General features: G+C 43.9%; 7 protein-coding genes and 2 non-coding genes across 26 annotated transcripts; 5 read left to right on the top strand and 4 right to left on the bottom strand.

Moving 5' to 3' along the window:
* Positions 1 to 1,549: 1,549 nt before the first annotated feature.
* On the bottom strand, positions 1,550 to 4,992 carry FOS (Fos proto-oncogene, AP-1 transcription factor subunit). Its single transcript, XM_010382670.2, is given in 5 exon segments — positions 1,550 to 2,996; positions 3,114 to 3,178; positions 3,181 to 3,220; positions 3,656 to 3,907; positions 4,648 to 4,992. Coding segments are annotated over 5 exon segments (1,140 nt in total). The 5' UTR covers positions 4,789 to 4,992; the 3' UTR covers positions 1,550 to 2,354.
* A 7,970-nt stretch (positions 4,993 to 12,962) lies between these two features.
* LOC115898060 lies at positions 12,963 to 13,158 on the top strand. Its single transcript, XR_004057817.1, has one exon. It is a non-coding gene; the product is annotated as a U2 spliceosomal RNA (small nuclear RNA).
* Positions 13,159 to 111,140: 97,982 nt separating this feature from the next.
* TMED10 (transmembrane p24 trafficking protein 10) lies at positions 111,141 to 155,300 on the top strand. Its single transcript, XM_010382669.2, has 5 exons — positions 111,141 to 111,432; positions 134,457 to 134,568; positions 138,666 to 138,739; positions 150,954 to 151,080; positions 151,821 to 155,300. The coding sequence occupies exons 1-5, from the start codon at positions 111,208 to 111,210 to the stop codon at positions 151,940 to 151,942; spliced, it is 660 nt and encodes a 219-aa protein (XP_010380971.1). The 5' UTR covers positions 111,141 to 111,207; the 3' UTR covers positions 151,943 to 155,300.
* A 4,733-nt stretch (positions 155,301 to 160,033) lies between these two features.
* Positions 160,034 to 205,305, top strand: NEK9 (NIMA related kinase 9). Of its 3 annotated transcripts, none has more exons than XM_010382667.2 (22): positions 160,034 to 160,411; positions 162,789 to 162,966; positions 165,829 to 165,884; positions 166,425 to 166,495; positions 168,378 to 168,483; positions 170,007 to 170,138; positions 173,110 to 173,220; positions 174,019 to 174,083; positions 177,044 to 177,094; positions 177,540 to 177,732; positions 180,069 to 180,213; positions 180,850 to 181,050; positions 181,549 to 181,595; positions 183,815 to 183,970; positions 185,692 to 185,800; positions 186,301 to 186,462; positions 190,176 to 190,346; positions 192,017 to 192,076; positions 195,680 to 195,888; positions 198,803 to 198,964; positions 200,206 to 200,418; positions 202,734 to 205,305. In XM_010382667.2, exons 1-22 carry the CDS (start codon positions 160,193 to 160,195, stop codon positions 202,854 to 202,856), a joined length of 2,940 nt encoding a protein of 979 aa, XP_010380969.1. In that variant the 5' UTR covers positions 160,034 to 160,192; the 3' UTR covers positions 202,857 to 205,305. The 3 variants fall into 3 exon arrangements, with proteins under 3 accessions (XP_010380969.1, XP_010380968.1, XP_010380967.1); XM_010382666.2 differs by having other exon boundaries at positions 180,850 to 181,086; positions 198,803 to 198,952; XM_010382665.2 differs by having other exon boundaries at positions 180,850 to 181,086.
* Positions 205,306 to 209,240: 3,935 nt separating this feature from the next.
* ZC2HC1C (zinc finger C2HC-type containing 1C) lies at positions 209,241 to 218,306 on the bottom strand. Of its 5 annotated transcripts, none has more exons than XM_010382663.2 (3): positions 218,134 to 218,306; positions 215,968 to 217,324; positions 209,241 to 209,805 (listed from the first exon to the last, which is right to left on the bottom strand). In XM_010382663.2, exons 2-3 carry the CDS (start codon positions 217,303 to 217,305, stop codon positions 209,542 to 209,544), a joined length of 1,602 nt encoding a protein of 533 aa, XP_010380965.1. In that variant the 5' UTR covers positions 217,306 to 217,324; positions 218,134 to 218,306; the 3' UTR covers positions 209,241 to 209,541. The 5 variants fall into 5 exon arrangements, with proteins under 5 accessions (XP_010380965.1, XP_030787179.1, XP_030787181.1 ...); XM_030931319.1 differs by having other exon boundaries at positions 217,933 to 218,258; XM_030931321.1 differs by having other exon boundaries at positions 218,198 to 218,251.
* A 93-nt stretch (positions 218,307 to 218,399) lies between these two features.
* On the top strand, positions 218,400 to 234,382 carry ACYP1 (acylphosphatase 1). Of its 4 annotated transcripts, none has more exons than XM_010382661.2 (3): positions 218,400 to 218,674; positions 224,387 to 224,478; positions 233,951 to 234,382. In XM_010382661.2, the coding sequence occupies exons 1-3, from the start codon at positions 218,512 to 218,514 to the stop codon at positions 234,164 to 234,166; spliced, it is 471 nt and encodes a 156-aa protein (XP_010380963.1). In that variant the 5' UTR covers positions 218,400 to 218,511; the 3' UTR covers positions 234,167 to 234,382. The 4 variants fall into 4 exon arrangements, with proteins under 4 accessions (XP_010380963.1, XP_010380964.1, XP_030787183.1 ...); XM_010382662.2 differs by lacking the exon at positions 218,400 to 218,674 and adding an exon at positions 223,910 to 224,016; XM_030931323.1 differs by lacking the exon at positions 218,400 to 218,674 and adding an exon at positions 223,931 to 223,955.
* Positions 234,383 to 236,077: 1,695 nt separating this feature from the next.
* MLH3 (mutL homolog 3) lies at positions 236,078 to 274,795 on the top strand. 9 transcript variants are annotated; one of them, XM_030930359.1, is made up of 12 exons: positions 236,078 to 236,236; positions 237,913 to 241,264; positions 245,980 to 246,065; positions 247,956 to 248,060; positions 249,506 to 249,578; positions 255,103 to 255,174; positions 256,741 to 256,852; positions 258,229 to 258,388; positions 265,887 to 265,910; positions 266,022 to 266,091; positions 269,414 to 269,565; positions 271,359 to 274,795. In XM_030930359.1, exons 2-12 carry the CDS (start codon positions 237,976 to 237,978, stop codon positions 271,476 to 271,478), a joined length of 4,263 nt encoding a protein of 1,420 aa, XP_030786219.1. In that variant the 5' UTR covers positions 236,078 to 236,236; positions 237,913 to 237,975; the 3' UTR covers positions 271,479 to 274,795. The 9 variants fall into 9 exon arrangements, 7 of the variants coding, with proteins under 7 accessions (XP_030786219.1, XP_030786217.1, XP_030786220.1 ...); XM_030930357.1 differs by having other exon boundaries at positions 266,013 to 266,091; XM_030930358.1 differs by having other exon boundaries at positions 236,113 to 236,177; positions 266,013 to 266,091.
* Positions 267,538 to 267,640, bottom strand: LOC115897798. Its single transcript, XR_004057592.1, has one exon. It is a non-coding gene; the product is annotated as a U6 spliceosomal RNA (small nuclear RNA).
* A 1,514-nt stretch (positions 274,796 to 276,309) lies between the features above and the next one.
* EIF2B2 (eukaryotic translation initiation factor 2B subunit beta) lies at positions 276,310 to 286,282 on the bottom strand. The gene is made up of 8 exons (XM_010382656.2): positions 286,009 to 286,282; positions 285,767 to 285,887; positions 285,460 to 285,608; positions 283,648 to 283,811; positions 282,601 to 282,696; positions 281,855 to 281,992; positions 280,786 to 280,852; positions 276,310 to 279,530 (listed from the first exon to the last, which is right to left on the bottom strand). Exons 1-8 carry the CDS (start codon positions 286,169 to 286,171, stop codon positions 279,373 to 279,375), a joined length of 1,056 nt encoding a protein of 351 aa, XP_010380958.1. The 5' UTR covers positions 286,172 to 286,282; the 3' UTR covers positions 276,310 to 279,372.
* Between the last annotated feature and the right edge of the window lie 436 nt (positions 286,283 to 286,718).

The raw sequence follows: 286,718 nt of genomic DNA, 5'->3' as shown, positions 1-286,718 counted from the left end.
ATAAATGCATTGTGATTTCTGGTTTCTCTAATACCATATGCCCTTCATTCGGTTTATACTAGGGGAAAGAGGGAGAGAAAAAGTTGCTCAGAAATTGAAAGAGATCTCAAACAGCACAAAAAATGGTTGATTGTAAAACTGTCATTTTGAATTAAAACTTTTAACTCGACTGAATGTGACACCCCATAAGCCCCCAGTGATTTTCATTATCACCAAAGCATTAGAAGACTGGCGCTGAAGCTCTTCTTCCACCCAGCATGTGTGAAAATCTAGCGCATGGTGCCTGCATGATACTCGAGAGCAGGGGCAGAAGGGCAGTTTCCTTTCCTTGTGGTTTGTACGTGTGCATATGCATGTAAGTGCCCCATTACCAGAGATGTCCCGGACAAAGGTCACGTTCTTCCTTAAGACGATAAAATTTCTAAGTTAAAGCTTGTTCAGAGTCATGTTGACTTCTTCTTGAGCTATTATGTAACTTTTTGTTTACAGAACAATCAACCATTATTTGTGCTGTTTGAGATCTCTTTCAATTTCTGAGCAACTTTTTCTCTCCCTCTTTCCCCTAGTATAAACTGAATGAGGGGCATATGGTATTAGAAAAACCAGAAACCACAATGCATTTATTAATAAGGGTTAGAGCAATAGCCCTCCTTTCCTTTCGAGAATAAAAGAGTACAACAACATGTATACATGTTAGAGTTAAGGACTGAAAACTTTTTTTTTTTCTTTAGACAGAGTTTCAATCTTGTTGCCCAGGCTGGAGTGCAATGGTGCAATCTCGGTTCACTGCAACCTCTGCCTCCTGGTTCAAGTGATTCTCCTGCCTCAGCCTCTTGAGTAGCTAGGATTACAGGCATGTGCCACCACATCTGGCTAATTTTGTATTTTTAGTTTCTCCATGTTGGTCAGGCTTGGTCTCAAACTCCCGACCTCAGGTGATCCTCCTGCCTCGGCCTCCCAAAGTGCTGGGATTACAGGCATGAGCCACCGTGCCCTGCCTGAAAAATTTTTTTTAACCAAGTATCAAGAGGCATTTCAGCCTGCTGGATATAACGAGCAGGAAGATTCTAATGCCAATAACGGAATATCAAGAAAGTTGTTTATTCTAACCATTCTTCAATTTGCTCATCTTTGACGTGGAATAACCCTCCACATGATTTTGTGGAATAAAAAGTTAAAATAGTTTGTACAAAGCTAGGTTCTGTTTGCTTAAAGGGTTCCCTTAAGATCAAAACATCTAAATGTATTATTAGCACAACCAAAGTAAGTATTTCCCCCTGTGAGTACCGAAACAGAAAAGATGTGTTCCCACAAAAGTTGCTACACAGCAGTTTCCCCTCCCCAGAAGCAGTAAAATCTTAGCATTCCAATGGAAGGAATGTATTTGTAAAATATTCTAAAATCAGCTCTGTAGTTTCCTTGTCCTCTGATAAGGGATCAGACAGAGGGCGTGTCCCCCTCCAGCAGCCACCCTTCTTGACAAACTGGTCTCCACTAATACCTTTCAGAAACTTACAACACTTCCAGAATGAAAAGAGCACAGGGTTGGTCGCATTCAACTTAAATGCTTTTATTGACAATGTCTTGGAACAATAAGCAAACAATGCTTAAATTTTTCATTCAAATTCACTTTCCACATGTCAAAAGACCTCAAGGTAGAAAAAAATAAAATAAAAATATAAATATCTGAGAATCCATCTTAATAAATAAATTAAAAACACAATAAAACGTTTTCATGGAAAACTGTTAATGTCAGAACATTCAGACCACCTCAACAATGCATGATCAGTAACATTACAATGAACATTGATGTTGAAGAAAAACTACAGTACATGGATATAGCTATTTATTTCTATCTACCAGAAAATAAAGTCATATCTTTTCTTAGTTTAATATTGGTCATTTCTAATCAGAACACACTATTGCCAGGAACACAGTAGTTATTGTTAAAATCAGCTGCACTAGATACAATTTGAAAATATCCAGCACCAGGTTAATTCCAATAATGAACCCAATAGATTAGTTAATGCTATGAGAAGACTAAGGAGAAAGAGAAAAGAGACACAGACCCAGGCCTGGCTCAACATGCTACTAACTACCAGCTCTCTGAAGTGTCACTGGGAACAATACACACTCCATGCGTTTTGCTACATCTCCGGAAGAGGTAAGGACTTGAGTCCACACATGGATGCTTTCAAGTCCTTGAGGCCCACAGCCTGGTGTGTTTCACGCACAGATAAGGTCCTCCCTAGGTCTACAGGAACCCTCTAGGGAAGACGTGTTTCTCCTCTCTGTAATGCACCAGCTCAGGCAGTGGCACTTGTGGGTGCCGGCTGCCTCCCTTCCCTGCCCGCTCACAGGGCCAGCAGCGTGGGTGAGCTGAGCGAGTCAGAGGAGGGCTCATTGCTGCTGCTGCCCTTGCGGTGGGCAGCTGCGCAGCTGGGGAAGGAGTCAGCCTCAGGATAGGTGAAGACGAAGGAAGACGTGTAAGCAGTGCAGCTGGGAGTACAGGTGACCACCGGAGTGCACAGGGGCTCCAGCTCTGTGGCCATGGGCCCCATCCCCAGGGAGCCACTGTGCAGGGGCTCCCAGTCTGCTGCATAGAAGGACCCAGATAGGTCCATGTCTGGCACGGAGCGGGCTGTCTCAGAGCCGCTGGGCCTGGATGATGCTGGGAACAGGAAGTCATCAAAGGGCTCGGCCTTCAGCTCCATGCTGCTGATGCTCTTGACAGGCTCCACTGAGGGCTTGGGCTCCGGGTCATTGAGGAGAGGCAGGGTGAAGGCCTCCTCAGACTCCGGGGTGGCAGCCTCTGGCAGGCCCCCAGTCAGATCAAGGGAAGCCACAGACATCTCTTCTGGGAAGCCCAGGTCATCAGGGATCTTGCAGGCAGGTCGGTGAGCTGCCAGGATGAATTCTAGTTTTTCCTTCTCCTTCAGCAGGTTGGCAATCTCGGTCTGCAAAGCAGACTTCTCATCTTCTAGTTGGTCTGTCTCCTGTATACAGAGGGATAAAGGAAAGCATAAGAAACAGTTTTACTCAAGGGCCCTTATGCTCAATCTCCAACTTTCCCCTTAAGTTTTAAAAAGGAGCAACCCACAGAGTCGACCTACCGCTTGGAGTGTATCAGTCAGCTCCCTCCTCCGGTTGCGGCATTTGGCTGCAGCCATCTTATTCTTTCCCTTCGGATTCTCCTTTTCTCTTCTTCTTCTGGAGATAACTAGAATAATCACACACAAAAAAAGACCGACATTCAGTAAAAGTGTCTGCCATCACCTCCATTCACCCACCCCAGTAGAACTGGCTCCTGCAGCTTCCCTACTTCCTGGCACCCCACTGTGAAACCATTTCTAACCTGCAGTTGCAGACTAGGTGTGACTTGCATTTAAAATAAGATCCTCAGCAAAAGAACAAAGAAGAGCCCAGTCTAAAAGCATGCGGTAGGAAACTTAGGGAAGAAACTATGAGAGTACTTCTTAGGGTGAGACTCAGAGTCTGAGTTGGGATGGAATGGGCTTGGAGCCAGGGTTCCCAGTTAGGGATGTGCAGCCAGCCCCGTCAGGGGCTTAATCCTCTCTACTGTGCTCCTCCATCTCCAGGGCCCCTTCCCACCCAGCCCCCACCTTCCCAGGAAGGGTACGCTAGAGTTCCTCACCTGTTCCACCTTGCCCCTCCTTCCAGTGCTCTGTGCTCGGCTTCCTGTCATGGTCTTCACAATGCCAGCCCTGGAGTAAGCCCCAGCGGAGGGAGTGGGGACTCCGAAGGGGTGAGGGGCTCTGGTCTGCGATGGGGCCACAGAGGAGACGAGGGCGGGCTGCACAAGCCACTGCAGGTCCGGACTGGTCGAGATGGCAGTGACCGTGGGAATGAAGTTGGCACTGGAGACGGCCAGGTCCGTGCAGAAGTCCTAGAACAAAACAGAAGGGGAAAGCCGACGTGAGCGAGCAGATTCCGGACACAGGTGGGGCGAGTTCCCGGTGCCGCATGCAGCAGCGAAGAGAAATGATCCTGCCACGGACGTTTCATCTTAAATGTCCCTCATCCTGAATGAAAGGTCTCCCCCTTTTCCTCCCAGGCATTCCGCAGCGCAGTGCCTGTCTCTTCCATCCTGCCGCTGCGTTCCCGTTATCCCTTCAGCATCACTCGCTTGAAAGGGGGTTTGTTATAAATATCCCTGACGTCTGCGCTGACGCAGGCGCCGCTCCGGAGTCTCCAGAATGAACTCGCTTTTTATCAATGAAACTGCCTTACACACCCGCCCGCTGCACCCTCCTCCCTGCTCCAGGCTGCCGGGGGAGGGGGGATTGCCGCTTTCTGCCACCTCCCCGGAGAAGCCAGGCTCTAGTTAGCGAGTCTGTGCTTGGGACACGTCTGCCCCAGCTAATGTCAGAGATCCGTCCTGGAGTGCAAACCAGACGTTGCTCAGAACGAACCTGCCTCCGGAAGGGGGAACAAATTCTTACTATGGCAAGCTTGCGTGCGCTCAGAGCCAAGTCCCGAGCCCCCAAGCCGGCACCGCTCCGGCCACTGCAGCCTCCCTCCAGGCACAAGGGAGCCCCCTACTCATCTCCTGGAGCGTCCCGCCCAGTGTCTCCTCCTCTGCGACCCCAAGCCCCCGGCCCTGCGGCGGTGGGAAGCCAGACTTACCTGCGCGTTGACAGGCGAGCCCATGCTGGAGAAGGAATCGGCGGGTGAGTGGTAGTAGGAGAGGCTATCCCCGGCCGGGGACGCGCTGCTGCAGCGCGAGGATGACGCCTCGTAGTCTGCGTTGAAGCCCGAGAACATCATCGTGGCGGTTAGGCAAAGCCGGGTGTGGGGCCGAGGGGCGGAGACAGGTGGGCGCTGTGGAGCAGAGCTGGGTGGGAGCGCGGTCACTGCTCGTTCGCTGCGCCGCGGCCGCCGGCTCAGTCTCGGCTTCTTGGCTGCTCGCTGCAGATGCGGTTGGAGTACGAGGCGCCGCAGCCACTGCTTTTATAACAAGCGTTTTCTGAATGAGTGTAAACGTCACGGGCTCAACCACGGTGGCGCCAGAGGGGTGGCGCGCGGGCCTGGGCGCCTCTGCTGCCGCGTGGCTGCCTCCCCAGCGCTCGCAGCTCCCTGCCTCCGCCTTGGCGCATATCCTAATCTCGTGAGCATTTCACAGTTCCTGTCTGAGGGGTCTCGTGGGACCCCCAAGATGAGGGGCTTCGGGGATGGCTCCCCCCAGGGCTACAGGGAAAGGCCGTGGAAACCTGCTGACGCAGATGTCCTAATATGGACATCCTGTGTAAGGGGGGAGGTATTGACGGGAACTGCTCGCGGGCTGCAGCCAACAACGAGGGTGCAGCGCGGGGGGAGGCGGGGGCCGCGGCCGGGGGAGGGGAGGCGGGAACGGCGCAGAATGCGAGAGAACATTCGCACCTGGTTCAATGCGGACCCTTGTTCCCGAGGTCGGGGGGGATGGGGCAGAGAGCGCCTCTTTACCCTTGTACGGAAACTGAAGACAGTTCTGAGGCTCAGGAATAGGAGAAACGGCCTCGGGTACACGGCCCCGAGGACTTAAGCCTCGGCTCCCGAAGGAATGCGCCCCTACCCTCATCCCCAATTCTAGCCCTAATTCAGTGCAAAACGAGGAAGCAGACCCTCACCCCTGTCCTCCAGCCCCCGGGCTCGAGCAATACTAGCACTGTTCCTGCGTTTGGAAGCAGAAAGTGGATCCAAAATAAGAGAATACGATAACCTACTTTACAATACTGGGTACTTTATTTATTTACTTATTTTTTTTTTTAAGGAAGACAGCGCATTTATTTATTTATTTATTTTTCTCGGCCATGTGTGGGAATATTAAGGAAACTGTCAAATCCCTGAGACACCAGCAGATAAACACTGCAACACCTACGTGCGAAGACATTTGAAGGGGGTGTCTGCCCGGTTCTGAGCTGGGCCCCAGGGGTAGGGAGTGCGGGGTGTGGTTATGTGGGCAGGGTGGTCAGTTCGGGATGACAAGGCGGGGTGTGCTTCCTGCGGGGAACTCAAATCTGAGCTGGGGGGCTGGTTCGGTCCCGCCAGGAAGCTGTGCTTACGGGAGCCCGCAGCGGGTGATTTTCCAGCGCGGACTTGGAGAGGGGAGGACGGGGGCTGGAAGGACGGTGTCCAGCAGCGCCCAGGCGGAATACCTCGACCGCTGGGACCCCAGGCGCGGCTCCACGTCCTGGAACACGGGGCTTTGGGGAGGCAAGGTGCTCCAGAGTGTGCCACGCCCCCCAGCCTCCTGCCCTGCTGCGTAGGACAGCCGGGGTCACGCTGCCCGGGCTCAGCCCCGGCGCGCCGGCCACCTCCGGGGTGCGAAGACGCATGTCCCCGCACAGCCCCGGTCTCCCCTTCCCCACTCTTCGGGCCCGGGGGTCGGGACCAGCGGTGGGCACCTGAGGGGCGAGGCAGGATGAGGCCGGCGGGCGGATAGTTCGGGGCGCGCGGTGAACCGGACCGCAGACCTGCCTCCAGCCGCCGCGCCCGGGAGCCAGGAGATCCTGCTATAGATAGTAACAGGGAAGCTGCTGTTTACAGCAACACAGCGCCGCCAGGGCCGTCTCCAGGCAACGCCGCGCGGCCGGGCGCGCCGTCGGCCTGGCGAGGCCGCCCTCCCTCCCAGCTCCCCTGGACCGCGGCCTCCTCGGCCCGGCTGCGGACGCTCCCGTCGCCTTACATCATCCGCCAGGTCCGGGGGCTGAGCGGCCCGCGCGGGGCTGTGCGCTAACCTCCATTCTTAGAGATCCAACCCGGCAGGAGCGGGGAGGGCAGGAGGCGGGGATTCGTGGAACTGGGCCACTTGCTATTTTTGCATTCCCTGTCACAGGCAGAGGTGAAAACAGAATTTCATCATTGTATGTCATTGGTTTATGTTGGTGGGAATTTAGGCGCTTTTTTTTCTCACTCATAAAAAGAGAGGGAAAAGGAAAAACACACATAATGCGTAAACACAGATTCCTTGGAGCTGCTCTGAATCCTAAAGCAATTCTGCGGCCTTCAGTACTTCTAATTCTATCCTTGATTACAGAAGGAAAGAGGGGGACGGGAGGGAAAGGGGTTATGAAGCCAAATACATCTCTCTTGTTATTAATATTAGCTTCAGACAAAATAGGTCAAGCTTTGAATTCCTGAGTCTAGCCATGCCTGCCATTTACAACTAGATCTCGGGCCACTTTAAGAGGAAACCTGACTGGGTGCAGTGGCTCACTCCTGTAATTCCTGCACTTTGGGAGCCCAAGGTGGGTGGATCACTTGAGGCCAGGAGTTCGAGACCAGCCTGGCCATCATGGTGAAACCCTGTCTCTACTAAAAATACAAAACTTAGCCTGGTGTGGTGACGCACGCCTGTAGTCCCAGCTACTCAGGAGGCTGAGGCAGGAGAATCACTTGAACCCGGGAGGCAGAGGTTCCAGTGAGCTGAGATTATGCCACCGCACTCCAGCCTGGACAACAGAGCAAGACTCTGTCTGAAAAAGAAAAGAAAAGAAAACCTAGAATGATTTGATTTACTTCCCTTTCAGGTCTAAAGTAGTTCAGTCAATACCTGAAAGATGTGTCAAGATTTTATATCCAGGATTTATCTCAAATACACTTATCCTGCCTTTACCAATTAAAAAAAAAAGAAGAAGGAGGGTCTTTGAGCCTGTTTCCTACAGATAGCTTAACTCTTTCCTTTCTGGCACCATTATGACCAGAGTTGGAGACTTAATAAATCCATCCTCTGGAACGGACAAACCATGTGTCCATTTATTGTTTTATTTATTTAACAAAAAACTATTGACTGGGCTGGAGGCTGGTGCTCACTGTCATGAAGAGGGTAGACCTGTCCCGACCCTCAGAGAGATTCCAGTCTTATAGGAAGACCAACAAGTCAACAGAGCTTACAGGGCAGCAGTAAGTGGTTTGATAGAGGTAAGAAAGGGGTGCCAGGCAACACAGAAGAAGGCTTGGAAACAGGTCCCAGAGGAGGTGACTGCAATACAGAGATGGGGCTCGGATCCTCTGTTCTCTGGATAATGGAATGATAAAGGTTGAGTAAGGCCAGAGCATCATCCAGGCAAAGCAAGAGCTCAACCAGAAGCCGCAGTATAGGCCAATACAATCTCAGACTCCGTCTCCTGCCCCACTAACATCCGAACCTGTGATCATTCTACATATTCTCACATCTCAGTCTGCTCCTGGTATCCATTTCAGAACTGCAAAATCACATTCTAAAAAGTGGAGCTCACACAAGGTAGCCTAAAAATAAAGACAAATCAGAACAAACATGTGAAATTATTTTTGCCGTTTGCCGAGGTCAGAGTGACTTTGAGACAGGTGCTTATGTGCCTCCATGAGCACAGTGCTGCCTTCCAACAGGGCAGGGATTTCATGTTCTGGACAAGTCTGAGCATATAAAACCAAAATGTATGTAGTTCGTGATTATCTATGTGCTGAGTTCCTCCTATCTGGGGATCCAAAAGTGAAAAGGAGGGCAGAATTCCACATCTGAATGTTAACCCAAATTGAAAAAAAAAATTCACTTTTCCTCCACAGTGTTTCCTTATCCGATAGACTTTTCCTATTTTACGCTCTCTCTGTGGCACTTGAAGGAGGAGACCTGACCCACACTTTTGAAGTCAGTGCATATTGTTTAGCCTGATGTTGTTGCAACATTAAGTGCAAGGCTGCTGTCTGTACCGCCTACGTAAATGCTGCCGCACACAACCCATCCCCAGCATGCAGAAGTAGTTGTTTATTTGGGGAAGTGTGGTCTAGTGGTGAAGGGTTGTGGTCAAAGCACGGGACCAGAAGTCAGGAAGATGCATATACCCAAATCGACTTAGACTTGTTTGGCAACTTTTCACCTTTGTCTTTTTCATGTGCTGATATTCACTTAGGATCTAGCACAGGGCCTGGCGCATAGTAGGTGTTCAATAAATATCCCTTTGTCTTTTTCTTTTTGTCTTTTTTTTTTTTTTTTTTTTGAGACAGGGTCTCACTTTGTTACCCAGGCTGGAGTGCACTGGTGTGATTATAGCTCACTGCAGCCTTGAACTCCTGGGCTCAATGCCCCTACCTCAGCCTTCCAAGTAGCTAGGACCACAGGCACACGCCAGCTAATTTTTTATTTTTTTTAGAGATGAGGTCTTGCTATGTTGCCCAGGCTAGTCTCAAGCTCCCGGCCTCAAGTGATCCTCCCACCTCTGCCTCCCAAAGTGCTGAGATGACAGGTGTGAGCCACCACATCTGGCAATAAATATCTATTGAATGGATGAATGAATGCATGTCCTCATCCAGGCAAGGTGAATGTAGATGGTTGTGCTTTTGGGGTACTTAGAAAGCAAATAGATAATGTTCTTTAAATCTTTGGAAAGGCTGAACAGGCTCTTTTATTCTGGGGTATGAATAGGCAAAAATTGGGAAAGACAAAATTACAAGATGTTTGGGCTATTTTCAGCTGATACAGCCTCTGTGTATAAAGAACACCCCAGTGGTTCATGATGAAAGATCAAACTTACCCTTGTTACTAAGCCCCATGAGAAAGACAGTTAGTGCCCATATATAAATACCACATTGTCTGCAATGACAATGACCATGTTACCACTACCCTTTAATTTATTCATTCTAAATGTCTGGACCCAACAAGAGAAAGAGGCATTCCACAATTCTTGTGGGACTCACACACACATGAGCCCAGTGAAGGGTCTTAGGAGGTCAAGGTTACTCACTCTGTGGCTCAGACTGTGAGCAAAAAGACTGCCCCTATTTAGAACACTGGAGGCACAAGAGTACCGCACCACCCCCCGACACATGCCACCACTGCAACTAATTGGTACTAGAGATTTAGCCTCTTTGAGAAAAACTGTTTTTTCATTCTGAACAACTCTTGGCTTTTTGACAGGAGAGGATGATTCAATGGGATCCCCGTCCTTCTGCTAATGTGAGCATTTAAACAAAGCTCTGTGTGGTCCCTGAGACACTCTCCATCTGGAGCTGAGGAAACTGGGGAACAGTGGCAGTGCCAAAGACAGGCACACTGTAGCCCAAGCCTGCAACATCTTTTGCAGCCACCAGCAGTATGGGACACTGGTTCTGTCAGTGTTGCCGAATCTTGCTTTAGAAACAAGAGCTCCCCGCCAGCACACAAGTACAGCTTCTCCAGGCTGTCAGCTCCTCCTGATGTCCTGAGCTGACCTTCTGCAGCTCCAGCGGACTTAGCTGCTGGAATTCCAAAGGAACCCCATCGACGTCACTAAACCTATAGGACAAAAACACACCCCAAGAAACCTCAACTGCAGGGCTCCCATCCAATAAGAAAAATCTCATAGTCACCATGGGCAGGGCCAGGAGTGGCTAGAAGAAGCTGCCATATGACGTGATTCGAGGTATTAAGACATATTCAGCAGAGGTCACACCATGTCATCCACGACCTTACTCTTACTCAACAAGATAAATCTTTTTTCTTTTTCTCTCCCTATACTGAAAAGTTGCAAGGGACAGATTTTTTTTTTTTTTTTTTTTTTTTTTTGAAACTGAGTCTCACTCTATCGCCCAGGCTGGATTGCAGCAGCATGATCTTGGCTCACTGCAACCTCCGCCTCCCCGGTTCAAGCAATTCTCATGCCTCAGCCTCCCAAGTAGCCGGGATTACAGGCACCCACCACCATGTCTGGCTAAAGTTTTGTATTTTTAATAGAGATGGGGTTTCACCATGTTGGCCAAACTGGTCTCAAACTCCTGACTTCAGGTGATCTGCCAGACTTGGCCTCCCAAAGTGTTGGGATTACAGGTGTGAGCCACCCCACCCGGCCACAAAGGACAGATCTTTGAGAGAGACTTTGGCCATTGTAATGCCAAAGAAATTCCCCTCTCCCAAATCAGGAGAATCTTAACTAGTATGTAGGAATTCAGTTAGGCTGCCCTCTGATCTAGAACTCATAATTTCATCCTCAGATGTGACAACTTTTTGTCTTAGTTTAGTACATGATCGTGTTCTACAAGAAAACTTGCCATTGTAACTCCCAGGTGAGGTCTGATTTCTCCACGGATGTTTTATTATTCTGGAGTACTGAGTTAGAGATCGATGGTGAAATTCCCAGAATGACTCTTCTGAAGAATTCCACCTTTAAATTCTGGCCCATCCCAGACTGTGAGGTAATCAGTTAGGACAAGGACAGATTATACACTGGCAGAGTCTACTGTCCCACCTAGGGGGGCTCTGAATTAAATCAGAACACCAAACAGAACTGTTATCCCCCCCAAACCTGTTTGGAGGTCAGTTTACAGAATGACACTTAGTACTAAAAATCTGTACTCCTTATGGAGATTCCCAGTCCATAGGCTTCAGCCTCTGCCTCGCCTTCCAACCTTACCTTGAACCGTTTTCCCACACTCCACTCCAGTTACATTGACCTTTCTCTCCCTCAAATATGCCAAGCTGCCTCTGCCTCTGGGCCTGTGTACCCACTCTTCCCTCTTCCTCACAGACCTTGACAAGTTGACTCTTCCTCCTGACCAACATCTGCTCAAATGTCACCTTATCCAGGAAGCCCCTCCTGTCCTCCCCATCCAATGTTGCAACCCCCTTTGCCCTTCAGTCACTTTCTGTCATGTTACCTGGTTTTCTTTTCTATCTAGCACTTATCACTACATTACTCTGTCTATTTATGTACTGTTTCATTGTTGTCTTCTACTAGTCCGTAAGCTCCACAAGAGCAAGGACCTTATCCATCTTATTTAGCAGTTACCTATCCTCAGTACCACGCTTCCTGACACCAAGGCACTCAATAAATCCTTGTAGAATAAACGTATATTTTTATTTTTGTTTATTTATTTTTTTGAGACAGGGTCTCACTCTGTCACCCAGGCTGGAATGCGGTGGCTCACTGCAGCCTTGACCTCCAGGCAATCAAACCAGACAATCCTCTTGCCTCAGCCTCCCGAGTAGTTGGGACCACAGGCATGGGCCACCACGCCTGGCTAATTGTTTTTATTATTTGTAGAGATGGGGGGGTCTCACTATATTGTCCAGGCTGGTCTCGAACTCTTGGACTCAAGCAATCCTCCCACCTTGGCCTCCCAAAGTATTGGGATTCTGGGTGTGAGCCACTGCACCTGGCCTATGAATAAATGTTAAACAGAGGTTCATCAGTTATTGTCCCTGTGACGGACAAGGCAGCATGGATTCCCTTTCTGGACAGAGGGCTTTGATGGATGGTTTATTACCTGTATCCTTCTCAGGTTAGGAAACCAAAATCCTAGTCAGCAATTTTTTTTTTTTTTTTTTTTTTTGAGACGGAGTCCCACTCTGTCACCCAGGCTGGAGTGCGGTCTGCAACCTCTGCCTCCCAAGTTCAAGTGATTCTCTTGCCTCAGCCTCCCAAGTAGCTGGGATTATAGGCATGTGCCACCATGCCCAGCTAAGTTTTTTTTTTTTTTTTTTGAGACAGTCTTGCTCTGTTGCCAAGGCTGGAGTGCAATGGCACGAGCGTGGCTCACTGCAACCTCCGACTCCTGGGCAAGCAATTATCCTGTCTTAGCCTCCCAAGTAGCTGGGATTACAGACATGCACCACCACGCCTGGCTAGTTTTTTGTATTTTTAGTAGAGACAGAGTTTCACCATGTTGGTCAAGCTGGTCTCAAACTCCTAACCTCAGGTGATCCACACACCTCAGCCTCCCAAAGTGCTGGGATTACAGGCGTGAGCCACCACGCCCGGCCTAATTTTGTATTTTTAGTAGAGACAGGGTTTCTCCATGTTGGTCAGGCTGGTCTCGAACTCCTGACCTCAGGTCATCCGCCTGCTTTGGCCTCCCAAAGTGCTGGGATTACAGGCGTGAGCCACCATGCATGGCCCCTAGTCAGCAATTTTCTTATCGGGCATAATTTAGATGCCTATAAACCCAAGTGGTTTACCCATCCTTAGAACTACAAAGCCCCATCATACCTGCTGTCTAAATGTTTCCACATAATCACTTCTTGGCCTTTTGGCTAAGATCAAGTGTAGTAAATGTTTCCACTACCTACTGAACAAGACGGTACAGGGATGCCCCCCACCCCAAAACAATGATTAGCACAATGAGAAACTTCACCTAAGGTTGGTTACACCCCAGATCCCTTCTTTTTTTTTTTTTTTTTTTTTTTTTTGAGGCAGAGTCTCACTCTGTCGCCCAGACTGGAGTGCAGTGGCCAGATCTCAGCTCACTGCAAGCTCCGCCTCCCGGGTTCCCGCCATTCTCCTGCCTCAGCCTCCGGAGTAGCTGGGACTACAGGCGCCCCCCACCTCGCCCAGCTAGTTTTTGTATTTTTAGTAGAGACGGGGTTTCACCGTGTTAGCCAGGATGGTCTCGATCTCCTGACCTCGTGATCCGCCCGTCTCGGCCTCCCAAAGTGCTGGGATTACAGGCTTGAGACACCGCGCCCGGCCAGATCCCTTCTTTTACACAAATTTAGCCTAATCCAAAAAGAATTTTTTTTTTTTAAGTCAGAGTCTCACTCTGTCACCCAGGCTGGAGTGCAATGGCGCGATCTCGGCTCACTTCCTACCTCTCTCTCCTGGGTTCAAGCAATTCTCCTGCCTCAGCCTCCCAAGTAGCTGGGATTACAGGAGCACACCACCACACCCTGCTAATTTTTTGTATTTTTGTAGAGATGGGGTTTCACCATGTTGGCCAGGTTGTTCTTGAACTCCTGACCTCAGGTGATCCACCCACCTCAGCCTCCCAAAATGCTGGGATTACAGGCATGAGCCACCACACCCGGCCAAGAAACTTTTTAGAAAATATTTATGCATAAAAGTAAAAATCTAACCAATTTTTAGTTGAAAAGTGCTGGCCACAGGGCCACAGTAAACATTTATGGCCCTAATACTGAGGTGGTTATGGCGTCCTTTCAAGTAATTAAAAACAAAAGCAACACTGCATTGTAAAATACATTTTTATTTAAAAAGTAAAACTCAGCCAGGTGCAGTGACTCACGCCTGTAATCCCAGCATTTTGGGAGGCTGAGAGAGGTGGATCACTGGAGGTCAGGAGTTCAAGACCAGCCTGGCCAACATGGTGAGACCCCTGTCTCTACTAAAAATATAAAAAATTAGCCCAGCGTGGTGGCAGTCACCTGTAATTCCAGCTACTTGGGAGGCTGAGGCAGGAGAATCGTTTGAACTCAGGAGGCAGAGGTTGCAGTGAGCTGAGATCGCACCACTGCACTCCAGCCTGGGCGACAGAGTGAAACTCTTGTCTCAATAAGTAAGTAAATAAATAAATAATAAATAAGGAAAACTCACAAGTATGCTAAAATAATGCCCAGATGTAAGTTCCATGAGGGAAGGAGACACTACTGTCTCCCCACTGCCAGATCAGTGCCTGACATAATACTAAGCTCTCAGTAAATAGAATAATGAATACAGCTTTCTGATTTCTTTCTTGAATGCCCCCCACCCCTGCCCCAGAATGTGCTTACTTGGTTTCTTGGGCAACCCGGCAGTGCCTGGGCACGTGGCTGGGGCCAGGTCAGTATTTGTCAATTGTTTGGATTGCACAGAACTATTCTCATATACCACAGGCTCAGCTGAGGCCAGCATATAGAACCTACAACAGGAGCTGATCTGGCAGCTATAAACAGAACACCACACTCCTGCCAGCCTCAGATTGGTTAGCATGGAGGGCTGGGCTGGGCTGGGCCCACAGGATTCTTCATTTAAATCATTTGGCAGAACCATTCTATTCGTTTCTCCAGATTCATCAGGTGGCTGGGAATAAATCATGGGTTAGCGGCCCGAGGGTTTCTGCGGGTGAAGAATCTTTGCTTTCACCTGGGGTTTGCTTTGCAGTGAATGGGCAACTTCACAGCAGGTGAAGAATTGGGAGTTCATTTGCTACTAGTACTTTGACATCCAAGGCAAGTTTGTTTGAACCTGGGGCTTCATCCAGCTGATATCTGTCTGAGCTTAGAATTTGGTAAAGAAGGAAGCAAGAGGTTGTGAAATAGGCTAGGGAATGAAAGAAGAAAAAAAGTTCTTCAACTAGCACTCTACTCATTGGTCTGCGAAATCAACAGTTTCACCAAACGACAGCTCCAAGCCCCAGGGCATAATTTCTACATTTCTTACCCATTTCTGGCCCATATGGTAAAATGACCAGAGAATAATGCAGAAAGTTGAGGAATTTCAGATTAAGATGTTTTAGATTGTACATTTAGATAAGAGCAGCCCTGAGGCATTTATATCATACATCTAGTTTGAGATTAATTCAGCTGTATTCTTATCAGATAGCTCTAGCCTGTTTTCTATTTTTCCATTGGTTTCAGAATTCTTTCCAGGAAAGAAACGACTTTCACATACCTCAAAATATTATTACCTTGTACAAGGGTCAGAAAAAAACCGATTACCTACAGTTACTTTGTATGGACCCTGCAAAGTTAATTCCTTCTTAACTCAAATTGTACAAAGTCAATTATCCTATCCCTTGCTACTCATTCATCACTTTTATTGAGCACCTACTATGTGCCAGTCACTAGACTCCACAGTAAACAGGCAAACTTCCTACTAACATGAAGTTTATAGTCCAGTATTGAATCAATAAGAAAACAAAAATGTCAGATAAAAGTGAGTGCTGGGCAGGTAATTTTTTTGTTTTTTGTTTTGGTTTTTTTTATTTTTTATTATTTATTTTTTTTTTTTTTTGAGACGGAGTCTCCCTCTGTCGCCCAGGCTGGAGTGCAGTGGCCGGATCTCAGCTCACTGCAAGCTCCGCCTCCCGGGTTTACGCCATTCTCCTGCCTCAGCCTCCCGAGTAGCTGGGACTACAGGCGCCACCACCTCGCCCGGCTAGTTTTTGTATTTTTTAGTAGAGACGAGGTTTCACCGTGTTTGCCAGGGTGGTCTCGAACTCCTGACCTCGTGATCCGCCCGTCTCGGCCTCCCAAAGTGCTGGGATTACAGGCTTGAGCCACCGCGCCCGGCCTTTTGTTTTGTTTTTTTTTTTTGAGACAGAGTCTTGCGCTGTCGCCCAGGCTGGAGTGCAGTGGCATGATACTGGCACATTGCAACCTCTGCTTCCCCAGTTCAAGCAATTCTCGTGCCTCCGCCTCCTGAGTAGCTGGGTCAATAGGTGTGCGCCACCAAACCCAGTTAATTCTGGTACTTTTAGTAGAGACAGGGTTTCACCATGTTGGTCAGGCTGGTCTGGAACTCCTGACCTCAAGTGATCTGCCCACATTGGCCTCCCAAAGTGCTGGGATTACAGGTGTGAGCCACCGTGCCCAGCCTTGAGCAGGTAATTAAAATGGAAGAATATGTTGTGAACAAGTGTGTTGCTACTTTGGACTGGGTAGAAGAAGGTGACAATTTCCATGAGAAGCAAATGATAGCAAGGAACTAGCCATGAAAGAACAAGGAGCAGGATATTCAGGGCAGAGGAAATGCTTCCCAAAGGTTATGTACTGAAAACCATAAGTGCCAATCCCCCCACACCTTTGAAATCAGCCATCCTTGCAAGGTGCACCTCAAACCCTACTGTCTGACTTACCAACAACAATCTCCCCCTCCCTCCAGATCTTTGGATCAGTGCTACTAAATGTAAAAAGTTCCCAGCTACTCCCAGCTCACTTTCCTTCCTAGCTGTCCCTACACTTCCAACAGGATATGGATAGTTGTATTTTATTCTCGCTCAATTACAGCCCATCTAGATCCTTCTTATACGTGGCTCCACACTAATGTTGATGATTGGTAAGACCTCTCTCAAAAGCTTAGAGTCTTAAGTGAAATAACTGAAAAATAGTGAAGTAAATCACCGACACCAGGCTTGGAGGTCTTCCAGGGCCCTTTTTTACAGGAATTTGAAAACAGGCACATTCCATTGTGTCCTTTATTAGAGAGCTGTTGACAATAAACAGAGTTCAGAATTTGTGCTGTAAAACAGCACACAGTGAACAAACCAAGGCTTTCTCACCCAGGGCCCCACTTCCCTGGATTCTGGTGATACTTATACAGGATTTAAGCTGGTACATTTGAGAAGTTTATGGAGAACTAGACTCTCAAAGCATTTGTTTTTCAAATTCTTTGTTATTTTGACTGCACTGGAGACTATTCCACAAGCCACTATCAGAATCCACCCATCTCTGGTTCCCGTAAATATTATGTCTACACAGAACTATGTGAACTATTTCTTTTTTTTTTTTTTTTTTTTTTTTTTGAGGCGGAGTCTGGCTCTGTCACCCGGACTGGAGTGCAGTGGCCAGATCTCAGCTCACTGCAAGCTCCGCCTCCCGGGTTTACACCATTCTCCTGCCTCAGCCTCCCTGAGTAGCTGGGACTACAGGCGCCCTGCCACCTCGCCCGGCTAGCTTTTTGTATTTTTAGTAGAGATGGTCTAGATCTCCTGACCTCGTGATCTGCCCGTCTCGGCCTCCCAAAGTGCTGGGATTACAGGCTTGAGCCACCGCGCCCGGCCTATGTGAACTATTTCTAAGCTGGAATATGAACCAGGTCTTGAAAGCTTGCTGGTGGAAATGACATAACAAGAGCATTAAAACTTAAATGAGAGAAAATTCAGTAGCAAAGGAAAAGTGGGCTAAAGGATATGTGCATGTTTTGGTAGCTCAGAAGGTAGTTCAACTCTCAAAGATTGATTATTCAGCCCACCCTAGATTATTTAAATCCAGCAACAAATGTATACTGGCTTATTTCTGGGGGCACTAAGGTAACACTTACTAAGGCAAGTAAAAGAAGCTGAAGTCAATTCCCAGAGAAATGATTCCATTTTTTTTCTTTTTTTTTTTTTTTTTTGAGACAGAGTCTCGCCCTGTCACCCAGGCTGGAGTGCAGTGGCGTGATCTCGGCTCACTGCAACCTCTGCCTCCTAAGTTCAAGCAATTATTTGTGCCTCAGCCTCCCAAGTAGCTGGGATTACAAACGCAGGCCACCACACCTAGCTACAGAGAGGTCATTCCTAGCGTAGTTGGGACTGATTGTTCCAGATAATGGGGACCAAGGGAAGCCGAGGTGGCAACTGCCAACTGTCAGTGATTCCTGAGAAGGCAAAAACTAGGCAGCTGCTGCCATGCATCCTGGAGCTGAGGATTAAATTCAATCTGATTGGGAATGTCTTTTAAAAAGAGGCGGGGTTGGGGGAGAGAGAGAGAGATAGGATCTCCCTATATTGCCCAGGCTGGTCTTGAACTCTGGGGCTCAAGCACTCCTTCCACCTCTGCCTCCCAAAGTGCTGGGATTACAGGCATGAGCCACTGCACCCGGCCTGATTGCAAACTTCAGATACAGGAATCTCCTCTCATCTTTGGCAGTCCTGTTCTCTAGAGCATTTGTGAAAAGGCATGGAACATGGAATTAAATATGAGCTACTAGCATTATACATATGTTCTCTGCCTCCACCTCCCACTCTTCATCTCAATTCAGCCTACTTTTTATCCAGAACTCAAACTTAAAATGTCACATCCACATAAAGGACTTTCCCCAGCAGCCAGACTGAATTAGGAACCTTTTAGAAGCCCTCATTCCACCCTAGGCTTTTCATGATTAGCACTTACCACCATTTCTAATAATACATTTATTTAGAAAGCATTTGGGCTAATTTCTAAAAATTAAGTTCCACAAGAGTAGGGATCTTTGTTTTATTCACTGATGTACCCCCAAGGAGTTAGAGAAGCCCGTTCCTAATAGCTGTTAATTGTTGAATGAATTCATTTAGTGTCTATCTCCCCCCTCCAGGAAGGCAGACACCTTGCCTATTTTACTCATCACTGACTCTCTAGCCCCAACACAATATCTGATATATAATAGCTGCTCAAAATATACTTCTTGAATAAAGGGAAATAATGATAGCTAATATTTATTGAGTGCTTGCTCAGGAATTATGCTAAGTGCTTTACAAATATTGTTATGATTTTTGTTGTTGTTTTGAGACGGAGTCTCACTCTGTCACCCAGGCTGGAGTGCAGTGGCGCGATCTCAGCTCACTGCAACCTCCACTTCCCAGGTTCAAGCAATTCTCCTGCCTCAGCCTCCTGAGTAGCTGGGATTACAGGTGCCCACCACAATGCCTGGCTACTTTTGTTGAGATGGAGTCTCACTCTGTCACCAAGGCTGGAGTGCAGTGGCATGATCTCAGCTCACTGCAACCTCTGCCTCCCGGGTTCGAGTGATTCTCCTGCCTCAGCCTCCAGAGTAGATGGGACTACAGGCACTCACCACCACACCCAGCTAATTCTGTACTTTTAATAGAGACAAGGTTTTTCCATGTTGGTCAGGCTGGTCTCGAACTCTCAACCTCAGGTGGTCCACACACCTCACCCTCCCAAAGTGCTAGGATTACAGGTGTGAGCCACCATGCCTGGCCTACTTTTTGTATTTTTTTCAGTAGAGACAGGGTTTACCATGTCGGCCAGGCTGGTCTCAAACTCCTGACCTCAAGGAATCCTCCTGCCTCGGTTTCCCAAAGTACTGGGATTACAGGTGTCAGCCACCGCACCCAGCCTTGTTATGTTATTTAATATTCACCACAATTTGATGATGTAGGTATATTGTTCCGCTAGTTTGGTTGAATAGGTTCAATAATTTTTTTTTTTTTAGTAGAGATGGGATCTCACTGTGTTGCCCAGGCTGATCTCAAACTCCTGGGCTCAAGCAAATTTTCCCACCTCAGCCTCCCAAAGTACTGGGATTACAAGCGTAAGCCACCACACCCAGCCAATTCAATATAATTTTAAAATAATGATCTTATAATTTTCTAATCCACACCATATAATTCGGCTAAATATTTCCCCAGTATAGTTGATAGTGCTCTGGTGACCTGCATAAGTAAATTTATTTCCCTAAGTACCTACCAGGGCATGACTAATAAGAGAGAAACTCAGGGCCAGGTGCAGTAGCTCACGCCTGTAATCCCAGCACTTTGGGAGGCCAAGGTGGGTGGATCTACTGAGGTCAAGAGTTTGAGACCAGGCTGACCAACATGGTGAAACCCCGTCTCTACTAAAAATACAAAAATTAAGGCCGGGCGCGGTGGCTCAAGCCTGTAATCCCAGCACTTTGGGAGGCCGAGACGGGCGGATCACGAGGTTGGGAGATCGAGACCATCCTGGCTAACACGGTGAAACCCCGTCTCTACTAAAAAGTACAAAAAACTAGCCGGGCGAGGTGGCGGGCGCCTGTAGTCCCAGCTACTCCGGAGGCTGAGGCAGGAGAATGGCGTGAACCCGGGAGGCGGAGCTTGCAGTGAGCTGAGATCCGGCCACTGCACTCCAGCCTGGGCGACAGAGCAAGACTCCGTCTCAAAAAAAAAAAAAAATACAAAAATTAGCTGGGTATGATGGTACGTGCTTGTAGTCTCAGCTACTTGGAAGGCTGAGGCAGGAGAATTGCTTGAACCTGGGAGGCCGAGGCCAGCAGTGAGCCAAGATCGCACCGTTGCACTCCAGCATGAGCAACAGAATGAGACTCTGTCTCAAAAAAAAGAGAGAAACTCAATTTCATGGGCCTTAATTGTGCTAATGTTGCTTGGAATTAAAATATAGATTCAGCTTCTAGAGACATTGGGCTTTGGAGAAAAATTTATCTATGTTGTGCTGGTTGCATTGGGTTCATATGCAACCACAGAACATATAGAACACTTCCAGTTTTGCTAGGGGACACTGGAAGCAGGAAAAAAGTATGGGCCAAATCTTGCCCAAGACGCTGGTTAAACCGGCTTTGCCAGTGTCTCCTGTACCTACCTGGGACATCAACTGGAAGGCAGGTTTGTTCCATCCTCTGGGAGGAACCATGCCAGTCCCTACCACTCTGCCCCATCTGATCTGGCTAGATCAGGCTTCGGGAAGTCAATAATCCCACCTCGCCAGGTAAAACCAGAAGTGTTCAGCTGGTACAGCATGGTTCCAGCAAGGAATAGACTCACTGAAAACAAACTGATCTGCCCAGAGTGGAAGTAATTCCAAGAGAATTACTCAAAGTATTATATTCCCCATATTGGAACCCATTCTGGTGAGATTATGTTATTCTCCTTTAACAAAGAAACTGGTGACCCAAAGAAGCATCGTGTGAGAAGTGGTCATCTTATCAGGAACATTAATTCTTGAGTTAAATTTTTACCTCTCCTTGATTTCTCTATCTGCTTTTGTCACTGTCAGCACCACCCCATAAATACTGAAAAAGAAACAGGAGTGTACAAGGAAGATAGGAAAAATAAAGACAAAGCAGGGAATTTGCATAAAGCTGCATGTCTTTGATTTAAAAGGGCTGTCCTTCAGTTTTAAATAATGTCCTTTTTTTTTTTTTTTTTTTTTTTTTTTTTTTTTTTTTTTTTTTTGAGACAGAGCCTTGCCCTGTCATGCAGGCTGGAGTGCAGTGGTGCGATCTTGACTGACTCACTACAACCTCTGCCTCCCACGTTCAAGCAATTCTCCTGCCTCAGCCTCCCAAGTAGCTGGGATTACAGGGGTACACGACCACGCCTGGCTACTTTTTGTGTTTTTAGTAGAGACATGGTTTCTCCATGTTGGCCAGGCTGGTCTTGAACTCCTGACCTCAGATGAGGTCTACTGGCCTAAGCCTCCCAAAGTGCTGGGGTTACAGGTGTGAACCACTGCACCTGGCCAGATAATGTCCTTTTGAATTTTTTAGTGTTAAAATGTCTTCTCATTTATGAAATGATAGTGATAATAGGTAGTACTTGTTGTTAGGTTAAATTCAAAGTTGGCAACTTGTGTCAATTCCCAAACATGTTAAAAAAAACTTTGCTTGCCCTGTAGTATATGGGAGCCTCTGGATGACTACAGTGGTGTCTTCGGAGGTTTTAGGTGAGGATAGGGAGAAGCGTTTCCCCCATCCTGTGTGAGTGGAACTATGGGTCTGCTGGGTGGGTTCCGAGAGTCCTGTGTCAGCAATTGGTACACGGTGAGGGTTGACTTTGACTAAAATGAATAATCTCTAGGATTCCAGCATCTCATTTCTCAGACCTACCCAAGAGCCCAGTGCACCTGTCTGGTGCCATCTCACTTGCTGGGGAGGAACATATCTGGTAATGTAATTTACAATACATTTCAGGAGACTACTGCTCACAAGAGAATTTGTCTTTTAAGAGTAAGACCCAAAGGGAATGGCAAATGCTTAATCCAAAGAAATATATTGCTGATGATGGAATTTTAGGGACAGTGAGGGAGCATTCCTTGGCATAGGACATATCAAATCACACAGATGGGCATTTATCCAGTCTCTCTATGAGTTACATCTCTTGACACTGCTCCATTTACAGGCCACCTCATCTTGCAAAATATATTTAAACTTTAAAATACCCTCAGATTTATGGGTTTTGAAGCCCTTCCACAGCATGACCTAGTATGACCCTCCTAACAGTCCTGAGAGGTAAGGAGGCCAGGTAGCAACATCTCCTTTTTTTTTTTTTTTTTTTTTTAAAGGAATTTCACTCTTCTTGCCCAAGCTGGAGTGCAATCGCGCAATCTTGGCTCACTGCAACCTCCACCTCCTGGATTCATGCGATTCTCCTGCCTCAGCCTCCCAAGTAGCTGGGATTACAGGAACACGCCACCACACCTGGCTAATTTTTTGTATTTTTAGTAGAAAGGGGGTTTCACCATGTTAGCCAGGCTGCTTTTGAACTCCTGACCTTAGGTGATCCACCTGCCTCGGCCTCCCAAAGTGCTGGGATCACAGACATGAGCCACTGCACCTGGCCACGTCTCCATTTTTATATCTGAGGAAAGCTAGACTAGAAGAGCATGAGTGGAAGAGTGAATTCCATCATGACTGAGATATAAAGGAGGATAGTGTGCACCTGGACCTTGAAAGGCCAGGTAGGTCACGCCTCCTACACATCTTGGCCTGGGCCAAGGCCTCTTCTTTGCCAGGGAAACCTGGCAAGTGGAGACTTCACTCAGCACTAAGATGGAGAGGTGTTGAGGGAAAATATACCCACAAATAATAATCAAGCATTTATACAGCATTTAGTATTTCCATACCACCAACTAATAATCACTGTATCATTGCAATCCTCCTGGGTTAAAGCAAACGTGTGGGGTCAGTGAGTTTGCCAGAACCCATTTTATAGATGAGGAAACAGGTTGAGGAGATTAATCATCTTGTGGTTTAAGGAAGTCAGCAACATAGAAGGATATCATGGTCCTTATGTTGAATCTGGTCATCTAAACAGAGAGGCTCAGCCAAATCACAGGGCAGCAAAAGAATATGCATGTGTGTGTGCATGCAAGCATATATGAAACAAACTGCTTCTCATGATACCATCAAAACGATATCTATCTGGTATTTCCTAGACTAAAAATTCCCTGGGTCCCACATCACGACCCATGGCCATGTTTGGGTCAAACATAAAGAAAGAACTGGCCTGGCCGGGTGTGGTGGCTCACATTTGTAATCCTAGCACTTTGGGAGGCTGAGGCAGGTGGATTGCCTGAGCTCAGGAGTTCAAGACCAGCCTGGGGAATACAGTGAAACCCCGTCTCTACAAAAAACACAAAAAATTAGCCAGGAGTGGCAGTGTGTGCCTGTAATCCCAGCTACTTGGGAGGCTGAAGCGGGAGAATTGCTTGAACCTGGGAGACGGAGGTTGCAGTGAGCTGAGATCGTGCCACTGCACTCCAGCCTGAGCGACAGAGCGAGATTCCATCGAAAGAGAGGAGAGAGAGAGAGAGAGGAAGAAGGAAGGAAGGAAGGAGGAAGGAAGGAAGGAAGGAAGGAAGGAAGGAAGGAAGGAAGGAAGGAAGGAAGGAAGGAAGGAAAGAAAGAAAGAAGGAAGGAAAGAAGGAAAAGAAGGAAGGAAATAAAAAAAGAAAGAACTGGCCAGGCACAGTGGCTCATGCCTGTAATCCCAGCAGCAATTTGGGAGGCCAAGGTGGGCGGATCATTTGAGGTCAGGAGTTCAAGACTAGCTTGGCCAATATGGCGAAACCTGTCTCTACTAAAAATACAAAAATTAGCCTGACATTGTGGCAGGCGCCTGTAATCCCAGCTACTTGGGAGGCTGAGGCAGGAGAATCACTTCAACCTGAGAGGTGGAGGTTGCAGTGAGCCAAGATCCTGCCACTGCACTCCAGCCTGGATGACAGAGAGAGACTGTCTCAAAAAAAAAAAAAAAAAAAGAACTAAGAATGGGAAATGGAGAAGGACATGGAAGTTTGGAGGTTATAACTGATGCTGCCCTTGGACAGAGTCATAAAATCAGTTCATACACTAGAATCAAATCTAGGCACTTAGATATTTTGTCATCTTTCACCTTCCTCCCCTCTTCTTCATCTACACTGAGAAAATGCCCTCATTCACCTCTTCCAGCTTTTCAGGTCATCTTCAATGTACAGCGTAAATATTATCTCATTATTCCTCTTTCAGTGTAACCCAGATATATTAGCTCTCAGAGACCAAGACATGCTATATTCCTGGAAACATAAAGAGAGGTGATAGAATTAGAAAGGGATGTTTGATGATCTAAAAAGGATCTTATATCAGACTTTCAAATATTCCCTGGCAGTGTCAGGACAGAAGGGAGACTAGCCTAGCAATTTAATATATTTACTGGGTAAATAGTAAGCACTTGCAGTCCCTGACTTAATCAGAATGAAGTTCATTACGATAAAGAGCTGTGCCCTTTGGTCCTGTTTGCATTAAACAGGCTCTCAATTTCATTTAATTTCACTCACATCTCCGAAGGAAATTATAGACTATGAGGCTAGCCAAAGAGTCGGCGGCGAGGACAGATAGCAAGGATATCCACCAGAGGAGATAGAGGAAAGGAGGTAGTGGACTAAGATGCGAGCGTAGAGGACAGATATTCTCCTTATCAACCCCAATCAATGAAACTAATTTTACTTTCTTGTTTTTAACTTGACGTTTGTATCAGTCTCTCTCTCTCTCTGGTTTTTAAAAACATCTTATCAGGTCATCTAAACCTTTTATGAAACATTTCAGACTTGTACGTGCTTGAGCTGGTGAAGATTTATTATATTTGACACCATAACTACAGATTTTAAGGCATTCTTGTAAGCACAACTTGACTGAAACCCCTGAGGCTAGATCGCTATCTTTTGCCAGATGTTAACTTGGTTTCACTGATGGAAACCCAGGGTAAGGTTAAAACTGTTTCTGGACACATTCATACCTTGGAATGTTTAACTCCATCAGTATATTAGTATTCGATATCAAGAAACCTGGGCTCTTGATCTGTAATACTCTGTTCATCTCTGTCCTCAATTTCTTTCTGTTTCTATTGGAGAAATCAAATGGTCCCCTCGATTTGAATTAAAACAGGCGGAGAGGAAATAATAAGATCCAATGAGCCCATAAATAGAAGTACCCACCCAGGTCCTTTGGGATTCCTTAGTATCTATTCAGGCTACAAGAAATCTGCCCATCTCTGGGTGGGAATACGGATAAATGATGTCATTCAACAGAATTAGGACCAGACGGGGAAATGTATCCAAATCCTGCAGGGGGTAGCACTGAATGCCGGCCTCCGAGTGCTCTCAAGCATAAACAAGAGTAACCGTGAAAGCAACACAGTTTCTGGGATGTGGCTGAGAGGGTAACGGCACTTCTTGAGATGTGCTGGGGGGTGGAAGTCGAGGTTATAACACCAAATATTGGGTTGTGACAGACGCCGGACATGAGGGCCATGATTCCACAATGGACTAGAGCACAGTGGATCTATGTCATCTGCTGGGCTGTAATCGGTAGGAGCAAGCTGCACGTTCAGCACGTTTTCTCCTGGATCACATCCTTGGCGACCGATCTAGACCTCAGCCTCCAGGATCTGTTAGAGAAATAAACAAGTGGGAGACAACAACCAAAACAGCAACACAGTCGAGCGGGCGCGGGAGACGAAGCTCCGCCTTTGGAAGCCTCGGGCCAATCAGAAGCCTGTTGCTGGGGCCCGGTGTTTGGCCGCCTGACGTTCCCATGGAGACGGAAGAACGTTACACACTAAACACAGGCGACGTTGACGTCTATGCATTATATCCATGGAGACGACAGAGTAAACGTCATCCCCCCACACCTCCCCGCCTCCCTTAGCGCCAGGGGCGGAGGGAGCGACGCAGGCGCCGCCGTCACGTGCTGGACTCCGGGAGCGAAGCCGGGTGGGAGGGGCCTGTTGCTATGACTGCAGCTGCGGCTGTTTGGAGCTGCAATTAGAAAGTGCTGAAGTAGCAGTAGAGCCAGAACCGATTCTGGAACAGCTTCTCCATCCCCCGGGCCAGAGAGGGTTCCCCAGCCCCTGGAAAGCCAGGACACCCCCTAGGCTGTCCCAGCACGCCTCAGCCTCAGGTCCTAAGGCAGCATCTCTCTGCGCTGCCTGTGACTCCAGACTGAGGGCCAAACCGAGACCACTCCCTCCACCCTCAGTTGGCCATAATTGTCAGGGTGACCTCCCCGACCGACCGTCTCCTCCAGACAGCAGCCCACAGAACAGCCACCGACCAAACTGCCTTGCTCATGAGACAGGAGCAAAACCAGCTTAGAAAATTTTCCCACTGTTAGAGTAAACCCCAGAATTCTCCCAGAGAGGAGAAGCATAAGGAACTTTGCGTTTATCTTTTATGGGTTAAAAGCAGCAGAACGTGAGACATTCATTCCTTGGAGCTTTGTTGAAGAATTGAGGAAGGGGTGCTTAATAATCCCACTCAAGAATAGTTCCTCTCGAAGGGAGAGAAAACTCAGAAATCCCTGAGTACTGTGATACTCAAAAATGGGAAGGCCTGGAAAAACCTAAGTCAATAAAAACTGAAGCTTAAATTTCTACATTGCTTAATTTCATCTCGACTGCACAAGCCAACAGAGTGTGAGAAATCTCTCTGCGTGCCAGCCTCCTTTTTCGTCACACAACTCTGGAAACAGTTATAGGAAGATTGCAGCAACAAATTGTAAACAAAACCAGGTCAAGAAACAGAGGAGAGGGCCGGTCATGGTGGCTCAGGCCTGTAATCCCAGCACTTTGGGAAGCTGAGGCAGGTGGATCTCCTGAAGTCTGGAGTTCGAGACCAGCCTGGGCAACATGGCGAAACCTCCTCTCTAATAAAAAAAAAAAACCAAAACAATTAGCCAGGCGTGGTGGCAGGTGCCTGTAATCCCAGCTACTCGGGAGGCTGAGGCAGGAGGATCACTTGAACTCAGGAGGCGGAGGTTGCAGTGAGCCAAGATGGAGCCACTGCAGACTCCAGCCTGGGCAACAGAGCAAGACTCTATCTCAAAAAAAAAAAAAAGTTAAGCTGACCGTGTGAAGCCAGTCAACCTGAACAAAATGTAACTTTTGAATGATAAGGCACAGCTGAGCAGCCCAGACTTTGAATTTTCTCCAAATACCATGATCTTCCATCCTGGCTGAATTTAAATGGTGTCTTTTGTATTTGGGGAAAAGCAGAGGGGATATTATTTGCTGGAATTAAAAGCAAGCCATTGGGGTGAGCACATAGTCTGTTGCAGATGGTGGAGGCATAAAGAGGGATTTCATGAAAATGAATGGCATGCGGAGTTGGCCTGGGCTTTCTCCATTCCTCCACCAACACATATCCAATCCCATTGTCTATCTCTGACAAATCAGCACCTCAGGGTCCCTTCCCTGTTACTCCATAGTAGCCCTCCCTGGGCCCCCATTCAGATATTTTACCACCTGCCCACAGAGCATATCCGTTGCCTTTCAACATTCCCTTGCTCCATCCTCTGACCTACCTATTACTCACTTCCCTGACATCCTTCTCTAAACACTTTTTCTTTGACTCCCTTCCCACTCAATTGCCACTCCCCAGGATTTTACCCAGTTGATCATTGCTCCCCAAACCCTTGCCCCATCCACTCATCCCCACCATAGTGTTTTTCATGTCTGGTCCTTACTTAAGAGAAGACAGTAGCTTATTGGAACTGCTGTCCAGTTCCAAACAGAGGAAGCAGGGCACAGTGAGCAGAACAAAGCCATCATCAGCACTTCAGGAAAAAAAAAACCCTGGCCAGGCGCAGTGGCTGGTGCCTGTAATCCCGTCACTTTGGGAGGCCGAGGCAGGCGGATCACTTGAAGCCAGGAGCTCGAGACCAGCCTGGCCAACATGGTGAAACCCCATCTCTACTAAAAATACAAAAGGTAGCCAGATGTGGTGGCGCAGGCCTTGTAGTCCCAGCTACTCGGGAGGCTGAGGTGGGAGAATTGCTTGAGCCTGGAAGGCAGAGATTGCAGTGAGCCAAGATCCCACCACTGCCCTCCAGGCTGGGCAACAGAGTGAAACTCTGACTCAAAAAAAAAAAACAAAAGAAAAAAGAAAAAAATAATAAAAAGAAGAAAAGAAAAAAAAAATCTTGACCGTGCTCAGTGGCTCACGCCTATAATCCCAGCACTTTGCAAGGCCGAAGTGGGTGGATCACCTGAGGTCAGGAGTTCGAGACCAGCCTGGCCAACATGATGAAAACCTGTCTCTACTAAAAATACAAAAAATTTAGCCAGGCATGGTGGCGCACACCTGTAATCCCAGCTACTTAAGAGGCTGAGGCAGGAGAATCACTTGAACCTGGGAGACCGAGGTTGCAGTGAGCCGAGCTTGCGCCACTGTACTCCAGCCTGGGCAATGGAGTGAGACGCGGTCTCAAAAATAAATAAATAAATAAAAATAAAAACCCAGATAGTAGTTGAGATTCATGCTATAATTCATTCAACCATAATGCAGATTCTGCTTATTACAGGATTATGGGCAAGGTAGCAATTTATTAATTCTGATATTTTCAGGGAAGAAATGACAATTTCTACTTTTTTCTGTCAACTAATGGTTAAGCTAGGCTTCTCTTTTCTAAACTCTACCTAGAACATAACAGCAGATGGAAAAGAGAGAAACTTCAAATTCAGGTTAATGGGAAAACCTGATTTATGAGTAGATTTGATTGAATCAGTTTTTGACATGGAAATGAAGTGGTTTGTGTTTTGTTTCAGATGGAAAAGCATTGATGCAGTTTACCCCTAGGCACAGAAATAACCCATTTTAGGCCGGGAACGGGCACGGTGGCTCATGCCTATAATCCCAGCACTTTGGGAGGTCAAGGCAGGCGGATAACCTGAGGACAGGAGTTCGAGACCAGCCTGACCAACATGGTGAAACCCCATCTCTACTAAAAATACAAAATTAGCCAAGTGTGGTGGCGCATGCCTGTAATCCCAGCTACTCGGGAGGCTGAGGCAGGAGAATCGCTTGAACCCGGGAGGCAGAGGTTGCAGTGAGCCGAGATCACGCCGTTGCACTCCAGCTTGGGCAACAAGAGCGAAACTCTGTCTCAAAAATAAAAAATAAAAATAACCCCTCTTGTCATCTAGAAAAGAAATGGAGCAGCAGTCCTTCTTATCTCCCTACTTGAAACTCAGAGTTAAGTTTGAATAAGATGGTTGTATTTACTTTGCCATTCTCTCTCTTGAGGTCTCTCTTTCAATTCTTCAGGCTAATCAAGGACCCAGCAAGCCACTGACACAGTGTATGAGAAGGAGAAAATAAAGGCAAGATTTATCTAATACTTTTGATATGCTAGGACTATGTAGAATACTTGAGAGTACTCTATATGTTATCTCGTTTTATCCTGTTAACATCCATGAGAACTAGGTCTTCATGTGCCCACTTTTACAATGGAAGAAACTGAGCTTCAAGTAGTTAAATAAGTTGCCCAATAATGCATTACAGAGCCAGGACATCCCCAACGATGCCGTGGAATGCATGGAAAACCTCCACTTGGATCATTCCACAAGCTTTCTTTTCCATGGGGAGACTCTAGCCCCCTTTTCCAAACTTTTTTTTTTTTTAAGGAGGGAAGATTGTGAGATCTGCTAGAGCTTCATGAAAAGGTGCTGACACCACAAAGAACGCGAATCCGTCCCTGCCTCCCGGGACTAGCCTATATTTCCTCATTGGCCCAAGATCCAAGGAGGCAAAGAGAGACATGCCCCAGAGCACACGCAGCAGAAAGGTTTGGGCGGTTCGGGGAGACTCTGACCTGCCCCAGGCTAGGGAGGGCACTACCTGAGTTCACCAGCTCCCTGGAGAGCTCTGCACAGATTTATCTGCAGATGTCACTTACAACCAGCTCCTCCTTCCTCTTCTCCCTCCTCCCCCATGCCTGACCCTGCAGGGTAGCACGTCCAGCACGAATTCCTTCAAACCTCAGCTCAGCTGCCTTTAGGATTTTTATGTGTCTGAAGAGTTCCCTCCTTGACAAGCAGCATTAGTCAAGTCCAGTGGGTGGGAAGGGCATTTCCCGGTGATCCTGGGCTTGGAGGAAGGGGAGACCCTTCTCCCTCCCGGCTTTGGCAAGCAACCCTGGAGAGGCCCATGTGGGTGGCAGTGAATACAGACAAGCCACAGGGGTTCTTGCTGGGCAGGAATGCCCACGGGCCACACCTTCCTCAGCCCTCAGAGCACTTCATCATGTCTGGACCCGCGAATGGGGTGGAAGTGCCAGGGAGTGGGTTCTCCCAGTGTCTGGCTCCAACAACCGGTTTACTGTGATGATTCTATTGGTGTTCCCTGTGTTCTGTTTGGCTTGGCAGCAGGGAAGGAAGAGGGCCACAGGTTCACTCCAGTTTGTACTGGGTTGTTCCTGCAGCCACACCCAGGCATTAAATCAGGCGGCTTGCACCCTGGATGCCTTTACCTGGGGGCCCTTGGTGTGCAAAAGCAAAGCGTGGGAAGTATTTCCTTTTTATGGGCCAGCCAGGTGTGGCTGGCATTTCACCTATTCCTGTATTACTAACGTCATCCAGATTCAGATCAAAGGGCAGGCTTCCTAGACTGCCATCATCCTGAGATCCAGGATCAGGGGACGGTTGATCAAGTCCATTTGGGCTGGTTTATCCTGAGTTCCTACTACCCATGGGCACTTAATTCCTGCTTCTGAAACAAAAATCTGTCCAGGCATGGTGGCTTATACCTGTAATTCCAGCACTTTGGGAGGCTGAGGCAGGAGGACCATTTGAGCCCAGGAGGTCTAGGCTGCAGTGAGTTATGATCATACTACTACACTCCAGACTGGGAGACAGAGCAAGACCCTGTTTGTTAAAAAAAAAAAAAAAAAAAAAAATTCTTCTGGGCCAAGCACGGTAGCTCATGCCTGTAATCCCAGCACTTTGGGAGGCCAAGGTAGGTGTATCACCTGAGGTCAGGAGTTTGAGATCAGCCTGACCAACATGGAGAAACCCCATCTCTACTAAAAACACAAAATTAGCCGGGTGTGGTGGAATACGCCTGTAATCCCAGCTACTCGGGAGGCTGAGGCAGAATAATCACTTGAACCCGGGAGTCGAAGTTTGCGGTGAGCCAAGATCATGCCATTGCACTGCAGCCTGGGCAACAAGAGCAAAACTCCGTCTCAAAAAAAAAAAAAAAAAAAAAATTCTGAGGTCGGACAACTGTGCTGTACCTTGGAGGACTGGTGACCCCAAAGTTATAATATGGTCTCTCCTAAAGCATGCAAAGTAGGGGTTCTTTTTATACAAGGTAATAGCTTTCAAGGAAAATAGACTTCAAGGTCAAATAGACTTAGTCTAGAACTCTGGAATTGCCACCTTACTTAGATGAGCCTCCGTCCAGAACTAAAATCTCTAGCATGTGAAAAATAGCAGTTAATATTTACGCTATGACATGCCAGGCATTGTTCTGAGCATTTTTGTAAAAACTCGTTTAAGCCTCAAAACAACATAAAGAGGTGAGTAGGTGAGTAGATTATTATCATCCCCTCTTATAGATGAGAAATGGAGGCAGAGAGATTAAGGAGATTGCCAAAGGTCACACAGCTGATAAATGACAGTGCTAGGATTCGACGAAAGGAAGTCTGGAACCCATATGGAAGCAAACCAGAACCTCTGGAACACATCTCAGAACCCGAATGGTAGCGATGTTCCTGGAAAGCCCTGCTGTGCCGGTGGCTAGATACCTTAGACAGCAGACACAGACACAGCCCCCGAGACCCGCCCTGTCATCTCTACGCTTCCCTTCTGAGGCTCCCAAGTCAACTTTGGAAAGGGCCTTTCTTTTTTCTGAGACAGGTCTCGCTGTCTTTCCCAGGCAGAAACACAGGGACTTGATCCTAGCTCACTGCAGCCTTGACCTCCCAGGCTCAAGTGATTCTCCCTCCTCATCTTCCTGAATAGCTGGGACTACAGGTGCCAGCCACCAAACCAGGCCAATTTTTGTATTTTTTGTAGAGATGGGGTTTCACCATGTTGCCCAGGCTGGTCTCAAACTCTTGGGCTCAAGTGATGGCCTGCCTTAGCCTCCCAAAATGTTGGGATTACAGGTGTGAGCCACCGCACCCAGCCAGAAAGGGCCTTTCTACTAGCCTAAACATTGCCCTTGCCCTGGACCCTGGGGTAGCCTTCCCTTGAGTGCAGGGATTTCCTGGCTGAAGGTCACAGTCATGGTCATCCAGCCAGTTCAACGAAAGGATCTTCAGAAGTGCACTAGCATCCATGGGCTCCTCATCTGCTCCAGGGGCAAGAACAAGCATTGTGACACTATGGACCTGTCATGAATAAGCGTTCTTCGCGGCAGGCAGGCGTATGCCTCTCTGTGCTCCTTCTCACGCTGGGGGCCGGCAGAGCCAGGCTGGCATGCTGGGCATAACCAAGCATGTCAAGCAGGCAAGGCCACAGAGAGCCCTGCCCTGAAGAAAGTGGCCATGACCTAGAAAGCTGAATGATGAAACCATTTCCTCTCCAAGAGAGGCCTGAGCACATGGCTGCAGGGCCTGGCAAAACCATAGGCTTTGTTCCTGGGGCCGCTCCCTACCTGTATGAGATAATGTGCATTGTGGGGCTTGAAACAGTTTGAATGACTTCTTAAACAGAGGCAAGGCGTAGTTCATTACTACATTTACTGAGTGCCAAGTGTGCTTTATGTGACTGATATGAATTTGTTTACTTTGTCCTTAAGACAACCCTGTGAGGTAGGTTCTTATAATATCCTCTTTGACAGATGAAGAGATGGAAGCACATTTTTTTTTTCTTTTTTTTTTTTTGAGACTGAGTCTCGCTGTCACCAGGCTGGAGTGCAGTGGCACAATCTCAGCTCACTGCAACCCCAACCTCCCGGTTCAAGCAATTCTCCTGCCTCAGCCTCCCAAGTAGCTGGGACTAAAGGTGCCCGCCGCCACATCCAGCTAATTTTTTTGTATTTTTAGTAGAGACAGGGTTTCAGCATGTTGGCCAGCATGGTCTCAATCTCTTGACCTTGTGATCCACCCGCCTCGGCCTCCCAAAGTGCTGGGATTACAGGTGTGAGCCACTGTGTCCAGCCTTCTATATTTTTAATTTTTTAAAAAAGCAATAGAGACATAGAGAAGTTAACTTTCCCAACTCAGCACAGGCAATAAATGAGATTCAAACCCAGAAATGGCTGACTTCCCAGACTGTGCTCAACTCTCTAAAGCAAAGTGGAGGCTCTTTCCCCAGGGTCAGGGAAGACACAGGACCAGAGAAGGGTCTTGAGATGCTTCCATATTAGGCTGGGGGTCCAAGTCCCTTGTCCAATTACTGGGGACCCTTGGGACCATAGCCCATGCCTCCAGTAGTGTCATCTGATCTGACTCCCAGGCTCTCACTGGCCACTCTGGAGCTCAATGAGCCAGAGATGGCTCCACTAATCCCTTAGGCTAGCTAGATCCCTACTACAAGTTTACAACTCAGCTGGAACCTGGCTGGCCCCACAAGAACAGCAAAGGATGCGGCCAGAGAGTGGGTACAAAACTGTGATTGTCTTACCTCTGGGTATTTGTCAGGATATGGCCTTGTCCATCTGGGCTTGGGTTCTGTTTGTGACTGATATAGCATCGTGCTATAGGCCAAAGCTGAAGCTCCCAAGACACGCTTCTATTTCTTTACAGTGCCTCCTCTCCCTCTGCCTCCTCCTGATAAAATACACATATCTTAGTAGCATTTGACAACGCCAGCCCTGTAGCTTGACTCCCTGGGTTCAAATCCCTGCTCTGCTACTCATTGCAAACTATCTTCCGAATTATTTAATCTTTCTGTGCCTCAGTTTCCTTCTCTGCAAAATGGGCACACCAATACTACCTTCCTTATACTGTTGTTGGGAGGACAAGATAAGGTGTGTGTATGGCAACGCTTGACAAATAGTAGGCATTAACGTGGTGGTAGTTTATTATATATTTGCCTCCTTCCTTCTCAGGATTCTGAGATAAGTTTATTGAACACTGGCTGTAATCTATAACCTACTGGGCTATTGTTTGTACTCCTCCTTCCATGCCCTCCTACCATCAATTCTTAGGTTAGTCCTTTTTTTTTTTTTTTTTTTTTGAAATGGAGTCTTGCTCTGTCACCCAGGCTGGAGTGCAGTGGCATGATCTCAGCTCACTGCAACCTCCACCTCCTGGGTTCAAGCCATTCTCCTGTGTCAGCCTCCCAAGTAGCTGGGATAACAGGTGTGTACCACCATGACTGGCTAATTTTTGTGTTTTTAGTAGAGATGGGGTTTCTCCATGTTGGCCAGGCTGGCCTCGAGCTAATGGCCTCAGGTGATTCACCCACCTCAACCTCCCAAAGTGCTGGGATTACAGGTGTGAGCCACTGCGCCGGCCCATAGGTTAGTCCTTTTTAAAGAGATCTAGTGGTGAGATTTGGGCTTAAAAGGAAAAAATAAAAATAAATAAAATAAATAATAAAGAAATCTAGGAATAGGCACTCCTAGAACGGGACAGAGGTCCCATTAGACTGGGTGAGGGGTCTTTAGGAAATTCGTTAATGCCAATTTTTTTCACAATTTTAATGGTTCAACATGGGAAGGGAGCCAAGGCTATTAATTTGTAACAGCTGCTAAGAAATCATGTCAACACCTCAGTATAGACTCTCTCTGTGAGCGCAGAGGTTAGGTTGAAAGTCATGAGACCTAAAATAATTATTGAGCAACAACATTGTAGGGGATTACTGATGGCAAAATAAACAACCTTCAACAGAACCCACCCCCCTTGGCTGTATCCTCCGGGAGACTCTCACCTCCTTTTTTTAGACTGTCGTCTCAGTCTGACTACAAACCACGTCTTAACAGATAAAGCTTTGATTCCACCTCTAACATAAGAGCAATACAAACCCACATGCCTACCAAATATAAGTGGGTGATGATATGGGCCTAGGATAGAAAGTGAGCAACTTAATGGTGAGTTCATGCTGCAAAGGAGAGTCAAGGTGAAGGTGTACTTTATCTCAAATCTGAACAAAGATGTATATTTCCTGTGAAGTCTGATGAGAAAAAGAAGAAAAAAAAATGTGGTTTGACTCCATCACACAAAGTCAGTCACAGTGGGTCCCGCTCTGCTGTAGAACTTTAAAGCCTGAGCAGCAGGCACATTTGTGGTTTGGTTGTGTTATCCGATTCTGCGGCTGACACACGCTGCTTTTAGTTCATGGCTGTCGAGTTTCCAGTCTCCCTTGGGCTCTTACGTTATGGTTTCAGGTTTCAGTGTGGCCACACACGTCTCTCCACTATTCAGGTGGAACAGCTGCAAGGGATCCCCCCTGCAAAGACATCATAATAGCAGTAGCTGCCACTGAGGCCTGGCCCTATGCCAGCTACTGTTTTGTTTGCATGTTTTCATTCATTATGCCCACTTTACAGATCAGGAAACAAACTTCAACCTTGTATTAAGGATGGTATCAATCCTTGTAGGCTTAATACAAGTAAAATAATTGATCTAGGGCCACTCAGGTAGAAAAGTGCTGAGGCTGGATTCACAACCAGGACCATGTAACTGCTGAAACTGAGACTTTATGCACGGGAGCATACTGCAACACCATATTCCTCCTCTTTCTACACTTTCATTTATGCTGTGCTTTATTCCTTTTCTTCTACACACCAACTGAACATGTCTTCTTTACTCTGCCTGTCCCTCGAAGACCTGCCTCCTCTGTTCCAGTGTCCCACCCGTGTCAGCCTAAAGTAGCCTCTCATCCCTCTGAACTTTTTCACCTGGACCATTTACTTTGGCACTTAATTATGCATTATTTTGTGTTATTATTTAAATGATTTATTGCATAGGCTCTGCCTCCCCAACTAAATTACAAGCCCCCAGAAGTCAGGATTAGCTTTTCATACAGCTTTTTTTTTTTTTTTTTTTTTTTTTTTGAGACGGAGTCTCGCTCTGTCGCCTGGGCTGGAGTGCAGTGGCCGGATCTCAGCTCACTGCAAGGTCCGCCTCCCGGGGTTACCGCCATTCTCCTGCCTCAGCCTCCCAGTAGCTGGGACTACAGGCGCCCGCCACCTCGCCCGGCTAGTTTTTTGTATTTTTTAGTAGAGACGGGGTTTCACAGTGTTAGCCAGGATGGTCTCGATCTCCTGACCTCGTGATCCGCCCGCCTCGGCCTCCCAAAGTGCTGGGATTACAGGCTTGAGCCACCGTTTTTTTTTTTTTTGAGACACAGTCTCACTCTTGTCGCCCAGGCTGGAGTGCAGAGGCGCGATCTCAGCTCACTGCAACCTCCACCTCCCGGGGGTTCAAGCCATTCTCCTGCCTCAACTTCCCAAGTAGCTGGGATTACAGGCACCCACCACCACATCCGGCTAATTTTTGTTGTTTGTTTTGTGTGTATTTTTAGTAGAGACAGGGTTTCACCATGTTGGCCAGTCTGGTCTCGAACTCCTGACCTCAGGTGATCCACCCACCTCGGCCTCCCAAAGTGCTGGGATTACAGGTGTGAGCCACCTCACCTGGCCTTCATGCAGCTTTGTATTCCTTCCAGCACTCAGCATAGAACTGTGCTCAGTAAGAGTCTACATCCTGCTGAGGAGCACCATGGAAAAGATAAAATGCAATACAAATTTTAAAGTCTGAAGAAATAAAAGAAAACCGAATGCCGTGGCTCATGCCTGTAATCCCAGCACTTTGGGAGGCGGAGGCGGAGGCAGGAGGATCACTCAAGCCCAGGAGTCTGAGGCTGCAGTGAGCTATGATTTTATCACTGCCATGCGACAGAGCAAGACCCTGTCTCTAAAAAGAAAGGAAGAAAACTCGAAATAAATATTCCAAATGTGGCTTCTCCACAGAAGTTATTTTCAGCAAGTGGGATTCATTCTGAGCTCAGCTGCCTTCAACCCTCAATCTTTCTGTAGTGTCTAGCCCAATAAATAGGAGACCTATAAATATTTAATGGATGAAAGAAAGAATGAAACCCCATCTCCGTCAGTTAAAGTAACTTGGACAAATTATCTTAACTCCTTCAAACCTCAGTTTCCTCGCCTGTAAAATGGGAATCATTCTTGGAGCGTTTACCCCAGAATTAGGGACATGTGAGGCATCTCTCACTGTCCCTGGCACACGAGAGCTACCATAGTTATTATCACTGTTATTATATTCTAAATCTTTCTTGGGAAATGGTTCTAGCAACTCGAAAATAAAGGACATAGCCACTAGTCTGATGACTTTAAGGTGGAAAATTGCTCCATAAGATGATCAAAACACCCCTAAGCAACCACATGGCCCACAGTTTTCTGCATATTGCTATTTACCAGGTTTCGGGGTTACGTTTTGTTTTTGCTTGTGGCCAAGTTGGAACCCCCATGGTGTCTTCCTATGGAACTCAGCTTACCGTTGCTGCGGGGGCCCACTTTTCCTTTCTTTATTAAGAAAAGGAAACAGGAAATCGAATGCAAAACCCTCCGACGGTTAGTATCACACCAAAGTTGTTAATTTAACCACACCCCCGCCAGGAAATGAAAGTACAGTTCTCACAGTGATGTTCCCTCACCTTTCATGGCCCACATGGTATTTTTCAGATTTTAGTTAGATAGGGTAGATTAAAGGGCTGAACTTTGGGCAGTGGGCTGTCATTGGGTAATTGTTGATTTGGGCATAGATTAGCATACAGATTTAATATTGCACTAATTGAGAAGGGTCTTCCATTTGCTCTGTGGCTTATGGCTGTATCACATGTCACAAACTTGGGGGTTGGGGAGGTCCGTGCAGTGGTAGGACCATGGCTTACTGCAGCCTCGAGCTCTGAGCCTCAAGTGATCCTCTCACCTCCGCCCCCTGAGTTGCTGGGACAACAGGCACGAGCCACCGAGCCTAACCACGTAGTGTATTTTAACATTTGTTTTAGTTGTCAACATTTAAAAACAGAGAAGCCAGGCATGTTCAGTCACACTGAAATCTCAACACTTCGGGAGACTGAGGCAGGAGGATCAAGACCAGCCCAGGACTTTGAGACCAGCCTGGGCAAAATAGGGAGACCTCCCCCATCTCTACAAAAAATAAAAACAAAAAAATTTGCCAGATGTGGTGGCACACGCCTGTGGTCCCAGCTTTTTGAGAGGTTAAAGTGGGAGGATTGCTTGAGCCCAGGGGGTCGAGGCTGCAGTGAGCTGTGATTGCACCATTGCACTCCAGCCTGGGCAACAGAGCAAGACCCTGTCCCCCCAAAATAAAATAGGAATAAAAACAGGGGAAATTGCACACATGTGCACATGCACACACATCCATTCTGGATTTACAGACTCTCCTGTGGAAAAATAGTGATAGTGGGTTATAGACGCCACTGTTAGGTGGGCACATGTCTTGGGTTTGGTGCAGCAGCCTGCTGAACTCATTTGCTTCACCTGCCTGCCCCCAGGGCAGTTGAGATTCCAAGCTTATGTCTTGTGTATATGAGAGGCATTCACAAATCTGCCACTCCTAGAAGACAGATATAGTTTCCTGACACCTCAAGCCTGGCCTTCTGTATATTCAATCTTTCGCTTTCACCTTCTCTTCCCTGTGTGAGTCTCCTGATTCCAAGTCACTAGTCCTGGCAACCCCAGATATGGACAGATGCCTAGCCTAGGCATAAGGAAAGTTTGCCATTTCTTTGCTCCACCCCAGGGTAGGTCTGTATGTGAGAGGTATCTACAAGGAAGCTTTGGAAAAGCAAATCAATTGAGGAGATATAACACCATCAGGTCACCCCTGAAACTGCACATTTTCCTTCTTTGATGTGTTGGAAATCTTGCTTTGCCACCCAACGCTCATTCAGGCTTCTTCTGGCAACTGGATTCCCATTTTCATCTAGGAAATTACCCTTCCCCACTCCTAATCTCTGTGTATTAAGTGCAGTTGACTCTACCTCTCCCTCCATAGATGGCCTGGCCAATCAGAGCACTGCTCAATTCCTCTGCTACAGTGATTGGTTCAGAGGTGGGCACATTACCCCAGTGAAACACAATGAGACCTTTGCTGGGATTGCCCAGAGAGAAGCATGTGTTGTTTTCCACTAGACTTGAACCTGACCACATACAGACCTAGAGTTGTTGTCAGCCACCTTACATGAGGAGCCTGAGAATTGCACCGACAGTGGAGGAGAGCCCTACTTAAAGATAAACAGAGATGGGGTCCTGGAGCCCTAGATGAAGCCTTGCCTGGTGCAGCCTACCTTGTACTTTATAATTCTACAAGCTGCTCCCTAGAGAAACTAGACCAGAATGTTTTTAAGTTTCCTACCTGAAGTCAATTTTCCCTAAAAAACAGGCACCAGGTGGGAGAGGGTGAAAAGGGGTACACTTTTTTTTTTTTTTTTTTTTTTTTTGAGATGGAGTCCTGCTATGTTGCCCAGGCTGGAGTGCAGTGGTGCGATCTCAGCTCACTGCAACCTCCACCTCCTGGGTTCAAGCGATTCTCCTGCCTCAGCCTCCCAAGTAACTGGGATTACAGGTACCTGTCACTATGCTCGGCTAATTTTTTGTATTTTTAGTAGAGATGGGGTTTCACCATGTTGGCCAGGCTGGTCTCAAACTCCTGAACTCAAGTGATCCACCTGCCTCGGCCTCCCAAAGTGCTGGGATTGCAGGTGTGAGCCCCTGCATCTGGTAGAGAGGTACTCTTTTTATGTACCTTTCAGGTGATTCATTATGTTTCAGTAGGAGCCTCCAGAGAGCCAAAATAAATGGTTGGTTTAGTTTAGTTTTTGTTTTTTTGTTTTTGTTTTTTTTTTTTTTTGAGACAGAGTTTTGCTCTTGTCACCCAGGCTGGAGTACAATGGCACGATCTTGGCTCACTGCAACCTCCACCTCCCAGGTTCAAGCGATTCTCCTGCCTTAGCCTGCCAGGTAGCTGGGATTACAAGCTCGAGTCACCATGCCCGGCCAGTTTAGTTTGTTTTTATTTTTCTGCACTGGATACTCCTAATCAAGGTTTGTTGTTTTTTAATTACAAAAGTAATACATGTTTCTAAAATTCCAATAATCAAGAAGTAAGTAACACTAATAAAAAAGTAAAGTTTTCTCTGCCTTCTACCCTGGAGCCACCTTTTAGAAGTAGCTTTGGGGAGTAATAATATTTATGAGAATAATCACTAATGTTTATAAAGAGCTTACTGTGTTCCAGGCATCACTGTAAGTACTTTACATCTGTTTTCACATTGAATGTGTGACATAGAAATGTTAAAGTTGCAAAGCTAATAAAATCCAAATAATCTGACTCTAGAACCCAGATTTGTAGCCACCAGACTACACTGCCTACAATTAGACGTTTAGTCATCAATATACACATATACATATTTAAACCACAATGAGTTCATGTTACACATTCTGTTCACAGTCATCTGTTTTAACTGACGGTCATCTTTGACATCACTCAGTGTCACTTTCCTGTTAAGAACATCGAGCTCTTGGCTAGGAAAACTTTCCTGGACACAGATGACTTTCAGGATGGCAGCCCATTCATTTGGGAGTTGAGCTTTCCCTAAGGCCTCCAGCAAATAGTAATAATCCTCATGTCTAGGCCAGGCATGGTGGCTCAAGCCTGTAATCCCAGCACTTTGGGAGGCCGAGACGGGCGGATCACGAGGTCAGGAGATCGAGACCATCCTGGCGAACACAGTGAAACCCCGTCTCTACTAAAAAATACAAAAAACTAGCTGGGCGAGGTGGCGGGCGCCTGTAGTCCCAGCTACTCAGGAGGCTGAGGCAGGAGAATGGCGTAAACCTGGGAGGTGGAGTTTGCAGTGAGCTGAGATCCAGCCACTGCACTCCAGCCTAGGGCAACAGAGCGAGACTCTGTCTCAAAAAAAAAAAATAATAATAACCCTCATGTCTGAAGCAGGTGACAAATGGAAAACAGGTGGGCATCAGCCTTAGGATATTGAGCTTTAAACCTATTGGTCATTGGTTGAGAGATGTCCATGTGTTACATGCCCTTTGAGGGCAGAGACTATGCCTTAGACCCAAGTATATTTCCAGAGCCTAGTACAGTGTGCTTGGCATGGCTGGCACAGAGTAAGTGCTCAAGAAACATTTATTGAGTGAATAGATAAAGAGACCACTTGTTGAAAATCACTTTGGTGCAGGGCATCAAGAAATAAGACTCATGCTGTGTCCTCTGTGGAGAGGCTCCTATGCCCTAAAGGTGAAGACAACTGACCTGGATTCATAAGCATTTGTTATTAATGATGTCATGCTGATGTTCAAATAGGATTTCTACATAGTTTTTCATTCTTATACACTGAAGCAAAACAAATAACTTACATACCATCAGTAGACAGTTTTAAAAGGGCATCTGGGCCAAGCACGGTGGCTCACGCTTATAATCCCAGCACTTTGGGAGGCCTAGGTGGGTGGGTTGCTTGAGGCCAGGAGTTTGAGACCAGCCTGGCCAACATGGTGAAACCCCATCTCTACTAAAAATACAAAAATTAGCCAGGCATGGTGCACGTACCTGTGGTCCCAGCTACTCGGGAGGCTGAGGAGGGTGAATTACTTGAACCCAGGAGGCGGAGGTTGCAGTGAGCAGAGATCATGCCACTGCTCCAGCCTGGGCAACAGAGCAAGACTCTGTCTTAAAAAAAAAAAAAAAGGGCCGGGCGCGGTGGCTCAAGCCTGTAATCTCAGCACTTTGGGAGGCTGAGACGGGCGGATCACGAGGTCAGGAGATCAAGACCATCCTGGCTAACACGGTGAAACCCCGTCTCTACTGAAAAAAAAAAACAAAAAACTAGCCGGGCGAGGTGGCGGGCGCCTGTAGTCCCAGCTACTCGGGAGGCTGAGGCAGGAGAATGGCATAAACCCGGGAGGCGGAGCTTGCAGTGAGCTGAGATCCAGCCACTGCACTCCAGCCCAGGCGACAGAGCGAGACTCCGTCTCAAAAAAAAAAAAAAAGAAAAAAAAGAAAAAAAGGCATCAGGTCCACCATAAAGGTGGTATAGAATGGTGGTTATAAGTTTGGGATCTAGCTAATCCCAGCACTTTGGGAGGCTGAGGTGGGTGGATCACGAGGTCAGGAGTTCAAGATCAGCCTGGCCAAGATGGTGAAACCCCATCTCTACTAAAAATACAAAAATTAGCTGGGCGTGGTGGTGGACATCTGTAATCCCAGCTTCTTGGGAGGCTGAGGCAGGAGAATCGCTTGAACCCGGGAGGTGGCGGTTGTGGTGAGACTGTGCCTGGGCAATGAGACTGAAACTCTGTCTCAAATAAATAAATAAATAATAAGTTTGGGATCTAGAGTCAACCAGCCTAGGTTCAAATCATCCTAGCTCTAACATGTAGTAGCTGTGTGGTCTTGGCATGTTACTTAATCTCTCTGTGGCTTTATTTTCCCGTCTGTGAAATGGGGATTATAAGACCTACCTCACAAAGTTGTGGGGGTTACCTGAGTTGATGGATATAAAACTTTTTTTTTTTTTTTTTTTTTTTTTGAGACCAAGTCTCACCGTTGCCCAGGCTGGAGTGCAGTGATGCGGTCTCAGCTTACGGCGACCTCCGCCTCCTGGGTTCAAGTGATTCTCATGCCTCAGCCTCCCAAATAGCTGGGACTACAGGCACATGCCACCATGCCTGGCTACTTTTTGTATTTTAAGTAGAGGAGGAGTTTCGCTGTATTAGCCAGGTTGGTCTCGAACTCCTGACCTGAAGTGATCCACTCATCTCAGCTTCCCAAAGTGCTGGGATTACAGGTATGAGCCACCACGCCCAGCCTGGATATAGAACCTTTAAATGAGCAATAAGCATGCAGTCAACATTCAATAAATATTAGCTAGTACCCTTACTATGGAGAGCCCTGTTACTTGACTTTTAAAAAGAGACCAAATTAAATGATGATATGAGACCTTCTGTAATTTCTCCCTCATCATGTCCCATAAAGCCAAATGTGCTACTGATTTTGGAATATTTTACATGTTGAGCACAGAATATATTGTTTTAACTTGTTCTCATCCCTGGAAGGCGTTCCAATTCATTAATAGTTTCTTGGCAGTTAAAGCACATGCCTTTCTGGTAATACTGCCTAATACACATAATCCCTTTAATACCCACCCACTGAGTATATCGAGTCCTCCCTCCTCCTTGTCATTAGCTGTAGAATCTTCTCTCCCTTTCCGCTAAGTGGCCCAGCGTCATCACATTCAGGGGGAGCTACTCTAACCACTGCAGCTGTTCTAAAATTGCAAGTGTGCCAACAGCCATCTTCCTTTCCTCTCTAGTCCCTCAGGCTCCTGTTCATGCAGGCTCTCTCCTTCTCCCTCTCTGTCACAGCGGGCTATCTGTCAGGATTCATAAGCCTAAGAAGGCACTGTCTAAAATTCTGAAAGCTGGCTGGGCACAGTGGCTCATGCCTGTAATTCCAGCACTTTGGGAGGCCAAGGTGGGCGGATCATTTGAGGCCAGGAGTTCGAGACCAGCCTGGTGAAACCCCGTCTCTACTAAACATGGTCAAACATAGTGAAACCCCGTCTCTACTAAAAATACCAAAGTTAGCCAAGCGTGGTGGCAGGCGCCTGTAGTCCCAGCTACTCGAGAGGCTGAGGCAGGAGAATGGCTTGAAGCCGGAAGGCAGAGGTTGCAGTGTGCCAAGACCGTGCCACTGCACTCCAGCCTGAGCGATAGAGTGAGACTCAAAAAAAATAAAATAAAATAAATAAAATAAAATTCTGAAAGTTTCACAAAAATGCCGGTTACGTACCCACCTTCCCCATTGCAAGTTTGTTGATTGATTGATTCATTCATTCATTGAGACAGAGTCTTGCTCTGTCACCCAGGCTGGAGTATAGTGGCGCAATCTCCACTCACTGCAACCTCTGCCTCCCAGGTTTAAGCAATTCCCATGCCTCAGCCTCCTAAGTAGCTCAGATTACAGGCATGTACCACAATGCCTGGCTAATTTTTGTTTTTGTACTGTTAGTAGAGACGGGGTTTCACCATGTTGGCCAGGCTGGTCTAGACCTCCCAGCCTCAAGTGATCCACCCACTTTGGCCTCCCAAAGTGCTGGGATCACAGGTGTGAGCCACCACTTCCAGCCTCCACATTGCAAGTTTATTCTGGAATAACATCATTATTATTCTGTTATCATGGGGCAGACTCTGAGAAGAGGAGACAAAGGACTTAGGACAACAGTCCATGTATACACACACACACACACAGATCTATCTTTGGAAGATAAGTAGGCAGTTTTTGACACAGTATTAAATGAAAATATTTTGAGCAGTGATGCCTTCAGAGTATAGAAAAGCTAGGTCCTACTTTAATGAAGCCTAATAAATGAAAATGTAAATATTAAAACGGATGAATTAAGTGGTGATTAACTGTTTTATAAAAAATTGCCTTGTATACATAGGCAGTATCAGGGATGTAATTAAATAGTCTCTCTCAGTGCATTTGAACCTGATTTATAGCATGAGGTCTCTTTTAATCCTATCTCCATTTCCTCAAAAATACTGATGTCAGCTACCACCAGAATTGCTGAGCTGAATTCCCTGACCCAAGGTGGCCCAGTTTAATTCGGTCGAGTATTAGGCATTCAGCCTCTTGAATCCTCTCCTGTGCCCAGGTCCCTAAGGCCAGTCTCACCAGGGTGTGTCCCGGGCAGAGGGGGCAACCCGCCCCATGGAATAGAGCTGCAAGGTTCTGATGGTCATTGGAGAATCACAGCTGGCTTGGCAGTTTCTTGGCGGGACCAAGGGGGAGACATAGATGGAGGCATGCGGTCCTCCAGGAAGGACACGGAGGTCCGTATACAAATTCTCTACTCTTACCCCACAGATGCTTGGTGGCATGGCAGTGCAGAAAAGGCAGGCCCTGCCATAGATAATGGGAAAAATGCTGGAAAGATGCTGATCCATGGTGGTTGATCACCATGGTGGGATGGGTACCTTGCTAATGGCTCCATCCACTCAATAGTGCTACCTGCATGATATAACGGTGGGCAGGACAGGCCGGGTCTGTTCTATGCCCCACTGTTTGAGGCTTTGGAGACAGACGATTGCAGGCCCACTGGTTTTACTCATGGTCAGACTTCCCAGGACCTGGCCTTTCCTCTTCAGTGTCACTGTCATTTCCCACAAGCCCTATCCCTCACAACATTTGAGAAAGCTTTAGTTAAAAAATGTGGCCTCTTCCCCAATTCATTCATTCGGCAAATACTTACTGGGCAGGCTAAGCAGTAGGCCCAGTAAGGAAATGCAGTCTTGGCTGGGTGCGGTGGCTCATGCCTGTAATCCCAGCACTTTGGGAGGCTGAGGCAAGGGATCACTAGAGTTCAGGAGTTTGAGACCAGCCTGGCCAACATGGCAAAACCCCATGTCTACTAAAAAAAAAAAAAAAAGAAAAAGGAAAAGAAAAAATTAGTCGGGCATGATGGCGTGCACCTGTAATCCCAGCTACTCAGGAGGCTAAGACATGAGAATAGCTTGAACCCAGGAGGTAGAGGTTGCAGTAAGCTGAGATCGCGCCACTGCACCTGAGCCTAGGTGAAGGAGTGAGACTCTGTCTCCAAAAAAAAAGAAAAAGAAATGCAGTCTTGTCTTGTAGAACCCCAGGAAAGATTGCAGAGCATTCAAGCACTGCAGCAAGGGTGAGCAAAGATGGAGTGGAAAGGCACCTGATCCAGGTGTGGAGGGGTTAACACGTCCTGCTTGAGTTGAGGCCTGAAAGAAGCTTTGGAGTTTTTCAGGGGAAAAAAAGTGACGGGGAAGAGCATTCCAGGCAGATGGAATGGTGCATGCTAACACACAGATGGGAGAGTTCAGCACATTTAGCTTTAAGGTGCCAAGGGCAGGATTCAGTGGCTCATGCCCATAATCCCAGCAATTTGGGAGGGTGAGACACGTGGATCACTTGAGCCCAGGACTTAAGACCGGCCTGGGCAATATGGCAAAACCCCGTCTCTACAAAAAAAAAAAAAAAAAAAAAAAAGTAGAAAAACTAGCCGGGCATGGTGGCACATGCCTGTGTTTCCAACTACTGGGGAAGCTGAAGTGGGAGGAGGGGAGGATCTCTTGAACCCGGGAGGTCAAGGCTGCAGCGAGTCGAGATCACGCACTGCATCCCAGCCTGGGTGACAGAGTGAGACACTGTATTAAAAAAAAAAAAAAAAAAAGATGCCAAGGAGTGGAAAGAGGAGAGGGTTGGTGTGAATGGTTGAGAGGATTGCAGTTTGAGCTGATCCAGAGAAATAAGCAGGTCCCAGGTTGCAGAGGGCCTTGTCTATCTGCTAAAGCATTTAGGTTTTCTCCAGAGAGAGAAATGAAGGGCCACAGCACAGGCTAACCCAGTGGGATGACAGGACTTGTGTTTTAGAAAGGACCCTGACAGCATGGTGGAGGGGCATTGGAAGGCAAAAAGCAGACCACCAAAGAGCCAGAATGGTGAGCTCCTGCCCCCAGCCATGGTGGGGGGAGGGCATGAGTAGCAAGATTCTGCCTAAATCAATTATTAATAAGCGACGCAGTGATTCATCTATACTTTCCCCATTCCTAGCTTCATTTCACCATCCAGCCCCTACGAGCCCTGACTTCAATTCTAGTCCATTTCTGTTTCCTTCTTCCCTTAGCTGCCCCCTTCACTGGAATTCTCTAAGGCGCTTGTTCAGCCCTATGGAAACGGCTGCCAGATTCTTCTGTTTTCTTCATGGATAGCTCCCAAGTTTTTCTCTCCAAAATCCCTTAGAAGTGCTTTGGCCGGTGGAAGAGAGGGGTCTTCAACGCCTTTCAAAGAGCAGCTAAGAAACAGTGGCTCAGTGAAGTTGCTAGTTATGGGAACGCCACCTGCTGTGGGAGCTGCCAGTGACGGGAAGCCCAAATCAGCAAGACGAGCCCCAGCCGCAGGCCTCACATTCTGGCAGGCTCCACGAGCCAGGAGATGTCCACGCCAAGTCCTCATTCCCCTGGTGATGCCTCAAGGGCTCCATCATGTTAGCCAGAATATACCCTGGGAGATTATATCTGGGAGACACGTAGCTCAACAAGTACGGGACATCTTTTCCCTGCTGGTATTGGGGGGACAGGATGAATATCTGTGTGCTAAGCTCACTGAGATCTGTTAGGCTTGTTCCCTCAGAATAATTTATATTTTGAGAAACCTAGTACTTTCAAAGTCACACAATAATGAGCTGTGTTATATTAGGATTCTATTATATGTTCACCTATCAAAATTTATACCTAAAATATTCACATTCAATATGGGGAGATACAAAGATAATTTAGATATCGCATATGATTAACTCTAGAAAACACATATCTTTTTTTTTTTTTTTTAAGAGACAGGGGTCTCACTATGTTGCCCAGGCTGGTGTCAAACTCCCGGGCTCACACAGTTCTCCTACGTCAGGTTCCCAACATGCTGGGATTACAGGTGTGGGCCACCATGCCTGTTCAGAAAACACATATCTTAACACAATACACAATAATCACAATAGCAGGAAACATAAGTTTCATTTTATTTTGTTTTTTAATCAGAAAGACAACATATCCAGGTGAAAAATTTCCCCAGTGATGTAGGAAACGCCATCGTCTGCCATCAGCCCGTCTCTAAATTCTCACTCATGTTTGTTCATGTAGCTGCTAGTCCTAATTCCAGATGAAAATTTCCTGTCGTTCAAAGGCAGAGCCTTTTGTGTGTGATTTATGCAACCCCTGGGTTCCATCAAAATGAAAAGAGTTACTGAAATAGAAGTTTTTCTTATTGTCATGCCAACAGCAGACCCACAACCTCAGCTTACAAACACATTCTGTGCTAAAGCCCAAAGCACATACCCTCACATGCCTCCATCAGAAAGATCTTTCCATTTCCTTCAAGAACAAACCTCCTTCACGTACAATATCCCTCCCAGTAGCATATGTAGGCCTCATTCCTCAGGGAACTTGCAGGAACACACACACACACACACACTCCTCCAGCACACACCTCCTTTCTCATTCTCCAGAGACCCAGGGGTGTGTGTGTGAATGTCTGAACTGATGACATATTGTGACAGAGGACGCAAGACAGTGAGGCACAGCCTCAAAGCAATGCAGGTCACAGCAATAGGCTTTATATAACCCAGAGCCACGGAGAGACCCAAAATAGCAGCCTCCCTGCTGCTCAGTTAGTCTCCTCCATCAACCAGGGATAAAATTAGAGCAGGCGCTGACGTGCACCTGCGTCTGCACAGGGACTCCAGGGAGACAGTGAGAACAGGCTCGACACTCTGCCATCGGCCACGCAGACTGCCAGATTTTTCAGACCCAATCTGTTACCAGACAGAACTGTGTGCGTGTGTGCGTGTGTGTGTGTGGTACGCGTGCGCATGGGTGTACATGCGGGCCATGTGGAGCCCTGCTCTGAGGAGAACATTTCAAGGGAATGGCGGGGAAGTTTGGCGGCATGGGGCTTTGAGAAGAATGTTCCAGGCTTTTTGGGGAGGAAGTCAGTCCCCACACCAGTCTCCATTTTACTTCATAGTTCCTTTTTGCTGCCCTCCCTGCCACTTCTCTCTGGCCTGTGTGGGGTCAAGTTTGGCTGGGACATCCTCCCTCTAAGACCTCCTTCTGCAGAACAAACAACAAACTAAAACAAAATCCTACTGTGTTTATTTCGATTCAACCAAACACACACAGTCTGGAGAGTAAAAGCTTGTGCCAAGAGGTCCAGAGGAGAGACAGGCTGGTGAATGTGGCCGAATGTTCTGCAGACCCTGGGACCCCACTTTGCCTGGAAGCCATGAACGCCACTCACATGTGGGATTGGCAGAAATCCTGTCCTCCTGAGGCAGCAGGTGATTTGTTCTTTTTCTGCTTGAGGGAAAACAAGGCAGAATAATTTTCCCCCCAAAAGATGCACAGTTAAAGGTTAGTCATTTTGGTCAGTAAGTACCAGATATGATACAAATTTCAAAGGAGGAAGCGTGGCTGACCCCAGGAACCAGAGACCAGATAAATAGGTACAAACTAGATGGAATGAGTCAAGACTGTGTTTTGTTTTGTTTTCAGGAAAAAGCCATCATCCCACACTATGGCCTCTGAAATTCTACTATTACACATTCATTTTGGGAAGTTTATGTTCTTGGACTTCCCTCTGAAGTAAATACTTTAGAAGCTGGCCATGGTGGCACATGCATATAGTACTAGCTATTTGGGAGACTGAGGTGGGAGGATTGCTTGAGCCCAGGAGTTCAAAGGTTACAGTGAGCTGCAATCCTACTACTGCACCCCAGCCCTCTGGGTGACAGAGCGAGACTGCCTCTCTAAAGAAGTTTTTTGGCCAGGCGCAATGGCTCACGCCTGTAATCCCCACACTTTGGGAGGCCGAGGCTGGTGGATCACCTGAGTTCAGGAGTTCGAGACCAGCCTGACCAACATGGAGAAACCCCATCTCTAATAAAAATACAACATTAGCCAGGCGTGGTGGTGGGCACCTGTAATCCCAGCTAGTCAGGAGGCTGAGGCAGCAGAATCGCATGAACCGAGGAGGCGGAGGTTGCAGTGAGCCCAGACCACACCACTGCACTCCAGCCTGGGCAACAGAGTGAGACCCTTTCTCCAAAATAATAATAATAATACTACATAAATAAATAAATAAATAAAATAAAAATTTGTATGGGCCGGGCACAGTGGCTGACGCCTGTAATCCCAGCACTTTGTGAGGCTGAGGCAGGTGGATGGCTTGGGCTCAGGAACTTGAGACAAGCCTGCGCAACATGGCAAAACCCTATCTCTACTAAAAATACAAAAATAGCCAGGCGTGGTGGTGCACACCTGTAGTTCCAGCTACTTGGGAGGCTGAGGCAGGAGGGTCGTTTGAGCCCAGGAAGTTGAGGCTGCAGTGAGCAGTGACTGTGCCACTGCACTCCTGGCTGGGTGACACAGTGAGACCTTGTCTCAAAAAAAAAAAAAAAAAAACCAAATTGGGGGAGCCGGGTGCGGTGGCTCACGCCAGTAATCCCAGCAGTTTGGGAGGCCAAGGCAGGCGGATCACGAGGTCATGAGATCAAGACCAGCCTGGCCAACATGGTAAAACTCCATCTCTACTAAAAATACAAAAATTAGCCGGGTGTAGTGGCACGCACCTGTAATCCCAGCTACTCAGGAGGCTGAGGCAGGAGAATCACTTGATGCAGAGAGTCGGAGATTGCAGTGAGCTGAGATGGCGCCACTGCACTCCAGCCTGGTGACAGAGCAAGATTCCATCTCAAAAAATAATAATAATAACAATAATAATAAAAATTAAAAATTTTAAGAAGAAAAAAATACCTTAGTGAGTGGTAACATATTCAACTATTTCACATGGAGGTATCCATAATTTATCCTTTTCCTTTTAAGGTAACCCACATAAATCCTGGATTCCCATATAGCCCAGGATCTGTGCAGTATCATTTTCAAAAAACAAAACAACATACACACATGTGCGAAAGCACACACACACACAATAATCTAATTTTTAATGGCCAGGTGTGGTAGCTCACACCTATAATCCCAGCATTTTGTGAGTTCGAGATGGGTGGATTACCTAAAGTCAGGAGTTTCAGACCAGCCTGGCCAACATAGCAAAACCCCGTCTTCACTAAAAATACAAAAAATGACCTGGGGATGGTAACACATGCCTGTAATGCCAGCTCCTCAGGAGGCTGAGGCAGGAGAATCGCTTGAACCCAAGAGGCAGAGGTTGCAGCTAGCTGAGATCGAGCCACTGCACTCCATCCTGGGCAACAAGAGCGAAACTCCATCTCAAAATAAAATAAAATAAAATAAAATAATTTTAAAAATAATTCCCATTTTTATGTAAATATTGAGAAAAGCAACAAAAAGGATCTGACAGCAAGCAAAACCACACTCTGAACTTCCCTTTTCCCTCCTCCAAGTCTTCTTTTTTTTTTTTTTTTTTGAGATGGTGTCTTGCTCTGTCACCCAGGCTGGAGTGCAGTGGTGTGATCTCAGCTCACTGCAACCTCCGCTTCCCAGGTTCAAGCAGTTCTCCTGCCTCAGCCTCCCGAGTAGCTGGGACTACAAGTGCTTGCCGCCACACCCAGCTAATTTTCTATTTTTATTTTATTTTATTTTATTTATTTATTTTGAGACAGAGTCTTGCTCTGTTGCCAGACTGGAGTGCAGTGGTGTGGTTTGTATTTTTAGTTTTGTATTTTTAGTAGAGACCGGGGTTTCACCATGTTGATCAGGCTGCTCTCAAACTCCTGACCTTGTGATCTGCCCGCCTTGGCCTCCCAAAGTGCTGGGATTACAGGTATGAACCACCATGCCCGGCCCCCTCCTCCAAGTCTTATAGCTGCTCTGAGCCCTCTAAAAATTCCAGACACCCTTAGATATTGCTCTCCCTCTCTCAACCTCTCCTTTAGCTCTTAATTTTGTGTCCATTGACCAGCATCTCTGGCTTCTTCTAGTCCTCTCCAATCTGCTCACTCTTTGGCTTCTTCACGCACAAAAAGGAAGCAGCTGAGAGGCTGACTCAGTAAGCAAGAATCTGTTCCCTCTTCAAAGTCTAGGCATAAGGGTTCAGAGACAGGGCGGCTACTCACCCTGCTAGACCAACAGGGCTGTGGTGCTGTGGTGGGTGGGGTCAGGGAGATCTCTGAGGAAAGGACTTTGCTAAAGGAGATGGGAAGGATGGGGGTGGAGAAATGGAGTGGAGGGAACTTCAAAGTGAAATTTCTGTCGTTTGACAGTTTTCGTCTTTGGCCTACCTCGTACAGTCACCAAGAGTTGAGACCAAGAGCTTATTGAAAGTACATGGTACTTTGTCTTAGTATTATGTCCACCTTTTCTGTGCTCCCTACCTGCTTTCAACCTCTGATCTCACTGTCCCCACTGAACATTGGCCCCACTGGACAGCTCCACTGCTACTGAACAGGTTTCTTCGTGCCCTTTGTTCATGAAGAAACTTTGTTCGTGACCTTCTCTCTCTCTTTCTTTCTTTCTTTCTTTCTTTCACTTTCTTTCTTCCCTCCCTCCCTCCCTCCCTCCCTCCCTCCCTCCTTTCTTTCTTTCTTTCTTTCTTTCTTTCTTTCTTTCTTTCTTTCTTTCTTTCTTTCTTTCTTTTTTTTTTGAGATGGAATGTCTCCCTGTCACCCAGGCTGGAGTGCAGTGGCACAATCTCGGCTCACTGCAACTTCTGCCTCCCGGGTTCAAGCAGTTCTTCTGCCTCAGCCTCCCTAGTAGCTGGGATTATAGGCACATACCACCATGCCCGGCTAATTTTTGTGTTTTTAGTAGAGACAGGGTTTCACCATATTAGCCATGAGGGGTCTCGAACCCCTGACCTCAGATGATCCACCCGCCTCAGCCTCCCAGTGCTGGGATTACAGGCATGAGCCACTGCACCAGGCCCCTTCTCTCTTTCCATAATGTTCTTTTCTCTCTTCCCTTTCCCCTACCCACTTGTCTCCCTTCTTGGCAGCCTAGAGAACTTAAATTCATTCTTCAGTACTCAACTCAAAGGTTACCCACCCCTGGCACTTTCCCCTTCCCTTTCCTCTCGCCCTCTCACAGATGGTATGCAGAATTCTAAGATGGCTTCCAAGATTTCAGTCTCCTGGTGTACACATCTTACACAATCCCCTCTCCTTGAGTGTGGGCAGGATTTGTGAATATGATGGGATGTCACTCCCTTGATTATGGTAAAAATAATTTTGCAGATGTAATTAAGGTCCCTAATCAGCTGATCTTGGGTTAATCAAAAGGGAGTTTATTCTGGGTAGGTCTGTCCTAATTAGAGGAGTCCTTCAAAAAGGGACTAGGGGCCAGGCATGATGACTTATGCCTATAATTCCAGCATTTTGGGAGGCAAGAGGACCTCTTGAGCCCAGGAGTTCTAGAACAGCTGGGGCAGCATAGCAAGACTCCCATCTCTACAAAGAAAAAATTGTTTTAATTAGCCAGGCATGGTGGCATATGCCTGTAGTCCCAGCAACTTGGGAGGCTGAGGCAAGAGGATGGCCTGAGCCCAGGAGTTCGAGGCTGCAGTGAGCTGTGATAGCATCACTGCATTCCAGTCTGGGTGACAGAGTGAAACCCTGTCTCAAAAATAAATAGCCAGGCATGCTGGCTCATGCCTGTAATCCCAGCACTTTGGGAGTCCGAGGCAGGTGGATCACCTCAGGTCAGGAGTTTGAGACCAGCCTGGCCAGCATGATAAAACCCTATATCTACTAAAAATACAAAATTAGCTGGGCATGGTGGTGGATGCCTGTAATCCCAGCTATTCAGGAGGCTGACATGGGAGAATCACTTGAACCCAGGAGGTGGAGGTTGCGGTGAGCCAAGATCGTGCCATTGCACTCCAGCCTGGGCAACAAGAGCAAAACTCTATCTCAAATTAAATAAGTAATAAAACGCCGAAAACAAAAAGGGACTAGGATCCTCCCTGAAGTCAAAGAGAATTTCCTGCTAGTCTTGAAGAAGAAAGCTGCCACCTTATAAGAGGATCTGTGAAGGGGGCCATGTGACAAAGACTTGAGGGAAGCCTCTAGTTGAGAGTGGCCCCTGGTGACATCTACCAAGAAAACAAAGGCCTCAATCATATAGATGCAAGAAACTAAATTCTGCCAACAATCACGTGAGCCTGGAAGAGGGCCTCAACCTCCAGGAAGAAATGCAACCCGGCAGACACCTTGATTGTCAGCTTGTGAGACCCTGAGTAGAGGACCCAGTTCAGCCATACCTGCACCCATGACACATGGAAACTGTGAGATAATGCATTGCTGTTGCTTTAAGCTACTAAATTGTAGTGATTTATTACGTAGTAGTAGAAAACTAATACCACCACCCCTCCCAAGAATTCATCTTCCGGACTCTGTAGCACATTGCACTGATCAGTATTATAACCCTCCCTACAACATATCATACTTATTATCCCCCACACATCTGCCACCTTACTGTCACTGCAATCCCAGGCCCAGTCTTCTTTGGGCTTGGTACCAAGTATCTGGAAGCTAAAAGGTAGGAAGTAATACATGCTTGTTGAAGTAATGTCATGCAAACCCAAAATTGCTTTCTATCTCCACTCCGTGAGTATTTTCAAAGGAGATAATCTTTTCTTTTCTTTTTCTTTTACTTTTTCTTTTCTTTTTTTTTTCTTTTCTTTTTTTTTTTTTTTCTGTTAGACCAAGTCTCACTCTGTTGCCCATGCTGGTGTGCAGTGGTGTGATCTCAGCTCGCTGCAACCTCTGCCTCCTGGGTTCAAGTGATTCTTGTGCCTCAGCCTCCTGAGTAGCTGGGACTGCAGGCGTGAGTCACCACGCCTGGCTAATTTTTGTATTTTTAGTAGAGACAAGGTTTCGCCATGTTGACCAGGCTGGTCTCGAACTCCTGACCTCAGGTGTTCCACCCAGCTTGGCCTCCCAAAGTGCTGGGATTACAGGCATGAGCCACTGTGCCTGGCCGGAGGTAATCTTTTTGACATCTTGTGTATGTGTAGGGCTGGCTCAGTTGTCCATGACATTTTGTATGTACATACATAGATTTAATTATTAATTTAATGAATTCTATAGTAGCCCCTAAAACAAGATATGGTTTCAGACTTCCCCTCTGGCTTTAGGCTATAACATTTCTCTTGAATGTTCTGAGAGTATTAGATCCTCTATGACAATGTCTTTAAAATTGTGTCGAGTAACACTAACCCTTAAATGGGCTGTGGGCAGCTGTCAAGTTTCAGGCCTCGACTCTTGGCAAGATGTTGTCTCTCTCAGAGGCCTTTAGAATGTCTCCAAAGCACACTACAGTGTATCTGCTGAACTGTTATGCAACAGCCTCTGTACCTCATGGTCAGGTATGTTTCATTGTTGTAATATCCCCTTAACAACAATTGCAATGGCCAGGACATGTGGCCTGGCCTGTGGTTCAGAAACATAGGCACTGTAGCCACATATGACCCCAGAAACAAGGAACAGGTCTATGAGGTTGATTTGCTTGATTCCTACTCCACCCCCATATATGTGTGTGCACACACACAGACACATACATGCATGTGTGCACAGACACCCACACACCTTCTTTGTTGGCACCACTGATAATATAAAATACCTGTAACAAGGGACAGAGCTTTTTATTTTTCTCTGTGTAAGAAGATTGATGGGGTAAAAGCTCCTGAATAGACTGGGCACAGTGGCTCACGTCTGTAATTCCAGCACTTTGGGAGTCTGAGGCAGGTGGATCACGAGGTCAAGAGATCAAGACCATCCCAGCCAAGATGGTGAAACCCCATCTCTACTAAAAACACAAAACTTCGCTGGGCATGGTGGCGGGTGCCTGTAGTCCCAGCTACTCAGAAGGCTGAGGCAGGAGAATCGCTTGAACCCGGGAGGCGGAGGTTGCAGTGAGCTGAGATCACGCCACTGCACTCCAGCCTGGGTGACAGAGCAAGACTCCATCAAAAAGAGAAAGAAAGAGAGAGAGAGAGAAAAAGAGAGAGAGAAAGAAAGAAGGAAGGAAAGAAAGAAAGAGAGAAAGAGAGAAAGAAAAGAAAGAAAAGAAAAGAAAAGAGGAAGAGGGATTTCTCAAGGATCGCCATATCTAAGCCAAAGGCCTTGAGGGGGAAGGGAGGGAAAGGAAGTGTGGGGCATGGCAGGCACCTCTCCCTGCCTTTGATTCAGACATTCCTGGTGCTTCCTGGGTGTAGACACTTTTCTCTCAGTCTGCTTCCTTGTAGGCAAAATGGGTGTAATAATCACACTCACCTTATGGGGTTGTTTTAAGAATTACATGAAACAATGCATGTTAGGCAGACAACTCAAGGGTCGGCACACAGAAAGCCTCCCTTTAGCTATCACCATTATTTGACCTGTAATCAGGCTCAAAGAGTGTCTTTTAGGGTCTCAAAAAGTGGGTGCAAATTGGCTCTCCCCCGTAGTTGGTGGTTGCTCATCAGGTGTTTAGGACGTCTGCAAAGTAAGGAGGTCTGACAGACTCCTTATTGTAAGCTGTTCCCTAGTCACTCCGCCCCCATACTGGGAGTGGCAAGGTAGGCACTTGGCAAGAAACCCAGCAGTGAGACAATAGGTGTGAAAGATGAACAGGAAGTGTGGTTTGGAAGCAAGTGCTAGCACCAAACCACTCATGGAGAACACCTAATCTGGCCGCTGATTGGGGGCTGAGCCATCACTCGGATCAAGCTTCAACGGGAAGGTGTGTTTTCATGCCCAAACTTACAGCAGGCAGACCTTCACCAGGGAGATTGATTGAACTGGTGACCAAGGGCTCCCTTGAGACAGCACGGCCTTTGGCCTTCCAGGTTCAAATCCTAGGTCACCCAGTTACTACCTGAGGCATATTATTTAACCTCTTGGAGCCCCAGCTGTCTTATCTTTGAAACAGGCATGGCTGTTGGGAGGGTTAGTGGAGATAACGTGGGAAGAGCCTAGCACAGGGCCTGGCCCACTCCATAAATGTGAGCTCCCTCCCATTTCCCCTCCCAGGCGTCTGAGACACCCCTCCACCCCTTCCTCGTCTCCTCACTGAAGACAGTTAAGCATGCTGTCTGGGGATGACGCCAGTTCTTGATTATTTGATATTGCCACACATCTGGCCTTATCACTGACTGTTGACTGTAAGACTGGCTGCCCTCTGCTCCACCTGGCTCCTTCCGGCCAGGTGGCTTCTCCTGACGTACTTGGACAACAGTGAAGGGTTGGGTCAGGTCACCTGGGGCACCAGGGTTGATGTGAAAGAGTTTTTCCTCAATATTCCAAACTTACAAGAAGGAATGACTTTAAAAATGCATATGTATCTGCGTGCCTGAAACACACACCTTTGACAAGTTTCCTTCCTTTGAGTACCCAGACTCCAGTTGTTCTGACAAGTGCCCTGCCTGGTCCTCCCTCTGAACACTTCCGTAGTTCCTAAGCTTCTCTTCCAGATAATCTAGGGTTCCTGTTTCTCAGTTCATCTCCTAAATGTTGGGGTTCTAGGAGATTCTGCCCTCAGTGCCCCCACCCACCATGCTCTCTGCATGACCTCAACCGCAGCCATACCCTGCTGAGTTCCGAATCCATCTGCCTGGCTCTTCTGCCCACACATCTGCATACACAGCTGCCTCCATTTCCACCTGGTGGTTCTTAGACTTAATGTGTACAAAACAGAATGATTGATCTTCTCAACACCCACCTAATCCTTCTATATTCTGTGCCCCAGGAAATGGCATGTTCTGCAAATCCAGAAACATAAGCAGATCTCCTCTTGGTCTCCGTCTTCTGTTAATTCAATTTCCTTAGTATCTCTTGACTTCCCCTCCTTCCCATCTACCTTCCGCCTCTGCATTCTGGCTGCCGCTGTGTCTCCCCTGTTACACGGGAACCATGGCCTCAGTGGGCTCCTTGCTTCTAGTCTCTGTTCTCCACCATTGCCCCCAGAGAGAACTTTCTAAAATGTAAATCTGACGGCACTCCTCCACTTACTTAAAAATCTCTTGGCCAGGCGCGATAGCACACGCCTGTAATCCCAGCACTTTGGGAGGCTGAGGCGGGCAGATCCTGAGGTCAGGAGGTTCGAGACCAGCCTGACCAACATGGAGAAATCCCATCTCTACTAAAAATACAAAAATTATCCGGGTGTGGTGGCGCATGCCTGTAGTCCCAGCTACTTCGGAGGCTGAGGCAGGAGAATCGCTTGAATCTGGGAGGCAGAGGTTGCGGTGAGCCAAGATCGTGCCATTGCACTCCAGCCTGGCAACAAGAGCAAAACTCCGTCTCAAAAAAAAAAAAAAAAAAAAAAAAAATCTCTCAAGGGCCCTTTCTCAGTCAGGGTCCAGATAGGGAACTGAAACCACACCAGCTATTGTAACGGGGTCAATTTAAGATAAAGAATTGTTTACTAGGTCAAAAACAAAAAAGAATTGTTAACTTCAACTTGGCAAGTGAAATGACAAAGAGAACACTGAGGTATCACTGAGGCAGCAACTGCAGGAAACAGCTACTCCTCCTCCCGGGACTGTGGGAACAAAGGGAAAAAGGTGGGGTTATTAATTTAGGGAGGAGGGACCCATGGCTTTAATGATAAGAAACAAACTAGAATGATATGCAAAGTCCTCGTGGTCTGTCCCCTGCTTTCTTTCTGGCTTTCTCTGTAGTCACAGCACTGGCTTCTTCATCCTCAGCCCAGGCTGAGCCACTCTGCTCTCACCACTCCATGCTTTTCACATGTGCTGCTGCCGCCTGGAATATCGTTCCTCACCCTTTTTCCTGGTAACTCACCCTTCATTCAGAAGACTTTGCTGACCGCTGCCCCACTTCAGGCTGAGTTCAGTAGCCCCCTTTCTCTTCTTTTCTTTTCTTTTTCTTTTCTTTTTTTTTTTTTTTTTTGAGATGGAGTTTCGCTCTTGTTGCCCAGGCTGGAGTGCAATGGCGCAATCTTGGCTCACTGCAACCTCTGCCTCCTGGGTTCAAGCGATTCTCCTGCCTCAGCCTCCTGAGTAGCTCGGATTACAGGCATGTGCCACCACGCCTGGCTAATTTTTTGTATATTTTAGTAGAGACAAGGTTTCACCACATCGGTCAGGCTGGTCTCAAACTCCTGACCTTAGGTGATCTGCTCACCTCAGCCTCCCAAGGTGCTAGGATTACAGGTGTGAGCCACTGTGCTCAGCCTCAGTGGTCCCCTTTCTTTTATTTTTTTGAGACAGGGTCTTGCTCTGTCACCCAGGCTAGGTGCAGTGGCATGATCTCAGCTCACTGCAGCCTCAACCTCCCGGGCTCAAGCAATGCTCCCACGACAGCCTCCCAAGTAGCTGAGACTACAGGCATGTGTCACCATGCCCAGCAAATATTTAGATGATTTGTAGAGACGGGGTTTCACCATGTTGCCCAGGGTGGTCTTGAACTCCTAGACTTAAGCCATCCACCCGCCTCAGCCTCTGAAAGTGCTGGGATTACAAGTGTAAGCCACTATGCCCAGCCTCAGTGGACCCCTTTCTTAAGGGCACCCATAACATGCTGGTCATATCACTACCACATCACACTGTATCATCATTGCCAGTTTAGTCATCTACGAGCTCTATGGGACAGGACAGGGACAGTTCCTTTTTTCTCTTTGCCCCTCCAGTTTTCAGTACTGGCAGGTAGCATGCACTCAATACATTGTTGAGTATTAAAATCAAACCCATGTTGCCTCTTATATAAATAAATAATATTCTCCTGCCTGATTTCCCCACCAAATCCAACCTTCCTAAGGGCCAACTCTGGTCCTATCTCTCTAATAATCAAAAAATCTTCAGTGGCTCCCCATTGTCTGTGGAATAAAGTCCAAACTCCGTAGCATGCCATGTCTGGTGTTGTCTCTGACCTTGCTATCTAGGCTTATTGCCCCCTACACCCCTGCATGCACCACCCCTGCCGGGCTCCTCCCATGCCAGGCCACTCGCTATTTCCTCAGCACCTTGGACTCTGTCCCTCTGGATCAGAGTTCACTCTGTTACCTTCACCAGGAATACCTTTTGGGGTTAACTTTCCCTGTTGCAATTTTCACCAAGCTTCAAGTCCTGGTGGCTAGACCATCTACCTCAAGAAAACTTCCTGCATCCTCCTGAAGTAGTGGAGGATCAAGTCTCAAATGTTGAACAGGACGTTTATATCCCTATGAGGTCGGTCTAGCTTCTGCTCACTAGTCTCACCTTCTCTCTTCCCACTCACCTATTTGCTCTGTCTGCCCTAGAATGCTGGCCTTCTCTGGGCTCCTAACATGTGCCAGGCTGTTCCATGCCGCTCAGCCATTGTGCATGCTGTTCCTTCTGTCTGGAAGGCTGTCCTGCTCACCCTTCACCCCCCTCACTTTCCTGACCCCAGACCATGTGAGTGCTCTCTGTTGGCATTCTGTGTGTGACCTTTTATTCAGTTGTCTCCCGGCTCTTCTGGACTCTATATTGCATGAAAGCAGAGCCTGTGTGTATCTTTTTACTTCTTCTTCTTCTTCTTCTTCTTATTATTATTATTATTATTATTATTATTATTATTATTATTTTGAGACAGGGTTTCACTCTTGTTGCTCAGGCCAGAGTGCAATGGCGTGATCTTGGCTCACCACAACCTCTGTCTAACAGGTTCAAGCGATTCTCCTGCCTCAGCCTCCCAAGTAGCTGGGGTTACAGGCATGCGCCAACACGCCCTGCTAATTTTGTATTTTTAGTAGAGACGGGGTTTCTCCATGTTGGTCAGGCTGGTCTCGAACTCCTGACCTCAGGTGATCCTCCCGCCTCAGCCTCCCAAAGTGTTGGGATTACAGAGATAAAATAAGATAAGATTACAGGCGTAAGCCACGGCACCTGGCTACTTTTTATTATTTTTATTTTTATTTTTTGAGATAGATTCTCGCTCTGTCACTCAGGCTGGAGTGCAGTGGCACAAATTCAGCTCACTGCAAACTTCTGCCTCCCAGGCTCAAGCAATCCTCACATCTCAGTCTCCTAAGTAGCTAGGATTACAGGTGTGCACCACCACTCCTGGCTAATTTTTTTGTGTTTTTAGTAGAGATAGGGTTTCACCATGTTGGCCAGGACGATCTCAAACTCCTAACCTCAGGTGATCCGCCCGCCTTGGCCTCCTGAAGTGCTGGGATTACAGGTGTGAGCCACCGTGCCCAGCCCTGTGTGTGTCTTGTTATCATTCCATCCCTAGTGCATAGCACAGTGCCTAGGCACACCAGATGCTCAAAAATGTTTATTCACTAACAAATTTCTCCATTTACACCACTCTCAGCAATCTTCAGCAAAATGGTTATTTCTATATACATACTTTTCCCCATCTTCATCATAAGCTGCATTTTTCTTCTTCTTCCTCTTCTTCTCCTTCTCTTCTCCTTCTCTTCTTCTCTTCTTCTCTTCTTCTCTTCTTCTCTTCTTCTCTTCTTCTCTTCTTCTTCTTCTTCTTCTTCTTCTTCTCCCTCTCTCCCTCTTCTCCCTCTTCTCCCTCTTCTCCCTCTTCTCCCTCTTCTCCCTCTTCTCCCTCTTCTCCCTCTTCTCCTCTTCTTCTTCTTCTTCTTCTTCTTCTTCTTCTTCTTCTCTTCTTCTTCTTCTTCTTCTTCTTCTTCTTCTTCTTCTTCTTCTTCTTCTTCTTCTTCTTCTTTTTTTTGAGACAGGGTCTCACTCTGTTGCCCAGGCTGGAGTGCAGTGGCACGTCCTGCTCCTGCAGCCTCGACCTCCTAGGCTCAAGCAATCCTCTTGCCTCAGCCTTCTGAGCAGCAGGGACTGCAGGAGCATGCCACTACACCTGGCTAATTTTTGGTATTTTTTGTAAAGAGAGGGCTTTGTCATGCTGCCTAGTCAGGTCTCAAACTCCTGAGCTCAAGCTATCCTCCTGCCTCAGCCTCCCAAAGTGTTGGGATTACAGAGATAAGCCACAACGCCTAGCAGTAAACTGCCTTTTAAATAAAAAATTTAAAATACCTTTTGTATTGTTTTGTTTTGTTTTGAGCAGGAGTCTTGCTCTGTTGCCCAGGCTGGAGCACAGTGGTCCCATCTCGACTCACTGCAACCTCCACCTCCCGGATTCAGCAATCCTTCTGCCTTAGCCTCCAGAGTAGCTGGGATTACAGGCGCCCGCCACCATGCCTGGCTAATTTTTGTATTTTTAGTAGAGATGGGGTTTCACCATGTTGACCAGGCTGGTCTCGGACTCCTGACCTCAAGTGATCCTCCTGCCTCAGCCTCCCAAAGTGCTGAGATTACAGGTGTGAGCCACCGCACCTGGCCAAAAATACCTTTTTATTATGAACATTTTGAAAGATCCACAAAAGTCAAAACATAATGTGAATAACTCCCCTTTCCCGTCATGCTACCTCGATAGTCATCAACATTTGGCCAGTTGTATTTCATCTGTCCCCCTTTTTTTTCTGAATTATTGAAAGTACATCTCAGACAACATGAATCAAACACTTCTTGGGAGTTGATTTGTCTTGTTTATGTTTCTCATGGCCTTTAGCTTAGTATCTGGCCCCTAACAGATGACAATTGTTAACTGAATTAATCAAGGAAAAACATGATTCATTCATTCAAAAATTCATTCAACAAATACTTATTGAGTAGCCACTATATACCAGACACTGTCCTAGGCATTGGGGATAGATTCTAATGGGAGGACACAGGAATGAACAAATGAATGAATGAATAAATGACAAAAATTTAATTTTTTTAATATTTTTGAGACGGAGTCTCACTCTGTCACCCAGGCTGGAGTACAGTGGTGCGATCTCAGCTTACTGCAACCTCTGCCTCTTAAGTTCAAGCAATTCTCCTGCCTCAGACTCCCGAGTAGCTGGGATTACAGGCATGCACCACCACACTGGCTAATTTTTGTATTTTTAATAGAGGTGGGGGTTTCACCATTTTGCCTAGGCTGGTCTCGAACTCCTGAGCTCAAGCAATCCACTTACCTCGGCCTCCCAAAGTGCTGGGATTATAGGTGTGAGCCACTGCACCTGGCCCAAATGACAAAATTTTAAAGAGCACATTACTGCAGATTATAGGGGCAAAAAAAGAAAAAAAAAGAAAGAAAGAAAAAAAAAAACCCATACTGATAAGTGGTATGCAAATAATTAAAAGAGATGAATGTGATAGCAAGTGATTAAGTGGCTACTTGGAACAGGTGGTTAGGGAGAGCCTCTCTGAGAAGATGACCTTTATACTGCGTCTTGAATGGCAAGAAGGAACCAGCCGTGGGAAACTGAATGAGAAAAGCAGTCCAGATGGAAAGAACAGCAACTGCAGTGTCCCTAAGGCAGAGCCAGCTTGACTGTTTGAGGAACAGAGAGAAAGGCAGTGTGGCTAGAGTGTGGGGGGCGGGGGGGAAGTAGCAGGAGTGAGGTCTGAGAAGCAAGCAGAGGCCACATCCTGTAGGGATTAAGGGTTTTGTTGAAGGTTTGTTTGGAATCCATTGGAGGCTTTGCAGGGGAGTGATACAATCTGTTTAAAAGATCATTTTGCAGGCCATGTGCGGTGGCACATGCCTGTAATCCCAGCACTCTGGGAGGCTGAGGCAGGTGGATCACTTGAGGTCAGGAGTTTGAGATCAGCCTGGCCAACACGGTGAAACCCCATCTCTACTAAAAATACAAAAATTAGCCAGGCGTGGCGGCACGTGCCTGTAATACCAGCTACTCAGGAGACTGAGGCAGGAGAATCACTTGAACCTGGAAGGTAGAAGTTGTAGTGAGTAGAGATAGTGCCACTGCACTCCAGCTTGGATGACAGCGTGAGACTCCATCTCAAAGGAAAAAAAGAAAAGATCATTTTGCAGCCTGTGCAATACATCAAGACCCTATCTCTACAAAAAAAAAAAAAAAAAAAAGAAAGTAGCTGGGGCCGGGCATAGTGTCTCATGCTTGTAATCCCAGCACTTTGGGAGGCTGAGTGGGTAGATCACAAGGTCAATCGATCTAGACCATCCTGGCCAATATGGTGAAACCCTGTTTCTACTAAAAATACAAAAATAAAAATTAGCTGGGTGTGGTGGCACGCACCTGTAGTCCTAGCTACTCAGGAGGCTGAGGCAAGATAATTGCTTAAACCTGGCAGGCAGAGGGTAGAGTGAGTCAAGATCACGCCATTGCACTCCAGCCTGGCAACAGAACAAGACTCTGTCTCAAAAAAAAAAAAAAAAATTACCTGGGCACATGCCTGTCATCCCACCTACTTGCAAGACTGAGGCAGGAGGATCACTGGAGCCCAAAAGGTCAAGGTTGTAGTGAGCTGTGATCGCACCACTGCACTCCGGCCTGAGCAACAGCAAGACTCAGTGTCAAAAAAATTTAATAAATAAAAATACTTTTTAAAAAACAAAAGATCATTTTGGCTGTGGTGTGGAAAATAAGGCATATGGTGGCAGGAAGACCAATGAAAGGGCAATTGCAAAAGTTTAGGAAAGAGTGATGGTGTTTTAGGCCAGGTAGGAGCAGCCAAGATAGAGAGAAATGGAAGACATAGGAGATGTGCTGGAGGCAGAGTGGATGGGTCTTGCTGATGGATTCAATGTGGAGGTGAGGGAAAGAGTCAAAGATGATTCCTGAGAGAAGGAAGGTCACTCTTACAGAGTGAGGGGCACCAGTGATGGGGAGGAGGCAGTCGGGGGTTCCAGCTAGCGAATGGCAGTGTGGGCATACATAACACCAGGTGGAGTCAGCCAAGCTCACACAGTTCTACTTTAGAAGCTTCAGCACCAGCCTCAGGTTCCTCATCTGTAAAATGGCCATGACAATAACATCCTGAGCATTTCGTTTCAAGGTTAAATGAGAAGGTGCATGAAGGGTCAGTGGTGAGCTAATGCACAGTGAATGTCCTTAACCCATTTCCTCTTCCTAGAATGCGCTCTCCCACCATGAGCTTCCATCTGTCTGCGGAGCCATCCAGGGGAGTGGGTTTACTTCCCTCGGTCAGGAGTGTCACACTCCCCAGGGAGAACCCGACTCACCCACTCACTGGTTGGGTAATTCTTGTACTTTTGGTACTCCCTGCAGGCAGGGCTGGGACAATAGGGAAATCGTTGCCCCAGGGCTAAGGTTCTTTTAGGGGATGAGTGAGACCCAGGATTCTTGGGGGCCTGGACTTCCCCAAAAAGGGGTAAAAATGAGAAGGGAGCGGAAAGAGTAGGAGGCTGTGGGTGCTGCTCCTCTGTTTATGAGATCCAGGGAGGCAGGACCCCCAGAGACCGGGGGCTCTCTGCTCATGGCTCCTCCCCTGACCCAGTGATTCAATGAATACAAAGGGCCCCAGGAACTTGTCTTGGCTTGTAATTGGGGAAATGCTTCCCGACCTCCTATAACTAGAATCAGAGAGCAGGGGCCAGGCCACCTAAAAGTGGCTCTCCCTACTGTCTCCCTCCTGGCTCCCCAGACAGCACAAGTGCTAACCTTTTTAAAAGTTATATATGTATGTGTATATGTATGTATATATACACACGTATATCATGTTTTATAAGTATGTATATGTATAGAAAGCTAAAAAATAGACATTAAAATGTTAGAGGTAGATTTTCTCTAGGTGGTGGAATTGTGAATTATTTTTATCTATGATTTTTCTGTATTTTCTGCAATGTGTTTTTTCCCAAAAGGGCAAACTATTACAACTAAAGAACTTCTAAAATATCTTTCTTTCAAAGTGCTCAAAATCTTCCATGATTCCGATCTCTCCCTGAAACCCTCTCCATGGGAGTATTTGTATAAGAGTGATAGTAAAGATCTTTTTTTTTTTTTTTTTTTTGAGACTGAGTCTCCCTCTATCACTCAGCATGGAATGCAGTGGCAGGATATTGGCTCACTGCAACCTCCATCTCCCAGGTTCAAGCGATTCTCCTGCCTCAGCCTCCTAAGTAGCTGGGATTACAGGTGCCCACCACTACGCCCAGTTACTCTTTGTATTTTATTTTATTTTATTTTTTGAGATGGAGTCTTGCTCTGTCACCCAGGCTGGAGTGCAGTGGCGGGATCTCGACTCACTGCAAGCTCCGCCTCCCAGGTTCACGCCATTCGCCTGCCTCAGGCTCCAGAGTAGCTGGGACTACAGGCACCCGCCATGACACCCAGCTAATTTTTTGTATTTTTAGTAGAGACGAGGTTTCACCGTCTTAGCTAGGATGGTCTCGATCTCCTGACCTCGTAATCCACCCACCTTGGCCTCCCAAAGTGCTGGGATTACAGGCGTGAGCCACCATGCCCAGCCTACACTTTGTATTTTTAGTAGAGACAGGGTTTCACCATGTAGGCCAGGCTGGTCTCAAACTCCTGACCTCAAGTGATCTACCCACCTCAGCCTCCCAAACTGCTGGGATTATAGGCATGAGACACCATGCCTGGCCCATTCATTATTTTATTTAACAAATAAATATTATGTGCTTAGTGTATATTATTTCTGGACTCTATAGGAATAAAAGATGTTTAGGATACAGTTCCTTTCTCTTTTTTTTGAGACTGAATCTCACTCTGTTGCCCAGGCTGGAGTGCAGTGGCATGATCTCGGCTCACTGCAACCTCTGCCTCCCAGATTCAAGCGATTCTCCTGCCTTAGCCTCCCGAGTAGCTGAGATTACAGGCATGCGCCACCATGCCTGGCTAATTTTGTATTTTTAGCAGAGACAGGGTTTCACCATATTGGCCAGGCTGGTCGCAAACTCCTAACCTCGTGATTCCCCGACCTTTGGCCTCCCAGAGTGCTGGAATTACAGGTGTGAGCCACTGCACCCAGCCCTGTCCTCTTTTTAATTTAGATTTAAAAAGCAAAAATAGGCTGGGCAATGGCTTATGCTTGTAATCCCAGCACTTTGGGAGGCCAAAGCAGGAGGACTGCATGAGGCCAAGGGTCCAAGACCAGCCTGGGCAACATAGCAAGACCCCACCTCTACAAAAAATAAAAATAAAAAATTCGCAAAAAGTAATTAAAGCAGAAAAAGGCAAGGAAATGAATGAATAATATGGAAAATCAAGGGTATTGAGGAGGATATTATAACTACCATCTGGAGACATTAAATGTTATTACATGCAAGAAATGGGATTTCTGGCTGGGCGAGGTGCCCACACCTATAATAGCAGCACTTCAGGAGGCTGAGGCGGGCAGATTACTTGAGGCTAGGAGTTCAAGACCTGCCTGGGCAACATAATGAGAACCCATCTCTACAAAAAAAAAAAGTAGCCAGATGTGATGGCATGCACCTGTAGTCCCAGCTACTCAGGAGGCCGAGGTGGGAGGATTGCTTGAGCCCTGGAGGTTGAGGCTGCAGTGAGCTACGGGGGAACCACTGTACTCCAGTCTGTGTGACAGAGCAAGACCCCATATCAAAAGTAAAAGAAAAAAAGAAATAGAATTTCTGAGCCTCAAGGAGTGGATAAGACTTGGATAAGTGAAGCAGGCGGAAGGGCATTCCAGGCAAGCTCAATGACATAAGCAAAGACACTGAGGCAGAGAGGTGCCAGGGTAGTCTGGAAAACAGCAAGTAAAGGACATTGACTGTCTCGACTGTCATGGCTAACAAGTAATGGTTTACCATATATGCATATATGTATATATATACACACTCCCGTGGGAGTTTGGCTCACAGTGATCCTATAAAGTAGATGGGGCAGTACCATGCTCCCATTTCATCCATGAGGAAACTAAAAGTCTGCTGAGACAATGGCTTCTATCCGAGGCCTCCAAGTCGAAGCGGAAGATATAGAAAGATAGAGTTTTCAGATCTCCTAACCCCATGGGGTGCTCACACCTGAGAAAGAACCTGTGGATACAGACAGAAGATTTCTCATCAAGAAGAAAACCAAGGCACTAAGGATATGGAGCAGCATTCCATTACCCACAAATCAGTGACCAAACCAACATGCCCTCTATGTGTATACAGGCTGTACATCATTGCTTGAGCATAGAGAAAGGTATAGAAAACTATATACCATGCTGTCAACATTGATTTGGGTGGCGGAGGGTACAGGAAAAGACAGACAGAAGGTCGGAAAAAAGAAATACAATGAATAAAAAGTTTTCAAGAACACAGTTAGAAAAAGCATAAAGATGTTTGTTGGAGGCATAGTTTATAATGACAAAAACATGTCAACAACTAAAATGTTTAGGTATAGATTTTAGTTAAAATACTTACAGCACATTTACGCCATCAGAAAGCTTTCTTGCCCTTAAAAATGATGAAGGGCCGGGCACGGTGGCTCATGCCTGTAATCTCAGCACTTTGGGAGGCCGAGGCGGGCAGATCACGAGGTCAGGAGATCGAGACTATCCTGGCTATCACGGTGAAACCCCGTCTCTACTAAAAAAATACAAAAAATTAGCCAGGCGTGGTGGTGGGCACTTATAGTCCCAGCTACTCGGGAGGCTGCGGCAGGAGAATGGCGTGAACCCGGGAGATCGCGCCACTGCACTCCAGCCTGAGCAACAGGGCGAGATTCCGTCTCAAAAAAAAAAAAAAGATGGAGAGACTCATCAATTTTCTAATTATGTTAAAAAAAATAAAATCACTAATTTCCAATCGTTCAAAAATGAATAAAATTGATAAAAAGCACATATAATTATCAACATTAAATGGTGTTTAGAGAAAAAAAAAATTTTTTTTTTTTGAGACAGAGTCTCACTCTGTTGCCAGGCTGGAGTGCAGTGGCGTGATCTCATCTTACTGTAACCTCCGCCTCCTGGGTTCAAGTGATTTTCCTGCCTGTCTCCTGAGTGGCTGGGACTACAGGTGTGTGCCACCACGCCCAGATAATTTTTGTGTTTTTAGTAGAGATGGGTTTCATTATGTTGGCCAGGATGGTCTCGATATATTGACCTTGTGATCTGTCTGCTTGGCCTCCCAAAGTGCTGGGGTTACAGGTGTGAGCCATAGCACCTGGCCACTTTGCAGTTTTTCTAAATTAAATTAATTTTTTAAACAAGCAGATTGCTTTTTAAGATAAGAAAGGTTAGCAGGAATTCTAATCTGCTTTTGAGTTACATTTTCTGGCCAGGCACAGTGGCTCACGCCTGTAATCCCAGCACTTTGGGAGGCCGAGGCTGGTGGATCACGAGGTCAGGAGTTCGAAACCGCCTGGCCAACATGGTGAAACCCTGTCTCTACAAAAAATACAAAAATTAGCCAGGCATGGTGGTGGGTGCCTGTAATCCCAGCTACTCAGGAGGCCAAGGCAGGAGAATCACTTGAACCTGGGAGGCGGAGGTTGCAGTGAATAGAGATCATGCCACTGCACTCCAGCCTGGGTGACAAAAGCAAGACTCCGCCTCAAAAAACAATAATAATAAAAAAAAATAAATTACATTTTCTTAGTCACTGGACTCAATCTCAGGCATTCTCCTTCCTTTGATTTTACTGGTTGCTCTACTGGTGCACCTGCCCACGTGGCACACCACTTCTGTCTCACAGGGCTGCTGCCAGCTCTATGCACTTCCTGAAATGTCCCACCCGAGAAGAAAGACATCCTGTGGTCCATCCTGGGGCTTATTCACAACAGATCCTACAGCCCCAAAATAAACAGCCAGGGTGTTTCCTCTTCCTAAAGGGGAAGCAGAAGCTCCTGGTGAGCAGAGGGAAGGGTGAGCCCTGTCTAGACCACCATCCCAGGGGAATTCTGTCCACACAGTTCCCCATGGAAATCCCCAAGGCCTAGAGCAGCTCTGCTGACTCAGACCATTCTAATTGTGTCTCGGAACCCTGCCAACCTTCCCTCTCCAGCACCCTCTATCCTATACCTCCTGAGGAAGGCAAAAGATCCCAGAGGCACCTACCTGGGTGCAGGGTGAGCTTCCAAAAGAGAGTTTGCTTAGGTAAGGTAATGGGTCCAATTAGAGTTTTCTTGATTCACTGGGCTTTCAGGTCTCACCTTGAGCACTGCCTGGAGATAATCCTCTGCTCCCATCTCTGGGAACTTCCCTGGCTGGGGTTTGGACCAAAGGGACTCCGAGAGCAGATGCATTTTACTGGTGCACGTAAAAGGCTCCACATTCATTTCTGAGTAAAAGAATCAAGTGCGGTGATTATAAACCATGGGCAGTTTACCCCTCAGGTTATATTTGGCAACGTCTAGTGACATCTTGGGTCATCACAACTGTGTGCTACTGGCATCCAGTAAACATCCTCCAATGCTCAGGATAGCACACAGCTCCTCCCGACCCTATCAAATAATTAAACCAGCCCTAAATGCCAATAATGCTGAGATTGGGAAACCCTGGTCTAAGGTGTGCCTGTACTTTATAGATGCAAAGAAAGGGGGCACTAGGGAATCCCAACAGTTGGGGATGTCTGGAAGATCCACTGGGAGAAGGATTTTCCTAAAGAATATGAGCAATGTTTCCAAACTGCTGGCTCCCACCAAAAACATGGTGTATTTCTATTTCTTTTTTTTCTTTTTTGAGATGGAGTCTTGCTCTCTCACCCAGGCTGGAGGGCAGTGGCACAATCTCAGCTCACTGCAACCTCCGACTCTCTGGTTCAAGAGATTCTCCTGCCTTGGCTTCCCAAGTAGCTGGGATTACAGGCATGTGCCACCACAGCCAGCTAATTTTTGTATTTTTAGTAGAGACAGGGTTTCACCATGTTGGCCAGGGTAGTCTCGATCTCCTGACCTCGTGATCTGCCCACGTTGGCCTCCCAAAGTGCTGGGATTACAGGCATGAGCCACTGTGCCCAGCCTATTTCAAAAATACTTTTTAAAGCTATTATGCTATAAGTAGTTTTTTTGTTTGTTTTTTGTTTGTTTGTTTGTTTGTTTGTTTAATTTAGAGGCAGGGTCTCTCTCACTCTGTCATCCAGGGTGGAGTGCAGTGAAATGATCATGGCTTACTGCAGCCTCAACCTTCCAGGCTCAAGCTATCCTCTGACCTCTACCTCCTGAGTAGCTGGGATTACAGGCACACACCACCACATCAGGCTAATTTTCTATTTTTTATAGAGATGGGGTCTCACTATGTTGCCTGGACTGGGCTCAAGCAATCCTCCTGCCCATCCTCCTGGAGTGCTGGGATTACAGGCATGAGCTGCCATGCCTGGCCATAAGTGCTTTTTTTTTTTTTTTTTTTTTTGAGATAAAGTCTCACTCTGTGGCCCTGGCTGGAGTGCACTGGCGTGATCGGGGCTCACTGCAGCCTCCACCTCCAGAGTTCAAGTGATTCTCCTGCCTCATCCTCCTGAATAGCTGGGACTGCAGGCGCTCACTGCTGCACCCACCTAATTTTTGTATTTTTAGTGGAGACGGGGTTTCGCCATGTTGGCCAGGCTGGTCTCAAACTCCTGATCTCAAGTGATCTGCCCACCTCCGCCTCCCAAAGTGCTGGGATTACAGGCGTGAGCCACTGTCCCAGCCACTTTTCCTATTTTTAAGGGAAAAAAAAGCATATGGGTAAAGGATAGGGGATGGAAGGAGAAAAATCTGGATTCTGGTCACTAGCTTTGCTCTGGTTCTGAGCACTTGGTAATTAGACATAGACTCTTCTGTCAGGAATCTGGCAAATAAAACAAAAGAATAGGATCCATATTTGTTACGTTAACTCTTGCAATTGTCTGGAAGCTTGGAAATACCTTTGACCATGCCTGAAAGTGTATCAACACAAGACAAAGTGAACTAAAAATTTCATAACATTCTGCTTCATTTAACTAACAGGTGGTCAAATGTCTATAGTTGAAGATGCATCCGTGAGCATTTGAATCAACTATGGCTACAGTGATAACACTTGCCAGATCTTTGCTTTACTTCTCCCTGCAAATCCTGGGTATTTACTTGGGTATCTTGGGCCTCTGGTAGAATACTATCGCATGTCCTCCTCCTTCGACTCTCTTCCCAAGAGCTGCTTTGATTCGACAAGCCTATGCTGAGCCCTTCAGATGTGCCCCACAGTGTAGTAGTTGCTGTGGATACACTCATAGTAACGTGGATGCTAATTTGGGATTCACATGGCATTTTGAGACAGAAAGCTTGAAAAAAATAGTACTGCCTCTAATGGAAGAGGACACTAAGCGAGTGAGTGGGAGCTGGGTTGGTCTGGAAGACAATGACTCAGGACATGAGGTGATCAGGGCATCCCAGTGGAAAATGTTTATGAAGTTGTTGGAGCTGAAGGGTTGGATCTTAGGTGAGAATATGAGCTCAAGAACTAAATGTGGAAGTCTTCCACGTAAAGGTGAGTCCACTGAGAAGGGCAGAAAATAGAACAGAAGCCCAACGACTAAACCTTGAGGTGCAATTCAGAGATGAGAGGCAGGAGGAGGCTAAGAAAGCAGCCAAGGAGATGAGTAAGAACAGCTGGAGAAATAGGAAGGAAGCCAGGAGAGCTCGGCACTATTGCAGTTTAGAGCGAAGTGTGTTTTGCTCTGCTTTTTTGTTGTTGCTGTTTTAATTTTTTTTTTTTTTTTTTTAATGAGACAGGGTCTCCTTATATTGACCAGGCTGGTCTTGAACCCATGAGCTCAAATGATCCTCCTGCCTCAGCCTCCCAAGTAGCTGGGATTCCAGACGTATGCCACCATACTAGCTTTGTTGGATTTTTGTTTTTGTTGTTGTTGTTTGGTTTTTGAGACCGGGTTTCACTCTGTCCCCCAGACTGGAGTGCAGTGGCACAATCATGGCTCACTGCAGCTTCTACTTCCCAGGCTCAAGTGGTCCTCCCACCTCAGCTTCTCAAGTGGCTGGGACTACAGGCAAGCACCACCACACCAAGCTAATTTTTAAATCTTTGTGGAGATGGGGTCTCATTATGTTGCCTAGGCTAGGGTTTTATTTTTATTTTTATTTTTATTTTTATTTTTATTTTTATTTTTGAGACAGAGTCTTGCTCTGTCAACGGGCTGGAGTGCAGTGGCGCGACCTTGGCTCACTGCAAACTCCGCCTCCCGGGCTCAAGCGATTCTCCTGCCTCAGTCTCCTGAGTAGCTGGGATTACAGGCACGCACCACCATACCAGCTAATTTTTGTATTTTTAGTAGAGATGGGGTTTCACCATGTTGGCCAGGATGGTCTCCATCTCCTGACCTTGTGATCCTCCTGCCTTGGCCTCCCAAAGTGCTGAAATTACAGGTGTGAGCCACTGCACCCGGCTGGGTTTTATTTTTTAAAGGGGCAATAAAAAGATTTCAAAGCTTCATAGCATGAACACTGAGAAAAGGCCTCTAGGGTGTAAGATGACTAGCCATCTTAGTTTGCCCAATATTGTCCCAGTTTTAGCACTGAAAGTCCCACATCCCAGGAAACATCTCAGTCCTGGGTAAACAGGACAGTTAGGATGTGCAGAGCCTTACACTAAGATACTAGTTGGGGCACTAAAAATGAATACTTTGGCAACCAGCAGTGTCAATACATACCCTCTAAAAGACCACATTAAAAAAAAAAAATTCAGCTCCTGCATTTGCCACATCCTCTGGGCATGACCCTGGCCCGGACATAGGCCAGGGTTAATAAACTCAACTCACTGGATCCAGTCTTTGAAAACCTTTGATTGCTTTTGAGGTTTTCAGCCTGGAAGCATTTCCTATCATAAAATTTAGTTAAGTCAAACTCTTATTTGGCTCAAGTGCTCTTTCTCTGAATTGCCTTCACCCAAGTGATTGCTTTTACTGGAAACTCAGGGGTCAAGATAGAGTTGATGGCTTTCAGAAAAGAGAGTAAACCTCAAAACTGATGCACCTGATAGAAAGATTAAAGAAAATTAGTTCACTCCATCAAAGCTGGAGAGCCAATTTTAAGGAAATTGCAACAGACCTGGGGAACTACAAGGTATATCTCTGGCAACTTCCAGGGCCCGTGGCTTTTCTGAAGACCCAAGGTATTGTGTTTTAGTTAGCAGTTCTCACAAGGCTCTTTTTCCAGTAGTATCTTGTGGTGCTTTGAAGTCAGAGGAAACTGGATGGCTTGCATGGTTTTGGTTTTTGTTTTTTACGTGCCTTTGGTTCTGCCCATTTCCTCTAAGCTGGAGGCCAAAAACTGGCAGTTTGGGTGGACCAATTCAGCCTGCAAGTGTGTTTTGTTTGGCCTACATGTTGTTTTTTTAAAATTTTGAATTAGTTGCCAGCATTTAAAAATCAGCAGATTTCACACACAAAAATCCAGATTTCCTGCTTTTCTTGAAAAATTGGAAGATCTGAAGACATGGGGGCTGCAGGTTCACATGGCAACACTAGACAGGACCTGAGCAGCAAGACCCCCTTTGAATGAGGCCTGGGTACCTCCCTGAGCTCCAGCCCCACCTAGCTCTCTACTTTCCTTTACTTTACCTACCAGGCCCATTTCCAAGACTCCACAGAGAATGATGCTTCCAAAATACCTCAGTCATTAGTTCTGAACCACTTGCCTTGACCTATTTCCTGCCCTGCATCCCAACATGTTCCCAAGCCTTGGAGGTTACGACGTCATGACTGCTTTCTTGTTTGTGGATTCAACTCATCCTCCTGGACTGACACCTGGTACCATTCCCTCCCACCACCACCATCAGGTTACCTGTGCTTCCTGCCTACCCTGCCCCTTCCCTGCCAAACCAGGAAGACACACCCATGCTCCGGGTGGCTGGCAGCTACAAAAACCAAACCACAGGCCCCTCCACTTGGTCTGCTCTCACTTTGTATCTGTCCCTGATCTTTTTTCCCACTCCCCACTTCTTTCATGTGCCACCTGGTTGCTGACCCTTCAACTTTCTCTTTTGTTTCCAACCTTGAAATCATCCCTTGGACTTGACCACAGAGTTCAGCTCTTCTTGCTGTGACGCTTGGCCTCTCCAAGATGGAGTTTAAGTTTTGCTTGTGTTTCTACTTACAAAATCTTCAACTCAACCCAGCTCCAGCCATTGGAAATGTATTAGCCAGAGTACTGCTGGTTGCTATAACAAACGCATCCCTAAAAAAATAATAATCGGCCAGGTGTGGTGGTTCATGCCTGTAATCCCAGCACTTTGGAAGGCCGAGGAGAGCGGATCACCTGAGCTCAAGAGTTTGCAAACAGCCTGGGCAACATGGTAAAACCCCATCTCTACAAGAAATACAAAAATTAGCTGGGTGCAGTGGCATGCACCTGTAGTCCCAGCTACTGGGAGGCTGAGGCAAGAGAATTGCTTGAACCCAGGAGATTGAGGTTGCAGTGGGCCTGGGAGTGAGACCCTGTCTCAAAAAATAAACAAATAAATAAATAATTTTTAAAACGATAATCACAATAATATCCAATTTGGCCTTAACTAGAGCACAGCAAAAACAACAAAAGGCAGTTAATGTGGTATGAACTAAGTTCTTGCGTCAATTTGCTGGCACATTATCTTTGTTCCTTTAATGAGGAGGACTTTGCTTGCAGATATGGCTCTTGACAAACTTAAGTGGTCTGATGTTTGGGCAATTGCCCTTACTTTGTGTGCTTCTTGGTCCAATAATGGAATCCATGAGCAGTAGGTAATTGTAGTAGCCTCAACTATCAAATAATACTAGAAGTCAACAGCTATACTCTGAAAAAAAATTCCCAACATTTCAGCAGCTTAACATAATGAAGGTTTGTTTCTTACTTACATAATAGTCAAATGTAAGTTGTCCTGGTCCTAGCCTTTTTCCACCTGTGGCTCACCCATCTTTGAGGGCCTCAGATCCTCTTTATCCAGCTGGTGGGGAGCAAAAAGGAGAGAGTGGCAAAGGAATCCCTACTTTTTAACTGCTTCTTGGAAGTGATACACATCATTTCTACTCATATTCCATTGGTGAGAGCTAATCATGGATCCCCACCTAAATGCAAGAGGAGATGGGGAATATAGTCTGTGGTGAGGTGTCACCCCTAGTGACAATGGCATGCAATGGTAGGAAGGGCTTGAATTTTGGGCGGACAGCTGGCTATCTCTGTCACAGCACCAAGTCCAAGCAGAGGCCCACATTACTGGTTCCCTGGATGAGCAATGCAAACGTTTTGCCACTGTGAAGTGACTGTGGATAAGTGCGTATCCTATTTCCCATTAGAGATGAGAATGAAACTGCGCATTTTCCTCCAGGATTATAGTAACAGTCAGAACTCTCTATGGCAACTGATAGAAACCCAAATCAGCCTAAGAAAAAGGGCACATAGGCCAGGCACAGTGGCTCATGCCTGTAATCCCAGAACTTTGGGAGGCCGAGGTGGGCGGATCACTTGAGGCCAGGAGTTCGAGACCAGCCTGGCCAACATTGAAAAACCCCATCTCCACTAAAAATACAATAAAAAATTAGCAGGGTGTGGTGGAGCACATCTGTAATCCCAGCTACTAGGGAGGCTGAGGCACGAGAATTCCTTGAACCCAGGAGGCAGAGGTTACAGTGAGCCGAGATCGTGCCACTGCACTCCAACCTGGGTGACAGAGCCAGACCCTGTCTCAAAACAACGACAACAACAACAAACAAAAAAAAAAATTTAAAAAAAGAAAAGAAAAAGGGCACATGTTGGCTGTCATAATTGGGAAGTCCAGGGGGTTGAGTTGGTCTAAAGTACAATTGCATCCAGGCACTCAAACATGAATATTAGTTATTTCTTCCTCTCTCCATTTCCATGTCCTGGCTGAGTCCCCTCTTTTCTCCTATAGATACTCTCCACATGGTAGTGAAGGTGGCTGACAGCTGCCCTTGACTCATATCCTCCCAATCCCAGGCTCTAAAAGGCAAAAGCCCCTTCTCCTCTAGTTTCAAGTTTTAAAACCACAGAGAAGGCTGTGATTGGCCTGGCAGGGGTCACTAATCTACCAGGGAGAAGAGTGAACTAAGAGTTCCTTTCCCATTACATTGAAGTGGGGTAAGAGCAGTTTCCTCAAGAAAGCAGGGACTGTAGGACAGACAAGGCAATAAACGCCTGCCACAAACACAACGCAGACTCTCCTTTGACCACACAGCCTCTGACCATACCTCTGTGGCCAGTCCAGACTCTGAGCCTCAGTGCAGGTCCTGGGGAGCTGCCTCCTGAGACCAGAGCACACCCACCGTGCACTGTTTTAGTTAAGGTTGTAGTTTCTATAAGAGTTAATAAGGTCTTCATGACTTTCTATGAATTCACCAGAAAGAATTGGAAAAGGTCTACTGATAAGTTTTTTTATAAGATTTGAAGAAAAAGTTCCATCAAAGGGGTATACTTGCATAATGAAATATCATTGGAAAATGCATGCTTTTCAGGCAGGAATTTACTCCAAATGTTAACTTACCTCATTTACTCATCCATCCAACAAATAATTATTAAGCACCTGTAATGAGCCTCACTTGGAGTCAGGTGCTGGACATGCAATGATGGGTAAGTTCAAGTCCATGGTCTCACCAGACTTAATGTCTCTAGTACATAAGAATACAGAGAAATACAGTTGAGGCAAAACGTGATGCCATGACCAAGCGTTTAAGATAATACTGTTACATTAACAAACAAACACACAAAGACATTTCTTCCAAGCATGGAAGAAGTTCCTGATATCCTCAAGAAAGAAAAATAGGAATCAGCAACCAATGGCAGCCAGGCTATCTTGGAATTCATGATATATGGCAAACCACTTCTGGAGTGTTGGTGCCACTGGTATGCCACATTGCCAGGTACGCTCTTGTGACCAGTCACCATCTGATCCTTTCCTTGATTGCTGCTTAGGTTTGGATAGAGAATCTTTTCCATGAATACACATTTCCAACCTATTGTTAAATCAATGGCAATTGTTTTATATTTATAAAAACTTGTTTTATATTTATGGAATACTGTTATCCAAGGTAAAAAAAATATATACAGCTATCAACCTCTTAATTTTTTTAGTAATTTTTTTTCTTTTTCTTTTCTTTTCTTTTTTTTTTTTGAGACAGATTCTTGCTCTGTCCCCCAGGCTGGAGTGCAACGGCATGATCTCAGCTCTCTGCAACCTCTGCCTCCTGGGTTCAAGTGATTTTCCTGCCTAAACCTCCTGAGTAGCTGGGACTACAGGTGCCTGCCACTACACCCAGCTAATTTTTGTATTTTTAGTAGAGAAGGGTTTTCTCCATGTTGGCCAGGCTGGTCTTGAACTCCTGACCTCAAGTGATCCACCCACCTCAGCCTCCCAAAGTGCTGGGATTACAGGCATGAGCCATTGGGCTCGGCCTAGTAGATTTTTTATTTTGAAATAATTTTAGATTTACAGAGAAGTTGCAAAGATAACACAGAGAGTTCCCATATACCCTTCATCCAGTTTATCCTGCATTCTTACATTACCATGGTACATTTGTCAAAACTCAGAAACCCACACCGGTACATTACTAGGAACTAACCTCCCTATTTTATTCTGATTTCACCAGCTTTTCTTCTAATGTTTTTTTTTCCCTGTTCCAGGGTCCAACCCCAGATACCACATTGCATTTAATAGCTCTTGAATTTTGAAGATCATTATTCTTCAGGCATGGGTAAATGCTGCTCCTTTTCCTCCTTGCTGCCAATGTTTTAGATATTTTACGGTTCATTAGCATCTCCACCAGAGTGTGAGCAAGGGAAGGAAACCGTTTTGAAATGCAAATTAGCCAAATGTTGTTATTTATTCATTTGTGGCAGTTCGCTTGGTTACTAATAAGGCCAAGGTTACTGGCTTCACCTCTGTAAATGAGTCAGCTGCCTTAGCAATGACGGGGGAAGATTTTGTCCAGTGGCCATTATTTGCACTCCAAACCCTGTTAAGCGGCTTTTAAATGCGAACTTTTCACCACTGTGAGGTAATGGTGGGAGTGTGTATCCAATTACCATGCTACTCCAAGTGTGACTCCTGAACCAGCAGCATCAACATCATCTGGACCTTTTTAGAAATGCAGACACTCAGGTGCTACCCAGATCCAAGAAGGAATCTGCACTTTAACAAGATACCCAAGTGATTAAGAAGCATGGCCATAGCCAGGGGCGGTGGTTCACACCTGTAATCCCAGCACTTTGGAGGCTGAGGCAGGTGGATCATCTGAGGTCAGAAGTTCAAGACCAGCCTGATCAGCATGGAGAAACCCTGTCTGTATTAAAAATACAAAATTAGCCGGGCATGGTGGCACATGCTGTAATCCCAGCTACTCAAGAGGCTGAGACAGGAGAATCACTTGAACCCGGGAGGCAGATGTTGCAGTGAGCCAAGATCATGCCACTGCACTCCAGGCTAGATGACAGAGCAAGACTCCGTCTCCAAAAAAAAAAAAAAAAAAAAAAAAAAAAAAAAAAAAAGCACAGTCATGTAACAAATATTTATTGAGAACCTACTCTGTGTCAGGTGCTGGGGTTTCACAAGTAAAAAAAAAAGAAGTATCTCTCTGTTATTCTAGAACATATAATCTAGTAGAGAATAACAGTTACAATTATAAAGACAATTGTGTTGATGGGGTACTGCCAAGGAACAAAAGAGGGCCTATTGTTGAACTGGGAGACCAGAGAAGGTTCTCAGAGAATGTCATATTTAGCTGAGACCTGAAGAATAAGATTTAGCCAGTTGAAAGAAGGAGGAAGATTCAGGGGGTGAGGATGGAGAAAAGCAAGTTAGGGATGGAGGAACTCAGAGGCAAGGCAGACCACGGTGGCTTCTGCAAATTGCACATAGTTCAACCTGGCGAGAGTATCGAATGCCAACACTGGGAATGTTTGAGGTGGATGATGTGGAGATTTTCTTCTCTCTCTAGTCATCAGCATCATCAACACGTATTATTGAGCATCTACTATATGCTGAGCACCATGATAGGTGTTGGGGATATGGGTAACACATGTCACAAACCCATTATACACAGGACATCAGTCTAGGTTTGCTCCATGCTACAACAACTAGAGGGAAGAGGTACACACACATCAGAGGTCCTGCGGGAATGCTCGGGAATCTCCTGGGTAGAAGAGTCCAAGGGAGGCCAAGCCTGGGGTCAGAGAGGGTAAGTGGAGTATGTCAAATATTGAGAGGCTAAACAAAGGGGTCCCAGTTAAAGCATGCCATAATAAAAGAATACATGGCTGTGACTCATGCCTGTAATCCCAGCACTTTGGAAGGCAGAGACGAGCGGATTACCTGAGGTCAGGAGTTTGGGACTAGCCTGGTCAACATGATGAAACCCCATCTCTAATAAAAATACAAAAATTAAGGCCAGGCACAGTGGCTCACGCCTATAATCCCAGCACTTTGGGAGGCTGAAGCAGGTGGATCACGAGGTCAGGAGTTCGAGACCAGCCTGACCAACGTGGTGAAACCCTGTCTTTACTAAAAATACAAAAAATTAGCCGGACGTGGTGGAGCATGCCTGTAATCCCAGTTACTCAGAAGGCTGAGGCAGGAGAATCACTTGAACCCGGGAGGCTGAGATCGCCTCACTGCACTCCAGCCTGAGTGGCAGAGCCAGACTCTGTCTCCAAAAAAAAAGAAAAAAACAAATCCCTTATGGCTGAAAGGTGCTGCTGAGGAGGTCAACACTGGGCAGGCATGACAAGTATATTAGTTTTCTATCGCTCTGTAACAAGTCACTACAAATTTAGTGACTTAAACACACTGATTTATTAGCTCATGGTTCTGTAGAACTCACGGTTCAGAGTCCGGCAGGCTCAGCTGAGCTCTCTGCCTAAGTTTTCACAAGGCTAAAGTCAATATATCAACTATGCTGGGCTCTTATCTAGAGGTGCTGGGGAAGAGCCCACTTCTAAACCCATTCAGGTTGTTGCCAAAATCCAATTCCTCATGACTGTAGGACTGAGATCCCTGTTCCCTTGCTCACTGCTATCTGGAGTCCACTCCCTGTAAGCAGATGCCCCCACATTCTTCTCAAATTCCCCCCTCCATCTTCAAAGTCAGTCACAGTGCATCATCCTTTGAATCTCTGACTTTCTCCTCTGGTGCTATCCAGAGACAGCTCTCTGCTCTCAAAGGCCCACATGATTAGGTCAGGTAGACCTGGATAATCTCCCTATCTTGAAACAGAACACAATCACGGGACTGAAATCCCATCACATTCAGAGGTTCCTGGGATTTGGACATCTTTCGGGAACCATTTTAGAAATGTTGTCGCCTACAAGAACAAGGAATCAAAACAGAGGCTTAGAATTTTAACTGACAGGCCTCTGCAGCAGCCAAAGTTCTGTGAGCATAGAAGTGGGGTCTGCATTCTGATGGCCCCCTGGGAGATGTGCCTTCGCACTGTATGAGTGCACGCATTTGCAAAAGGTCTCACGCCCACTCCGTTACTTCTGTGATCTCCAAGGACATTCTGATAGTCATAGTGATTCTGGAGGCCAGGCTCCTCCTTCCTCCAAATTAGGTCAGGCTGCAAATCTTCTTGCTGTCCCCATGAAGGGTCCCTGTTATGTCCCATGACAGCCCAGATCTGGAGCTCAGTCCTGTTCTCGTTTTGTTTGTTTTTTGAGACGGAGTCTCACTTTGTCGCCCAGGCTGGAGTGCAGTGGCGCTATCTTGGCTCACTGCAACCTCTGCCTCCTGGGTTCAAGCAGTTCTCTGTCTCAGCCTCCCAAGTAGCTGGGAGTATAGGCACGTACCACCACATCCGGCTAATTTTTGGCATTTTTAGTAGAGATGAGGTTTCACCATCTTGGCCAGGCTGGCCTTGAACTCCTGACCTGGTGATCCACCCACCACAGCCTCCCAAAGTGCTGGGATTATAGGCGTGAGCCACCGCGCCCAGCTTCTTGTTCTAGTCATGCCACAAAAACCCACTCTCTGTGGCGGTGGTGGGTGCAGCAGTGGACTTTAATGAGGGTTTGAGCCATGTCCTCCATCCTCTTTACAATAGCATCAAGCATCTCACTCCTCAGAGGGCCTTCATCCTTCTTGGCTCTCTTCCTTCTCTCTCCTCCAATGCCCCTTCTCTCAGTGCTTTACCTCGTCCCTGTTTCTCAAAAGCCAGCCCTGTGTCTCCTTTTTTCTTATGCACAGGGATTCCATTTTCCCCACCTCCACAGCAGAATGTTTGCACTTCCGATGATTTGGCTAAGGCTTTGCCTGTCACTGCCTATAAGGATCTACCAAATTAATTCCTTCAATCAAGACCACCCTCCTCCCACGCCTTCATCTTGCAATGGGAATGAAGGTGAAGGTGGTTTCCTTCTTCCACCTTCACCCGTTATGGATGGAATGAATGGAAGGAGTGGGAGGAGCACCTCCCCAAGCAGGTTACAGGGAAGCAAAGCCCTGAAAGGGTGACTAGGAGGGTGGAAACCAGATCCCAACTGAGAAAAAGAGGATTTTTTTTGGTTTTTTTCTTGTTTTTGAAACAGGGTCTTGCTCTGTCACCCAGGCTGGAGTGCAATGGCGCCATTTTGTTCCCTGTAGCTTCAACCCCCTGGGCTGAAGTGATCCTCCCACCTCAGCCTCCCAAGTAGATGGGGTCTTGCTGTGTTCCCCAGGCTGGTCTCAAACTCCACAAGCAATCCTCCCACCTTGGCCTCCCAAAGTGCTGGAATTACAGGTGTGAGCCACTGCACTCCGCCTTTACTGGGCTTTATTATTATTGTTATCAGTTTTGAGACAGAGTCTCTCTCTGTTGCCCAGGCTGGAGTGCAGTGGCCCGATCTCAGCTCACTGCAACCTCTGCCTCCCGGGTTTAAGAGATTCTCCTGCCTCAGCCTCCAGAGTAGCTGGGATCACAGGAACACGCCTCTGTTCCTGGCTAATTTTTTTATTTTTTGTAGAGACAAGGTCTCACTGTGTTGCCCAGGCTGGTCTCTAACTCCTGGGCTCAAGTGATTCTCTCACCTTGGCCTGTCAAAGTGCTGGGATTACAGACATGAGCCACTGTCCCCAGCCAGGAGTTCTTACTAATGCAGAGAGAAGAGAGTGGGAGAACAGGCCTGCTTTAGGAAGTGAGGAAAATGCACAGAATTGGCTTGACGGAAGTTAGTTAGTCAACAGGAAGAGGACAAGGCTTTCCGGGCACAACCAGGAAGGCAGGAAGCCTATTAACCAGGAAGGCAGGAAGCGGGGACTGTTTGGCTGTTTCTTATCCAATCACTAGAGCTCTTTACCTAGAATGGAGGGCTGTCATGGAATATGCCAGGTGTTAAGGGATGAGAGGTTAACTAAGGGCCAACTTGTAAAAGGTATAGTATACAAGGCTATTACCTCCCCCAGGCAATGAGGAGCCATTGAGGTTTTGGTGTGGCATGTCAATTTGTGCTAGCAAGGTCACTTTTATTGACTTGTATTGACCTGTATGTTTTTAAGTGCGTACCTTTGGATTACACAAAACCTGGTTTTACACACATACACACATGCATACTCCCCCAATTCACATAAGAGCGACTATTTGGTAACATAAGAACCTGAATTAATTGTGGGTTTCCATGGCCTTTTCTTCCTGCCTTTGGCTTACTGTTTTCTTAGTTCACTGAGAATCAGCAGCAGACCTGCCAGTAATAGGCAATTTGATGAATATGACTAATTGGCTCTCAGCATCCATTCTCACCTTTCTTTTCTTTCTTTTTTCTTTCTTTCTTTCTTTTTTTTTTTTTTTTTGAGACATGGTTGTCTCACTCTGTCGCCCAGGCTGGAGTACAGTGGCATGATCTTAGCTCATTGCAACCTCTGCCTCTTGGGTTCAAGCAATTCTCCTGCCTCAGCCTCCTGAGCAGCTGGGATTACAGGCGTGCACCACCATGCCCGGCTAAATTTTGTATTTTTAGTAGAGACGGGGTTTCACTGTGTTGGCCAAGCTGGTTTTGAACTCCTGACCTCAAGTGACCCACCCACCTTGGCCTCCCAAAGTGGGAGGATTACAGGGGTGAGCCACAGCGCCCAACATACTGGACTTTCTTATGTTAAAAAAAGCTCTCCAGCTGCAAACTCAGACTCCCTCAAGTTAGAGTCCTGGATCATGCAAGTAGGCCCCATCAAATTTGATGCACTCATGAGAGATTTGAAAGGTAGAAGAAAGTTGAGTCATGGGCCCCCTTCTTCCTGCTTTGGCCATGTTCTGCTGCAAGCAATGTCAAGGAGATGTGGGGATCCACAGCAGCAGTCCAGTGTGTAATTTCCAGATCCACAACTGGCTACTGGAACTTGTGGCAGAGGAGGTGGACATGATACCTAATCCCTGGATTACAGCTGTGGTGGTGGTGAAATCTTAAACCGAGCCGTCTCATTAGCAGCCTCCTGCTAATGAAGGAGTTACCGGTCCCCTGGGAGGTCAGTTCTGGGGTGCTCGGGTACTCGGTCCAAGAGGGGGCTCAGTTCCCAACCTTCGAATAATATAAAATTATTAATTTCCTGCTGGGTTCAGTGGTCCACGCCTGTAATCCCAACACTCTGGGAGGCCAAAGCAGGTGGATCACCTGAGGTCAGGAGTTCAAGACCAGCCTGGCCAACATGGTGAAACCCCGTCTCTACTGAAAATACAAAAATTAGCTGGGCATGGTGGCAGGCACCTATAATCCCAGTTACTCCAGAGGTTGAGGCAGGAGAATCACTTGAACCTGGGAAGCAGAGGTTGCAGTGAGCTGAGATCAAGCCATTGTACTCAAGCCTGGATGACAGAGCAAGACTCCATCTCAAAAAAAAAATTAATTAATTAATTAATTTCCTTCTTGCTTAAAATACCTTGGGTAGCTTCTGTTTCTGGATCTGAACCTTAACTTCTGCAATAAGAGGATATATACAAAAGGGTAACTTTTCAATAAATAGACTCAAAAAAATTATTTCATTTGGCACCAAAACTACAATGAGTTAAGGGGTCTGGAATCACTGGCTCATGGACATTCCTAAGCTAATGTTCCCAAACTGTGATACACATACCTCTAGTGGCACACGGGAGGATTTTAGCACATGAGTGAACATTTACACAATTTCAATAAATGTGTATTTATTTTACTGTGTACTAGAAAAAAATGTATAGGTAGCATACCAGACCCGATTTCATGAATCAGCAACTTCATGAATATGATTGTTTATAGCAACGCTAGCGTAGGTAGTAACTATGCCAGCAAAAATATGTTAATTAATGAAAAGTATAAAATAAAAAGCAGATGGATAACACGAAGATTTGGCAAACATCGTGAGGATGGTATTGAAACGACTGAAGTCTGGAAACCCCTTTCCTAGTTATCCATTCTTATAAGTCCCCTCACTCTAGGAATGGGGAGAAGCAAGTTGGGACCGTAAGTCCTATTCTCCCACCTGTTCCACACTCCCACTCCCAAAGATCACCATTCCTTTTAAACTCCAGCAATTACTGAAAAGTAAATACTGTTCTTCAGTGTCCTAGAGAAAACTCCCAGAACCTGAGGTTTATCACATGCCAAGGCTGAATGAGCCTATCAGCAGGACCAAAGGGTGGAGTTGGGAGGAGAAACTGCAAAATGAGCCTGGCTCCAGGAACAGCATGTATTCAGCACAGAGCCATAAGTTCAGAAATACCAGACTTGGGTGTGTTTGTTATGGAGACTTACTATAGCAAAAGGGAGGATAAAACTTGGGATTATTGTCCTCAAAGGAAAAGCTGACAAAGTCATCTCTAGAGTCCGTGACAAAAGCCACAAGCCCCAGACACACTAACAAAATAAGGTGATAGTTAGGAGCCAACATGCCTCTCTGTCCTTGTTTTCATTCCAAAGACCTCAGAAGAGATCTTGCAGATATATGACTCTAAATGTAATGAGTACAAATTGCAAGTACTCAAAAGCTAAGCTTTGATAATGCTTAACTGCAAGAGCAAAGAGATAAGATGAGAAACTGGACTGGAGGACATTTAGAAAAAAGGGTCTAATAGGTCAATGGTTTCCAAATGCCCATCTACACAGACCAGTGTCTTCTATGGAGGATGGCTGTGTGTTTTAAAATTGTAGATTCCCAGTCACTACCCAGAGAGGATTCTAGTATAGGCTGGAGATGAGCTCCTGGGGTCCCAACTGCCCCAGATGGCTCAATCGAGTTTGCAAACTACTTTTTGAGCCTTGTGCCTCATATCTGGTGACTTCACTCCATTCTCCACCAGCCCATCCTGGTTCATTCCTTCCACAGTGCTTGACAGCTAATAGCTTTCTAACACATCTCCTGCCTCTGTCTCTGTCTCTCTCTCTCTCTTTTTTTCTTTTAGACGGACTTTTGCTCTTGTCACCCTGACTAGAGTGCAATGAAGCGATCTCAGCTCACTGCAACTTCCATCTCCCAGGTTCAAGCTATTCTCCTGTCTCAGCTTCCCAAGTAGCTAGGACTACAGGCACGTGCTACCATGCCCAGCTAATTTTTGCCTTTTTAGTAGAGACGGGGTTTCACCATGTTGGCCCAGCTGGTTTTGAACTCTTGACCACAAGTGATATGAGCCACCACGCCTAGCCCTCTCTCTTTTTTTCTTTTTATTTTGGCCTAGTGCGGTGGCTCACGCCTGTAATCCCAGCACTCCGGGAGGCCAAGGCAGGCGGATCATGAGGTCAAGAGATCGAGACCATCCTGGCCAACATGGTGAAACTCCATCTCTTCTAAAAATACAAAAATTAGCTGGGCGTGGGGGCACGTGCCTGTAATCCCAGCTACTTGGGAGGCTGAGGCGGGAGAATCGCTTGAACCCGGGAGGCGGAGGTTGTGGTGAGCCGAGATGGCGCCACTGCACTCCGGCCTGGTGACAGAGCAAAATGAAAGAAAGAAAGAAAAAAAAAAAAACAAAGGAAAGAGAAAAAGAAAAATCAATGTCCAGTGGCTACTAGAGCAGATATGTCTCATCTGTCTGGCCAGCATCTGTTCCTTTGGAATTTGTCTCCTTCTCTCTGTTGTGCAGAATTCTGGAGGTCAACCAATCCCGGTCCCATGAAGGGGGTCCCACATGACCTAAGCTAAGCCATTCAAACTCACCCGGGAATTTGAATTTTGAACAGGGATTCAGGGATGGGAAGTTTCAAGTTGAATCATGAGTTAATCCCCAGGAGATCCCCTCTTGCCTGGTCAGTTTTTCCTTCGATTCTATAAACTCCCCAATATCCTTCCTTCAGATGGCTTTTTTTTTTCCCTGTTAACTCAGAATTGGTTCTTATCTCCTGAAACTTTAGAGCCCTGGTATAGTTCTCCATTGTCCATAGAATGAAGCTTACAAAGTTCTCACCCTATATTACAGATTCTCCCCATTCTGTTTATATCTTACATGATGGCTCTGTCCCAACTCAGTTTTAAGTCCCTATGTGATGATCCTCTGTGAGCTAGCAATTAAACAGTCTGCATTTTATAGGCAAGGAAGATATATATCTCATGTCTATAAGGCCTTGAGGTCCCGTGCTAGATGGCATGATATGTTTTGATCAGATTTAATTGAGAACTAGCTCTGACATTTTATTTATTTATTTATGTATTTATTTATCGTAGTGATGGATAGTCTTGCCATCTTGCCCAGGTTGGTCTTGAACTCCTGGGCTCAAGCAATCCTCCCACTTCAGCCTCCCAAAGTGCTGGGATTATAGGTGTGAGTCACCATGCCCCGCCCTACATATTCTAAAATAAGAAAAGGTGTTCTGCTATTTAGAAATGACTGCCAAATCACCATTCTTTTGTTGGGTTTGTGCTACTGTCCAATGAGCGCGTGGTGAGAGCAGTACTGCTAACACCTACCAAAAAAAAAAAAAAGCAAAAATAAACATGAAAAACAGAAGTGCTTTCCAGAGACTAGGATTACAGACAACCTGGATATAAACTAAGTTCTGGGGGTATTTTAAAAAGAGTATTCTAAAGAGTATATTCTAGGCCAGCCACAGTGGATCACACCTGTAATCCCAGCACTTTGGGAGGCCGAGGTGGATGGAACTCCTGAGGTCAGCAGTTTGAGACCAACCTGGCCAACATGGTGAAACCCTGTCTCTACTAAAAAATACATAAGCTAGCCAGGTGTGGTGGTGCATGCCTGTAATCCCAGTTACTTGGGAGGCTGAGGTGAGAGAATCGCTTAAAACCGGGAGGCAGAGGTTGCAGTGAGCCAAGATCACACCACTGCACTGTGATCTGTTGCCTGGGCAACACAGCAAGACTTCATCTCAAAAATAAATAAATAAATAATTTTAAAAGAGTATATTCTATTCCTTTGGTTGGCGATTAGATTTGGAAGTTTAAGATAGAAGGCCCAAACAAACTAGCCCACTGACTCTTAATGAAGCCAAATCCCTCTGGCTTGTTGTATCCTGGGAATTTAAATCAAGCAGAATATATGCATATATTCTGCAAAAGGAAAGGAGTGCAAATTTGTAACAACACAAATAAAATTAAGAAACGAGGTTGTTTTTCAGATAGATGGCAAGACTATTAGTGGATTTTCTTTCCCCTCCTTATCTGCCCTGCTCGCTCGGCCAATGTTATTAGCTCCAGTCACCAATTAGCCATTGCTATCTGCAGCCACATTCACCAGAGCTTTTTTATTCCCTGATAATGGAAAGAGGTAATGAGTAAGGTAATTTCTCCTTCAAGAATGATGCAATGATCAAGACTGTCTTGGAGTTCAATAAACTCGGGTTTATATCCTGCTTTGGCACTTGTTGGTAGATTAACTTTGGACAAGTTATTTCCCCACTCTAAGTCTCAAGTTTTTAAATCTGTAGAATGAGGACAATAATGCCAGCCCCATCCTCAAGATTCGGATTCCTTTGGTCCACGGCAGCTCGAATCCTTGAAATTCTGTTTACAGTGCCCAATGGGTTGTTGTGAAGATTAAACGTATAAAAAAACTCTAAAATAGTGCCTGGCACTGAGTCAAGGCTCAATCAATGTTCCTTACCCTTCTCCTTTGGTGCCCTCTTCTCTGGCACCATCTGTCCATTTCTACCCCAGACCTCTAATCACATTATATGGAGATATAGCTATATGTCTGTGTACATAAAAACACATAATTTAATACATAAGCATTCTATATCCATTTCCACTTATTTGTTCAACAACTGGTTATTAAGAATTCATCGGTGCCAGGCACTGTGACAAACCAGTTAGACAAGTTCCCTGTTCTCATGGAACTTGCTTCCTAGTGGGGAGTATTGTAGGTGATAATGATAGGGAGGGACAGGAAGGGAAAGGAGTGCCACGTGGACTAGGCAGGAGAGAGAAAGCTTCTCTGAAGAGGGGACCTCTGAAACCTGTAAGATGAGGAGAAGCCAGCCATGAACCAGACTGGGGAAGAGCACCAAGCACAGGGTACAGCAAGTGCAAAGGCCCTAGGGCAAGAGCAGCTCGGTGAGTGTGAGGAACAGGAAGGTGCTAGTGGTGGTCGGGTGCGGTGACTCACATCTGTAATCCCAGCACTTTGGGAGGCTGGGGCAGGTGGATCACCTGAGGTCAGGAGTTCAAGACCAGCCTGGCCAACATGGTGAAACCCCGTCTCTACTAAAAAATACAAAAATTTGTCGGGTGCGATGGCTCACACCTGTAATCCCAGCATTTTGGGAGGCAGAGGCGGGTGGATCACAAGGTCAGGAGTTAGAGACCAGCCTGGCCAATGTGGTGAAACCCTGTCTCTACTAAAAATACCAATATTAGCCAGGTGTGGTGACACATGCCTGTAGTCCCAGCTACTTGGGAGGCTGAGGCAGGAGAATGGCATGAACTGGGGAGGTGATGCTTGCAATGAGCAGAGATCGTGCCACTGCACTCTAGCCTAGGTGACAAAGTGAGACTCCATCTCAAAAAAAAAAAAAACAATTAGCTGGGTGTGGTGGCAGGCACCTGTAATCCCAGCTACTCGAGAGGCTGAGGCAGGAGGATTGCTTGAACCTGGGAGGTGGAGGTTGCAGTGAGCTGAGATCATGCCACTGCACTGCAGGCTGGATGACAGAGCAAAACTCCATCTCAACAACAACAACAACAACACAGGAAGATTCTAGTAGTGTCAGGGGTGAGAGGAAGTAGGGGAAGAGCCAGATCACGGAGCATCCTACTGCCCCTGGTGAGGAGTTGGGATTGAAATGGGACATACTGGAGATATTGAAGTGGGAAAGGGATGGGATCTGATTTATGTTTTGTTTTGTTTGAGATGGAGACTTGCTCTGTCACCCAGGCTGGAATGCAGTGGCATGATCTTGGCTCACTGCAACCTCTGCCTCCCAGGTTCAAGTGATTCTCCCATCTCAGCCTCCTGAGTAGCTGGGACCACAGGCCATTAGACATGTCTAATTTTTGTATTTTTAGTGGAGATGGGGTTTCATCATGTTGGCCGGGCTGGTCTCAAACTCCTGGGCTCAAGTGATCTGCCTGCCTCGGCCTCTCAAAGTGCTGAGATTACAGGCATGAGCCACCACCATGCCTGGCCGGTTATGTTTAAAGGCCTCATTCTGGTTGCTGTGTTTCAAAGGGTACATGGCAAGGGACCAGGATGGAAGCAAGTTCAAGTGATTACAACACATACATCATACCAGACATGCAGTCACTTGGAGATAGAAAGGAGCACAAAGGAGCTCTGGCCCAATAACATGGGAATGCCTGGGCATCATCAGCCTTGAGAACACTGGTCCTCATCCACCTCTGCACAATGCAGACACCTAGAGCACTGTTAACAAAATCCCAGCCACTGTGAACCAATGGAATCAGAATCTCATAGATGGGGACCAGGCTAACGGTATTTTTACAAAACTCTTGGTATATTTTATGGGCGTCCAAATGGAAAACCATAGTATCTGGGTAAATTCTTCAGGGCCCAAGCTCTGGCTGCTGCCTCAGGCACTTTTCCAGCATGGGACATTTGTTGCTACAACATCCTTTCCTAGAATGGGCTGAAACCGGCCTCTGGGGTACCTTCCCCGCACACACACTCCTGTAAGGCCAGTCTTTCCTTCCACCCCTACCATCACCCAAGGCAAACCTTGGCCAAGGGGACTGAGGGAACCCAGACTCAGGGAACATGAATGGGGAAGGGAGGAGCCAGGCTTCTGGACATGCCCTCTGCCCTGCTGCCTGGCCGTCTGCCAGGCTGGTACCCAGAAAGACTGTCATGTGCTGCTCAGAGAGTACAGCCTCGCAGCAGCCGCCATGTCTCTAGGAGGTGAACTACTGTCTTCTCCCACCCAGTCTACTCACATTGCCAGAGAATTTTAGAACTTCAGAGACTTTAGCATAAATAGTTTCATTCTAATTTAACCATGGGTTGTCGGGGGAGGGAGCCAGACACTAAATATAGTCAGTCTTGTATTTCTGGGGCACTCCTGGAAGCTTGAGAAGGGGGAAGGGAACTTGGTCGCCTACATTTTGGCAGACTCTGTGCTATACAATTTACAGTCCTCACAAAAGAGCTATGAAACAGATGCTGATATTCTCACTTGGAGATTAGGGAACTGAAGTTCAAAGAGGTAAAGTAACTTGACCAAGGTCACACAGCCAGTCAGTGGTGAGGGCCCCATGGAAACCAAGGTTGGCCTAACACCAAAGCACATACTGGGTCCGTGGAGGCATCCATAGCTGCCCTCGGCTTCCTCTTGCTGTCATTCCCCAGAATCTTCCTCCAACACCGGGAGTATCAGCATCCCTCTTTTCTGCGTTACCCCATTGGAGGCCAGGAGGGCCACTGGCCCAGATCCCCAAATCCTGTGACTCCTTGCCAGCCCATCACTCTGTGCTTCCTTCTCCTCAGACAACCCGCATGCCTTCTACCATGGCCAAGCCTCCTCCAGCCCTTTTCTCCTCTTCTCTCCCATGTTTCCTGCAAACCCAGGCCAGAGCACGAAGCAACCCTAAAATACTAAGAAATAAGCAAACATGTAGGTTTAAAGGTTGTCTATCAGCAGGGCACGGTGGCTCACGCCTATAATCCCAGCATTTTGGGAGGCCAAGGCGGGTGGATCACCTGAGGTCAGGAGTTTGAGACCAGCCTGGCCAACATGGTGAAACTCCGTCTCTACTAAAAATACAAAAATTAGCTGGGCGTGGTGGTGTGCGCCTGTAGTCCTGGCTACTCGTTGAGGCAGGATAATTGCTTAAGTCCGGGAGGCGGAGGTTGCAGTGAGCCGAGATCACGCCACAGAACTCCAGCCTGGGCAACAGGGCAAGACTCCATCACCACATTAAAAAAAAAAAAAGAAAGGTTGTCTATTTAGGTTGCCTGTTTTGACGGAGAAGGGAAGAAGGGAAGCCGTCATTCCCCTGTGCCTTGATATGACTGCTTTGCCTACGTTGCTCTCTTTTTGCATGCTGACTCCTCAACACTGAGAAATTTCCCAACTCCTGCAGGCCTGCACAGATCTCTCCTTCACAGGCTGTGGCCACAGGATAAGCATTTACCTAGGAAACAAACTTATCTCATAATAATCTCTTTCTGTTGCATATGGGTATATTAAAACTAACCCCCTCCTAGCACTTTGGGAGGCCAAGGCGGGAGGATTGCTTGAGTCCAGGAGTTTGAGACCAGCCTGGGCAACACAATAAGACCCCGTTCCTATAAAATTTTTTTTTTAATTAAAAAAACACTAACTCCCACCACCACCCACTCCAGCTAAACTAAAGGGTTATGTTTACACCCTTATGTTTATGTGTGTTACGTTCGTGTGTGTTCCCCACATTACCCAACACTTCCGTTTTGAATGCGTTCTTGTTGACTGGATGATTGGCTGACCCTGTGGTATACAGGGACCTCTCAATTCATATTGAAAGGTGGCACCACATGGACTGTGGAATGTCCTTATCTCAGGTGCTCTAGCAGGCCCTCTAGGGATCTTAGTCTTCACAACAAACCTAGACAGCATTACTCCCATTTCACAGCTAAGGAAATTCACTAAGGATGTCACTTGCTCCAAGGTAAGACAGGGAGTAGAGAGCAGAAATGGGATTCCAGTCCGCAGTGCTCTGGTCCACAAGGCCCACGGCATCTGAGATGCCTCGTGTGCCTCATCTCTGCCAGACTCAAGATGCCCCAAGGTGGAGACCAGGCTTGGGTTTCCTGCAGGCCTTAGCACAGAACCCTACATAGGGCAGTTGTAAGGTAAATGTTTGCTCAGTAAATTGTCAGAGGAAGTTTACACTGATTACCAATTGTGTGGGAACCAGCACTGGGGAAAAGGAAGTGTTTGCACAGTGATAAGGCCTGTGTGCCTGATGGTACACCCCATGCCCTGGGCCAGTGGCGAGAGTGGGAGGTGGGCAGTAGAGTGGGGCAGTGCGAGACGCCTGCCCTAACAAGGCTGAGGGAAGGACTGTGGTGCCCAAGAGACCAGGGATATAGCGGGGGATAGGAGGGACATCCTGAGGGTTGACTGATTACTAGCTCCCTGGCATCAAGACCTTCAGGTTCTTCCACCAGAAGGAGCTACAGAGACACATGGGAGTGAGAGGGAGGCAGCCTCTCAATGCACACAGGGTCACCTGGGGGCTGTGGGGAAAGCCAGCCAGAGAGACTGTGTGTGAGGAGAGGACTCCGAATGGAGATGCTGGAGTAGGAGGCATTTGGATTTGGGAGACCCTGGGAACAGAAGTAGGATTTGACAGAACTTCATGGGAAGGTGGAGGAGTAATGTGGCCTGATTCAACACCCCTGAGAAAAGGACATTTTCTTGGAAGGCCCAGACCAAGAATGAAACAGAAAGGCATAGTTTGAAGGGATCAGATGAAACTTTTTTTTTGTTTGAGATGGCATCTCACTCTGTCACCCAGGCTGGAGTGCAGTGGTGTGATCCCAGCTCACTGCAACCTCGACCTCCTGGGTTCAAGTGATTCTCTCACCTCAGCCTCCCGAGTAGCTGGGATCACAGGTGAGCACCACCACGTTCAGCTAATTTTTGTATTTATAGTACAGAAGGAGTTTCACCATGTTGGCCAGGCTGGTCTTGAACTCCTGACCTCAAGTGATCCACCTGCCTCGGCCTCCCAAAGTGCTGGCATTACAGGCATGAACCACTGCGTCCAGCCCATAAAAGATGGAACTTGATGTAAGGAAGCTATGTGATGGGAGGTTTAGGGAGCTGGTTCAAGAGGATGGTGGGCCTAATGACCACATGGGGAATGCCTTTGGGGTCATGTAGAAATGCAGAATAGCCATAAAGGCAGGGCCCAAGCTGATATTTCACATCCCTGCCTTGCCCTTCACTGGCTGTAGGACTTCGAGCAAGTTAGTTACTTAACCTGTCTGACCCTCAAGTTCCCTAGAAATGAAATGGGAGATAATAATATTACATGCTTTATACCTTGTTGTAAGGATGAAATGAGATAAAGCATGACCTGAGTTTGGCACAGTGCCTGGAAGAGATAAAGATCCAATCAACATTAATAATAATTAATGGTGGTGGAAAGATCAGGGTATGATCCTGGAGGAGAGGGATCTAGAAATAGAGTGAATAATAATAATAATAATAATAATAATAATGATAGCCGGGCGCGGTGGTTCATGCCTATAATCCCAGCACTTTGGGAGGCTGAAGTGGGCAGATCGTGAGGTCAAGAGTGTGAGAACAGCCTGGCCAACATAGTGAAACCCTGTCTATATGAAAAATACAAAAATTAGCCAGGTGTGGAGGCATGCACCTATAGTCCCAGCTACTTGGGAGGCTGGGGCAGGAGAATCGCTTGAACCTGGGAGGCGGAGGTTGCAGTGAGCCAAGATCACACCACTGCACTCCAGCGTGGGTGACAGAGTGAGACTCTGTCTCAATAATAGTAATAATAATAACAATAGTTTTTATTATTGAAACATTGCCAGCCTGTTCTGTTTCATGACAGGGTACATTTACTAAGTGTATACCATGTGATAGACACTGTTCCAAGAAGCTGGGCAGGGTGGAAATTATCCCAGCCCTATAATGCCAGTACTTGGGAGACTGAGGCAGGAGCATCACTTGAGCCCAGGAATTTGAGACCTGCCTGGCCAACACAGTGAGACCTCATCTCTACAAAAATCTTTAAAAATTAGCCAGGTATGGTGATGTGCACCTGTAGTCCCAGCTGCTTGGGAGGCTGAAGATCTCTTGAGCCTGGGAAGTCGAGTCTATAGTGAGCTATGATCACACCACTGCACTCCAGCCTGGATGAAAGAGCGATACCCTGTCTTAAAAAAAAAAAAAAAAAAAAAAAAAAAAAAAGCATTGTTCTAAGCACTTCACATGTTTATTTCATTTAATCCTCCTGACAAACTTATGAAGTAGGCACTATAGTTATCCTCATTTACATGAAGAAGCAGAGATGCAGAGAGTCCAGGTAACTATCCTGAAGTCACACAGTTAATGGATAGTAGAGCTTAGATTTGGTTGTGTCTTTGTCCATTTTGTGTTGCCATAACAAAACGCCACAGACTGTGTAATTCATAATGAATAGAAATGTATTTGACTTACAATTACAGAGGCTGGGAAGTCCAAGAGCATGGCCCCAGCATCTAGCAAGGGTCTTCATGCTGCATCATCTCATGGTGGAAGGGAGAAGGGCAAGAGAGGGTGACAGCAAGAGACACAGAGGGCCAAACTCATTTTTATAACAACCCACTCTCACAATACCAACCTTACTCCTATGACAGTGACATTAATCTACTCATGAGGGCAGAGCTCTCATGGCCTAATCACCCCTTAACAATTCCAGCTCTTAACACCATCATCACAGTGGCAATTACATTTCAACATGAGTTTTGGAGGGGACATTCAAACCATAGCATTCTACCCCTGGCCGCACCAAACTCATGTCCTTCTTACATACAAGTTGCATTCATTCCATCCCAATTGCCCCAAAAGTCTTAACTCATTCTAGCACCAACTCAAAAGTCCAAAGTTTCATCTGAATTAGATAGGGGTGAGACTCAAGGTGTAATTATCCCAAGGCACATTCCTCTCCAGTTGAGAGCCTGTGAAGTTAACAAGTTTATGTACTTCTAAAATACAATAGTGGGTAGGCATAGGATAGACGTTCCCATTCCAAAAGGGAGAAATTTAAGAAGAAATGTGTAATTAGTCCCAAGTAAATCCAAGACCCAACAAGAAAAAAGGAAAAACAACATTAAGTCTTTTTTCTTTCCCTCTCTTTTTGAGACAAAGTCTTACACTGTCACCCAGGCTGGAGTGCAGTGGCAAAATCATGGCTCACTACAGCCTCGACCTCCCAGGCTCAGCAAACTCCCTACCGCAGCCTCCTGAGTAGCTGAGACCACAGGCATACAACACCACACATAGCTAATTTTTTTTTTTTTTTGAAGAGATAAGAGTCCCTCTATGTTGCCCAGGCTGGTCTCCAACTCCTGGGCTCAAGTGATCCTCCCACCTCAGCCTCCCAAAGTGCTGGGATTACAGGCATGAGCCACTGACCTGGCCATAACATTAAGTCTTAAAGCTCCAGAATAATCTTCTTCGACTCCATGTCCCACCCTTCTAGGCACACTGGGGTGGGGATTGGGCCCCATGGCTTCACTGGCCTCAATTCAGCCAGCAGTTATCATGGGTTGGAGTCACATGCTTGTAGCTCTCCCAGGCTGATGCTGCAAGCTGCTAGCTCTACAATTCTGGAGTCTCAGGAGTGGCCTCATTCCCACGGCTCCACTAGGCATTGCCCTAGTGGGGACTCTGGGGCAGCTCTGACCCCACATTTCTACTCAGTACTGCCCTAGTATGGGGTCTCCGTGGGCTCTCTACAGTGCTCCTGCAATACTTCTCTGCTTGGGCCCCCAGGCTAAGATATCCTTTGAAATTCTGTAGAGGAAGCCATGCCCCTACAGCTCTTGCATTCTGCATGGCTGCAGAATTAGCACCACGTGGACACACCACCAAGGTTTACCACTGTTTGTTGGTTTGTTTGTTTTGAGACGGAGTCTCACTCTGTTGCCAGGTTGAGTGCAGTGGCACGATCTCAGCTCACTGCAACCTCTGCCTCCTGGGTTCCAGCGTTCAAGTGATTCTCTTGCCTCAGCCTCCCGAGTAGCTGAGACTATAGGCGACCACCACTACCCCTGGCTAATTTTTGTATTTTTAGTAGAGACAGGGTTTCACCATGTTGGCCAGGTGGGTCTCGAACTCCTGACCTTGTGGTCCACCCGCCTTGGCCTCCCAAAGTGGTGGGATTACAGGCATGAGCCACTGCACCCAGCCGGTTTTTTTTTTTTTTTTTTTTTTTAGACAGATTTTTGCTCTTATTGCCCAGGCTGGAGTGCAATGGCGCAATCTCGGCTCACAGCAATATATGCAACCTCTGCCTCCCAGGTTCAAGCAATTCTCTTGCCTCAGCCTCCCGAGTAGCTGGAACGACAGGCATGCGCCACCACTGCTGGCTTTTTTTTTTTTTTTTTTTTTGAGACAGAGCCTTGCTCTGTTGCCAGGCTAGAGTGCAGTGGTGCAATCTCGGCTCACTGCAACCTCTGCCTCCTGGGTTCAAGTGATTCTCCTGCCTCAGCCTCCTGAGTAGCTGGGACTGCAGGTGCGTGTCACCACCACGCCCAGCTAATTTTTGTATTTTTAGTAGAGATGGGGTTTCACCATGTTGGCCAGGATGGTCTCAATCTCTTGACCTTGTGATCCACCTGCCTCGGCCTCCCAAAGTGCTGGGTCACCGTGCCCGGCCTAATTTTTGTGTTTTTTTAGTAGAGATGGGGTTTCACCGTGTTGGCCTGGCTGGTTTCAAACTCCCGACCTCAGATCTGCCCACCTTGGTCTCCCAAAGTGCTGGGATTACAGGCATGAGCCATCATGCCTGGCCTAAAATGCACACTCTTTTTTTTTTTGTTTTTTGAGACGGGGTCTCGTTCTGTCGCCCAGGCTGGAGTGCAGTGGCGCGATCTCGGCTCACTGCAAGCTCCGCCTCCCGGGTTCACCCCATTCTCCTGCCTCAGCCTCCTGAGTAGCTGGAACTACAGGCGCCTGCCACTGCGCCCGGCTAATTTTTTGTATTTTTAGTAGAGACGGGGTTTCACCGTGGTCTCGATATCCTGACCTTGTGATCCGCCCGCCTCGGCCTCCCAAAGTGCTGGGATTACAGGCGTGAGCTACCGTGCCCAGCCTAAAATGCACACTCTTGAGCCCCATCCCTAGAAGGTCATTCAAAGCAGTGACAGTGGAGGCTAGGGCAGAAAGGACAGACATGTATATTTTTAACCAACTCCTGAGGTGATTCTGATGCAGGTGGTCTAGAGGCAAGAGGAGAAGACATGTACAATTTGGGCATAACTAAATGGCTTGGTTGAAAAGATCATCTATGTGGCGGGAACTGGCAAGGCCTCCTGGACAAGGTAGCATTCGACATGGGGTTTAAGGATGGGAAGGATTTTATATATTCTTCTACACCTTTCCATCTGAAGGCTGATTGGGTTGAATTGTGTGCCCGGCCCCCCCTCCCCTAACTCCCCAAAGACATGTTGAAGTCCTAATTTCTGGAACCTGTGAAGGTAACCTTATTTGGCAAAAGAGGCTTTGCAGAGGTAACTAAGTTAAGGATCTTGAGATCATCCTGGATTCTCTGGATGGGTCCTAAGTCCAGTGAAAAGTGTCCTTATGAGACAGAGAGAAGAAACACAGAGAGAAGAGAGAAGGCCATGTGAAGACAGAAGCAGAGATTGTAATGATGCAACCAAAAGCCAAGGAATGCCTGGAACCACGGAAGAGGCAAGGAAGGATTCTCCCTTAGAGCCTTCGGAGGGATTGCATCCCTGCCAACACCTTGATTTCAGACTTCTGGCTTCTGGATCTGTGAAAGAAAATATTTTCTATTGTTTTCAGCTACCTAGTCTGTGTTCATTTGTTACAGCAACCAGCACTTTGGGAGGAAACGAACATTGTCTTTCATCCTGGTCCCAAAAGCTGCTCTGGGGAGGTCTTTGCAACTAGACTCTGCCCTATGGAGGTCAGAGCCTGCAGACACTTGAGCTATGCTTGACAAATCCCTAGCTGGGACCCCAGATCCTGAAGGAGGATGGTGAAGCACAACTGTTAGTGATGTAGTAATTGTTGTCCTTGTGAACTTGATACTTCTTCACTTCTCTTTGGATGCAGATTTGGAAGAAGTTAAAGGCTCTGTTCTCAGTTTCTGGCTTCACATTTTACAAAGGAGGAAGTCAACACCTAGAAAGGGTAACTATCAGCCCAAGGTCATCCAGCAACTGGGTGACAAAGGCAAAGCCTCTGTCCAGAGCACACTCTCATGATGCCCAGTCTGTATCATTAAGGTCTGGTTTTGATAACGATGTAATAATGTTACTTTAATTTTACTCCAAAAAAAGTTGGTTGCCTCTAATGACTTTGCTTGGTGGTCAGTCTTCTTGTCTCTGACCAACATGTGGGTAGTGGCTTTTGACCTCTGGCTTAGAAATGAAGATGGTCCTCTTCTCCGTAGTTGTGTCTTCTGCTTTAGGGATACAAGTTGAGCTATCTTTGGAAGCCTTCATCCAAAATGCAGAAGTTGGCCATCTGTAGAACTGACAGCACTGGTTGCGGTTTTGAACCACCAAATGTTGGAGAAGTGCGTCTTTAGAAAGGTTATTAATACTTCCTTTGTCCATGTGCCACAATGACTTTCTGCAAGGGAGAAGAAAAAAGTCTCCCCCACGTGCCTGTGCAGAGAGCTTCCTCCTCTTCTGAAGTCCTCCTAGCTTCCCATTCCTCCCTTTGTGCTAAAACTTGAGCTGGTAGCACGTGGCCAGCAGAGGAATGAACCTTGTCCTCAAGCTGGTATTGCAGGTACTCTACTTATCAGAGGACAAATTCACTTAGTGTTCTAAGTGAAAGGGTGGCAGTGCTTCAGTAAGGGAAACAGAAATGTAAATCAAACTGAGCAATATTTATTGAGAGCATGCTACATGAAAGGCACTGAAAGGTTAGGTGCAGAGATAGGAGTGGGCAAGCATTACTTTGGAGCATTGGTTTTCAACTATGGATGTACATTGAATCACAGGGGAGTTTTTAAAAAAATACTGATGCCCAGGTTACATCCCACATCAATTACATCAGAATGTCCGGGAGTGGGAGATAGGCATCGGTATTTTCTGTTGTTGTTGTTGTTGTTTTGAGACAAGGCCTCACTTTGTCGCCCAGGCTGGAGTGAGGTGGCGCAATCTCGGTTCACTGCAACCTTTGCCTTCTGGTTCAAGCAATTCTCCTGCCTCAGCCTCCCAAGTAGCTAGGGTCACAGGTGCATGCCACCACACCCGACTAATTTTTGTATTTTCAGTACAGATGGGGTTTCGCCTTGTTGGCCAGGCTGGTCTGGAACTCCTGACCTCAGATGATCCACCTGCCTTGGCCTCCCAAAGTGCTGGGATTACAGGCGTGAGCCACTGCGCCCAGCTGGCATCAGTAGTTTCTAAAGATCCCCAGGTGACTTCCAATGTGCAGCAAAGTTAGGGAACCACTGGAACATACTATTTCCATGTGCCATACCCAGATGTTTTGTTTTCATTCATCTAAGTTGGTAAGTTGGTAGTTTTTAAAAACTGCTCAGGTGATACTCAGAGACTATTCATTCCAGTAGATAATAAAAAGAATAGAGGCCAGGCACGGTGGCTCGCACCTGTAATCCCAGCACTTTAGGGGGCTAAGGTGGGCGGATCACCTGAGGTCAGGAGTTCGAGACCAGCCTGGCCAACATGGTGAAACCTCGTCTCTAAATATATGAAAAATTAGCCGGGCGTGGTTGTGGGCACCTGTAATCCCAGCTACCCAGGAGGCTGAGGCAGGAGAATCACTTGAACCAGGGAGGCAGAAGTCACAGTGAGGCGAGATTGCGCCATTGCACTTCAGCCTAGGCAACAAGAGCGAAACTTCATTTAAAAAAAAAAAAAAAGAATGCAATCATACAGGCAATATTAAGAGGCCTGCAGCTGGTACTCTTTTTCCATCTATTTGGTCCATCTCTCTCACAGGATGGAGCTTTTGTTGAAGGATAATGAGTTTTGACAGATTTCAGAGCCAACCGGTAATGGTAGATGCCAGATACTGACCACTTAATGGCCTGGAGAGGAAAACCAAAACTTTCTCAGAACCAGGAATAAAGATCTATAACAGTGTAGTTCTCCACTCTAGGCCACAGAGCTTTAAGGTTTCAGAACCCTTTTGAAGTAATCCCAAGCCCTCTGAGAATCTGCACATACTCAGGCTTCAGGCACAGCTGTGTCCAGGTGCTGAATGTAGCTAGTGTTTGGAGATGGATGCATTTTGACTCTCCATTAATCCTCCTTTGGTGGCCTCAACTCTGGAGCTATTTCTCAAAGCTCTGAGCAACTTCCCCATTTCTTTCTTTCTCAATAGTTTTTCCCCTTCCTTTGTATGTCTACAGACATAAGGTAAACCAGGGCCCCCGCAGTTCCCATTGATCCTCCCCTACCCCACCTCTTTCTCCCATAGAGTCTCATCTTTACAACTCTATTTTTCTTTTTGTCTCTTGGTTCCTCCACTCAGACTAGTTCAGTGGATTTCTTTTTCTCTCATTCTTCCTTGGGATACCATCTTCCTGGCCTCTAGGACTTCTCTCTGCACCAGGACCTGGGGCCAAAGCTCTTCATAAGCAAGTAATTATGGGGCAGAGGAGATGTCTCTCTTCTTTTAGTCCTATTCTTTTCAACTTTGGTTTATTTTCAAAACATAGGAGTAGTGGTGATGGTTCATGTAACGGTTCTTACATTTTCTGAACTTGTTCTTTCCAGACACATCTTGTATATTTTGCTTGCATCATCTCTAAAATTCTTTCTAATAAATTTTGTTGTTGTTGTTAAATCCAGCCCACTTATATCAATCACTAGAAGAACTTTGGTCCTGGCAATCGGACTTACAGGTTATATAATAGCATCTAAGACAGGGTTCTAATTGTTTATCTCAACAATATCCTGTAGAAAACATTGATAAAGGGCATTAACTGTGATGAGAAACTGGTGGGGGTTGTTGTGAAAAAAACTTTCTCAAACTGTTTTTCCTCTCCTCTCACAGGAACATGACAATCAACACATAAAAAGACTTTTTTTTTTTTTTTTTTTTGTTGGAGTACAGTGATATGATCTTGGCTCACTGCAACCTCTGCCTCCCAGGTTAAAGCAATTAACCTGCCTCAGCCTCCTGAGTAGCTGGGATTACAGGCACCCACCAACATGCCCGGCTAATTTTTGTATTTTTAGTAGAGAAGCGGTTTCGCCATGTTGGCCAGGCTGGTCTCGAACTCCCGACCTCAAGTGATCTGCCCATCTCAACCTTCCAAAGTGCTAGGATTACAGGCGTGAGCCACTGTGCCCGGCCCAGAAGAAGACTTTTGAGTTCAAATGTGTGGAAGTTTTTCCTCACATACCAAGCAGTGGGGCATCCTCTGATTCAACTGCAACACCATCTACCTGGAGATAGCATCAGATCCTACAGGATGAGGGCTCTGTCCCCAAGTCTTCCCCCAATTCCGCCCCCAACCAGACCAAAGTCCAGGCTTTCGGAACTTCTAACCAATGGGCTTTAAATAGGGTTCCCACCAGTCCCTCTTTGAGTTTGATTAATTTGCCGCAGAGGCTCATAGAACTCAGGGAAACACTTACGTTTTTTGGCTTATTATAAAGGATATTACAAAGGATACAGACAAGAGATGTGTAGGGAAAGGTAGAGGGGAAGGAGCAGGAAGCTTCCACGCCCTCCCTGGGTGCTCCACCTTCTAGGAGCCTCCACGTGTTCAGTTATCTGGAAGCTCCCAAAACCAGTCCTCTTGGGCTTTTACGGAAACTTCGTGATGTCAGCATTCCTTCCCCCAGGGAACAGGGAAGGACCCTCTCTGGGGAAGGTCTTAGGACCCACAATCAGAAAGGTGGGGGAAAATTAGAGTCCTGCCTTGGGGCAGGTGAAAGGAGAGCAGAAGAAGGTCAGCAAGATTCTGTTACCTGAGGCCTGCCTCTGAGGACTAACACACCCAACTTTACAACAAAAACTGTAACAAGGGCTATGGGAGTTATGAGCCAGAAACTTGGGAGAAAACTCATGTGTATACCACAGGGATTCATGTTTCCCACCTAGGAAGATAAAAATGTAGCACCATACCACGGGAATCTGGAAAAGAAAATAAATCTTGTTTTTTCTTTTCTTTTTTCTTTTTTGTTTTTGAGACAGAGTTTCAGGTTTCACTCTTGTTGCCCAGGCTGAAGTGCAATGGCGCAATCTTGGCTCACTGCAGCCTCCACCTCCCGGGTTCAAGCGATTCTCCTGCCTCAGTCTCCCAAGTACCTGAGATTACAGGCTCCCACCATCACATCTGACTACTTTTTTGTATTTTTAGTAGAGATGAGGTTTCACCATGTTGGCCAGGCTAGTCTCGAACTCCTGACCTCACATGATCCACATGCCTCCCAAAGTGCTGGGATTACAGGCATGAGCCACCACGCCCGACCAATACAATCTTGTTTTTTCAAGCAAAATGAGTTGGGAGAGGCTAGTGGATCTTACACTAGCCTCTAAGTGAAAGTAGAGAAAGACTGCCCAAGAATTTAAAACTTCTTAGTAGAGTGGAAACTAAATGATAAATACCAAGTTTTATCAAATGTAATGACAAAAACTGGACTGCAGTTAGGAACTCTCATTTCTATTTTCAGCTCTAACACTGACTCATTGTATGACTTGAGACAAGTCACCAAGCAGCTTTGGATCTCAGCTTCTCCATATAAAAAATGGCAATTAAAATATTGTACCTACTAGATAGAGGAACTTGTTTTTATGGAGCAACTGCTCTATGTTCATCTCGTGCTAGGAGCTTTACATTATGTTGTGTTTCATTTATTCAGTAAGTATTTGTTGAGCACCGACTACAAACAGGATATTGTGCCTGATCTCAGGGAAAGATCAGGCAAAAATCAAAGCCTTTGCTCTTCTGAGCTTAAATTCCAGTGGGGTTGGGTGATAATAAACAAGAAAGATATATACAAGATACTTTCAAACAGTGACAAGAGCCACGTAGATAATAAAACCAGTGCCAGGTGCAGGGGCTCACACCCGTAATCCCAGCAATTTGGGAGGCAGAGGCTGGAGGATTGCTGGAGCTCAGGAGTCTGAGACCACCCTGGGCAACATAGTGAGACCTCATCTCTACTAAAAAAAAATATTAGCCAGGTATTGTGGCGTGTGCCTGTAGTCCCCAGTACTGGGGAGGCTGAGGTGGGAGAATCGCTTGAGCCAGGGAGATGGAGGCAGCACTGAGCTATGATGGCAGCGCCACTGCACTCCAGCCTGGGTTACAGAGCAAGACCCTGTCTCTAAAAAAAAAAATAAAAAGAGCCGGGTGTGGTGGCTCACACCCGTAATTCCTGCACTTTGGGAGGCCAAGGCAGGCAGATCACTTGAGGTCAGGAGTTCAAGACCAGCATGACAACATGGTGAAACCCCATCTCTACTAAAAATACAAAAATTATCCAGGCACAGTAGCACGTGCCTGTAGTCCCAGCTACTTGGGAGGTTGTGGCACGAGAATCATTAGAACCCAGGAGGCAGAGGCTGCAGTGAGTCGAGATTGTGCCACTACACTCTAGCTTGGACAACAGAGGGAGACTCCATCTCAAAAAAAAAAAAAAAAAAAAGAGAGAGAGAGAGAGAAAATAAAGATAATAAAACCAGATAATGTGATAGAAAGTAACCCAAGGGCGGGGTTACTTATGTGGGGTGGTAACATTCAGTTGGGTCCTAAATGATGAGGAGCAGTCAGCAGAGTCTATGAGACAATAGCTGAGAAGGAGGGCTCCAGGTAGGCAGCAAGGTCCAAGACTCTGATGCATGTAGGAGCTTAAACTGTTTGCAAGGCCAGGTGAGACATTAATGGGTAGAATGAGCACAGAGAGGCAGGCATGAGCCAGAGCACAGTGGCCTTCAGCCTTCAAGCTGTGACTAGGTGTCTGGATTTTAATCTAGTTGATCTGCTTTACTTAAAAAAAAAAAAAATCAGAAAAAAAAGAAAAAAAAATCTGGGTACATCAATGAGTATGATTATTGTCAGGCAATAATAAAAGCAGAGATAATCATTAAGGAGACTGTTGTCTTGTTTGCTTAACTGACAGAAATAAACTTTTTCTGTAAAAGGTCAGATAGCAAATATTTCAGGCTTGCAGGTCATTTGAGCTATCGCACATTCTTCTCTTCTTTCTCCTCCTCCTTTTTTTTTTTTTTAACAGCCCTCAAAAAATGTAAAAGCCATTCTTAGCTCTTGCACAATAGAAAAACAGGAGGTTGCATGCCAGATTTGGCCTGCCTAGCTAGGCAGCAGTTTATGGACCCCTAGCTTACAGAGACGTAGAAACTGACCTGCATATATTTTAGGACCCAATCCAGAACTGATGGGACTTGTTGATCAACTGACTCTGTCTGGGGAGAATGTTAGTTAAAGAGGAAACAGGAATGGTGTCATTGACTAGGCAGAAGGTGGTGCCATTTACTGAGATGCAGAAGAAGCAGATTTGGGAGCGGGACAGGGGAAGAGGGGAGAAGGGAAATCAAGAGTTAAGTATGAATTGCCTGTTAGTCATTCAAGTGGAGATGTCAAGTAGGGAGCTCGATATAGACTCTGGAGCTTATGGGAGAGGTCAGGAGAATTATCGGTTCTTATGTGGGGTGGTGACATTCAGCTGGGTCCTAAATGATGAGGAGCAATCAGCAGAGTCTATGAGAAAACAGCTGAGAAGGAGAGCTTTTAGGAATTATCAGTCTACAGATACATTTAAAGTCATGGAATTGGGTTGGGGGCGGTGGCTCATGCCTGTAATCCTAGCACTTTGGGAGGCCAAGGAGGGTGGATCACCTGAGGTCAGGAGTTCAAGACCAGCCTGACCAATATGGTGAAACATCATCTCTACTAAAAATACAAAAATTAGCTGGGCGTGGTGTCGTGGGCCTATAGTCCCAAGTCCCAGCTACTTGGGAGGCTGAGACAGGAGAATTGCTTGAACCCGCGAGGCAGAGGTTGCAGGGAGCCGAGGTTGTGCCACTGCACTCCAGCCTGGAGGACACAGCGAGGTTCCATAAAAAAAAAAAAAAAAATATATATATATATATATATATATATATATATATATATATATATGGCCGAGCGCAGTGGCTCACACCTATAATCCCAGCACTTTGGGAGGCCGAGGTGGGTGGATCCCCTGTGGTCGGGAAGTCGAGACCAGCCTGACCAACATGGAGAAACCCCGTCTCTACTAGAAATACAAAATTAGCCAGATGTGGTGGTGCATGTTTGTAATCCCAGCTATTCAGGAGACAAAGGCAGGAGAATCGCTTGAACCCTGGAGGCGGAGGTTGCAGTGAGCTGAGATTGCACCATGGCACTCCAACCTGGGCAATAAGAGTGAAACTCTGTCTCAAAAAAATAAAAATAAATTAAATATATAAAAATAAAGCCATGGAATTGGATGACATCACCTGGAATGCAGAGCAAGTTTCCAGGACCAGGTCCTGGGGGACTCTAACATTTAGAAGACCCATTAAAGAGGCCCTTGGTATCACTCTCTGGGTCAAAGAGTATGGCATGTGGCAAATATTGCCAAATTGCTCTCCAAAGTAGTCTTTTATGTCCTCACAGAACCCATCTTGTCTTAGCTATGTAAACACATACTCCATGTGGGGTTATATACATGAGTAGGCGGGAACAACCAAGTCAGGAATCCTTGATGGCTTTTGCGTGGAGCTGAGGAGTCTCAAGCCACACTGGAGGATTAGGCTGGTGCAAGGAGGTGTCAGGAAAGGGTCCAAGCACTCCCAACCACAGAATCACTCGGCAAGCTTGTTACAAATGCAGATTTTTCTTTCTCTCTCTCTCTCTCTCTCTCTCTCTCTCTTTTTTTAGACATGGTCCCACTCTGTCACCCAGGCTGGAGTGCAGTGGTGTGATCTCGGTTCACTGCAACCTCTGCCTCCGAGGCTTAAGCAATCCTTCCACTTCAGCCTCCAGAGTAGCTGGGACTATAGGCATACACCACTATGTCTGGCTGATTATTGGTATTTCTTGTAGAGATAGGGTTTTGCCATGTCACCCAGGCTGGTCTGGAACTCCCGGACTCAAGCAGTCTGCTTGCCTCAGCCTCCCAAAGTGCTGGGATTATAAGCGTGAGCCACTGCGCCCAGCCCAAATGCAAATTTTTAGTAAGAGCTTCTGATTCACCATCTGGGGTGAGGTGTGTTTTAAACATGCCCCCTCTTACACAAAGGAAAAGTTGAGAAACATATGGCTTAGGGATAGACTGGCAGAGGGTGTCTTCATGATATTTCTTCACCTCCAGAGGCTCCAGTGGTTCAGGAATCTTAGGTGGATTTGGCTGGGGAAGTTTCAGGATGACAGGATGGCAGAGGACTGTTGGCCAGAAAGAAGCATTTACTGTAGTTATGGGACACTTTCCATTTGCTTTCCAATCCAAATGAGGCCTTTCTACCATGCAGATGTAAAACAGTGTCCTTTTTTTTTTGTTTGTTTTGGATGGAGTCTTGCTCTGTCACCCAGGCTGGAGTGCAGTGGCGCAATCTTGTCTCACTGTAACCTCTGCCTCCTGGGTTCAAGCGAATCTCGTGCCACAACCTCCTGAGTGGCTGGGATTACAGGTGTGAGCCACCACACCCGGCCAATTTTTGTATTTCTAGTTGAGATGGGGTTTCACCACGTTGGCCAGGCTGGTCTCGAACTCCTGACCTCACGTGAATTGCCTGCCTCAGCCTCCCAAAATGTTGGGATTACAGGCGTGAGCCACAGCGTCTGGCGCAATGGTAACTTCTTTTTTTTGTTTTTTGTTTTTTTTTCTTGAGACAGAGTCTCGCCCTGTCGCCAGGCTGGAGTGCCGTGGTGCAATCTCAGCTCATTGCAACCTCCGCCTCCTAGGTTCAAGCAATTCCCCTGCCTTAGCCTCCGAGTAGCTAAAACTACAGGCATGTGTCACCACGCCGGGCTAATTTTTTGTATTTCAGTAGAGACGGGGTTTCACCATGTTGGCCAGGATGGTCTCAATTTCCTGACCTCGGGATCCGCCTGCCTTAGCCTCCCAAAGTGCTGGGATTACAGGCACGAGCCACCACGCCGGGCCGGTAACTTCTTTAACACAGGTGCAGGTTTAAGTCTCGGTTCCGTTCCACAGCATACAGTGGAGAATTGTGTTTTTGTTTGTTTGTTTCTGTGTCCTTACATAGAAACAAGCATATATTTTCCAGTTTTTTTTTAAGAAAAGATACACATGTTGTTGGTGACACTGAAACTGTACCTACACTTCAGATACATTACGGATTAAACAAATTTATGTGAAAACAGTTAAAGAATAATGGGAGAAATTTGCTGTTGGGCTTTCTAAGGTATCAGTCTTAAATTCATTGCACCATTATTTATTGTACCTAAGTGCTAGGCACTGTTTTAGGTTCAGAAGATAAAACAGTGAAAAAAATAGAGAAAAATCCCGGCCCTCACAAAACAGACCTTCTAGTTAGGGAGACAGACTAATAAACACAATTAATAAGTAAAATGTATGCTTTCTTTGATAGTAATGAGTGCTAAGGGGAAAACTATAAAGGAGGGAAGAAAGACAGGAGGTGTTAAGGGATGGGGATAAGTGAGACTACAGGACAAGAAAGGCCTGGAAGCTGGGCACAGTGGCTCACACATGTAATCCCAGCACTTTGGGGGCTGAGACGGGCAGATCGCAAGGTCAGGAGTTCAAGACCAGCCTAACCAACATGGTGAAACCCTGTCTCTTCTAAAAATACAAAAATTAGCTGGGCATGGTGGTGCACACCTGTAATCCCAGCTATTCAGGAGGCTGAGGCAGGAGAATCACTTGAACCCAGGAGGCATAGGTTGTGGTGAGCCAAGATCACACCCCCACACTCTAGCCTGGGCAACAGAGCCAGACTCCATCTCAAAAAAGAAAAGAAAGGACTTGAGAGCTGTGACACAGAAAAGTAACTGCTCTGCATCTGAGTTTCTTCATCTATAAAATAAGGAATAATAGCATCTTCCTGAGGACAGCTCAGGCCCACAGACAGCTTTTGTCACTTTTAAGCTCATTGGGTTTGGGGTACTGACAAAGATTCCCTCCTTGACCAAACTCTACTCAGGCTGTTCTGATCTGCCTTCTCAACTAGGCTCTGACTTTTGGACTTCCATGACTCTGCATTGTCTAATTTTAGGAAGAATCCTGCTAAGTTAGTTTAGCCAGAATCTCCCCTTACTCCCAATATTTCCTTTTAGTAATTTTCCATCCACTGACCCTGATTCTTGGCTGTAAATCCCTACTTTTCCTTGCATTTGGAATTGAGCCCGATCTCTCCCTCCTGCTACAAAATCCTATTGTCGTAGGTGCCTGTATTACCTATCTTGGCAGTCCCCCTTGAATAAAGGTTTGCTCTACATTTTTTTTTTTTTTTTTTTTGAGAAGGAGTCTTGCTCTGTCATCCAGGCTGGAGGGCAATGGTGTGATCTTGGCTCACTGCAACCTCTGCCTCTTGGGCTCAAACAATTCTCCTGTCTCAGCCTCCCAAGTAGCTGGGATTACAGGCATCCACCACCACATCAGGGTAATTTTTTGTATTTTTAGTTAGAGACAAGATTTCATCATGTTGGCTGGTTTTGAACTCCTGACCTCAAGTGATCTGCCCGCCTTGGCCTCCCAAAGTGCTAGGACTACAGGCGTGAGCCACCGCGTCTGGCCTGCTTTACAGTTCTTTAACAAACGTCATGAAGTATTTTTTCTTTAACAGTATAATTCTTTGGCCTCTCAGAACCTCAGTTTCCTCATCTGTAAAATGAACAAATTGTCCAGACTATTTCACAGGGTTTTTGAAAATGTCAAAGGAGATCATTATGATATGTGAAAATATTTTAAACTGCATTATCTATTATGTAAACGTAAGATGGAAATTTAAAGAAAACACATACACAGCTTTTTCATGGGTTGCAGATCTCTTGCTATTGGTCAGCAGAGCCTCAGGAATGCAAGTAGACAATGAATTAGATAATTGCTTAAACTGATTCCCTGCATTGGCAGGGAAAAGGCCAATGCAAATTATCAGGATGCACTGTGTGGACTAGCAATCTTATCTTAGATCAGTGATACAACAATCAAATGAAATGTTCCTAAGTGGACACCTCATAAAATAATTATTGCATGGCATTTGTCAAAACTGTAAATGCTTTACAGCTCCTCTGTTTGTTCTTGTTTTGTTTGTGGGATTTCGTTTCTAGGAAAATAACTAAATGGACTAACTTTAAAAAAAAAAAACCACCAATCGTGTACATTACTAAGGGCAGACAGTCCATCTTCTGGATATTTCTGAAGATGCTCAATAAACGTTAATCAGAGTAGGTAATGATTCCCAACATGGGCTACTGGCTACTGTGTCTTCCACGTTTATTTTCTACGCTTGATCTTAGCCAAAAGGCCAAGAAGCAATTCCATTTTCTTTCTTTCCTTCTTTTTTGAGACAAGTCTGGCTCCATCGCCCAGGCTGGAGTGCAGTGGCGCCATCTTGGCTCACTGTAACCTCCGCCTCCCGGGTTCAAGCAATTCTCTGCCTCAGCCTCCCAAGTGGCTGGGACTACAGGCGCCCGCCACCACGCCCGGCTAATTTTTTGGCATTTTTAGTAGAGATGGGGTTTCACCATCTTGGCCAGGCTGGTCTTGAACTCCTGACTTTGTGATCCAAAGTCACAAGGCCTCCCAAAGTGCTGGGATTACAAGTATGAGCCACTGTGCCCGGCCGTTTATTTTCATATATTATTCAGCTCTGAATATTTGATAGCATCTCAGTAATAGTTTGTTAAATCAATAAACGTGTTGACATACATGCATAGTATAGTGTCTGGCACACAGTAGGTACTCCATTGAAAGAATGCATGAATTATTACCGGGTCAATTTGCTTGTCTATTTGCAAATATTAATAGTTAATTTGATCCCTAAAGTGTTTGTGAACTTAAAACACACACATATTCACTTTCCCTGACAACGCTTATCTGCTAAACCCTTAACTATGTTCATCTGAGACTGGACTAAAACATGTTGTTTTATTCAATTTAAATACCAAATTCAAATTTGTTTTGAATATAGCTTAGAACACACTCAATGTTTGCTTAAAATAATAATAATAATAATAATAATAATAACACCATGTACATTCAGTTGGCCAGTTACTCCAGCCCAAATACCCTGCTCTGGGACATGAACTGGATGTCTGCCCGGCACACATTCATCGGGTAACCTCTACAACTTCTTCTCTAAGGTACTGGTCCACACTCGCTAATAGCCAAGTTGAAATCTTTCCTCGAAATTTTCCTCTCTAGTGTCTCAACGCCCCAGGTGTCATCCAGGTGTCAAAGGCGCCGAGAGTGCCTGCAACCCGCCTCAGCCTCGGAGACTCGGCCTTATTCCCAGCCCGCGCGCCCAGGCGGCCGGTGGGCGGGCCCAGCAAAGGGCCTTGTGGCTGTTTCCTATTGGGGCTTGGTTGCTATGGTGTCACTCGCTTTTAAATTCGTGGGTGCATCTTTCGGAAGTTAAAGGAGAATTACTTCCAGGACTGCCCATACTTGCCATGGCCGACTCAGTAGTCACTAAGTTCAACGAAAATAAAACTTTTGCAACATATTCTATTAAATCTTCTTTAACCACTTAAATTTGCGGTTTTGACATGGTACCTATCCTTTCTTCCCTTTTCAAAAGATTCGCTATAGATTCTTTCTCTATTTGCCAGACTCCAAAATGGCGCGGACGGTATCAGTAGGTCAGAGGCGAGTCACGTGGGTCCTCCCGGTTCCGGCGCGGTAGAGGCCTTGGGTAGTGAACGAGTCTCCAGCACCATGTCTGGTTTGTCTGGCCCACCAGCCCGGCGTGGCCCTTGTCCGTTGGCGTTGCTGCTTTTGTTCCTGCTCTGCCCCAGCTTGGTCCTCGCCATCTCCTTCCATCTGCCCATTAACTCTCGCAAGTGCCTCCGTGAGGAGATCCACAAGGACCTGCTAGTGACTGGCGCATACGAGATCTCCGACCAGTCTGGGGGCGCTGGCGGCCTGCGCAGCCACCTCAAGGTGCGGCACTGGGCGACGTGGGGCCGGGAGGGAAGACGACAGGCTTAGGCGAGGGGAGGCCTGGGTTCTGGGGAGTCGGGCGGGCGAAGGCCCGTGAGTTGTTCTCGCCTCTCGGGAGCGCAAAGGACGTATGGTGGAGCCCGCCCCCTCACCGCGCTGGTTGCCTTTCCCGGGGCGGGGCTGGGCACCAACGCCTGGGAACCCCAAGAAGGGCTGCGAGGCTTTGGCGGATGTGGTGACACCTGAGCTGGAGCGCTTATTGTCAACGTCCTATACCAGTTTTGGTCTCAGATACCTTGAACCGTAACTTGGTTCTCCAGATTAAGTGTTGGGATGTTGAATATTTATGGGAATTGGCATCATAAGATACCGCGATACCTGCAGGAAAGTAATGGAGACAAAGCTAACTGTGATTAATAGAATGTTATTGAGCATCTGCTGTGTCGGTTACTGTGCTACTTTGCATATATTACCATTTGGTTCATGCACTATCCTATGAAGTAGATAGGTACTGTTAGCCCCATTTTACAAATGAGGAAACTGAGACTCAAAGGTAGAATAAACTAGTGTCACAGATAGAATAGATTCTTTTTTTAAAAAATTATTATACTTTAAGTTCTAGGGTACATGTGCACAACTTGCAGGTTTGTTACATATGTATACATGTGCCATGTTGGTGTGCTGCACCCATTAACTCGTCATTTACATTAGGTATTTCTCCTAATGTTATGCCTCCCCCATCCCCCCACCCCACGACAGGTCCGGGTGTGTGATGTTCCCTGTCCTGTGTCCAAGTGTTCTCATTGTTCAGTTCCCACCTATGAGTGAGAACATGCGGTGTTAGGTTTTCTGTCCTTGCGTTGGAATAGATTCTTACTTAGTTTGGTAGTTAAGTATGTTGAGGGAAAAGCGCTGCAACCTTATTCCTTCCTTGTTTTAAATTTGTAATTTCTGTAATTGATTAAAGTCTATTATTGGTTACAAAATGGTCTCAGTCTCTAGTCCATTTTCTTTGGTATGCCAGAATCTGGACTTGGCTACTTTTGTGTAAATACCAACTATGCTCTTGGATGGTGACAACTACTACCATAATACTAGTTTGGTCCCATTCCGTAGCTAAGAGTAGCCTGGCCTGGTCTTTGAGACATTAATATAATTTGATATCTGTCAGTATTTGGTTGTATTTTAGGTAATTTTGTTCATTCACAATAAGCAAAGTGTCTTTTTATTTCTTTGTAACACAATGAGGCTTGCTTTTCTTATACTAAATAGTAAGAAACATTTTTACTTTTTTTTTTTTTGAGACGGAGTCTCGCTTCATCGTCCAGGCTGGAGTGCAGTGGCAGGATCTCAGCTCACTGCAGCCTCTACCTCCCGGGTTCAAGCGATTCTCCTGCCTCAGCTTTCCGAGTAGCTGGGACTACAGGCACCCGCCACCACACCCAGCTAATTTTTGTGTTTTGAGTAGAGATGATGTTTCACCATGTTGGCCAGGATGGTCTCGATCTCTTGACCACGATCGTGATCTGCCCGCCTCGACCTCCAAAAGTGCTGGGATTACAGGCTTGAGCCACCGCACCCGGCGGCCTCGTTTTTACTTTTTAATAGAGTTTCAGATATAATAAGACCATAACTTATGTTAAAGTAGTGGAACCCAGTAGTGTGGTAATACGTGTAATTTATTTCTACTTTATTTGGGAGAAATAAACTATTTTCAGGGCAATTAATCTGTGACCCATCCTTTTATTATTCTCTTTGGGTACCAAACTTCTCTCTACCCAGGAAAATAGTGATGGCATGATTTTAGAAGCTTAGATCTAGTGTTTCCGGGGTGGGAGATCATGCTTCCAACTCTTCAGAGGATGTTCACGGACTCAGGGAATTTCAGCAATGAAAGAGACCTTGCTCTCATCTCCACTGTTGCTGTCTGATTTGTTCTTATATTTTAAAGCCCTTCAGTGGCTCAGTATTGCTTATTGATAGTTTAAATTTCTCAGCATGCTTTGTTGTGCTCTTCATGATCTGTTTCTGAGCTATAGGTGTGGTCACTTCCCACTTTGCATTCTACATGGAGCCACCCTGAACTCACCTATTTTTCTGAACTGCTTTTGTTTATGCCTTGACCTACTTATTAGACTGTTAGTATCCTCAGGGTGGGAACTATTTTCAGGTTCATCTTTTCAAGAATGCGAGGCATATTACCTTGCTTCTAGTAAGTACTCTATAAATAACAGGAAATGTAGTGTAGCATGGCCTTATGGGAATTATATTGAATCTAGGGCTGCTGAAGGGACCTCAACAGCAGGACTTTAGGCCGGGCTTGGTGCCTCATGCCTGTAACCCTAACACTTTGGGAGGCCGAGGCAGGTGGATCACCTGAGGTCAGGAGTTCAAGACCAGCCTGGTCAACATGGTAAAACCCAGTCTCTACTAAAAATACAAAAATTAGCTGGGCATGGTGGCATGTGCCTGTAATCCCAGCTACCTGGGAGGCTGAGGCAGGATAATCACTGGAACCTGGGAGGCAGTGGCTGCAATGAGCTGAGACTGTGCCACTGCACTCCAGCCTGGGCAACAGAACAAGACTCCATCTCAAAACAAAACCCAGGAGGACTTTGTGCATACACCCTAGCATTTTACCATCACTCAGTTGCTCTCCTGTGTCTGCTCTGTTCTTTTGCTACTAACCAGCTTAATGGAACTACAAGGGTCCTAAACCCAAATGCCAAATAAGTAATATAATTGAATAAATTGGACCAGGCATTTAAAAAAAACAACAGTGATGATAAATGGGAGAATAATTGGACGTAGTGGAAACTGTTATTAATTAGGGGTGATCAATACTCAGTTCTTGATGAGACTTGCCGTGCAAACATGTGGGCCCTTTTGCCACATGTGGTTCTTCGGCCCACATGTGATTCGCTTCACTTCGCTTCTCTTCTGTTCTCTTTTCTTCTTTCTTCTCCTGCCTTCTCCTCCCCTCTCCTCCCCTCCCCTCCCCTCCCCTCCCCTCCCTTCACCTCCCCTCCCTTCACCTCCCCTCTCATTCTGCCTCCCAGACTGGAGTGCAGTGGCACCATCACAGGCTCACTGCAGCCTCGACCTCCCCAGGGCCCAGGTGATCCCCCTACCTCAGCCTCCTGAGTAACTGGGATTACAGGCACATGCCACCGTGCCCAGCTAGTTTTCATAATTTTTTTGCAGAAATGGAGTTTCACCATGTTACCCAGGCTGGTCTCGAACTCCTGGGTTCAAGTAATCCACCCACCGCAGCCTTCCAAAGTGCTAGGATTACAGGCATGAGCCATTGCACCCAGCCCACATCTGATTTTTTCATATGAAATAGGAACACCAGATTTTGATGTGAAAGCTCCTGACTTTTAAATTTCACCAACCAGGTTTCAGCGCTGTAGAGCCTGGGTGCTCCTGGCTCACCTGAGGGCCATGGATCTTTGTTCTCACCACTGCTTTGCCACTCCATTTCCCTCAGTAAAATGGTTTGGCCCCCTAAAAATAAAAAAAAATTCACCAGCCAATTCAGCTTGGTTTCGGCATTGATTTGTTTTCAGTGTTATAGAGAATAGTATAGTGAGTTCACCTTTCTACCCTTTACTTAGATTCAGCAATTATCAGGATCTTTCCACACATGTCATCTTAACTGCTTCCATCATATCATTTCATGCTAAATTATATTACAGTAAATCCCAGATGTCATGTATTTCCGTCCTGCCTACTTCAGCATGCATCTCTTTAAAAATATAAACCACAGTGTTATGTGGCTAATCACACCTCACAAAATGAACAATGATGGCCAGGCGTGGTGGCTCATGCCTGTGATCCCAGCACTTTGGGGGGCCGAGGCGGTCGAATCACGAGGTCAGGAGTTCGAGACCAGCCTGACCAACACAGTGAAACCCCCATCTCTACTAAAAATAAAAAATTAGCTGGGCGTGATGGCACACATCTGTAATCCCAGCTGCTCGAGGCTGAGGCAGGAGAATCGCTTGAACCTGGGAGGCGGAGGTTGCAGTGAGCTAAGATTGTGCCACTGTACTACAGAGTGAGACTGTGTCTCAAAAAAAAAAAACCAAGAACAATGATTCCTTAATATCCTTAATACCCAGTCCATATAGTATGATCCCACTTGTCTCAAAAATGTCTTTTGAAAGTTAATTTGTCTCTTCCAAGTGTCTAATCTAGAGCAATCTCCTCTTCCTCTCATCTCCTTTCTTATGCTTGCAATTGAATTGTTGGAGTCAATTGCTCTTAAAAGAACGTACAGCATTTTGGAGTTGTCTGTTTGCTTCCTGGAGGTGTCTTTTAACCAGTCCTTCCCCGTACTTTTTGTAAAAGGAATCAGCTGTAAAGATGTAACCAGAGGTACAGCAAACCACCATGGCACATGTATACCTATGTAACAAACCTGCACGTTCTGCACCCCAGAACTTAGTGTTTAAAAAAAAAAAAAAAAGATGTAACCAGATTCAGGTTTATCTTTTTGTCAAGAATGTCACTGCAGGAACACACAGTACTTTTTGTGCCCCTGATTGCAGCTGCTACGATTGATAAGTGGATTTAAGGTGTGTCTTAGTGTCCTGGTGCTGTAACAAATTACCACAGATTTATGGCCTAAAACATCAGGGATTTGTCTTAATCATTCTGAAGGTCAGAAGTCCTAAAATCAAGGTTTTGGTAGAGCCGTGTTTCTTCTGAAGACTTTCACAGTGGGGTGGGGATCAGTTTTCTTGCCCTTTCTAGCTTCTAGAGGCCGCTTGTATTCTTTGGTTCATATCTCCTTGCTCCATCTTTAAAACCAGGCTGGGCACAGTGGCTCTCGCCTATAATCCCAACACTTTGGGAGGCCAAGGCCAGGCGAGTCACTGAAGGGTAGGAGTTTGAGACCAGCCTGGCCAACGTGGTGAAACCTTGTCTTCACCAAACATACAAAAATTGGCTGATCATGGTGGTGCACACCTGTAATCCCAGCTACTCAGGAGACTGAGGCAGGAGAATCGCTTGAACCTGGGAGGCAGGGATTGTAGTGAGCCGAGATCGTGCCGCAGCACTCCAGCCTGGGTGACAGAGCCATACTCTGTCTCAAAAATAAATAAATAAATAAAAAATAAAGTCAGTAGCATAATATCTTTTAACTTTCTCCCTCTCTTTCCCTTTTCCATCCTCTGCTTTGTTCCTCACCACCCCTTCTGCCTCTCTTCCTCCCTCCCTCCCCGGCTATAATCATCTCATCTCATTCTCTTATTCACCTGCCTCCCTTGTTCTCTTATAAGGACCCTTGTGATAATCTTCTCCACCTCAAGACCCTTAATCTGATTTAATCACATCTGCACAATCCCTTTTGCCATGTAAGATAACACATTCATGGGTTCTAGGGATTAGGATGTGGACATCTTTATGTGGGGGAGGCATTTTTCTCTCTGGTAATAGCCTGAAGCCTTCATTGTAAAGTTTCCCACTAACCTTTCACTTGGGAATCTGCTGGTGACTACTGTGTGCATTTATTATTTCATTAAGGTTGTGAAATGATGATTTTCTAATTCTGTTACTCCTTCCATATTTATTAGCTGAAATTATTCTTAAGGAATTAATATCATCTGATTACCCTAAAATTTATCATTCATGTTGGTAAGATAAATGCAGAATTTATTCTAATTGATAATTGTTAGGGTAAGAGATTGTTGCCCTTGTCATTTTCAGTGTTGTCCAAGAGTTTTTGGTTTTTTTTAAAGTATTTTACTGAACTCTTTTTAATTGTTTGTTTCAACTTTTAGAGTCATTCATTGTGTTTTAGGCAGTTGTTTCCATTCTTTATGCCCAATTTGTCCCTTTGGTTCCTTCATGTTGGCTCCTGTATTTTTTCGACGTAATCCTGTTAGGTTTTGAGAGCATCCTTGTTTTCTGGCATGACAAAGTATTTTAGGCTTATTTTGTATATGTCTATCCCCTGACCTCAGAACAACTGTTTCTCTGAGGAATTCTGGTTCCTTTTTGTGGGGATTGGTATTTGGAGACCACAAACTAGGTGTCATTTTTGAAAATGTAATATACCATGCAAGCCACAGAACACATTTGTGAGCAGATTCAGCCCATAGCAGCTTTCAGTCTTTTTCATAGTGTCCGTTCACTTAGTTCCACTTTTTCTTTTTCTTTTTTTTTTTTTTTTTGAGACAGAGTCTCGCTCTGTCACCCAGGCTGGAGTGCAGTGGCGCGATCACTGCAAGCTCTGCCTCCCAGGTTCACGTCATTCTCCTGCCTGAGCCTCCCGAGTAGCTGGGACTATAGGCACCCGCCACCACGCCTGGCTAATTTTTTGTATTTTTAGTAGAGACAGGGTTTCACCATGTTAGCCAGGATGGTCTCGATCTCCTGAATTCGTGATCCTCCCACCTCAGCCTCCCAAAGTGCTGGGATTACAGGCGTGAGCCACTGCGTCTGGCTGCCATTTTTTCTTATATTTTGATGACTGCTTCAGGGATTCTCTCTATGCATCATTTTAGCTCCTGAAGTGCAACTCCTGAGTGCCAGAGTTCCTTTTCATATGCTAGGCCACATTCTAGGTCTCAGGTCAGCCAATGGATTGTTTTGTCTTTGGTCACTTTTCCACCCTTGGTTTAGGCAGCTGTGGTTTAATTTGAGGTAGGATAAGAACTGGAGACTGGTGCAGAATCTGGCCAGCTGAGCTTAGCATTTGGTGGTTGTGCTGAATGAGGCAGTCTTTTAAAATTTTGAGATGGAGTTGCACTCTTTTTGCCCAGGCCAGAGTGCAATGGTATGATCTTGGCTCATTGCAACCTCTGCCTCCCAGGTTCAAGCAATTCTCCTGCCTCAGCCTCCCAAGTAGGTGGCATTACAGGTGCATACCACTACTCCTGGCTAATTTTAGTATTTTTAGTAGAGACGGGGTTTGACAATGTTGGCCAGACTGGTGTCAAACTCCTGACCTCAGGTGATCCGCCTGTCTCCCAAAGTGCTCTGATTACAGGCGTGAGCCACTGTGCCTGGCTTGAGGCAGTCTTTCTTATAAGCGTCTCTGTGAATTTAGTGCCTTGGTTAGTCTGTCTGATTCACCTTCTTTCTATCTAGGAAAATCTTAGTATCCAGTGAATGCACCTATGTTATCATATACCACTCTGTGTTATAGTTGTGTATTTGCCCATGTCCTGGGATAAACTATAAGCTGCTTAAACAGAGACTAGGTTTCATTCATCATTGCAATGCTTGTCTAATATAAGGCCTGGCACATAGTAGGACTTCATCCTAAGGAATTAGTGAACAGATGAACAAGCACTGTCCTTGCCTCATCTCTCATCTTTCCCTCTTCCATTCTCTTTATTTCCTTCCTCCCACTCTGACTCTAGCTATACTGAACACCTTACAGTTCTTTGAATATAATGTTCTCTTAACCTGGATCAGTCTTTGACTTTCTGTGTCCCCTATGTGCCCCATTGGCTTATAACTTTTTTTTCCCCTCACCAAAAGCTGTGTGAAAAGATACTGTAGTATATATACCATTACATCCTGTTTTACATGGCACTTTTCACATAGTGTAGTGTTTACCTTGTGAACTGTTTAATGTCTTACTCATCTTTGTGTCTTTAGTTTAACATACACATTGTTGCATAACTGAGTTAAACATCTTAGTCTTCTTGAGAAGCCTTGTGGTATAGTAGAGACTAGATCTGAAGTAAGATAGATTTGGTTCAGATCCCAGCAGCTCCACCACTTAAAGGGTATGTGGGTCTTGCAGGGATTACTTAGCCCTTCTTCTCTTGTCCTGCTTCTCTAATACAGGAATCGTAGAGCTCATAAACTTGTTAGGACTGATTGAGATGGGTGAGGTTTTTATTGTGCAGGGCCCATTATGGCGCTCCATAGATTCTTTCTTCTGTATTGAATGAAAATTGAATTGCTCCTCAGAGCCCCTCATGCTATATATCATTGAAATAACTAGATATGGAGTATTTTTAATGAGAGGAATTATGAATAGTTTGTGATTCTTTCATTCATTCAACAAATATTTATTTAATATTTAGTATATGTCAGACCTGGCTGAGAATATGGGGATAAACAGGGGGCAAGGTCCTTGAGCTCTCTTGGGGAACAAAGACAAAAAACAAGTTAAAAAAAATAGAATTTCAGATACTGATGAGCACTATAATGAAAGTTCAGGCACTAGGGAGCAGGGGGTGACTGATGGGTTAAAGGGTGTTTGAGTGGTCAGGGGAGGCGTTCTGAACAGAGAGAGAGAAATGGATTGAAATGATGGGTGGTCCTCTCCTGCAAAGATTTCTACTTCAGGCCTATGTTGAGATGCATTTTGTGTTAAGATTTCCAAACTGAGTCTATTCCATACTTTCCTACTCATTTCACAAAGTGAGGCTAAATCAGGCTAACTAGTGTCAGGTATAAAGACTTTGCTGCACATAATTGAAGCAGGAAGTATCAACTCATCATTTACAGTGAATGTAGAAGTTTCCCCCATTACTTCAGGTCCATAATAAAAGCCTGTTGTAGGGACTCAAAAATTTGAGTAATATTTTTATTATTATTTTGCTCTGGCTGGAGTGCAATGGCATGATCATAGCTCGCTGCAACCTCAAACTTCTGGCCTCAAGTGATCCTCCCACCTCTACCTCCCAAAGCGCTGAGATTATAGGCGTGAACCTGCACCTGGCTGAAAATTTGGATCTTATACCCAGTTATGATTTCAGTCCTTCCCAACTAGTTTATAGATAAGAAAGCCAAACAGATCCCCTAAAGAGTTCGGCCTTGAGTCATAGGCCTACCACAACTCAAGCCTAAAAATTATGAAGAAGTAACTCAGCAGTTGGGAAACTATTGGCTTATAACTTCTTTTTTCCCTCACCAAAAGCTGTATGAAAAGATACTACAGGCCAGGCGTGATGAGAGAGAGGAGAGGGAGGAGGGAGTAGAGAAGGGCGGTGGTGGGGTGGGGGTTGCGGAGGAGAAAGAGAGACAGAGGGGAGAAGAGGCAGGGGAGGGAGTAAGGAAGGAAAAGATGGTATATATGCTATAGTTTTCAGATTATTTTGTTTGAAATTACTGTATTTCAGCTTTTTTATTACTGGTATTTGTACTGAGGTCTGTACTGTGCTGACAAGGAGAAACAGTAGGATGCTTCGGCTGGGTGCGGTGGCTCACGCCTGTAATTCCAGCACTTTGGGAAGCCGAGGTGGGTGGATCACGAGGTCAGGAGAATGAGACCATCCTGGCCAACAGGGTAAAACTCTGTCTCTACTAAAAATACAAAAATTAGCCAGGCGTGGTGGTGTGCGCCTGTAGTCCCAGCTACTCAGGAGGCTGAGGCAGGAGAATCGCTTGTACCCGGGAGGCGGAGGTTGCAGTGAGCTGAGATCATGCCACTGCACTTCCAGCCTGGGCGATAGAGTGAGACTCCGTCTCAAAAAAAAAAAGGAATAGGATGCATGTTGCTCTGTCATCTAAATGAAACATCCTTTATATCAATAACGATCCATGAACCCTTACTTACGCCTGACTTTTTCTGTAGGGAAAATATGGCCCTTTTAGTGTGAATTTAATGTGACTGTTGTCCACTGGGTTAGAAACAGGTCAATAAATAGATGGTTCAGTACAGAAGGCTAATTGGTACATTAACATTTAATAATATAAATCGAATTTCTTTTTGTACTACATACAAAGTTCCTAGCTTTTAATTATAACTTGACCTTGTGCTTCCTTCTCCATAAAAGTTAAAGGATACATTACTTCATTTAAATCTCTCTTATTCAGTAAACAGTTGTCTATAGCCTTCTCTGTTTTGAACTGATCTAGAGAAGGGGGCTGCTTCCAGTTTGGAATTCCTATACCATATCTTTATGCTGACTTCTGAAGACTAAGTCTGGTTTCTAGGAAAGTGGAACAAATATGTAAAGGTAACCTAGTAGGGATGCAGTGACTTCTATGCTGTTTCTTGTGTGAATTGCTGACTGGTAGTTTGATCCTAAGCCATTGCCCCCATACGCATATACAGCCTGGCAGCCTGGACAGTAGAGCCCTCTGTGAAATCAGCCAGCTGGCCACAGACCCAAACTTGGGCTCCCAAACAAGTCTCCGACTTGAGGGAGGTTGATGTCATCTGCTTTATCCTGTGCTCCCAACCTCATTGTTCAACATGAAATGTGGGAAATCAAGGGACTAGTTGTTAAGAAAGAACAAGGCTTTGTTTGTGCCCATAATAAAAGGGTCACGCTGGAGGTTTTTACCGTAAATAACTTTGGAACAGTATGAAAAAAAACATTTGATCTGGCTTCACCCCCGCAGTAGTATTGTTAGGGCAGCAACTGGTCTTTGGTTCTCATTCCCTTCCTTTCCTCCCTCTCTTTCTCCCCTTTTCTCCTCCCCTCTACTCCTCCCCCAAGTCAAGCATGACGTATTGCATGTGTTAAGTTAATGTAGCAAATGCTGATAGAAGCAGGAAGAGAGCATCTATCCATTATCATGCCAGTGCCTGGAAATTTGCTATTTCTGGTTTTCAGCACTTCTAGAAAAAGCCTCCCAGCCTCCTTGATCATATTTTAGCTTAAGCAATACTTATGTACTATGTTATACTATCAGTGAACTGTACTAGAAATTTGAAAGAATTTAGTGTTGCCAAGTGCTGCTTGTGGGCTGAGTTTGACTTTGTTCTGGGTAAAATCTAGATGTGATCCTTTTATTTCAGGAATATACTTGATAGACTTTGTACATGCTTTTATCTAAAAGATCAGCTTAAATTCATTTTATGCCCATTAAATATAGCACCTAAGCCATCCGAGTTTATGTTTTTCGTTTTTGAGATACAGTGGTCCCTTTTGAAAGTGTTTCTGAAGCTGGACACGGTGGCTCACGCCTGTAATCCCAACACTTTGGGAGGCTGAGGTGGGAGGATCACGAGATCAGGAGTTCAAGACCAGCCTGGCCAACATGGTGAAACCCCGTATCTACTAAAAATACAAAAATTAGCCATGCGTGGTGGCGTACGCCTGTATTCCCAGCTACTCGGGAGGCTGAGACAGGAAAATCGCTTGAACCTGGGAGGCGGAGGTTGTGGTGAGCCAAGATCACACCACTGCACTCCAGCCTGGGTAACAGAGCGAGACTGTCTGAAAAAAAAAGAAAAAGAAAGTGTTTCTGGTACTATTGTTCTATCTAAAACCATAGCATCTTTAATGAGTTGGTGTTCTTTCTGCTTTTTTATATCTTAGGGGAAGAGACCCTTTGGCTCACTATTCACTTGTGAATTTTTATGAAGTGAAGAGTAGAGATAATTATATATGCAGCCTCAATCCTCTTTTTCCCCCATATCTAATGTTGGATTCTTCATGTAGTTTATTCCTTATTAAGTTAAAAACCACATACAGGAAAAGCTGGCATCATCTTGAATTCCTTACTGTCTCTTTTTATCAGCTAAAAGGATCAAACATCTGTTTTGTTAGGCATTTTGTATCCTTTCATTTTCTAAATCTTGCTGCTGCTTCCTTGAGAGTGTACCTGACTACCCCTTTCTCTCTGTTTCCATGCAATAGCCATTTGGGCCCTAATCATCCCTGGATTTAGTGAACATAGCATAATTTATCTAGTTTGCCATCCATTAGTACTGTTAGGTTGGAAAATATGGTTAATGGGCCGGGCACGGTGGCTCATGCCTGTAATCCCAGCACTTTGGGAGGCTGAGGCAGGCAGATCACGAGGTCAGGAGATGGAGACCATCCTGGCTAACAATGTGAGACCCCGTCTCTACTAAAAATACAAAAAATTAGCCGGGCGTGGTGGCAGGTGCCTGTAGTCCAGCTACTCGGGAGGCTGAGGCAGGAGAATGGTGTGAACCCAGGAGGCAGAGCTTGCAGTGAGCCAAGATCGTCCATTTCACTCCAGCCTGGGCGACAGAGCGAGACTCCATCTCAGAAAAAAAACAAAAAACAAAAACAGAAAATATGGTTAATGGGCCAGACGTGGTGGCTTACGTCTGTAATCCTAGCACTTTGGGAGTCCGAGACAGGCGGATCACAAGGTCAGGAGTTCAAGACCAGCCTGGCCAACATGGTGAAACCCTGTCTCTACTAAAAAATAAAAATAAAAAATTAGCCGGGCCTGGTGGCGTGCACCTGTAGTCCCAGCTACTCGGGGAGGCTGAGGCAGGAGAATCGCTTGAACCCAAGAGACGGAGGTTGCAGTGAGCTGAGATCGTGCCACTGCACTCCAGCCTGAGCAACAGTGCAAGTCTCTGTCTAAAAAAAAAAAAAAAATTGCCTGGGCATGGTGGCACACATCTGTAGTCCCAGCTACTCTGGAGGCTGAGGCACAAGAATTGCTTGAACCCAGGAGGCAGAGGTTGCAGGGAGCCGAGATAGTGCCACTTCACTCCAGTCTTTACGACAGAGCGCAACTCTGTCTCAAAAGAAAAAGGGAAGAAAATATGGTTAGTGACCTAAATATTTATGGAGTTCTGAGTTATCACCAACAAACAGTTATAACAAACAGTTATAACAATAATGTAACACCTATTTAATGCCTGCTATGTGACAAGCACTGTTCCAGGCAGTTTACCTGTATAACATTTAATCCTCACAGTAGCTGGGTGTGGTGGTATGTCCTTGTAATCCCAACTACTCAGGAGGCTGACACCAGAGGATCTCTTAAGCCCAGGAGTGCATGACCAGCCTGGGCAACACAGTGAGACCTTACTAAAAAAAAAAATCCTCACAATAACCTTGTGATGTATGTACAACTGTTGTCCTTATTTTACAAATGAGGTAGAGGAGTTAAGGAACATGCCCAAGTGTTTACAGCTGGTAAACGGCACGCCTGTGATTTGAGCATAGACCAGAAAGTCTGACTCTAGAACCTTCCATCTTAAAAGTACTATGTTGTACGGTCTCTTGAGAGAGAGAAAAGGCTAGATATTCCTGTTTCCGTTCTTTTTTTTTTTTTTTGAGACGGATTCTCACTGTCGCCCAGGCTGGAGTGCAGTGGCGCGATCTCGGCTCACTGCAACCTCTGCCTCCTGGGTTCAAGTGATTCTGCTGCCCTAGCTGCCTGAGTAGCTGGGACTACAGGCGTGTGCCACCATGCTTGGCTAGTTTTTGTATATTTAGTAGAGACGGGGTTTCACCGTGTTAGCTATGGTCTCGAACTCCTGACCTCAAGTGAGCTGCCCGCCTCAGCCTCCCAAAGTACTGGGATTACAGGCGTGAACCACTGTGCCTTGCCTGTGAGTTTTTTGTTTGTGTGTTTGTTTTGAGACTGGGTCTTGCTCTGTCACCCAGGCTGAAGTGCAATGACATGATCACAAGTCACTGCAGCCTTGACCTCCTGGGATCAGGCAGTCCTCCTGCCTCAGCCTTCTGATTAGCTGGGACCACAGGTATGCACCACCACACCCAACCAATTTTTTTTTTTTTTTTTTTTAATTATTTGTAGAGGCAGGGTCTTCCTGTGTTGCCCAGGCTGGTCTCAAATTCCTGGACTCAAGTGATCCTCTCCCTTTGGCCTCCTAAAGTGCTGGGATTACAAGGTGTGAGCCAGTGGGCCTGGCGGACCTTGTGAGTTTTGAGGACCCTGGCCAAGTATTTTGTAGGATGCCCTCTGTTGGGCATTTGTCAGATGTTTTTCTCACGATAAGCTGAGGTTATGGATTTTGGGGAGGAAGACCATAGAGATAAAGTGTCATTTTTTTTTTTCTTGTCAAAACCATGATTCACTTGTAAAGTGTCATTTTCATCACATGGTATCAACATGATTTGTCACTGTTGATACTGCCGTTGATCATTTGGATGAATTAGTGTTTGTCAGGTTTCTTCACTATACAATTATTCTTTTCTTTCCTTTTTTCCCCCTTAATGATGTTTTGGTCAGTCCACTACAGAGTTACTCTTTTTTCCATCTTTCTATACTGTATTCTTTAGAAGGAAGTCACTTTATGTAGCCTACACTTAAGGAGTGGGGAGTTATGCTTCACACTCCTTACGGGTGCCTACATAAATTATTTGAGAATCTTCATGGAAGATTTGTCTCTCTTCCTTATTTATTTATTTAATCAATCATTTATATGTAAGTGTAGATTCATGGATGTTTACTGTGTACTTTGGATTATAAATCAGTACTATATTTTGTTGCCCTAATTGTTTCAGCTTTAGCTATTGGGAGCTCTTTAGGCTCCTGTTTCCCTTTGACATACCCTCATTCTTGTATTTTTTGGATTTTGATTTTTGTTTGTTTGTTTTGAGACGGGGGCTCACTCTGTCACCCAGGCTGGAGTGCAGTGGCACAATCTCCTCCCACTGCAACCTCTGCCTTCCGGGTTCAAGTGATTCTCATGCCTCAGCCTCCCGAGTAGCTGCAATTACAGGTGCGTGCCACCATACCTGGCTAAGTTTTGTATTTTTAATAGAGATGGGGTACCTCCATGTTGGCCAGGCTGGTCTTGAACTCCTGACCTTAAATGATCTGCCCCCATCGACCTCTGGTTTTTGTTTTTGAGCACTTTCTTATTTTCTGGCACTATAAGATGCTCCAGGCTCATTTTGTACATTTTCTTCCTCAGTCTTAGGATCATTTATCCAAGGAGCCCTGGTTGCTTTTGTTGGAGAAGGGAATTAAGTCTGGGTGGATAGTGTTATTTTTAAGACATCTTTTTCTGGTACTTTTTTTTTTTTTTTTTTTTTTTTTTAAACGCAGTCGTGCTAGCAAGTGGCCAAAAGTAGTCCCATCCTTCCTGCAACTCTGGAGTAAGGCTGGAATTCTGTGAGCAGCCAGAGTGGGCTAGGATGGGGAGAAATGTAGTGCTTAGGGGCAGGGCAGAGAACCAGGTCTCACCTCTGCATTAGATCAGGTCATTCATTGTTAGGGAGATTCACTAAAAGAACTCATTTGAACTGTGCTTGTATCTTTAGCAAGATCGTGGTTGAAAATGAATAGTCTGTTAGTTACAGTCCTTCTACAAGGACCTTCCTGATAGATAAATGGTTGTTCGTGGTTACTTCCAGGAAAATTGTCCCTGAGATAAATTTGTGAGCTTTCATCAGAAAACAAATGATGTCTCTTTAGTCTTTTAATTTTGGCTTCCAGAAAGCTTAGAACCAAATTTATTATACAGTTATCATTTGCTCAATTCAGGTTCTTGATAAGACTTATTTCTTCCCTCAGGTGAACTCTATTTCATTTTATTCCTAATTGCCTTATTGACCTAAGCTACTTATAGATCCTTTTAAAGTTTTATTTTGAATGTTTGGTAAAGGAATGAGAGCAATTTCAGTAGCAGGACCTGCTCAAAAATCTGTTTCCAGCCACTGCCTAGCATGGTCCAAGAAAATCCAATTTTAAATGAGTTTATCTTCCCAGTTACCTGTTTTCTCACTTCTCACAGGCTCAGTGTGAGTATTCACATATTCTTGACTTCACCTACTCTGCATGTAAAATTAACACTTTTTTTTCCTTTTTTTCTTTTTTTTTTTTTGAGATGGAGTCTAGCTTTGTCACCCAGGCTGGAGTGCAGTGGCACGATCTCGGCTCACTGCAACCTCCGCCTCCCAGGTTCAAGCGATTCTCCTGCCTCAGCCTTCTGAGCAGCTGGGATTACACACACCTGCCACCATGCCTGGCTAATTTTTTATTTTTAGCAGAGACAGGGTTTCGCCATGTTGGTCAAGCTGGTCTCAAACTCCTGACCTCAAATGACCCGCCTGCCTTGGCCTCCCGAAGTGCTGGGATTACAGGTGTGAGCCACCATGCCCATCCCCCCTACTTTTTAAGTTGTGATCTTTGGTTTACTTTTCTTCAGAAGGTGACATCTAGAAACAGATCTTTATTACTTCCCATTCCTTGATGTCATATGGGCAAATTTTATAGCTTGGTATTACCTTTGTTTAATTAAAGAACTTTATGATTATTATTATAAGTATTTATTGTTAAAAGGGAAGAAAATAATCCTTTTAAGGTCTTGCTGTTATAGTAGGTAAAAGTAGCAGTTATTGATTCACCAAGGTGGTTCTCTAGGACAATTTATGAAGAAAAAAAACCCTCTCAATTCTTGAGAAACCAGATGACCTTTTAAGGTGATTTATAATTAGAACATTTTAATTAAAGGAAATTAAGCTATCATTTTAGCCTATTAGACTTTGCTGGCTCTGGTTAGTCATTGAGCTTGGCCCAGTTTCCTATTCCCTAATTTTAGCTACCTGGTTTATGTAATGATGTTGGGGTTGGGAGATACGATTTTTGTTTTGTTTTGTTTTTCTTTAAGACTAATGTCTTGGCTCCTAAATAACTACAAAGTTATATGAACTAGATAAGAAACCTACTGATTTTCAGAAAAATCCTGAGATGTTTTATAATGCCCAAACAGTCCCTATGAGTGAGCCCCACCTGAAAGTTCAGTTGTCAGGTTGCCTGCCTGGATTTCCAAATATCCAGATAAATTCCCTCGTGTAGTTGTGTCATCTGAAGGTTATAGGGAGTGTAGACATGTGGAGGCCCTGGGGGAACTTCCAGCATCATCACACACTATTTCTGGGAGGTAAATTTCATGGGTTTTTTTTTGTTTTTGTTTTTGTTTTTTGAGACCGAGTCTCCCTCTGGAGTGCAGTGGCCGGAATCTCAGCTCACTGTGAGCTCCGCCTCCCAGGTTTACGCCATTCTTCTGCCTCAGCCTCCCGAGTAGCTGGGACCACAGGCGCCCGCCACCTCGCCCGGCTAGTTTTTATTTTGGTATTTTTTAGTAGAGACTTTTTTTAGTAGAGACGGGGTTTCACCGTGTTAGCCAGGATGGTCTCGATCTCCTGACCTTGTGATCCACCCGTCTCGGCCTCCCAAAGTGCTGGGATTACAGGCTTGAGCCACCGCACCCGGCCAATTTCATGTTGATAAAAGGTGCAGGCTGCAGTGGTGGGCCCTTTGCCTTCAGCCTCTTGAAATGAATTTCAGTTTTTGCTTCAAAATGAGTCTTTAATATTCTTCGGATGTCATGGAAGAGACGATGCAAATGGTTCTTCTGTGATTGCAGTTCCTTAGTACAGTGTGGTAGAGGACAATTTAAATAGTATTTACCCCTTTGGAGTACCAGTTGGAGATGTGATTTTCCTGGGGTCTTTCAGAAAAACATAGCAGATTTCTTAATTCATTTTGTAAGATACTTTTAGCAATGCCTTAAGAGTTTTATGACCTGCATTTAAGCTCCTTTATGATGTAAAGAGACTCCTCTCCTTAAATTAAAAGAAAAAAAATTTTTTGAAGGACACTGTTCATATCTTGGAGGAACCAATCTATTCTTCCAGGAAATAAGGTGGTTGGGCAAATGTGTGCCAGATCCTGCAAGCACTGTTAAATTCAGTTGTTTGTCCTAGGCCAATGACTTAGTCTCTTTCCTTGCCTTAGCATGGAGATGATGAAATCTATGATGACTCTTTTCAGTGCTTTCACCTTGATGCTTATTCCAGGCTGTCCTCTACCAGTTTCACTTACATTTTCAGCAACCTGTAATTCTTAACTAACTTCTTCCTTCAGAATTAAGCCAATGCAATGAGCAAATCTGGAAAGTCATGTTACCCAAGTTCTATTTGTCTGCAACTTTATTCATAGGAAAAAAGTCCAAATCCAAATTAGGGTTTCTAGATTGGCTTGGAATGTGAAAAATCTGTTATTCCTGCTGTCTACCTTTTTGAACTTCTTCTTTGCTCTTAAATTTTGTCTTTATGCTTTATGAAGTGAGAATCTTGGGGAAGTGAGTATCTTTGTGGGTCAGCTGATTCTAAAGAAAGGAAGAGAGGCATCATACTGATGACTACACATTACTTTGTGATGGTTAGTTCTCAGACCTTTTTGACTTATATGTGTGTATCCAAGGTTCTAAAGTTCTTTCCTTCCTTCCTTCCTCCCTCCCTCCCCCCTTCCCCCCTCCCCCCTTCCTTCCTTCCTTCCTTCCTTCCTCCCTCCCTCCCTCCCTTCGAAATTTCACTCTTGTTGCCTAGGCTGGAGTGCAATGGCACGATCGCGGCTCACCACAACCTCCATCTCCTGGGTTCAAGCGATTCTCCTGCCTCAGCCTCCCAAGTAGCTGGGACTACAGGCATGCACCACCACGCCCAGCTAATTTTTGTATTTTTAGTAGAGGCAGGGTAGGATGGTCTCGATCTCTTGACCTCATGATCCACCCGCCTTGGCCTCCCAAAGTGCTGGGATTACAGGTGTGAGCCACTGTGCCTGGCCTGAGGTAGTTTTTCAAATGTTGGGATTGGTTGTAAATGTTTAAAAATTAGGAGATTTCAAATAAAAGTTAAAATATCTACCTTCTCTTGAAAAACTGGATGATCTGAAAACCTGGAGTGCCATGGCAGTCACTGGCTTTTCCTATGACACAGGCCATCTTTTCTAGTTTGCTATGTATGGCTTGTGCTGGTCCAGTATCAGTGTGTTTCTCACTTGATCTCTGTGGGCATTTACTTTTTGGTTTTGTCCTGTAGACTCTACCTCCTTAAAATCCCTCAAACTCTTCAGTTCATGGGTTACTAAAATTTTTTTAATTAAATAAAATTGTTTAATTAAATACAATTTAATAAACTTTAAAAAATTAAATAAAATTTATAATTATTTTAATTAAATAAAATCTGTCCCCTCTCTATACTGAAGGCCCTTCTCCTTTCTTAGCTGGAGTACTGGAATAGTGTCCCAGCCCACCTTCTTATCTCTAGGGTTGTCTCTCTCTAGTCTATCTCCATAGTACTGGTACCTTCACCTTTCTGAACTGTACATTGACTCACATCATTCTGTTTCAAATTCCTTACTGCCTTTCCACTTTGTACTAAATGAAGCTTAAACTCCTTAGCATGCTATTCTAGTTCTACATGATCGGGCCAGTACCTCTCCAGGCACTTAACCTCTCCGGGCCTCAGTTTCCTCCCATGAAACACGGGGGCAATAATTCTTGCCAGTAGGGTTATAGTGAGGATTAAATTTAAAATGCTTATAAAGCAGCAACACAGTATTTGACACTTAATAAGTGTTCAGTAAATACTAGCTATTAGTAATATGATTATACCATATTTTTGTTTGTTTTTCTGAACCTAAGCCTTCATATTTGCGTCTCTTCTACCCTGAATGTCTTTACCCCTCTTTCCCTTGATTGAAATTCATCCTTTAGGACTCAGCTCATGTGTTACCCACTCCTAGATACACTCCCTGACCCTCCATAATCCCATGGCACCTGCGCATACCTCTGGTAGTATGCCTTGCACATTGCAGTGAAATGCTCTCTCTCTCTTAGCTTTATTGAGGTATAATTGACAAATAAAAATTGTTTATATTCAAGATATATAATGTGATGTTTTGGTGTACATATACATTGTGAAGTGAATGCCACAATCAAGCTAATTAACATATTTTATCACCCCATACAAATGTCTAACAAATACATTAAAAGTTCCCCAGTATCGCTAACCATCAGGCAAGTGCAAATCGAAACCACTATGAAGGCATCTCATTTCTTTTTTTTTTTTTTTTTTTTTTTTTTTGAGACGGAGTCTTGCTCTGCCACCCAGGCTGGAGTACAGTGGCCGGATCTCAGCTCACTGCAAGCTCCGCCTCCCGGGTTTACGCCATTCTCCTGCCTCAGCCTCCCGAGTAGCTGGGACTACAGGCGCCCGCCTCGTCGCCCGGCTAGTTTTTTGTATTTTTAAGTAGAGACAGGGTTTCACTGTGTTAGCCAGGATGGTCTCGATCTCCTGACCTCGTGATCCGCCCGTCTCGGCTTCCCAAAGTGCTGGGATTACAGCCTTGAGCCACCGCGCCCGGCCCGAAGGCATCTCATTTCTTATCACCCTCCTCTCCTCATTTAGACTCATAAGCCCTTTGAAGACAGGAACTATCTTACTCATACTTGTATCCCAGTGACCAGCACAGGTCTAGGTATCTTAAATGTTTGACAAATTAGGCCAGGCGTTGTGGCTCCCACCTGTAATCCCAGCAGTTTGGGAGGCCAAGGCAGGTGGATCACTTGAGGTCAGGAGTTCGAGACCAGCCTAGCCAATATGGTGAAACCCCATCCCTACTGAAAACATAAAAATTAGCCAGGCGTGGGGACGTATGCCTGTAGTCCCAGCAACTTGGGAGGCTGAGGTAGGAGAATCACTTGACTCTGGAAGGCAGAGGTTGCAGTGAGGGGAGATTGCGCCACTGCACTCTAGCCTGAGTGACACAGCGAGACTGTCTCAAAAAAAAAAAAAAAGGCCAGGTGCGGTGGCTTATGCCTGTAATCCCAGCACTTTTGGAGGCCAAAGCAGGTGGATCACAAGGTCAGGAGATGAGGACCATCCTGGCTAACACAGTGAAACCACGTCTCTACTAAAAATACAAAAAATTAGCCGGGCCTGGTGGCATGGGCCTGTAATCTGAGCCAGGAGAATCGCTTGAACCCAGGAAGCGGAGGTTGCAGTGAGCCGAGATCACACCACTGTACTCCAGCCTGGGTAACAGAGCGAGACTGTCTCAAAAATAAATAAATAATAACAATAAATTTAAAAGTTTGCCAAATTAGTAAATGGTGCTAGATGGCAGAAGACAGTTGACTAATACTAACTACTGTTTATTAGGGAATTTAGATGTGCCATTAAAACTTTTTTTAGTTGATCTATCATTTCAAATTTATCTAGTAGTGACAACTTTTCTTTATTATCAATTTTTTCCAAAATAAAATAGCTTTATTATTATTATTGAACATAAGTGATCCAGTGATACATGCCTTTTTTTTTTGAGACAGAGTCTCACTGTGTTGCCCAGGCTGAAGTGCAGTGGCACGGTCTCGGCTCACCACAACTTCCACCTCCCGGGTTCAAGTGATTATCCTGCCTCAGCCCCCAAAGTAGCTGGGATTACAGGCGCCCAATACCACGCCTGGCTAATTTTTTTTTTTGTATTTTTAGTAGAGACAGGGTTTCACCATGCTGACCAGGCTGGTCTCAAACTCCTGACCTCAGGTGATCCGCCTGCCTCAGCCTCCCAAAGTGCCGGGATTACAGGCGTAAGCCACTGCACCTGGCTGAGCCACCATGCCCGGCTACATGTCTTTTTAAAAAATGGAAAAAAAGGCCAGGCACGGTGGCTCACGCCTGTAACCCCAGCACTTTGGGAGGCTGAGGTGGTTGGATCATGAGATCAGGAGATCAAGACCATCCTGGCCAACATGGGGAAACCCTGTCTCTACTAAAAATACAAAAAAATTAGCTGAGCCTGGTGGTGGGTGCCTGTAGTCCCAGCTACTCGGGAGGCTGAGGCAGGGGAATTACTTGAACCTGGGAGGCAGAGGTTGCGGTGAGCCAAGATCACGCCACTGTACTACAGCCTGGGGACACAGTAAGACTCCATTTCAAAAAAAGGAAAAAAAGTAAAAATATAAAGAGAAAGTCTCACCCATCAGAAATAACTACTATTATAAAGTACTTTTAAATATATAAGCTTAAATGTGTGCTACTTAATTTTCCTGCTTAAAATTTCCCCTTAAAAGAATAGCGTTAGAACATCCAGTTTAATGTGATGAAGCCACTACTTTTGTGTTCCACGTTGCAAAGTAGCTTCCAGTCTTAAGTGATGAAATATGCTTTCTACCAAGACAGCCGCTTGCTCTAGAAATGAAGGCTGAGATCCAGGCTGTTAAATTACCGTGGAATTCCCTTGCTTTGTATGTGGCTGTTTACTTCCCAGTATATGCCCTTTCTTCTGTACCGATAGGCTGTTCTTTGGTAATAGAGCAATTTAAGTCTGAAGAACTAAAGCTAAGGAATAATCATTTATGGAAGCCAAGGATATCTTTTTTTTTTTTTTTTTAGGATAAATTTCTCTCCTTTTTTTTGTTTTGTTTTTGTTTTTTTGAGACAGGGTCTTGCTCTGTCACCCAGGCTGCAGTGACAGAGCAAGCCTCCCAGTAGCTGGGACTATAGGTGCACACCACCATGTCTGGCTAATTTTTGTAGAGATGGGGTTTCGCCGTGTTGCCCAGGTTGGTCTTGAACTCTTTTTTTTTGAGACGGAATCTCACTCTGTCATCTGGGTTGGAGTGCAGTGGCACAATCTTGGCCCACTGCAACCTCTGCCTCCCAGATTCAAGTGATTCTCCTGCCTCAGCCTCCCGAGTAGCTGGTACTATAGGCATGTACCAGCCACTGTGCCCAGCTACTTTTTGTATTTCTAGTAGAGATGAGGTTTCTCCATGTTGGTTAGCCAGAATGGTCTCGATCCCTTGAACTCGTGCCTCGGCCTCCCAAAGTACTGGGATTACAGGTGTGAGCCACCGCGCCCAGCCAGGTCTTAAACTCTTGAGCTCAAGTGATTCTCCTGCCTTGGTGTTCCAAAGTTTGGGATTACAGGCGTGAGCCACCAGAAATTTCTTGTTTGTTTCCTGTGTTTTGTTCCCACTCTACGTAGCTGATGACATAATTAACATGAAATTTGCAGGAATAGATCTCCTGGATTATCTTCTCTATGCATGCTTTTTTTTCCTACTGCCCTTGTATTGTGTGTCCTAATTTTATTCTCCACCCACACCCCTTCCCTATCAAATTGGTTTTATAGAATAAATGTGTTTTTATATATCTTTGTCCCTCTTGTATAAGCTTTTGATAATTATCTACTTTCATTTTTGTGACATGTTCCTCTATGCAGAATGATACTAGTCTGCATCTATAAAGTGAGTTTTTGCCAATAAGTCCAGTGTATGTAACTTGGAGCATTAGCTAGATTAACTTTTTGGTATGGTAAGACATCCTATAGCAGCAACAGATTTTAGCCTGCAATGTAATTAGACTACTTGAATGAATGAAATTTACTGTATTTGGATTTAATCTTCTAATCCAGTTTTTGTCTTTGGGGATGGTTGGAAGATAGTCATCATAATGAGAACTATAAATTGTCTTTCATAGATAGTGTCTCTGTCTCCCCAGTTTCTGTAAGTTCTCTTCCTGAGTGTTATTTGCTGCCTATTCTTACCACATTTCTTATTTTAGATCACAGATTCTGCTGGCCATATTCTCTACTCCAAAGAGGATGCAACCAAGGGGAAATTTGCCTTTACCACTGAAGATTATGACATGTTTGAAGTGTGTTTTGAGAGCAAAGGTGAGTAATCAGAGCGTTTCTCTGGATTAAGAATCTTCTCCAACTCTAGTGCACTAGTGCTCCTTACTACTGCAGTCGGCACTTAATATCCAGTTTCATTTGTATTCTTTATTCTGATTTGGAGACCTGTTACCTTGTAGTCTTTGGAGCACCTTTTAAAAGGTCAACTAAGTGGAATGAAAGATTGAATAGGTGGAACAGAGGGAACTTTTAGGTCAGTGAAAATATTCTGTATGATACTGTAATAGTGGATACATGTCATTATATGGTTGTCGGAACATTACATTTGGAATGTACACCAAGAGTGAATCCTAATGCAAATTATGGACTTTGGTTGATAGTGATGTGTCCATGTAGGTTCATCATTTCTAACAAATGTACCACTCTGGTGGGAGATAGTGATAATGGGGGAGGCTATGCATATGTAAGGGGAAGGGGAATATGGGAAATCTTTGTGCCTTCCTCTCAGTTTTGTTGTGAACCGAAAACTGCTCTAACAAAATGAAGTCTTAAAAAAAAGGCTGGGCATGGTGGCTCATGCCTGCAATCCCACCACTTTGGGAGGCCAAGGCGGGCAGATCACTGAAGGTTAGGAGTTTGAGACCAGCCTGGCCAACATGGAGAAACCCTGTCTCTACTAAAAATACAAAATTAGCGGGGGAGTCTGAGGCAGGAGAATCACTTAAACCCAGGAGGTGGAGGTTGCAGTGAGCAAGATTGTGTCACTGCACTCCAGCCTGAGTGACAGAATGAGAGTCCGTCTCAAAAAAATAAACAATGACAACAACAACAAAAAAAACTGGCTAGGCATGGTGACTCACTCCTGTAATCCCAGCACTTGGGAGGCTGAGGCGGGTGGATCACCTGAGGCCAGGAGTTCGAGACCAGCCTGGCCAACATGGCGAAACCCCGTCTCTACTAAAAATACAAAAATTAGCCAGATGTGGTGGTGGCACATGCCTGTAATCCCAGCTGCTTGGGAGGCTGAGGCAGGAGAATTGCTTGGACCATTCTGAGAAATGGTCTTTAGGCGATTTTGTTGTGCAAATATCAAGTGTACTTCAAATATCAAGTGTACTTACACAAATCTAGATGGTATAGCCTACTACCCACCTCAGCTATATGGTGTAACCTATTATTGCTCCTCGGCTACAAACCTGTAAAACATGTGACTATACTGAATACTGTAGGCAGTTGGAACACAATGCTATTTGTGTATCTAAACATAGAAGAGATATAGTAAAAGACAGTATTATAATAATCTTATGGGACCACCTTCATATATGCAGTCCGCCCTCTACTGAACTGTCTTCATGCAGTGCGTGACTGTACTGTGCTGTGACAATCAGGGAGGTAGTTGGAAGACTGTACGTAAGAAGATAGCCTGATCATTTGAACCAGGTGGGGCTATGAACTGCTTAAGTTTCACAACTTTTTCAATGAGGAAAGAAAATCAGAAATTTGCATTACATCTTCCATGGACAATGGCATAATCAGGATTACACACTGGATTTGGGAGAACAGAACACTCTGGGTGCGACATTTTGTTTTGCTTTGTTTGAAGACTTGTTGTTTTCATGCTCAGAAGACGCCTGTGGCTTGTCTTACTTTGTTCTCAGTCTTACCCTCTGCAGTCTTACTTATATTTCTTTGCTTTCAAATTAATCTTTCCAATCTATCCAAAAGAACTTTTTTTTTTTTTTTTTTTTTTTTTTTTTGAGACAGAGTCTTGCTCTGTCACCCCGGTTGGAGTGCAGTGGCGCGATCTTGGCTCACTGCAACCTCTGTCTCCCGGGTTCAAGCGATTCTCATGCCTCGGCCTCCGGAGTAGCTGCAACTATAGGCACGCATCACCATGCCTGGCTAGTTTGTGTATTTTTAGTAGAGATGGGTTTCACCATGTTGGCCAGGCTGGTCTCGAACTCGAACCTCAAGTGATCCACCTGCCTCGGCCTCCCAAAGTGCTGGGATTACAGGCATGAGCCACTGCACCCATCCCAAAAGAAGTTCTTTACTGTCTTTCAAACATGCCATACTCCGATTTTAATATCTGAGCCTTTGCTCATGCTTTGCCATCTGCCTAGAGTACTTTGCCTAAGTCCTGCCTTTAGGTGTTCCCTCTTTAGTAAAGTCTGTCCACAACTACTGTCTTCCCTCCTCTTCCCTTTGCTCCATATTGGGATTGTCTGAACCAGTTCCTTTGGCTTAAAATTTTACAGTGCTTTGCATTTTCACCGTAGTTGTTTTGTGTATATGTCTTAGATCCCAATTGAATTATTTGAAGGCAGGGATTGTATCCTGGCTTAGTCCATTTTGTGCTGCTATAACAGAACATCACAGACTGGGTAATTTATAAACAGTAGAAATTTATTTGGTTTATGGTTCTGGAGTCTGGAAAGTCCAACATCAAGGGACCACATCTGGTGATGAGGGCCTTTTTGCTGTGTCACGATAACATGGCAGAAGGTATCACATGGCAAGAGAATGCACAGGAGGGCAAGAAGGGGCTGAACTCACTTTTATAACAAATCTACTTCTATGATAATGACATTAATCTGTTGATAAGGGCAGAGCCCCATGACCTAATCAATTCTTAAAGGTCCTGCTTCTCGGCCAGGCACAGTGGCTCATGGCTATAATCCCAGCACTTGGAGAGGCTGAGGCAGGAGGATCGCTGGAGCCCAGGAGTTCCAGATCACCCTGGACAGTATAGTGAGACCCTGTCTCTACAAAAAATACAAAAATTACCTGGGTGCGGTGGCTCACACCTATAGTCCAGCTACTTGAGAGGCTGAAGTGGGAGGATTGCTTGAGCCTAGGAGTTCGAGGCTACAGTGAGCCATGATGGTGCACGCCACTGCACTCCAGCTTGGAAGACAGAGTAACAACCTATCTCAAAACATTTTTTTAAATTAAATAAATAAATAAAATTAAAGGTTCTACCTCTCAACACTCTTGCATTGGGGATTAAGTTTCCAACACATGAACTTTGAGAGGGGCACATTTAAGCCGTAGCATGTCCCTTTAAAATCTCCAGCACAGTTCTAGTACTTGGTGAGTTCTCAATGAGTAGTTATTGAATTGACTTAAGTTCATTTCAGAAAACTTACAGTGTCTCTCAGGCATCAGAGGGTACAGTACCATTCAGTGTGGCTTATGGTCTCAGGAACCCCAGTGCTTCAGTGGTACTGTGTATCCCAGAACTTCTGATTTCATGCAGGCAGTTGTAAATTTTATAACTAGATGAATTCCAGGGGATTGGGGCTGAACAGTTTTCTGGGGCTCTTTGGGTCTTTTCCTTTCTCCTATTTGATGATTTAAGATTAGGATGCCTCTTTGATCCAGCAGAATCAGATTGACTCTTCTAACATGAACTCTGTTATAAGAAGCATCCCTGAGATTTGAACTCTTACTGTAAAGTTTTTTTTTTTTCCCTTGAGCTATTGTAACTCCTTTAAGGGCTTAGTGGGAATAGCTCTGTAACATTGTACTCCTACTGAAATAGGCCATACATTGATCAAAATGTTTGAATTAAAGTGGATTATTAGATAAAACTTATGTTCTTTTCAGTACTCAGATTTATATTAAGTAAATCCAAGCTTAGCACATACCCAATAATCCTAATTCATCATGGCCTTCCCTCAAAATTTGACAGGGCAACCTTTTCAGATGTGGAAATACGCATTTTCAGCCGAAGTCGTTGCCCACTATCTCTTGGTTTATATGCCACTCAATTTCACACTGTTTTGATTTTTGAGTTTTATTTCCCAATTCAATAAGCCTGTGTGTTTTCCCTTCTGTTCTGTTCCTCTGTAGTACCAGTTGCAGTATCTTGTGTCCTTGCCTGCTCAGAGATGTTTGCCAGCAGCATGTTCTTGTTGCTTTCCGGCACCCCACACAGATAGAGGCTTTGTCTGGAATGTTTGTGATTTTAGCCAGAGCCAGGAATTTTCTGCAACTGAGCAGGGGGAGGAGTTGTGGCTGTTTCCCTCTATTGAGAGGGTAGGGGTTCTGGAGAGGGAAGGCGGGTGGGTGGGTGGGTAATTTCCCGGAATTTTAAGTATTCCACACAATGAATCCTTTGATTTCTTTCTCAGGAACAGGGCGGATACCTGACCAACTCGTGATCCTAGACATGAAGCATGGAGTGGAGGCGAAAAATTACGAAGAGGTATGTCCTGCTGTAACAGCCAGAGGAGGCAGCAGTGTGCTATGCTGTGAGGTTTCTGTGACCTCGGCAGGCCAACAGGCTGTGCTTTGCCCAAAAGGCTGTGGTTTCTTAGCAGTCTTGTGACAGCCAGCCATGAACAAAAAGTTGTTATTAACAGCCTTGGCTGGGCGTGGTGGCTCACTCCTGTAATCCCAGCACTTTGGGAGGCCGAGGCTGGTGGATCACCTGAGGTCAGGAGTTCGAGACCAGCCTGGTCAACATGTTGGAACCCCGTCTCTACTAAAAATAAAAAATAGCCAGGCGTGGTGGCGTGCGCCTGTAATCCCAGCTAGTCTACTCAGGAGGCTGAGGCAGGAGAATTGCTGGAACCCGGGAGGCAGAAGCTGCAGTGAGTCGAGATCGCGCCACTGCACTCCAGCCTAGGCAACAGGGCAAGGCTCCGTCTCAGAAAAAAAAAAAGAAAAAAAAAGCCTTGAAGAATAATTCTGGCTGTGCTGTCAGCCAAAGGACTGAACTAACTGTCCCACAGAAATGTGGGTTTGATAAAACACTGAAGCATATGGCATTAGTTCTCTTGAGGCAGAAACCAAGGGTGTGTGTGTGTGTGTGTGTGTGTGTGTGTGTGTGTGTAGAGACAGATATTTTACATTTTTAAAGCTGGAATTCAGTTATTTGTAAATGCCCAAGGTTAAGAAAAGTGATTTGTTTTTAATTCCTAAGACTTTTTCCCCAAGACCAACAGTTGTATATATCTCTATATATATATCTAGGGCATGGATTCAGTGCTGTTTAGTCTTGAACAACTGTTTTGTCTTTGGGAAATAACAATAGTCAAAGATAGTTTTGAGTTAAAATAATTTCAGACTTTTAAGGAAGAGGGCAGGATGGAGGAAGAAGCTGCAAGAGACTAGGAATGGTGATGATAGAAATTTGATGCTGATAGGAAGTATTCATTATGGAGTAATAAAAACTGACATTTATTTGGGTGACAGGGAGATGGAGGTGTGCACAGAATGAGGAGAAGGGCAACAGCCTTTTTCATCTCTGCGAGACTTTGGGGACAGCACAAAAGTGTTCTTCAAACGAAGGGCACCTTTGAAAAACCACAAGAACTATTTAAGACTAGATAATTGATCTTTACAGAAAGATAAGAGTATTTTTACCCAGCAAAACAGTACATAAGGGCATGAAGGAGGAGTGGGGTACAGGAAATAGAATGGGCTTTTGAAGAATGCAAACTAAGTAAATGAAGGAAAATTGGTTTAAGTGATTTAGGAAAATTGTCTAGGAATAGTGGAACAGAAGTTGCTCTCTCTTTGGACAGGACTTGGGAAGGGAAATATCCTAAAATGGAAGAAGATTGGAAATGACTGGTTAATTCTGCTACAGGAAGTAGTACAACAATTGCAGCTCTTCCTTTGTTCAAATCCTCAGTTGAATGAAACTGGGTAGTGTTATTAGAGGCAGTAAGGACGAGCAAGTGATATAGTTGTGAATGGGAGACAGTTTCCAGTAGAGACTTTTCAGTTGTTTGTTTCTGTTTCCAGGCTAGTTTAATTTAAATAAATAAAACAAGAAAACCTCTTTATTTGATGAATTTAAGAGTAAATTGAAAATTTTTTTTAAACCTTCATGATTCAGAAGAATCTTAATTATATGTAAATAAGATTATTTCAAAGTGCTTTTGTAAGATATAAAACACAAGGGAAGATGTCATTATTATGAGGTGGAAGAATAGGTAAAATGATTTCTAGTTTGTGGTTACTGCTTCTGTTCCCGAACTGTGGACCATTCTCAGTTGAATTTGTACTCTGTAGAATTTTACCTATTGTAATTTTTTTCTCCAACATGTTGGCTGTCATTAAGGGTATTTATTTATTTATTTATTGAGATGGAGTCTCGCTCTGTTGCCCAGGCTGGAGTGCAGTGGCGGGATCTCGGCTCACTGCAAGCTCCGCCTCCCAGGTTCACGCCATTCTGCCTCATCCTCCCAAATAGCTGGGACTACAGGCGCCTGCCACCACACCCAGCTAATTTTTTGTATTTTTAGTAGAGACAGGGTTTCACCACGTTAGCCAGGATGGTCTCGATCTCCTGACCTCATGATCCACCTCTCGGCCTCCCCAAGTGCTGGCGGATTACAGGCATGAGCCACCCTGCCCAGCCCAAGGGTATTTATTAAATAACAACACATCAGTGCCCTATTAGACAGTAGATGTAGCTAGTTCTCCTCAAAAACAGATGACATTATTATGGGTTTAAATAAAGAATGCTTTGGACACAGCTGCCGTATAGCATTTTAGAACCCCTATACCTCCTGGAATTTCCATCAGCCTTGGACTTCATAACCATTAGGAAAGGGGCTTTATCTTTCCTGACCTTTTGCTTAACCCAAGAGGGGAATCCCTAGCCCAAAGGAAACCACGGTGCTTCCTTTGCCTGCTTCCTGCTTCAGATGTCTGACATGTCCTAAGCCTTTCTTTATGCATGTAGTTACAACACAGCTCCAAGGTTCTACTTCTTAATCAAGAAACTCCTCCCCACTACTTTAACATCTGTCCCCACTCTCTTACCTCTCACCCCTGCCCCCCAGCAGCAGACCAGATTGATGTAGAGGAGGAATGACTATGACACAGTCCAAAGACCAGCCCTTTCTTCGGTCTGCAGCAAGGCTCCCTTGAACCTTGCTTAGAAATGGCTGTTAGCTGGCAGGGTACAGTGGCTTACACCTGTAATCCCCGTACTTCGGGAGGCCAAGTTGGGTGGATCACCTGAGGTCAGGAGTTGGAGAGCAGCCTGGCCAACTTGGCGAAAACCCCATCTCTACTAAAAATACAAAAATTAGCTGGGCATGGTGGCGGCCACCTGTAGTCCCACCTACTTGGGAGGCTGAAGCAAGAGAATCACTTGAATGATTTAATTTCAGGCCCTTGAGATAATGGAGAGGCTTCATCTCCAGAGGATTTGGAACTTTTGGCATCAGTATTAAGATTCGGTAATGTGGCACACTTCTTTAATTTTCTTCATGTCCAACACATCTCTCCCTCATATTTGTGGACTCATAATTCTGAAATCCCATGTGGTCCTGTAAGATTGGATAGTAATTGTACCACACTACCTACCTAAATTATTATTAGTTAATCCATATGAAATTGCTGTGTAACACAATACAAATGTAAGATGATATTATTTGGAAGACAGAATGTTTGTCATACTGTGAAGAAGCATTCAGTCTTGTTGTTTGAATTCTTTAATGAGAAAGAATGCCTCTGTCCTCAGAAATAAAGCACTTTTTTTTTTTTTTTGAGAGGGAGTCTTGCTCTGTCGCCCAGGCTGGAGTACAGTGGCACCATCTCGGCTCACTGCAAGCTCCGCCTCCCAGGTTCATGCCATTCTCCTGGCTCAGCCTCCGGAGTAGCTGGGACTACAGGCGCCCACCACCACGCCCAGCTAATTTTTTTTTTTTGGTATTTTTTTAGTAGAGACGGGGTTTCACCGTGTTAGCCAGGATGGTCTCGATCTCCTGACCTCGTGATCCACCCGTCTCGGCCTCCCAAAGTGCTGGGATTACAGGCTTGAGCCACCACGCCCGGCCAATAAAGCACTTTTGATTTTGATTTCCTGTATTGTATTTTATGAACCTCTGACCACTGTCTTGCTTTTGCCCTTCAGAGGGTGTATCTTTGTAGATTCAGGATGTGAACCGAGCCACTTCTTTTTAACTTGTGATCTGTGAACTAAAGCAGTTGTTTGTAGGGACTTACTGTCTGATCATGCAGTTGGGAGAATGCAGGCAATTACTGTCCAACAAAGAAGGAGCTATCTGACGCATCTTCTAACTCCTGGTCTATGTGTCCCATGAGTAAAACACTGTTTTGCCTAGCAGTTCTGTTTGTCTGTCATTGGCTGTCAACAGATACACCAAAAACACACCTGCTCTGGTTGGAGCAACAGCTAAAGGCTTTCCAAAAGTTCTTTTTCTCTGAGTGCTCTCAGGAAGGAGGAACTCTGATTCCATGTACTAGATCCAAAATCCTTTTTTTTTTTTTTTTTTTTTTTTTTTTTTTTTTTTTTTTTTTTTTTTTTGAGACACAGTCTCACTGTATCGTCCAGGCTATAGTGCAGTGCAGTGGTGCAATCTTAGCTCACTGCAACCTCTGCCACCTGGGTTCAAACGATTTTTCTGCCTCAGCCTCCTGAGTAGCTGGGATTACAAATGTGCACCACCACACCCAGCTAATTTTTGTATTTTTAGTAGAGACAGGGTTTCACCATGTTGGCCAGGCTAGTCTCGAACTCCTGACCTCAAGTGATCCAGCCACCTTGGCCTCCCAAAGTGCTAGGATTACAGGCATGAGCCACTGTACCAGCCCAGTTATGTTTATCTTGCCTGTGTTAGAGTAGATGGTCTTCACATTTATTGCTGTGCTCCTGGAGTTGGTGGGGGCTGTGGTGGGAGGCGTGGAGGCAGCAAACTACTTTGACTGAATTTGTCTTGTCACAATAAGCTTCTCTCTTGGATCTTGATGCTCCACCAAGGAAAAGAATTTAGAGATTCCCTAGAGGTTAGATTAACACCTGTTTTAAGAAGCAGTTTTTTCAGAAAGTTAATACCGTTTCTTGGTACAGTTACTTATAACTCTGTAAACTCTTTAGATTCAAATCTTCATTATAATGGAAGATTTGGATATGGTTTTAGAGGAGTTTAATTTCACCAGTATTTTGGAGGTGTTAGACAGGAAAAGGCTTTGTAACTTGTAGCTTTTCCAAATGGTACCTACCATGACCAGTAAGAATGATGTTAATAGATATGGTGGTAGAGAAGGCTTTCTCCTAGGCGGCAGGCCTCATGAAAATAGATGCAGGCCAGGCGCGGTGGCTCACACCTGTAATCCCAGCACTTTGGGAGGCTGAGGCAGGTGGATCACCTGAGGTCAGGATTTCAAGACCAAGCTGGCCAAGATGGTGAAACCCTGTCTCTACTAAAAATACAAAAATTATCTGGGTGTGGTGGAAGACACCTGTAATCTCAGCTACTCGGGAGGCTGAGGCAGGAGAATCGTTTGAACTTGGGAGGCGGAGGTTGCAGTGAGCCAAGGTCGTGCCACTGCACTCTAGCATGGCTGACAGCGCAAGACTCCATCTCAAAAAAAAAAAAGAAAAAAAAAAAATAAATGCAGAGTGCTTTTAGTATACAAGAAACACTTGCTTCAGGGGACCAGCAGCACTTAGCTACTTTGAGAAAGTTGGCTTCTTTGAAGAAGGCATAGAGTGGGCAGAACAGGTCAATTACAAGTGTTTACTATGTATCAAGTCTTTAAGACTATATAAACTATAAATCATTTTAATTTCCTTGAGTTCAGGGGCCAAACTAGTGTGAAGGGATAGGATAAAAATAAAACAATTTGTGAATATGACAATATATGATTGAGTGTTAACTGTGTGATACAGTGTTGTAGAGCTTCAGGGAAGAGAGAGCGTGGACAGGAGTGGTTGAAGGAGGCTTTCAAGGAGGCTTGAAAGATAGGTCAGATTTGGGTACAGAGAGCATAAATGCTTTTGGAAGTCAAAGATTCTGTTCTCGAATTTTACAGCAGAGTTTGGCAGTTTAAATGCTGTGATGACCCTGAGTAGGGAGTTAAGAGACCATGGTACTGTTAATTTTGGTTGGCCACCCAAAGGGCTGAGTAACTTTATGGAATCTTTAGTTTCCTCATTTGAAAAATGAGGGACTCACTGCAAAATGAAGTACCTTGAAGTTATAACATCCTTTGATTATTTAACAACTACATGCAGCTTGCCAGGGGAATGTCAGCCCCTACTGGAGAACCTGTGGTGCACATTGTCTTATAGACTTGGCAAAACATACCTCATGCTTCCAGCGATGAAGGAAAGTAGAATAGAATACCAGCCTGCCTTCATGAAACATGTATAATTTGGCATTCTTACAGATACTCTGAACAGTTCAGTCAACTGTTTACAAGAGCAGAACAACAGAAAGTGGGAATTTTGATACAGAGGATTTCTTTTTTAGCTTTTTGTACAGTGATATAAAGTCTCAGTGCTATTTATTGAATGCTTAGTCCTGAGCAAGTAAAGAGCATCTTCTTGAGAATACTTACCATGATTTGTTTTAAAATTTTACTCTGTGGCCCTGCAAAAATAATAGCAATGGGAAACCCAGGAAGTTTATTAGTCAAACTTTATTAGTCAAGCAAATAGGACAACTTATATAGATCCTTGTGGCCGAATATAGCTTGTTCATTTCACCTTTGATTCAGGAAAAACTTAGTATAGTCATCTGGTTTTCTTTATTACATTTCTGGTACTTACAGAATAAACTCACATAGACTTGGATTCTAATGCCAACTCACCAAGCTGTGATACTTTGGGCAAGTATATTTAATACCTCTGAGACTTAGTTTCCTCATCTGTAAAACTTAAGGATAAAAATATTCACCTTATAGGGTTACGAGGATTAAATGAGATTACAAAATATACCACATTTTGAGCATATATGAATGACCCTGATTCATTATTCTACCTTTTTCATCCCCTTCCCCAATTTAGTCTCAGCCTAACTTTTGAGCCTGTCATTTGCTATTATCCCCTACCCTCCCCAAGCACAAGTGTGTAGCAGTTATGTGTGTACATGCACACATACCCTATAGTCTAGTTTCTAGCACACCAGACTACTTATGTCTAGACTATTCATAGTTGCTAAACATGCCTGCACTTTACTCCCTCCATGTTTTGGTTTACAGGTTCCCCTCAGCCTTGAATGCCCTCTCAGAAGTCCTGCCCAACTTGGGAGACCCAGCTCATGCACTTGCTGTTAAGCTTCACTTTGTCCTCCCAACTAGAGCTCTGTTTTTAATGTGTATCTTTGTTATAAAAGTTACTACATAAAGCCGTATATTATAGTTATAACTTACTGTGTAGTCTGTGAGAGCTTAAGATCATAACTTACCTTGGTACCTTGCACATATTAAGAACTCAGAGCCGGGCGTGGTGGCACACGCCTGTAATCCCAGCACTTTGGGAGGCCGAGGTGAGCAGATCACGAGGTCAGGAGATTGAGACCATCCTGGCTAACACAGTGAAACCCAGTCTCTACTAAAAATACAAAAATTAGCCAGGCGTGGTGGCGGGCACCTATAGTCCCAGCTGCTCAGGAGGCTGAGGCAGGAGAATGTTGTGAACCCTGGAGGCTGAGCTTGCCGTGAGCCGAGATCGCGCCACTATACGCCAGGCTGGGGGAAAGTGCGAGACTCCATCTAAAAAAAAAATAAGAACTCAGAAAAAATGTTAAGGCCTTAAAATGTTTAAAAAAAAAACAAGAAACTTTTTACATTTGTTTTAAGCTGGTAATAAAAGTGTATTGTTATATATTCTTGTAGTAGTGTTTTTTTTCTTTATTATTACTACTACTTTGTAATAGAGATGGGGTCTTGCTGTGTTGCCCAGCTTGGTCTCAAGCAATCCACCTGCCTTGGCTTCCCAAAGTGTTGGTATTACTGGCATGAGACACTGCACCCAGCCTGCAATGAAATTTTGTGGGTTTTTTTTTTTTTTTTTTTTTTTTGTAACACTACTACTTCTTCTTTCCTTTATTTATTTATTTATATTTATTTATTTAGAGACAGAGTCCACCCAGCCCAGGCTGGAGTGCAGTGGTGTCATTTCAGCTCACTGCAACCTCTGCCTCCCAGGTTCAAAGGATTCTCGTGCCTCAGCCTCCTGAATAGCTGGGACTACAGGCGTGCGCCACTACACCCAACTAATTTTTGTGTTTTTAATAGAGACAGGGTTTCACCATGTTGGCCAGGCTGGTCTCAAACTCCTGGCCTCAAACTCCTGGCCTCAAGTGATCCACCTGCCTCAGCCTCCCAAAGTGCTGGGATTACAGGCGTGAGCCACCACACCTGGCTAATTTTTTTCTTTTGGAAAAATAAACAGGCCAGGCGCAGTGGCTCACTCCTGTAATCCCAGCACTTTGGGAGGCCGAAGCAGGAGGATCACAAGGTCAGGAGTTCGAGACCAGCCTGACCAACATGGTGAAACCCTGTCTCTACTAAAAATACAAAAATTAGCTGGATGTGGTGGTGTGTGCCTGTAATCCCAGCTGCTTGGGAGGCTGAGGCAGGAGAATCTGGGTGACAGAGCAAGACTCCATCTCAAAAATAAATAAAATAAAAATAAAATAAACAACAGAAATTTATTTCTCGTAGTTCTGGATTCTAGGAAGTTCAAGATCAGGGTACCAGTGTGGTCAGGTTCTGGTGAGGGCCCTCTTCTGAGTGCATACTGCCTTCTCACTGTGTTCTCACATGAAGGAAGGTGGAATTGCTTTCCTTAATAGCATTTAATTGTTAAGTCTGTCAGATTTTGGTGGTTTGAAAAGATTTTTGTTCTTTGACTTCCTCCAAATATTATTTTGATTTCTAGGTTTAGATTCAACGTAGAAATATATCCATGATTGATGTTATTTACTATTGAGTATCCATGGTGTATTAGGTGTTTGGAATGGCAAGTTAGATTTCAGTATTGTTTTAGTCTCTTGAGATTTCTTTAAGATTTCTAGATTTTAAATTAGTATCATGAGTGAAGGTTAATTATTAGGCAAAAATGGCTTTTAGGAAATGAGACCAAAATGAGACCTTCATCCCACTAATGAAGGTCTGAAAATAATTTCCTGGATGAAAGATGGGATTCAATAGAGATTTATTTATTTATTTATTTATTTATTTTGAGTCGGAGTCTCAGTTTGTCTCCCAGGATGGAGTATAGTGGCATGATCTCGGCTCATTGCAGCCTTGACCTCCCAGGCTCAAGTGATCCTCCTGCCTCAGCCTCTCGAAGTATTGGGATTACAGATGTGAGCCACCATGCTTGGCCTCAGCAGAGATTTTGTTGAGGAAATAATATCAGCTTTGAAGATAGGAATTTGACTGTTTGGTTATGAATAGAGGTATAGAGTCTGGAGTAGCACCTGTACTAGAAAAGGGGTTGGGGATTGAATGATTAACTAAACAATGTGGAATACTAGCAGTGTGGAATGCTATGCAGCAGTTCAGAAGAATAAGGTGAATTTATAAGCACTGACATTTTTGGAAAGATCTTATTAAATGGAAAAAAGCTGTAGAACAATATGTGTAGTATGATGCCATTTATAAATGTATTTTAAGTTATATTTTTGTGTACATTTACATATAAAAGCATAGTGTCTCAGAAGAAAAGGTGTGGAAAGATAATACATCAAGTTTATAAGCATCGTTACCTCTGGAAAGCAATGTGGGAATTGAGGAACCATGAAGGTAGACTTTTGGTTGATATTCTCTTTGCTTCTGGATAGTTTAAATTTTTAGCAGAAGGCTATATTTATGTGTTGGTTGTACAACTAAAAAATAAATTTTATTACTGTAAAGGGATTGAGAACAGCTTATGGGGGGCTGTAATCTACAAAAGCCATCTTCGGTACTAGGTTTAATTCCATCATTGTTTTTTGGGTTTTAGGTCTCTGGACTATTGTCCTTTAACCAAAAAAAAAAAAAAAAAAAAAAAAAAAAAAAAAAGCAGGGGCTGGGGGATTCAATAGGCTTTAAAGTAATTTTTTTTTTTTAATATCATTTTCAGCTGGCAGAGGCACAGCCGTAGTTTCACTTCCAGTTTCTTTTGCAAGTTTCTATTTAGGGAACTTTAAATAATTTATCTCTAAGAAATATCATGCCATTTCCTTTATACTGTCTTATTTAGGAAGCTCAGGGTGGGGAAGTATAGAGCAGGAGGGAAGATGTTAGACTAAGGTTCAGCTTGTATAGCTCCTCTTATTTTTCTTGGGGAATGTTTTTTTGTTCTGCAGCTCTATATGAGATCAATGAATAGATATATATTCTGGGTTAATGACAAAACCTGGCATTTGGCCATTCACCTAAGAAAGTTAGCTCTGTGCGTTAACTGTTGGTTAAATCTTACACCCAGAAGCTGTTCTGCAGTTACCAGTCACACCGTTAACTCTAGCCAACATTTTATAAATGCAAGAAAATGTGCATCTGGTGAGAGAAAACGTAGGTGTATCATCGCGTCTATCACCATATTTTTATGAACCTTAAATATAAACTCAATTTTTACATCCCAATCTTAACAGCAGTTTGTTTTATTTTAAATAACTTTTGTTCATCACACATTTAGTGAAAAATATAATAAGAAAACGTAAAATAAATTCCTCCTATTCATCCCTTGTTAACTGCTGTTAACATTTCACAAAGAGAAAGAACAAGGACAATGAATTGAACAAAGGAGAGGAAAAAAAGTGGGCCATAGGGAATGTACAGTAAATAGGGAGTAAAGAAGCAGATATAGAAACAGAATTATTAGATGTAGCCAGGTGTGGTGGCTCACGCCTGTAATCCCAGTACTTTGGGAGATTGAGGCGGGTGGATCACCTGAGGTCAGGAGTTCGAGACCAGCCTGGCCAACGTGGTGAAATCTCATCTCTACTGAACATATAAAAATTAGCCAGGTGTGGTAGCGCACACCTGTAATCCCAGCTACTCAGGAGGCTGAGGTGGGAGAATTTTTTTGAACCTGGGAGGCAGAGGTTGCAGTGAGCCAAGATCACACCACTGTACTCCAGCCTGGGCAACAGAGTGAGACTCCATAAATAAATAAGTAAATAAATAAATAAAATAAAAAAGAATGAAAGAAAGAAAGATAATTATTAAAGAATTCTCTATGTGGAAACTTTAAGAGCAACTGGTATGTAAAAGTTTTAAGATCTAGAAAGCTGGCCAGGCATGATGGCTCACGCCTGTAATCTCAGCACTTTGGGAGGCCGAGGCAGGTAGATCACGAGGTCAAGAGATCAAGACCATCCTGGCCAACGTGGTGAAACCCCACCTCTACTAAAAATACAAAAAATTAGCCGGGTGTGGTGGCGCATGCCTGTAGTCCCAGCTACTTAGGAGGCTGAGGTAGGAGAATCACTTGAACCCGGGAGGTGGAGGTTGCAGTGAGCCAAAATTATGCCACTGCACTCTAGCCTGGCAAGAGAGTGAGACTCCATCTCAAAAAAAAAAAATCTGGAAAGCTCTGGTGGTGTATCCCATTTTAAAGCAAAGCATAATCTAAGATTGATAAGAAAAAAACATAGAATAGTGCCATCTTTGGTGTGATAGATGCCTCTAGTTATTAGATACTCTTAAGAGTTTTCTTAGGGATCTAACTTGAGAAAAGAAGACAGTTAATTTCTTTCTCACGTCCTTCATTCCTCAGCATACGGGGAATTCCTTGGAGATTTCTTTTGATAACTGTGTCATTCTAAAAGAAAAAAAATACATAAAAAATTCAGTGCAGTTTTCTCACATCTGAGCTCTGATACTAAACCTTAAAAGTTGTTGTAGGATTTATATGAACAAACCAGAATTCTCTAATTGTGTATTTTGAAGTATTACTTTAATGCTGTAATAACACATGCTCACATTCATATGTACTGTCAAAGGTTTAATGAATTTAGTGGTTTTTCTTCTAAAACCAGGTTTGACCTAATATGACTTCACATTTATTATATTAATAATGTTGTTTACTTCTTAGACATGAGTGGAAGGGCAAAGTAAAGTGCTTTACTAAAGTCAAAAATCAGCTGGGCATGGTGGTTCACACTTGTAGTCCCAACACTTTGGGAGGCTGAGGTGGACAGATTGCTTGAGCTTAGGAGTTCGAGACCAGCCTGGGCAACATGGCAAAACCCCATCTCTACAAAAAGTGCAAAAATTAGCTGGGTGTGGCGCTGCATGACTGTGGTCCCAGCTACTCGGGATGCTGAGGCAAGAGGATTGCTTGAGCCCAGGAGGTCAAGCCTGCAGTGAGCCAAGACTATGCCACTGCACTGCAGTCTGGGCAACAGAATAAGACTCTGTCTCAAAAAAAAAGTAAAAAATCTTGAGACAATAGTATATCTTGCTTTATAGCCTGCGGTTATTATGTTACTTGTCAAGAGATTTTAGTCAAAATTAAAGTATAAAAAAAGGTCTGAAATGGAAAGATATAGTCTATAGGGAACGAAACAAGCCCAAATTTTAAAATATGTTAGGATGATTGATAGGAGAGAATTTAAATCTGGTGAAACTTTAAAAAAGACTCTTCTGTTGCCTTCTTTGTATTCTTGACTGAAGCAGTGTTTTCAGAGAGCTGAAAATATTCCATTCTTTTCCAGATTGCAAAAGTTGAGAAGCTCAAACCGTTAGAGGTAGAGCTGCGACGCCTAGAAGACCTTTCAGAATCTATTGTTAATGATTTTGCCTACATGAAGAAGAGAGAAGAGGAGATGCGTGATACCAACGGTGAGGGGGAAGGCGACTCTTACTTCTTAAGTGATCCATAAATGAGACAGTCTCCAAACTTTCAATTCTGGTGTATCCTTTTCTCAGTTTTGCCAAGGCAGGTATATGGAAGGGAAATTGCTTACTTCACTGTTGTTGCTGCTAAAGGTAAATGAGCCTTGTTAGATTTTCAAGAGAGTAGAAATTGCTACTGTGATAGGCAGTTGACAGCATCCTCAATTAGTCTATACCCATATCAAATTGATAAAGGCAATCTTTGTTATTTTCAACATTTATATGTAGGATAATGAACTTTTATTTATTTATTTTTGAGATGGAGTCTCGCTCTGTGGCTCAGGCTGGAGTACGGTGGTGTGATATTGGCTCACTGCAACCTCCACCTCCTGGGTTCAAGCGATTTTCCTGCCTCAGCCTCCCAAGTAGCTGGGACTATAGGCGCGTGCCACCGTGCCTGGCTAATTGTTCATATTTTCAGTAGAGACAGAGTTAGCCAGGATGGTCTCGATCTCCTGACTTCATGATCCGCCTGCCTCAGCCTCCCAAAGTGCTGGGATTACAGGCGTGAGCCACCACGCCCAGCCAGGATAATGAACTTAAAAAAAAAAAATTATCTGAAATCCTACTATTAGACCTAGGGACAGAGTGAAGTTAATTAATTGCCTTTGCACCCCTCCCCTGCCATTGTTTAGCCAGCTGAGGAGGCTCACTCATTATGTTTACAATGTTTTTGTTTTTTTTAGAGTCAACAAACACTCGGGTCCTATACTTCAGCATCTTTTCAATGTTCTGCCTCATTGGACTAGCCACCTGGCAGGTCTTCTACCTACGACGCTTTTTCAAGGCCAAGAAGTTGATTGAGTAATGAATGAGGCATATTCTCCTCCCACCTTGTACCTCAGCCAGCAGAACATCGCTGGGACGTGCCTGGCCTAAGGCATCCTACCAACAGCACCATCAAGGCATGTTGGAGCTTTCTTGCCAGAACTAATCTCTTTTGGTGTGGGAGGACATGGGGTACCACCTACACCCAACAAGTCAATGAGGGACTTTTTAATTTGGTAGGATTTTGACTGGTTTTGCAACAATAGGTCTATTATTAGAGTCACCTATGACAAAAAAATAGGGGTTACCTAGATAATGCCAAAGTCAGCATTTGTCCTGGGTTCCCTTGTGTGATCTGTTTGGGGTATGTTTTCTTTTCTTCTCCCACTTGCTCAGCAGCTTGGGCTTCCATTCTAGTTCTTTTACCAAGATTTTTGTGTGACCATGTTGACTTCATTGGGATTGCCCTCTTTCAATTTCCTTATGAAAACACCCTTAACTTTCTCTTTACCCTTAGCTGAAATGTTTACGTAGGTTCTGGTGATACCTTTTCATGATTTTGTCTTAAAATGGTGATGGATGTGACACCTTATAAAAGTGAGCTTTGAACTGTAGATAACGCTTAAAGAAAATGTCATTTTAGACAATTAAAATATTTGTGCTTAACTGCTTGAACTTTTTTCGTGTATTTAATTATATGCAATATTATCACGTGTAGATTCATGTGACCACCATCACAAGAGACAGAACAGTTCTGTCACATGAATCCCTTCCACTGCCCTTTTATAGCCACAGCCACATCCCTTTCTTATACCCTCACCCCAACCTGTGGCTACCACTGTTCTGTCCTCCATCTCTGTAATTTTGTCATTTCAAAAATGTTGTGTGAACAGAATCATACAGAACGTAATCTTATGAGGTTGACTTTTTTTATTCAGCATAATTCCCTTGAAATCCATCCAAGTTGTTGCATGTATCAATAGTTTCTTCCTTTTTTTCTTTTAAAAATTTTTATATATTTAGGGGGTATAAGTACAGATTTCTTACATGCATATGTTGCATCGTGGTGAAGTCTGCGCAGTTCCTTTTGATTGCTGAGTAGTATTCCATGGTATGGATGTACCACAGTTTGCTTAACCATTCACCCACTAAAGGACATAAGAGTTGTTTTCAGTTTTTTGCCCTTACTAATAAAGCTGCTATGAACATTCATGTACAGGTTTTTATGTGAACATACATTTTCATTTTCTGGGATAAATGCTCAAAAGGGCATTGTTGGGTTGTATGGTAAACATGTATATTTTTGTAAGAAACTACCCTACTCTTTTTCCAGAGTGGCTGTACCTTTTACATACAGCCACTCATACAATTCATACAGCAATGTATGATTGATCCAGTTTCTTCACATCCTCACCAGCGTTTGGTATTACTATTTTTTATCTTAACCATTCACACAGATGTGTGTAATAACACCACATGTGGTTTTAATTTGCATTTTCCAATGGCTAATCATGTTGAGTATCTTTTCATGTGCTGATTTGCCATCTATGTATCCTCTTTGGTGAAATGTCTGTTCAGGTCTTTTGTCTATTTTCTATTTAGGTCATCTATTCTTTTTACTATTGAGTTTTGAGTTTTTTTTTTAATATATCCTAGATAAAATTCCTCTGTTAGATACGTGGTTGCTTGAATTTTTGACATAACTTATACCAAGGAAAAATAAATAAAATTTCCAACTCTTGCATGGCCAGTCACTTAATTCCTGTCCTTCGGTGTTCCATCTGGAGAATTAAGAGATACAATGTATAAAATAGACATCTAGGAGGGCCATTAAGACAGTAAATACTTAAAAATACATGTTAAGAATGCAAAGCCAATAATCACTGTAGGAGTATGAGGTGCCTAAGGGCCAAAACTAATGTAAATAAGAGAAAATGTGGATATAAATGACCATGTTTATAAATTTATGAAAAATGTTGTGACTTGAAATCTTTCCCACATCTCCCAAGAAAGTAGGTAGGAAATTATCCTTTCTGTAATCTCTTTTTAACCCTGCTGACTATTACAGGGCTTGTTTAATCACAGTCACAATAATTACATGTATCTTACAGTAAAGAAGCAGAATACTGGAGAACCTTGATGTGTTAACCTGGATAAAGTACAAAGGTAGAAGAGGGAATGAGTTATGTTGTTAAAAATCTCAGGCTATTGTGTTAATGTTCCTGCTACTATGAACTCAAACCGTTTTTCCCCCGTTTATCTTCCTCTCACGTGGCATAAAAGTAGTTCTGTCGTTAACTTGTACAACATTGCCATCTGCTGTTGAGAATTGGTAGGTACTGCTTCTGAGAACCTGGCTGCAGATCCTTAGCATAGGCAGCAAACATTGAAAGTCTATCTGTAGTATTACATATACTAAGTCACAGAGGATGCATCCAAGTAGAGAAAATAATATGTGGGTTAAGATCCATCCTGAAACTTTTTTTTTTTTCCCTGGGGGGACGGAGTCTTGCTGCGATGCCCAGGCTGGAGTGCAATGGCGCTATCTTGGCTCGCTGCAACCTTCACCTCCTAGGTTCAAGCAATTCTGCCTCAGCCTCCTGAGTAGCTGGGAATACAGGCGCACACCACCACGCCTGGCTAATTTTTATATTTTTAGTAGACAGAGTTTCACCATATTGGCCAGGCTGGTCTCGAACTCCTGACCTCAAGTGATCCGCCTGCTTCAGCCTCCCAAAGTGCTGGGATTATACGCGTGAGCCACCATGCCCATCCTCCATCTTTAAACTTTTAAATGTGAAATTCTATTACGTACCATTAGCCTAACAAGATTTTCTTTCCCATTTCTGACTGGTGCCTTTCCCCTTTTTAGGAGCAATGAAAGCTACTCTGTTAGTTATGTTCTTCTGATGTGACAAAATGTCAAGAAGATAGGAGAAGAGAATATTTTATGTTGTTGATGCTTTTGTTCCCAAGTGTGACCCTAAACTTAAGCTTTGTAGGAGATGACATTCTTTCATGTCCCTTCTCTTTACTCATGCCTATCAACTGGGACATTTTGTGCTTTTGGTTTAAAAGTTAATTGATATTATACCTTGGTTTTATCCAAAAAGTAAAAGTATTTGCCTTTGACAAAAGACTGACACAAGAGCAAATAAGCTTTAAAATCAGGGGTGTTATGTGCTTTCCTCCATTTTTGAGCATATTATCCAAAATGGTCTGTATGAGAATGATGCAGTTTAAGTGAGCCTTGTATACCATTGTCATGGACCCCTGTTATAAAGCCATTTTTCGGTTTGTTTGGGAAAGAGGCATACGGGATTTATACAGATTCACTTGTAAATGTTGGATTGGGGATTTTTGTGTAAATTTTCTCAAATAAAGGCTAGCAGAAACCATTTTAGGTGTACGTTCTGTTACTCTTGAGTACTTCTATGTCTGGATTGGCGATAATTCTTCCATATTTCTCCATTTTAAATTATGGCAAATGATACCTGATGAATTAGAGAAAAAATATTGTTACATTCTTCAGTTACTGCAGATCGATAGTTTATATGAGCTAGTAAAAGATTATATTTTTTGTATGTAATATATGTACATTTTATATATATATATAATTAAGAATCCTTAATTTTGCATCCTCAGACCAAATATGGTTCTGTAAGCTAGGCATTTTATTCTATCTTCTCTCTTTTGGAAACTGTTACTATTAGGTTCGCTCAAAAGCGATTGCGGTTTTTGCAATTAAAATTGCAACTACATAGAATCACTCCTACAGAAAGCCATCTCCCTTGCCTTTCATTCCTAAAAGCCTAAAACACCACCCCCCCCAATATATGACCCTTCAGGACTCACTTTTTAGGCCTATCATATCCAATGCAAAACCCCACTCCAGGAGGTAAAGGCCTTTTCTCCTCTCCTTTCACTTACAGTTGAACATTTTTCACAAAGCTTTCCAAGACCCAATATGAAGTGCTTTGCACACTGACTGGCTGGCCTCATATTTATCCTCTTATCTCTGTTCTCCCTCACATAAATTTTATTATGAATCCATAGTCTGTAAAGTAGTGGTTCCCATTATTTGGGTATAATTTTTTTTTCTTTTTTTTTCTTTTGAGACGGAGTTTCACTCTTGTTGCCCAGGCTGGAGTGCAATGGTGCCATTTTGGCTCACCACAACCTCTGCCTCCCGGGTTCAAGCAATTCTGCCTCAGCCTCCTGAGTAGCTGGGATTACAGGCATGCACCACCACGCCCAGCTAATTTTGTATTTTTAGCAGAGATGGAGTTTCACCATGTTGGCCAGGCTGGTCTTAAACTCCCAACCTCGTGATCCACCCACCTCAGCCTCACAAAGTGCTGGGATTACAGGCGTGAGCCACCACACCCAGCCCAATACATGCTTTATAAATCATTTATTCAGTCTGTTGCAGTGATGTCTCATATAATGTTGAGATGCATGTATAATTTTAAATTTTCTAGTATCACATTAAAGAAGTAAAAATAGGTAAAATTTGCTGATTCTCCAGCCTCCGAGTAGCTGGGATTACAGGAACATGCCACCACACCCAGGTAATTTTTATATTTTTAGTAGAGACGGGGTTTCACCATGTTGGCCAGGATGGTCTCGAACTCCTGACTTCGTGGTCTGCTCACCTCAGCCTTCCAGAGTGCTGGGATTATAGGCATGAGCCACCGCGCCCAGCCGAAAATTATTTTTAGTAGTATATTTAACCTAATATACCCAAAATATTATTTCAACATATAGTTAATATAAAAATGGTGGCCGGGCGCGGTGGCTGAAGCCTGTAATCCCAGCACTTTGGGAGGCCGAGACGGGCGGATCACGAGATGAGGAGATAGAGAGCATCCTGGCTAACACGGTGAAACCCCGTCTCTACTAAAAAAATACAAAAAACTAGCCGGGCGAGGTGGCGGGCGCCTGTAGTCCCAGCTACTCCGGAGGCTGAGGCAGGAGAATGGCGGGAACCCGGGAGGCAGAGCTTGCAGTGAGCTGAGATCTGGCCACTGAACTCCAGCCTGGGCGACAGAGCGAGACTCCGTCTCAAAAAAAAAAAAAAAAAAAAAAAAAAATATATATATATATATATATATATATATATGGTTAAGGAGATGTTTTGTATTCCACTTTTCATGTAAAATCTTGAAAATCCAGTGTGTACTTCAAGCTATACCACATCGATAGCTTAAAATTAGACTAGCCACAATTCAAGTGTTTAGTAGCTACATGTAGCTAGTGGCTACTGTGGCAGACAGTGAAGGGTATAAACTTGGGTTGGTCTTTGGTAGATTCTTTCATCTTGACAGTAACTCTATGGCCCCTGGGAATTTGCCATTCACAAATTGGAAACTTCTGCAAAATAGCATTCTAACCATTCACTTGTTAGAGTAAAATGTGGAAATAGTTTGGTTTCAGCCAAAGGTGCTTTAAAATTTTACACCTTGGCCAGGCGCAGTGGCTCACGCCTGTAATCCCAACATTTTGGCAGGCCAATCACTTGAGGTCAGGAGTTCGAGACCAGCCTGGCCAACATGGCAGAACCCCCCTCTCTACTAAAAATACGAAAATTAGCTGGGTGTGGTGGCAGATGCTTGTAATCTCAGCTACTCAGGAGGCTGAGGCATGAGAATCACTTGAACCTGGGAAGTGGAGGTTGCAGTGAGCTGAGATCATGCCACTGCAGTCAGCCTGGGTGCAGAGTGAGACTGTCTCCAAAAAAAAAAAAAAAGTTATACCATTAGAATAAATGTTGACTATTTTTGAACTTATGAATATTCAAAGGTAAGACAATTAGTTTCAGTTAGATCCAGTATAATGAAGAATTCAGCAGGAATGTCTCTGCTCTGTAATAGGACATGTTTCTTCTAAGCTTATAGTATCCATGCATTATCATTAGAACAATTCAGTTTCAGGCCAACCAAGTTATAGAAAACTAGTTCCTTGTTGCAAAGGTGCCAGAAAAAAATAAATTTTTAAAGCTTAGGCTGAAATCTATTCAGCCTCTTTGAAAGTCAACATTCCCAATTTTAAGTATTTTTTTTTCCCATTCAACTGAGAAACTATTGAGCATCTTTTCTGTTTAACAGATTAACCAAGAATAACAAAATTAACAGTTAATAGAATTAACAGATTTAAGCCAAACTAAACTCGAGTTTATCTAGATAAACAAGAGGCAATACCTATCCTCAAAGTGCCTTCTAATTAATAGGAGGATGTAGATGGAATGGCCTTTGCCTGGAATGATGTCTCTAGTTTATTTAGCCACCATTGGACTTAACATTTTAGATATTCCTCCAGGGAGCCTGCACTCACACAGCAAGTTTGGCTTGGACAGATGCCCCTCCTAAATGCCTTTCTAGAATCTTGCACTTTAATAGCCCTTATACAAACAGTTTTAATTGTCTGGTGGTTTTCTGTTACATGAATTGTAAGCCCTCTTAAAGTAGAAACTTTTCATAAATCCATATGACACAATTTATTTTTATGTATTTATTTGAGACAGGTTCTCGCTCTGTTACCCAGGCTCAAGTGCAGTGGCATGATCTTGGCTCACTACAACCTCCGCCTCCCCGGTTCAAGCAATTCTTGTGCCTCAGCGTCCCAAGTAGCTGGGATTATAGGCATGTGCACACCCGCTAATTTTTGTGTTTTTAGTGGAGACGGGGTTTCACCATGTGGGCCAGGCTGGAATCGAACTCCAGGCTTCAAGTGATCAACCCACCTCGGCCTCCCAAAGTGCTGGGATTACAGGCATGAGCCACCACGCCCGGCTAGTCACATGGCTTTCTCTTAGCCCCATCACATCCTGCTTTTTCAGATTGCTGGGTTCAACCTGCCAGCTCCCTCTTACTAGGTCTGTCACATTAAGCAGGTAACTTAGGTGACTCTGTTTCTGTAAAATGGGAATGTTAGGATAATACATAATACATAGTATAATACATAATAATGTGGGATATTACGTGAAAAACCTTTAGCATAGTACCCAGAACATAACACTCAATAAATGTTAGCTGTTATGTCTGTGATGTAGACCATATTCTCACAACTTTATAGAGTTCAAAAACAAGCTTGGAGATGAGAAGTTGCCCAAGGTCACATAACTGATGGAACACCTATTGTTCACCGTATTGCTGCTTTCCTACTTGATGGTAGGGAGCATGTTATTGCAGATCTCCTGTTCCCAAACAGTGCATGGCACCGAATGCTCAATGTTTCATGAGATCATATGGTCAAAGATCTGGAAAAATCTGAATACACTGAACCTGGAAAAAGACGGGGGAGAAGGAAAGTGTCGGGAGAGTTGACTTAAAATATTTTTGGAGTTGTGTAGAAGAGGGAGGGACTTAGGATGGCTCTGGGAGAAAGAACTGGAACCAGGGACTGAGATGACAGGAGGCGGACATTTAGGCTGTCTATATTACTCTTTTTTTGTTTTGTTTTGAGACAAAGTCTCGCTCTGTCATCCAGGCTGGAGTGTAGTGGCGCGATCTCGGCTCACTACAACCTCCTCCTTCCGGATTCAATTGATTCTCCAGCCGCAGCCTCTCAAGTAGCTGGGATTACAGGTGCCTGCCACCACGCCTGGCTAATTTTTGTATTTTTATAGAGACGTGGTTTCACCAGTTGGCCAGGCTGGTCTCAAACGCCTGACCTCAGGTGATCCGCCCGCCTCGGCCTCCTAACATGCTGAGATTACAGGCGTGAGCCACCTTGTCCGGCCATATTATCTTTACTATACTATCTTTCTAAAAAAGAATGCTGTCCAGCGTTGGAAGGGGAAAGAAGGTGTACACTGGGAATGCTTCCCCAATCACCCTCTTGTCACAGACCTCACGTCAGGATGAGACTGGACGACCTCTGAACCTCGAAGTTGTATGGGGACCGGACCAGAGAGGCAGAGGAGGGTAAACAGACCCGAGAGGCCGTACTGTCAGTGATGCCCTTGTTCCCGTGGGAGCCCTTCGGTTCCACGCAGTTCCTACCACGCGCCCGCCAATCCCAGCCCGAAGCCTCACTTTGCACGCCTTCCCCGAAAGCGGGAAGCCTTGGCCGCTGGACTAGCCAAGCGGGCAAGCAAACGCGGAGGAAACTCAACCGGGCCGGAAACACAGAGAACTGCTTCCGGGTCAGGGGGCAGGAGCCACCATGGAGTTTCGCGGGGTTGCTGGGCTGACGGATCCGCGGGCCGGCATCTGAAGCGAGCGGGACGCAGCGCGGCCAGCGCCTCTGGGCATACGCAGGCCGGTCCCGAAGGCCCGCGGCCGCCGCCATGTCGGTGCTGGGCGAGTACGAACGACACTGCGATTCCATCAACTCGGACTTTGGGAGCGAGTCCGGGGGTTGCGGGGACTCGAGTCCGGGGCCTAGCGCCAGTCAGGGGCCGCGAGCTGGCGGCGGCGCGGCGGAGCAGGAGGAGCTGCACTACATCCCCATCCGCGTCCTGGGCCGCGGCGCCTTCGGGGAAGCCACGCTGTACCGCCGCACCGAGGTAGCGGCCCTCGGCACCGGCCGTCCTGTCTGGCGCTGTCGGGTCGCCCCGAGTCCCTTTTTCCCGGCCCCGCTTTCTCAGCGTCGTGAACTTAGTGCTTTAGGCGCCCACAGGATATATGTCTCAGGGTCTTCACCACTCTTCCCATTCATCGGCACTAGAAATTAGCAAGATCATTGGTTTGACTAGTCATTTTTGATTGGCCTAAGTCACCTAACCGTCTCTGAGCTTTAGCTTCCCCATCTGGAAAATGGGCTTACTGATAATACCTGGAAATCATCCTTTTTTTTTTTTTAAGATTATCTTGAGAATGAAACGAAGGCGCTTATTCTGTAAATTAAAGTGGTATACGAATGTGAGGTATTGCCAAAACTTCTTTCCCCTCATGCTGTATATATAGTTCTCCAAGGTCGGGGTGAGGAGGACGGGCATAGCTTCAAAATCCCCACACCGGTGGCACCTCCGTAGTTTTTGTTATTATCTTTAAGTTCAGCAGTGATCACTCAGTTGGAAGCTTTTCTTGAAGCTCATTGGGAAGATCTTTGTGTGTTGGTTCTTTATCAGTGTTTATCCTACAGGGTTTATGCATGGGAAATACTCTGTTGGTATATTCTGAGCCATTAGTTCTTAATTTGGGGGGCACAAGGACCCCTTTGAGAACCTAACATAAGCAAAGTAATCTTACCCCCCCCCCATCAACACATTTGCACATATGCACATCCTTTGGAGAGATCCATGGATCACGGAATCCCAAGTTAAGAATATATACTGGTGTAAACCCCTGCAGTGATGATTCTACTTCCAAAAACTAACGATATACTGGTTTTGATCATAAAATCTTACTTTAGGGTAAACATTTAATGAGAACTTGCTGGGGTTGCTGAAAGTGATTCATCCATCTGCAGTTCTGGTGTGTGTTCCAAGCCAGCATACTTTTAAGGCTGAAAGATGGAGAAGGAGAGAAGTGGTTGCAAGAGAATATTTTTAAGTGTTCTTTTTTATCCTGATGCCACGTTAATGTATGATGTTAGAGTTAGTTATTCTTAGTAGTCTGTTTTCTTTTTTGCACCCAAAATGAGAAAGAGGAGATAAGGATTGTTATTTCTATGTTTTAGTTAGAGAAACTAAGACAGTATACTTAAGTGACTTGCTCACTTAAGTTATAAGTAAATCTTGGACTAGAACTAAAGTCTCACATCTTGCCCATTGCCTTTTTATTATTATCCTGTTGAACTTGATTACTGGGTTTGTTTTGAGTTAAATTTGATTACACTTCTCAAAAATTGCATAGCGTTATCCATATCACCAAATATTTATTAGATCTATGAATTTACAGAAGTTCAGAAGCACTCTTTTCCTCTAGAAGCTTATATTTCAATAGGAAAATAAGTTGGCCATTGTTAGTAAACACATAGCATTAAGTTGTATGTGTAGAGATATGAAAAGAATGGACAAATATTTCAGTGTATGGGGTCTAAAAATTAAAGGCATGGTTACAGTAAAAGGTTCATCAGAGTCTTTCCAAAAACATTGTAAAGGCTTGGCAGAGGCATTCAAAAGGATGGGGAGGGTTACATTGGTGGAGATGCTCCTGGGCTAGGAAGCAGTGTCAGCAAAATATGAGGCCAGGCACAGTGGCTCATGCCTGTAATCCCAACACCTGGGAGGCCAAGGTGGTCAGGTCGCTTGAGGCCAGGAGTTCTAGACCAGCCTGGGCAACACAGTGATACCCCATCTCTTAAAAAAAAAAAAAATTTAGCTGAGTGTGGCAGTGCATGCCTGTAGTCCTAACTAAAAAGATGGTAGACATCAGGAGCTACAGGTAAGTTTTCAGGAATGGAAGAAAATGTGATACATAAAAGTGTGAGAGATTATAGAGTTGCAAAAGGGGGCATGACTTATCCAGAAAGGGTAAGTCTAAATTTATAAAACTAGGGAAGTCTAAATTTATAAAACTAGAGGCAAGTTTAGTATTTTCATTTTAGAAGCTGTGACCGACTATAGGTAATTGCTCCCCAGTTCTCTACCTCTCCAGTATTCTTGCCCTGCCATAATCACCATCATGATTAGCAGCCTGTCATAGTATCCTCAATAGAATCTTTTTGAGACCTATGCCCAGCCCATATTTTTACCTGGAACTGACATCATGCAAATTGAGTGTGACAACGACGTCATAATGCTTTACTTCCCCTGTCCTGCAATAAATTATAATGATAAATTGTACACATAACCTTTAAAGTCTGTTAAAAAGAAAAAATAAGAGGAGTCAGTCTCTGCCCCTCTTAGGTAGTTTTGCTTCTAGGCTTACAGAGCTAGGTGTGGATTCATTTGCTGCCAGGCAAGAGGAAAAGCACAATACCTCTGTTACTGTGTTTAGGATGACTCACTGGTTGTGTGGAAGGAAGTGGATTTGACCCGGCTGTCTGAGAAGGAACGTCGTGATGCCTTGAATGAGATTGTTATTCTGGCACTGCTGCAGCATGACAACATTATTGCCTACTACAATCACTTCATGGACAATACCACCCTGCTGATTGAGCTGGAATATTGTAATGGTAAGATAGAGTTCAGTGGGACTTTCTCCAGCAAGACTTTCGTAGATTCATAGTTACCTTGAGGAGAAGAATATAAGAAGAGACATACAGTGATAAAAACTTTAAATGAATGTCTAGAGTTTAAGAGAAACTTTTCAGGCCTTGGAGAATTTTGAATTGGTTAACGAAATAAGGAGAGGGATTTTTCCCCTGCATACCCAAATTTTCTCTTGTGATTATAGTTCCATTTTCAAACTATCTTTTCTTCGGTTGGATTTTACATTTATTTTTCAAGGTTTTTTTTCATGAAATGACATTAGTTAACCAGAGTGTGGCTTGGCAGCACTTGATACAGTATTTAATAATATCTTATAGGTGATATTTATTTATATTGTCTTCAGCTAAAGCTATTCTATTGAAAAGTAGTGCAAAGATCATAACTGAGTGAAAGTGATATATGGTAAAGCATGGCCCTATTTATCTGGTCCCTGATTTCTTCAGATCATTTTGCTCGTAAGATAGCAGTATAGCCTAGTTGTTAAAGAAAATAGACTCTAAACCCAAGTTTGTCTACTTTCTAGCTCTATAACCTTGGCAAGAAACTTAACTTCCCTGTGCCTCAGTTTCCTCACTTTATTTTTATTTATTTATTTTTTTGAGACGAAGTTTTACTCTTGTTGCCCAGGCTGGAGTGTAATGGTGCCATCTTTGCTCACGACAATCTCCGCCTCCTGGGTTCAAATGATTCTCCTGCCTCAGCCTCCTGAGTAGCTGGGATTACAGGCATGCGCCACCACGCCCAGCTAATTTTTGTAGTTTTAGTAGAGACAGGGTTTTGCCATGTTGGCCAGGCTCGTCTCTAACTCCTGACCTCAGGTGATCCACCCACCTCTGCCTCCCAAAGTACTGGGATTACAGGCTTAAGCCACTGCACCCAGCAGTTTCCTCATTTTAAAATGAGTTTGTTGGCCAGGGACAGTGGTGCACGCCTGTAATTCCAGCACTTTGGGAAACCAAGACAGGCAGATCATTTGAGCATAAGAGTTCGAGGAAGGCCTAGGCAACATAGTAAAACCCTGTTGCTACCAAAAATGCAAAAAATTAGCTGGGTGTGGTGGTATGCACCTGTAGTCACAGCGACTTGGGAGGCTGAGGAGGGAGGATGGCTTGAGACAGGGAGGCAGAAGTTGCAGTGAGCTCAGACCACTGCACTCCAGCTTCGGCGATGGAGCCAGACCCTGTCTCAAAAAAAAAAAAAAAAAGGCTGGGCATGGTGGCTCACGCCTGTAATCCCAATGCTTTGGGAGACTGAGTTGGGCTGATCACGAGGTCAGGAGATCGAGACCATCCTGGCCAACATGGTGAAACTCTGTCTCTACTAAAAATAACAAAAATTAGCTGCACATGGTGGCGCGTGCCTGTAATCCCAGCTACTGGGGAGGCTGAGTCAGGAGAATCGCTTGAACCAGGGAGTTGGAGGTTGCAGTGAGTGGAGATCACGCCACTACAGCCTGGTGACAGCGAAACTCCATCTCAAAAAAAAAAGTTTGTTGATAACAGTACCTACTTTCTAGGATTGTTATATTACATGCATAGTACTTGGTAGGTAGAAAGTGTTTGCTACATACTGTACTAGCTGTTAATCATCTTATTGCACAAGAGAACCTCCAAAGCCCTTTTCTGAACTGCATGCTAAAGAGGTCCCAGCATGTTCGTCCCTTATAACTTTCTTGTATAAACTCTTGTATATTATGATCATTGGTTATCAATGCCATGTACAAGATTCTGTTAAAAATTTTCAAAGTAGCAGAAGCCCTAGGAAGTTAACTTCTTTTGTGATTAGGAAGAACTGGAACAAATGATACATTTGTTGAAACTGAGTTACTAAGTTGCAGGGGAAAAGAAGTTGTAAAAACTTACCCAGGGCTAAAGTGTAAGTTACAGTTGCAGGTGGGATGTAAGATGAACCGTGATTACTTGAGGTCTGTATTACTAGATAAAGGAAAGAGAGAAGTAAATTCACACTTATTCCACAGGAAGGAATTAGTAAAGAGAGTAATGATAGGAAACAGTCTAGGGGTAGACCCTAAATTTTGGGAAATTTTTTGGTGTGAAGTAGAAAATTTGTCAATATATACCCTATAAATACAAAACATTGTATCACAGGTGTAATCCAATTTTTTTCTTTTTTTCCTGAGATAGACTCTCAACTGTCACCCAGCCTGGAGTGCAGTGGTGCGATCTCAGCTCACTGCAACCTCCGCCTGCCAGGCTCAGGCGATCCTCCCACCTCAGCCTCCTGATTAGTTGGGACCACAGGCACGTGCCCTCACACCTGGCTAATTTTTTGTATTTTTGGTAGAGATAGGGTTTTGCCGTGTTGCCCAGGCTGGTCTTGAATTCCCAAACCCAAACGATTCGCCCACCTCAGCCTCCCAAAGTTGTGGGATTATAGTCCTGAGCCACTGTGCCCGCCTAATCCAAATGTTATAGTAGTCACAACTGGGAGAGTTGTTACAAAAATATTATTTTGTAACAACTTAAGAGTTGTTCTAAGTTCTTAAAGGAGAGTTCTAGAAAAGAAATCTGATTTTGAATATACTTGTTGGGAACAACAAGAATGGTCTTTACTTACATCTTTTCTTAAAATGTCTTTTTTTTTATTAAGCCTCTTGTGTTAGGGAGATCTTTGAAGAATATTTCTGATGCAGTCCTTGAGAGATGGGAAGAGTTTTGTGCCCACGTGAAAAGTCAAAAGAAGTAGTTGCCTATGGAGAGAAAGCGGAATCCTTCATTTCCTTGTGTCACCTAAAAAACCCTGTAACAGGAGCCAAGCTTTGATCTGTATTAAGCAATTCAAACCTGTGTCTTGTTTAATTGCAGGAGGGAACCTGTATGACAAAATCCTTCGTCAGAAGGACAAGTTGTTTGAGGAAGAGGTAATTCATATTTCTATGGAAGGAAGTTAGAATTGTAGTGTTGTAATTCTTGCATTCTAGTTCTGTATTTACTCTTCCAATAATGAAGAGTGTTTTTTTCCTTTTGTTCAGACTCCTTCCAGGCTCTGATATTCATGAGAAAGGAAACCTCTAACAAGGAAGCTGTCTATAGCTGCTTCCTAAACGTTTTACCTCCACATCATGATTCTCTGTGGGCTTTCTTTCCTGGTTCTATTACTGCATACTGGTATGCCCAGTTTTCTATAACTTTGCATTCTTCCTGAGTTTTTCCACATGTCTGCTTTACCATACTATATATTATAATGACATTGGAACGATTTTATGAGGAACCTGTTTTTTGTGTTTTTTTACCCCTTCACTTTTCTTTGCCTACTCAACCTGCAAAGAAGAGATGTCAGGTCATGTTGAATCATAACTTCTGGTTGCAGCTTTCTTTGTTTTGTTTGTTTGTGTATGTGTGTGTATTTACTTAAATGGAACTTTTCGTTTCTAATCCAAATATTTATTTTTTCTCTGCAGATGGTGGTGTGGTACCTATTTCAGATTGTTTCAGCAGTGAGCTGTATCCATAAAGCTGGAATCCTTCATAGGTAAAAAGTAAAAAAATTTATGGATGGATTCTTTTCTACCAATTCAGCCCCTACCCTGGATACCCCCCAACAACACTTTTATTTTCTTGATTAAGCAGCCAAGAGTTTTTCCATTTATATCATTAGGAAAGGAAAATAATGAGGAATATTATTTTCACTCCCTGAAGTTAAACCATGTTTATGATCTAGGAAGAATCTCCTCAGTAGCCAAGTACTACTTAGTCATTTTATAGACAAAAATTTTAGAATTCAGTTTGTTAATTCATCAGTAAAGCCTAGAAAGCACTATGAGAAGTAGTATTTGGTAAGAATTCACAGCAGTAATAATTGGCAATTCTTTTTAATTCTATAATTAAGCACTTTTAATTTAAATAAAAATCTCTTCACTTTGTACAATTAATTGTACAAATTTACCAGATCTTTAAAAACAAGCACATTTCCATTCATTTCTAGCTATAGAAGAGAACCATCTCAGTAACATTTTCACATCATTATGCCCTTCTTAAGTGAGTCATTGACTGGTGCCAGAGATTAATTATAATACACTAAGATTTCTTTTTTTATTGGTTTGTTCATTCAGTTAACATATATTTCTGGATAGCTATTGAATGGCTTCTGTTGCATGTTGTTATTTTCTTTTTAAAAGTAACAAAGTATATTGTTCTGGTTTATTTGCATCTTTCAATAAGGAAGCCATAGTGAACCAGGCACAGTTCATTTTGTTTTACATATGGTCAATTAATCTTTAGAAAAATAGCCTGTGATTTTATTTAGATGACTAAATGGCCTAATCATATTGTTGTGGGGACATGTAGGCCTCTTCTCTTGCCTTAACAGATTATTTGAAACTTTGACACCAACCAAGTTAGTTAAAGTTGCCTTGATATCATTTAATTCAAGGCATAAGTGTTAGTTGAAGAGCTGTGGTATCTTATGGGAATTATGGTTACCTAGAGCACCATTTTCCTCGTCTGACCCTCTCAACTTTTCCTAATAGCTTCAGTAGTATGGGAGATATTTCTATGCTGTGAAGTCCTAGAGGATGAAGTTAATTCTCTGCCTTCACTCCTTTAAAGTCCCCACTTCAAGCTAGGCGCAGTGGCTCAAGCCTGTAATCCCAGCACTTTGGGAGGCCGAGACGGGCAGATCACGAGGTCAGGAGATCGAGACCATCCTGGCTAACACGGTAAAACCCCGTCTCTACTAAAAACTACAAAAAAACTAGCCAGGCAAGGTGGCGGGCGCCTGTAGTCCCAGCTACTCGGGAGGCTGAGGCAGGAGAATGGCGTGAACCCGGGAGGCGGAGCTTGCAGTGAGCCGAGATCGCGCCACTGCATTCCAGCCTGGGTGACAGAGCGAGACTCCGTCTCAAAAAAAAATAAAAATAAAAAATAAAGTCCCCACTTCAGTGTTAAACAGCATGTGAAAGTGATGACCACTGTGCGATGTTTAGGACAGAATATGAGCAATGGTAACACTCTTTTTGTATTTTATTTTAGTTTTTGAGACAGGGTCTCACCCTGTTGCCCAGGCTGGAATGTAGTGGTGCAGTCATGACTCACTGCAGCCTCAGCCTCCTGAGCTTAACTGATTCTCAGGTGCTTTAGCCTCCCGAGAAGCTAGGACTACAAGTGTTTGCTACCACTCCTGACTAATTCATTTTTTGTAGAGATGGGGTCCTACTATGTTGCCCAGGCTGGTCTAGAACTCCTGGCCTCAAGCAATCCTCCTGCCTTGCCCTCCCAAAGTGCTGAGATTACAGATGTGAGCCACTGCACCCGGCCCACACTCATTTTTATTCTGTGATAATCCTGGGCAAGATGGGGGATGAAATAAAACAATTATCTGTGTGAACTTAATTTGCAGCATCTTTTTTTTTCAGAGATATAAAGACATTAAATATTTTTCTGACCAAGGCAAACCTGATAAAACTTGGAGATTATGGCCTAGCAAAGAAACTTAATTCTGAGTATTCCATGGCTGAGACGGTATGTGTTGCCCTTGTCTTAATTTTTATTTTCTTTTCTAGTACTGTGAAATATAACTATACTCCCTAAATCTTGCATACTTTTCTCAATATTCTTTCAAGTTTTCCATACTTTTAATGCATGTCTTCAGAAGTCTTTTTCCTGGGCCCACTAGCAGGCATTTAAGTCATTGCCCACGTTACAGCTCTGACCTCATAACCTTTTTCCAATACTGATTAGGGACTTAATCTAAAAGCAACAAAATGCTTTACTGTTTTGTCCAGGTTAGGGTCTTTAGTAGATTTCACTTTATCTCTTATTTAATGTTTGAGCTCAAAGTGTTAGACATCTCTTTTTGTTTTTCCTTTGAATGCTTCTGGTTCAAAGAGAACCCCTATATCACAAGTGAAGGCTGATGCTCAGAGAACAATCTATTCTTTAATATTATACACAGTCTGAACTGCACAGGGTTCCCCTCTCACGTGATTTTGAGAAAGATCATTGGTAAAGAGTAGACATAAGTTGATCTTTGGGACAGTAATCTTATCCTTTTAGGAATTATAAAACCCTGTTATTATTCTTCTAGTTTCACAATGCTCTATCCTTAAAAGAACTTGAAAACTGATTTTGGCCAATAATTTTTTTTTTTTTTTTTTTTTTTTTTTTAATAATGTCAAGATTTGTCTGCAAGCAATTTAGATGTTTAGGGTTTGGAGTCTCTGCTTCAGGGACTCAGATGTTTCTATGATGGAGGCCAAAGTGAGCTTCTGAAGAAGCAATCATGTCTTTATATGGATTTTTCTCATGAAGAACAATCTGATAAAACCAAGACTTGACTTTTTTTAGCTAGTTAAATGCAAAGAAGGAATGATATGAAAATTTATAAAAGCCATGTAAGCCATCTGAAATTTGCTTTCCTTTGCTGATTAAAGCTGACTATGAGTTTTATTAGAGCTGCTAGGGCCTTCATTATATCTCATCTTGGGAGAGGCATGACTTCTTAGGACATTTTTATTTCCAAGTTTATTTTTCAAGTGAGAAAATCTTTTTCAAATTCAAAAGAAATTCACTAGTTGCGTTAGCGTAACAGATGTCAAATTGGGGCATTTTAAAAGTTTCATTACGTGTATTTTAGTTAGAACATCTAATTCCATCATTCAGTTACCATCTCCCCACTGCCAGTGTTTGGGTTTTTTTCCCATTGGTGAACTTTTACTAAGTATGTCTTTTAAGTATGTGTAAAGTCTTTGGCAGGCCTTCAACGCCTGAAGCCTCTGTGATCTAGGAATCACACAGCTATTGAGCTCCTCAAGTTACCACAGTTCCTTGATCATGGAGATTGTCCCTTTATAATTGACCCAAGAGATTTGATATAAGATTTCTTTCCATAGTGGCATCATCTCATAAAAACCATTTTGGAATCTGCTGATGAATATTTTATGGTTGTTATCACTAGTTCCTGGGAAATTTAGTTAAGCTGTTGAAATGTTAACATAGTTACCTCAGAAAAGAAATTATTCTTTGATTGTTTCTTTGTTGCTCAGCTTGTGGGAACCCCATATTACATGTCTCCAGAGCTCTGTCAAGGAGTAAAGTACAATTTCAAGTCTGATATCTGGGCAGTAGGCTGTGTCATTTTTGAACTCCTTACCTTGAAGAGGACGTTTGATGCTACAGTAAGTTGGCATATTATCCCCATATTGCATTTAGCAGATTGCAAATGGTACAGCCTGACTAAGCAGATCAACTCTATTCCCAGGCTTCGGATTTCTGGCAAAAATAACCTGTATTCAGGTATAAGATTAGTAATCTGTTATTAAAATGCTATAGACCCAGCCAGACGCAGTGGCTCATGCCTGTAATCCCAGCATTTTGGGAGGCCAAGGTGGGTGGATCACTTGAGGTCACCCTGGCCAACATGGTGAAGCCCCATCTCCATTAAAAATACAAAACTTAGCTGGGTGTGGTGGCGTGCCCCTGTAATCCCAGCTACTCGAGAGGCTGAGGCACAAAAATTGCTTGAACCCCAGGATGTGGAGGTTGCAGTGAGCCAAGATTGTACCACTGTACTCCAGCCTGGGCAACAGAGCAAGACCCTGTCTCAAAAAAAAAATTAAATTAAATTAAATTTAAAAGTTCATCTCTTAAAAGCAAAAAATGGAACATGATGGTTCACTTTTTCAAGCAGTAGGAATTGGAACATTATTAACAGCAGCCAGATGATCATGCAACTACTGCATCACTTTCTTGGAAATGTGTAAAAGGATGCAAATCTAGTGAACAGAATGGAAGGGAGCAAAAGACAATTGTTTTATCTGGGTCTCACTCTGTTGCCCAGGAGTGCAGTGTCGTGATCATAGCTCACTGCAGTCTCAAATTCCTGTGCTCCAGCAGTCATCCTGCCTCAGTTCCTGAGTAGTTCGAACTACAGGCATGCCTCACCACCCCTGGCTATTTTTTGTAGAGATGGGTTCTCACTATGTTACCCAGGCTGGTTTCAAAATCCTGGCCTCAAGTGATCCTCCTGCCTCAGCCTATGCTAGGATTACAGGTGTGAGCCCCCATGCCCAGCATATTTAGGCCTTTTCCTAAATTGTTACTTTTTTATGCCTTTATTCTATCTTTGTAAACACTTCTGACATAGCACCAGTATCACTTTATTGTACTTAACTTTTTTTATATAGCTGTGGTTTTGCCAGGTAATCTAAAACCCTTCCAAATGTTTGCTTTATTTTCTACAATACCTAACACATTGTGGGTGTTAAAAATATTCATTAACTAGAGAAAAAAAAAGTTTATCTGTTAAAAAATAAAGATTGTCATTGCTTTATAGACAATGAATCCCTTTAAGTCTTTTTTTCTTTTTTTAAGTAAGTTAAAGTACAACCTTATATAAAGCAGTGCTTCTCAAACTTTAATATGCATACAAAGTCATCTTGTTGAAATGCAGATTTTTTGGGGGGGCAGGGTTGATATTCTGTGTTTCTAACAAGCTCCCAGATGATGCTGATGCTGCTGGTCCATGGAGCACACTGAGGGGCTAAAGTGGATTCACATCCAGTTGCCTCTACCAACCAGGTGTGAGAATTTAGGCAAATCACTTCATCTCTTTGATCCTATGTTTCATTATCTATAACATGATAACAATATATATTCCCCATACAGAGATTCTCTCATAATGTATATGAAAAACGCAAATATAAGATAATGTAAATTCATTGCCCTTTCATAAGACCTATTCATTTTTCTAAATCCTGAAGGTTGTTCTAGTATATCATTCTAATTCCCCTAAATAGCATGGTGGAAGAAAAATGACTTGGAGTCAGAGGCTGGGCACGGTGGCTCATGCCTGTAATCCCATCACTTTGGGAGGCTGAGGCGGGTGGATCACCTGAGGTCAGGAGTTTGAGACCAGCCTGGCCAACGTGGTGAAACCCCATCTCTACTAAAAAATACAAAACTTAGCCAGGCATGGTGGCGCATGCCTGTAATCCCAGCTACTCAGGAGGCTGAGACACAAGAATCACTTGAACCCAGGAGACAGAGGTTGTAGTGAGCAGAGATCATGCCGCTGCACTCCAGCCTGGGTGACAGAGTGAGACTCTGTCTCAAGAAATATGTGTGTATATATATATATGTTGTGTGTATATGTGTGTGTGTGTGTATATATGTGTGTGTATATATGACTTAGAGTCAGGCTTTGGTTGGAGTTACAGCTTCATTTTTACTCTCTGTGATTTTGGTCAGTTACTTTACATCTCTGAGCCCCATTTTTCTCATATATAAATTGATAATGATAATAATTTCCTTGAATGGTGTTAGTGAGGCTAAAAAATACCATATATGTAATGTGCCTGTCTAGTTTGTAGTAGTCTCTCAATAATGGTATTACCATAATATTGTTAATATTATCATCTTTTTTTTTTTTTTTTTTTGAGACGGAGTCTCGCTCTGTCGCCCAGGCTGGAGTGCAGTGGCGTGATCTCGGCTCACTGCAAGCTCCGCCTCCCGGGTTCAAGCGATTCTCCTGCCTCAGCCTCCCGAGTAGCTGGGACTACAGGCACCCGCCACCACGCCCGGCTAATTTTTTTGTATTTTCAGTAGAGACGGGGTTTCACCGTGTTAGCCAGGATAGTCTCGATCTCCTGACCTCGTGATCCACCCGCCTTGGTCTCCCAAAGTGCTGGGATTACAGGCGTGAGCCACCGCGCCCAGCAATATTATCATCTTATTATTATTCACTGCCTTGTCTGTTGCAGCAAAGTATTGCCTGTACAGCCACAACTAGGATATATAAATTAGAAGGCAAGTTAGTTGGCAAGGGAACTACATGAAGCCAAGAAGCATGGCTAGTCTTGCTTTCCTTTTTCTTGGGATTCAGTTGAAAGGTCAGATTATAATATACTCTGAGCATTATATTATTGGCCACATAGTTATAGATTGTATAGCCAGTTGACTTCATTCTGTCTGATAGTATCAGTGCATCCCTAACCATTTCTTGTTGATGCATATTAGTAGTTATAACAAGAAGTCAGACCTATTGCCAATTCTTTAAATAATGATCATAGACACCTGAGAGCCCCTACCAGTAGAGTATAGCATCATCTTCATATAAGCAGGAACAATGCAGTCATCATTTTCTCATAGAACCCACTCAACCTGTGTGTGAAGATCGTGCAAGGAATTCGGGCCATGGAAGTTGACTCTAGCCAGTACTCTTTGGAATTGATCCAGATGGTTCATTCGTGCCTTGACCAGGTAGGTGTGACTTAAATATTCACTTCAGTTTCGTATTTCCCCTTCCAGCCTCAGTGTTTGGTGTATGGCATAGCTATAAACCATACAAAACCACATCCAGTTCCCCAGGGTAGAGTGTATTTGTGGCTATACACAGAATAGGTATTGGTAATTCATTATAGTTGTGTGCTTCAGTGAACAAATTCTTACTTTATTCTGTTTTGTAAGTATTAGTTTGTGAAATGAATTTCCCATCTAAATTGTGCTCCATTTTTATGACCAAGAATAATTTCTGAATATATATTTCGTAAAACTGCAATGAAAGATAATTTACCACTTTTAATACAGAATGTCTGTATTTCTCATATCTCATAGTTCCTTTGCTGTGTAGTTCTAGTATTACTCAAAGTATGTTTCATGAAACACTGGAGTCAGAATCACCAGGGAGTGGGAGAGTTTTGTAAGTAAAAAGAAGATTCCTGGGCCCCACCCCAGACGAACTCAGTCAGAATCTCTGTGGATAAAGCCCAGAAATCTTTATTTGTAACAAACCCCTCAGGTGATTCTTCTATTCTGTATATATTGAGGTTTGAGAGCCACTGCCCTAATTGAACAAGTGAGGAAGGTGCATTATAAACATTCTCCTTCATGTACAAGTGTTGATGATAATGAGGTGAGAAACATAAAACATGGAGTATCACATAAGAAATGATTTTTAAAAGAAAAGGATAATGCAGTGATCTTTGACTAATTATCATCTTTAGATCCCATGTTGCCCATTTCCTTTAAGTGACAACTAACCCTGTTTTTACTATTTAGGATCCTGAGCAGAGACCTACTGCAGATGAACTTCTAGATCGCCCCCTTCTCAGGAAACACAGGAGGTAAAGTATGAAGAAGTCACTCCATTGTCTTTTCTGAGATAGATGACTTTTAGAGGCTTGATCCAAGTACTACAAGAAAGAGCAGTGTTTCCGGACTTGGTTGCAATAGTGCTATTTTCTACCAACATCCCTGCTTTTATTGCTTAGGGATAGCTTCTGACTTTTGCCTCCTTCGCCTATGCTATTTTGTTCTAAATGTGTACTGATGAGACCCAAGAGCCCTTCACACCCCCATCCATTGGTTTTAAGTCTAGTGTTGAGGCATTAGATTGCAGTAAGGAAGAGGGGTGTCTGGACTCAGACATCCTTATGTTTGTGTCTGAATTTTGTCATTATCTTTGTCAAGTTATTTAACATCCTTATTTCTTAGCTTTCTCCTCTATAAAGTAAGATGAGGTCAGGATTAAAGAAGATAATGCATAAAAAGTGGTCAGCCCAGGGCCTGGCATAGGGTGCTTATCAATTGTAGTGTGAATTGGACTGGGCCTCTGGTTTTTTTGTTTTTTGTTTGTTTTCTGAGACAGAGTCTCACTGTGTCACCCAGGCTAGAGTGCAGTGGCACAGTCCTAGCTCACTGCAGCCTTGAACTGCAAGTGATTCTCACGCCTCAGCCTCCCAAGTAGCTAGGACTACAGGTGTGCACCATCATGCCTGGCCAATTTTTCTATTTTTATAGAGACAGGGTCTCGCTGTGTTGCCCAGGCTGGTCTCAAAGCTGTTGCCTGGCCTCAAGCAATCCTCCTGCTTCAGCCTCCCAAAGTGTTGGGATTATAGGCATGAGCCACTATACCCGGCCTGGGCCTTTGTTTTTCACTGCATTTGTTTAGGTGGTAGGTTGGAGTTGGAGGAATCCTCTTCAGGTACATTTTGCCCATTTGAAGTTGAGTTTTATTGACTCCTCAGAGGTTATTTCCTGACATTTATTCTGTCAGATATCTTTAGAGATAGGAAGAACATCCTTTATCCCTCAGTTCCTCTAGGTGGTTTCACATCTTAATTTAAAACGTTTATCTTCCTTAAATGTTTGAGTCTGTATTTCATCCTATTACACTATTTTTGCCTTGCTACCCTTCTTCCTCCACTACCAGTTCTTTGTTTTTATACCTTCCAAATATTCATGTACAATGCTCGTTTCAAGTCTTGCCCTTGGATACATTCTGTACATCCCTAATTACTTATTTGCTGTTTCATCCGTACTTTTATTCTACTATGCCATTTAATTAATCTTTTCTGGTTCTTCTCCAGCCAGTGTTTTAGTGCCTGAAATTATGTACAGTACTCCAAATATGGCACCATGAACTTCCATTTATGTTTTGTGCATGTGCAGGCAGTGTCACCCTTTTGGTCTGGTTAAGCATATTTAAAATTTTTATCTGGCTTATTTCACAGCAGTGTAATGATTTATTTTATTTATTTTTTTATTTTTTTATTTACCTTTTGAGAGTCTCACTCTGTTGCCCAGGCTGGAGTGCAGTGGTGCAGTCTCGGCTCACTGCAACCTCTGTCTCCAAGGTTCAAGCAATTCTCCTGCCTCAGCCTCTCGAGGAGCTGGGACTACAGGCAGGCGCCACCATGCCTGGCTAATTTTTGTATTTTTAGTAGAGACGAGGTTTTACTATGTTGACCAGGCTGGTCTCGAACTCCTGACCTCAGGTGATCTGCCTGCATCGGCCTCCCCAAGTGCTGGGATTACAGGCATGAGCCACCAAGCCCGGCATAATCACTATTTTAAGTCACTATTTTAATCTCTTACTTCTTGAGTGTAGGCATGAAATTTTTACTGAGATAATTATAGATTTGCCTGCAATACTTTGGAACTTTGTACTTTGATGGAAAACATAAGACAGAGTTTTCCAGACAGAGAATATAGCATAAGCAGAAACACAGACACAGGAAGTTGTGGAAAATATTCAGGAAACACAAAATTCTATTTGGCTAGATTAGTGGTTCTAGACCTGGGACTTTCGATGCAAAATATCAGGAGCTTTCAAAAAGTACTGATGCCTGAGCGCTACTCCAGGAACTCAGCTATAATTGATTTTAGTTAGGATGACAGCCCTAGGCTAGAACATGGGGTGCAAACAAAAGGAAGGAAGTCTGGAAAAATAGGTAGGAAATCTTGCATGCCAGGCCAAGAAGATTGTGGTTAATTCAAGAGGTAGTGCAAAAGATAGAGTGGGTATCACATCCACTGTCTCTCCACTGTCGAGAGACAGTGGATGTTTGCGAGAGGGCAGTTCATGTGATGAGAGGCATACCTAAGGAAGAGTTATTTAGCAATATTAGCATCTGCGTTAAATTAGTATAGTAAAATGATTAAGACTGTAGTAAGTGAGGCTGATTAGGAGGTATTATCAACAGTACAGGTGGGAAGTAGAGCTGCCCAGAACTAAGGTGGTGAGACTGGAAAGGAAGAGGTGAGTACAAAAAATACTATATAGGTAGAATCTGTAGAACCTGAATATTAAAGGGAAAGAGATGAATCAGAGATGACTGAGATTTTAAGCCCAGTTGACTGGGAGAACTGGGGAAGGCTCTTGCGGCTAGTTACAGAAATAGAGGAGTTGGAAAGAAAAGCTCATTTGGAAAAAAGCTAACAAGCTCATATTTGGAGATACTGAGTTTGGGAGTCAGTGGGCAGACTAGATGAAGGTGTCCATCAGATACTAAACATGTATATCAGAGGTTCTCAAGGCTCTCTGTTCCACCCTGGACCACTTCTCAGAGGTAGAAAGCAAATGGCCCCAAACTGCTGGCCTTTGGGTATTTAATGAATTATCTAATGAAAGGACTATATAATTGTTTTGAGTTGTATCAAGGTACTTTGCTAAAAGTATTGTGATGTTGTGGGATGCGTACAGTTTATAAGAGGATTAAATCTGTGACATGTATTAAACAGACACCTCTGCAATATAAAATCCTATTATTTCACTCATGTATCTTTGCTTTTATTTTGGTAGAGAGATGGAGGAAAAAGTCACTCTGCTTAATGCACCTACAAAGAGACCAAGGTAATGTTCAAGAGACTCTTAAAAACTAATATATCCTAAATTACAACCGGGGGGGGGTCTTTCTTGAGCATAGGCATTATTTGATCCCAGGATCCTTTGGCATCCTTTCAGGAGCCAGCATCTGCTTAAATTTCAGACAGTCATTTCTAAGAAGAAAGCTATAATTTCACCCTTACACTAAAGTGGCCATCATTACCATGATGAATGTGGAAAAGTGTAAGTGTTATGGGTCAGACTGGAATCTGATCTGGCCAAGCTGTGATGAAGCCCTGAGGCAGGAGTTTCAAAGTCTGCTGTGATAGAGCACATTGAAATAAGTTGTCGAGAAAGAACATACTTTCTCATACCATAATTGGCAGTTCTTCTCAGGGAACAGACTGGAAGCATTTTTCTTTGATACTGTTTTTAATGTTAAATGTGCCTTTGTTCTGGGGGTTGTTGGCAGGTCAAGCACTGTGACTGAAGCACCCATTGCTGTAGTAACATCACGAACCAGTGAAGTCTATGTTTGGGGTGGTGGAAAATCCACCCCCCAAAAACTGGATGTTATCAAGAGCGGCTGTAGTGCCCGGCAGGTGTGTGCAGGGAATACCCACTTTGCTGTGGTCACAGTGGAGAAGGAACTGTACACGTGGGTGGTAAGTGAACGCTAAGCATTTTGGAACAGTGCTGTAAGCCTAATAGTTTACTGGGCCCACGATGTTTAAGCATTTTATTAGTTGAACCTATACTAAGGGAGTGGCAACATGGGGTGATGGAATGGAAGCTATTATGAGAGCAGGGATTTTGTCTGTTTAGTTCACTGATGTACGCCCTGGGGTGGTACATATTAGGTCGCCTATAAATGGTTTTTGAATGAATGAATGAGAGAGGGAGAGAAAATGGAAAGACTCAGGAGACTGGGCTTTCCCATTTACAGCTGGATGATTTTAGACAAGTCACTCAATTACTCTGTTATATTACCATGAGGTTCAGAGCAACTATTATCTGTGAAATAGGTTTGTAAACAAAGGAAGCACTATACCATGTCAGGAAACCCCTGAAGCCCACAGCAGTGATGGAAGATGGCTAGGTATATTTGGTGTAGAATTTCTTTGTTGCCCTCTAGATTCTCCCCCCACCTTCTTTAACAAATTGTGTTTGCTTTCTGTTTCCTTATCTCCCACTCTCTCCTCATTCACCTACAGTCCAGCTTCCATCTCTGCCACTCAACTGAAACTAGTCTTGAAAAATGACCCATAAATTGCTAAAATAAAACAGATGGTTTTTAGTCCTTACTTAGCTTGACTCTCGGCAGCATTTGACATAGTTGACCACTCCTTTCTTGAAGCTTTGTCTTCACTTGCCTTCTGTGATAGCGTGTTCTCTTGGCTTTCCGCCTGTCTCTTGCTATGCCTTCTCAGGCTCATTTCAGGCTGCTGGAGAGAAATTAGTATCTTAAACATTTATTGGCCGGGAGCAGTGGCTCACACCTGAAGTCCCAGCACTTCGGGAGGCCAAGGCGAGTGTATTGTTTGAAGCCAGGAGTTTGAGACCAGCCTGGCAAACATGACAAAACCCCGTCTCTACTAAAAATATAAAAATTAGCTGAGAATACAAAAGTGGCGTATGCCTGTGATTCCAGCTACTCAGGAGGCTGAGGCATGAGAATCACTTGAGCCTGGGAGGTGGAGATGGCAGTGAACCACTGGAGAGCTCACCACTGCACTCCAGCCTGGGTGACAGAGCAAGAGCTTGTTTGAAAAAAAAATATATATATATATATGTGTGTGTGTATATGTATTATGAGGACTTGTAGTTTACTCATTTAATAGAATTATTTTTCTCTATAAAACTGTAGAAAAGGCCAGATGTGGTGGCTCACGCCTGTAATCCCAACACTTTGGGAGGCTGAGGCGGGTGGATCACCTGAGGTCAGGAGTTCGAGACCAGCCTGGCCAACACAGCAAAACCCCATCTCTACTAAATACACAAAAAATTAGCTGGGCGTGGTGGCAGGCGCCTGTAATCCCTGCTACTTGGGAGGCTGAGGCAGGAGACTCGCTTGAACCCAGGAGGCAGAGGTTGCAGTGAGCTGAGATGGCACCACTGCACTCCAGCCTGGGTGACAGAGTGAGACTCCGCCTCAAAAAAAAAAAAAGAATTAAAGACATTTATTTTAATTTTAATCTCTCTTACAGCATTAAAATGGAATTCATCAAGTAAGATTTACATATACTTCTCAGAAATGCATCTTACGACCAGTCTGTCTGGCAGCTGGCTGAGATCAAGCCACTGCACTCCAGCCTGGGTGACGAGAGAAACTCCATCTCAAAAAAAAAAAAAAAAAAAAAAAAAAGTTGAAAAGTCATCAAGGACTAGTCTCATTGCTGTATAGCAGCCTCTTTGATGTAGCCAGATTCTTTATAACTCTTCCGTGTTTCAGGAAAACTGTGATCAAAATTTATGAAACTTCTAGTACAGATTTTCAAGAAGCTATATTCCTGTAGAAAGCAACCAAATTAGACTATATTATAAAGAATTTTTTTCACCATCACCTGTAATTAAATATATTGTTTACCTTAGACTTGAAGGACAAAGATTAGATTAATGGATATTAATCTGGATACTTTTTAAGTTTTCTTTACCTGTTGGCAGGATCTTTATACTACTTGCTATTAAAATATTTAATCCCTTTGCCCATTTTTTTCTAATTTCTAAACTTCTAGCTCTTTTTTTCTACTGTTTTTCTTCGTATGAAGTTACATTAAAGATCAGCTTTTGGCATGAAAAATTAAAACTTCATAAGACCTCTCAGCCGGGCATGGTGGTTCATGTCTACCATCCCAGCACTTTCGGAAGCTGAGGCAGGAGGATCACTTGAGCCCAGGAGTTCAAGGCCAGCTTGGGCAACATAGCGAGAACCTATCTCTTTAAAATTTAAGTTTAATAAAATGTAATTTAAAAAAAATCATAAGACCTCTTTATTTCACAGAACATGCAAGGAGGCACTAAACTCCATGGTCAGCTGGGCCATGGAGACAAAGCCTCCTATCGACAGCCAAAGCATGTGGAAAAGTTGCAAGGCAAAGCTATCCATCAAGTGTCATGTGGTGATGATTTCACTGTCTGTGTGACTGGTAAGCCATCAGCAGAAAGTGTCTTAAGTGCATTTAATGTGGGGGTATTTTGCTTAATGCTGTGCAATCTTAGTTGGGATTTTAAAACAAAAGACAGTCTAGAAAGAACCAGAGGACCTTGAGCAAATATACTCATTAATAATAACATGCCAAATTTGCTATAGTATTAGGTGGTGGTGAGCAAGGAGAAGACGGAGAAGAGGTGGGATCAGGAGAAAATGTGTGTCCCGGTTGGCAGGAAAAATAATCTTACCACCTCATCAGGCTATGGATAACACAAAATTAGGATCAAGACCTAAGTTTAGTTTTAGTCTTGTCATGACTTACTTTATGATTACTTGGAACTGTTTTTTTCTTTTATCTATATAACAAAGATGGCCCTATTAAAATTTTAAGTCTTTTTAACGTGATAATGCTACCACTTTTTAAATTGTTTTATATAGTAGTGGTAGTAGTACACATGACTCTCTGACATAGAACTCTAGACTTGCACAGTCTGTCCTTTTCATTTCTTGGATATAATCATTTCATGTGAGATCATTTGCTGGGTTAGTCCTCATTCCAGCCCTGCCCAATTTTCTGATTAGATAAAATAAGTCAGTCCTTTGATGGATTCTGTTTTCCTTTCTTTTGCAGATGAGGGTCAGCTCTATGCCTTTGGATCAGATTATTATGGCTGCATGGGGGTGGACAAAGTTGCTGGCCCTGAAGTGCTAGAACCCATGCAGCTGAACTACTTCCTCAGCAATCCAGTGGAGCAGGTCTCCTGTGGAGATAATCATGTGGTGGTTCTGACACGAAACAAGGAAGTCTATTCTTGGGGCTGTGGCGAATATGGTAGGGGTAGCCTTGTCTCTGTCCACTTCTTCGCAGGTATACAACCTGACTTCAAAGTTGTGTGCATCTAAACACATCATGCAGCCCCTAAATGAGAAGTGTTGATTCCATAAATCTTTTAATGTTTTATTTTTTTTCCTCGAGACAGAGTTTCTGTCTGTCACCCAGGCTGGAGTGCAATGGCACGATCTGGGCTCACTGCAACCACTACCTCCCGAGTTCAAGCAATTCTCCTGCCTCAGCCTCCTGAGTAACTGGGATTACAGGCGCATGCTATCACACCTAGCTAATTTTTTGTACTTTTAGTAGAGACGGAGTTTCGCCATGTTGGCCAGGCTGGTCTCGAACTCCTGACCTCGTGATCTGCCCGCCTCGGCCTCCCAAAGTGCTGGGATTACAGGCGTGAGCCACATGCCTGGCAAAAGAGAATCTTACAGAACCTCTTCACTGGGAAGGAAGCCCTCATTATAACAATTTTCATTCTTATGTGTGTTTCAGGACGACTGGGTTTGGATTCAGAAGAGGATTATTATACACCACAAAAGGTAAAATCAGAAGCAGCTTCTTTCTAAAACCTATCTAAGTTGCAAAGACTCCAATAATATGTACCTCTTTCCTTGGCTCTGTTGTATCAAGGTGTTTATTTCTGAAATGTTTCCTGTGTGGGAGACCGACAATCTAGGATTCCTGATTTAGCACCCTGTGGTCTTGTCATCTGACCAAATCATAGAAAATTGAGAAAGTGGATACAACGACTGTGGACATTGTGAAGTCACATCTTACTCAGGGATGAAAGCTAAAATCAGCGTGTACAGCAGAAAAGTCACATATAGCTACAAATACACTGGAAAATTCAAGAAGATACAGTAAAGCAATATACTGTCTCTTAACCCAACACAGTCATTTTCCTTTCCTATTTCTACAGTTGACCACCAGATGAAATATTAATAGTTGTTTTTGTTTAGCGGTCATGTTGCATGAAACTTACTATCTAATTACTCTCAGCCTTGCCAGAGCTGGCCCTGTGAGAGGCTCACAGAGGCTGATACCAGCTGGGGGAAAAGCACAGTCACATCTCTCCCACCTACCCTAGGGCACCCACTGGAGTGTTGGCTAAATCAGCTGTGCCATTTATTGTTTACCAGTGTTTTGGCTTTTTTTTTTTTTTTCCTTTCTTTGGGAACTTTTAGACAAACCAGTTTTTATTTACATTTTAAAAATTAAATTATTGCCGGGCGCGGTGGCTCAAGCCTGTCCAAGACGGGCGTATCACGAGGTCACAAGATCAACACCATCCTGGCTAATACGGTGAAACCCCGTCTCTACTAAAAAATACAAAAAACTAGCTGGGCGAGGTGGCTGGCGCCTGTAGTCCCAGCTACTCGGGAGGCTGAGGCAGGAGAATGGCGTGAACCCAGGAGGCGGAGCTTGCAGTGAGCTGAGATCCGGCCACTGCACTCCAGCCTGGGCGACAGAGCGAGACTCTCTCAAAAAAAAAAAAAATTAAATTATTCTGCATTTCTAAGGACCATCCTCAATGGGATTCCCAGCTGTTCCTTTTCTCCTGGAAAGGCTGTGGCAGGAACTGAGGGTTGAGGTTTCAGGTTTTACACACATCCATTGTGGCCCCACACACGCATCACCCCACCATTCTCCAGTCCTGTCTAGTTAGCTGTAAAAATATATGAGCATTTGGAAATCCTAGATATTACCTCAGTACTCTGTCACCTCTCCTATAAAATGACCAGATTGGGACCCCCAGGGCTGTTGAATTTCTGTAACTGTCAAGCAGCCTTCCATCTCAAGACAAAATCAGCAACGAATTGAAGCTTCTTTCTCAACTTTTTGACAAGTCACCCTAAGTAGGACCTATTACTAAAACAAACTGAGAGGGGGCTGTCTTGTTTGGTTGACCTGGAACTGTCACCTTTTCCTTGATATTGTAAAACTTGAGCTCTTCATTGACCATAGTAGCCTTGGCTGGGCACAATGGCTCATGCCTGTAATCCCAGCACTTTGGGAGGCCGAGGCAGGCAAATCACTTGAGGTCAGTAGTTTGAGACCAGCCTGGCCAACGTGGTGAAACCCTGTCTCTACTAAAAACACAAAAATTAGCCGAGCATGGTGGCACATGCCTGTAGTCCCAGCTACTCAAGAGGCTGAGGCAGGAGAATCACTTTGAACCTGGGAGGCAGAGGTTGCAGTGTGCCAAGATCATACCATTGTACTCCAGCCTGGGCAACAGAGCAAGACTCCACCTCAAAAAAAAAAAAAAAGAAAGAAAATAGTAGTCTCAGCTGGGCGTGATGGCTCATGCCTGTAATCCCAGCACTTTGGGAGGCCAAGATGGTTAGATCACCTGAGGTCAGGAGTTCGAGACCAGCCTGGCCAACGTGGTGAAACCCCATCTCCAATAAAAATACAAAAATTAGCCGGGCATGGTGGTGTGCACCTGTAATCCCAGCTACTCCGGAGGCTGAGACAGGAGAATCGCTTGAACCTGGGAGGCAGAGATTGCAGTGAGCCAAGATCGTGCCTCTTCACTCCAATCTGGGCAAAAGAGGGAAACTCTGTCTCAAAAAAAGAGAAGAAAAGAAAAAATAGTCTCTAAGACACTGGGCAAATCTGAAAAGAATAGAGCAATCCTCACATACCTGTAATCATTCTGCTAAATGCAGCATGTCTCTTTTGAAAGAATTTAAGAGCTTTTTTTCTAATACAAATTATATATTTGGGATTTCTTTTTCTGATTTTTTTCTTGCAGGTGGATGTTCCCAAGGCCTTGATTATTGTTGCAGTTCAATGTGGCTGTGATGGGACATTTCTGTTGACCCAGTCAGGCAAAGTGCTGGCCTGTGGACTCAATGAGTTCAATAAGCTGGGTCTGAATCAGTGCATGTCAGGAATTATCAACCATGAAGTGAGTGTCCTAATTGGTGTTCTAACCACATCATCAGAATTTCTCTAGGTTGGAATTTCTTTGAGATGCTATTATTGGTTAGTGACCATGGAATTTGACTTAAGAATAAAGTTATGGTCTCATAGGCATTGTGTGCAGCAAAAGAAGCCAGCCACAAAGAGTACATGCTATATAGCTCTATCTGTGTAAAATTTAAGAACAGGCAAAATTAACTTATACTGGCGGAAATCAAATTAACTTGTACTGTCTACTTATGGAAGGAGGGGTATTAACAGAAGAAGTGGAAGGGATCCTAGGGTGATGGGAATGGTCTATATTTTGATCTGTAATGGTTTTACAAGTATATGTATATAGAAAAATGTGTCAAGCTGTGTGATATTTTGCAGTATGTTATACTTCAATAAATAAATTGATTACAAAGAATAAAATGATGAAATTCAGCTTTTACCTTATTGAAACAGGAACAAGCAAATTAATGTTATGGAAAAAAAAGACATTTCCATGCATCACCTTCCTGGAGTTTTTTTGATTGATTGATTGATTGATTGGAGTTTTTTAGATTTATTTCTCCCAAATCACTGATCCTGTTTAGGCTTATTGATGTAATTACCATTCTGTCTTCAAAAATGTTAGTAAATTCGCCAGTGATATTGCCTTAGTTTCCTTTTTGTGTTAATATGATGACTTTTGTCATTTTCCAAAGAATAAAATTAAGAGACAGAAGTTTTCTGACTCATTGAAAAAGGTAAGAATTAATATTTAAGCAATCTCTAAAGTAGTGATTTTCAATTAGGAGAGTACAAATTCAGGGCAAGGCTGGAGAAAGTCTTTGTAGTTTGAAAAGAAATATTCAGTTGTTGGGTGCGGTGGCTCACACCTGTAATCCTGGCACTTTGGGAGGCTGAGGCAGGCGGATCATGAGGTCAGGAGATCAAGACCATCCTGGCTAACATGGTGAAACCCTGTCTCTACTAAAAATACAAAAAGAAACAGCCGGGCATGGCTGTAGTCCCAGCTACTCAGGAGGCTGAGGCAGGAGAATGGCGTGAACCTTGGAGGCAGAGCTTGCAGTGAGCCGAGACCGTGCCACTGCACTCCAGCCTGGGCAATGAAGCAAGACTCCGTCTCAAGACAAAACAAAACAAAAAAAAAATAAAGAAATAGTCAGAATTACTATTACTTGATTTATGTTTTCATTATAGCAGTGGATTTGTTGTGAAATTTTAAACTTAGAGGATTCTTTTTGAATACTAATTCAAAGGGAACACGAGTTTTAATTAAGTTCAGAAACACTACCCTATAGATGAAATTAGATCACAGTAACTGATTCCTTTATGGGCTGGAGACAGTCCTCGGGACTTTAATTCTTTGCCCTGCCCTTGTTAGATATGCAGAGTGTATAACCAAGTTGTCAACGATTCTTTCCTTATATAAATACCTTCTGGGATAGAAAGTTCGTGTTTTATAAACCCTAAGTCAGTATCTAAAACTTTGGTTGTCAGAAAGTTCTGCCTCATGTGCTGTATTCTCTGATTACATATTGAGCTTATTTCTTCTTGTTTTCTGTTGGAGATGGAAAACTACCTGGCACCCTCTTCTTAGTAATACAGCTCACTTGAATTCAAGGCCTTTTGGTCACCAGGACTTTTTTCCATTCTCAACCTGATTTTCCCTCGATTTTCTTACCTCATGTATCTGTTTTGTGTTTTATTTTGGTTCAGGCATACCATGAAGTTCCCTACACAACGTCCTTTACCTTGGCCAAACAGTTGTCCTTTTATAAGATCCGTACCATTGCCCCAGGCAAGACTCACACAGCTGCTATTGATGGTAAGTTGATTTACAACTCTATCACATGCCTTAGTAGCTCAGCCTCTTTTATTCAATCAAGTATTAGGTTTTCTTCATATGTACATCATCCTGATTTCCCCTGAACATCTAGTATTATCTCATTAATGTATTCAGGTACGTATTTTTCTTGATAATTATTATAAATGCATAATAAATACATCCTTTTATGAGACCACCACACCTATGATTCCAGACATCTGTTGTCTCTGATTAGCACCTTTTATAAGTATTCTAAGGTAATACTCATTTTTCTCACTAAAAGTACAATACTGGAGAGAGAATACAATATCGAGTCACTGACTGAATCTAATTGGTTATGGTGCCTAGATACTGTAGCTGCTCTAGGTCCAGGATCATGTGGCTAGTTTTATATTTGTATATTCTAACAACCAGAAGCTAGTCCATGGAAGTCTACTTGGCTGCATCTTCTCTGGGTTCCAGGACTCATTTGTGCTTTGTTGTTTCTTTTTGCTTCTCAGAGCGAGGCCGGCTGCTGACCTTTGGCTGCAACAAGTGTGGGCAGCTGGGCGTTGGGAACTACAAGAAGCGTCTGGGAATCAATCTGTTGGGGGGACCTCTAGGTGGGAAGCAAGTGATCAGGGTCTCCTGCGGTGATGAGTTTACCATTGCTGCCACTGATGGTGAGTCTGTACATATCATTTCAAGCTTTCTGGATACTTGGCTGTGTTTCAGTTCTTGGCTGGGAAAGAAATGAACTGGTTATTTGTATAGCTGAATTATGGATATACTTTTTTATTTGTATTAAATTGGTGGCCGGTTATATATATTAAGCTTTATTAACTTTTTATGTATTCAACATAGTGATTGTTTTTAAAGGCCAGATTTTTAGATAATGATATGTTAATGTTCTACATTCCTCCTTTTTTCATTTCAGCTTTCACTTTTTTGGTAAAATGTTATAAGAATTATTAAGTACTTCTATATAACTTGCCCAGTATCTTGTTGATTGGTTTCAATAAACATTGATTGGATAGCTGGAGAGAACAGCATATTTTCTCTGTTGCCTGGGGTCAACTGTACTAGAGTGATGTCCATAGGGACTGCTAAGGTTTGAAGGGCTGCTTTCCTCTATATTATGTGTCTCTCAGATTTCTGAGTTGGTCTAACTGATTTTTCTTCTCTCTTTTCTCTGAGACGATTTTTTGTTTTTGGAGACAGAGTTTCACTCTTGTTGCCCAGGCTGGAGTGCAATGGTGCAATCTCAGCTTATCACACACAGCCTCTGCCTCCCAGGTTCAAGCGATTCTTGTGCCTCAGCCTCCTGAGTAACTGGGATTATAGGCATGCGCCACCACGCCCGGCTAATTTTTCTATTTTTAGTAGAGATGGGGTTTCCTTATGTTGGTCAGCAGGTCTCGAACTCCCGACCTCAGGTGATCTGCTTGCCTCGGCCTCCCAAAGTGCTGAGATTACAGGCGTGAGCCGTTGTGCCTGGCCTTTTTTTTTTTTTTTTGAGATGGAGTCTTGCTCTGTTGCCCAGGCTGGAGTACAATGGCACGATCTTGGCTCACTGCAACCTCCACCTCCCAGGTTCAAGCAATTCTCATGCCTCAGCCTCCTGAGTACCTGGGATTACAGGCGTGAACCACCACATCCAGCTAATTTTTGTATTTCGTATTTTTAGTACAGACAGGGTTTTGCCATGTTGGTCAGGCTGGTCTCGAACTCCTGACCTCGTGATCTGCCCGCCTCGCCTGCCAGAGTGCTGGGATTACAGGTGTGAGCCTCTGCACCTGGTCTTCTGTGGCTATTTCTTTCCGCAGTATAGTTTGGTTCCTCACTCCTTTTTTTTTTTTTTTTGAGACACAGTCTCATTCTTGTCACCCAGGCTGGAGTGCAGTGGCGCGATCTCAGCTCACTGCAACCACCACCTCCCAGGTTCAAGCGATTCTCCTCCCTTAGCCTCCCGAGTAGCTGGGATTATAGGCACTCGCCACCATGCTTGGCTAATTTTTGTATTTTTAGTAGAGATGGGGTTTTGCCATGTTAGCCAGACTGGTCTCAAACTCCTTACCTCAGATGATCCACTCCTCTTGGCCTCCCAAAGTGCTGCGATTACAGGCGTAAGCCTCTGCGCCTGGTCACTCCTTCTCTTCTGTACTGCCACTGTTGCTATCCTACTTTCCCTTCCTTCTTTGCTTACTTTTTTCCTCTTTTTTCTTTTTCCTGTGTCATCATCTGAACTTCTAAATTTTTGTAGCCACTTTTTTCACTTGACTGGTAACAACTCACATTTCATTCTCTTTTTTTGAGACAGAGTCTTGCTCTGTTGCCCAGGCTGGAGTGCAGTGGTGTGATCTCAGCTCAGTGCAGCGTCCACCACCCAGGTTCAACTGCTTCTCCTGCCTCATCCTCCCAAGTAGCTGGAATTACAGGCATGTGCCACCATGCCCAGCTAATACATTTCATCTTCTTATCTTTTGACTCATCAATTTTTTTGTTGTTGCTTTTGCTCTGAGATATCCTTGTTTTCTTTTGGTCCATGCCTGTTCTGTACTCATGAGGGATCTCAGGGATATTGTCAATTAAGTGATCTGTTACCATATTTAAATAAACCAGCATTCAGAACAGCACATTAACTCTCTCTGCTTGTCCCAAAATAAGGGACTTTAAGGAGCAAACTGTTAAGGTCAGACTTGGATAAATGGAAATGTCACACAGGACAGAATCAGGATGTCACTGAAGATAAATTTAGTGCAGCAAATGCTATAGCACTTTCTAACAGGGCTTCAGAGAGCTCATGTTTCTTGAATAGATCTGTGTAGTTCATGACTTTAACTTCAGAATGAGGAATGTAAATTTGGATTCTGTGGCTGGGCATATTACCTCTTGATGTTCCTATACTCCTCTGAACTGTACTTGATGGCCACATTCATGTCCAGGTCCTCTTTTAGGCTCTAGGAATATAGAAATGAGTCTCAGAAAACCCCTGCTTTCAAGGAGCTCACAGTCTAGTAGAGTAGGGGACTAGCACAGGCAGGTGTTAGGTGCTGTAATAGCAGCAGCCTAGTCTTCTAAGTCCTGGAGTGCCCCAAGGCTCACTTGTCTCTCCAAAGTGAGCTTGTTCCCTTAAATTCCCCCTATACACTGACTGCTTTGTATCACCAGCCTTGACCTTGAGACTCATTTATTCAACAGCTCCTCAACTTGATGTCTAAATATAGGGTGGGCCATATAGCCCACTTATCTTAGACCAATCCTGATTCATGCCTTCATGCCTGTTGTCGTGGCTTAATGATTAATAGCAGCCCTGTTTCATTTAAAAAAAAAAAGAAAAAAAAAAAAAAACCTGATTTGGATAAGAAGTTACAGGCATCTCAGACAAACTTAGTATACTCGAAATCAAACTTCTGATTTTCTGCCCAGACCTGTACCTCCTGCAGCCTTCCTGTCTCAGTAAATGGCAGCTTCATCCTACACTCCACATCCCATCCATATTGGTTATCTTCAGAATAAATCCAACCACTTCTCACTATCTCCACTACAACTGGTCTCCCTGCTTTCATCCTTGCTCCCCTGCCATCAGTTCTCCTCAGTAGACAGAGGGATTCTCTTAAATACCTACTGCTCAAAACCTCCAGTGGTTTCCTCTATCAGTCAGTAAGTACCAGAGTCATCACAATGGCCTGACTGGCCCTATGTGAGCAGGACCCCAGCCACCTCCTGACCCCTTCTGCTATCACTGTCCCTTCCTTTACTTTGTTCCAACTGTAGGGGTCTCCTTGTTCCTTGTTTGTGCTACTGACATTACTTTTGCTGTTGCTGTTCCCTCTGCCTGGAAACTCTTCCTCACTCTAGTAGATCTCTGTTCAAATGTCAGAACTCCTCTGACCTACCCTATCTAAAATAATGATATCCCACCCCACTGTTACTCTTTGTTTCCACTTATTTTTCTCCACCATTTATCTTCATAGCATTTATCACTACCTTAAATATTAGGTGTTTATTTATGTATTATCAGTCTCCCCTACTAGAATGTCAGTTCCACAGGGCAAGGACTTGGTTTTTTTCACTGCTCCATCACCCCATGCAGTACCTGTCATGCAGTAGATGTTCAATCAGTGTTTGAATGACCAATAAAAAGTTGTTGAAGAAAAAGGTGAATGAATGGATGGATGAATGAATGAATGAATGGCAGTACATAGGAAAAGTGGGCATTTTTACCCGAGTGGAATCAGGAAGAGTTTAGGCTTTATATAGGAGAATAAACAGCTTTCCTTTGTTTAGTACATAGTGGGAAGTCTTTCTAGCTCTAGGATATAAAGATGGAGAACCCAGAGAGTTGGGAAGCCAGTGTTCTGTTAAATGGTCTGTTGTTTAACTTTTTTTCTAGATAATCACATTTTTGCCTGGGGCAATGGTGGTAATGGCCGCCTGGCAATGACCCCCACAGAGAGACCACATGGCTCTGATATCTGTACCTCATGGCCTCGGCCTATTTTTGGATCTCTGCATCATGTCCCGGACCTATCTTGCCGTGGCTGGCATACCATTCTCATTGTTGGTAAGAGTTTCATATGTCTGGGGTTGGGATGGCTTTGACAGAGGATAGACCCACGTCTGAGGTACTGTTGGTCACACTCTTGGAAACAGAAATGTCCTGAAGAAGCCATTCTGTAAGTCTTGTAATGGTCAAGAATGCCATGCCTAGTGGTGGGAACAGAACATTGTCATTTCCTGGAACTTTGCTATCTGCCATCTCTTGATTATTTTTTAATATAACTTTGGGCTCTGCCTCCCTGCTTAGAATTGATTTTTTTTTTTTTTTGTCTTTTTTTTTTGAGATGGAGTTTCACTCTTTTCGCCCAGGCTGGAGTGCCATGGTGTGATCTTGGCTCACGGCAACCTCCACCTCCTGGGTTCAAGCGAATTCTCTTGCCTCAGTCTCCCAAGTAGTTGGGACTAGAGGTACCCACCACCACACCCGACTAATTTTTGTATTTTTAGTAGAGACGGGGTTCCACCATGTTGGCCAGGCTGGTCTAGAACTCCTGACCTCAGGTGATCCACCTGCCTCGGCCTCCCAACGTGCCGGGATTACAGGCATGAGCCACCATGCCCGGGCCTAGAATTCGTTATTTCTAATCATCCACCAATTAATTTGTTGTCTGTGCTCATGCTTTCATGAGAAACATTCAGTACATCCTTTAAAAGAAACTTTAAATTGTAAGTGCTTTCTGCATAAAGATTACTTTGTTATGAACTACTTCATAAATGCTTGTGTAAGAGTTTATAAGTCTACTTTTAGATCAGTGGTTTGCAACCTTAGCAGCACATACATTAGAATCCTTGAGAAGCGCTTTTTTTTTTTTTTTTTTTTTTTTTTTTTTTTGAGACGGAGTCTTGCTGTGTCACCCAGGCTGGAGCGCAGTGGTGTGATCTCAGCGCACTGCAACCTCCCAGGTTCAAGCGACTCTCCTGCCTCAGCCTCCCGAGTAGCTGGGACTACAGGAGTGTACCACCACACCTGGCTAATTTTTGGATTTTTTAGTAGAGATGGGGTTTCACCATATTAGCCAGGCTGGTCTCAAACTCCCGACCTCATGATCCGCCCACCTTGGCCTCCCAAAGTGCTGAGATTACAGGCGTGAGCCACTGAACCCGGACAAGAAGCTTTTAAGAATACCATTGTCCACACCCTATCCCTGACCAATTAAATCAGAATCTCTGGGGTGGAACCTATGGACCTATGCAGTGTTACTTCTTTTTTTTAAATTTTGAGACAGTCTCACTCTATTACCCAGAGTAGACTGCAGTGGCACAAACACAGCTCACTGCAGTTTTCCTCTCCCAGGCTCAATTGATCTCTCACCTGAGCCTCCCAAATAACTGTGACTACAGGCCAGTGCCACTACACCTGGCTAAGTTTTGTGTGTTTTTTAGAGATTGGGTTTTGCCATGTTGCCTAGGCTGGTCTCAAACACATGGTTACTTTCTAAAACTTCCCAGGTGATACCAGTGACCAGCCAAGGCAGACAGCTACTAATGTAGATGGTGAATATAATTAGAATAGCAAGTGGTGTTTAGCTTATGATACTAATTTCTAAAACTGTAAGTTATAAGTCTAAAGTTGTCTGAAGTCAGGGAGAGCAATTATCTCCCTATCCTAGTCTTCTCTCATTTTCCTTGCCTATATCTGTATACAGTGCTTACCTACCAAATATTTTTTCTCAGAGAAAGTATTGAATTCTAAGACCATCCGTTCCAATAGCAGTGGCTTATCCATTGGAACTGGTAAGTACCAATGTTTCAAGTACCAGTGGTTTTCTGAAGTGTGAATCTTTTGGTTAGATTCCATGTACACTCCAAAACCCAAAGGAAAATGGGAAATGTCTTTGGGAAGTGAAGAATACAGTGGTTAAGAGAGAGGATCATGTTTTGGTTGGTTTCGCAGTAAGTTATGACTTTTACATTGTGATCAGAGAGAGAGTACATCATCTTTGCCTCCAACGCATATGGAAGTTAACTAAGTAGCTTGCCCAGTACTGTAATATGACTTATGTATTATTCCTTTCCTTGCTATTCTAGGGGGTAGTGAGTTCTCTACTTCCACAGTATTCCCCGGGGTATTCCAGTCTAAAGAGATAGTTCACCAAAACAGGCACTCAGAATAAAACTCGGCTAAACTTTCAGTGTGGTTAGGAGAATCATCCCAAAGATCTCTGATAGATTTCCTTTGACTGCTGTCTTCATGGTTCTTTATTATTGGGGACCATGCCAGGAATTGAATCTATTTTCCTTTTGGTTTTCTGCCTGCTAGAGTCCCTGTAGCCTTTGATGTCTCAGAACCAGGATTCTGATTTATTTTATTTATTTATTTTTTTTGAGGCACAGTCTTGCTCTGTCGTTCAGGCTGGAGTGCAGTGGCTCACTGCATCCTCTGCCTTCCAGGTTCAAGTGGTTCACCTTCCTCAGCCTCCCAAGTAGCTGGGATTACAGGCATGCACCACCACACTCAGCTATTTTTTGTATTTTTAGTAGGGATAGGGTTTCACCGTTTTGGCCAGGCTGGTCTCAAACTCCTGGCCTCAAGTGATCTGCCCACCTCAGCCTCCCAAAGTGCTGGGATTACAGGCATGAGCCACTATGCCCGGCCCAGATTCTGATATTGTTTGGAATCAAAACACATAAATACCCAGAATAAAAGCAGATTAAAGCTGGGCACAGTGGCACAGCCATTAATCCTAGGTACTCAGGAAGCTGAGTCAGGAGGATTACTTAAGGCCAGGAGTTCAAGGTTGCAGTGCACTATCATTATGCCTATGAATAGCCACTGCAATCCGGACCTGGGCAACATAGCAAGACTCTATCTCGAATGAATGAATAAATACATAAACAATCGGTCAAACAGATTAAACCTCCAAAAACAAAACAGCTGAAAACATGATCTAGACTTGTTGAACTTCAGTTTACACATATACACCGACTTATTATACCATATTATATATAGTTTAAGTAGCCCATTGCTTGGCATTTCTGTTTATGTATATTAATATCTGTCAAAACTGACTAAAGATCTTTTGCTAAGCACAGCAGTTCGACTACAACTTTGTTTTGCTAGAACAGTATTTAAAGGAAAAACATAAAATTAAAAGCAAATGTCCATTGGTGGGAAGATGTAAACTCGAGGAAGAACAGGGATTTTTGTCTTTTTTATTTATCAATTTTATCTACTTGCCTAGAACAGTGCCTGGCAAATGGTAAATGCTCAGTAACTATTTGTTGATTAAATGCATTATAACCATCCATTGGAGTGAAAGTGAACATCTCCAAATAGTTCCATAATGTGAAATGTAAAAAGCAAGTTACAGCAGACTACATGGCCTTTTTATAAAGTTTAGAAACAAGTAAAATAGGCTGGGCGTGGTGGCTTACGCCTGTAATACTAGCACTTTGGGAGGCCAAGGCAGGCAGATCACAAGGTCAGGAGATTGAGACTATCTTGGCCAACATGGTGAAACCCTGTCTCTACTAAAATACAAAAAAAAATTAGCCGGGCATGGTGGTGCACACCTGTATTCCCAGCTACTTGGGAGGCTGAGGCAGGGGAATTGTTTGAACCTGGGAGGCGGGGGTTGCAGTGAGCCACAATTGTGCCACTGTATGCCACCCTGGCGAAAGAGCGAGACTCCATTTTAAAAAAATAAATAAATAAAAGTAAAATAAATAGTAATGTGTTATTTAAGGATGCATAAAGGCGATAAAGTTTTTAAGAAGAAATGATAAACATAAAATTAAACAGAATGGTTTCATCTGGGTAGGAGGCCAGAGAAGGAAGGAATTCACAAGGCAAATACAGTGATATAGGTAATGCTCTAGTTCAGCAGTGTCAGTAGATCTTTTTGCAATGGTGGAAATGTTCCATATCTGTGCTGTTCAGTGTAGTAGCTACCAGCCTTCTGTGGCTATTGATCTCGCAAGAGAGTAGCTCGTATGACTGAGGAACTGAATTTTTAATTCTCTTTAAGTTTAAGCAGGCACATATGGCTAGTAACTCATATTGGATAGTGCAGTTCTAGTTCTGGTAGCAGATAGACCTATGTTTATTGTTAGGCATGAAAATTTACATGTATGTTAAAATAGTCTTAGGTATATCTAAAATGCAGCATAATCTTAAAAAGCCATTTAAAACAAAAAAGTAAGCTTCAGAACTCACTTTGGTAACTATAGTTCTGCTGCTTCTGTAGGATCTCAGCATGACCCAGTTAGTCCCCAGGCCAGCATAGCAGGTGATAATTAACCCTTCTTTACATTTAGCCTCAGAAAATACCAGGCATCAGAATAAGGATCTCTGAGGAGTAAGAGAAAAAAAGAAAATACCAGGCAATTTTTTTAACTTTGACAAATTAATCTTCTTAATTATATTTTTCTTTGGCCCATATTAAAATTCAGTTTCATTTCCTGACCACACATCAGCTAGTCTTCATTAAGGTTGCTTGGAATATGCTGTATGATATGAAAGAACCAGCCATTATATTATAAAAATTCATACAGATAGTCATCAGAGAATGTAATGTTCACATTAAATTTTGAAGAATTGGCCAGGCGCAGTGGCTAACGCCTGTAATCCCAGCACTTTGGGAAGCCAAGGCAGGCGGATCACCTGAGGTCAGGAGTTTGAGACCACCCTGGCCAACATAGTGAAATCCCACCTCTACTAAAAATACAAAAATTAGCTGGGCACGGTGGTACATGCCTGTAATCCCAGCTACTCAGGAGGCTGAGACAGGAGAATTGCTTGAACCTGGGAGGCAGAGGTTGCAGTGAGCCGAGATCGGGCCACTGCACTCCAGCCTGAGCAACAGAAGCTAGACTTGGTCTCAAAAAAAAAAAAAAAAAAAAAAGGTTGAAGAATTCAACATTCAGATTTTCCCTGGACAGGGAGTTAATGGTAAGTTTATTTGGCAACTTTAAGAGGAGTTTGACTCAAATGTTAAAGACCTTTTTATATAAGATAAATGTCTATGGAGGATGCTGGAATCTGAATGTATCTTTTAAAGAAGCAGAGTAATCATGGGTGCTAGATTTGGTGGGCTGTGGTTGGGGGAATTTTTTGGTAATGCTTTTAGAACACTGATAACCTGCTATGGATATAAGATAAAGTTGGTAAATGGAATTATCATTATGAGCATCCTGCTACACAAATACAACTATACAAAATTACAAAACATAGTTTGTATGAAAACCAAAAATTTCATCCCTAATACTTGACTTGCACTGTTGCCATTGCACTTCATGAAGCTCTAGGCACCTTTCCAGGTTAAGTGGGGTTGTCAGGTGGTAAATCTGTCTTGCTGCATGGCAAAGCTGTCTATTTCTGTGCTGTGTATCTGTCAGTGTTTCAGAGCTCTAGCCCGGGAGGAGGCGGCGGGGGCGGCAGTGGTGAAGAAGAGGACAGTCAGCAGGAATCTGAAACTCTTGACCCAAGTGGAGGCTTCCGAGGAACAATGGAAGCAGACCGAGGAATGGAAGGTTTAATCAGTCCCACAGAGGCCATGGGGAACAGTAATGGGGCCAGCAGCTCCTGTCCTGGCTGGCTTCGAAAGGTAATTCCTTTGGAAGAAGTAACTTGGATAAAATATCTGACCCTTTGCAGGAACTAGAAAGAGCTGTCAGGGTCTCTCAGTTTTCCAAGTACCTAGTAAACTGTTGTGCATCCTGAATCCAGCCTTCTGATTTCTACCTGGAAAGAAACTGCCTAATCACTAATCCTTTTTTCTTTCCAAAAAGAGATAAAAAATGTTCTCATACCCTTGTTACTTAAGTGAATGTATTATAAGTTACTATAACCTACCTTGATGACAGTTTTTGTAGTACATGTATATAAAGATTAAGCTTACAGATTTTATGCTGTCATTTATAGAAATGGAATATTGGAGCAATTGGAATGCCTTACAGTAGGAAAATGGTTGATGAAAGTTGAGATACAGAAAGTAAAAATGTTGGATTGGGCACAGTGGCTCATGCCTATAATTCCACCACTTTGGGAGGCTGAGGCAGGAGGATCACTTGAACCTAGGAGCTCAAGACCAGCTTGGGCAACACAGCAAGACCTTGTCTGTACAAAAAATTTTAAAAATTAGCTGGGTGTGGTAGTGTGCACCTATAGTCCCAGCTACTCAGGAGGCTGTGGCAGGATGACCACTTGAACCTGGGAAGTCAAGGCTGAAGTGAGCCGAGCTGTGCCATGATTGCACCACTGCAATCCAGCCTGCGCGACAAAGCGAAACCTTGTTCAAAAAAAAAGAAAAAGTAAAAATGTTGAAGTATATTTCTTTTCATGGAAAGTTAGTCACAACATATGGCTATGCAGAAGAGGATGAAATATCTGTATGATCTCATTCTTTTAGGAAATATGTAATACAAATGTCGACAAGACTATGTATTGACAGTTTTTAAAGTGGTTGTCTGTGAGTGATAGAATTGCTGGTGAATTTTATTAGTTTCCTTTGCCCATTTGTATTTTCTCATTTTCTACAGTGAATATTTATGGTTTGTGAAATTTTAAATTTTTTACCAAAAAAAAAAAAAGACCAGGCATGATGGCTCCCACCTGTAATTCCAGCACTTTGGGAGGCCAAGGCAGGAGGATTGCTTGAGCCCAGGAGTTTGAGACCAGCCTAGACATCATAGGGAGATCCCATCTCTATAAAACTTTAAAAAGAAATAAGGCCGGGGCCAGGCATGGTGGCTCACGCCTGTAGTCCCAGCTTTTTGGGAGGCCAAGGCAGGAGGATCACCTGAGGTCAGGATTTTGAGAACAGCCTGGCCAATCATGGTGAAACCCCATCTCTACTAAAAACACAAAAATTAGCTGGGCAAGGTGGCTCATGCCTGTAATCCCAGCACTTTGGGAGGCCGAGGCAGGCAGATCACAAGGACAAGAGATCAAGACCATCCTGGCCAACATGGTGGAACCCCATCTCTACTAAAAATACAAAACTTAGCCACACATGGTGACGCAGACCTGTAGTCCCAGCTGCTCAGGAGGCTGAGGCAGGAGAATCGCTTGAACCCAGGAGGTGGAGGTTGCAGTGAGCCGAGATCACGCCAGTGCACTCTGGCCTGGTGACAGAGCAAGACTCCGTCTCAAAAAAAAAAAAAAAAAAGCAGCTGGGTGTGGTGGCACACACCTGTAATCCCAGCTACCTGGGAGGCTGAGCTAGGAGAATCACTTGAGCCCAGGAGGCAAAGGTTGCAGTGAGCTGAGATTGCACCACTGCAGTCCAGCCTGGGGGACAGAGTGAGACTCCATCTTAAAAAATAAATAGATCGGTGGCTCAAGCCTGTAATCCCAGCACTTTGGGAGGCCGAGACGGGCGGATCACAAGGTCAGGAGATCGAGACCATCCTGGCTAACCCGGTGAAACCCCGTCTCTACTAAAAAATACAAAAAAACTAGCCGGGCGAGGTGGTGGGCGCCTGTAGTCCCAGCTACTCGGGAGGCTGAGGCAGGAGAATGGCGTAAACCCGGGAGGCGGAGCTTGCAGTGAGCGGAGATCTCGCCACTGCACTCCAGCCTGGGTGACAGAGCAAGACTCCGTCTCAAAAAAAAAAATAAATAAATAGATATATAAATAAGGCTGGGCGAGGAGGTGGCTCACGCCTGAAATCCCAGCACTTTGGGAGGCCAAGGTGGGCAGATCACTTGAGGTCAGGAGTTCAAGACCAGCCTGGCCAACATGGTGAAACTGTCTCTACTAAAAATACAAAAAATTAGCCAGGTGTGGTGGTACACGCTTGTAATCCCAGCTACTTGGGAGACTGAGGTAGGAGGACCACTTGAATCCGGGAGGTGAAGTTTGCAGTGAGCCAAGATTGTACCACTGCACTCCAGCCTGGTGACAGAGTGAGATTCTGTCTCAAAAAAATAATAATTAGCCGGGCATGGTGGCACATGCCTGTGGTCCTAGCTACTCAGGAGGCTGGTGTGGAAGGATCATTTGAGTCCCAAAGGTCAAGACTACGGTGAGTCATGGTTGTGCCACTGCTCTCCAGCCTGGGCAACAGAGCAAGACCCTGTTTCAAAAAAGAATCTGTAGATTTAAAGCTCCCTGTCTAATAAGACTAAACTTGCTAGTGATTTGAGGAGGGTGAACAGAGGAAACAATATGCTGTTCTGTCTGCACCTTTAGCCTCAGCTTTCAGCAGTGTGGCAACCAGCCTCACTGCCACTTCCTTGGAACTTCCCAGCTCACTGAATAGCCTGTGTAGAGTAAGTGTGTGTGTCACTCCAGCCTGTGTTCTTTGAGTTTGCCTTTGCATCACCGTCCCTCCCCTGATGAAGGGTTGGCAGTTTGCTCACAGGTAGGCTGTGATATGTTGCTAACCACAACTGTCTTGCCCACTAGAGGGTGCTGATGTCATGACAGAGGGAAAACTATAACAAAAAGGAGAAGGGAATTTGGGAGGAAGCAAATACTGCAAACAGACTAATGAGATTCTTTCTCATTTACATAGGAGCTGGAAAATGCAGAATTTATCCCCATGCCTGACAGCCCATCTCCTCTCAGTGCAGCATTTTCAGAATCTGAGAAAGATACCCTGCCCTATGAAGAGCTGCAAGGACTCAAAGTGGCCTCTGAAGCTCCTTTGGAACACAAGCCCCAAGTAGGAGCCTGGGTAACTGAACTTTTTGCCTTTGAATCACAACTAGGTAAACAGTCACTACAAGCTCTGCCCAGTTCTTCTGGCCTCACTCTAGCTTTTGGGTTTCCGTTGCCCTGCATCAACTTACTATACTGTCTCTTCAGCAGTACTTAAAGCCTCAACCCAAGACTAAACTCAGTTGCCTCAGAAAGCTATTTACCCTTCCACATTTCTGAAAGGCTAACACCTTTTTAAAAGGATTGTCTTTTCCCTCTGCCTCAGAAATACCAAAATTCAAATTCAGTTTTTCATGACACTGGCAGGGTAATTTAGAGGCTCTAAATATAAAAAAGAAGTAATAATGGTAGTCTAGTGAGGAAGCAACACATGCACAGCTAACCTTGGTAAAAATGACATTGTGGTAAATACCTCAATAAAACTATAAGCCAAGGTCATGAAACTTTTTCTATAAAAGGCTGCATAATTATTTTAGACTTTTCCTATTAAAGGCCACATAGTAATTATTTGAGACCATTTTAGACCGAAATATGTACAGCTTCTTTTGCAACTACTTGACTCTGACATTATAGCACAAAAAGCAGCCTCAAGTAATACATAATGAATGGGCAACCTTGTGTTCCAATAAAATTGTGTTTACAAAAACAGGCAGTAGGCCAGAATTGGCCCATGGGCTATTTGCTGAACCCTCCTATAAACAAAGTACAGTAGAAAAGAGAAAAATCCAGACTAGGATCATCAGAAAGCTTCCCAGAAGAGGTAATCATACCTTTGAAACTTCAAGGTGAATGTTTTAATTTCTCTGTCAGTTCACCTTCTTAAATTGTGTTGGTGGTCCTGTTTACTGACCACCTCTCAAATTTTTTCTAAAGTGTGATTCACTGCATTTCATGAATATTGACACTTTGGGTCTCACAGTGATCTGAAAGACTTGTTCCAAACCAAATTATGCTTTGCCTTACTTCAGCATTTTAAACAAGAAGATACCAGTGCACTTCAAAATTTTTCACAAAGTCTTCCAAAATAGATGATTGGTCTCCCACCTTGGCCTAATGGGGACTGAGGCAGAGAGTTTGCTTTCCCTGTTATGTCAGTGCCCATTGCTGTTATAATGCTACCATTTCTGTTTCTCTTACATATATTCATGTGTATCTTGTTAATTTAAAAGTAAAATCTGATTGCACTTAGAGGAAGTTTGGATTGAGGAGCTATGACACCGGGGCAGAACCTCCTGCAATCTCTTCTTGTCTCTCTAGTCACCTCGGCTGAATCCTGCAGTAACCTGTGCTGGGAAGGGAACACCACTGACTCCTCCTGCCTGTGCATGCGGCTCTCTGCAGGTGGAGGTTGAGAGATTGCAGGGTCTGGTGTTAAAGTGTCTGGCTGAACAACAGAAGCTACAACAAGAAAACCTCCAAATTTTTACCCAACTGCAGAAGTTAAACAAGAAATTAGAAGGAGGGCAGCAGGTGAGAGCGTTAAAAGAAAAATCCAATTTCTAAGCCTGTTTTGAAGAATCACAGAAACAAAACACGAAGTACTGAAATAGACTTGTCCCTTTGCAGGTCCTTCCTTTTTTTTTTTTTTTTTTTTTTTTGAGATGGAGTCTTGCTCTATTGCCAGGCCAGAGTGCAGTGGCGCAATCTCAGCTTACTGCAGCTTCCAGCTCCCGGATTCAAGCAATTCTTCTGCCTCAACCTCCGGAGCAGCTGGGACTACAGGTGCACGCCACCACGCCCAGCTAGTTTTTATATTTTTAGTAGAGACGGGGTTTCACCATGTTATCCAGGATGATCTTGCTTTCTTGACCTCATGATCCACCCGCCTCAGCCTCCCAAAGTGATGGGATTACAGGCATGAGCCACCATGCCCGGCCGATCCTTACTTTTTAATGATATCACTTTTATAATTATAATCCCAGAAGCCTTGGGCCTTGTTCAGGCACCTAGATTGAATCATTTTCATCACTTGCATTGCTTTTTGTGTTTTTTCTTTTACAAAACTTAATTACATACCTCTGAAAGTACAGACATTCTTCTGAACAACCACAATACTATAACCACACCTAAAAAAATTAATACTAGTACTCTCAATTCTCATATTCTCATCTAGTATCCAGCTGATACCCCAATTTTCCCAGTTTTCCCCACAAAAATGTCCTTTATAACCATTTTTTATCAGACTAGAATCCAGTCAAGAACCCCACATTATATTTGGTTATGTCTCTTATTTCTTTTCATCTAAAACAGTTCCCTCCACCACCATCACCTTTTAAAAATTATTTATTTTTATTTTTATTATTATTTTTTTTGAGACAGTCTCACTGTGTCATCCAGGCTGGAGTGCAGTGGCGTGATCTCAGCTTACTGCAACCTCCACCTCCCAGTTCAAGCGATTCTTCTGCCTCAGCATCCCGAGTAGTTGGGACTATAGGTGTGCACCACCACACCTGGCTAATTTTTGTATTTTTAGTAGAGATGGGGTTTCACCATATTGGCCAGGCTGGTGTCGAACCTTGTGATCCACCCACCTCGGCCTCCCAAAGGGCTAGGATTACCAGTGTGAGCCACTGCGCCCGGCCTTATTTATGTATTTATTTTGAGACAGGGTCTTGCTTTGTCACCAAGGCTGGAGTGCAGTGGCACAAACATGGCTCACTGCAGCCTTGACTTCCCAGGCTCAAGTGATTCTCCCACCTTAGCCCCCCAAGTAGCTGGAACTACAGGCATGATCCACCATGCTCTGCTTCATCTTTTTTAAAAAAATACTTTTATGATACTGACTTGTTGAAGAAACCAGGCCAGTTGTTCAACAGAATGTCCCACATTCTAGATTTGTCTTGTTTTCTCAGGGTGTTGTCTAACTTGTTTTTCTGTCACCCTGTCTTTTCTGAAAACTGGAAGTTTAACCTAAGGCTTGATTGGATTCACATTAAACATTTTTAGTGAAAATACTTCAAAAGTGATTCTGCTTGCATTATTTTTTGAGAGCCATGCCATTGTTTTATATAGAGGGAAGCAGAAGCGGAGAAATAAGGTTAGGCCCTTGGCTTTGCCATTTACCAGCTGTAGGTGTTTGGGCTACTTACTTTGTTTTCTCTGAGCCCTGGTTTCTCACCTGAAAGAAAATAACAGATACCTTGTATGGTTCTTTGAAGGATTAAATGAACTAATGTTTATGAAATTACTTTAGAAATTAATATACAGGCTGAGCATGGTGGCTCACACCTGTGATCCCAGCACTGGGAGATTGCTTGAGCCCAGGAGTTCGAGACTAGCCTGGGCAATGTGGTGAAATCCCATCTCTACCAAAAATAAAACCTAGCTGGGCAGATGGCACACGCCTATAGTCCCAGTTATTCAGGAGGCTGAGTTGGGAGGATCACCTGAATCTGGGGACGGCGAGGCTGCAGTAATCCATGATCACACCACTGCACTTTGGTGTAAGCAACAGAGCAAGACCCTGTCTCAAAAAAAAAAAAAAACAAACACGAGGTAAGATTGGCAGCTCTAACAGGGAGAAGATTGTTTTGCCCAGGACATTTTCCATTTTAAAACTGAGAGTTCTGCATCCCAGGAAACCCCACAGTCCTGGACAGACCTGGATAGTTGGTCACCCTACCTGCAATAAATATAAAGGTATGACTGTGTAAAATAGTGCCATGAGTGTCTCACAAGATCGTGGCTATAAATCCTTAGAGGTTGGCATTGAAAATATAGTACTGAACTACTGCTGTGACTAGGTGGCACTGTTGCTAATACAGAACTGTGTTTTATCCGGACAGGTGGGGATGCATTCCAAAGGAACTCAGACCGCAAAGGAAGAGATGGAAATGGATCCAAAGCCTGACTTAGATTCAGATTCCTGGTGCCTCCTGGGAACAGACTCCTGTCGACCCAGCCTCTAGTCTCCTGAGCCTATAGAGCCCCCAGGAAACTGGGACCCAAAGAACTTCACAGCACACTTACCGAATGCAGAGAGCAGCTTTCCTGGCTTTGTTCACTTGCAGAAGAGGAGCGCAAGGCAGAGGCTCTGAAGCACTTTCCTCGTACATTTGGAGAGTGGCATTGCCTTTTAGATAGGATTTAGGAGTGATTTTATTGTTTTGGAGAATGGAAGGGCCCCCATGGCCCTGGCTTTGTCATCAGGGACTGCCATAGCAACAGCAGCTCTGTACCTCATCTGTTGATCCCACCTTTGAAGAGGAGACACAGTGCTCACCTTAATTGCGCTGGTAGCAGCTTATATCCCATGTATCATTTTCACCATTGATTGGAAGCTGCCTTGGGAATTCAGTACCAGGCATTACCCCTCTGGGTGGGAGAGGGAAAAGTGTAAAGCTGGAGTGGGCTGGAGTCAGGCGTGACCCGTCCAGTGTCCTCTGCAGAGTGGTGAAGTAGTCTGAGCCCTCTCGGGAGCCCAGAGTCCAGGAAAATATGTCTGATGGAGTCCATCTAAGGCTTGTTTCCAGAAAGTTCAGTTACTCTGTGCAGCTAAATGCTTCAGGAGGAAAGATAGGCTTAGGTTGCTTTTCCTCTGAGAGTTAATTGAAATTTCTTGAATGAGGAGTAGAGAAAGGGCAGGACCCTCCTCATCACACAGCTGGTGTTTCAGGCTGTGGCCAGTGCTGGGTGGGATTTCCTAGCTGTGGATGAGGTAATAAGGTGTCTCTGAAGGATGAGGTGTCTCAGAGAGTTGAGTCCATGGGGCAGTCAGAATAGCCTTAAGAGAAAATCATGAAGAAGAAAAGGTCTTCCTTTAGCTGCCTCTACTTGGTACCTTAGAGAGGGCTTAGAGAGCTCTCCGTCTTCTGCCCATGGAAAGACTTCTTGAGCCTCTGCCTTCGTGGCTCTTAGGGTTCTGATCTTGATAGCAGCAGCCCTAACCACTTTCTTTCTGTGTGTCTAGTCAGTATTTTTCTCCTTTTGGTGTTTTATGAAGCCATATGATAACCAATGAATCTGTATCACCTTTCCTACCTGAGTGACCCAAAGCCAGCACCAAACCCTGGGAGTCCCTGAAGCCTAACAGAACAGGTAGAACTTGCAAAAGGAATTTGGCTGAGAGCTCACTTCTAATCCTGTACTCATTGTGTCTTTGTAGATAGAAAAAAGCTAGCTTTGCCAAAGAGAAATAGTGTCCTAGAAGAACAAAACTTCATATAGAAAGTTCTAGGCAAGTATTTGATGGTTTCCTTAAGGATGTGAGCTTTGTGTTTCCACCTAGCCTTGTAAAATGTTCCTGTGGTATTTTGTATCACACATCCTACCTTTGATGAGTCTCACATCCCACCTTCCTACAAACAGCTAAAATAATTTTGTTTCATTTTCCCCAGACCAAAATGTTTGATCATCTGTTCAACATTATGGGAGGTCCTGTGCAATGGAAATCTTGCCATTTCCCCAAAACTGGTGGCATAAAGGCTGATGCTCGGGGAGAACCCTGTTGCTGGGGACAGGCAACTCTGTTTAATGGGATCTTCTTTGGTTTGATGTTCCCATTGTTTTCTCAGTTCTGGGAAGCCTAGTATATTAGTACTAATGTAATCACTGAAACCTTTTCTTGAAATCAGGGAAGCAGCCAAACTTTGATTAAAGTTGCAAGTTCTGGAGACTTGCGGGGGTTGCCGTAAACCCTGACAGTGGGTTTTGGTTCAGCATGTAAATGCAACTTTGATTTTCTTAAGGGACTGATTGGCCTGTCATGTCCCTATATCCTCATGCTCATCATCTCAGCAGGCCTGAGAGGCCAGGTCAGTTTGGGTGTTCATCATGAGGATTGCTTCTGCTGTAGAGCTGAGGGACATGGGCACATTGCTGAGAAGGTGGGGTGAAAGTGAATGCTGGGGGTGGGTGAGCGCCCTGGTCTTGTTCATAGGGGAGTCTTTCCCTAGCAGTGGAACGCTGTGGTCATTTTCTCTAGCATATTCCCTTGGGAAGTCTAGATTTGCTATTAATCTGGCTGAGAATCTAAGTTCTGTGCCTTAGAGACAGTTTGCACTTTCTCATATTGTGCCTGAGACAGCCATATGATTTTTTTTCCCACCAAACAAGTATGCAAACAGAAACCAGTTCAAAGGGGGATGGAGTAAAAGATGAAGCAGTAGAAATGCCTTTGAATGGTTTTCTGCAGCTAATTCTCTTTAAATTTTGTCCTGCTTTTTTCTTTACGCAGTGCTAGGTGTTTTAAGCTTTCTAGTAGTATTGCTTTTGAGTTACAGTATAACCTGAGTTACTCCTCTGCTCTAACATTGTTGTGGAAGAACTAGTTTATTGTTAGCCAGGTTGCTTGAAAGGTTGAGGGTGGAGTGGTTTGGCATTTCTGTTTTAAATAAACATTTAAGCTCTTAATCAGTACTGTGCCTCAGTAAGCCTGTGCATGGACCTTAGTCTCTGGGGATAAAACATCCAGATTCTAAGCCTCCTTGAATCTTTGATTCTGTGAGTCTTTATATAAATAATGTTCTTGGAACAGAAACAATGCAAGGGACATTTGCACAGAAATAGTCTTTGCTTCTCTCCAGTTTCTTATTCTTGCCAGCAGAATCATTTCTGCTGCTACAGCTTTTTTCCCCAAAATGTCTAAAAGTGCTGAAAGTGCAGAGGGAGGGAAAAATTTAGCCACTAAAAGGATGATTCTTTCTTGTACCTATCTATCTCCTCAGTCTCAGTGGGGGCCTTTCCAAGTGATAATGCCAGTTTATGGTTGGTAAAACTTTTCCCTCAAAGAGATTGAACTGAATTTGGTCTCCCTGGCATAGCACAGCCACGTTACTTGTCTTGGCTGAGCCTTTCACTGAAGTTTAAAGCAAAAGTACACTAAAAATTTTCATTTCACTTGCCATATGTTCACAAACATTCATAATAGAACAATTCAGGGGCAAGAATGCATTTTAAGTAAATTCATCCAGATGAAATCCCTAAACCTCCAAAAAAGTATTCATGATGGTCAGGGCAGAGTGGGCTGTTATCAGGACTATAAAACATGTTCCTTCCTGCTGCAATGCCAAAAATCATTTATTGTTTCAATGATTAACTGTGGAAATAAACATGCTGATCATTAAACCTCACAGAATCATGAACATTAGAGAGAAAAACTCCACTATGTCACATCTCTGTTACCTCCTGTGTAGCTGTGGAGAGTGATATATTGATAATGAAAGCAGACATTGACCAGAAGGTGCTGTGCTGCATTACATACATTGCTGTTAAGAAATACTGTCTCCAGCCAGACGTAGTGGCTCACGCCTGTAATCCCAGCACTTTGGGAGGCCGAGACGGGCAGATCACGAGGTCAGGAGATCGAGACCATCCTGGCTAACACGGTGAAACCCCGTCCCTACTAAAAATACAAAAAAATTAGCCGGGTGTTGTGGCGGGCACCTGTAGTCCCAGCTACTCGGGAAGCTGAGGCAGGAGAAAGGTGTGAACCCAGGAGGCAGAGTTTGCAGTGAGCTGAGATCGCGCCACTGCACTCCAGCCTGGGCTACAGAGCAAGACTCCATCTCAAAAAGAAAAAAAAGAAAAACTGTTTGGGCAGGCCGGGCATGGTGGCTTACGCCTGTAATCCCAGCACTTCGGGAGGCTGAGGCAGGCAGGTCAGGAGATAAGAGACCATCCTGGCTAATATGGTGAAACCCCGTCTCTACTAAAAATACAAAAAATTAGCTGGGCATGGTGGTGGGCGCCTGTAGTCCGAGCTACTCGGGAGGCTGAGGCAGGAGGATGGCGTGAACCCGGGAGGCGGAACTTGCAGTGAGCCAAGATCGCTCCACTGTACTCCAGCCTGGGCAACAAAAGCGAGACTCCATCTCAAAAAAATAAAATAAAATAAAAAAGAAATACTGTCTCGGCACATCTGTATACATTTTTAATGAAATTTGTTTCCATGTGAGTTTTCCCATGAAATTTCTCCCATGGTGTAACCTTATGAACTTTAGAATTTATGTTTACTTGTGCTAAACATTTATTGGATAAAGTAGTATAAAATACAGACATTAAGAAGCAGCATGCATTTATTTACTGTCATCCTCTGAGCTATCCGGGAAGAGATTTAGATTTTTTTTTAAAAAGGTTCTTACCTCTTTCCAGAGACCAGATCAAGCTAAATTTAAAAGATGAAAGATATTTCTTTTTTTTTTTTTTTTTTTGAGATGGAGTCTCACTAGGTCACCAGGCTGGAGTGCAATGGCGCAATCTCAGCTCACTGCAACCTCTGCCTCCTGGGTTCAAGCAATTCTCCTGCCTCAGCCTCCCGAGTAGTTGGGACTACAGGCGTACACCACCACACACAGCTGATTTTTGTATTTTTAGTAGAGATGGGGTTTCACTATGTTGGCCAAGATGGTCTCGATCTCTTGACCTCATGATCCGCCCACCTCGGCCTCCCAAAGTGCTGGGATTATAGGCATGAGCCACCGTGTTCGGCCTTGAAAGATATTTCTAATATAACCAAGGCCTAAACATGTAGAGATTAAAGGGAACACTAAGGCATTGACTGCTGTTTTATTTCTTTAGCAAAATGAGAGTGAATAACTGCTTCCTTGTCTATAGAAAGCACTCCCCACATATAACAACATTTGACCTTACTAACATCCAGGGATCCCGAATCCAGGTGCCTGTGGTACCAGACAGATAAAAGTAAAGAAGTGAAGCAGGTCAGGTGAGACTGCGGTGGTCTGGTGCTACCATTCCCATCTGAAGGAGCATCCATCCGATTCTAAACCCCACCTAATTTGTGCCATGCAGGTTGCTGGCCCGGTGTTTCCAGAACTTCCAGTTTTTCAAGAGATGTTCCATATCCCAGTTTTTAAATGTCGGATCATATTGTGAATACTAGGCCAGCTAAATAAAACATCTGTGGAGCAAAGCAGTCCACATGTTGCCATTTTGTGACCTTGGCCACAGTTTATTCTTGCCATCTATTGCAATGTACTAGTTTACATTCCCACTTAAAGTGTACATTTCATTGAACTTGCCTATTAGGTTAAATATCCATTATCTCTGTGTGAGGTTTCCTTAAGGGGCTACCCATAAAGCTTTATTATGTGTTATCGCCTTTCCTTTGGAACAATTAAAAAGAGTGCAAAGAAATATGTGCTCCTTTTTAAATATATAGGATTTTTTTTCCCAGCCTGTGTCCTGCAGCTTCACCGCTAAAGCCTTAACTCACATTTCAAATTGGTCTGATCTGCTAGCCCAGCAACTCAGCAGAAGCTGCAGAGGAAATGGAGCAAGAGTGAGTGGCCATTTGTTATTTAGTAAAATAGGATTTTGTTGTCTGTCTAGCCCTGTTGTCTAGCTCAAATTGAGCAGTTTTTCTCCAGTATTTTAAACTAACAATTTGAGTAATACAGAACAGTAATCCTAGGATTTCTATCTGTTGTACTAACTTCACTTCTATTTGAACTGATAATACTCTCGCAGACATTATCAGTTCTCTCATTTCACGTCTGGGACTCATTCACCTTGTTTAATTTTAAATCTCCAGACCTCATTAATTGAGGGTCTAACTTGCGCTAGGCAATATTCTACACAGAGAAAATTAAGAAGATTTGATCCCTTTCCCTTCAGAGTTTACTGTCTCAAATAGAAGTTGACTATGCTATAATTGCCAAGGGCATGTGACACTGTGCAATGTCCCAGCTTTGTTTTGTTTTGAGACGGGCTCTTGCTTTGTTGTCGAGGCTGCTCTTGAACTCTTGGCCTCAAGCAATCCTCCCACTTCAGCCTCCCAAAGTGCTGGGATTATAGGAATGAGCCACCATGCCCAGCCTATCTCAGTTTACTTTGATGGTAGATATTGCTGCCTCTAAACAGTCATTTAGCCAAACCGATTTGAAAGTAGAGTGCTATTAACAGCTAAAATGGAGGTTTCTTTCTTAACATATGAAACCCATTAGAAAAGAACAAGTAGAGAGAAGTATAGTGTGTTTCCCCCCAACACCCATCCCGACCCTGTAAAGTACATAAAGATCTTTCCTTTATTACACAGTACACCATAGGGAAGGTTTAGGAGACATTGGTGCCTTAACCTTACATACTTGTATTGGTTTTTGGCCAGGATCATGCACCAGGGAGACCAAGGATAGATTGCCATTAATAATGCCTTACAGCAAAATTGTATTATCTTTTATAAGAGTTACCATCTGGGTGATCATGCCCCTCTGATACCAACACATCCTAATAACTCCAGCTTCTACAAAAGCAAGAGTTAACAGGAACTCTGAACATACATGCAATGACAGGAAGGCACAACCAGATGTAGGCACTTCACTAGCACAAAGCACAAGTCAGGCATGCAAGAAGAGAGCTTTAATGGAGCCTGCTCACGACTCTTCAGTGTCTTCACCCGTCAATTCTGAGGGCAATAACATAAAGCTTACCAGCCCAAGGTTGTAATTTAGTGGGAAGCTGGGGCTTCCTTCTGCCTCCTGCTGCTTAGCAGTGGCTCTCTCCTCACAGACTTCAACTCTGCAGGCAGATCTGGGAGCTGTTTGATTTCTCTCTGCTTTGCATCAAATTCTACTCCCATTTACTGCTGAAAAGAAGCAGAGCTTTCTGACCTATCCAAAAGTTCCCATTGTTGTCTGCTCAACTATAATGCTTCCTTGGAGGTGGAGGACGGTTCTTGATGGTCTTACACTTGGGAATGTGTTGCTCAGCCACCTTGGGAGCAAAGTGGTGGCTACAGTGAGGACACTGAATGTAGTCTGGGTTTTCTGCAGGCAGGATGGGAGGCAAGTGTGAACGGTTTTCACCTTTGGCAGTTACCTGCTGGACCTCTCGAGCCTGGCGGAGCGTATGGATAAAAGATTCGTGCTTCTGTCTCCAGTTGTTCTTCCGAGGAGGTTCAGCCTGTAATGTAAAAGGGAGACTGATCATTCAACTTGGCACCTGTCTCCTTCCTGAGTCTCTTTTAGAATAACAGTAAGAAAATGAAAAGGGTACTAATCTGCAAGGTCAAAGAACAGGAAAGGAGCAACAGTGGTAACTGACTTGCCAGCATTGAGGCAAACCAAGGGCCTGCAAAGGAGGTACTGCTGAGAGGCAAGCCACTTTCCCAACAGAATCCAGAGACGTTCAGTGCTTGGAAGTACCAGATAGTGGAAAGTAAGGAGGTACAGGACTGAAAACAAGCAGGACCCCACGGCTCCTCCCACCTTACGCATCCAAGTGTCCAACACCCAGGCACACTCACAGAAGAGCGAGGATTTATTCTCTGGAGAAATTGAACCAGACAGACCTCTGACTCAGGAAATCCAGACGGTGGAACTGGATTAATCTTGGGGCTGAAAATGGGGATTAAGTACAAGTGTACATACCAAATTATGGAACTGTCAGCCTCCTTCCCCTGCTCAGCCCCCAGAGTACCAAGCAGATTGACATCCTCATAGGAAAAAGAGGGGTTCTCTGGATACACGGAGCAGTCCAGAGAAAAGCCTTCAGATACTGACCTTGGGAGACGCTAATTAAAAGACTCACTATTTGGTAACTTTAATATGAAGATCCTTAGTCAACAAGCCCCACTTAAGCTTAAATATGAAAGGACAGCCAGGAATCATCAGATATTTACTAAAAGCTCTAACAAGAAAAAGCCCAGAAAGTCCACAAACAAAACCTAGGAAGCAGCAACAAGGCAGGCAGCAGAAGAAAACTTTCTTTTAACATGAGACCATATCAACAAAATGAGTATTAGAAGAGATTATGTCCATAAAACAAGAAGAGTATGCTATGAAAAAAGACAACCAGAGAACCAGAAAGAACTATTATAAATTAAAACTTTGATAGCTAAAAATAAAAATTATTTAGAGGACGGGCGCGGTGACTCATGCCAGTAATCCCAGCACTTTGGGAGGCCGACGTGGGCAGATCACGAGGTCAGGAGATCAAGACCATCCTGGCCAACACAGTGAAATTCCATCTCTACTAAAAATACACAAAATTAGCCAGGTGTGGTGGCGCACGCCTGTAGTCCCAGCTACTCAGGAGGCTGAGGCAGAAGAATTGCTTGAACCCAGAAGGCAGAGGTTGCAGTGAGTCAAGATCATGCCACTGCACTCCAGCCGGGGCAACAGAGCAAGACCCTGTCTCAAAAAATAAATAAATAAATAGATAGATAGATAAATAAATAAATAAATAAATAGAAATGTTGTAAACTAATGTCAAGAAAATTTCTCAGAATGGGAAAAAAGATGAAGATGGAAAGTAAAAAGAAAAGATTAGAAAATTAGAAAGTTAATCCTGGAAGTCCAACATGTGACCAGTAAGAGTTCCAGAAGGAACACAGAAAGCACAAGGAGAAAATTATTATTATTATTGTTGTTGTTATTATTTTTGAGATGGAGTCTCACTCTGTTGCCCAGGCTGGAGTGCAGTGGCACAATCTTGGCTCACTGCAACCTCAGCCTCCTGGATTCAAGTGATTCTCCTATCTCAGCCTCTCGAGTAGCTGGGACTACAGGCATGCGCCACCACACCCAGCTAATTTTTGTATTTTTAGCAGAGATGGGGTTTCACCATATTGGTCAGGCTGGTCTTGAACACCTGACCTCAGGTGATCCACCTGCCTCAGCCTCCCAAAGTGCTGGGATTATAAGCATGAGCCACAGCACCTGGAGAGGAGAAAATTATTAAGGAAATAATACAATTAATATTCCTAGAATTAAAGGTCACACATTTTGAGACTGAAATGGCTTACCAAGTATCCAGCACAATTATTGTAAAGTTTCAGAATTTCAAAATAAAGAGAATCCTGTAGCCTTTTTTAAAAAAAAAAAAAAAAGGTTTCTTGTAATGAAACAGGAATCAAAATGGCATTAGATTTCTCAACAATACACTGGATGCTACGAGCTAGTGGGAAATACCTTAAAAGTTCTAACAGATAATCACTTTCCTCCTAGAATTCTGTACCTAGCCGAAGCATCAAATGGGGGCCTGTTACACAGATAGTGTCATTCATTCCAAGACAGCATACCTGCTGTGCACCTTTCTTAGTAAGTTTCAGCAAAGGAAGGAGTAATGCAAGAACAAGGAAGACACGATGCTGGAAACAGGGGACCCAACAAAGAAGAGAAGCAAAGAGAAGTCCCAAGACAATGGGTTTGCACCAGGCCTAGAGAATAAGCAGTCCAGGTTGGAGCAGAAGGGATCAGAGTGGTGGAAGGGAGGTTTTCAGAATTAAAAAATCAAACTGATAGATTATGAGAGGTGTTTGAGCATTACAAAAACGTTAACAGATGTCTGATATCAGATGGATCATTGTGGGGGGAAAAAAAGACAGGTATGTAGAAAATGAAGGAAATGAAAACATACATCCATTATTAACTCTAGGTACATGTGGGCAGAGACAGAATTTGTTCACTCATTAAAGAACAAAATGTACATGATCATTACAATGCGAAAGCTAACTTAACAAAAACTTGTGATTCAACTACAGTGGAAGGGTAAGAGAAGGACAACAGTAGGAGAGAGGGAATATGAAAGAGAATTTCACTCCCAGCTTCCAAGAAGTTACCAGGTAGACCAGGCATCATGGCTCACACCTGTAATCCCAGCACTCTGGGAGGCTGAGGTGGGCAGATGACTTGAGGTTAGGAGTTCAGGACCAAGTTGGCCAACATGGTGAAGCCCTGTCTCTACTAAAAATACAAAAATTAGCCGGGCGTGGTGACAGGCGCCTGTAATCCCAGCTACTCAGGAGGCTGAGGCACAAGAATTGCTTGAACTTGGAAGGCGGAGGTTGCAGCAAGCCAAGATCAAGCCACTGCACTCCAGCCTGGGCAACAGAGGCTCCGTCTCAAAAAAAAAAAAAAAAAAAAAAAGGTGATGTAGAAAATTGATAAGAAAATAAACATATTATTTAGAAATATGGAAAGGCAGGCCAGAAGAACCATCTAACAGAACTGAAGGCTGCCTCCGGGGCCTGAATTAGGGGCTCCAGTATAGGTCAGTCAGTACTACATGATTTTGTAAATGCATGCAAACACTATTAAAATCTTTTTTTTTTTTTTTTTTTTTTTTGAGATGGAGTCTCGCTGTGTCGCCCAGGCTGGAGTGCAGTGGCGCGATCTTGGCTCACTGCAAGCTCCGCCTCCCAGGTTCACGCCATTCTCCTGCCTCAGCCTCCGAGTAGCTGGGACTACAGGCGCCCGCCACCACGCCTGGCTAGTTTTTTGTATTTTTAGTAGAGATGGAGTTTCACCATGTTAGCCCGGATGGTCTCAATCTCCTGACCTCATGATCCACCCGCCTCAGCCTCCCAAAGTGCTGGGATTACAGGCTTAAGCCACTGCGCCCGGCCACACTAAAATTTTTAAAAGAGAAAAAGACAAACAGCTCTTGGTGATCTGGCATTGTTAATGATGAATAATAGGAAGAGAGACTATTGAAAGAAAAGAAAGGATCCTTCTGGAAAGTCTCTTGCTGAAACAGACAAGAAGGCAAGAGAGTGTTAGTGACGGTAACCAGGAACCTTTAAAAGATTCGAAGGCCAGGCACGGTGGCTCATGCATGTAATCCCAACATTTTGGGAGGCCGAGGCGCGTGGATCACAAGGTCAGGAGTTCAAGACCAGCCTGGCCAAGATGGTGAAACCCCGTCTCTACTAAACATACAAATTAGCCGCTGTAGTGATGGGCACCTGTAATCCCAGCTACTTAGAAGACTGAGGCAGAGAATTGCTTGAACCCAGTAGGTGGAGGCTGCAGTGAGCCGAGATCACGCCACTGCACTCCAGCCTGGGCGACAGAGCAAGACTCTGTCTCAAAGAATTTGATCAGGGGAAAGTTCCTCAAGTGTATGAGATACTTTAGTAATTTACTTCTTATACTCTAATTCCTCAGTTTTATTCCTCATTGTACTGAAATTCTATTCAGTTAACACTTATTAAGCACAAAGCACAAAGATATGTTCCCTGTCCTCAAAAATGCTTACAGTCCAGGAGAGAGACGGGGTGTGCGTCTGCTGGAAGTTACGTGAAGATTAAAGGATACCAGGAAAATCACCTGTTCTTGAGTACTCTATAGGAATGACAGGAAGGTACAACCACTCAGCTTCCAAAGGCACAGCACTCTGGAATAAGATTTGAGACATTACCAGGGTGGTGCGGGTGCATCTTAGTCTAGGTCTCTTCTGTCTTGGTGTCCTCAATGTCACACATTCCCCCAAACTAGTTGCCATAAAGCTGAAGCATCTTATCTCAGGAAACTAATTATTTTGCTTCACCGTAACTGTATTTGCGAATTTAAGAAACACAAGATTGTTTTAGGCTCTGACCAAAAATAAATTGCTACAGTGGGACAGAGTGAATTCCCAGTGGATTATTGGGTTGAACTGAAAGAAAACAGGAAAAAACAGTGAGTGGCCATCACATTATTCTCTGCAAGAGCAAAATGTTGATTTCTTCTTTGGAAACTAGATTTCAGGGAGATGATCTCTGAACATGGATGGGACTTCCTTGTGATTTCCCCAAACTGTACTGAAAAAAAGAACTCTAATTGTAAACAATTTCTTCTAACAACCATCATATAAATGTGAGTTTTTAAAGGCTCCAGCAAATATCAGAAACTGTAAGGTCCCAATGGACAAGAGGTGCCAGCACAGTGGAGGGAGGGTTGGAAAGAAATGAAAACAGAATGACACTCTCTTATTTTTCTGGAATATTAGAAGTAGACAGGGCCTCGGAGATCATACAGTCTACAATTTCCCAAACTTTAGTCATCTGCACTTTCACTTCATCCTTACAATTAATTAATATTTTTCTGTAAATTTATGATCCCTGGAAATCAGGGGCTTAATATATTGTTATATTTTCCTAACATAACACTGAAACACTAAACACTAAAACTACTAAAATAAAGTTTGTCAGCATGCCACACCTTGAGAAATAACCATTTTATAAACCAACTGGCAAAACCTTGACATGTCATTCATTTATGAGATAATCTTCTCCAGATATGTCCAAATGTGCCTACGAAGTTCACCTAAATTTATCATGTAAGTGTCACGAAGCCCTTACTTTTTACAACCTGGTTTTTCTAAAGTGAGAAATAATTGGCAAGGGCATGGTTTGTTAGATAACCAGAAAGAAAGTCCTTTTTACCTTCAAGGTGTTTACATTCTAAATGGGGAGAAAAAGAATTCCAAACTTAATTGTGTTTCATCTATTTACGAAGAAGCTATGTCAACACTGATCTTTTTTTTTTTTTTTTTTTTTTTTTTTTGAGACGGAGTCTTGCTCTGTTGCCCAGGCTGGAGTGCAGTTGTGCGATCTCAGCTCACTGCAAGCTCCACCTCCTGGATTCATGCCATTCTCCTGCCTCAGCCTCCTGAGTAGCTGGGACTACAGGCGCCCGCCACCATGCCTGGCTAATTTTTTTGCATTTTTAGTAGACATGGGGTTTCACCATGTTAGCCAGGATGGTCTCGATCTCCTGACCTCGTGATCCGCCCACCTCAGCCTCCCAAAGTGCTGGGATTACAGGCGTGAGCCACTGCGCCCACCAACACTGAGCTAATCTTAACAGAGTACTTAAAGGACTGGTCACAGATTCTAGTCTTGGGAGGTGGCAGAATACATTGCAAAGAGTGAGGCATTCTCTCCAGGTGACAAAAGGCTGCATTTTTTTCTTTAGATTTTTTGTGTCTTTTAAATTTTCTACAGTAAACTTTTATTACTTTTATAATCCAAAGGACACAAATTCTTGGTCTAGATTTTTTAGTCATTCTAACCAAGATTTATATGCTGACTCTGCCACTTAAAGCTGTTTGTGACCTCAAGCAAGTTACTTAGCCTGTCCAAGTCTTGATTTTTGAACTGATGAAATGAGAGATTATGCGAGGATCACATGCAAAGCTCCCATCACAATGCTGGCATACAGTAGTAATCAAGAAATGTTAATTCTAGACGTCAATTCTTCCTACATGACACATGAATTTTCCCTAAAGAAAACTGATGATGACAAAACAGACCCCTACAATGATCCCCACACCAAGTCACATCCATAAGGTTCTTGTTACCTTGGCTGAAGCTGGCCCCTTCCAGTTCAAGTACTGCTCTAGTTCTGTGCCCTTAGCCCGGGCCCTGGAGGAGTCAAACACTTTCCTCTTGGAACCCCGCATCCTGCTGCAGATGTTGGAGTGTCTCTCCAGCCTGAACAAGAGGAATTTGCGCCCACAGTGGCTGCATTCACCCAGCTGTGGCTCTTCAGTGGAGCCGCTGGAACCTGAGGAGTCTGGTGCCGTGGAGAGACTGGAATTTCTGGCAGATCCCTGCAAAGCACCGCCTGGTGTTTCTGAAGGCGGGGAGAACTTCTCCATCGATGGCTCTGAGACTCGGTCTCGAATGTTGTTATTGCTTGCTACCAGCCTTTCCCTTTTGAGTCTCCGGATTCTATAATCAGAGAGCTGGAATGGACTCGAATTTTGTTGAGACCGTCCCCAAATTTCATCCTCTCTCCTGTCTCTACTAAATTCTTCCTCAAAATCAAATTCTGGGGAGAAGACAGCTTTGTGCGTGGTGTTGCTGTTATTACCTTTAACTCTGCTCCTGGGGAATATAATTTTCTGTAGCTCTCTGTTTTCATTTTCCTTGGCCTGTTCCTTTTGCGTCTGGATCCTTCTGAGTTCCTCCTCTGTCTTCTTCAGCTTTCCCCTCAGGAGAATCTGCTTTCTTCGGATTTCCTCCTCTAAGCTCTCCCCTGCAGCTTCTAGTCTTCGGATCTGTACCCACTCAGTCCTGTCCAAGTTTGCCAAGGCCTTCTCCGCCTGCATGGTAGCAAGAACAGGATCAACCACAGAAAAGTTGACCTGGTTCCTCACATCAAAGTTCCTGGATGAAAACTCTCTCAGTTCAGGGGCCCTTGGGTAGACATTCTGGTCCCCATCAGTGCCAGACTCACCTGTACTGCACGACTTCCTGTGGACCACGGGTTTCAGTGGGTACGCCCGGTCCACTCCAACTCGTTTCTTTGTAAAGGGGATAAAGTCCTGGTTATTGGCTTTGGGATACCAGGATTGAGGGCCTGATGAGTAAAACAAACCATTCCCTTGGCCCTGGGAATCACTTCCTGCATCTTGGTGGCTGATTCCAGTACAGTGGGGATAGGAATAGCTCCGGGCTTTTGTGTGGGTGTTCCATTTGGGGTGAGTATAGACTTTATCCAGAGTCAACTCTTTGTTGCTCAAAAGCTGCTTCTGGAAATTGTTCCTCAGGTGCCCCTTCAAGGACTGCTGGGAAGAGTCACCTTGTTCGTAAGAGTCTTGCTTGGCTGAGTGGGGCCCTGGAGCTTCTGTTGTATTATGTGGGAGCATAACGCCCACAGGCAGATGTGATGCCAACCGCTGGAGTCCAGCCATTCAGGGCCTGGACTGATGCCTACGGGAGATTTAAACCAGATACATGGGAAGAGTTTGTCTGAGGTTCACTCTCGTCTGCTAAAGCAAACTATTTCTACATTTGCCCTGCCCACATTTCCTTAAACTTTTCTGGGGACAGTGGTGCTGGATCTGCCAAAGCTTCCCGTCAAAAACCAGTTGGTGAGTGATTACTATGCACAAGACAGTGTGTTAGGCCCTGAGGGTAGAAAAACGAAGGTGTTACAGGTGTTCCTGCCACCTAGCTTTCCTTTCCTCCAGCACCAGCCTCTGCCACGCACAGTATACTCTATAGTAAGTGGAAAGAGCATCGGACTGAAAGTCAGGTTTTAGGCCTGTAACAGGACAAGCGACTTCTCCCTTGCTGGCCCCCGTTTCTTCACCTGTAAACTGAAGGGTTCCCTCCGAGTCCAGCCTCACCATTTTACAGGTGAGCAAGCTGTGGTCCAGAGGTAGTGACTGGCACAAAGAGCTCTCAGGGCTTCCCTCCTGCTGGAACCGTGCTTGATTCAAAAGAGCACAGAGGCTGCTAGGGCCTGGAGCAGGTGCCTGGCTGTCAAACCCTCATCCCAGGAGTCCCCTTAGCGCAGACGGTAAAAGTTTTGTAACCTGAGCGTTGAGGGCCACCTGACCTGGCTGCAGCCGGTTTTAGATCCTTAAGGCTGAAGTCACGTTCTGTCTCGAAGGGTCAGCTGGGACGCCCCCACTGCGGACTCCGCCTCTGGAGACAAGTCCTCTCTCTCTCTCCTGCCCTTCGGGCCCTTAGGAGGTTGAGGTGCTGACCCTCTGTCTCCCCGCCCTTCTGCGTACCTGAGGCCCTCGGGCACCGCTCCTGCTCAGGGAAAACCCCAGGGCCTAGTTTCCCAGACCTGACCTCTCCCTCAACCGACGGCCGCGCAGGCGCTCTCATCTAGCTTCTGTGATTCCCGGTGCCTGGAGACCTAGTTACTGGCGGGCCAAGCTCCGCCCCTCGCTGCGAAGTCCTCGGGGAGGCGTGCGCAGGCGCAGTGCACCAGCGACCCGGGGCGACCGGGGGTGGGGATGCGGTCAGCCCGAGCGTCACTTGACCCAGTCAGTGTCCGGCCAACTCTGCAGCCCGGTCCAGCCCTGCCCTTGGGGAGCCGGGGAAGGGCGGGAGAGGCTTTTCTGGGGCTCCATCAAAGAAGAACTTGTACTTTTCTGAGAACGATGCTCCCAGACCTTGGGGTGTGCCCTTCTCTGGCAAAGGGCGGAGGCCCTGGCTGTGCCTCCGCGTGCTTCCGCCGCAGGGTGCAGGCGACAGCCCGCCTGGTGGGAGCGGGGCTGCTGCTGGCCTTTCTCGGCGCGCTTGGCTGCGCTGGGCGGGCCCCAGGTATGGCTGCACGTGCGCGCTCCCTGCTTGTCCTCGCCAAGTCTTTGGAACTTGCTGCCAACGTTTTTGCTACGCAGTATCTTTCCGGGGTAATTTTTGTAGCCAATCTAATTATTTTGATATTATAATGTTTTACTCTTACGTGGTAACTCTAGCCGTCCATACTTAGGGCCCAGGAATGACTCAGCCAAATGTAATGATAATAAAGAACTACCAGATCGAAAATAATCAGTATAACCTGGTTTCAACAGTAAATGATACTCTGTAACTTGTTGACATCAAAAGAAAGTTTATTTTTCTTCTTCGCTTCAGTTCATCTGTGTAGGCCGTTGGGAACAGGCAGTTCGCTTTTTCCCTGTAATTACTCAATTCATGCACTTGGAAAATAATGTAGACAGCAGTCATCAGTGTTAATACTTCAACATGTCATATTACAGCTGTTACCTGTTACAAAGAAATTCCTTGGTGGACCCTCCAGGTCAGTCCTCTTTTTTTTTTTTTTTTTTTTTTAATTCCTTGTTTTCATCCCTAGTTGACTGTACCACCTCTCCATATATGCAGTTCCAGACGTTTCCCACTCTACTCAGGGTCCCAATATCAACTCCCGCAGCTTCCCTCAGCAGAATGTACTGGCTTTCTCTTTCTCTCTCTCTCTCTCTCTCCTCTTCCTTCTCTCCCTTTCTCCTCTGTCTCTGTCTGTTTCTGTCTCTGTCTCTCTCCCTCTCTCCTTCCCTCTCCTCTATGAGAAAGAAGGGCCACTTTCCATGAGTTCTCTTGAATTAGTGCTTTTCAGTACCCTCCGGGAATTGACTCCATCACTTTACCCCAGCGTTTTGTTTTTGTTTTCTGTTTTGTTGGTTTTGGGGGCTTTTTAAAATTTGTTTTTTGAGACAGAATCTCACCCTGTTGCCCAGGCTGGAGTGCAATGGCGCAATCTCAGCTCACTGCCACCTCCGCCTCCTGGGTTCAAGTGATTCTCATGTCTCAGCCTCCCGAGTAGCTGAGATTACAGGCGTCTGCCACCACACCTGGCTAATTTTTTGTATTTTTAGTAGAGACGGAGTTTCACCATGTTAGCCAGGCTGGTCTTGAACTCCTGACCCCAGGTGATCCGCCTGCCTCAGCCTCCCAAAGTGCTGGGATTACAAACATGAGCCACCACGCCCGGACTTTGTTTGTTTTTGAGACAGGGTCTCACTCTGTCGCCCAGGCTGGAGTGCAGTGGCACAATCACTGCTCACTGCAGCCTCGACTTCCACAGCTCAAGCGATCCTCCCACCTCAGCTTCCTGAGTAGCTGGGACTACAGGTGTGTGCCCCTCACACCCAGCTTATTATTATTATTATTTTTTTTTCTGTAGAGACAGGGTCTCCCTTTGTTACCCAGGCTGGTCTCAAACCCCTGGAATCAAAAGAGATCCTCCTGCCTCAGTCTCACAAAGTACTGAGATGATAGACGTGAGCCACAGCATCCTGTCTGCATCTTGTTAACTTCAAGTTATACCTCTCCATAAACTCCATCTCTTTGGTTTTAAAATATACTCAACTTTCTCCTGCGAAACAAACCTTACTTCCCATGACCTAACTTTCATATTATGGTCCCATTCATTTCTCCTCTTCTCCACAAGGCTTCTTAATGGAAATCTCCACATTTGCTGCCCACATATGCTCATCTCCCCGTCATTGTCCAGTTCATTGTGGCCTGGCTTCTACTTTCTCCACTTTATTTAACTACAAAGCTACCAGTGACCTTCCAAAGACAAAAGCTTCATTTCTTCAGCCTACTCATGTGACATGATTGATTGTCCACCCACTTAGAATGCTCTTCTCAGTTCTCCTGTGCCCTCTTGGTTTCTTCTTTCATATTCTCGCTCCATCTTCTTCCAAGTCTCTGGCATTTATCTTTTCCCCATCTGCCCCCTAAATTTAAGTGTTTTCTGAAGCCCTCTTATTTCATATATATATATACTACTTTCCAAGTAGTCTTAACACACAGCCAGGGATGAGACTCACTGGGTTGGACTCTGTGGCTTATTAAGGGGAGGCAAAACTGAAAAGGTAGGCTGGACCTAATCTGGGAGGTAGAAATGCCATGCTAAATTATGCACTTCAGGCCGGGCGCGGTGGCTCAAGCCTGTAATCCCAGCACTTTGGGAGGCCGAGACGGGCGGATCACAAGGTCAGGAGATCGAGACCATCCTGGCTAACCAGGTGAAACCCCATCTCTACTAAAAAATACAAAAACTAGCCGGGCGAGGTGGCAGGCGCCTGTAGTCCCAGCTACTCGGGAGGCTGAGGCAGGAGAATGGCATAAACCCGAAAGGCGGAGCTTGCAGTGAGCCGAGATCCGGCCACTGCACTCCAGTTTGGGCGACAAAGCGAGACTCCGTCTCTTAAAAAAAAAAAAAAAAAAAAATTATGCACTTCAACTTTATTCTATAGGTGAAGAAGAAGCTACTGGGGAGGGAAATGGTAGGATCAGAAGTATTTAGTAATTAGCTTGATTTAATCACTGCACAATGCATACATGTATCAAAACATCACTGTACACTGCAAATATAGACAAAATTTTTAGTTGTCAATTATATCTTAATAAAACTGGGGGAGTGGAGAAATATTTAGACTGATTATTTTGGCTGCAGCATGAAGGTTGGGTTTGAAGAGCAGATATTAAAGGCAAGAACAAAAGTTAGGAGGGCTATGCCATCCCAAGGAGAAGTGAGGAAAACCTCACCTGGGGCAGCAGGCAGAAATGTAAAGGAAGAGTCATATATGAGAGACATGGCAGAAGTAAATTCAATAGGCCAGGCTTACATTTGTAATCCCAGCACTTTGGGAGGCTAAGGCAGGTGGATCACCTGAGGTCAGGAGTTCGAGACCGATGAAACTCCATCTCTACTAAAAATACAAAAATTAGCTGGGCGTGGTGGTGCACACCTGTAGTCCCAGCTACTAGGGAGGCCGAGGCAGGAGGATGGCTTGAAGTGGTTGCAGTGAGCTGAGATCATGCCACTGCACCCCCGCCTGGATGATGGAGCAAGACTCTGTCTCAAAGAAAAAAAAGGAAGAAAACTCAATAAAACTTGTGATTAGTTAGAAGGAAGAGGCAACTAAGAGGGAAGCATGGAAGACTGATGCTATGAGCATGCAAGGGCACACTCCAGAAGCAGATTTGAGAATGGGAGAGGATCATGAGTTTATGTTGTCTTACAGAATTTGAGGTTCCTAAGGAACGATCTTGTGGAGGTGTCAAATGGGCAGTCCCGAAATTTGAGTCTGTAACTAATGAGAAAGACTAAAGCTAAGCTGGCTGTCATTTAAACACAGGTGAAACCTGAAATTTCAACATTTGGTTGAAATCGTTAAAGAAGAGAATGTCTGGAACTACATATATATATATGTATATATTCACGGGAGTTGACTCTGGAACCAAATCCCAGCTCCATCACTTACTGGTTGTGTGACCTTGGATTAAATGCTGTTTCCTCCAAGAACCCTTTCCCAATCTTCCCAATCAGAATTAATTTGTTTGCTCCTTTGTAATATTTTCTGTCCTTGTTATAGCACAGGGCTGGTTCCTGATGAGCTCTCAATGGATTTTCATTTCATAGAATTAAATTATCATGCGGTACATTTTATTGTCATTATTTGCATGCATATGTGCCCCTACACTAAATTAAAAACTCTTCGAGGGCAAAGATTATATATCATTCATCTTTGTATATTCTAGAGTGCCCCATACGTATTAGACACTCAGTAAGTTTTGAATTCTATAAATTTTTTAAAATGAATTTTAGAGAAAAAAATACCATTAGCAAGATACTCTATTTAGAGTTATTTTCAAATATTGCCAAGTACAACATTCAATCCAGCTTGTTCACCACCAAACCCCTGCCTCTCAGCACTCTAAGGTTGCATGATTCTCTAGGATATGGATCCTCACTCTGTAGCAGGGAACTAGCAGAATGATGAATTTCCGTGCCTACTGTCACAAACTCATATCTCATTGTCAGGTCTGCCAACCTGGCATATTCGCATAAGGAGTCTTATGTTATGAAGCAGTGTAATATATACAATCAATCCACAAAGGATCAGTAAACACCAGTTTTCCTTCACACACATTATGAATCATAAAGGTAGCTGGATTCAAATGTTTACACATCAACTCTAATTTTAACCATACTCATCCACATCCCCCTTGACAATTCCCTTTTCCCAAAATAAATTCGTGTAGTTTGGCCATTTGGCTTAGATTGACTGATTCAACTGTAATTCTGGAGCCATTAATTATTTTGCTTGTGCTCTTGCTTTGTTTGATTAGTTATTTGTTCAAGCATTATTTGACATTTTCTTAGTAAAGGAGACCGGTGAGTAGCTTCCAGAAGCCCAGAAGCAGACGTAACCTCCATTGGGACCTCCTGTGCACTTATGCTCCTGTAATCCCCTATTCCAGATTAGTTATGACCCAAACTTTAAGAACTGAATGAAAAAGGACAGAAAGGTTGGATGTATCTACTCAACATATTTATGATGTTTATTTTTTATTTATTCATTTATTTGTTTGAGACAGAGTCTCACTCTATTGCCCAGGCTGGAGTGCAGTGGGGCAATCTTGGCTCACTGCAGCCTCCACCTCCCCGGTTCAAGCGATTCTCCTGCCTCAGCCTCCCGAGTAGCTGGGATTACAGGCGCCCACCACCACGCCCGGCCAATTTTTGTATTTTCGGTAGAAACGGGGTTTCACCATATTGGCCAGGCTGGTCTCGAACTCCTGACCTCAAGTGATTCGCCCGCGTTGGCCTCCCAAAGTGCTGAGATTACAAGCTATTTATGATGTTTAATGTGTACTGTTTGTCTCTCACCTCCAGAATTAAGCTCCTCAGGACAGGGATCCTGTTTTGTTCACTAACGTTTGCCAGGTCACCTAGAACAGGTGCCTGGCACACAGTAGCTGTCAGTCGGTATTTAATTGAATGATTGAATATATCCCAATGTACTTCTTCGTCTATGCTTTTCTCCCCATGAGAAAATGAGAAGAGGGGTGCGCTTGTTGACTGAGATGGGATGAGGGCTAGGTTTGTGGAGGCCCAGCCGAGTTCCTGGACAGATCCCCAACCCAAAGCTTTTGGGTTGCCGGACAACCGCGCCCTGAAATCCCGCCTTCTGGGCGGGCACGGGCCGAGGCGCCCTCTCTGATTGGCCAGCTGGAGGTGATGGGCATGAGAGACAGCGAAGGAGCAGCTATACACTAAACTTCCGGGCGCGGAGGTCTGCGCGCCCTGGTGAGCCGTTGGCCTGGTGGTCCCGAAGTGATCCCGGCAGCCGGTGGGGAAGTCAAGGAGGGTGAGCCGGGAGGGGCCCCCGGGGTGTGCTTGTCAAGTCGATTAGCCTTAAAATGTTAGTAGCAGGGGATTCTGGTAGTGAGGGAGCGGGACCGGGAATGGATGTAAGGAGGTCATCGGTCAGCAGGTGATTTCCCCAGAAGAGGCTTCAGCGGGCAGCTGCGTACCGAAGCTCCCTCTCCCGGCGTCTGGCTCTTCCTTCACACACGCCTTATCATATCCAGTCACGATTCCCATTTCCAGGACTTGGAGGTCGCGGAGAGGTCGCAGTGGTTAAGGATGGACAGGGGTGGGTGTGGCCCTTTCTGACTCAGGCTTGCGGGTCCTGGAATAATAGCCCTTCACTCTTCTGCTTTCCTGGTTTCTGACAGGTTTGAGCATGGCAGAAGGAGACACCCTGTTATCAGTGGATTATGAAATTTTTGGGAAGGTGCAAGGGGTGTTTTTCCGCAAGTATACTCAGGTATGTGGCCTGCAGGCTTTGGGGTGGTAATCTAGGTTGTGGGCATAGGAACAAGGGACATGTTCCTGACAAATGTGAACTGGAAGCCGCTGGCTAGCTGCATGGCAAAGAGGTAGTTTGTAGAGCAATGAGTATGAAAATGCTGTGCAATCGGTAAAACATGGTGTAAATGGAAGATTATCCTGCTGTTATCATTGGTCTTTTTCCAACAGTGCTGCCTGAGCATCAAGACACACATATTAATGAGCTTCTCTCTTCCAAGGGAAATAGAGGGCTTCACCAGTTCTCGCTGTTGTGGCGTCATCAAACCAAGTCAGATTTCTTATAGAAAGGCTAACATTGATTGAAGAGATGGCATTTAGATGACCTGATGTCATGTATATAACATATATAAATGCTTCCTCTGTAGCTGCTGCACTTTCTTCAGACCTCTTTCTCCAAGCTTCCCTCAATTCTCCACTTAATTCCTTTCTATTCTTTTTTTGGTTTTGAAAGAACATTTACCTTTTCCAGCTGACGTTTTTCTTATTAAAAACTCTTTATCCGTTCCAGAATAGGTGATGGGAACACTGAATGTGGAGCCTGGTATTCTTCCTAGAGCAATAAGGGAGTATTTGAGGGGATGGACAAACTGTTGGCAGCCTCTACCTCTGCTTTAATGTGGTTAATCTTCCCTCAACAGGCACACATAAATGCAAGCTCAATTTCCCCTCTGCCTTCTGTAGGTATTGGCTATTGCCTTCCCGGTGTGTCTCTAATCCCAGCAGATAATGAGTTAGGACTGCAGAACTTCTTAAGTGTCTCCTTCCTGGGACTGTGGTACTTAAAATTCAAATTCTAACCTGGAGGGAATCTTTGAAATATGAATGTGAATTGTCAATACCTTTTTTCCTTTTTCTTTTTTTTTCTGGAGGATGGTGGCACAGTCACAGCTCATTGCAGCCTTAACCTCCCAGGCTCAAATGATCCTCCTTCCTCAGCCTCCCAAGTAGCTGGGACCACAAGTGCATGCCACCACACCCAGCTTTTTTTTTTTTTTTTTCTTTTAATAGAGAGCTATGTTGCCCAGGCTGGTCTTGAACTCCTGGGCTCAAGTGATCCTTCTACCTCTTTTTCTTTTCTTTTCTTTTTTTTTTTTTTTTTCTTGAGACAGAGTTTCACTCTTGTTGCCCAGGCTGGAGTGCAATGGCGCGATCTCAGCTCACGGCAACCTCCGCCTCCCGGGTTCAAGCATTCTCCTACTTCAGCCTCCCGGGTAGCTGAGACTACAGGCATGCACCACCACGCCCCGCTAATTTTGTATTTTTAGTAGAGACAGGGTTTCTCCATGTTGGTCAGACTGGTCTTGAACTCCCAACCTCAGGTGATCCGCCCACCTCGGCCTCCCAAAGTGTTGGGATTACAGGTGTGAGCCACTGTGCCAGGCCAATACCTCTTATTCTAATTATTCAGAAATCATTTCTTCCCATCTGACATTCAAATAGGAAATGACTGTTGAAAACAGAATTGCTGAAACTCATAGCAAGAGCTGTGTTCCAATTAGCTTTGCTACCAATTATGCAGGTTAAGTTCCTGTAAATTAAGGTGATTGAGATAATAGCTTCAAAGGTTAGTCAAAGTTGTTGAGGGAAAAGGGCCAGATAGTGGTATATATAGCCCATCTTTCTCTACCTGCCCTTCTCCCCAGTTTAAAGAAAGAATAACAGAATACAGAAAAACAAATATTGATTGGAAAACTGCATATAAAATGACATCTTTTTTTTAAAATTAGGCTTGTAGCTTATTCTTTACTATTTATAATCATTTAAATATATATGTTCATTTGAACAGTTGTTTTGCTGCAGTCTGCTGTTGATATTATCTAGCCTCTTATTATAAATTCCTTCATTTCTAGAGAAGTGGCAAATAATAATTCAGGGACTTTTAAAAACTTGGAATATAATTTACATCCCATAAAACCCATCCTCCTAAAGTGTATAATTTGGTGATTTTTAGTATATTCACAAAGTTGTGCACTAATTCCAGAACATTTTCATCATCCCAAAAAGAAACCCCCTACCTGTTAGCACTCACTCCTCATCCCCTCAGCCCCTAATAACCACTAACCTACTTTCTGTCTCTATGAATTTGCCTATTCTAGATTTTTGTTGTTGTCATTGAGATGGAGTCTCAACTCTGTCTCACTCTGTCATCCAGGCTGGAGTGCAGTGGCATGATATTGGCTCACTGCAACCTCTGCCTCCCACGTTCAAGTGATTCTTCTCCCTCAGCCTCCCAAGTAGCCAGGATTACGGGCATGCACCACCACGCCCAGTTAATTTTTGTATTTTTAGTAGAGACGGGGTTTCACCGTGTTGGCCAGGCAGGTCTTGAACTCCTGACCTCAGGTGATCCACCTACCTCAGCCTCCCAAAGTGCTGGGATTATACACGTGAGCCACCATGTTCACCCTATTCTTGATATTTAATATAAATGGAATCATACAAATGTGGCCTTTTTTTGTGACTGGCTCCTTTCACTTAACATATTGTTTTCAAGGTTTATCTACACTGTAGCATGTATTAGTATCCTATTCCTTTTTATGGCTGAATAATATCCCATTGTATGGATATACCACATTTTATTTATCCATTCATCAGTTGATGGAAATTTGGGTTTGATTTTTGGCCATTATGAATAATAGTGCTGGGAACACATGTGTGCATATTTTTGTGTAGACAATGTTTTCAGTTCCATTGAGTATATACATACCTAGGAATAGATTGCTGGGTCATATGGTAACTTAATGTTTAACTTTTTGAGGAACTGCCAAACTTTTCCAAAGTAGCTATACCATTTTATGTTCTCACTGGCAATGTGTGAGAATTCCAGTTTGTCCACATCCTTGCCAACAATGGTTACTGTCTTTTATGTTAGCCATCCTAGTGGGTATGAGGTAATATCTCATTGTGGTTGTTTGTTTGTTTTTCAGGTATTAATGAATTTAAAAGGATTTAAATCATACGAGGAATATTCTGCAACTACAGTGGAACTAAACCACATTAAAAAAAAATAAAAAAGATAATTGGAAAATCCCAAAATGTTTGGAAACCATATAGCACACTTACTTCTAAAATTGTGGTAGAATACATATAACATAAAAATTACTGTCTTAACCATTTTTAAATGTACAATTCGGTGGTCTTAAGTACATTGTTCTGTTTATCTACAGAACGCTTTTCATCTTGCAAAACTGAAACTCTGTATTCATTAAATGCTAACTCTCCATTTTCTCCTTCCCCCAAACCCCTGACAATCATAAATCTACATTCTATTAATTCAACTATTCTAGTTACCTCATATAAGTAGAATTTTACAGTATTTGTCCTTTTGTGGCTGGCTTATTTCACTCAGCGTAATATCCTCAAGGTTCATCTGTGTTATATCATGAAAGTAAAAACAATTTTCTTTCTTTGTAAGACTGAATAATATCCTGTTGTACATGTGTACTTCAATGTGGTTTTGATTTGCCTTCCTAATGACTAATGATGTTGAGCATGTTTTCATGTGCTTATTGGCATATTTTGTCTTCTTTGGAGAAATGTCCATTCAAATCTTTTTGCCCATTTTTAGTTATTTGCCTCCTTATTCTTGAGTCGTAAGAATATTTTTATTCTGGATACTAGTCCCTTATCAGATATATGATATACAAACATTTCTCCCATTCTGTGGGTTGTCTTTTTCATTTCTTGATAGTGTCTATGAAGTACAAAAGTTTTTACTTTTGATGAAGTCAAATCAAATTTATCTGTTCTTTTTTTGCTTGTACTTTTAGTGTTATGTCTAAGAAATCTTCCTAATCCAAGGTCATGAAGGTTCATGCCTATGTTTTTTGTTTGTTTTGTTTTTGTTTTTTGTAGCTACTGGATTTCCCCAAGTTGCCCAAGCTGGTCCTGACCTCAAGCAGTCTGCCCACCTCAGCCTCCCAGAGTGCTGGGATTACAGGTGTGAGCCATCACACCCAGCTGTCATGCCTATCTTTTCTTTTCCTTTCTTTCTTTTTTTTCTTTTTTTTTTAGACAGAGTCTTGCTCTGTGCAGTGGTACGATCGATTCACTGCAGCCTTCTGCCTCCAGGGTTCAAGCGATTCTCCTGAGTAGCTGGGATTACGGAAGTGCACCACCACGCCTGGCTAGTTTTTGTATTTTTAGTAGAGATGGGATTTCACCATGTTGGTCAGACTGGTCTCCTGACCTCGTGATCCACCCACCTCGTGATCCACCCGCCTCGTGATCCACCCGCCTCGGGCTCCCAAAGTGCTGGGATTACAGGCGTGAGTCACCGCGCCCAGCCGCCTTTGTTTTCTTCAGTTTCATAGTTTACACTCTTAGATGGAGGTCTTTGATCCAGTTTAATTTTTATGTGATGTGAGGTAGGAAATCCAGCTTTATTCTTTTGCATGTGAATATCCAGTTGTCCCAGCACCATTTGTTGAAATGAGTATTATTTCCCACATTCACTTGTCATAGCACCCTTTTCAAAAATCAACATAAATGTAAGGGTTTATCTCTGGACTCTCAATACTATTCCATTCATCTGTATGTCTGCCTACTGTAGTTGAGATGTTTGTCCCCTTCAAATCTCATGTTGAAATTTGATCCCCAGTGTTGAAGGTGAGACATAATGGGAGGTATTTGAGTCATGGGGCCAGGTCCCTCATGAGCAGATTAATGCCCTTCCTGCAGGGTGGGAGGGCCAATGAATTCTTACTCTATTAGTTCCCTTGAGAACTGGTTGTTATTTTTATTTATTAATTTTTTTGAAATGGAGTTTCATTCTTGTCACCCAGGCTAGAGTACAGTGGCACAATCTTGGCTCACTGCAACCTCCGCCTCCAGGGTTCAAGCGATTCTCCTGCCTCACCCTCCCAAGTAGCTGGGATTACAGGCACCCACCACCACACCCAGCTAATTTTTGTATTTTTAGTAGAGATGGGGTTTCACCATGTTGACCAGGCTGGTCTCAAACTCCTGACCTCAGGTGATCCACCTGCCTCAGCCTCCCAAAGTGCTAGGATTACAGGTGTGAGCCACTGCACCTGGTGAGAACTGGTTATTAAAAAGAGCCTTGTACCCCACCACTTCCCACCCCGCCTCACTTCCTCTTTAACCATATGATCTCCGCACATGTGGAATCCCCTTTGCCTTCCACTGTGAGTGGAAACAGCCTAAGGCCCTCACCTGATGCCAGTGACAGGCTCATGCTTGTACAATCTACAGAATCATAAGCCAAATAAAACCTCTTCATAAATTACCCAGCCTCTGGTAGTTCTTTTTTTTTTTTTTTTTGAGAGGGAGTCTTGCTCTGTCGCCCAGCCTAAAGTACAGTAGTGCGATTTCGGCTCACTGCAACTTCCACTTCCCAGGTTCAAATGATTCTCCTGCCTCAGCCTCCTGAGTAGCTGGGATTACAGGCACCTACCACCGTACCCAGCTAATTTTTGTTTTTTTAATAGAGGGGGTTTCACCATCTTGGCCAGGCTGGTCTCGAACTCCTGACCTCATGATCCCCCCACCTCGGCCTCCCAAAGTGCTGGGATTACAGGTGTGAGCTACCATGCCTGGCCCTCAGGTAGTTCTTTATAGCAACACGAAATGGTCTAAGCCACTATCCTTATGCCAATATCACACTGTCTCAGTTACTGCAGCTTTGTAGTAAATTTTGAAATTGGGAAGTGTGAATTCTTCAACTTTGTTTTTCCTTTCCAAGATTATTTCTAGCTATTCTGGGTCCCTTATGTTTCCATGTAAATTTTAGTGTCAATTTTTCGATTTCTGCAAAAGCACTGGGATTTTGATAGAGATTGAGTTGAATCTGTAGATCAATTGGGTAGTAGTATCACCTTAACAATATTAAGTCTTCCAATACATCAATAAGGAATGTCTTTCCATTTACTTAGATAGTCTTTAATTTCTTTCAAGAATGTTTTGTAACTTTCCGTGTATGTCTTGCAGTTCTTTTGTTAAATTTATTCCTAGACATTTTATCTTTTTGATGCTATTATAAATGGAATTGTTTCCTAACTTCATTTTCAGTTTTTCATTGCTAGTGTATAGAAATACAATTGATTTTTGTATATCGATCTTACATCCTACAACCTTGTGAGACTGTTAATTAGCTCTAGTGTGTGCCTGTGTGTGTTCCTTAGGACTTTTTGTATACAAGATATGTCATCTGCAAGTAGAGAGAGTTTTGCTTTTTCCTTTCCAATCTGAATGCCTTTTCTTTTTCCAGCTGTGGATAGACCCTCAAGTATAATATTGAGTAGAGTGGTAGTAGCAGACATCCTTGTCTTGTTCCTGATCTTAGTGGGAAGGTTTTCGATCTTTCACCATTAAGTATGATGTTAGCAGTGGGTTTTTCACAGATTCCCTTTATCAGGTTGCGGAAGGTTCCTTCTGTTCCTAGTTTGTTGAGTGTTTTGATCAAAAAAGAGGTATTAGTTTTTGTGAAATGCTTTTTTGCCATCTACTGAGATTATCATGTAGGTTTGTTTTATTAATATGGCATATTAAGTTGATTACTTCTTGCATATTGAAGCAACCTTGAAAGAAATCCTAATCTGTCATGGTGTACAATTCTTTTTATATGTTGCCTGATTTGGTTTGCTAGTATTTTGCTGAGGATTTTTGCATCTCTGTTCATAAGAGATATTGGTCTATGGTTTTTTGGTGTTTTTTTTCTTGTGATGGCTTTGTTGTTTTGGAGTTTCTTTGTTTTTTCTTTTACATTGGGTTTTTTTTTTTTCTCTTTATTTTTCATTTTTATTTTTTAGCTTTGGTTTTAGTATAAGGATAATGCTGGCTTAATAGAATGTGTTGGGAAGTGTTTCCTCTTATTTTTTTTTAACCCTTAATTCTTGGTTTGGATCTTCTATTTTTTGGAAGAGCTTGTGAAGGGTTGGTAAAGGATTGTTTTTTAAACATTTGGTAGAATTTACCCATGAAGCCATCTGGTCCTGGGCTTTTTCTCTGTGGGAAGGTTTTTGATTAAAAATTCCATCTCTTTACTTGGTATAGGTCTATTCACACTTTCTATTTCTTCTTGATTCAGTTTTGGTTGTTTGTCTTTCTAGGTTATTAGGTTTCTTTTCATCCAAGTTAGTCTAATTTTTTGGCATATAATTGTTCATAGAATTCCCTTATATCCTATCTTTGTAAGGTTGGTGGTAATATCTTCTCTTTTATTTCGATTTTAGTAATTTGAGACTTTCATCCTTTTTTCTTTATCAGTCTAGCTAAAGGTTGTCAATTTTGTTGATCTTGTCAAAGAAGCAACTTTTGTTTTATTGATTTTCTCCATTCTTCTGCTTTCCATTAATTTCTGCTCTAATCTTTATTTCTTTCTTTCTGCTCATTTTGAATTTAGTTTGCTCTTCTTTTTCTAGTATCCTAAGGTGGAAATCTTGGTTATTGATTTGAAGAGAGTTTTTTTTTAGATTGCAACTAGAGTTGGTGATTATATACCTTAAAATGTTGTCAGATGATTGTTCAAGCAAAAATATGGTTATGAGGTAGAATTCACTTTTTGGAATTTTCTTAGGGGAGAAAAACCCTGTTTACTTGTGCAATAGATATTCAAAACTGAACATGAGTCAATAACATTATGCTATCGTTAAAAAAATAAGAACAGAGTTGAGCACACAAATGAAACCAGTAGGAAACACCCATTCTCAACACTGGTCAAATTTTGTAGCGTTCTGTTCAACTCTCAAGAGTTCAGGTAAGGCCAGGTGCAGTGGCTCACGCCTGTAATCCCAGCACTTTGGGAGGCCGAGGCGGGCGGATCACGAGGTCAGGAGATTGAGACCATCCTGGCTAACACAGTGAAACCCCATCTCTACTAAAAATACAAAAAAATTAGCTGGGAGTGGTTGCGGGAGCCTGTGGTCCCAGCTACTTGGGAGGCTGAGACAGGAGAATGGCGTGAACCCGTGAGGCGGAGCTTACAGTGAGCTGAGATCGTGCCACTGCACTCCAGCCTGGGCGACAGAGTAAGACTCCGTCTCCAAAAAAAAAAAGAGAGTTCAGATAAATCACACTGCAAATTTTTAAAGATTTGTTTGACTGTTAAACCTCCTGTTTAAAACTGCACATTCTTATAGCTATTTACCATACATATAAGATAACTCTTAAGAACTGGAGATAGTCAGCTCCCCTGGGTTAATTTGAAGCAGAAGAGGGCAGTTGTTATACCAAGTCAGTTGGATGTGGAGTCTTACTCAAAATTTATTCTCAGCATTCTTCTTTTATGGTATCTTCTTTGGCACTTAGCAGTACATCAGGTAGGCATCTTCTATTTTTCTTCATTCTTTAATTTCCTTTGTATCCTTCAAATGGTTATTTATTTGGTTGGAGTCTGTTTTGTTCATTAAGCAAACATGTCTTTGCTTTGAACATGTCTTTGATTTGATGGATACTTAAATTCCTCATCAAACTTTTTTTTGCTATGCATAACGTTTTCTTTGGCCAACTCCAGCAATTTCCCACATTTTGACATGCAATCATGTTAACTCCCATTTTCTTTTGTAATCCAACACCTTCTATTTAGATAGATTACTTTAACAATCAGTGACTTAATATTCTAATCATAAATTTATACAAATATAAAATTACCTCCAAAACATTGCTACCTTTCCTAAACATTCAGTCTTGCCATAGTTTAATAAAAGGAAAGAACATTAAAAAGGATAAGCCACTATAATGATTAGATGTTTTTCATAAGCCTAAAGGCATTGTGATTATTTAGACAGAAGAGAAGAAAGTCAAGTGAAAACCTGATAGTTACGTAGTCTCATGTTTGCTGTTGAGAGGCTGATCACCAGCTGCTTTTCTAGGAAGACAACAAAGTGGGCTTTGGCTACAACATAAATATATTGGGTTAGACAGTTTTACTACAGTAAGAACAATGGGATGAGTTGCTCAGGAAATTGTGACATACTTTCTAATGATCTTTAAAGATATAATGAACACGAATTCATCTGGATTTTAGGTGTGGTCCTGGTTAACGGCAAAGGGAAGGATCAAATAACTTCATGCTTTTTCCATTTAACATACCCAATAGATTCTTGATTAGGGGAAGGGAAAATGAGCAAGATACAGTTCAGTATTCTAAAAACAATCAGCCTTAGGGGATCATTTCAAAAGCATCTGTTTTGGACTTAAGTCTTTGGTACTTAATCAAATTGACTTCACACTGAAAAATTCCAGTGCCTGGGTTTTATAGGGTAGAAGAAAGACATGGAGTCAAGTGGCCAACACTTCATGTGAAGATAAGCAATGAGATCCTTCCTGCTGTCTTTCTTTTGACTGTTCTGGGCAATATCAAATTAGTTTCAGTGGTTTGATTATAGGCCAAGATTCTGGCAACAGATTGTAGTCTTACCTTGTTTTCCTTAATCTCACTGGATCTCTCTCTCTTTTTCCCCCCTTAGGCTGAGGGTAAAAAGCTGGGATTGGTAGGCTGGGTCCAGAACACGGACCGGGGCACAGTGCAAGGACAATTGCAAGGTCCCATCTCCAAGGTGCGTCATATGCAGGAATGGCTTGAAACAAGAGGAAGTCCCAAATCACACATCGACAAAGCGAACTTCAACAATGAGAAAGTCATCTTAAAGTTGGATTACTCAGACTTCCAAATTGTAAAATAATGGCCTGAATTTAAGTTTTCTAAGATAAACTCAGTGGTTTGGTTTTTATTGTTAATAGAGATAGAACTATTCTGTGTTATATTAGCATTAGTCAAGAAGTTATTTTAATGTCAGATATTTGAATGTTATTATATATGACCTGTATGATGGAAGGTTTACAACTGTACACAAGTCTAATCAATAAAAACGTTAGAGCCTTCTGCTTAGAGTACTTTTTAAAAATCTTCAGTGAACTTCCTTTTGGGCGAAATAAGAGGTATTTATTCAGTAAACATTTGTGGGAAGAGGATTTTGAGGTAATTTAAAGAAGTCTGAAAGAAAAAAAGTTATGTTACTTAGTCATTTCTTTAAATGGTTTCTATGAAATGTTCTTCAAGAAATTGCATGCCTAATAAGAACAAATACCACAAGTTCAATTTGTTAGCTCTGTTCACATGATGTTTGGATGAATTACTTCTGCTGTTGTTTCTTTTCTCTGGGTAAGGAATTCACATAAAGTTATGTTACGGGCTGAACTGTGGCCCACCAAATTCGTATGTTAAAGTCCCAGTCCCCAGTACCTCAGAAAGTGATTGTATTTGGACACAGAGCCTTTAAAGAGGTGATTAAGGTTGAATGAGGCTGTGAGGGTGGGCCCTACTCCAATCTGACTGGTGTTCTTATAAGAGAACATATTGGACATAGAGACGTGTGCAAAAATGAAAGACCCTGTGAAAATGGCCATCTACAAGCCAAGGAGAGGCCTCAGAAGAAATCGTTGCTGCCAACACCTTGATCTCAGACTTCCAGTCTCTAGACCTGAGAGGAAATAGACTGCTGCTGCTTAAATTACTCAGTCTGAGGTATTTTGTTATGGCAGCCCTAGCTATAGTAATAATCATAAACAGTTATCAGGATTTTGCTTAATCAGCCCTAGAAGACTGGTTGGTTGGGTTTGGTTAGTCACTAAACTAGTATATATCAAATGCTTACCAGGTCTGACAAATTTGTTATAAATTCCACTTTAAATAAATTCTCAATGAAAATGAGATAGAAAGCAAAAACTAAGGACTGGTTAACAATTTCAAAACACTTTATTCTCACAGCATTCTCAGAGTTCTGCTCTCCTTTAGTTATAAAAGAAGCTGTGGTGGCATTGGGGAGATTCAAGTCAGTGAAGAGAGTCTTGGTGGTGTTGTCTGTAAATTAAGAGTTGAGCAAAGGCCGGGTGCGGTGGCTCACACCTGTAATCCCAACACTTTGGGAGGCCAAGGCGGGCAGATCACCTGAGGTCGGGAGTTTAAGACCAGCCTGACCAACATGGAGAAATCTCCGGCTCTACGCAAAATACGAAATTAGCCGAGCGTGGTGGCGGATGGCTGTAATCCCAGCTACTTGGGAGGCTGAGGCAGGAGAATCTCTTGAATCCAGGAGGCGGAGGTTGTGGTGAACTGAGATCACGCCATTGAACTCCAGCCTGGGCAACAGCCTCCGTCTCAAAAAAAAAAAAAAAAAAAAAAAAGAGTTGAGTTAGACAGTTTTTCAGCCTTTTCCAGCTCCAAATGCTATAATTCTAAGATGGAAGCCTCTGGAATTATTCATTCATTCAGTGCCTACCATAAGCCAGGCACTGCTCTTGGTAACTGGGATACAGCAGTAAACAAAATATATAAACTCCTTACCTTCACATAGCTTACATTCTAGGGAGAGAAGACAATAAGCAAACATCAAATATATATTGAATTAAACGGTAGTTAAGAGCAAAGGTGAAAATGAGAAAAAAAGGAAAGGGAACACACGGGAAAAAAAAAAAAAAACATAAAAACAAAAGTAAAAGTTACGACATAGTCTTTCATACCATGCCAAAAGGAGATAAGGATTGAGACTGTAGGTACCCGTTCACTGAACCCTGGGATGCGGATCCTTGGCTGGAACACCTGATGCGCATGCGCACTGGTGTGTCCTGGCCTGGCGCGCCCCCTCCGAAGCGCATGCTCGTGGACTCGCACGTGCACGAGCCTCAAGACCCAAGGTGCGCGCGTCGGCGTCCCAGGCGGTTGGTGTCCGAGAATTGGTTAAGCGGGACTCGAGGTGACTCTGGGGGAAGCACGCGACGAAAAGATGTTGCCGGGGGCTCTTCTAACACCAGAAGGGCCTGATGATGGCTGCGCGCAGCTTTCGGAGCCGGATGCGCGAGGACCCCGGAGGCCCGGCGGCCTGGCGGCAGGGCGGGCCCGGTTTGGGGACAAGGACGGGGCTGGCTGGGGAGGGGCTGGGCCTGGCGGGAAGGCGGCGCTGCCCTGGACGCGGCCCGCGCGGCGCTCCCAGGCCCCCGGGCCTTGGATCCAGGCCCGTGCGTTCCGTCCGTCCCAGGCGTTGGGAGGCGTCATAAGGAAATCGTTGGGTTTACATTAATCGGAATACTTGTTAAACGTTTGCGCCTCACTTGCTGCAGGCTGCGAAGTGCATTAGCTTAGAAAGCAGCAGAAGTTCTGCAGTTAGAGCCCTGATTTTCCCGAGTTTGGAAAACCAACCCCACCGCCTACAGGGGGCTCCCCCACGCGGCTCTCACTGATGGAGAAGAGGGGGAGACCTTTAATGGCACTAGAATCTTAGGGTTTGGGTTTTTTAAATGTTTTTTGGTTTTGTGCTTTTACTTGCAGGAAAACTTAAAATCAAATTGAGGCAGCCCCATGCCATCATTATTATTACCAAGGTAGTTTATGCCCGTCTGTAAAGATCAAAAGAATATTAATAATAATGACCGTCTGGCCGGGCGCGGTGGCTCACACCTGTAATCCCAGCACTTTGTGAGGCTAAGGCGGGAGGATCACTTGATCAAACTTCAGGAGTTTGAGACCAGGCTGGTCACCATGGTGAAACCCCATCTCTACATAAAAGACAAAAATTAGCCAGGCGTGGTGGTGCGCACCTGTAATCCCAGCTACTCGAGAGGCTGAGGCCGGAGGATTGCTTGAGCCCAGGAGGTGCAGGCTGCAGTGCCGAGATTGTGTCATTGCACTCCAGCCTGGGTGACAGAGCAAGACCCTGTTTCAAAAAAGAATAATAACGACCTTCTAAAAACATCAAAGTAATACATGAACAGGATTTAACAATCGAATGGCAAAGAAAGGTTTATATGAAAAGGAATTTTCCTGCTTTATCTTTTCCCATTCCCAGCCTCTTTCCCTGAGGTGACTATACTTAACCATAATAATAATAATCTCTTAATGCCCCCAAGTTCTCTTTGATACAATGTGATTCTTAAAATTTCTTCCTGTTGCTTCACCTTATTGCAATGTCTTAGCAATTCATTATAAGTATTTTTCTGAAAGTCATGGTTATTGTGTAATGTATAAATGTTATGAAACTAGCTTGGACATTTTTGTCATGAATAATTTCTAGCTAATGTTCCTTAGCTGTATTTAATTTAGGCATCTGTTTTTGGTGAAGTGGTTAGAATTTCGAATACTGTCTTTACCGGTCAACTTCAAGTGTAATTATGATTTCACTTTAGGACATGTGGGATTTAGAAAGGAGCATTGAAAATTATGAAATTATGAATGTTTCTTTGGATGTTAATTCATTGCACCAAGCATGAGCTGTGCCTAGAGATCAGTGGTATGACTTTGTTTTGCTTTGTTTCACAATTTGGTTTAATAAGAGCGATTTCATTTACCTCAAATGCTATTTCTTCATAATGCTTGAAAGAAATGTGTAATGCTGAAGCTTTGATTATGTGTGTGTGTGGTTTTTTTCTCTTATAGGCAATTATTTCCAGTCAGAGAAGGAAACCAGTGCCTGGCATTCTCACCATCTTTCTACCTACCATGATCAAGTGCTTGTCAGTTGAAGTACAAGCCAAATTGCGTTCTGGTTTGGCCATAAGCTCCTTGGGCCAATGTGTTGAGGAACTTGCCCTCAACAGTATTGATGCTGAAGCAAAATGTGTGGCTGTCAGGGTGAATATGGAAACCTTCCAAGTTCAAGTGATAGACAATGGATTTGGGATGGGGAGTGATGATGTAGAGAAAGTGGGAAATCGTTATTTCACCAGTAAATGCCACTCGGTACAGGACTTGGAGAATCCAAGGTTTTATGGTTTCCGAGGAGAGGCCTTGGCAAATATTGCTGACATGGCCAGCGCTGTGGAAATTTCGTCCAAGAAAAACAGGACAATGAAAACTTTTGTGAAACTGTTTCAGAGTGGAAAAGCCCTGAAAGCTTGTGAAGCTGATGTGACTAGACCAAGCGCTGGGACCACTGTAACAGTGTATAACCTATTTTACCAGCTGCCTGTAAGGAGGAAATGCATGGACCCTAGACTGGAGTTTGAGAAGGTTAGGCAGAGGATAGAAGCTCTCTCACTTATGCACCCTTCCATCTCTTTCTCTTTGAGAAATGATGTTTCTGGTTCCATGGTTCTTCAGCTCCCTAAAACCAAAGACGTATGTTCCCGATTCTGTCAAATTTATGGATTGGGAAAGTCCCAAAAGCTGAGAGAAATAAGTTTTAAATATAAACAGTTTGAGCTTAGTGGCTATATCAGCTCTGAAGCACATTACAATAAGAATATGCAGTTTTTGTTTGTGAACAAAAGACTAGTTTTAAGGACAAAGCTACATAAACTCATTGACTTTTTATTAAGGAAAGAAAGTATTATATGCAAGCCAAAGAACGGTTCCAGCGGTAGGCAAATGAATTCAAGTCTTCGGCACCGGTCTACCCCAGAACTCTATGGCATATATGTAATTAATGTGCAGTGCCAATTCTGTGAGTATGATGTGTGCATGGAGCCAGCCAAAACTCTGATTGAGTTTCAGAACTGGGACACTCTCTTGTTTTGCATTCAGGAAGGAGTGAAAATGTTTTTAAAGCAAGAAAAATTATTTGTGGAATTATCAGGTGAGGATATTAAGGAATTTAGTGAAGATAATGGTTTTAATTTATTTGATGCTACTCTTCAGAAGCGTGTGACTTCCGATGAGAGGAGTAACCAGGGCAGTTTCCAGGAAGCATGTAATAATATTTTAGATTCCTATGAGATGTTTAATTTGCAATCAAAAGCTGTGAAAAGAAAAGCTACTGCAGAAAACATAAGCACACAGAATTCTAGGGATTTAGAAGCTATCAGAAAAAATACAAATGATGCATTTTTATACATTTATGAATCAGGTGCTCCAGGCCATAGCACAATGACAGAGCCATCTTTACAAAACAAAGACAGCTCTTGCTCAGAATCAAAGATGTTAGAACAAGAGACAATTGTAGCATCAGAAGCAGGAGAAAATGAGAAACATAAAAAATCTTGCCTGGAACATAGCTCTTTAGAAAACCCATGTGGAACCAGTTCAGAAATGTTTTTAAGCCCTTTTCAGGCACCATGTCACTTTGAAGAGAGTGGGGAGGATCTAGAAATATGGAAAGAAAGTACTACTCTTAATGGCATGGCTGCCAACGTCATGAAAAATAATAGAATTCAGAATCAACCAGAGAGATTTAAAGATGCTACTGAAGTGGGATGCCAGCCTCTGCCTTTTGTGACAACATTATTGGGAGTACATAGTGCTCAGACAGAGAGGGAGGGAAAAAAAAAGCCTAGCAATTGTGGAAGAAGAAATGTTTTTAGTTACGGACAAGTTAAATTATGTTCCACTGGCTTTATAACTCATATAGTACAAAATGAGAAAACTAAATCAACTGAAACAGAACATGCATTTAAAAATTATGTTAGACCTGGTCCCACACGTGCCCAAGAAACATTTGGAAATAGAACATGTCATTCAGCTGAAACTCTAGACCTCAAAGATTTAGCCGGCACTTTGAGTAAAGAATCTGGTCAATTGCCCAACAAAAAAATTTGCAGAACAAATGTAAGTTGTGGGCTAGAGAATGAACCTACAGCAACTTATGCAAAGTTTTCTACTTTTCAGGAAGATAGCAAAAAATCACAAACAGGTTGCATATTATCCGATATATCCACCTCTTTCCCCTGGTATAGACACGTTTCAAATGATAGTAGGAAAACAGATAAATTAATTGGTTCCTCCAAACCAATCGTCCGTAAGAAGCTAAGCTTGAGTTCACAGCTAGGATCTTTAGAGAAGTTTAAGAGACAATACGGGAAGGTTGAAAATCCTCTGGATACAGAAGTAGAGGAAAGTAACGGAGTCACTACCAATCTCAGTCCTCAAGTTGAACCTGACATTCTGCCGAAGAACAAGAACCGCTTAGACAACTCTGATGTTTGTAAAATCACTACTATGAAGCATAGTGATTCAGATAGTAGTTGCCAACCAGCAAGCCACATCCTTGACTCAGAGAAGTTTCCATTCTCCAAAGATGAAGATTGTTTAGAACAACAGATGCCTAGTTTGAGAGAAAGCCCCATGACCCTGAAGGAGTTATCTCTCTTTAATAGAAAACCTTTGGACCTTGAGAAGTCATCTGAATCACTAGCCTCTAAATTATCCAGACGGAAGGGTTCCGAAAGAGAAACTCAAACAATGGAGATGATGAGTCGTTTTAATGAACTTCCAAATCCAGATTCCAGTAGGAAAGAGAACAAGTTGTGCAGTGTGTTAACACAAGATTTTTGTATGTTATTTAAAAATGAGCATGAAAAAACAGAGAATGGTGTCATCCCAACATCAGATTCTGTCACACAGGATAATTCCTTTAATAAAAATAGTAAAACACATTCTAACAGCAATACAACAGAGAACTGTGTGATATCAGAGACTCCTTTGGTATTGCCCTATGATAATTCCAAAGTTACCAGTAAAGATTCAGATGTTCTTATCAGAGCTTCAGAACAACACACAGGAAGTCCGGACTCTCCCAGTGGAATGTTAATGAATCTGGTAGAAGATGCCACAGGTGACCAAAATGGAATTTGTTTTCAAAGTGAGGAATCTAAAGCAAGAGCCTGTTCTGAAACTGAAGAGTCAAACACGTGTCGCTCGGATTGGCAGCAGCATTTCGATGTAGCCCTGGGGAGAATGGTTTATGTCAACAAAATGACTGGACTCAGCACATTCATTGCCCCAACTGAGGACATTCAGGCTGCTTGTACTAAAGACCTGACAACTGTGGCTGTGGATGTCGTACTTGAGAATGGTAAGTACGTACTGTTCATGTGCATGAGATGCTTTTGAAAATGGAAATGCTGGACAAGGAGTAAGATCCTTATTATCCAAAGAGATTATCTCAACAGATAGAACATTTTGAAGACCACTTATAAAACATACGTTGTATTTTCATGCTATATGAAGATTATCTACCTCCAACGCTAGTTTTTTTTTTTCTTTTTTTTTTTTTTTGTGACGGTGTCTTGCTCTGTCACCCAGGCTGGAGTGCAGTGGTGCCACCTGGGCTCACTGAAACCTCCGACTCCACCCCCGGTTCAAGTGATTCTCCTGCCTCAGTCTCCCATGTAACTTGGATTACAAGAGTGTACCACCACGTCCAGCTACATTTTTTTATTTTTAGTAGAGACAGGATTTCACCATGTTGGCCAGGCTGGTCTCAAACTCCTGGCCTCAAATGATCCACCCGCCTCAGCCTCCCAAAGTGCTGGGATTATAGGTGTGAGCCACTGCACCCAGCCTCTATGTCCAACACTATTTAAATGGAGAATACAGTTAAAAGATGTCAGTGTGTGTATGTGTAAGAAAGGGGGTGATGGATATATATCTAGAACAACAATAAAAAAGGGGGTGAGACTGTCCAATTTTAATGAAATGATACTGTTAATAGTTGGGAAGATCCACAGTACTTTCCTACCTTGTTTTCCCTTCCTGTCAAATGCCCAACTTTCCTAGAAACTTGTCTTTAAAGGTGCCTGCGGTGTCAGCATGGTATTTTACTGGAACTTTCTCTGCATGGCTTCCCGGTTAAGGGCCAGAATGATTCTGTAATCATCCTAGGTTTTCCAGTAAAATCTGTGGCTTAGTACAGTACTACACTTATGAGCTTTTTCTTTCTGGAAAGTAGGACTTGTGCATGAATTTTCAAAATATAGGTCAAGTATGTACTTTCATGACTATACTTTTCAAGTGTACTTTATTGTAATGCATATGGTAAAATCTCCTTGATCTGTTTATGTTACAAGTAGCTGTTATTCAGGAAGACAATAATATGGCATTTATTTATTTATTTATTTGAGACAGAATTTCACTCTTGTTGCCCAGGTTGGAGCGTAGTGGCATAATCCTGGCTCATTGCAACCTCCGCCTCCCAGGTTCAAGCAATCCTCCTGCCTCAGCCTCCCAAGTAGCTGGGATTACAGGCATCTGCCACCACACCCGGTTAATTTTTTGTATTTTTGTAGAGACAGGGTTTCACCATGTTGGCCAGGCTTCTCTCAAACTCCTGACCTCAGGTGATCTACCTGCCTCGGCCTCCCAAAGTGGTGGGATTATAGGTGTGAGCCACTGTACCCGGCCAATATAGCTTTTAGATCATACCACAGGGCTACATTTGAGCCTGCACTAGGACTCTGGGTTCACAGTCCACATTTAAAGTGATATTGCTTTGGCAGTGTGTTGGGAGCCAGATGTTGGGAGGTGATAAACCTGATTTCCATCTGGCTATAATCTTGGCTTTGTACTAGGAGGATAAACATTACATCTGTATCCATATTAAAAATTTTGAATGCTGCAGAAGAATGGAACATGTATAAATGTAGTTATAAGTCAATTTCTAATTTCTCCTGACCATGAGTACCTCTAGCAGGAAGCTGTGATTTCTTTAAGGTTAAATGAGACCTTTACTTTTCAGTGGTTTTCTGTTTTTTCCTTATGAAAAAAAATCACTGTGTAGTAACTTCAGTAGTATTTCGTAGTATTTTGTAGTATTCATTAGGAGAAAACTCATTTCTTTCACTGTTGTTCCTGAGACTATCAAGTTGCTCTTAAAGCCACTTTATGTGCTTTTCAATCTATGTGGTTTTATGTCTGACTTATATTGAAGGCTTATCAGAGGTAAATCTACAGCACTGACACCTCATCTTCCTGAAATGCAACTGCTTCTGATATGGTGCCAAAAAATAACTGGATTACATTATACTGTGAGATAGCTGTTGCTAAAAGAAAGGGGGAAATCTTAGCTGCCATACTCAACATAAATCTCTCTTCCCTTCGAATCTAGATGTTTAAAACACTTTAACCTACTTAACATTCTGGATTAGCATACTTTTTTATGAACTTTTGAAAGCCATGTTAACTCATAGTTTCCTAATGAAAAATATTTTTGGTATAGAAAGAAGTTCCATGAACAGATGGCTCCTCAGTACCCTGCTACCTTTCTGGAAATGGCCGATATACATCATGACTAATGTCATGTTGTATATGTCCTAATGGACATTGTCAAACTTTACCTAAAAGTGTTACATGAGATAAATTGTTAAAAGATAATTTTTTTTTTTTTTTTTGAGACAGAGTTTTGCTCTTGTTGCCCAGGGTAAAGTGAAATGGTGCGATCTCGGCTCACTGCAATCTCCGCCTTCTGAGTTCAAGCAATTCTCCTGCCTCAGCTTCCTGAGTAGCTGGGATTACAGGCATGCGCCACCACGCCTGGCTAATTTTGTATTTTTAGTAGAGATGGGATTTCTCCATGTTGGTCAAACTGGTCTCAAACTCCCAACCTCAGGTGATCTGCCCGCGTCAGCTTCCCAAAGTGCTGGGATTACAGGGATGAGCCACCGGCCTAAAAGATAAATGTTAATGTACAGAAGAGAGGATCTATAAAGGTGATTTTGAGTAGTAGTGTCAAGTCCCCAAGCCTTGGTAATTTTTTCTTTAAAATGTATTTAATGCAGTTCTTTCTGTTAGTAGTTATAAACCTTATTTCACTTCATTATCTTAATTTTATCATTCTTAACCTCTCCAGGTTTAGTCCAACGGATTTATCTCTCATGTTTTCCTCCTGTTCTAAAGCTGTCAAATTCAGCATTATTTCTAAAACTCAAATCTTATTATCCTTCATGGAGAAGAACAGCATTTGGACCAGATCTTACTAGACTCTGGAGTTTGAATTGAGAACCTTTCATTTGTCCACTTGTTCACTTTTTCATGAAACATTTGTTGATCATCCACACTGTGCTAGATGCTGTCACATTGCAGGTTAACTGACTTTGCTTTCAGGAGTTCACAGGACTATTAGGGAAGATAGCTATCTAAACATAGTTGTATTATACTGAGACAAATGTTAGAATAGAGACATACATTGGAGATAAGAGACATAAGTTGGAGATCTGTGAAGGTTGCACCAAGTTATAGGTGACAATTAAGTACTGCTGTATGTCTAACACAGGGCTTCGCTGGATCATTTTTTGTCAGTAGGGTTTGCCCTATGCATTGTAGGATATTTAGCAGCATCTGTGGCCTTTATCTGCTAGATGTTAGTAGAACATAGAACCCTTTACTTAAGTTGTGACAATGAAAAGTGTCTCAAGCCAGGCATGGTGGCTCACGCCTGTAATGCCATCACTTTGGCAGGCCGAGGCGGGCGGATCACAAGGTCAAGAGTTTGAGACCAGCCCAGCCAATATGGTGAAACCCCCATCTCTACTAAAAATACAAAAAAATTAGCCAGGTGTGGTGACACATGCCTGTAATCCCAGCTACTTGGGAGGCTGAGGCAGGAGAATTACTTGAACCCAGGAGGCGGAGCTTGCAGTAAGCTGAGATCACACCACTGCACTCCAGCCCGGGTGACAGAGCAAGACTCCATCTCCAAAAAAAAAAGAAAAGTGTCTCAAGACATTGCTGATGTCCCGTCGTGCAAAATGGCCCCCCATTGAGAATCACAGTGACCTATTCTAGGCCTTCATTCTGTCTGGTATGAATGGATAATGGAATTAAGCATTAATAAAGAGTCCTATATTGACAGCATAATTTCATTAAAGGATTTCTGATTCTCAATCTGGTGTTTAGTAGTCTGCTTTATGTCTTGACTCAGTTTATGCAGAAAGAGGTTTTATGTGATTAAATTTTTAAAGAGTTTACTTGTATTTTAAGTTCACATTTCTAGGTTTTTCTTTCTTATATTTAGGGTCTCAGTACAGGTGTCATCCTTTTAGAAGCAACCTTGTTCTTCCTTTCCTTCCGGGAGCTCGAGCAGAGAGGACTATGATGAGACAGGATAACAGAGGTAGGGGTGGCAGAGACTGCTGGGGCACCCAGTACACATCGTACCACCTAACTCAAAAAACAAAGCAGGCTTGCATTAAGCTTGATCAGTGCCAGCTGTGCTGTACTGGAATCAGGAATTCCCCACGGCGCTATTTAACAGTGGAACTAATTAATTTAGTGCATGCATTTAGATCAGAAATTACTATTCCAGACCTGAGGTCAATATTTGCTGATTATGCATAGTCTGTGGTGTCTTGTAATTAGGGGACATGTTTCTTATTTTTAAAAAGGCTGGACTTACCCTCCAAGTTGCTGTAGTTTTATGTAAGCAAAACTCTTCAAAAAAAAGCCACAGACATCAATTTTTTGCGTTTGTTTAAAAATAGATAAGGTATATTTTATTTAAAGGCAGTAAGGCTACAAATTTGAGCCATAGCTTCTCTGTCAGTATTCCAAAATATATCTTGCAAACAGTTTGGAGAAAAGTTGTAATGCCAGAAGATACAGTCACCAACTCTAGTTTAAAAAGTAACAGATCAAAATAATTTAGAGATATAGCAAACACTGAACATTTGTAGAATATAGAAACAATGTATGTGATCTTTGGTCTTGAGGCTATAGCTCACCAAACAGGAAATGCCATTCCTTCCTTTCCCTGTGGTTCTGGATGCCAACTTTACCTGTTCCCTTTTGCCCTAGATACTATGGATGATACCGTTAGTAGCGAATCGCTTCAGTCTTTGTTCTCAGAATGGGACAATCCAGTATTTGCCTGTTATCCAGAGGTGGGTCTGTAGGAGTTTTTCTTTGTCTTTTTTTTTTTTATTGTTTTTATTTTGAGATGGAGTTTCACTCTTGTTGCCCAGACTGAAATGCAATGGCACAATCTCAGCTCACGTAACCTCCGCTTCCCAGGTTCAAGCAATTCTCCTGCCTCAGTCTCCAAAGTAGCTGGGATTACAGGCACCTGCTACCACGCCAGCTAATTTTGTATTTTTAGTAGAGATGGGGTTTCTCCATCTTGGTCAGGCTGGTCTCTAACTCCCAACCTCAGGTGATCTGCCCACCTCGGCCTCCCAAAGTGCTGGGATCACAGGCATGAGCCATCACTCCTGGCCTTTCTTTGCCTGTTATTTTAAACTTTGAGTTTCAAGATGGGTACAGTGGCATGCACTTATAGTCTCAGCTACTCAGGAGGCTGAGGTGGGAGGATCACTTGAGACCAGGAGTTCAAGGCTATATAGTGTGCTGATTGCACCTGTGACTAGGCACTGCACTATTGCCTGGGCAACATAGTGAGACTCCATCTCTTAAAAAATAAGTAAATTAATTAAAAATAAAATTTGAATTTTATTTAAGCTGGGTATGCCATGCAAGACTATACTAATTTGTAATTATGATTGGAAACTGGGTATATTTCTAAATAATTTATTTGGAAGTTACTGTTTAATGTAGAGAGGAGAAATAAAATTTATAGCATTTTTGGGAGCTCAGGCATTTTGGATTAAACATGTATAATCAATGTAAGAACAGCAAATGTGTTTACCACTCTCAGAAACCCTGACTTGTAGCTTTGGCACAATATTCAGGGTGGTGATAATAAAATTGTTATCATTAGATAAAGCCACACATCTTCTACTGGAGGAACAGTTCCTCATTGGCCCTGGGTGGATGTTCTCTCCTCGGTGTATTTTCACAGAATGTACTGTGCATGTCATAAACAGGTTGTATAATAGATGAGTATTTGTTTACCAATTCTTTCCTCAATATATCATTTGAGGACTTGATCATAGAACATAGACAAATTGTTGTTCTGAAACTATTTTTGTTTTGTCATTAATTTTGTTTATAAGCAAAAATTGTTACATGAAGTCTTACATAAGACTCGTTTTTCACAGATTCTTTTGAATTTTTTTATTTTTTTATTTTTTTATTTTTTTTGAGACAGAGTCTCGCTCTGTCGCCCAGGCTGGAGTGCAGTGGCCAGATCTCAGCTCACTGCAAGCTCTGCCTCCCGGGTTTATGCCATTCTCCTGCCTCAGCCTCCCGAGTAGCTGGGACTACAGGTGCCCGCCACTTCGCCCGGCTAGTTTTTTGTATTTTTTAGTAGAGACGGGGTTTCACCATGTTAGCCAGGATGGTCTCGATCTCCTGACCTCGTGATCCACCCGTCTCGGCCTCCCAAAGTGCTGGGATTACAGGCTTGAGCCACCGCGCCCGGCCTTTTTTTTTTTTTTTGAGGTGGAATCTCGCTCTGTCGCCCAAGCTGGAGTGCAGTGGTGTGATCTCAGCTCACTGCAAGCTCCGCCTCCCGGGTTCATGCCATTCTCCTGCCTCAGCCTCCTGAGTACCTGGGACTACAGGCGCCCGCCACCACGCCCAGCTAATTTTTTGTATTTTTTAGTAGAGATGGGGTTTCACCGTGTTAGCCAGGATGGTCTCGATCTCCTGACCTCGTGATCCGCCCACCTCGGCCTCCCAAAGTGCTGGGATTACAGGCGTGAGCCACAGTGCCCAGCCAATTCTTTTGAATTTCTACAAATTCCCTGAATTAAACCCACTTCTGGTAGGCTATATAAAAATGAATGCTTTTAAAGCACTCTGATATCTTTGGTAAAACAGTTCTGCTGACACAAAAATTAAAATTTCAATTATATTTTGCTGAGTCTTTCTAGGTTGCTGTTGATGTAAGCAGTGGCCAGGCTGAGAGCTTAGCAGTTAAAATTCACAACATCTTGTATCCCTATCGTTTCACCAAAGAAATGATTCATTCAATGCAGGTAAAAGATTGACTTCAAAATCTCATAAATATATGTATAAGGCCTAACTCTTCTAAAATTTGATTTATATAATGATATAGACCACCTCAGTCAAGGCACGTGTGTGTGTGTGTGTGTGTGTGTTCTTACCTTACTAGAACTTTTATCATCAGAAGAGAAAGCAAGGAATTAATTATAATTACAAAGAAAGAAATGTCTTTAGTAGTGTGAGTAGGTTTGGAGGGAATGAATTATGAATTCGGGCTGACAGTTTCAAGGATTCTCAAGGTTCTCCTGCAGAAGATTATATATTGACTTTATATTTGGCAATAATTTATAAATCAATAAAGTCCTTTAGTGACCTTGTCCTTCAGTGTGCAACAGTGCCCTTTTAGAAATGACCCTCTACTGTGTGAGCCCACGCACGCTTGGGAAAGCCCATATTGAGGAGTCCATTCACAAAAGGGACCCTTTGTCTGATCTGCTTTTCTACTTTGCCTTCTGTTTACCACCGTGGCTGTCTTTATTCCCTTTGTTTTTAGTAAGGAAACAAATTGGGAGGCTAACAGATTTAGGCAAACTCCTAACCTGGCATTGACCTGGTACCAGAGCAGGCAAGCAGTTGATCCAGAAATAGACCCTGGGGCAGTGGTTAGGCTCGGGGGTATTGGGGAGCATCATGTACCTAGACAGAGAGGAACCACCAAGGTCTAAAGCCACCAGTGGCTTTTAACTTCCTTCTTTAATAGACTAGCGGCCAGGCACGGTGGCTCTCACCTATAATCCCAGCACTTTGAGAGGCCATCCTAGCTAATACGGTGAAACCTCGACTCTACTAAAACATACAAAAAATTAGCCAGGCGTGACGGCGGGCGCCTGTAGTCCCAGCTACTCAGGAGGCTGAGGCAGGAGAATGGTGTGAACCCGGGAAGCGGAGCTTGGAGTGAGCCAAGATCATGCCACTGCACTCTAGCCTGGGTGACAGAGTGAGACTCCATCTCAAAAAAAAAAAAAAAAAAAAAAAAAAAAAAAATTTAAAAATAAATAAATAAAAATAAATAGACTAGTTCCTCCAAAATAGTTTTCCTTGCTTTCATATAAATTTTAAAAATTTATTTCGGTCTGTATGTTAGCAATCTCTGGTCACATGACCTGTTCTCAAGAGTCACTCTGTTGGGAACATCTCAGGCCTTCTCTAAAGTATTGCTAGCACACCACTCTGAGAAGTGGGTGTTTGTCTTCCCCTGTCGCCTCCCTCCCCTTACATCTTCTGATCACTCCACTTGTCCATTCTTTCATCCTTCCTAGTGACTGTTTCTGGTTCATCAGAACCTTACCCAGTCTCCGAGAAAGGAGTGTGATAAGGCAAACAACTCTAAATAAAATACAGTTCTGTATCTTTCTATGCAGATAAACCTTTGCTAATTTTTATTTAGTGTTGTACCACTTATTTGAATGTCTGACAGGTTCTCCAGCAAGTGGATAGCAAGTTTATTGCCTGTTTGATGAGCACTAAGACTGAAGAGAATGGTGAGGCAGGTAAGAATAGAGTTTAGCCTGAATGACTAACCAGCTGGTCTTCTTGTAACTTTTTTTAATGGTTATTTTTGGTATATTTCAATGATTTGGATGGATCAGGGAAAGCCAATCTAAACTAAGAATATTATGAAGGCTGGGTGCGGTGGCTCACACCTGTAATCCCAACACTTTGGGAGGCGAGGCAGGTAGATGGCTTGAGGCCAGGAGTTCAGGACCAGCCTGAGCAACATGGCACAACCCTGTCTCTACTAAAAATACAAAACTTAGCTGGGCATGGTGGCATGCATCTGTAGTCCCAGCTACTCAGGAGGCTAAGGCACAAGAATCGCTTGAACTTGGGAGGCATATGATGCAGTGAGCCGAGATTGTGCTATTATACTCCAGCCTGGGCGACAGACATTTAGTTTTATGTTCATACACATACATATACTCAGGATGCACATAAAACTATCAAGAGTATTTACTTTGGGAGTGAAAATGAGGGTGTGCAAAGGAAGTATTTCATCTTTTACTTTTTTTGTCTTTTTTATTTTTTCCTTTTTGTGGAGAACGGGGTCTCGCTATATTGCCCAGGCAGGTCTAGAACTCCTGGGCTTAGATTGTCCTTTCACCTCTGCCTCCCTAAGAGCTGGGATTACAGGCGTGAGCCACCATGCCTGGCCTATCTTTTACTCTTTTAAATATTTTCTATTGTTTGACCTTTTAATAATATTTTCATGTTTTCCCTTTATAATAATAGAAAGTGTATATAATGAACTCTGCTAGATTTGTCAATATTTACACAGAATCTCTTGGTGACCTGCTGTAATGAAACAATAATAGTTTGTAAATATATTAACTCATTCAACAAGTATTAATTGAGTGCCCATTGTATGCCAGGGACTGTACCAGGCCTTAGAGATACAATAATGAGAAAAGATATATATGCGAGAGAAAAAATAATCACACAAACATAAAATTTTAATTCTAGCCCTTGTCATGGAGGAAGAGATACAAGATGCTGTAAGAACTGTATTGGGAGATTTGATTTCATCAGGGAGTTCAGGGAAGTGCTTCTTGGTAAAATGAGGTCAGAATATGAATATGAATTAACTAAGTAAAGAAAGGAGGGAATAACATAATGCAATTTGTAATTTATTCTCCTCAGTGAGTGGAAACAGAGCAAGGGGAACTGGAGATGAGGCTAGAGAATTAGGTAGGAGTCAGATCTTAAATGCCAGCTACAAGCTTTGCTTTGTCCCAACACCATTGGAAACCATTGAAAGCTTTTTTTTTTCTTTTTCATTTTTTATCATTTGTATTTTGATGTTGTTTTTGGGGTGGTACGTGTCACATCACATTTGCATTTTAAAAAGATTGCTCTGGTTGCAGTGTGAAGAATGGAGTAGGAGTAGGGGTGGAGTTCCAGTTAACTGTAGAGTGACTGTTAAAAGAATATTATAAGGCCGGGCGTGGTGGCTCAAGCCTGTAATCCCAGCACTTTGGGAGGCCAAGACGGGCGGATCACGAGGTCAGGAGATCGAGACCATCCTGGCTAACACGGTGAAACCCCATCTCTACTAAAAAAATACAAAAAAATCTAGCCGGGCGAGGTGGCGGGCGCCTGTAGTCCCAGCTACTCGGGAGGCTGAAGCAGGAGAATGGCGTAAACCCGGGAGGCGGAGCTTGCAGTGAGCTGAGATCCGGCCACTGCACTTCAGCCTGGGTGACAGAGCGAGACTCCATCTCAAAAAAAAAAAAAAAAAAAAAAAAAAGAATATTATAATATCTGAGACATGGTTAGATGGGACCAGGGTGGACTAGAGAGTAGTGAATGTATTGGAAAGATATTTAGGAGATAGAGTCAGCAGGGTTTGGTGATGGATTGGATATGGGGAAGGTATGTAGAAGATGACTTCTGGTGTTCTGGCCTCCATAGCTGAGTGGATGATGTTGCAGGACCTGGGTTGCAGGCAGAGCAGAGAGGATGAAAATCATGAGTTCAGTCTAAGTTCTCTTTGAAATGCTCCAGAAGAGATGTCAAGGCAGCCGGGCGCGGTGGCTCAAGCCTGTAATCCCAGCACTTTGGGATGCTGAGGTAGGCGGATCACGAGGTCAAGAGATTGAGACCATCCTGCCCAACATGTTGAAACCCAGTCTCTACTACAAATACAAAAATTAGCTGGACATGGTGGCAGGCGCCTGTAATCCCAGCTACTTGGGAGGCTGAGGCAGGAGAATGGCGTAAACCCGGGAGGCGGAGCTTGCAGTGAGCTGAGATCCAGCCACTGCACTCCAGCCTGGGCGACAGAGCAAGACTTTGTCTCAAAAAAAAAAAAAAAAATGTCAAGAATGTGGTTGGATATTACAAGTCTGGCCTAGAGAAGTGTTCTGACATGGAGATACAAATTTGAGCCATCAGATGCAGAAAAGTGGTCACTAAAACCCTGGATATAAATGTTACCACCTAGAAAAAAAAAAATGAAGAGTGAGGAGAGGTCTTGAATCTAGAATAATTCTAGCACATAAGAGCTGGGTAGAAGAGGATGAACCAGCAAAAGAGACTGTGAAGGAACAGCTAGAGAAATAGGAAGAAAACAGAAGAATGTTGTGTTGGAAAACCAAGATATCATGCCAAACGGTGCCAAAACATTAAGTAAGATGAGGACCATCTGATTTTGTGACAGTAGAGATCAGGGATTTTAGCAAGTGAGAGCTGTTTCAGAGAATAGACAGGACAAGATGCTGATGGTGCTAATGGAGACTGCAAGGACATACTCAGGAATGTGCCTGTGACATGGAAGAGAGGGACCACAGAGGGTGAGGGTGACAGAGGACTTTTTTTTTTTTTAAATGGGAGAATCTTGAGCATATTTACAAGGGATGCTTGATGGGATAAAGTTCCTGAAAAGGCCTGAGTGGCTGAGCCCTGAGCAGCAGTGGAGGGCTGGCTCCAGCTTAATAGCACCTGCAGGCAAGTGCTTCTAAAGTTTTAGAGCATTTATTCTCTATGTATTTCAAAATATTCCCTTTACCTTGTTTAGCAAATGTCATAGTGGATCAAAGGCAAATTAACCTAAAGTTCTGTGAGAATTATCATGAATATAGAATTTGTGAAGATAAAATTCTTGTAGTTTTACTATTTCTAGAAAAGTAATAGTTTTTTTTTGTTTTTTTTTTTTTGAGACGAAGTTTCCCTCTTCCTGCCCAGGCTGGAGTGCGATGGCGTGATCTCAGCTCACTGCAACCTCCGCCTCCTGGGTTCAAGTGGTTCCCCTGCCTGAGCCTCCCGGGCAGCTGGGATTACAGGCGCCGCCACCACGCCCGCTAATTTTGTATTTTTAGTAGAGACGGGGTTTCTCCATGTTGGCCAGGCTGGTCTCGAATTCCTGACCTCAGGTGATCCGCCCACCTCGGCCTCCCAAAGTGCTGGGATTACAGACGCGAGCCACTGCACCCAGCCAATTTTTTTTTTTTAAGTTTTCATTATCTGGAATTCTTTTTTTTTTTTTTTTTTTTTTTTTTTTTTTTTTTTTGAGACAGAGTCTCGCTCTGTCGCCCAGGCTGGAGTGCAGTGGCGGGATCTCAGCTCACTGCAAGCTCCGCCTCCTGGGTTTACGCCATTCTCCTGCCTCAACCTCCCGAGTAGCTGGGACTACAGGCGCCCGCCACCTCGCCCGGCTAGTTTTTTGTATTTTTTAGTAGAGACGGGGTTTCACCGTGTTAGCCAGGATGGTCTCGATCTCCTGACCTCGTGATCCGCCCGTCTCGGCCTCCCAAAGTGCTGGGATTACAGGCTTGAGCCACCGCGCCCAGCCCATTATCTGGAATTCTTTGTTGTTTTTGAGATGTCAGAATCTCTACTAATGGTACTCAAGGTGGGTGTAGCCACGAAATCTGCAGATGTTAAAAGAAGCAAAATGGATCTGTTGAAATTTCTCTTTTTTTTTCTTTCCTTTTTTTTTTTTTTTTTTTGAGACGGAGTCTTGCTGTATTGCCCAGGTGGGATTGTAGTGGTGAAATCTCAGCTCACTGCAGTCCCCCTCTCCCGGGCTCAAGGAATTCTTCTGCCTCAGCCTCCCAAGTAGCTGGGAGTATAGGCACGCACCACCACGCCCTGCTAATTTTTGTATTTTTAGTAGAGACTGGGTTTCACAATGTTGGTCAGCTGATCTTGAATTCCTGACCTCAAGTGATCTGCCCTCCTCGGCCTCCCAAAGTGCTGGGATTACAGGCGTGAGCCACAGGGCCCAGCCAGAATCTGCGTTTTAATAAGATCCCCGGGTGGTATGTGTGCCCATGAACGTTTGAGAAGCCCAAGTCTAAGGCAGGACAAACATGGCCCGAGGGGAATCCGGGCATCACCTGTTTCTGTACAGCCAGGGAGATGAGAATGGTTTTTACATTTTTTAATGGTTGGGGAAAAAAAAGAAGACTATTTCTTCACACATTAAAATTATATGAAATTAGTATTTCAGTGTCCATAAATAAAGTGTTTTTGGAACACAGCTACAATATTCACATATTATCTGTGGCTGCTTTGGCTCAAAAAGAATTGTTGAGTAGTCATGACAGAAATTGTGTGGCCCAAGAAGCCTAAAATATTTATGATCTGGCCCTTCAGAAAACGTTCACCAGCTTGTGATCTAAAGTGCACTGGAAGTACATTCTTTATGGGTTTCCAAGTAGCTTGTACACCAAGAATAGCTGATTATAACAATGTGTTGTTTAGTGATCCTTTATCATATTAAAGTTGAATTAATAAGGCAAAATCAGTATTTAAACATAAGAATTATACATTCAAGCTTCAAACTTGAGGAAACGCCACTTTGAGTTTTGTTTTTTTTTTTTTTTAAGATGGAGTTTCACTCTGTTGCCAGGCTGGAGTGCAGTGGCCCAATCTTGGCTCACTGCAATGTATGCCTCCTGGGTTCAAGTGATTCTCCTGCCTCAGCCTTCTGAGTAGCTGGGACTACAGGCGTGTGCCACCATGCCCAGCTAATTTTTGTATTTTTTAGTAGAGACAGGGTTTCACCATACTGGCCAGGATGGTCTCGATCTCTTGACCTCACGCCCGCCTTGGCCTCCGAATGTGCTGGGATTACAGGCGTGAGACACTGCACCCAGCCCTGACTTTGTTTTCTAAATGAGATACTGGTGAACTAAAGAGTTTCTTAGTTTACCTTTTGTTTCCTAAAAAATGAAATTATGGGGAAAATAATAAACTTATAGGATAAAACTTACTAATACTGGTAATCTCTGGGGAGAGAAACTAGAAGGGGTGGGAGCAAAGGTATAAAGGAGACTTTATTATATTCCCTTTTGTGCCTTTCAGAATTGGAGCTGGGATCCAAACTTATGGGATAAGTTTGCTATCATTTTCCCCATAATTTCATGTTTTAGGAAATAAAAGGTACAATAGTTAATACTCAGAATGTTTTGTCTTATGCTGTTGTTAGTTTGAATTAAACCTTGTCTCTCCTCACACACGATGGGCGTCATCTTGCTCTGAGAATCTGAAAGTTCACAATCCTTGCTCATCTAGGTGGAAACCTGCTCGTGCTGGTGGATCAGCATGCTGCCCATGAGCGTATCCGTCTGGAGCAGCTCATCATTGGTAAGGATCTGTTCGCAGCCAGAATAAATTTGAGACTCCCAGCAGAATCAGTATTCCTCAAAGAGCTTTTCTAACTGTGACTGTTGTGAGAAAGCACACTTTGTACTGTATGTTAAAAAATTAAACTAAAGTCCTCCAGTTTGCCTGTGTTATAACTGAAAGAATGTGGTAGTTCACTAATTGAAAGATGTGGGTCTTATTTATGTGGTCAGAGGTGTATTTGCCGGATGTTACGAACAACCCAGAGGTACTTGAGGACAGGCTGCTTACTCTGACATCCAGCACAAAGATCTGCCCCTCCATATGCCCGGTGATCTTGGCATGCCTTCCCATACTCCATCAGGCAGAGACCACTGGCAGCTCAGAAGGCCCAGTATGCTGTTTTGATTTTAAAATTTAGTTTGCTTTTGAATATGCAGTATAATCAAATAGACCCAATTCTGAAAGGCACAAAAGGGAATGTAATAAAGTCTCCTTTCTATCCGTGCCCCACCTCTCCTAGTTTCTGTCCCCAGAGACAACCAATATCACTGGTTTTTAAATCTATCTTTCCAAAGCAATATATGCTTTTTATTTTTATTTTAATTTAATTTTTTTTTTTTTTTTGAGATGGAGTTTCGCTCTTGTTGCCCAGGCTGGAGTGCAATGGCGTGATCTCGGCTCACTGCAACCTCCACCTCCCAGGTTCAAGCGATTCTTCTCCCTCGGCCTCCCTAGTAGCTGGGATTACAGACACCCGCCACCACGCCCGGCTAATTTTGTGCTTTTAGTAGAGACGGGGTTTCTCCATGTTGGTCAGGCTGATGTCGAACTCCCAACCTCAGGTGATCCGCCCTCCTCAGCCTCCCAAAGTGCTGGGATTATAGGCATGAGCCACCAAGCCCCGCTTTTTTTTTTCTTTTTTTTTTTTTTGTGCTACCCTTTTCCTCATCATGAGGCAGTGTGTTCGCCAAGTGGTAAAATACCAGGAAAGTCTTTACTACTGTGGCCAATGAGTAATGTCAAAGAATTAGGCAAGGAACTAAGGAGTGCTTCATGGACTAGAATGACAATGATATTACTACTGTTTTCACTTTTCCTTATAAAATGATGGCCTAAGAGTTGGGAAAGATATAGCAAAAACAGTGTTAGAAAAACTTACCTCTACAGGCCCGCCACCATTTGAGAATAGTACTAATTCTCTCCAGAGACTGGGAGACCCTGCTCAAGGAAAGGGAAGCCTTCTGGAGCCATAAGACTGTGTGGTAAACCCACATATGTCCCTGGTAATCCACATTATTCACCTCTGTCATCAAAACCACATTTATTAACTACAGGAACATTGCCTTGTTCATCTGAATGTAAGATGCAAGTCTTACATTTCTTATTTTGAAAAATGTTACCAAAATTGTTAATAGGCTGAATATTTATTAGTTTGACTTTAAAAATGGAAATCCAAAATCTAAAACTGAATATTAAACATTCTGCTATGGATTAGAATGATTATCTCAAGGCTGTGCTTTATTTTTATCTGAATCTAGAAGACTTCCCTTCCTACTCTTAACCCATTCATCTTTCTGCCAATAGATTCCTATGAGAAGCAACAGGCACAAGGCTCTGGTCGGAAAAAATTACTGTCTTCTACTCTAATTCCTCCACTAGAGATAACAGTGACAGAGGAACAAAGGAGACTCTTATGGTTAGTACCACCATGAGAATGTGATGTTGATGGTATCAATTCTCACAATAATTCTGTGAGGAATAAGCATAACTATTGTTCCATTTCTCAGATGAGACCAAGAGAGGTTATAAGACTTGTCTAAGGTCATAGCAGTTATTAAGTAGTAGAGCAGGCACTCAAAGGCAGGTCATCTGACTCCACAGGTCATCTGTTTCCTTTTTTAAAATATATTTTTTTCTGCATCCAATCATCCATTAAAATATTTAATTTTTGAGACATGGTCTCACTCTGTTGTCCAGGTTGGAGTGCAGTGGCGTAATCTCTGCTCACTGCAATCTCCACCTTCCAGGCTCAAGCAGTCCTCCCACTTCAGCCTCCCAAGTAGCTGGAACTACAGGTGAGCACCACTATGCTGGACTAATTTTTGTAATTTTTTGGTAGAGATGAGTTTTTGGCATGTTGCCCAGGCTGGTCTGAACTCTTAGGCTCAAGCATTCCTCCCACTTTGGCCTCCCGAAGTGCTGGGATTACAGTCGTGAGCCACTGCACCCAGCCTGTTCTTTCCACTGTATCCAAGATGGTGAGTATAGGATAGAGTTTCCCTGATAATTTTTTCCAGCAATTGGCTTAGAACACTCTTCTCATTTCTTGGAACAGTCTGTGTTTGTGCCGTGCTTTGTGAAAGCAAAGGTTCTGCAGTAATTGGTCCCATTCTTCTCTGCCTTGGTGCATTCTAGACTGTTAGTTTTCATTACCGTAATCATAATGTGAAGAAAGTAAAACACTGGGATGTAAGGAAGAGGCAAATCATGTAGTGAGTCACAAGATAGGGCATCTTTCCTCTTCTAGGCAGCACAAATTATTGAAAATGAAAAAGAGAATTTTCTCCCAGTATGTTTCAAGTTTGGGAATATGATACTGCCAGTAAATCTTTTTTCCCTGTGACATAATTTATAGTAGAGGCAGATCTATTTACTTAGATCCCGTTAGTCAGGACTTCTCAGTTCCGTGGGCTATTAATTACCTCCCTGTTTTCATGTTGATTCAAATCACTCTCAGACCTTTTCTTCATGCCAGACTCCGTTAAGTGCCAGCAGCCAGAAGTTAGCAGTTCCTCAATGAAGAAAACACACTTAGAAACAAGACTTAGACAAAGATTGATTCTCAATGGAAAAGAGAAAAACAGTAAAGATTACTATAATTCAGAAAGGAAATTTGATAATAAAAAATCCCAAACACACACATAAGTGTGAGAAAAACAATACAATTGTTAAGCCCTGTGGCAGCTTTTGAAAAACTATCAAGTAGTATTTGGAACCAGCACTGAAGTGCAAATGAAGTAGCCCTTTTTTTTTTTTTTTTTTTTTTTTTTACATTTGAGGTTATCTCTTTAGGTGTTACCACAAAAATCTGGAAGATCTGGGCCTTGAACTTGTATTTCCAGACACTAGTGATTCTCTGGTACTTGTGGGAAAAGTACCACTCTGTTTTGTGGAAAGAGAAGCCAATGAGCTTCGGAGAGGAAGATCTACTGTGACCAAGAGTATCGTGGAGGTAAGACACAGCTGCAGATGTTAAGGAAATTGCTGAGTGATGGTAACCTCATATTTTGTCTGTAGGTTCTCTGAATTCATCTTTTCTTCAACAAGTATTCATGGTATTTACCTGCTGTGTGCCAGGAGCTAGAAATTCAGAGATGAATTAGCTCAAAATAAGGAAGAAGGGCATTTAAAGAATTATAGTCAGTGAACTTTGGCTAGTACAGGTTTGTGTTTTGCTTTCTTCCCAATATGATAACGGTCATGAAAACTAAGAGTCTAGAATGCACCAAGATAGTTTTTCGGAAGTGTTATGGAAATATAGAATGAATTCTGTGCCTGGGGAGGTGGAGTCAATGAAACTGTCACAGAAAAGCTGTTTTCTTAAGAAAAGTTTTTACTTTTGAAAGACCAGGCCTCACTCTGTTGCCCAGGCTGGAGTGCAGTGGTGCAGTCTTGGCTCACTGATCTCCTGGGCACAAGCGATCTTCCTGTCTCAGCCTCCCAAGTAACTCGGACTAAAGGCACACACCACTGTGCCTGGCTAATTTTTTCCTTCTTTTTTTTTGTAGAGATGGGGGTCTCACTATGTTGCACATGCTGGTCCTGAACTTCTGGCCTCAAGCAATCCCCCTGCATTGGCTTCCCAAACCCCTGGCGTTACAGGCATGAGCCACTGCACACAGCCAGAAAAGTGTTACAGAATAGTGAGAAACTAGGCCGGGCGCCATGGCTCATGCCTGTAATCCCAGCACTTTGGGAGGCCATGGCGGGTGGATCACCTGAGGCTGGGAGTTCAAGACCAGCCTGACAAACATGGAGAAACCCCATCTCTACTAAAAATAGAAAATTAGCCGGGCGTGGTGGTGCATGCCTGTAATCCCAGCTACTCAGGGGCTGAGGCAGGAGAATGACTTGAACCTGGGAGGCAGAGGTTGCGGTGAGCCAAGATTGGGCCATTGTACTCCAGCCTGGGCAACAAGAGTGAAACTCTGTGTCAAAAAAAAAAAAAAAAGAAAAAAGAAAAAAAGAATAGTGAATAGTGAGAAACTGCTGAGTACAGAAGAGGGCAGAAGGGCATTCTATTCAGAGGAATACATATCAGAGACTTGAGGCACATCCTATGTTTAGGGAACTATAATAGATATGGCTCAAATTAAGATCTACAGTTACCCTTTGGACAACTTGGGTCTGAACTGCACAGGTACACTTATATGCAGATTTTCTTCCACCTCTGCCACTCATGAGACAGCAAGACCTTGCTGTCTCTTCCTCCTTGCTCTTCTTCCTCCTCCTTAGCCTATTCAATGTGAAAATGATGAGGGTGAAGACCTTTATGATGATTCATTTCCACTTAATGAATAATAAATTCTTAACGATTTTCTTAACTTTTTTTTTTTTTTTTTTTTTTTACGATGCCCAGGCTGGAGTGCAGTGGCACAATCTCAGCTCACTGCAACCTCTACCTCCCAGGTTCAAGTGATTCTCCTACCTCAGCCTCCGAAGTAGCTGAGATTACAGGTGCACACCACCACGCCCCCGCTAATTTTTGTATTTTTAGTAGAAATGGGGTCTCACCGTGTTGGCCAAGTTGGTCTTGAACTCCTGACCTCAAGTGATCCACCTGCCTTGGCCTCCCAAAGTGCTGGGATTACTGGCATGAGCCACCATGTCTGGCCAACATTTTCTTTCCTCTAGCTTACCTTATTGTAAGAATACAGTGTGTAATATATACAACACACAAAATATGTGTTAGTCGACTGTTTATGTTATTGATAACGCTTCTGGTCAAAGGTAGGCTATTGGTAGTTAAGATCTGGGGAAATCAGGCCAGGTGCAGTGGCTCATGCCTGTAATGCTCCCAGCATTTTGGGAGGCCAAGGCGGGCAGATCATTTGAGGTCAGGAGTTCGAGACCAGCCTGGCCAACATGATGAGACCCCCCCGTCTCTACTAAAAATACAAAAAATTAGCCAGGCATGGTGGTATGTGCCTGTAATCCCAGCTACTCAGGTGGCTAAGGCATGAGAATTGCTTGAACCCAGGAGGCAGAGGTTGCAGTGATCGAAGATTGCTCCACTGCACTCCAGCCTGGGTGACAGAGTGAAACTCGTCTCAAAAAAAAAAAAAAAAAAAAAAAACAACTGGGGGGAAATCAGAAGTTATACTTGGATCTTTGACTGGATGGGAGTTGGCTGTCAAGGTCAAATCATAAAATAATTTAGCATATTCTACTAAGTAGTTTGCATTTTATCCTATAGGCAGCCAGTGAAGAATTTTAAGCAGGAGAGTAAGGTCCATTTTAGATTCCTTTCCAAATATGATTACTTTACATATATGTTTTGGTAAAGGTTTGGAAAGCTACTGCTGGATGTGGCATTGGAGGTATTAGAGAGGAGTATTACTTTTTACTTTGATTACTTATATGTTTCTTTTATAGCAAATATCATTTATTTTGTCTTTATTGTCTTTTTCCTCTTCTGTTTTCTATTATAGTTTTCTTTATTCCTTTTTTTTTTTTTTTTTTTGCTCTACTGGTTTAGAAGTTATATATTCCATTTATATCCTTTTAGAGATTAGCCTTAACTTTTAGCATGCATACTTATCACAGTTTAAAAGTAATTCATTTCTGTATCCTCCTCTAGCTGTACCAAAATCTTATAAACCGTTCATTTCCTCCCATCTTCCATGTTGCTGTCTAGTACTTTAATTCCACCTTGTTTTTAATCCCCTGGTGGTCATTTATTTTATAGTCAATCTTCATTTAGTTATAACAAAGTGTTCACCAGAGTCTTTGTTCACCATTGCCTCTTGCATCCTACTTATTCTGTGTTCTTTTATGTTCTGTTTTTTTTTTTTTTTTACTGAAGTAAATCTCTTAAAAGATCTTTTACCCACAAATAGATCTTGAGACAAAAAATACAAAAATATAAAAATAAATAGAAGTTATTTTAGTAAGAGTCCATGGACCAGACATGGTAGCTCATGCCTGTAACCCAGCACTTTGGGAGGCTGAGGCAGGCAGATCACCTGAGGTCAGGAGTTCGAGACCAGCCTGGCCAATGTGCTGAAATGCTGTCTCTACCAAAAACACAAAAATTAGCTGGGCGTGGTGGCGGGTGCTTGTAATTCCAGCTACTTGGGAGGCTGAGGCAGGAGAATCGCTTGAACCCGGGAGGTAGAGGTTGCAATGAGCTGGGATCACGCCATTGCACTCCAACCTGGGTGACAAGAGTGAAACTCTGTCTCGAAAAAAAAAAGTCCATGAATGATAAGCTGTCTTTTAAAGTTTCTTTATTTTCCCTTCATACTTGCATGATTATCTAGCTAAAAACAGAATTTCACATTGCCAGTTATTCCCCCCACATTTTGAAAATATTTCACTACTTTTGACTTTCTATTTTATTTATTTTAATTTATTTTATTTTATTTTTTGAGACAGAGTCTCACTCTGTTGCCCAGGCTGAAGTGCAGTGGGGTGATCTCAGCTCATTGCAACCTCCACCTCCCAGGTTCAAGCGATTCTCCTGCCTCAGCCTCCCAAGTAGCTGGGATTACAGGTGCCCACCACCACGCCTGGCTAATTTTTGTATCTTTAGTAGAGATGGGGTTTCACCATGTTGGCCAGGCTGGTCTCAATCTCCTGACCTCAGGTGATCCGCCTGCCGTGGCCTCCCAAAGTGCTGGGATTACAGGTGTGAGCCACCACACCCAGCCTGACTTTCTGTTTTAGCCATTGAAGTCCTTTGTCAATCCAATTATTACTCTGTAGGTAATCTGATTTTCCCTCTGGTTGCTCTTGCAATGTTCACTTTGTCTTTGGTGTTCTGCAATTTCCCTATGAAATATCTTTGTATGGATTTATTTTCATTTCCTTCTGGAGATTCGCTGTGCTTCTTCAACTTGGAAAGTATGCAGTCATTATCACCTCAAACCTTTATTTCCCATTCTCTGTGTTGGAAATTTTGTCAGATATCTACTGGGCCTTATCTTTCTACTCTCCATGCCTCTTCAAATCTCTTCCGTATTTCCCATTGCTTTCTCTCTCTGTGATACATTCTGCAAAATCTCCTTTTATGTTCCAGTGAACTAAAGGATCTCTTCATCTTGTGTTTAATTATGTGTTTAGCTTATCCACTGAGTTTTTTATTTCAGTGACTAAATTTTTAATTTCAATGACTATATTTTTTATTTCCAGAAGTTGTGGTTTTTTTCCCCCAAATTTCACTCGTCCTCCCTTGGTGTCCTGCTTTTTTCATTAGTGTTCCTACTCCTTTATCCCTGGCTGTCTTTATTTGGAGCACAGGCAAATCCACATCCACATCGTCTAGAAGTCTGAAGTGCTGTACTAATTACTAAAATAGTAATATCTAAAATTAGAAGATAGATGTAGTAGATAAATTGGGGGATAGATTGATGTGGGAAGATTTGAGTCAGAGAGAGCAGCTGAGGGGTTATTGCAGTCGTGCGGGTAAGAGAAGATGAGGATTGGACTGAGTCAGTAGCAGAGGGAGTAGAGAGGAGTGACATATTTGAGACAGAATTTGGGAGGCAGAAGCAAGAGGACCTGGTGAGCAATCGAATGTGAAAGAATAAAGGAGAAAACAAAAGCAACAGTGATTCTGAGGGTTGTAGCATGGGTGGCTGAAAGGACGGTGGTGCCATTGACAGAGAAGGGACACAGATGGGGAGGAACAAACCTGCCTAGGAGTTCCATGGTGAAGCTGGGTTTAGACACAGTGAATGTGCCTTCAGGTGGAATGCCCAGCGGATAGGCAGACTTAAAAGATCTGGTGCTTGGAAAAGAAATCTGGGCTGTACATAATATCTATCTGAGAGTTAATAGTATATATATATTGATAGTATCAGAAGCTGGAGAAGGGCCTTGAGGAGGCGAGGTTGTCCAGGGAGAATATGGAGAGTGAAAAGGAAGAGAGAAAAGGGTGGAGCCTGTGGAACGTCAGCATCCAGGGTGCATATGCTTTGGCAAAGGTCTGGAAAGCTCTGCTGAAAAGAGGAAATTCTAAGGGTGGCTGAAAATACTTGGTTAGAGAGGGAGGAGGAAAACCAGGAAAAAGTAATATTGCCAAAACTAAGGAAAGTTTTAAGCAAGGAGGGAATGGCCAATAATGGCTATGAAGTAGAGCCTGAAACGTTGGACTTGGCTGTCATGTGGACATTAGTTGTCTTGTGGAATCATTTCCTGGGGATGAGGTAGGGCAGAAGATAAGAGTGCAGTGAGTCAGGAGCGTATGAAGCAGGAGGAAGTGGAGCTAAGTAGACTACTCTTTCAAGAACTTTGGCTACACACAGAAAAAGAGAGATGGGGTGAGAGCTAAAGGTTAGAGGTGGTTGGGAAGTGTGGGGTGGGATTCAAGGCTGAGGAAGGGTGTTTGTTTGCTTTAAGACAAAAAAGATCTAAGCACATTTGCAGGCCAAGGGTGAAACATTCAAGAGGAAGAGCTCTTGGATCGTCTTGGCTTTGCACTTTCCAGAATCGCCTCTGGTTCAGACAGACTTTGCTCTGCTTCCAGCAAAGCTCTTTCCTCTCCACAGACATACTTTCTCTAAGACCCCTGCTCCAAATTGTCCTAAATCCAAAAGATAGGATCTGTTAGAGTCTTTTATTGTAATTCAATCCCTAAATATGTAACCAGAAAATTATAAGAAAAACTTTTCCTAAAGGAACTTCAAAGACTACTGTTAAGGAGTTTATTTCAAATGGAAACAAACCTCTGGTTTCAGAAAATCTTGATTATGCTATGTCAGGCAGATCAGGAGAGATTTTTGTGTGATTCTGGAAGAAGCTGGAATAGTTTTGGTGTTTTGAGGAGGTAGCTACTTGAATCCTAGCAGCTGAAAGATCATTAATACATCCTTCTATAAAGCTCTATCTTCTAGCCTGATGAGGAGGTAGAGGCTGCAGTGAGCCGAGATTGCGCCATTGCACTCCAGCCTGGGCAACAATGAGACTCTGTCTCAAAAAATTAAAAAAAATAAATAAATAAGGCCAGGCGCAGTGGCTCACAACTGTAATCCCAGCACTTTGGGAGGCTGAGGCAGGCAGATTATCTGAGGTTGGGAGTTTTGAGACCAGCCTGACCAACATGGAGAAACCCTGTCTCTACTAAAAATACAAAATTAGCCAGGCGTGGTGGTGCATGCCTGTAATCCCAGCTACTCAGGAGGCTGAGGCAGGAAAATCACTTGAACCCAGAAGGTGGAGGTTGAACCCAGAAGGCGGAGTTTGCAGTGAGCCAAGATCATGCCATTGAACTCCAGCCTGGGCAACAAGAGTGAAACTCCATCTCAAAATAACTAACTAAATAAATAAATAAAAATAAAATAATATTAATTATCCAGCATTAAACAGACCATTGGAATATAAAATGGACTGAGATGAGACCCATCACCCCTTCACTAGGCTTACAAACAGATGTTTTACCATCCCAGATACACAAACACCAGAGAGAACAGCAGAGCAGTTAGGTTTGCTCTCCATCCACAGTAAGCTTTGTTAGTGGATTGAGTCTTATGAAACCATCTTTCTGTTTAGGTTCGTTTGGGAAAACGTGATTTTTAAATTATATGTAGTATAGTATCTACTACGTAGCTCTTGGTAACTGTGCTCATTTATAGGCATGGCAGACTAGAGTATAAATGAAGGAGGGAAGAGAATTTCCTGAGTCTGGTTTTAAAAGAAAATGTACCATGTTGTAATCTTAGGAGGCAGATTTACACATAGCCTTTTCCAGGAGTAAAGAAATGATTTTCTTATAAAGAAATCATTAAATGTGCAACAGGTTTTTTTTCTTTTTACCTCCAGAGGTTAAACAAATTGGTAGCATGAAATAGTGTCTGCTTTAAATTTCTTTAAAGTTCTTTTGTAAATATTAATATCCACAGGGATGTAACTATTGAAAAAGTTACCCCAGGGACAGAGACATACAAGGGAGGAGAAATTTCTCAACAAAGGGCCTCAGAAAATAAACTTTCTGACCTGAAGGGAATTGTCCTCAGAAAGCCCGTGGGAACTGAAGTGACTGTTTACTTATGTTTATGATATTTAAGCAACTGTTATACTGAGCAGTGGTTGTGTTGATGGTTGTTGTGTATTTATTCTCAGTTTGTGTGTAATATTACACTTGTTCTGGCTAAGATTACACACACAAACAGACAGCCTTTTAGTGAGAAGCCTTCCTGATGTTTTGAACTGGTTGAATCATCAAGACTACTCTCACCAGCTACATAACCTCATTGGTTGAGAAGCTGTCTGTGGAGGAAGTCTCAGTAGCTAAGTATATTCTGTGTTTAATAAGAGTTCTGTTCAGTTGCTTGGTTTTTCACATTCAAAGTGCCCTACAACAAATAAGTTTATCCCCAAGTGCTGTATTGCTGGAACTCTTTCCTTCAGGAGGCATGATTTAAAGAAGAAAATTGAGATATTTTGTAAACTATCAAAGGGCAAGTAAAACATAACGGTAGATTAAAGCCTATTTTCGTTTTGCTTTGTAGGAATTTATCCGAGAACAAGTGGAGGTAAGCTTTTCCTTTATTTTGGGGTTTCACACAGAAGCATCACACATAAAAGGCTTTGTTGTTCCATTTCCTTTTCCTGTTAATAACGTGTTTATGCATTAGCTACTCCAGACCACAGGAGGCATCCAAGGGACATTGCCACTGACTGTCCAGAAGGTGTTGGCATCCCAAGCCTGCCATGGTAAGCCCTTCAACATAGCAGTGATCAAACGCCTCTGCATGCAGAGCCCTGGCAGGGCTGCCGGGATTACAAAAGAGGCAGAGGGCACATTTACTACTTAACTCTTGGAGAATACAATTTAGATCAAGAAACTGAATGTACATTTTTAAAAATCACTTTTACAAAAACAAAATCCCAACACACAAATTTGACTGTAGTGCTGCCTGACCTATATGAGTGGAGGAATAACTCCTAGAGGAGATGCATTTTGAGTTGAATTTTGAATGAGCTGGGGGACATGGGTTCATAGCATGGAAGGGGGAGTTCACTACAGGGAGAGTAAACAGCCTGTGCAGAGACGCAGAACAGAAACAAATTAGCTATGTGAGAAGCAGCAAAGAGTATCAAGAAACTAGGCAGGTAAGAGAACAGAAATCTAGAAGGTCACAGCAAAACCTCTGGATTTGCTACAGAAGGCATTAGAATTAGCAAGGGTTCTTTTCTTTTCTTTCCAACTTTTATTTTAGCTTCAGGGGGTACATGTGCACTTTGTAACATGGGTGAATTGCATGTCACAGGGGTTTGGTGTACAGATTATTTTGTCACCTAGGTAATGAGCATAGTACCCAATAGGTAGTTCTCCGATCCTCACCCACCTCCCACCCTCCACCCTCAAGTAGGCCCAGGTGTTTGTTATCCCTTCTTTGATTCTATGTGTATTCAATGTTTAGTTCCCACTTACAAGTAAGAACATGCAGTATTTGGTTTTCCAATTCACTTAGGATAGTGACGTTGAACATTTTTCATATGCTTGTTGGCCATGTGTATGTCTTCTTTTGAGAAGTGTGTGTTCATGTCCTTTGCCCATTTTTTAATAGGGTTTTTAAATTTTTGCTTGTTAATTATTTAAGTTCCTTATAGATTCTGGATATTAGACCTCTGTTGGATGCAGTTTGCAAATATTTTCTCCCATTCTGTAAGTTGTCCGTTTATTCTGTTGATAGTTTCTTTTGCTGTGGAGAAGCTCTTTAATTAAGTCTCACTTGTCAATTTTCGTTTTGTTGCAGTTGCTTCTAGAGTCTTTATCAGGAAATCTTTGCCAAGGCCTATGTCCAGAATGGTATTTCTGAGGTTTTCTTCTAGGGTTTTTTAAAAAGATGGAATGCACCCAGGTGCAGTGGCTCACGCCTGTAATCCCAGCACTTTGGGAGACTGAGGCGGATGGATCACCTGAGGTCAAGAGTTCGAGACCAGCCTGGCCAACATGGCGAAACCCCATCTCTACTAAAAACAAAAATTAGCCGGGCATGGTGGCAGGCACCTGTAATCCCAGCCACTCAGGAGGCTGAGGCAGGAGAATCACTTGAAACCAGGAGACGGAGGTTGCAGTGAGCCAAGATCGTGCCACTGCACTCCAGCCTGGGTGGCAGAGTGAGACTCCATCTCAAAATAATAATAATAATAATAATAAAGATGGAATATTTCGTGAATTTGCATGTCATCCTTGTGTAGGGACCATGCTAATCCTGTATTACTCCAATTTTATTGTATGTGCTGCCAAAGCGAACACCATTGAGGGTTCTTGAGCGGGGTAATATGATACAGTATAGAAAATAGGGAGCTGGGTGAGACCCTGTGAGGAAGGTGCCTGCTTCTCCTTCACCTTCCGCCATAATTGTAAGTTTTCTGAGGCCTCCCCAGCCATGCAGAACTGTGAGTCATTTAAATGGTCTTTCCTTTATAAATGACCCAGTCATGGGCATTTCTTCATAGCAGGGTGAGAACAGATTCATATTCCTCCATCACCAAATGTCATCATTGCCACCTTCAAAATGTATCTTCAGTCCGTCTGATTCAGTCTGTCTGGCCCCTCCCTCATTTTTGCCACTGTTGAGTTCTCTTAGTTCCTCACATTCACTCTGGCTCCCCTTCAAGCCACTCTTCTCTCGGCACCCAGAGGAATCTTTTTGAAACATCCCTCTGAGCGTGTTGTTCTTCTAACTAAAATGTGTCAGTGACGACCCATTGCTCTTGGGATAGAAATGTGATTTTTTTACTGTGGCCCACAAGGGTCTTCATGATTTGGCCCCTGCCTGCCTCTCCAGTGTCATGTCGTATCACTGTCTACCTTGTTCTTTACATCCTGGCCTGCTTTTTTGGTCTTCTACTTCCTGTGTGCTAAACATCTGTCAGTTTCGGGGCCTCTGGGCTGGCCTTTTCCTCTACCTGAAATACTTTTCTCTCCTCCTTCAATTAGCCATGTCTTTCTTAACCTAAAGTCTCAGCCTGAATACTACTTTGCCAGGAAAGCCTTCCTTAAGCTCCTCAACTGGGTTTGGTCTTCCTATTATATATTCATATCCTGTATTTTATAGCACCTATATTTATCATTTAAATTATTGTGTAAGTATCTGCTTCATGTTTGTCTCCCCTATTAGACCATAAGCGCCATGAGGATGGAAATTATCTGTCTCATTAACTGCCTGACAAAGCTCCCAATACAAAGTATATACTTAATAAATGTTTGTTGACTGGGTAAATTATGCATAAAGGCAGGTTATAACAATATGAGAGTTTAGGAAGATTATTATGGAAATTAGAAAAAAAGAAGCAAATAAAATGAACATTGTAAGGAAACAATCAGAGATTGCTATTGGACGATCCATGGAAAAAGATAACCCCAACTTCACAAACCCATAAAGAGTAGGCAAACATACTGCTCTTGCCTCTTGGAGAAAAACTCTGAAAGTAAGACCCTAACAAGTTAAGGAATGCCTCCTACAGAGATTAGAAAGACAAATACTCCATGAGAAAAAGCTGAGAGACAGGTCAGTCCTGAAGCCTTAGTTTCATCCATGGTCATAAGCACCAATTTCTTTCTTTTTCTTTTTAATTATTATTATTTTTTTTTTTGAGAACGGAGTGTCATTCTGTTGCCCAGGCTGGAGTGCAGTGGCATGATCTCGGCCCACTGCAACCCCCGCCTCCTGGGTTCAAGCGATTCTTCTGCCTCAGCCTCCCAAGTAGCTGGGACTACAGGCGTGTGCCACCATGCCCGGCTAATTTTTGTATTTTTAGTAGAGGCGGGATTTCACCATATTGGCCAGGCTGGTCTTAAACTCCCGACCTTGTGATCTGCCTGCCTCAGGCTCCCAAAGTGCTGGGATTACAGGCGTGAGACACCGTGCCCAGCCTATAAGCACCAATTTCAAGCAGGATTAAAGCCTCATTAAAGAAGCCTAAGAAACATGTTACTTTTTCCAGATATTTGGCAGTGACCCAAGGTCAGCATTGGTTTCCCACTATACACACTATAACCTTCTTGTTTCTCTCTTTCATTTAGGGGCCATTAAGTTTAATGATGGCCTGAGCTTACAGGAAAGTTGCCGCCTTATTGAAACTCTGTCCTCGTGCCAGCTGCCATTCCAGTGTGCTCACGGGAGACCTTCTATGCTGCCATTAGCTGACATAGACCACTTGGAGCAGGAAAAACAGGTACATTAATGACTAACAGGAGCAGGAGGGAGCAAAGTTTATCTTTTCTTTCTTTTCTGGCTTTTACTACGCAACTGTAATCTGTCTTAATCCTTTCCAAAATAGGAGAGTTTTGCAAAATCTGCATTGGAAGTTTCACATAAAGCCTCACCGATTTCATTTTCCAGCTCAAATCCGAAATGAAGCTTAGACTGAACTGTCAGGTCACCTACATAATGGCTTTGTATTTTAAAGCTTAACACATGTACAGACTTATGTATCCTGAATATCTATTGCCTGCTGGCTCTAGGTTTGATAATTTGCAGTTCTTCCTGAAGCTACTGAAAGTTGGTAGAAGCACAGCAAATTCACTGTTGGCAATATAGAGCCTCCACATCCAGTTTCTGGATAGTACCTGCTGGAAATGGTGATCTGTGACTGTACCTGGCCATCCCCAAGGATCTTGAGTTATAGTTTGAGGATCATCAGACAGGGACCCAAGCTTGGGGATCTCTACATTATGCTTTGGCCCTAATTATCCAGCAACCTGCAAACTACAATGTGGATAATGCAGTAAAGGCACAGAGTGGCTTAAATTAAGAACCTCTGTCCTTGTTATAATCTTCAATGAAGGAGAACATGGAAAACATAACAGGAATGTCTCTGTTGCTGCTTTCCAAAATCTTTTCCTTCTTTTTTTTTTTGTTTTTTGAGACAGAGTTTTGCTCTTGTTGCCCAGGCTGGAGTGCAATGGTGCAATCTCAGCTCACCACAACCTTTGCTTCCCGGGTTCAAGCAATTCTCCTGCCTCAGCCTCTGGAGTAGCTGGGATTACAGGCATGCGCCACCACACCCGGCTAATTTTGTATTTTTAGTAGAGACGGGATTTCTCCATGTTGGTCAGGCTGGTCTCGAACTCCCGACCTCAGGTGATCTGTCCACCTTGGCCTCCCAAAGTGCTGGGACTAGAGGCATGAGCCACCGCAACCTGCCCCAAATCTTTTCTTTTGCTAACCTTTCCCTGCTAAGGGATATAAAATCTTTTCTTGCATGGAGTTTTCAGGTACTAATGTTTTCTGACTTAACTAGCTGATTTTACTTCATTAAAACCTCTTTGTTTCACAAAGAAAAATATGAAGAAAGTTTTTTTCCGTTACTGAAGAGCTTGGAATCTAGACTTAAAGTTATCAGTCCCCTTTGATCCTTAAAAACATCTATAATCTCTATTGAATCCAGAAGTTAGAAATCTAAACAGATTATAACAACCAGACTTTGGAAATATTTGTATGCTACCTACATTTTCTTTTTCTTTTTCTTTTTTTTTTTATTTTTATTTTTTTGAGACGGAGTCTCACTCTGTCACCCAGGCTGGAATGCAGTGGCGCAATCTCAGCTCATCACAACCTCCGCCTCCCAGGTTCAAGCAATTCTCCTGCCTCAGCCTCCTGAGTAGCTGGGATTACAGACGTGCACCACCACACCCGGCTAATTTTTTTTGTATTTTTAGTAGAGACAGGATTTCACCATATTGGCCAAGCTGGTCTCGAACTCCTGACCTTGTGATCCGCCTGCCTCAGCCTCCCAGAGTGCTGGGATTACAGACGTGCACCACCACGCCCAGCTAATTTTTTTTGTATTTTTAGTAGAGACAGGGTTTCACCATGTTGGCCAGGCTGGTCTCAAACTCCTGACCTTGTGATCCGCCTGCCTAGGCCTCCCAGAGTGCTGGGATTACAGGCGTGATCCACTGCACCTGGCCTGTATGCTACCTACATTTTCATATTGCTAATTGAAGTTATTCTTTCTTCCCATAGATTAAACCCAATCTCGCTAAACTTCGCAAAATGGCCCAGGCCTGGCGTCTCTTTGGAAAAGCAGAGTGTGATACAACGCAGAGCCTGCAGCAATCCATGCCTCCCTGTGAGCCACCATGAGAACAGAGTCACTGGTCTAAAAGGAACAAAGGGATTTTCACTGTATGCTTCTGAGCAGAGAGCAGCAGCAGCAGGTACCAGCACGGCCCTGACTGAATCAGCCCAGTGTCCCTGAGCAGCTTAGACAACAGGGCTCTTTGTATCAGTCTTTCTTGAGCAGATGATTCCTCTAGTTGAGTAGCCAGATGGAATTCAAGCCTTAAGACAGTTCATTCATTTGCATCCATGGATACAGAAGGTTGCCATATAGTATCTACCTTTTGCTACTTATTTAATGATAAAATTTAATGACCTTTTGATTGGTTGCTTGGTTTGTTATTTGAAGGGTGTGATTTTTGTTTCTGTACAGTTTTTTTTTCAAGCTTTACATTTGCGTGTATCTAATTCAGCTGATGCTCAAGTCCAAGGGGTAGTCTGCCTTCCCAGGCTGCCCCCAGGGTTTCTCCACTGGTCCCTTCTTTTCCCTTGTCTTCTTCACTTCCCTGTGCTGCTGCTTCATGTGCTGCATCTCAGACTTAAAGAGTTTCTCTACTTTGAGTGAAAACATTCTCTAGGGCTTTCATCAGGCCTTTAGTTATTTTAGGGATAAAAACTATTGATAAAAAGGACAAGGATAGAACAGAGAAAATTTAAAGTCCTGTCCCGGGTTTTTTGTTTTGTTTTCTTTAAAAACTCAGAGACTGATATTCAATATCTCAAACCAGTAAAATGGTGAAAATACTATGAGCTTGTTTTTTAAAATATGATTTTTTTGGTACTTCATAAAGTATCTCTTTATGTGACAGCAATTGTCATATCAAAACACAGCATATCTATGTTCAACCTAACCAAATGTTTACACTTTCTCTTTCAGGAGACAAGGGTTCTTTGAGTCCCTTTCAAACAGTATCTTGGTGTTATTACATTATGCCTATCTATTGCCCTTATAATTTCACTTGGGACCAGGACTGATCATTCTGCAAATGCTTGTTATGCCATTCTCAATCTATTTTTCCCACACCTTTTCACATGATTTGTGGTTAATAGGACTCAATAGACTAAAATTGCATAGTAGAAAAAAAATACAAAATGCCAGCTGGTAATGTTTATTGCAACTGGGGTGTTATACAATTAGTAAGATGATGCAATGAGAATTTCTACTTTTGTATTTCCTGTCCAGCCTGCTCAAAGTGGCTTTTATATCAATGAAATGATTTTCCTCATTTTTTAATACAGGAAACCAATTCGTGCTCATGGAAGAAAAGTTCCTTTGCCAGCAGCCTTGAAGTGAATCTTACAGGAGCAATGAAAGTATTGCATTCATTAGCATCTGCCCCAGAGAAGGTTCAGGGAAAACCTTCACTTGTTTTCAAGGGGATCCTTGTAGATTTACGTAATTGGAACCCTGAAGAACAGGCCCTACTGTCTAAAAATGGCTTTTATTCTTCTAAATACATATAAACGGGTGTTTTATAGACGGGAAAACATGACCTTAGAAAGGAGGGAGTTTTCAGAGGATTTGCAGGCTGTCAGGGGCTCTGCCTCCAGGCCTAGTGTGGCAGCGTGGCCTCAGGGCCTCCGCCTCCCTGCTTAAGGGCTGCACAGAGGCCAACTGTCCAGGGAGCTGTAAAAATCTTTTCAGGTCAGACCAATTTGAGAGATTTTAAAAAGTGTCTCAATGCCTCTTATGATTTCAGAAGGTTTTGCTATATGTAATCCCGACTACAATTTTCTTGAGAGTAGCAGAGGATTAGAAAAAGTCCTCCATAAATTATGTAATTGGCCTTCCTGGCTAGCCTGACTCAAGCAATGTCAGAGATAATTATTCTATTTTCATAATTTATAAGTGTGGGGGCAGGCCTCAGCATTCAAACAACCTGTTAGAGAAAAACATCTAATAGATTACCTTTATTGCCTATTAAGGTTTTATGTTGTTTTTAACTCAGATGCCATAAGAACAAAGATACATGTAATTTATAATAGTAATCATTAATACCTATATTGTGCTTTAAGGTTTACAAAATATTTTTTCTCATACTTTATCTTATTTTAATTTCTTGACAGTCCGTGAGGTAAGGTGGTAGCTTCATCACCATTTTACAAAGTGGGAAACGAAGGTGGAGAACCGTCCTCTTAGGAACCTGGTTGTCCCCCTTTGTATAATAAAACTTCGAAGCTCAGAGCTGTTAACTGGTTTGCTGAAAGCTTAGCTGTGAGAGCCAGAATTCAGAGCCAGGTCTGAGTGACTTCAAACTGCACACTCCTTCCCATTATTACCCATATGCTGTCCCTTATATTTTTAATTTATTAGGAATTCATTCATTTATAAACTTGGTGATTCACCTTCATTCGATTCTGGTCACTGAAGGCTTTAGTAACTTCAGAGTAAAACTTGAGAGATGAGATGTGAAACGCAGCCATTCTTGAGAGTTCCTTTTTCTGTAACATTCATCAACACTTCATTGAGAAGTGAAGGTTCCTATGGCTGTCTCTACCTTCAAGAGGCTTAGCTTTAGTCACTGAGAAAGACAAGAAAACTAACGATAGAATGTAGTAGCTTCCTCTGGCGCTAGGTATTACAGAGTCACAGCTAGTGACAGCTAGCCTTTTATTATTGAAAGAAGAGGAGCTAACAGTCCCACTATCAGAATTAAGACTAGAGATGGCAATAGGAGCTAGTATTAGAAAAGCTTAAGGCAAAACATAAAGTGTAGGCTAGAATGAAGCTGGAGAATGGGGAGGGGTCTTGGGTAACATCCAGAATCTGGCTGGGGACCTGGAACTACATGAGATAAAAGAATGGAGGGGTTCTAGCAGTAGTCAGAGGTCAGGTACAAATGAACAGCTGGGATCTGGGCATGGCAGACAGTGAAAAAACCCAGGCAAGCAAAACGGTCAGAGCAGGAGGGGGCCCAAGGCCACATTCTTGAGATGTGGAGGGGCTGAGGAAGCCATGCCAAGTGAGAGCAGATGCAGCTCAGCAGTTCCTAGCGAGCCCTGACAAGCCAGCTCAGCTGAAGCTTCGGGTGGGAGCCAGTCATGGCACAGTGGAGTGAAGGAAGAGCAGTTTCAGGCACCCAGAACCTGACCCCCACGACTTGTTTTCCCCCTGAAGAGCCACCCATTCCATCCAAACCCTTTGCAAAAGTCTGCTAACAGAGAGAACCGGCCAGTATGCTGGCTACTCGCGATCATGCCTGTCTGTCTTTACCCTCTCAGCTGAAGCTGCGCGTCAATGGTGAGATGGCAAAAAGGTGGGTCCAGAAGAGGGGAAAAGAAGGAAGTCTGGGAAAACAAAATGCTGAAGAATCTGCACCAAATAAACCCTTCCGTCCTTCTTCCTTCCATCCCTCTCTTCATCATTTTCAGCAAATCTTCAGTGAGTTCCCTTCTAAATGTATTGTATCAGAACTTGTGCAGGATATCCAGGGAAAAAAACAGGTTATCACATGGCTGAGGATGTTTCCAACCCTTGGATCATTTTCACCGCAGGCCCATTAGTTACAGAGCACTCAGTCTTACCCAGAAGCATCAGATATAGTCCAGGCAACCGGATCCAAGCGTGTGGGAATCGCAGTGTGCTGCATGTGGGAATCTATCAGGCCAGCATGATTTGAGCAGCAGCCTGCAGAAGTGGGATTTGGCCAGCCTTGCCTGACTCTGGCCTTACAACTTGCTCTTATCTACTTCCAAAATAAGGAGTGCCCCATGATGGGCCAAGCAGTCCAAAAAAAAGTGGCTTGGAGTTAGCTACCGCAGTTAGCAGTTTCTCATTATTCAACATTGCATTACTTCTTTTTCACATTAGTTAACTGCAGCATTTTATTTTTATGTATTTGTTATCTTTCCAACCCCAGTGTTGTAAGAAGAATATTACATATAAATGATGACTTAGGAATCTTGTCAAGTTTTTGTTTCTTCAGCACTAAGTAGCTTATTTTCTAGGCAGGTCTTAATTCTAAAGGTAACATGCTTGAAAAAAACACTATTGAAAGGATCCGTCTCTTCAGCAGAGTATTTAATATACCTATCAGGCAATCACCATCTCAAGCATGATTAGACTCAAGTGCTGCCCTCCGTCATGTGAGGGATGCCAGGAAACTGGAAGTTTAGACTTTAGCTCTTTAAGTTGGTGCAAAAGTAATTGCAGTTTTTACCGTCAATAATAATAATTGCCTAGCCATTGTGCAGTACCTTGCAAGAGCTCTTTGGCAAATGAAAGAGTAATTCAAAGCAAAGTAGGCCAGATATAAAACACTTCCAAATCACATTTCAAAATGGTCCTTTCGTGTCAACTAGGTGCATGTCTGCTAAGGGAGTTTTTGCAAGGACAGGTGGATAGTATGAGGCCTTTACAATAATCCCATTACCATCTGGTACTGTCTATATGGCAGAGCCGTTCTGATGTAGCTGTATTATCACAGATCATTACAGAGTATGCCAGTCGTTCCATGATGGGACTGTGACTGGCAGCCTTTCTTAGCCCAAAGACTGATGCAACAGATTGCTTTGAGAAATAGTTTTGAAGCACATCCATGAAACATATGATCCTATGGGTACCAGCATTGATTTCTTTGAGGCATCGTTTTACACTTCACTTTTTCCTGGTAGAGTATTTTTCGGAGACGTCTCTTCTGAGGCTAAATTAGGAATTTCTGTTCCTTATTCAAGTTCCAAGAATTGTGCCTCTCCTGCCCTCTGCCCAAACTGGAAGATAGAAACCGTGGGAAAAAAAGTGTCTTTACAAACTGCAGTTATCTAACTTGGTTTATTTAACATATTCAGGAAGACTTTCACATCCATGGAATCCTAGTTCTATTAATTCTCTCCAAGCTACAACAGTTGTTGTTTGTTTTTTTTTTTGTTGTTTCTTGGTTCTGCCAGCAAGGCAGGAGTGGGAGGTGGGCACCCCTGATACCAATGCTGACAGGTAGTGAGTTGATGTGGAACTTCTGTTTCCTCCTGTTCAGTTCAGGTTCTCTCTTTCTGATACTTACCCCTCCTCAAATAGGGAAACGAAGAGAGGGGAAATAGGAAGATGAGCCTCAATAGGGTTTACTTAATTGGGGGCATAAAGATTCTAAAAAGTATGCATTCCTGCAGTTCTGTTCTTAGCACTGTAAGAGCTGATCAGAAAGAGAGCTTCTACCCTTATAACCTTCATCCATCTCAGTCATGCCTGGGAAGGATGTTGGTGCTAATTTTAGACACAGAGACTAAGATGGACAAAGGACAAGTATCATAAAGCATTTTTGGAGCCAGGAACAGATTTAAGTTCCTTGCCTCACTGCTGCTCTTACTCCAAACCACACAATTGTACCCAAGTGAATTGCTGTTAGAATTGGTGCCTTTGGAGGAGACAATTGCTCGTAATTGGTAGCTACAAGCCACTTCACTGAGAAAGTGTGGGGTCTTAGATGCTTTAAGAAATAATAGAAAGACTGAGCCTGAGTGAGTCAGGCTCTTCTGAGTCATACAGTTTCTAGGTCAGTGTAAAATACTGACTTTCTGAGGTCTTACTTTTTTCCCTCTCTGGAAGACCTAAGGCAAAGATCTCTCTCAAAGAGGTATCAAAGAATAGAGGCCTTTCCCTCAGAACCTACCTCTGCCCAGTGTTCACCAAAATGTGGTTTCAAATCACCTGTTCAAAGCCCACAGGGTGCTTATTTGTTAAACATGCAGATTCTCAGTGCTCCCTCCACCCACACAGACACTGCACAAGAGGCCCTGCTTTGGACCACAAGTTCCTAAACATGGCAGAAAATCTGGATCACCTGGGAGACTTTTTAGGTTAAAAACCGGAAACAGTATGTAAGCATAAACATGTCAACAAAATGAGAGGATGTCCCTCTGCTTGCCGTGCTTGGTATTTTACTTCTATACTGTTTCCCTATACGTGTACATATAATTTTGTTTTGTTTTTGTCAGACAGAGTCTCACCCACGCTTGCCCAAGCTAAAGTGCAGTGGCCCAATGGCACTGCTCACTGCAGCATCCACTTCCCCAGTTCAGACTCCGGAGTAGCTGGGACTACAGGTACCCGCAACCACACCTGGCTAACTTTTGTATTTTTAGTGGAGACTAAAAATTTTATTTTTATTATATTATTTTAGTTTCGCCATTTTGACCAGGCTGGTCTCAAACTCCTGACCTCAAGTGATCTGCCCTCCTTGGCCTCCCAAAGTGCTCGGATTATAGGCGTGAGCCGCTGCGCCCGGCCAGTGTTGTTGTTTTAATGAAATGAGTCCGTATTATGCACATTACTCTGCAGCTTTTTGTTTTTCCCAGCTTGTTTTTAACTACCAGAGTATCACATGGACTTCCTTGCAAATCTGTCCTATTAACACCAGGATCACAACTCAGATGCCTACAGGGGTTAGGCAGATAACATAAATGAGTTAAATGGATCCAGTAGGAACTGCAGAAAACTGGAGATGTTTCATCTAATTGCATCAGACATTACCCAACCGCAAACTAACTACTGCCATTTGGAAATGTTGGCCCAGAGTTGCCAAATTCGAGTTTTCAAGAAGAGCAAGAAATCTGAATTTTTGAAATGTGCAATCTCCAGATTTTTAAATATTGGTAACAAATTCACATTAAATACAGTGAACCAGCCCAGATGTCTTCAATCCAGACACTGCCCCTCCAGCCATCCTTCTGAAATTTCTATTGCCATGTATAATGTTCCGCAGTGTAACTGTCAATCCTTACTCAACGTGTCTCCTGTAGCTGGACACTTAGGCTATGACATTACAACTACTGTATAAATCTTTGTGCTTATACAAATAATTATAGAAATACAGCTTCCAAATTGCCCTCTAAAAGGTTGTACCAATTTATAGTCCTATAAACACTGCATGAGACTATCCTTTTCTGGGAAGCTTTAAACAGATTCCCAGGTGGTAACCCAGAGATCAGATGCAGTAGGTCGAAGATGAAACCCAAGACTGTGTGAGTGAGTGACCGGAATGACTCAGGTGATTCTGATGATCAGAGAGGTTTTGGAACTACCGTTTTAGCCTATTAACAAGCTGTCTGGGGCCATGAGCAGTGAATTGTAAAAGAAACTATACTTTCATTTGTACTTCTGTTTTTTAATTTTATTTAGAGACAGGGTCTTGCTTATCATCCCGGGAGTGCAGTGGTACAATCATAGCTCAATGAAGCCTTGAACTCATGGGCTCAAGTGATCCTCCCACCTCAGCCTCCAGAATAGCAAGGCCACAGGTATGTGCCACCATGTCTGGCTAATTTAAAAAAAAATTTTTTTTGTAGAGACAGGATCTTGCTATGTTGCCAGGCTAATCTCAAACTCCAGGCCTCAAACAATCTTCCCACCTTACCCTCCCAAAGTGCCAGGATTACAAATGGGAGCCACTGTATCTGGCCACTACTTCCATGTTGTACACTTTTCCCACTAACTACAGGCCTCTATGCAAACACAAAAAAGGCTCTGCTGCTGCTGTTTCAAGCAGTTCTGTCAGAGTAGGACAATCAATAAACCAACTATGGAACCTTCAAGTGGCTTTTATTGGCAGAGCCTAGAAGAAGTGTCGTAGCCATTTCTGAGCAAAAATCTGTATCCCAGCAAGGTATTCAGTGTTATGTTTAACACACTACTGAACCAGAAAGTTTAAGTTCCTGACACAGACGCAACCAGGTCACTAAGAGGCTCCAAAATCAACAGATTAAGCTCCACTGCTCTGTTAAGATCTGAAAGGCAAGACACAGTCCTGGATGTGTGCCCTTGATACAGGGTGACTAAAAAGGCAGGCAACAGTATCAAGGATTTTTTTTAGGTATACTCCTGTGCAGTCCCACATTGCAAGGATATGTTTCAGCAGCAGCACTCAAGTCTCCTCTTCATTCTGTATCTGCCTAAACAATCTCTGCTTAGGACAAGTGTGGTCGGTCATAAAACATGATCATCAGGATGGTAGAGTTCACTCATCAGGCGGTAGATGTAGGAAGGTGCATTCCCACCAATGTTGGAGATAAAGAGGGTAATGAGCTCTGGTGGAACGTAGTCAAACACAGGGCAATGCACGCTGACCTTCTCCAGAATGTCCCCTGAAAGGCAAGCACACGTGCTAAAGGTAAAACTGAGCCTCCCTCTCTCATAATTAAGTAGCATATAGATTCCAACCTCGAGAATGCAGGCATATTAGCTCCCCAAGGATGGGAAGCTATGGAAAAATGCAAACCAGAAGAGATGACTTCAGATCATGACAACCCCTGCTTACAACTCTTCCGTGCCTCTGCATAGATAGCCCTTAGAATAAAATTCAAACTCAGGATTGAAATTTAAGATCTGGGCCCTCCCTGCCACACCACATGAATTACAATTTGGACCACTCTTCCCCTTGCTCATTACTGTCTAGCCATGTATGCCATCCTTTTCTAACTGGCTAAGCCCTCTGCACCAGCTCATGGAAAACTCTATGATCTTCATATGGTGGACTGTATTCATTTAGGACTCAGATGAAATGTCATCTCATTAAGACCCTTCCTCAATCTCAGTTAGGCCCCTAGCCACTTTCTATCACATCAGCCTTGCTTGTCCTCAGGCATCCCATGACCTGATACTTTCTCATCTGTCTTCCACAATAGAATGTGTGGGAACAGGGCCTTATCTTTTTCATTCATTGTGATATCTTCAGTGCCTAGAAGAGTGCTGGATACATTGTAGGTGCTCAGTAACTATTTCCTGAAGAATGAATGTTTATTTAAATAAAGGGATGAAGTCATTCAACTTCCAAGAGGAACTAGGACCCCAACTACTATGCGTTGCTCTCAGAGGGTGTATAAGGCCACCCTTGCTGATGAGGCTGCAGGCATAATGAGCTGAGCTGCTGCCTTCAGAAGGAGCCAGAGAAAAGAACCCCAACACATGAGATTATCCAGGCTACAGGCAAGTTTTCTAAGTAGGAACATTTCACAGCCTGCTTCCTTTGGGAGTCAGTTTACCAAAATGACTCCTTATATAGCAGGAAAACAGGTACATTTTCCCAATTGGTTGTTTATATCTCAAAGAGCATGCAAAGCCAAACCCAGACAATGCTAGATGATCCAACCCACAGTAGCCCCAACAAATCTAAAATACATTCGTCTCAGAACAAATTAACATGGACTTGATCAGGTCCTCAAGCACTTTCAGCTGCTAAAGAAAACAGTCCCCCCAAGAAGTATGATAAAAAACACAACCTGACAGCATTCAGTTCTACTGACCAACAAAACAACAAAAAGACCAAAACACATGCACGCACAAACCCCGAATACACACAACACATGCACGCATGCGCACATGCACACACAGCTTTTGTACCTTCTGTGAATGGCAGGACTTCTTCAGGAGCCACAAACTTATGAAATGAGTCTTCTTCATTGGGGAACTAGAAAGGAAAAAATTTTTAAAAACTAGAGACCCAGCAATTCCACTCCTAGATAAGTACCCTAGAGAAATGAAAACATGTCCACACAGAAAATTTATACACAGATGCTTATAGCATGATTATTCACAAAAGCCAAAAGGTGGAACCAACCCAAATGCCCATAAACAGATGAATGGATTAATAAATTGTGGTATGTTCATATAATGGAATATTATTCCGCCTCGAAAGGAAATTCTGACATTACAACATGGATGAACTTTGAAAACATCATGCTAAGTGAAAAAAGTCAGGCACAACATGTCACATATTATGATTCCTTTTATACAAAATGGACAAATCCATAGAGACAGGAGCAGATTAGAGGAGATGGGGAGAAGGAGAAATAGGGAGAGATTACTTAATGGGTACAGAGAGTTTTTCTAGAGTGGAGAAAAAGTTTTGAAACTAGAGAGTGGTGGTTGTACAATGCTGTGAATATACTAGATACCACTAAATTGTATACTTTAAAATGGTTAATTGTATGTTATGTGAATTTCACCTCAATTTAAAAAATAGAGACTATAAATAGTTTGATGTTTTCAAAGCAAATAGCTTCTATCACTGATGAAATGTCTCTTCACTTAGTCCCTGCTTGTATTCAGGTTACAAAGGACAGGCCCTGCAACAATAACAAAACTGATTCTATGATCCTACTTTCAACCTGCTTGGCATTTTCAGAAATGGTCAGGCGACGGGGAGTGGTGGCAATCGTAAGGAAAGGACCTTTCCCAACTACATATTGTCCGCACAATCTTGCCTTCCTAAAGCCGGCAGCTTAGGAACTCTCAACTATTTTACTGAATCAAGACTTCCGTGGTTCTTTCCAGCCTCCACTGGGTGTAATCCATTGAGAATGCAGATAAATGGAGGCCCTGGAGTGAGTTGGTTGAAGTCCCAGAGTTCAAGCCTACCCTCTGGCTTCCTTCTTTCTGCTGGCTTCTAGCTAAAGACAGACACACATACCTGTGGGGAAAGTTTGAACATAGGTGCGCAGACGATGAGTGGGGTGGAATGGTGTTTTGCTGCCAGTGCCAGAGTGTGAGTTCCTGTCACAGCTCTCAGGGCACCATTGGCCAGGATGGTCTTCGTGCCAATGATTACCTTTGAGACAAGAAGAAAAATGTGAGTCATCCTGGGGGTGGAGCCTTAAAAGGGCCACTGGCCATAAAAAGCTGAATGCTCAGGCCTCAGAATGGTATTGTGAGGGGTCACAGACTGGTATAGGGGAAGGGATCCCTGGCTCAGTACAAGTTCTAGCTTAAAAGTAGGTTGCCAAGGAAAGAATGAATGTAAAATGGGACAAGAAACTGCAAAACCTACTGCTCTCAGTCCCATATTTTCTGGAAATTGAGATGCCATACCTTCTGAGAAGCCAGGAACCTTTTTCATTCACTATCGACAGCTGCCAAGCTCTTTGAGCATAAGGCAGGAGCCTTGTAGCCAATCCCTAGCAACTGACACTCTTGCTTTAGTTCTATTTAATACTTCATTCTTTTCAATGCTTCAACCAAATTTAGAGGCTACTTCAAGAGAGGAACAATGATGCAGAAAAAGGGAAAAGAAATTCAGTGAACAGATTTAAAAGGCCTACGTATGTACTTTGAAAGGTGCTAGAAACTTCCTTCTCTCACCATGGATATTACAGGAGATAAAAATCAATTTTAGAAACATAATCTTCATGAATTCAACATAACTCCAAATATACCCACCTTGTTGACTCTTGACATAACGGCAAAAATGGCAGCATCAGTCATGACAGTTGTCTCAATACCTGCTTTGGACAAATTCACAGCCATTTCATGACCCTACAATGGGAGGGAAAGGCTGATTCTAAGAGAAAGAGTGAGAAATAGTGAAAAGTGCTCTCAAATGTAACTGGATCTGGGGAATTGTGTGATATGGGCATATCCAGCACATAATTTCCAATAGATAACTCATTTTTCAGACAACTAAGTTTTTGGACTATCATAGCTCTGGTAAGCTGTAGGGAAGCCCAGGGGAAGCTAATAAATATCTAGTGCTCCAGCCACAAAACTGGAAATACAACGTGTGTGTATAACATAATCACGATTGCTGACAAGATAGCTCCTGGCTCATTATTTTAAAACATCCTGCATCCTTACATATTTCCTTTTTGAGACCTATTATTTACTTAGGATCGAGTGAGGTCAGACCAAGCATCAGTCATCCCCAAGGTAATTTACCCTGCTTTGATTCCTAAAAGAACCAACCTATGTTTCCTTGGACCCAGCAGTTCACCACCTTTTTTTTTTTTTTCTGAGACAGAGTCTTGCTCTGTGGTATAGGCTGGAGTGCAGTGGCGCAATCTTGGCTCATTGCAACCTCTGCTTTCCAGGTTCAAGCAATTCTCCTGCCTCAACCTCCAGAGTAGCTGGGATTACAGGCATGCACCAGCATGCCCAGCTAATTTTTGTATTTTTAGTAGAGATGGGGTTTCGTCATGTTGGCCAGGCTGCTCTCGAACTCCTGACCTCAGGTGATCCGCCCGCCTCAGCCTCCCAAAGTGCTGGGATTATGGGCATGAACCACCGCTCCCAGTCCCAACTTTCTTAAACCACTATTAAAGAATGTTCACAGGACGAACACCTTGAAAATTCCCTTAATGTTTTAGTTTATCTTCTCAGTGTCTCAAAGTCTTGCTTATCAATTCGAGGTTGGAATGGCCCTACCCATCCCTTATTTACTTCTTCTTCATTTTCCATTTTTCTTAGTAGCAGCTACAGCAGTCTCCTTACCTGGCAGAAAGGAGCACACTCTGCTACAATGACATGGAATTTCCTCTTTCGGGCAGCCTCTTTGAGGAAGGCCTCTACTGTTCGGGAGAAGCCAATGGTCATGATCACCTCATTGGAGTGAATGTGCTCCAGAGCCTGGGCTGCAATGTTCTCCGTTGTCCCTTCTGTAAAAACAGTTTTGAAAAAAAAAAATATATATATATATATACACATATATATATATGAAATTGCTATGCTATATCACAAACACACATTATGAGTGTACAGAAAAAGATGTCTGCCCTTCACATGCACTGCCAACCTAGCAGACCCTGGTACCACAGGGTTAATGTGCTTAAAGTGAAATGTCAACATTTTTTTTTTTTTTTTGAGACAGAGTCTCGCTCTGTCACCCAGGCTGGAGTGCAGTAGCTGGATCTCAGCTCACTGCTAGCTCCGCCGCCCGGGTTTACGCCATTCTCCTGCCTCAGCCTCCCGAGTAGCTGGGACTACAGGCGCCCGCCACCTCGCCCGGCTAGTTTTTTTGTATTTTTTAGTAGAGACAAGGTTTCACCGTATTAGCCAGGATGGTCTCAATCTCCTGACCTAGTGATCCGCCCGTCTCGGCTTCCCAAAGTGCTGGGATTACAGGCTTGAGCCACCGCGCCCGGCCTTTTTTTTTTTTAAATAGAGATAGGGTCCCACTATGTTGCCCAGGCTGGTTTTGAACTCCTGGTCGCAAGCAATCCACTCACCTTGGCCTCCCAAATTTGTGGGATTACAGGTGTGAGCCACCGCGCCCAGCTATGTCACAATTTCTTAAAAGCCCCACTCTGGGATTTTCTGCCTGCCCTCTTCCAGAAGTACCCCTATCTATCAACCACCTCTGTCACTACAGAGCTCCTTACAACCGATTTTGAAGACAGTGAATTCAGCCAAGGAATGGCAATCTGGGAAATCCTAAAGTGCTGAGAATCGGGTAAACAGAGCTTCTGCCTAAAAGAACTCTTCCTTCAAAAGGTGGCCACAACACTTCTACGTGAGAGAGAATGGCCAGAGAAGAAAAACGGGGGAGGAATTTGGAAGCAGCTTCTTCATCATCTGATTATAATGAATATCTGCAAGTCACTTGGACCGCAATGACAAGGGGGATAGAAATGGTATACGTGTACGTGTGTATAAAAATTCAGAGATAGGCCGGGCGCGGTGGCTCAAGCCTGTAATCCCAGCACTTTGGGAGGCCGAGACGGGCGGATCACGAGGTCAGGAGATCGAGACCATCCTGGCTAACATGGTGAAACCCCGTCTCTACTAAAAATACAAAAAACTAGCCGGGCGACCTGGCGGGCGCCTGTAGTCCCAGCTACTCGGGAGGCTGAGGCAGGAGAATGGCGTGAACCCGGGAGGCGGAGCTTGCAGTGAGCTGAGATCCGGCCACTGCACTCCAGCCTGGGCGACAGAGCGAGACTCCGTCTCAAAAAAAAAAAAAAAAAAAAAAAAAAAAAAAAAATTCAGAGATAGTGAAGGCGGTCTATCGACCTGGTTCTCTAGGGAGTTCATCTTCTTTACAATGAAAATAAAACTCTGTCCTAATAGAGTCTGTGCCACTGCACAGACTTGCAGTCTATCAAGGATTGGTCTGTAAGGAAAAGTAGAGAGGGTTACTTTGGTCCCGTCACCTGTTGCAACATTTCCTAATCAGGAAGGAAGACAAACCTCTGAGAACCAGAAGACTGGTAATATCCCATCTCTGCTAATGAACAACCTTCAGGGGCTTCTGTTCCCTTATTTGCCTGTGACCAGTCCCATTTTCCCAGCGATCAGGCCTCTTACCCAGCTCCACTAGCAGCTCATTAATCGCCTCAATGATGTTGGACTGGAGTTGGGCATAATGGAAGCTGAAATCCTCGTTCAGGCCTCCGGATGTCAACAGTTTGTGCAGGGACTCCTGCTGATCACTCTCGTCGCTGCGTCCATGGAGTCTATAGAGGCAACAAGACGCAAAGAGAGAGGTGGGGAGGAGGAGTGGTCAGGCAGGTAACAAGGGCTGCTCAGCTCCAATAAAGTCTCCGAGCAGGGAGAGGGGCCCGTGGAAAAAGTGTCACTGTATCCAACCCGGAGCCCAGGATGTGAGCCTGACCTGCCATACTCCTCCCGGATAATCTTGAGCACTCTCCGCACCATGTTGCCCACGGTGGTCTCGGAGGGCTGAGCGGCCGTCATCCTCCTGCCCTCTCTGCGGATCAGCTCCATCAGCTCCCCTATGGTCCAAAAGAGAGATGATAAGAGGAGCCAACGCGAAGTGAGGCCTGGGAAACTTTCAGCCTTGGGATCGGGAACAGACAGGGGCCGGGTTTGCTGACGGAGGCAGGCCGGCCTCACCCGCGTTGCTCCAGCGGTGGTCCGTAATGATCTGGCGTAGCAGCCCCAGGGTCTCCCGAGCCATTTCCTCGGAGCTGCGCGGCCCACCACCCCGCTTCAGGGTCTCCACGAAGCTCTCGATCCTCTCTGACAACTCCGAGCCCTTCGCTGCGGACCCCGGCATCTCTAAGGTAGCTGCCTTCAGCCTTCACCGGCGGAATCCACACCTGCTAGACCACTTTGCACTTCCGGGGCGGGCGAGGTCGGCTTCCGCCGTGAGGGGAGGGGGGAAACCACAAGTTTGAGTGGAAGCAGGCCACGCCCCTCGTCGCCACTCTCCCGCCCCCTTCCTCTGCCTGAGCCAATCAGAGACGTGAGGGTCGGGTTGTTCAGTTACAACCGGGCCCGCGCGCCTCGGGGGCTGCAGGCTCGGAAGCGGCCTTTCTTGGCTCAGCCGACGGTGAACGGAAGTAACCCGTCCGGCCTGTAGAGGGTGGCTAGTCCCGTTGCTATGGGAGCAGCAAGTCTCTACGCGCCTCTCACCGCGACTTAAGGCTACACTGAAGAAGTTGCGGCACTCCCTCCTGTCTTCCCAGCTCGGTGACCGCCCGAGCTGTCACTCCCGAGTGTCAGCGACACTAACTTTCCGAATGCGTGTCCAGGGTTGGCTGCCCCTTGGGCAGATGTCTCACTTTTGTTCTGTTACATTACTTGGTACCGTTTGCGCCTGT

This window comes from Rhinopithecus roxellana, chromosome 5, assembly GCF_007565055.1.
Source record: "Rhinopithecus roxellana isolate Shanxi Qingling chromosome 5, ASM756505v1, whole genome shotgun sequence".
NCBI lineage: Eukaryota > Metazoa > Chordata > Mammalia > Primates > Cercopithecidae > Rhinopithecus > Rhinopithecus roxellana.
This window is presented reverse-complemented; position numbering and strand designations above follow the sequence as displayed.

Bases quoted from the DNA above. Each gene is read 5' to 3' on its own strand.
- TMED10 (XM_010382669.2), top strand. From the start codon at position 111,208: ATGTCTGGTTTGTCTGGCCCACCAGCCCGGCGTGGCCCTTGTCCGTTG. The intron at 134,569-138,665 runs GTGAGTAATCAG...TTTCTTTCTCAG, and splicing joins AGTGTGTTTTGAGAGCAAAG to GAACAGGGCGGATACCTGAC. The intron at 138,740-150,953 runs GTATGTCCTGCT...ATTCTTTTCCAG, and splicing joins AGGCGAAAAATTACGAAGAG to ATTGCAAAAGTTGAGAAGCT.
- NEK9 (XM_010382665.2), top strand. From the start codon at position 160,193: ATGTCGGTGCTGGGCGAGTACGAACGACACTGCGATTCCATCAACTCG. The intron at 168,484-170,006 runs GTATGTGTTGCC...TTTGTTGCTCAG, and splicing joins AGTATTCCATGGCTGAGACG to CTTGTGGGAACCCCATATTA. The intron at 173,221-174,018 runs GTAGGTGTGACT...TTTACTATTTAG, and splicing joins TTCATTCGTGCCTTGACCAG to GATCCTGAGCAGAGACCTAC.
- ZC2HC1C (XM_010382663.2), bottom strand. From the start codon at position 217,305: ATGGCTGGACTCCAGCGGTTGGCATCACATCTGCCTGTGGGCGTTATG. The intron at 209,806-215,967 runs GTAACAAGAACC...TTTACATTACAG, and splicing joins AGGGGCCAGCTTCAGCCAAG to GCTGAACCTCCTCGGAAGAA.
- ACYP1 (XM_010382661.2), top strand. From the start codon at position 218,512: ATGCTCCCAGACCTTGGGGTGTGCCCTTCTCTGGCAAAGGGCGGAGGC. The intron at 218,675-224,386 runs GTATGGCTGCAC...GGTTTCTGACAG, and splicing joins CTGCGCTGGGCGGGCCCCAG to GTTTGAGCATGGCAGAAGGA. The intron at 224,479-233,950 runs GTATGTGGCCTG...TTCCCCCCTTAG, and splicing joins TTTTCCGCAAGTATACTCAG to GCTGAGGGTAAAAAGCTGGG.
- MLH3 (XM_030930357.1), top strand. From the start codon at position 237,976: ATGATCAAGTGCTTGTCAGTTGAAGTACAAGCCAAATTGCGTTCTGGT. The intron at 246,066-247,955 runs GTGGGTCTGTAG...GAGTCTTTCTAG, and splicing joins TATTTGCCTGTTATCCAGAG to GTTGCTGTTGATGTAAGCAG. The intron at 269,566-271,358 runs GTACATTAATGA...TTCTTCCCATAG, and splicing joins ACTTGGAGCAGGAAAAACAG to ATTAAACCCAATCTCGCTAA.
- EIF2B2 (XM_010382656.2), bottom strand. From the start codon at position 286,171: ATGCCGGGGTCCGCAGCGAAGGGCTCGGAGTTGTCAGAGAGGATCGAG. The intron at 285,888-286,008 runs GTGAGGCCGGCC...TTTGGACCATAG, and splicing joins CCACCGCTGGAGCAACGCGG to GGGAGCTGATGGAGCTGATC. The intron at 279,531-280,785 runs GTACAAAAGCTG...CTTGCCTTTCAG, and splicing joins AGTCCTGCCATTCACAGAAG to GGGACATTCTGGAGAAGGTC.